Consider the following 288,358-nt stretch of genomic DNA (forward strand, 5'->3'; position numbering starts at 1 on the left):
GAAGTGAGAGGTTGTGAGGTTTGGGGAAAGAATACCACTGGGGTGCGGTGCTGGTCTCAGCGCACATCGGGGCGCAGGTGGCGGGTGATCTAACCGTAGCAGGGGTGTCACTGGTTTCTCTGCTGGGACGTCCCCTTCCCCTCCCTGGATTCTGCTTTGAAAGCGACTCACCTGGGAAGGGACTAGAGCTCCACGCGTGGGCTCGGGAAGTGTGCACATGGATTTTGGAATTCGTGTAAGAAAGACTTGCCCCTCCGCCCCCATTTACTTGTTTATTTAATCACTTCTTTCTCTCATAGACTCATGGATACTTATTTTATTCGTTCGGTTATAATACCGTTGTGATTTAGTTTGCTGCTCAAATTGCTCCAGCTTTGGCCCCTGGGAGTGCCTTCAGTTTGGTTCCCGTCCTTTCATGCTCTCGGCATTCCCTTCCTGCTACAGGCTTTTCTCCTATTTTCCCCGTCCCAGCCCATGAGCTGGCCGTTATTCCAGAGCCCGGCTTCCTTGTGCGGGTAGTGGGATTCAGGAGGGAAAGATGTGGGCGCTGGGGGTCCTGGTGGGGGTCCTGCTCCTGGGCTCTGTGGGCAGTGCCTGGAAGCCCACACGTGTCTGCTCACCCAGGGATGCACGCGAGCCTCTCTGCGCCTGTCTGCGTGTGTATGAAAATAGAAGAGTTCACGCGGCTGTCTGTGACTCTAGTCCATCACCACCTCTTGCTTATTTGGCCCTGGTACCCGTGAGAAAGCTTAACTAGAGGACAGTGTTTCTGTCCAGTTCTTTTCGTCTTTAGCCTTCCTCTGTCCAGTCAGAGCACAGATTTCCAAAGTTTCCTAGGTTGGCTCCTTTTCTCCCCACCCGTTTCCATGGGCTTATCTCATGTGGTTTTAATATACCTCAACTCATTGTGTGGTCTGTATTCCTTCCTGAGATCCCCTGACATCGTGTTTTGGTTTTATTTACTTGCATACAGTCTGTCATTTAAGAAAATGACTTTTCACATTGATTTGTTGTCTAACTTAACTTTTTTATGTGCATATCGTATCCTGATCGCCCTCACCTGCTGTTGGGTGATGGTAGCCAGAACTTACATGGTGTAGTGCCTGCTCTGACAGGTGCTGTCCTGCGGCCTTACATCCTTACATGAGTGGACTTCTCAGGACAACTCTGTGACGAGGACGTTCCTCACAGCATGCGGAGAGGGAGGAACCAAAAGGTTTGGGAACTTGACCAGGTTCACACACAGCTGGTCCTGGGAGAACTGGAGTCCAACCCAGGGAGGCTGGCTTTGCAGGCTGTGCTCTTGCCTTTGTTTAAGTTGTGGATAGGACTTAGGATTTAATAGGACCAGATGCCATCTTGTTGGTTTATTGTTGGGACTTAGTTTGGAGTGGAGAGCGCTGCTGCCCACGTTCTCTGCCCCGTGTCCATGACAGGTGTTGTTAATCGCCAGAGCGCCCTTCCTGCTGAGCCAGAGCATGGCCAGCCTGGAGTGGGTCGCTGTAAGGTTCAGGGTGGTGACATGCAGTGGAGTCCGCTTGTCCTCGCGAATCCCGAATGGAGGAAGCAGGCAGCAGCCCTGTGCGCTTGCCTCCTTGGGCCCCTCACTCCTAGTCTCCTTCTCATGGGAGTGTTTTCCATAAAGCCCCTCAGGCGTAAGACCTACTTCTCTTAGGTTATTAATTTTTATCTCTTACCAAGAGTTACATCTACAGGTCTCTCTAAGTTTTCCTAACCCTAACCCTTAGCCTTACCCGCAGAATCTTATTTACCATTAATTTCCTTTTGAGTTTATTAAAGCAGTGGATCTTAACTTAAAAAAGTAAATGAAATCGGTAAATGTGACTAACAGCTGTCCTCAAAGCATTTTAAATATAAAAGCACTATTGAAGATTGCTGATTTTTCAAAATTGGCAATTTCAGTTAGGGAAGGACATCGAGATTGCAATCATTATTACTTAAATGTTGTTAAATTTGGATTTTACCTTCCTTAGTCTGGTCTTCAGTTTAGAGTCAAAGTTGATGCTATTGACTTAGTTGAGAAGGATAAGTAGTACATGTAATTTATTTTTTAGTTTTCTTCAGACAAGTAGAAGCAGAACTCAGCAAGACTAGTAGATGGCGAGTGCCTTGATTTGGCAAATCCTTTAGGAATGAAAAACCTTTAAAGAAGGGCATAAAGTGCACTGAAAATGCCTAGGGCATTTTTTTTTTTTTAATTCCTCAATCATTGGCAACTGAGTAAGGAGGGGCAGGAATGTTACCTTATTTCGGAAAAGACCTCTTACAAGTAGACTAGAGTTGGACTTGATGGAGAAGAATGCTGATTCCTGTGCTGTGTGGCCCAGTCACTGGAGGTAGAGAGGTGTGTCTTGGGGTCACCAGGGCCGTCCAAACCCAGGGCAGGGGCGGAGCTCCTCACCACGTGGGAGTGGAGCCGATGCTGTTGACCATGAGGAAATAGGGCTCGAGAACCTGTCTTCTGTTCACTCAGGCATTGTTTTGTATATAATCTCAATATTAAAACGATACCTCAGACCCCTTCTGTGTCTCATGTGGCGGAAAATCTAATCCAAACTGGTTTAAGCAAAAGAGAGGGAATTCTTTGGCTCACATAACTGAACAGTTGTGGAGTTGGTTTGGCAAAGCACGCCTGGTCAGGGCTCAGTGATGGGACTAGAGTCCATTTCTTGGCTTTGGGTGTTTTTTCTTTTTCTCTTGTTGACTGTTCTTTGCAGGCTCTCCTCTTGCGGTTACAGTTGGCTTCCAGCGATTCTTCAGGCAGCATGTTTCCAGGTTCAAACCTAAGTGGAAAGGGTGAGCATTCTTGACCTTGCAGGGAACCTTCTGAGACTTTCACATCTGGTCGTGTATTCATCCCAGCACTGGTCACTACAGGGGCTGTGGGCCAGGGCCTCGGGCTGCCTACCATGGAGGTGGCAGTCCTTAGAGAAGGGTGGGTGCAAAGTTCCCAGAGAAGGTGAACTGATGCAGGGCAGCAAAAACAATTTGAGTTTGGTTGATTCATAAGTAAGACTCTGGACTGTATAATTTTCCTTTATTTTATTTACATGTTTGTGATCCTGTAAAGCTTTACATTGTATTAAGGTTTGGATGGTTCCCTGCCATAACCTGGTTTGTCTTTGAATTAAAGCATAACTGTTGTTTTGGTTTCACTGTATACAGGTAGACTTGAGCTATAACCTGTTTTGAATAAGAGAAGCTGTTTTTTTCCTGGATAAAACTCGTGCCATTTCACCTATGAAACTAAACAAATCTTTTGAGTGAGAAATTTAAAAATTGGGTTTTTCACAAATCCCCATGCATTTAGTAGCAAGTCATTTTAATGTTTCTTTTTGCTAATAATGTATGAGTATTCCAAGCTGTATCATAATACTTACTGGGCTGTGATAGTGGGAAATAGTCAGAAGAGCTGGTTTGTCTGCCTTCAGGGCGGGAAGGAGCGGGGGAGCTCACCTTTGAAGGCCTGAAGTCTGCACGCAGGGCCTGAGAGGTGGGTGAGCCTGCCGGTGTCTGCTGTTCGCACCCAGCTGTGGGGTAGGTGATGCTACCCCAGTTGTTTGGATGAGGTCTCTCAGGCAATATCAGCTTCCCTAAGGAAGACCCAGAGGCTCCAGGTTTTGTAAGGCGGCGGGACCACAGGGTCCTGACAGCCCCTGAGACTCATCTCCTCCCGGGTTTGTCGGTGGTGGGGTGGGGTGACTCCTCCTCCCTTCCCGCACTCAGCACGGCAGCCACCCTTCCTTTCATACCTTGTGGCACAGCGGCTCATGATCAGCGCATGTTAATAGACCTGCCTTTTGTTTGTTTTTAAATCTGTTTGCCAGGCACACAGCCTGCGATTTTACAAATGGAGAAAAATTGTTCTTGAGACTGAGGAACTTCCAGTGGGGGTGAAGTGGGGTGAAGAAGGTGAAGATGTGATTTTAATACGTTGTGAATGCTGTGACAGTCGGAGGCAGTTTGTCTTATGTAAAACATCCTTCTGATGGTGCCTTAAATTTTGTTATTTTTTTCCATGGATCTGCCTGTTTATCCCTATACTTTTAAACAACAGTCTGTACAGTTTCATTTCTTATCCTAATTCGGAGGTCATGATTCTTATATTTTGATAATTTCCCCTAAATGAATCACTGTCCTTTTTTCTTTTCTTTTCTATTGTGTATATTTACCAGATCGTTCTGTAGCTTAAAACCTTCACTTACTTACTTCTTTATTTGGAGGAACTTTGTGAAGTTTATAAACGTGGAAACGTATCCTTTCATGCCCTCTTACAGAGAGGTTGGTTCCAAATCAACTTTGAAGTGTTTTGTCATTGATGGAGCGACTTGTTAGTTTAGTGTAACAGCTTTGGTTTTGTCCTGACATACTTTTCCAGAGGTGTTGATACTAATGGTAGAAACACATAGAAGGTATTACAGCGTGTTAGACACGGAGGGTTCCAGTGGAAAACATGAAGTGCTAACTATTGAAATGACACCTCTTCACCACGACATAAAAAATGCACCTTAAAAAATGCATTGTAGTGATACCCGTGTTGCATATCAATGAAAACGAAAGCCGTGTTCCCAGTGCAGGTTTTTATCAGGCATGGTGGTGCCGCCTCCCAGGACCATGAATTTGGGGAAGCAGCAGATGGGACTAGTTGTGATGAGTTTCTGAGCTAATGCAACAGATCATCCCTTTTATCTGATTCCTCTCCTTTCTAGCCAGGCCTTTGAAGTGCTAAGTGTCTGAAAATAATTTGCATAGAATTACCTGAGCTCATCTGTTAACTAACCAGCAGATGTGAAAGCAAAAAACTGCCACATAGTCGTTTTTAGAATAAAGCTCCAGGCTCTCCCTAACTTTGGCGTCTTTTTGCCCGGCCTCACCGTCTTCCTAACTTCTTCCCCGCTTTCTGTGTTTCCGCCAAGTTGGGATGGGCTGTGGGGTTTAATCTTCTCAGCTCTGAGGACTGTCATCTTTGTTCCACTCAGCACCCCAGGCAAGGTCGCACTTTGAAGCTTTTATGGGACTCAGTCCTATCTCTGTGATCTCATTGAACTGTCTTTATCTTAAGTTCAACTGTCTTTATCTTAAGTTCTGAAATCTCTTCATTCTTCTCATTCCCTCGATTCTTGTAATTTGGGCTCTTTACCTAATTTGGGGTCCACCTTTGTTTGCAGGGTCGGCTGGCGGCCCCTCGCCGCCCTTACAGCCCCGAACCCAGCTGGCTCCTGCTCTTACCTGAGCCCCTTCCGTTCTCTCTTTGCCTTTTGAAACCCGGCTCAACTTTTAAGGTTGAGTGGTCACTTTGCTGCCATCCTTCTGCAGCTCCTTGCTTGTGTCTCCCACCCTCAGCCCCAGTACTTTTGCATATTTATCTCATATTGTAAAGTCCGTTCCTTTAGGCCTTCTTAGGTCAGTTATAAGCGTCGTCGCAAGGGCAAGTTCTGCGTTTCATTCATCTTTGTATATTCATTGACTGATTCTTACTAGGCATTAATTACGTGCTTTCTTTGCCCCTCTCTCAGCTTCAATAATCCACCATTTGTATTCTCTTTCGTGGTTTGATGGTGGAATATTCGTACAGAAAGTTACCACTGACCTCTGGGTTCCTTTTCTTTCTCTAATTCCTCTCCTTAGGCAATTTTCTCTATGCCCGAGGGCTCTATGTAAGCAGGTACATGAAACCCTACTCAGTTATTCAGGCCAGAAAACCATCTTCCCCATATTGAAATCCTTGCCATGTTTGCTCTCAAGTGACTCTTGAAATCATTTCCTTTCTCTCATCACTGGTGTCGTTGAAGAAGCTGCGTCGTCTCTTGTCTAGGGACAGTCCCGCCTTCCAGTCTCACCTGGCCTCACCTTTGCCTTTTACTCTCTTCCAGCCCCTCCTGCCGCTGCACTGCAGTCAGCTGGGCTTTCCAGAGTGTAAATCTTACCCCTGCCCCTTTACTTAAAACACTCTATGACTTTCCATTGCACTTAGATAAATTAAAGCACAAATCCCTAATGTGGCACCTTTGCACCATCCGATAGAGGAATGTCCTTCTAATCTTTTGAAGATACAAGTACAGTTTTAACACTTTGATGAACAAATGTTCTGGAAGAGGACACTCGTTTAGACTCTGTGGTGTGAACTGGACATCCGGTGGACTGCAGACTGAGCCCACATTGTACATAACCGGCTTCCAGAGCCTCTGCAACCACAGATGGGGCGGAAGGGGTCCCTGCCTTCCTTCTCCTCTGGCTAGCAGAGGAGCCCCCATGGGAGGAAAGGTGGCCCGAGGCAGAGACACAGACTTTCATCACAGTGTTGAAGGTGAGAAGCATGGTTGAAAGTGCGTGTAGGAGGAATACTTTAATTTGTACAGTTATCACATGTTGTACTGTATATTTTCTACCTTTGGTGCTATATGTAGATTTTACTTCTTTTTCAGATTTATCTTTTTCAGTCATTCATTTATGCCTGTAGCAACTAATTTAATGATGAAAAACTTAGAATATCTGTCTACATTTTTTTTTCACTCCACACGTGTGGATCTCACAGCTCATTACTGTATATACTTAACTCCTGCAATGGGTCACATTTCTGTAGGATGACTGCAGTTAGAAGTGGAGTATCTTTGTAAATAAAAATGTCTTTTAAAAGTTGTATTAAATAAAAATTTATACTTGGAATGAAATGTTTTTAAGGACTTCACCATGCAGAACAAATGAGAACCCTTCTTGCAAATATCAACAGTGTAATTATGTGTCATTTCTTTCGTTGATTGTTAGTTTGCTGGGGATTAAAACACAAGTGGTCATATTCAGGCTGGTTAGATTAGTGATTTTAATATGAAACCATTGCTTTTAGAATAATCATGGGCCAGACTGGGAAGAAATCTGAGAAGGGACCAGTGTGTTGGCGGAAGCGTGTAAAGTCAGAGTACATGCGCCTGCGGCAGCTCAAGAGGTTCAGGCGAGCTGACGAAGTCAAGGTATCCTCCGTCTTCTGTGAAAATGCGGGTACAGTTAAGGATGGTTTACTCCCTAAAGATAAGTTTTAATTTGAAAGGGTAAATGGTCTTATTTACTGTAAGATAAATGAAAACTTGGAAGTTAAGGTCCTTGGTCTGTCTTAACATAAAAATCGTACCATGCACATTAGTGAAGTGGAAAGATTTTAATCTAATGGTTATTCGGTCTACTTGGAAATCACCATCTTTTCAGTGTAACTTTGTACTGCATGTGGAGACCCAGGACCCAAATACAAAGGAATGTGTTTCATGGTACTGTGTTCCTAAAGTCATTGTGATTTAAAAAAAATATAGATATATACAGAGTTAACAAAGAAAGGATGGAAATAATTTCCTCTTCCCCTTCTACTCTCAGTAAAATAATAGGTGTGGTGTTTTTGTATTACTTGAACGTGAGAAACCACAGTTTAGTGTAAAATCCATATGCTTTTGAAGGAATGTCCCTGATACTTTTGAGGAATCACTCAATTTTAACCTTCATCAGAGATGTTACAAATTTTCTAACAATGAACAATTTCTTTTCTCCTCTCCTTCATTTTTTTAAAGAGTATGTTTAGTTCCAATCGTCAGAAAATTTTGGAAAGAACAGAAATCTTAAACCAAGAATGGAAACAGCGAAGGATCCAGCCTGTGCACATCCTGACTTCTGTGAGCTCATTGCGCGGGACCAGGGAGGTTGGTGAACTCACGCGCTGTATGAATTATCAGTGCATTTTGGTTTTTGCTTTTGGAATGTTGGTTGGTTGTCGAGAGGAGGCCACTGACCTCGGATGTCCCTTGTTTTATTGTTATTTCTCTTTAATGTGCAGCTGATTCCTAGATTTTTATAAGACTGTTCATTAAAAAAGAACTTTAAATACTCTCGAATGTCCTCATCAGATCACAAGTTAGAGCAAGGCTTTCTGATGCATAGTTGTCTTTTTTCCTCCCCCTTCATGTGAATTAGCCGTGCTGTAAGAAATGGTTCATTTTCATCCATACTCATGGAGTAAACAAGCTTCTTATTATACATTTTGTCCAAATTCTAAGGCTCTCTCTATAAGAATTTTTAAATTTGGGGTTGAGAGGTCAGAATTTCCTTTTTTAACAGAATTATTTTGAACGAGCGAGGTAGATCTTAATCACTCCAAAAAATTACTGTTTTCAAAGGAAGGCAATAAATCTGTGGTAGATTTTATAATGAGATAACACATTAAAACATAGTGGCAGCCAGATGAAAAGAAAATGGCAGAAACTTACACAGTATAGAACCAATCAGTAGGATTTTGGTTAAAGCATTTCTGTTTAAGTACCTGTTTTATGCAGGAAGACATGGCATATGATATGGAATGCTATTTGAATGGGCATGGACGCAGAAAGAGGGAAGAAAGTGATTTGAAATTTAGATTATACCATGTAGTAGATGATTGTTGACCTGGGTGTCTAAACATGGAAGGCATCTAAACAATGGAATTTGTTCTAAAATAATGTTTTCAATGAGCAGTCATTTTTTATATGGTATTGTAATAATCAAGCACTAATTTGCTGTCTTATGAGACCTGTTGAGATTGTGTGACGCACTGGCTTCAGAGACTGGTCAGTGCTGTTATAGTAGCTCAGTCTGTGCTACAGACATGGTCCTAGTGGTGATTTCAGTGATGGTGTTGTGGTCTTGATGCTGATACATATGCCTTGGGATGATTCTTAGTTATTTATGCATTTTGTCAGTTGACCGCTCTTTAAGCTCTGACTTGCAGTTGTATAAATATGTATTATATGTTATTAACACCTTCCAGTCTTCTGCAACAGGTCAGGACCTACACATTAGAGGTAAATGACTAATTAATATACTAAGGGTGAAAGGGATTCTTTTCTCTGCCAGTCAGAATGTTCTCGAAAGGGATCAGGATGGAGCCTCTAATTCTTTCGAAAGTGACCTTTTGGAAATTTTGAAGTGAAGGGAGAAGAAACCTCGTTTTTTTCTCTCCAGAGGGATACATTTTAGAAATTTGGAGAAATAAAGTAGGAACACACGGAATACTTAATTTTGCCGCCCATTACAAACCTCAAAATGCTGTTGAAAGCCCAGCCTACATTTATAATAAAAGTGAACAGCAGTAATGATCTCTGGCACTGCACTAGGTACTACTCTACCTCATTTTGTCTTCGTGATGGTTGTATTACCACTTTTTTATTCCCAGGTGAGGAAACTGAGCCTTAGAAGAATTAAAGTCAGTTTCCTTGCTCTAATGATCTGATGTGGGCCTGGAAGAGTACACTTTGCTCAGACACATTAAGAAATTATTAAAGTTCATTATTTATGTACAACCGGAATTGCTCATGATACAATTTTTGGTGTTAAATTTAAGGGTACAGTTTATTCAAATGAGTATTTACTAATTGCATTTTGCTTTTAATTTTGTCAAGTGGAGATAAAAGTCATTGAATGTAAAGATACCTAACTTTTTATTGAGTTCGTGAGAGAAATTGTAAGAAGAAATTAGCATTTTAATGAAACAAGTGTTTTTCTAAACTTAGTACCCCATGCAGGTTGAGAAAAAACATTTTCACAAAACAGGAGGGGAAAAGGAGGAAAGTAACCCCTAGCCTCAGGAATTCAGGTTTTGTTGCATGGAACTCTGGTCAAAGCACGTTTGTTTTTGAGCCACTCTTAATTACTGATTCTGCTTGAAGTGATTCGTCTTCTACTCCTCCTAGCGCGCCCCCCGCCCCCCACCGGCCCCTTTAAAACCATCATCACTGACTTTTGGAAGCTGAAGGTTTATAGTTTGTGATAAGCTTTTTGGTGTTATCACAATAAATAATAGAATTTTAGGGCTGGAAAGGACTTTAATGATCTCTGTCTAGTCTCCTTACTTTTCAGATGGGACTATATCCCTGTTATTTTTTCTTCAGTTTGAGCATTTCCAGCAATATATCAGTTTCTTTTATATGCTTTAGAAGTTGGAGTCAACTAGGTCAGAAGCAGGAGGATAAATAAGTTAGCCTCTTTTGCAACGACTTTCCTAGTAATAGGCTTGTAGGGTTGGCAGAGTTTGGGATTGCACTGTTGACCCAAACACCTAGAACGTCCATGGCTTTCAACATTTGGAAGTGCTGTTGTAACAGTGTTTTAATTAAGTCCTTATTTTTATAAGCTGATCCTTTATAAGTGCTGTCTTCAGTTTAAATCCTTTGAGCATGACGACGATTCAATGACAATTTTCAGTCATTCACTCAAGTCTTCTACTTTATTCCCTTCTGTACTTGTAGAAGGGGATAAGCTCAGTTTTAAAATGACCAATTTTCTCTAGGTTATTTTAGTAAAGAAAGTCTGACAAGTTTACTCTCTGATCTCATGAAGTGACTGCTGTAGATTCTGACTTGAGATCAAGGAGCCCTGCAGTCGACCTGGAGACCACATCTTTAGTCTGTTGTTTCCTTAATGCATGCTTTTAGGAGACTTGTGGGTACTTATTTTTTGGTGTTGAAGTTACAGAACCTAAGCCGTGTTGCCTATAGGATCTTAATACAGAGTATGTGTCTATTTTCTCTTTTTAAAAATACTTCTGACTTCTTGAAGACAGTGACTGTAATATATGTTACATATATTTTCTTTGCTCTTCAGTTTATCTTTTTAAGGAGCATTCAGCTTAAAAATGTTATGAAACGATACATACAGGCCAAGGGATGTATGCCGTATTGCCATAGTATGTGGCTGTTTGTCAGAAGATTATTTCTAGGTGACATTCATTACTTTGTCTCATCAGTCAGTAAAGAACTTTATCTTCTTTAAGTCTGCACATTGGTAATCATGTTCTTTAATGTGTCTGTTTTTCCAGTTTTGACGAAGAAGCTGGTTTAGGAGTTACTCTTGTAGTTCTTACTAGTGCATTTCTTTCTGTACATTTTCCATTTCTTGCTGAAAACAACAAGGCACTTTTCCCTTTCATTCTTCATATCAAGATTTTTATTACTTGTATGTATTATGACTGTGAAAGGGAGGCTTGCTCAAATGATGTCTGTCTTCTGGGCAAGTGGTGTGATTGGTTTAATAATTTAAAAATATCCTGCCAATATGCATTTTTAGATTCCCAGGAGAATGTAATGTTCTTGTAAGAATTCTGTGTCTTGTTTACTAATGAAAGAGTAAGAAAAGTGGGGCTTCTTCAGAATGTTTAGCACATACAACAAGCAGCATCAGAAGGACCTCCTAGCCCTCATATTCATGAAGAATTAAAAGTCTTTTGGACTTTTCAGTACATACAGGTTTGCTCTTCCTATTGATATCTTAAAATTTTAAGTTCATCACCTATCATTTGTTATTTGCAGATGAATTTTTTTCGGGAGGGGAGGCTTCTTTCATGATGCAGAATGTATAAGTTCTTTCGTAAGTTTGCAGTTTGGGCTTATTTTTGTTGAAGGAGAAGAAAAACATTGTCTTGTTTATCTGTAAACACTTGATTGCATTATTTATTGACGTGGTAATGCACTTTCCTCAGTTAATTGTAAATAGAAATTTAGTTACTATACACAAAGAAAAAATAACATGCTGGTGTACCCAATGTGTAGTGCTCTTTACTTAAATATACTCCCAACTTTCAACACAGTAACATGCTTTCTTTCCTTTGTGAATTTCAGGATTATAGGACCAATATGTCCTGCCCAGCATTTGAGCAGATGTGGCAGGGAGCTGGGTCATTTTTCTCATGTCTTAGACATAGATGAATGGTTCTCCCAAGTGTGTGTCTTTACTCTCAGTCTGAACATATCCATCCTTTCTTGGTTCCTCAAGAAACTGGTTTCTTAGTTGCTTTCTGCTGCTCTTTGTCCCTCTTAACCATCTGTTGGTTGAATCTTGTGTTAACTCTGCCAGTCTTTCCTGCTCGGGTCACTTTTTCAAATCACGGTAGCCTTTGCTTCCTTTCTGGCTTTCTTTCGGCTGAAATAGATGGAATATTACTTAATGACCATAAGGAGGTGTTCCTTTGCTTTTGAAAGGAAGCTAATATAAGCATTTTATGCTTTTCCAAAAAGGCCATGTAAAAAAAAGATCACTTCTGTTGTTTGAGTTTATATATTATTATCATATATTAAAGATATATCATACACTTATGATGTCTGAGTTCATATTTTAAATTTAAGATTATATATCTTAAGTTTAAAAAGTGAACTTTTCAAAAATGTCAAATGTTTATTTTGTACTGCTGAATAAACCAGAAGTTGTGTTTAATTTGCTGTTTTTCTCCAAGAACACTGTGTATACAGTTTGTGTTTTAAAATTTATTGTTAAATTGACCAGTACAGAGATCAAGTCTGTCCTCAAAATGCAAAACCAAATTTTGACAGCTGTTTTGAAAACAAACAGAATGAACCAAAACCCAAAGAAATGCTTATCTAGTCTGCAGTGTTAAAAATTGTTCATTGCTCTGAAGAAATAAGAAAATTTTATTAGACCTTGAACTACTATCACAGTTTAGCTTGATAATTTGGATTGACTTAAATCCACTGCTTAGGATTCTGTTTTATCTCCTCTTACTAGATTTTGTAAAAGAATATTATTTGAGTACCATTTTGAGAGGGTTGGGTAGATTTCATGAGCTACCTTGGCAACCGATGAGGCACTTTTAATACTAGCTAATGTGAATATCTGTTGGGTCAATGAAACTTTTGTTTTTTATCTTTTTCTTCAATTAAAAGGTCACTGTAAAATATTAACTGTAAAAATTCAAATAAAACAGAAATATATGAAACAGGAGCAAAAGGCCCTGTCGTCCAAGCCCTGTGACTTTTATTCTCTGATTTCTTTTTCTATGACATGTTAATTATAATGATAATATATATTTTATTTTAAAAAGTTATTCCCAGATAAAACATGCCTGCCTTTTGGGGCCATCTGTCCAGGTCTTCAGTATCTTCAACAATGCACAGTGCTTGGTCCTGCGGATTTACCATAATTAATTGCCCTATTCATAATTGATGAACATTTAGGTTTTTATTTTTTCCTTTTGCAGTTAGCCTTTCAGTGAATATCCTTCATACACATCTTTGCATCTTTTGAGTAATTTTGTAGGAAGAGTTTCTGGAAACAGTATTACTAGGTCAAGAGGATATGCATATTTAAATTTTTAATAGCTATTACCAGATTGCCCCCCAAAAGTTTTACATTTATACTCTCACCAACTGTTTATAGTGGTGTCTGTTTATCTATATTCCCAACATAAAATGTTAATCTTTGTCAGTGTGATAGGTAAAACATTACTGTAATTTGCTCTCCTTTCGTTCATCAGTGAAGTTAATTTTAAGTACCTATTTGTTTATATTTCTTTTATGAGTTGGCTGTTATGGTCTTGGATCTTTTAAAATTGGGTTGGACTTTTTCTTATGATTTTAAAGGACTTTTTGTATATTATAAATACAAGATTTAATCATCCGTTCTGCAGATTTTCCCCCCCATTTTCATGCTATTTCTGGGATGTTTTGGTTATACAGAAGTTTTAAATGTTTATGTAGTCAAATTAGAATTTCTTCTTTTGATTTCTGTGTTTCTTTAAGGCTTACAAAGCCTTTATCCACTTCAAGATTATAAATTACCCATCTTTCCTTCTAGTTTTCATTTTTATATTTTAACATCATTTAACCTATTTGGAATTTCCTTTGGTGTAAAGAGTGAGTGGGGAATTTTGTTTTCAATTGTTTTTCTATTTGGCTTTGTTGTTTCAGCACGATTCACTAAATGATCAATCCGTGAGCAATTGGGGAGCGGTTATAAATCTGTTTTGCAAGGATCAGCAGAATTGGCCTGTCTGATTGGTGGTCACGGAGCAGGTTTAGCACCTGAGCAAGGGCTTCGCGCTTCTGAGACTACGGTCCGGTGGCCGTCCTGCCCTTTTACCTTAGCCAATGGCTCTGCTGCTCTGTGGCGTTCAGCCCCACGTCCACTCACGGGAGCGAGGCTTCACAACGGCTGTGCTGCCACAGCTGATGGAAACCATGACTTTATTCTTTGTTCTGCTTCTTAGTTTTTGTTTACTTTCTTTTTTTTTTTCAATGATAGCAATGGTCTTGTTTGCCACTCGCAGGACTATTACTGAATTAGGTTCTTGAGTTTGCATGTCACGGACAAACATGGCTCTGGTTACGTGCTTTACATGCTGCGTTGGGTGTTTTTGTAGTTCTACCAACTTATGTCCTGTGACTATTGTTCTGTTTCTGATCTTCAGTATTTTAGCAAAACTGCAGATTATGAGGAGATGATTTACCCTAACAGCCCCCTTCAGACCCAGACTGCATTGGGTTTTTAATAGTTACTATATTAACCAGGTTTATAGATTTATGACTTCTTTACTCGGGCTCAGGCTTCTGAAGCTAGGACGCAGGGAAGAGCTTTAAGGGTCCAGACTTCCTGAAATTGTACTTCACATGTTACCTGTTCTGTGTGAAATGCTGTATATGCCGCCCCCCCCCGCCCCCCGCCCTGGAAGAAGCGCCAGACTGATGCTTATAGGGCAGCATCTTTCTGTTCTTAAGTGAGCTCAGGGCGAGAGCCTCGTGTTGCTGGTGGAGGTTCCCCCCAGTCCGGACGGCTCTGCAACATACATATCCAGCAGCAGAAATGAGAATAATTTACAGTCTGGCGTGAACCACTCTTGTACTCCTTAGCTCCAGCGCCCTTGATTAGCTGCTTTAATTAAATGTGCCTGTGTCAAGATCCGACCAGGATGTTTTATTTCTGACCCTCTCCTTAGCCACCCTTCTCCTAATCATCCTGAGTGAGTTAGGAACTCACTTCTACTATGAGCTTTTCTTGACCCAGAACTGATACTTACCTCATTCCAGTTTTTTCTTCAGTACTTACTTCACATAAAAGCAGTCTGAAATTAAGTTATGTACACGATCACTTTCACCAGAAGGCCTAGCTGGTTTAAAACTTGGTGTGTCATCTTTTCTCTACTCAAATCTTGAAGAATGTGGGTAGTTTCAGAAATCCTCAGCTTTTCCCTGGAGCTGGGTGGCAGCTCATGCTTTCTTCCATACACCTCAGATGTGAGGCAGTTCCTTACTGTTTTTACTCGGAAAAGCTAAAGGATATTAGACAACATCACCAGTTCATTGTGTCTCTGGCTTGAATTAAGTGGACCAACCAGGATCCAAGAATATTTTTAACTTGGCTAACTGAGTGTATATTTTCCCCCTACTATATGGAAGTCGGACATAACCCTTCTAATGTTAAAGATTGTTGAGAGACCGGATGGCTATGACTGTTGCCCTTTGTGATGTCCCACTGTAAGATGGGGAGTCATACCTACCTCCTAGGGTAGTGGTGAATTTTAAAGAAGTTAACTTTGGTAAAGTCTCTAGCACAGTGCTTGGCACATAGTAGGGTGTGTTAATTTCTTTCCCTTCCCTGCAGGCCATTCACCTGCTCTTCCCTCTACGATTTTCCATAACACAGTTTTTACTTGGAACCAGCCTTCTGCCAAGAGTCTCAGTTTGGTTGTGTACTCCTACAACTACTATTTTTGGCTTGACTTCCCTCTCCAGCTCCCAGTGGTCCAGCCACACAGTCGCCTATTGTACCAGCTGGTTGATGTAAGTCTATCCATCCTCAGAGGAACCTGGTTACTTACCAGTAAGCTGTGTTTCTCTGAAAATGTAGCATCCTTGGTAACTAATAGAGTTGTTTTCTTTCTTTACCATCAATGATGGATTACCTACAACAACTTCCTTGTGTGATCCTCAGGTTGGAACTAGAATTAGAGAATTTAATTTGTTGATATTGGTCTCCTAGTGAGTTCCTGAGTCCAAGACATATGACTCTGATCAGGTAAAATGCTGTGGAGACCCATGAGGTCAAAATCCTTTTCAGTGCTCTGAGTGATACGAGACAATAATATAAAGTGTCAAGGATGATACATTTTCAAAGAAAAAAAGTTACTGGTAAGTAACTGGGATTTTTGAGTAATTTTCCTGTAAGTCAATAAATAAGAATTCCCAAACTTGTTTTACCAACAAATGCTTTTGCATTTGAATATTATTTCATAAATGAAAGGGATATGGTTATTAGTTAAGGTTAATAGTTAAAGAATGGGGTAGGTTTCTAGAGATACTACATAGATAATGAGGTGGGTATAGACCTTCAATTTGCTAAATAGGTGTTCTCTTAGCTTTAAAAAGAAATTGAAGTCGAAGTCTCCATTAGGGGAAAATCAGCAAATGCAGTCGGTTCGTTCCAGAAACATTTTTTGAGTGCCTACTCTTTTTTGAGACACTGTGCTGAGTATTGTTGCGAGACAGAGGTAAAACCACGCTCTGCCACAGCCGCTTTGAGAGCTTATTTCCAGCCCCTTGGTGACACTTTTATGACTCAGAATTGAGGTGATGGGTCATGGGGGTATGGCAGGTGTGGGGTTGGAGATAGTATTTAGCGCTGCAGCCTTTGCTGTCTTATTTTCTGTGCTTCTCTAAGTTCTTTCTGTTAACGGAAAAGTCAGCTGACCTCGTTCAGTAGACTCAGAGCATTTTCTGTCACTAGAGCAAACAGGTGGAACAGAGCCAGCGTTCCTCCTGTCTGGTAGTTGAATAGGATATTCAGCAGTCCTCCCGTAAGTGTGACCTTGGATTTAGATATTAAAGCAGGTGAATAAGTCAGAGTTGGAGAAGCAGCCGTTCCCCCTCGCCCCCCAGGCTTTAAAGGGGGCCAGTCTTCAGAATTAAAATCACAGAATTAATTTACCTCCACCATGTGTAGAACAAAAATCAAAAACTCCAATTTAATTGTTTTGCAAGAAATGAAATTATTTTGTATTTAAAATCACTGGGTAGTGTATAGCACTTTATTCCGTAGTTATAACCACTCCTTGCCCCAGAGTGACCTGGTTAAGTAACTTAAGAAGAAGGAATGAAGACATGGTAGGAATAGGACAAGAGGCAGATGCTGGGGGAGGAGATGCCCTGTGACACTGTTGGGTGTCTCTCTTGCACAGCACCCATTGCACGGGCATCTCAGGGTGAGAACTAGAGCATAGGCATGAAGCTTGTGGGTGTTAGAATCAGACTTAGGCTTCCATCCTGGCTTGGTAATTTACTACCTTTCTGACTAGGCAAGTTATTTAACCTCTCTGAACCTCAGTCTCCTCCTCATTTTGTGAAATTGTGATGCCAAAGGCTAAGATGAGAAGTGGTTAAGAAAATGTATATAAAGCACTTAGCACAGTGCCTGCAACATAGTACGTGCTCAATAAATGTTAACTGCTGTTATTATTGGACGGATGGATGAGGAATTGCATCAGAGGCCAAAGAAGGAAACAGGGAAAGATTGCGGGTTCTGGAGTTTTAGTAAACTGTTCACACCTTCTTATTTACTTGAGCTATGAGCTTTCTAGTATTATCTTTAATCTTTGCCCTTTTGGAAAGCAAATTAATGGATTAATCACTGTCACAGTTCTTCCTAACTACTCTATCTTTAAACCTTCACTTCCACTGAGGAAGGAACTATTTTTGTGCTGCGGTGACTGTGACTATTGGAAGATTATCCCCCTGGCCTGAGGAAGTGCTGAGGGCCAGGTGGGCCTGGATGCCAAAGACTTCCACTCTGATTTCACCAAATCTAGACCCGCGATTTTTAAGTCCTCTTAAATAAAAATGAAACATTTAATAATTATGTGTGTTGTATAGACATGACTTTTTTGGTTTCATTTTACTACTTCAATTCTACTTCTTTTTGCTCTATTTTCATGGATTATATGTCCAGGGTATTTTTGAGAAGGCTCTGGAGACCTGATAATTGGGTAATGGTACTCTTTTAAGAAAAGCTGGATTCCTAGACAGGATGGAGAGTGCTGTGGTATTTGGGCACAGATCTTTACCGTATTTCATCAAGTCAAAGATGTAAACTTTTTAACATTTTAACATCTGAAACTGGCATGCATCTTAGAATCACTATGATAAGAAAGCATTGTGTTATAGTTTAATTGGCAACATTATTTTCTTAATGATACAGAAGATAATGGTGTGCTTTGAAATTGATGTCATCGTAGATTGGATGAAATACGGTATTTCAGGGAAATATATTTACTTAACCGGTATTAGAAATGTATAGAAATGTGGTATCGTGACAATATGTGTAGTGGGTAAGAGCAGGGGCTCCAGAGTCAGACGTTCTGGGTTTAAATTCTAGCCCTAACAGTGTATGACTTTGGGCCAGTTATGTATCCTTTCTCTATCTTAGTTTTCTCACCTGTAAAATGAGCGCTAAGAATAGTCCCCATCATACAGCGCTGTTATGAGGACTAAATATAAGACGTGTAAGTGTTTAAAATAGTGCCTAGCACATAGGAAGTGCTTAATAACATTAGCTATTATTGTTAATAATTTAGAGATTACACTTCTGCAGAATTGATTTGAATCCATTTCGTTGTGATTGAAATTCAGGTCTATTACCTTTAATATTTGTGTATCATCTGATAATATCAGCAAATGACACTTGGGTTTTTAAAAAGGGAAGGTAAAGGTAAGAAAGGTTAACCTTACAAGTTTCTATATTCTTATTAAGATTTAAGTGGCATATTTGGTATATATATATAATTTCATGTGGATGAGATGTAAATGAAATTAAGCAGTGAGGTAGAAAATTTATAGTGAAAGCAAGGAGCAGTTAATCTGAGGCCAGCCTAATTATAATATTTGATTCTTATTGATACTGGTAAGTATGGAAAGGGTTGGAAGGTTTTGAAAATTTGCAAAATCTGAAGCTTTTTCTATCGCTAAGTAAAAGAGAGGAGAGAATCCTTTCTGGTTTTTATGAACTTACCGTCTCAGTAAAGAAATTTCTTTTTCAAAATGCTGTAAGTAGGCAGCATCTCTTTATAATATGATGCCTACAGCTTCAGGTTGTCCTTTTATTCTTACGGGTCAATTTTATTTTTTTCTGTTCTAGTGTTCGGTGACCAGTGACTTGGATTTTCCAACACAAGTCATCCCGTTAAAGACTCTGAATGCAGTTGCTTCAGTACCCATAATGTATTCTTGGTCTCCTCTACAGCAGAATTTCATGGTATGTAAATAATGTGTCTTCTTATTTGCTAATCACTTCTTTTAAATAAAAAAGCATAGATAATTTTCTTGTCAAGGTGAGTTAAGATAGTATAAGTAAAAATAGCTATCGAAATGGGAGTACTTAGAGTAATTTTTTAAACCAATTAATATATGTATTTTTAAGCCTTTTCGGTGTTGATGTTGCTCTTTTCTTAGTCCTTTCTAGTTAAAATATTCTCCAAAGGAAAAGTATTAAGCAAAAGCCATACCTGGGATTAAAAATATATTTGAAAGATGAAGCTTCTAGTTCTTATCCTTGAAGATGTTAGTCAGTATCCTGTAATCTCAGTCTGACTTTGAGGTTTTGTTAATTGAGAACGTATTATTTAAAACAACGTTAGGCAGCATGTTATTACATGATAATGTACACTATGAAATATTCTCAGGGCAAGGTTAAGCACTTTTCCACAGATAACACTGGCACAATAGTCTTTGTAATGAAATGCCAGTATTTAATTCTTTACAGAAGGAGGATGAAGGAGGACGGAGCAAAAGAGAAATTTGAGTGTGCATTCTTGACTTGTGTTGTTAAATTAAAAATACATAGTTTTATTACTTAGTCGGTATATAAAATAATAGGGCTATTTCAGTGTTGATGGAAGTCCTTGGTGAGCCTACTTTAGAGAATTACCTGCTAGATTTTTAAATAAATAGATGTTTCTAATGGCTTCAGTAACTTTGCTCTTAAAAATTTTGCAGTGGAGGCTTAAAGGCAAACTTCAGATTCTCTTTTGCCATTGTGTATTTTTGTGCATTTAAGGCTTTATTCAGAAACATTTTGTTTGAGAATCATGTTGCAGGAGCTTCTGGGAGGGTTCATATTTTCACAGACTATAATTCTGAAAGCATATAGTGTTTAAAGTCAATAAATTTTACTTCTTTTTTTTTAAACCATTTAAAAAATTGAAGTATAGTCAGTTTATACTGTTGTGTTAGTTTCAGGCATACAGCAAAGTGATTGTTTCAGATTCTTTTCCATTATAGGTTATTACAAGATATTGACTATAGTTCCTTGTGCTATACAGTAGGTCCTTGTTTATTTTGTATATAGTAATGTGTATATGTTAACCCCAAACTCCTAATTTATCTCCCCCTCCAAAGGTGTCAATAAACATTATGAATCATCATCCGTGGGTTTTGCTGGTGACGAAAGCTAGGTCAGGCAAGCTGTCTTTATTATGGCTGGGATATATTTTGAGGTGCAAAGGTTATATGGCTATAATTGGGAAGAGAAAATAGCCAATTGTCATTTAATTTTGGCTTGTGTCCAAAATAATTAACTCTCCCAGTTTAAATGGGATTAGTGCAGGTGAAGTGTGATGGCAGCTAGACTCATTAGTTATATATAAGCTTGACCCTGAACAGAACAATAAATACATTAACATCTAAATTTTCCTTTTATACCCCATATGCCCTTTTTCTCCCAGTTTCCCTTTTCCTTGTTTGTCGAAGGTACCATTATCTTTAAGAACTCTGCAGTTATCCTAAATTTGTTATGTAGGAATAATTTGAAAAATTTCCCTTTTCTTCCCGTTTCCTGCCTGCTCCTACGTGACAGTTCCGTGTATGTGTCATGGCCTTTTGCCGGCGTATTCCTCCCTGTCGATCATGGGCCAGCCTAAGGCACCTCACACTTGACATTTGATCTTAGCCAAAAGGCCGAGAAGCGGTAGGCACCTCACACTTGACATAGTTGCCATGTCCTCCCGTCAGTCTTAGCCAGTCCATTCTGTTTATCAGAATTATCTTTCTGAAATTCTGTTTTTAACCAATACCTTGTTCAGAGGCCCCTTAAGACTTAGACCTATCCTTGTTTTAGTCTCCATATTTAGATATGGACTTCAGAAACTTCATGTCTTTTTTTTTTTTTTTTTTTTTGCGGTACGCGGGCCTCTCACTGTTGTGGCCTCTCCCATTGCGGAGCACAGGCTCCAGTCGTACAGGCTCAGTGGCCATGGCTCACGGGCCTAGCCGCTCTGCAGCATGTGGGATCTTCCCGGACTGGGTCACGAACCCGTGTCCCCTGCATCGGCAGGCGGACTCCCAACCACTGTGCCACCAGGGAAGCCCTTACATTAGTTTTTATTTCCTTTTCCTTTTTTGGGGGTATAGTTATTTATGGGTTCTTTTTTTGTGGAATATCCTTTTTTTAATAAATTTATTTATTTTGTCTTTGCATTGGGTCTTCGTTGCTGCGTGCAGGCTTTCTCTAGTTGGGGCGAGCGGGGGCTACTCTTCGTTGCAGTTCGCAGGCTTCTCATCACGGTGGCTTCTCTTGTTGCGGAGCGTGGGCTCTAGGCGCGTGGGCTTCAGTAGTTGCAGTACTCAGGCTCAGTAGTTGTGGCGCATGGGCTAAATTGCTCCGCGGCATGTGGGATCTTCCTGGACCAGGGCTCGAACCCGTGGCCCCTGCATTCACAGGCGGATTCTTAACCACTGCACCACCAGGGAAGCCCTCGCTGGTTTTGATAAACCATATTTCATCGATCCTAAGAAAACTTTGAAACGTCTGAAATAGGCATGTCTTAAAATTGATGATGAGTCGTAATTTGCAGCATTTTTTCCTTTCTTAGAGGTACATAAAATAACGGTAAGTTTTAATGATTGATGACATATTAGATTAGGTAATACAGTATTTTTTCTTAAATTATTTCCCTGTAAACAGTTTGTTTTCTCAGATATGCTTATTGATATGAAGGGTTTTTTACTTCTTTGTGGCTTTTAGAATTTGATGTCTATTATTTTAGATCTGGAGAACTGGGTACAGACATCTACTTATGAAAAAATATTGTTGTATTTCAGTTATGTTACATTTACTCTTAAAAAATTTGATACTCAGGATAAGCCTGCTTTTTAAATATTTTTTACTTTTAGGTGGAAGATGAAACTGTTTTACATAACATTCCTTACATGGGGGATGAAGTTTTAGACCAGGACGGGACTTTCATTGAAGAACTAATAAAAAATTACGATGGAAAAGTACACGGGGATAGAGGTGAGTCATGTGTTTATTCTCTTGGAAATGCGGCCAGAGAATTGATATTTTATTACTTTTTTAAAACAGTAGTTGTGGCTCGCAGTCTCCAGAGCACAGGCTCAGTAGTTGTGGCTCGCGGGCTCTAGAGTGCACGCTCAGTCGTTGTGGTGCACGGGCTTAGTTGCTCCGCGGCATGTGGGACCCTCCCGGACCAGGGCTCGAACCCGTGTCCCCTGCATTGGCAGGCGGATCCTTAACCACTGAGCCACCAAGGAAGCCCCCTTTTTTTTTTTTTTAGATTCCATATATATGTGTTAGCGCCCTATTTTTAAATTGAAGGATCATGCTTGCCAGTTGAAAATAATTCATAGCTGGTCATAACAAACTGTGATGTCAATAACATGTAAATTAAATAGAATTGTTTGAGTGTGTGTAGATTTTAAGATTCTTTAGCAATAAAATCAGTGAGGAATAGGGCTTCTGCTTATGTGACATGGGCTCCAAAAGGCCCTATGTTCAAAAATACCTTCCCCACTAGGCAACCACAGGACCTGAAATCCTGTCATTAGAATCACAGCTTTGGTGATTTAACAGGAGACCCTGTTAAAGTTCCTGGCAGGAGGGTAACATGTAACATCCTCACATGTTCCTGTCAGGAGTGGACAGCAAGGTCTGGCAGATGCATTGTTTGGAAGGAGGTGAGGGTCATAGTTAGTCTCTAGAGAATTAGGCTGTGGTCGCAGGCACTGGAAACTTGTGAAAATGACAGGTGTTGAGGATAAGTACTACTTCTGACTTTGCCTCAGGCCAGTCCTGAAAATGATGTTTCCTCACTGCATTTTAATAATAGTGTTATGGTACTGATTGATAGGCTCCAGCTGTTTCTTACAAATTAACAAAAGCATACGTGAACTTTTGTGTATTTCTGATATTTGACTTGATGAATTTCAGAATGTGGGTTTATAAATGATGAAATTTTTGTGGAGTTGGTGAATGCTCTTGGTCAATACAATGACGATGATGATGATGATGATGGAGATGATCCTGATGAAAGAGAAGAAAAACAGAAAGATCTAGAGGAGAACCGAGAAGGTACGTCTGTCTGTTACATTTGCGTGTAGCCATTACAGCAATTTTCAAAAACAATAGAGTATAGGTAAATCTTCCTTCCTTCTTTTTTCTTTTGTTAAATATCATATCAGTGGTAGTATAATCAAAATTAGAATATTATTTATAACATTTCATCCTGCACTTTATTTCCCTTGGCTAGCAAAATAACGTTTTGTTTTTGGTTTCCCTGGGCAGTCATCATAATCATTATATAACATATATATAGCATACTGGTCATTGACTATGAACAAGTTGTGTGCTCTTCACTTTATATGCGTATAGACATTTAATTCTCATAATATTCCACGAGGTGGCTTTTATCGTCAGATCCACCTCATAGTTGAGGAGATGGGTTTAGTGAGGTGAAGTAACTTAAGATCACAGTATTGGGAGGAAACAGAACCCAGAAAATGCTGTGTTCGGAACCAGCTCTAACTGACCCCAGAGCATACGTTTTAACCGCTACACTAATTACGGTTTGCCAGAAAATTAGAGGGTCCCAACTTAGAGCTTGGCAGTTGGTGAAGACCGGACAAAGCTCGTTATTAAGACAGCATAGAAGAATATGGGGGAAAATTGCAGTTTCAAAGAAGCGTACCGTTTTTTATAACAGGCGCCTTAGTGATCACCTGGCTCCTCATTTTACAGCCAAGGTGGGTCAGTGGCCAGACAGGGCCGCGGCGTCAGTTAGGGGCTGAGCCTCCCGGCGCACTTGCAGCTTCCCACGCTTGAGTTTGAGTTTCGTCTGGCCCACCAGCCTCCCAGGTCCTTGTGAGATTTGTCGGAAGGAAGTGAGACAGAGCTGGCAATTTCCTGGGAAGGCAGCTTCGTTAGGCACGAGGGAAATGAAAGACTGGCAAGCTTGTTCACTTTCATTCTTTTTTCCTTTCACATTTCCCTGTTTAGATAAAGAAAGTCGCCCACCTCGGAAATTTCCTTCTGATAAAATTTTCGAAGCTATTTCCTCAATGTTTCCAGATAAGGGCACAGCAGAAGAGCTAAAGGAAAAGTAAGATTTGTTCTTTGGCCATGGTTTTGCCTCGTATGGTCTTTAACTCACCATTTTGGTTCTTTAGAAATGGAACTAATGTAGCCAGTGAGCTCCCCACTTCGTGTGTTCCCAACATCTGCAGGATACTTGAACTAATACGTGTATGTATCTGGTACCCTGTACTCCATTTATGGTAGATGGGATAAATTTGCGCGTGCAGACACGCCCACGCACACACACAATTTACAGGAATGCGTGTACGAGGAAATCTCTCGGGACGCCTGTAGAAATTTTAGTGCAGCTGAAGTTTCATTTTAATGAATATAGTAACATTTTTCATGACAGATCTGAATCACATTAGTGAATTCGTTTCTTGATATACCATGCATAATATTTAATTGGCTCTTCATTTAAATATTGTTGTAGGCTAAACTTCTTTGTGTGTTTTAGGCAAGATAAACATCAAAAATAATACACAGAAATCTTGTAGAAAATTTATTTTCAAAGATGTAATTCTTGTTTCACCTTTACTTCCATTTTTCTTGGTTAATGTTAGGTACAAAGAACTCACTGAGCAGCAGCTCCCAGGTGCACTTCCCCCTGAGTGTACCCCCAACATAGATGGACCAAACGCCAAGTCTGTTCAGAGGGAGCAGAGCTTGCACTCATTTCATACGCTTTTCTGTAGGCGATGTTTTAAATATGACTGCTTCCTACATCGTAAGTGCAGTTATTGTACGTTTACATTTTCTATCTTTGTTGTGGAATTATGTGTTAAAGCAACTTGGGAAGTGTCATTGATTACCACTAGAATTTGTCATTTAATTTTGCAGTTACGACTGAAAAATACGTTAGCATCATAGTATTGTTATTTTCTAATTTGCTGCTTAAGGGTTGCTCTGAAGTCTTTTGCACATGTTAAGCTGACACTGCTCTGTCTCCCACTAACTTGGAATACAGATCAGTGATTTTTCCATAAATGCTAACTGAACAATTGTTTTATAATAAAACTTACTGTGACCTAGCTGATGGCCCAGAGCAACATTGCCAATACTGATGAATAACTTGGTGAATAAGAAATTGGCTAAAAAGGTGTTTCTGTATATTCTTGTCTGTTTAGTGCCAAATCTGGTTTTTTTTGGGGGGGGTGGAGGGGCATCCTCTGAATACGTTGCTTTTAAAAACACCTGCATTTGAACACAGGTAAAGCATAACATGTTCTTAATGAGATTTACGTATGGTACATAGGATATTACTTTCTTTTTCTGACATTGCTGGGGAATGAAGTTTCTTAGTAAAATTTCCAGGTACCTGGAACTTAATTAAGTACAATTTAGAAAGTACCGGCTACTTTTGAGGCACGTTTTTTGAAAATATATTTCATACCTCCTGGTTCCTAAGCAGAGTTTACTTAATGTAGGTTAGCTCTTTCCACATTAGAGTTTTGTGTGACCATCTGTGGCATAACACCTTTGTCTCTGTGCTAAATGGGTTCATGTTGCTTTGCCCTTTTGGAGTTCCTGTGCCCACCTTTTACAATTTTTTCCCTCATTTTCCAGTGGTACCTCTTAATGTTAATTAGCTGCCTAAGCAGCTATATCTTGCCTTATTTTGAGTTTTTGCTCTATCTTCTTAATGTTTGCTGCAGCACATAATTTGTTACGTGATGTGTATCTAGGTCTGGAAATGGTCATGTGTGTGTGTGTGTTTGTGTGTGTGTGTGTGAAGTATTAGTGGTTTAGTTATCTTAATTTAGAAAAACTTGAAGTAGACTTTCTGAATTACCATTGTATCTCCTTGCAGCTGTTGTCCGTGCTCCTAATCTAGTTTAAATTGATGACTTGGTAGTTGTAATAATCCGTAGAAGCCAGCCATACTCCAGCCATTGTAGGCTTACTTACTTGGGCTTGGCAGCATTGCCGTTACACAGGCCTTGAAGTAGTTGTTTTGAATTGCATTTAATTCCCCTTTACACATGATCATTTTATAACATAATGTCCAGTTCTTAAGAATACTGTAAATTGCATTCAGATATCACTATAGCAAAAAAGTTGGTGGGAGCTCTTTCATTGGAGTCAATGCAGTGGTCCCTCCAATTTGTTGTTTATAGATGTAGCATTTGATGGACCTTTTTTGTACAGATGAGCCAAGGCAGGAGGGTACTACTTTTAAACATTATTACAAGAGTTATTTTATTGTGCTATTCCAATCTGAGTAATTTGGATGAACCTTGAACCTGCTCATCGTCTCATTATTCATGCTGGGGAGAGGAGGAGAAAAGTGTTGTGCTTAATGAAGCTGGTTCTCTGGGACTGACCGGTGGGCTGCTCACTGCAGTGCGTGGGAGACGCGGGTCCAGCACTGCTGTGCCCACCCTTCCCCCTTGTCCCACTAGAGCCAGGCTCTTCATAGTGTAGCCCTAACACATTCTACAGGCATTTAATTGCTTTACACTGACTTGGACAAAATATCCCACACTATATATTTTTCTTAGGTAAAAGAAGTCATTAAATACATTATTAAACATACCTGTTAAATACAGCATTTTGTGCTTTTTGTTCTTTGTCTAATGGGAATAATACAAACTGTCATGAGGATTAAATTTATTATTTACTATGTGCAAAATACTTAAAATAGCACTTGGCGTGTGTTTAGCTATTGTTATTTTTAAAATAAATCATCATTCACACGACTTACATTTCCAAAAAGCATTAAAAGGCATCCAGCGAAACCCCCCACCCCTCCTGTCCGCATCCTCACTCCCCTGTAGGTAAACCACTTCTGCTGTTAGTTCTTCTGTGTCTTTCTGTAGTTTCTTCTGGCAAATACAAATACATTCCTCTCTTTTCCCAACCACCCTATTCAAATAGTGCCATACTCTCCAGGCGTTTTCCCTGTTAGACTTAACATTGTAGATATTATTCCTGTCTGGACAGCTGCATAGTCTTCTGCTGTACTGAGCCCGTCCCCCGAAGGTCAACATTTATGGTAATGGTGCCGCAGTGAATAACCTTGCGTGGTGGACCTGTACGTCCTTTCCCACAAGTGCAGGTTAACCCGGTCCACTCTGTGTAGGCAGTGCCAAACTACCTGCCATATGGGGATCTGCCAATTTAAAGAACTACCAGCAAAGTAAGAGTGCCTGTTTCCCAGAGCCCAGCCAATAGAGTGTGTTAAAAAACAAACTTTGATTTTATTGATTGAATTAGTAAAATGCTTTTTAGCGTAATTTAATTTGCATTTTTCTTCCTGTATGATTAAGAGATTTGTATTTTCTCTGAACTATTTTTATCCTTTTGGCTTCGTTGGTCTTTTTGATATCTTGAAGCTCTTTATATAGTCAGGAAATTTTTTGAGATGAGTTGCAGTGGGTTTTTTTTTCCAGTTTGTTGTTTGGTAAAAATCCCATAGCAAAGTTAAAAAAAAAAAAACCTTTAAGGTAGTTGAATTTATCAGTTGGCTTTCCCTACTACTCCAAGGTTTTAAAGGACGTCTCACTTTTTTTCTAGTACGTTTTAGGCTTTTGGTGCTATTTTCTTTTTTGGGGGAATAACATCTAACTCTTTGATCCGTTTGGAATTTATTCTGTTAGAATTTTGGATCCAACTCGTCCTCTGCATCTCCAGGGCTACTGTTTCCACACCATCTTTTTTTTTTTTTCCTCCAGTACGCGGGCCTCTCACTGCTGTGGCCTCTCCCGCTGCGGAGCACAGGCTCCGGACGCTCAGGCTTAGCGGCCATGGCTCACGGGCCCAGCCGCTCCGCGGCACGTGGGATCTTCCCGGACCGGGGCACGAACCCGTGTCCCCTGCATCGGCAGGCGGACTCTCAACCACTGCGCCACCAGGGAAGCCCCTTAACATCTTTATTGGAGTATAATTGCTTTACAATGGTGTGTTAGTTTCTGCTTTATAACGAAGTGAATCAGTTATACATATACATATGTTCCCATATCTCTTCCCTCCACACCATCTATTGACAAGTCCCTCTGGGGCTGCCCTGAGCCGCTGCCTTCATCACTGTCACCACAGGTGCTGGGGTCTGTTTCTGGTCTTTGGGTTCCGTTCCTTGAGTCTGTCCAGGGGGCTTTATTCAGAGATCTCCTGGCCATTCTTGTTTTTCTATATAAATTTTAGAACCAGTTTGTCTAATTAAAAAAAAAGTCTAGAGGCTTCCCTGGTGGCGCAGTGGTTGAGAGTCCGCCTGCCGATGCAGGGGACACGGGTTCGTGCCCCGGTCCGGGAAGATCCCACGTGCCGCGGAGCGGCTGAGCCCGTGAGCCATGGCCGCTGAGCCTGCGCGTCCGGAACCTGTGCTCCGCAACGGGAGAGGCCATAGCAGTGAGAGGCCCGTGTACTGGAAAAAAAAAAAAAAAAAAAAAGTCTAGGTGGTATGTTTATTGGAATCTCATTAAATTTATAAATTATCTAAGGGGAAATTGACAATTTAAAATAAGGGTATGTCTAACTATGGGATAAGTCTCCTTTTGTCCTTTAAAATAAGCTTTTTGATTTTCTTCCCGTAGCTCTTGTATTTACATTCTTTGGTAAGATGATTTCTAGGCATTAAATGTGTTGGGCTTTTCCCCTTGTATCATATATGTTTGATACCCTGCTACTTTACTGAGCTGTCCTTGTTTGTGATAGTTTCTGCATAGATTCTTTTGAGTTTTCCAGCTGTAATTATCTAGTTATGAATGGTTTTGCTTTCTTTCCAATCTTTGTAACTTTAACTACTTTCTCCTGTCTAACTGTATCTTCAGTGCATGTTAAATAATAGTGGTGCTAGGAGATACATTTCCTACTGGTCCTCGATCAGTTTTGGGAAGTTACCCGTTTCATTCCGATTTTGAAATTTATTTGTATAATTTGATCTGCATGTTCTAATAATTCTTTTACCGTCTTTTATTTCTTTGATTGTTCTTCTGTGTTTGATTCTTTTTTTCTTGAAGAGATTAAGAAGTGGTTTATATATTTTATTTAGAAAATCTGTTTTGTATATTTTTCCCTCAGAGAATCAGCTACTGTATTAGTTTTTACTGTTTTTCTGTTTGTGAATCTGATGTTTGTGTCATTTTCATTCTTTCCTCTTTTTTTGGATGTATGCATTTTAACACAGTGAGTTGTCTCTAGAGCGCTGTTTCAACTCCTTTTAGGTTCCGATATTTGGTATTATTACTATTTTTTTTTTAAAGGAATTTGAGGGAATGTTTTGTATTTCCTTTAACTCATTGTTGAACGGAGACTTTGTTTTGTTTTGTTTTCCTGCGGTACGCGGGCCTCTCACTGTTGTGGCCTCTCCCGTTGCAGAGCACAGGCTCTGGACGCTCAGGCTCAGCGGCCGTGGCTCACGGGCCCAGCTGCTCTGCGGCATGTGGGATCTTCCCGGACCAGGGCACGAACCCGTGTCCCCTGCATCGGCAGGCGGACTCTCAACTACTGCGCCACCAGGGAAGCCCAAAGGGAGACTTTTTAAAACTTCGTTGTGAAAGAGGCCTTTTTTGGATGTTAACTGTTTTTATTATTTCTGTGCTGGCAGCCTCACTGATGTTGGGCCTTACTTGTTATTTAGATGTTAGGGGTGTCTGCCACTTTTATCTCTAAGGAAAATGTTCTTTTTTAAAAAAAATAAATTTATTTATTTATTTTTGGCTGTGTTGGGTCTTCGTTGCTGCACACAGGCTTTCTCTAGTTGCGGCGAGCAGGGCGCGGGATTCTCATTGCTGTGGCTTCTCTTGTTGTGGAGCTTGGGCTCTAGACGCGTGGGCTTCAGTAGTTGTGGCACAGGCTCAGTAGTTGTGGCACGTGGCCTCAGTAGATGTGGCATGTGGGCTCAGTAGTTGTGGCTCGCGGGCTCCAGAGCACAGGCTCAGTAGTTGTGGCGCATGGGCTTAGTTGCTCCACGGCATGTGGGATCTTCCCAGACCAGGGCTCAAACCCGTGTCTCCTGCATTGGCAGGCGGATTCTCAACCACTGCCCCACCAAGGAAGTCCCGGAAGATATTCTGATGGCAGGGGATTGGCAGTTCATCTGGGCCAGAAGCTTGGTATCTGATCATGGATCTTTTCTATTAGAGGGACTTTAATCTCCAATACAGGCCTAGAGCGTAGCCAGAATTGTATATTACAATTTATAAGTCTTTTACCTTTGCTTGAAAACCTTTAGATAAGATATTGCACCAAGATTCTTTTAAGTTGCTTTTGAAATTAAAGGGAAAAAAAGCCTTTAATATCCATGTTCTTTTCTTTTTGTGAAACTTTTAAGTATCTTGCTTTAATTTTCCATCTGATAATTTTCCTGATCAGGGAATTTTATATAATCTTCTCTCCAACCTGCCCATATTATACTTAGTTTGAAATATATTTTAATAATGTATTGCAAATACTAGTATTTTAAGATGTCTATTTGAAAAGATTATTTTCAGTATTCTGGAAGTCTAAAACAGTCAAGACTCTTAGAGGAAAACATAGGCAGAACACTCTATGACATAAATCACAGCAAGATCCTTTTTGACCCACCTCCTAGAGAAATGGAAATAAAAACAAAAATAAACAAATGGGACCTAATGAAAGTTAGAAGCTTTTGCACAGCAAAGGAAACCACAAACAAGACCAAAAGACAACCCTCAGAATGGGAGAAAATATTTGCAAATGAAGCAACTGACAAAGGATTAATCTCCAAAATTTACAAGCAGCTCATGCAGCTCAATATCAAAAAATCAAACCACCCAATCCAAAAATGGGCTGAAGACTTAAATAGACATTTCTCCAAAGAAGATATACAGATTGCCAACAAACACATGAAAGAATGCTCAACATCATTAATCATTAGAGAAATGCAAATCAAAACTACAATGAGATACCATCTCACGCCGGTCAGAATGGCCATCATCAAAAAATCTACAAACAATAAATGCTGGAGAGGATGTGGAGAAAAGGAAACCCTCCTGCACTGTTGGTGGGAATGTAAATTGATACAGCCACTATGGAGAACAGTATGGAGGTGCCTTAAAAAACTAAAAATGGAACTACCAATATGACTCAGCAATCCCACTACTGGGTACATGGCCTGAGAAAACCATAATTCAAAAAGTCATGTACCACAATGTTCATTGCAGCTCTATTTACAGTAGCCAGGACATGGAAGCAACCTATGTGTCCATCAACAGATGAATGGATAAAGAAGATGTGGCACATGTATACAATGGAATATTACTCAGCCATAAAAAGAAACGAAATTGAGTTATTTGTAGTGAGGTGGATGGACCTAGAATCTGTCATACAGAGTGATGTAAGTCAGAAGGAGAAAAACAAATACTGTATGCTAACACATATATATGGAATCTAAGAAAAACAAAAGTCACGAAGAACCTAGGGGCAAGACGGGAATGAAGATGCAGACCTACTAGAGAATGGACTTGAGGATACGGGGAGGGGGAAGGGTAAGCTGGGACAAAGTGAGAGAGTGGCATGGACATTATACACTACCAAATACAAAATAGATAGCTAGTGGGAAGCAGCCGCATAGCACAGGGAGATCAGCTTTGGTGCTTTGTGATCACCTGGAGGGGTGGGATAGAGGGAGGGTGGGCGGGAGGGAGACGCAAGAGGGAAGAGATACGGGGACATATGTATAACTGATTCACTTTGTTATAAAGCAGAAACTGACACACCATTGTAAAGCAATTATAGTCCAATAAAGATGTTAAAAAAAATAGGACATTTCTAGAAGAGGGAATTCTTTATATACTTAGTTTTCCTAAAGAATTGAAGTTGGAAATTCTGCTGAAGGAAATCTGGTCGTAAGAATAGTTCTCTTTCTTTAGCTAAATGCAATGTGAGATGAAGAATGGTACTTTAAAAATTTTTAAAGTACTTTTATTATTAGCATGCTAACTTTTCCTTTATGGCCTGAATTTGTTCTTACCTTGGAGACTATAATTGTGGCTTATGATGCTGATACTGTTACCTAGTCCTGACTTAGAGGCTTCTTCTGTCTCATCACCAGCAGAGGCTGCTGTCCTCATTTGTGTACGTGTGTGTATATAGATACATGTGTGTCTTCTTCAGTGAATTGGGGCAAAACTATCAGTCTCTAACTGATAGTATGTACTAGAGGAGACATCCAGACTAAACACAGGTTTCACCGAAAGCGTGTCAGTCAGGATGTGCCTCTGGCTCAGGACGATTTTGTTTTTGGATGGATGTAATTCCTTCTGCTTATGTGACCTTAATCTTCTAGTGCTCACTCTGTATTTTAGGGGTCTTCACCTGTGCAAAATGTAATTCAGTGCTAAATAAGTCATATGGTATCAGGCTCTTGTTCTGGGAAAAACCAACTCACATACTTGAAACAGTCTGAGCCTTGAATTTCTATTTTAAAAACATAACTTTTTCTTCCTTCCCTCATCACTGTCTTCATTTCCCATTTAAGTTCTATGGATAGAAGTATGGCTTTTTTTTTTTTTTTTTTTTTTTTGCGGTACGCGGGCCTCTCACTGTTGTGGCCTCTCCCGTTGCGGAGCACAGGCTCCGGATGCACAGGCTCAGCAGCCATGGCTCACGGGCCCAGCCGCTCCGCGGCACGTGGGATCTTCCCGGACCGGGGCACGAACCCGTGTCCCCTGCATCGGCAGGCGGACTCTCAACCACTGCGCCACCAGGGAAGCCTGAAGTATGGCTTTTTACAAATATTTTTTAAATGATTTATTTCATGAATCTGTCACTTGTTTTTATCCAGATTAATTTTCATCTTGTGTAATTCTGGATAGGGCATTTCTAGTATTTGCCTTTATGCGCTGTAAGCAAAGCCTCCCCAAGTTGTCTGAAGTTCTCGCTGCTGCGCTTTCATACTTGTTAGTATACCAGTGTGCTGGACTTTGAATTTTTCTGTTATATTATTATATTATTTGGGAATCTTAAGTTTCAAACACTTTTATCTTTCTAAAACCTGTTTTATCTGACCATTGTATTTTCCTGCAGAAAGGGTGCTGACTGTGCAGGCTCCCGCTGGGTTCTTGAATTGTGTGTGATTCAAAGAAATTGACTTGTAGTATTCCGAGGCTGTCCTCATTATCTTTTAAAACTGGTTTTTAACAATTGGTGTCCCATTCTTCTCCCCCATTTGACAAGCTGATTGCTGACCTTTCTTTGGAAATCGATAAATTGTAGATGTCAGAATTCTTTTGTAAAAAGAGGAAATCTGATTTCTGTGTAGAGGATACATCAGTTGTTTCTATGGAGACATTCAAGACCCAAATAAATGTTTATAATTAGAGCTCAGGTGTTCTGGGGGAGACCTGAGGAGAATACATTGTGGAAATTCAATAAGAGCTTGAAGGAAAGTTCTGTAATGTAAACATTATTAGCAAAAGTGTAATGTAGTAATTGACTTTCTCCTTTGGAGCTGGAGACATGAAAAAGTAATGTTATGTTTATGTGTAAAAGTAATGTTAGTTATGTTTGGATATTTTATGTTTATTTTGCAGCTTTTCATGCGACACCCAACACTTACAAGCGGAAGAACACAGAGACGGCTCTGGACAACAAGCCTTGCGGCCCCCAGTGTTACCAGCACTTGGTAAGCGTGCACAGCGGGGCTCCAGAGGGAATTGGAGAAGTCTTAATTTTGAACTTCGGTGAGGTCTGTAAAGTCAGCGGTAACCTCACTGTTCCCATACTTTGATTGGCCATATGATAGCAGAGGTTTCTCAGTCACATTTCTTGGTAGTACTGCACGTTCTAGTCTTTCGTTATCTCGCGTTATTCTTTATCTCTGTTAGTCTTTTCAGCAGCGTATGGAGGTCTTTAGGATCCAGGCCTCCTGTACCTCCACAGAGCTTACGAGAATGGGAAGCACAGAGGACCCTTTTAAACCCCAGAAGTGCAGTAGTTCCCGGGCCTTGCTCAGAGCCATAGCCCTTCTTTGAGTTGTAGACCCACTGTAGTTGAGCTATATTATATGTAGGCCCCGGAGAGGTTTTGTATGTTTATTTATTTTTTTTAATGATGGAGAAAAGGTAAGGGTTTAGGAAAATATGAGGTAGAAAAGTTGTTTTTTACGGGTACTATCTTATTTTTACCATTTCCCCTCTTTGAACCAAGCCACTCCTACCTAGGAACTAAATGGGTATATATTGCCTGTTGGATTTTGGACAGAAGATTCATTGAATGGCACCTGCAGAAGGTATCCTATTTTTAAGCAATTTGGTTTTTGTAGAATGAAGTATAAAACTGTTGGCTGCTCTCAGACTTCTCCCTTCTATTGGCACTAAAAATGGAATTCTTGAGCACTGTTTTATATATAATATTCCTTACAAGGCAGAATTTTATTTGGCTCATCTAAAATGTGTCTGTGGTATCTCTATAATCCACGCCCTTCCCGTTGTTGTATACTTTCCGAGACTGGAGTATTACACCTGATAACGCAGAATGTAACCCTCACCGCCTTGTTCGTCGAGTTCCTTTCATGTCTTCCTGGGTTGTGCATCCCTCACAGGGGAAAAAAAAAATGGGATGTTTTACTTGTAAGGCAGAAAGTGAAAGAGTGGAGTATGTGCACATGTTTTGTTTTCTTCTTGTATTCTTTAAATATTACCTTAGAAAGGGACACGTTGGCTTAAGAAACCCTGAAGTAGGAAAGTGTGACTTTAGATGCACAGTAGATGCGTGCTTCCTCTCAAAATTCACTTTTAAATAGACTGTTACCTAAAGCGTGTCTCTATTTAACTCATCATCAGTTAGCGTAGCGCCGTCTTGCCTGATTGTGCTGCTCTGGCACTGCACGGAAGCCATATTTATCTTTCGCAAATCTTCAAACCCTCAAAAGCAGATAGAAAACAGTTGTATGTAGATGTGCGACTGTTTGTGAAAGCCGGATACTGTGATACATTTGACTAACGTGCTAACGCCATCCTTTTCTTTTTCTCCTCCGCCAAAATGAGCTGCAGAACTTTACCCTGATGTCTGCACTTTTCCCCCTTCGTAGGAGGGCGCGAAGGAGTTTGCTGCCGCCCTCACTGCCGAGCGGATAAAGACGCCCCCGAAGCGCCCAGGCGGCCGCAGGAGAGGGCGGCTCCCCAACAACAGCAGCAGGCCCGGCACCCCCACCACCAACGTGCTCGAGTCGAAGGACACGGACAGTGACAGGGAGGCGGGGACCGAGACCGGAGGGGAGGGCAACGACAAGGAAGAGGAGGAGAAGAAGGACGAGACCTCCAGTTCCTCAGGTGAGACGCGTCTGGTGACGGGGTCTTCCTGCCGCTCGGAGGGCTCATGTTGTGGAGGTTTGGGTCGTGTAAGGTGTTAGTTACTTCCCTCGGTTGGTTAGTTACAGACACGGTGAGAAACCCAGGAGCAGAGCTGTGTGGCTGTGACTCTTCTGCTCTCTTCTGGCCCACACCCAGCCCTCGCCTGTGGTGTTGATCTGTCTGGGTTACTTGCCAGTTGACCATCCGGTTTATTTTCACTCTTTGGGTCACTGTCCTTTTTCCAGCTTTCACAAGGGCATGATGGAATTCTCATCATTCAGCTGAATCCTCCTGACGCCCTGTGGGTAGTGTTGGTTAGGAGAGAGAACTAGAACCACTGACTATATGTTATGGAGTGTCTTCTCAGCCCTATGGTTACACCATAAGTAACAGTAGGGTAACCCCATTTGCTTTCATTTTAGAAGGCTGAGTTAAAGGGAGCCCGCTCTCATGGTTTCCATGGGGGAAAAGCTTACTGATACTTCCTTCCCTTTCCCTTTCCTTCCTCCCATTGCTATTTCTTGACCATTGCTTAACTTTGGTTTCGTAGAAGCGAATTCTCGGTGTCAAACACCAATAAAGATGAAGCCCAACGCCGAGCCCCCTGAGAATGTGGAGTGGAGTGGCGCTGAGGCCTCCATGTTCAGGGTCCTCATCGGCACGTACTACGACAATTTCTGTGCCATCGCCAGGTTGATTGGGACCAAAACATGTCGACAGGTAAGTGTGCCTGATAAAAATACTGTCAGCTTCAAATGGAGAAATACGTGGTCACTGTCCAAACATACGAACACTCGTGGTTATTAAACTGCTGTTCCTCTGAAAAGAAGTATAAAAATTTTTTTTTTCACTGAGAGGATACTGAAAGGAAATTACTCATTCAACTTCAGATGTTTTAGGTTAGCTGGCAATGGGTTCTATCTTATTTTATTATTCATTCATTTATTTGTTTTTTGGCCATGCTGCACGGCACATGGCATCTTAGTTCCCCAAACAGGGATCGAACCTGTGTCCCTTGCAGTGTAAGTGCAGAGTCCTAACCACTGGACAGCCAGGGAATCCTGGCGATGGGTTTTAAAAACCAGGAACGATTTAGATTTAGCCTCACGAGTCTCAGTAAGAGTGTAATCGCAGCAGCGTCCCAGGACAGACAAAGAGTTTCTGGTGGGAGTGAGCAGGAGACTGGTTTGCTTAAATAGTCGGTCCTCACGGCCCTGTGACCTTGCCTCTTGTCAGGTGTATGAGTTTCGAGTCAAAGAATCCAGTGTCATAGCGCCAGCCCCCGCCGAGGACGTTGACACCCCTCCCAGGAAGAAGAAGAGGAAACACCGGTGAGTGCGGCGTGATGCGGAGGCCGCTGCGGGCCTGGCGCTCATGAGGGCAGTGGTGGCTCCACTCCGTCGATTAGGAAGGAAGCTTAAGTGGCCTCAGAAATAGGCCTGTGGGGTCTTGTTTCCATGGGCATTGCTGGCATTTTTCTGTAAGAACACAGTGGCTGTCAGGAGTTTTGGTGTGTTGAGTCATAAAAATTTTATGATTACTATGCTACATTTTGGTCACGAAGAATTATTGAGTAGCTTCTGCAGTGAAGGCTGCATAAACCCTTACTTGGCATTCGTGTGTGGATCTCAGGAGGCTGTGAGCTCTGGGCCGGTTTTCACTCTAGGAGCCCGAGTTTTCCACGCCCACCCTGCCATCGGCCTGGGTGAGCGAGTGACGGGGGCAGTGAAGGTGTCAGGCCGACTCGGATGTGTGGAGGCTGGATGGACTACTTGCTGTAACCACCACCCGGTCCTTTTTTTCTTTTTAGAGAGAAACACAGTTGGGTGTTGGGTAAGGGAACCTCTACATTATGCTTCAGAAACTGTCTACAGCTTAATTCAGGCTTTAGTAGACGCCTCTGCCTTTTTTGCTTGGATTCTCTCTGACCATATAGCTCAGTTGAAATGATGCAAGATTCCAGAAATGAGAGCAGGTATGCTGTGTCAGTATCATCCACACTAGAATAAACCTGCCCCAGGGGGCCGGGCTGGCTCTCTGAGGCCACAGCCCTTAAGCTGTTCCCACGTTGCTCCACACCTGCGCCAGGTGAGCTGGGTGGCGTGTGACTCCTCTTTCATGGTTACTTGGATTAAGAGCCCCGCTGCATTCATGGCCCAGGTTGACGCGTTTAAGTTGCGATTGTTGACATGTGGCTGACTGTGCGCCCCAGGTCACGAGGGTGATGTTTTCTTCCTTTGTGTTTTGCAGGTTGTGGGCTGCGCACTGCAGAAAGATACAGCTGAAGAAGGGTCGGCACCTTTCCGTTCAGCCTCATTAGTAACTCAGGGTCTACTTCTCGTGTCTTAGAATAGTAATTGGATTAGAGTTTGGGATATTCTAATATAACCGACTTTGGTGCACTGAAGTTTAATGCACAGAAGTGCATTAAATGGAGGCTGTCTGTTGATTAATTTCCAGTCGGTTAGAGGAGAACGACTCTGGGAACCTGACTGAGGTGTGTGTGACAGTGCCCCAGGGTTCCTGAGCTCTTGGCGGGTGGGGCTAACTTCTGCTGACCTGTTGTAAACAGTGTGTGTGTGACGTTGCGGACACGGAAAGACAACCCGCTAAGCTCGGAGGGCCACGGGGAGAGCATGTGCTTGTCGGGCGTGTGCTCCCCTTGCCGCTCTCTGGACTGATGTGGTGCTGTTGTCTCTGTGCAGACGGCTCCTCCAACCATGTTTACAACTACCAGCCCTGTGACCACCCGCGGCAGCCTTGCGACAGCTCGTGCCCTTGTGTGATAGCCCAGAATTTTTGTGAAAAGTTTTGTCAATGTAGTTCAGAGTGTAAGTATGTTGTCTTGATGTGATTACGTGAGAATTCAATAGGCTGTTGGTCAGCAATTTAAAACTGTAACCTCAATCGGCACAAGGACACGGCAGCTCCTGCGTGCTGTTCCCTTTGGGAAATTCACTTACGCCACGAGCATGCATGGCGCCCAGGAGTGGCGCTGGGCCTGTATCCAGCCAGCCTCCTGGCTGACGCGGGTATGTGGGCAGGCTTAGGCGAATGTGGGTTAAAGGGGCTTTTATTTTTTCCCCCTTGATCATTTAACTTAAATCATAGTAGAGCTGACACAGAATGGAAGGGGACTCTAGAAATAGCTACCCAAATACTTTTTGGACACCAGAAACTGTTAAGAGTTAGGTGGGTTTAGTCTTCAGAATACAGGAATGTGTAGCATCAGGGTAGCGACTGTAATGATTTAATGAGACTGCACTGAAGCCTGGATACCGAGGAAGTACCTAGAACTCTGACTATCGGAATGGTTGAGATCCACGGATATTATGTAGTCCAAATCCTTCCTTCACACCTGCTTTATAAATCAAAGAACTGTACGTACACATGCCATCTAACAGACAAAAAAGGGGAGACAGGAACTCAGTGATCTCTTTCAGCATGGACAGCTTTAACTTTCCTGTTATTTCCCTTTCCTCATGTGTACGATGGGATAATACAGTTGTTGTGAGGCCTCCGTGCATTAATCAGGGCCTTAGCGCCAGACTTGAGCTGCACCATTAGGCAAGGTTTTCGTCTGACGAAGAACATCTCTCTGAAGGTCAGAACCGCTTTCCGGGATGCCGCTGCAAAGCCCAGTGCAACACCAAGCAGTGCCCGTGCTACCTGGCTGTCCGAGAGTGTGACCCCGACCTCTGTCTTACTTGTGGAGCTGCTGACCACTGGGACAGTAAAAACGTGTCCTGCAAGAACTGTAGCATTCAGCGGGGCTCTAAGAAGGTAGGGCGTGATCGATGTTGGTGGGCTTCCGAGAGATGTCAAAGTCAGGATAGTCTTAGACCATTTAGGTGGGGCAAAAAAGTGATTATTGAATGGTACAGCTGATAAAAGGAAAATGGTTGATTCTTCTGTACAATAGTTTGCTGTAGGATGAACCAGTCAACTCTGAGAAGCAGCTGTTAATGGTATCGGATTTGAATAAGAGGTATTTTTCTAGTTGTTTAATAGATGATTCGATTTTCTTTTTTAAGTTTAGTTAATAGAACAAGTGGTTTATCTAGTCTCCTTAGAGCAAATCAGTGGTGTTCCTGTCAGAACAGAGAGACCCATTCTTATCAAATAGTATTCTGGGTTCCTTTTTGCAGAGTAAAAGATGGGACTTCCCACAGTAGTTTCTGTAATAACCTTGAAAATAACACAGGCAGGAATTACATAACTGAAGCCTGGGCATTGCACGGACTTGACTTGTTGCAACCAGGGAGTTTATTGCTGACCAAAAGAAACTTAGTTTTTTAGGGTAGTATCTTAGTTTTTAGGGTATTATCAGTATCTTGGCTTTTTAGGGTAGATGATAGATTTCTTCAGTTAATCATTTTTATAATAATAGCTGACATTTATTATTTAATATAGAGCAGGCCCTGGTCTAAGCACTTTGTGTATTAACTCATTAGTCTTCCTAACTCCCTGAGTTAGGAATAATCATTAAACCCAGCGTTCTGAGACTTGTCAGGAAAGGAGCAGGAACTCAGCCAGGCGTTCCGGCCCCGGACCCTGTGCCGTGAGTGACCACCCCGTGTGCACGCGGCACGCTCTTCTCTTAGGGTCTTGAACTAGTGTGTAATGTAACTGAGATCGCAGTACTGTCAGTCCTGTTCTACTGGAAGTTCTGTTTATGGCAGTGGCTTTATATTTTTGGCTGTGGCGTTTGCTATCAGGCGTTCAGACGGTTTTACTCTAGGTCCTCACGTCACAGTGATGCTGGCGTGGTTTCCCGGGGACACCCATTCAGCCCTGAGAACTCCCATTTCTCCCTCAATCCTGTACTTTCCCACTGTATGATAAAAACCCCTCCTTCAGTTCAGAAAGTGGATAATCCTAATGGCGACATGTCTTTCTACACACCTTTTACCTCCTAAAACAGAAAACTGTGTAGATACTTTTTACCAACGGGGTTTCATTTGCTTAACAGTATTTAGCTGGTCAGGAAGGTACTTGGTTAATTTTTCCCCGACAGGGAGTGTAGGCTGAGTCAGAACAAGCACAGATCGGTAACCTGGGGACCCGGGGGTCTTTTTCGAGGCCACGAGGATACTTGGAATGAAAGCATGATGAGCCACGATGCAAGGCTAGGGATTCATTCCCAAACGGACTCTAACGGTAGAAGCGACAGCCGTGATCAGCCATCTTGGCATCTGCTAAGAACAGAATGCTGGCCCGCGGGATCGTGCTACCCCTCGTGGTGGTTTTTCGTGCTGTCGGGAGGAAGGGCTGTGGAAGGATGCGCCCAAGAGAAAAGCGCCCTGGAAGGAAGGGCAGCGCTTCGGGAGGAATAAAAGCTGGTGAAGAGCCAGGAGAGGGCCCCACGGGGGCTGGGACTGGACCCGGAGGAGGTGGTGATAGAGGCCGCCTTGGGGAGATAGAGGGGGAGCAAGGGGTCCCTGTGTGACAGGCACGTTGCACGTGAAGTCCAGGAAGTCAAGGGCGGAAGGACGGACAGGGAAGCAAATGGTGCAGCATGTCAGGATGCCTCGTGCAAGGACCGCAGTCGGAGGGACCCGCACCAGCATAGGTGACGTCGTATTTCTGAGAGAGACAGAGGCTACTCAGGCTCTGTACTTGACTTACAAAAACCAAAACGTTCTTGCAGTTTGCCAAGCCCTTTGGTAACGCGGGGGAGCTGACCCCTTCCCCCGCCCGTGGTTGAATCCCATGTCTGGTTTGTCCATCTTCGCTCTCCTCTGATCGTATGACTGTGTTTATTGTTCTCTAGCATTTATTGCTAGCACCATCTGATGTGGCAGGCTGGGGGATTTTCATCAAAGATCCTGTACAGAAGAACGAATTCATCTCGGAATACTGCGGAGAGGTAAGGCATAGCCGTCCAGTTGCAGACAGAGGGATGCTCGCGGGCGTCATCTGTACTCACTTTGCTTGGGACTGATTTTCATTGGGCAAGTCCGTTGGGTTTGATGAGGAGTGAATTTAAAATGCCTTTTCAGCTTGGGCTTGTGGGTTTGGTTTGTTTGGAAGTTAAGCTACACGGCTTCAGTCCTTGTCACAGCTAGCTTTTATCACCTGGGGACAAGGGGGAGAACAAGAGCTTTAAAATGAGGAGTCTGTCCTACTTAATCCACAGCCAAGTTGATAAGGACCTAAGTTAGGAAAAACCCTGGGGCTGGCTTCATTGTGCGATTAACCCACCCGGTTTGTATTTTGTACTGAGTAAAAAGACTTTAAATGTGGAAGGATTCAATATTTCTAAGTTAGAGTCCTTAAAATATCACTGTTTTTGACAAAGAGAGAAATTGGCCACAGTGACCCCTCAAGGTCCCAACTGTTCCTGATGAGCTGGTGTGTGTTCTCCTTGCTCACCTGTTGCAAAACAACCTCCCCCATGTCCTTCCTTTTAGATTATTTCTCAAGATGAAGCAGACAGAAGAGGGAAAGTATATGATAAATACATGTGCAGCTTTCTCTTCAACTTGAACAACGGTATGTTGATGAATTAGAGTGCATTTGGTTCCTGGGTTGCAGGGGCCCTTCTGGTGGCTTGAGTATCAGAAACGACATTAGGGGCCCCCAGTGTCTGCAGTGTTGGAAGGAGCCCCGGCCTGGGCTAAGGAATGGGCTGTTTGCTGGGAAGCCAGCCAGGTTGGATGAGTGTAACTTGGGGGCGGAGGTGGAGGCTCCCTGAGCCGTAGGGGGTTCTGTGTGCAGGGAGAGATCGCTGCCCTGGCCCCGGGCCGTTCCTTGGCTTCACTGCCTGGCTCTCCTCTCGTGCCCCTCTTGCCACAGGTACCAGTCGGCTGGGCCCACCTCCTCCAGTTAGTGCCTCTGACCTGGGAAGGGTGTGGAGCAAGGCCTCGTGAAGCATCTCCACGACGTCCCTGGGGGTCCTCAGAGGACAGTGAGGGTAAAGGGTGCTGCGTGTGCAGATGCTGATCCTGGGTGGAAAACCTCTGGTGTAGTCGGGTCACTGCTGGGAGTGTGCACGTCACACCCAAGCTATTCAGGGGGCCTCTCAGCTGAAGCAGGTAGAGTGGGTTCTTCCAGGAATGTGCTCCATAAATGGTAATAATGAAGAAAACTAATATAATTTAAAATGTGAAGGGAAGAATTTAGTTAGATTTTATTTTTTGCCATGCTTTGGTCAGTAACAGGTGTTTACAGCTGATATAACTGTCTGGAATCACTGATGAATTTTTACCTAGAGAACATTTTCTTCCAAATGTCATTTCATACTAGGTGAAGTTGGTTGAATGATTTGCTTTTGAAGGCGAACCCTGAAGAAGCATAACCAGTTGTATTTCCAGAATCACAATAACTTTGTGTTTACTGACCTGTATAGCTGAAATTGTTTACTGGATTGTGCTTATTTTTTCTCTTTAGATTTTGTGGTGGATGCAACCCGCAAGGGTAACAAAATTCGTTTTGCAAATCACTCAGTAAATCCAAACTGCTATGCAAAAGGTAGGTGTCCCCGGAGGTGGAGCTGCCGCAGGTTGGCCTGAGTGGTTCTGGGTTGACACTTGTTACGTGAACGGTCAGCAACTCTCCTGGGCCGACTTCACTGACCCCGGCGTCTCTCTCTGCAGTGATGATGGTTAACGGCGATCACAGGATAGGGATTTTTGCTAAGAGAGCCATCCAGACTGGTGAAGAGCTGTTTTTTGATTACAGGTTGGTAACAGTACATTTCTTCTAGAGCCATCAAGGGCTTTTCCTCTCTGGTCCAGCTCCAGGCTGGAGCTTCTGTCGTTAGAGTAACAGAGTTCTGGTCGTTATTTGTCGTGGGCAGTGGTGGGAGTTTGGTAACGTAGTTTCCATTATACAAGTAATGCTTTAATATAAGTCAAAAAAAATGTGGACAGCTGCATTTTACCTTTGGGGTCCTTTCTGCGGGAGAAGGCGCGCCGGCCGGCAGCCTCTGCTGTCAAGCTCTGGGGGATAAACTGACAAGTTCTATAATTTTTATTTAAATGCACTCAGATGACTGTCTAGTTAAACGAATCCTGTGGCTGAATGTACATCCCATCCAGAAGCTGTTTCTTGAGTGCTGAGTTGTCGTAAAGTAGGGCCCGTGTGTAGCCACTTTCAATGGCAAACTGCGGCACAGCTGAAGGCGAGATCTACCCAGATCTTTACTGGGAGGTTACGAAGCCGTAGCCCCCCCAGCTCTGAGTGAGGGGCAGCTGGTAGACCTTCCTTTGGGTGCACTGTAGGTTCCAGCCGGCAGTGGAGGTCGCAGGTGCCTCTTCTGGCCTCTGTCCTGTTCTTTCTTCAAGGGGGGGGGGGGGCGTGACCAGCTCTGGCTGCTTTGATTAAGGGCCCAAGTCAGGGCTCTGCCGCGTCGCAGTTACTTTGCCTTCCCCGTGTTAGGCCTAATCACCGCGCTGCGGGCCTGCCTTCGCTGGAGGTTGGTTTCAGGGGCACAGGGCTGGCTGGGGAGAGAACTGGGGAAGGGTTGTACTACCAGTTCCATCCACTTTGCAACTGGAATTGGCCCAATGATGCAGCTGTGTAACAGGATGCGTGTGTGCTTTTCCTTGTGGACGTGTGAGTGCAACACACTCAACGAAGCAGAGTTGGTTGTGTTGGATCTCACCCCGGGCTGGAGGGCACTCACCCCTTTTTCTTGCTGTTTGTTTCAGAGAGTACTCACCCCTTTTTCTTGCCGTTTGTTTCAGATACAGCCAGGCTGACGCCCTCAAGTACGTGGGCATCGAAAGAGAAATGGAAATCCCTTGACGTCTGCTACCTCCCCCCTTCTCCTCTTGGAACAGCTGCCTTAGCTTCAGGAACCTCGAGTACTGTGGGCGATTTAGAAAAAGAAAATGCAGTTTGAAATTCTGAATTTGCTAAGTACTGTAAGAATAATTTATAGTAATGAGTTTAAAAATCAACTTTTTATTGCCTTCTCACCAGCTGCAAAGTGTTTTGTACCAGTGAATTTTTGCAATAATGCAGTGTGGTACATTTTTCAACTTTGAATAAAGAATACTTGAACTTCTCCTGGTCGTTGTCATCTGTCACACAGCTTCCTCAGCTGATTTTAGAAAAAGACAACTGAGTCTAATGGGAAAAACATTTAACTCCTTCGGTTTTCCAGTAGCCATCCTCCTGAAATCTTGGTTTCACTAATACTGCCTATTTATTAGGCAAGTTAATACCAAATATAACAAATATATGCCTACATATAAACCTACTACCACTAATACACGTCACAATTTAATAAGGGACTCACTGCTGGCATCGGAGACCAGCACGGGGCACGTCCCCGGCTGCCGAGAGGCCTGCGGCTACGTACCCTCTAAGCCTCGTTCTCCACGTGAAACAACAGACAATCGGATGAAGCGACTTCTGAGAACCGATCTAGCTCTAAATCCCACGAGTCTAGATACAGCCCTTCAGATACGACGGGGATATGTAGCCAGACTAGGTTCATACCTCCTTGAAGAAGTAATAACACCCTCTTTCTTACGTCCCAAGGAGGTGGCGCTGCTCCTCGGGCCAGGCGGCGGTGGCACAGTGACGCCGTCGTGGTGGGAGAGCCCAGACGGCTGTCGTCAGCCCGGGTGTGTAGCTGCCTCTTCTAGAGTTTGGTAAATTTTCATTGATTTATAATGTGGTAATGGTTCACGGGAAGCTCCGTCAGAACTCACCTTCCTCTGCAGTTACACAAACGCTGAGAAGGCTGGTTCCCACCGCATCCACGCACAAGCCGTAGCCACCCGAGTCCTGGCGTACAGTTCATGGGCCCCTTGGCCTTGGCAGCGAAGAGACCCAGCCTTGGGGGCTAGTCTCGTGTGTCAGCCGTGTCTTCTCTGCCACCCTGCTGGGATGTCCTGTCCCCACGCCCCACCCAGGAAGCGGGACCTGCACTCGGCCGCCTGTCACTGACCTGTTCACGGAGGGTCACCCCGCGTTTGCCTGATCACCGCATCCCGCCCTTGGCACTCAGCCCCAGCGGAGCCCGTCTGTTCCCTGCTGCACGTGGGCCTGTTCAGGACGCCCCAGGGATGACTTGCCCCCAACAGCAGCTACTGACAGAGCTCATTCCAGCCACAACTTTTCTACTGTGTGTAGCTCCCAACCTGTCCCCAGACGCCAACACCGGGAGGTGGGTCCTTGCGTTCAGGTAGGTTCTGCTCGTTTAGTACACCAGAGACCCAAATGCAGCAGAAAGACAGCAGTTGTACTGATGGACAGCAGTCCTTGCGAGCACCAGCTGGTGTGTATTCTCGGTGCACAGCAGGCTTTGTACCCTGATTTGCAATGTACCTCCAGTAACCTACCCACTGACCTCGTGGACACGGAGATTCTGACCAGAAACACTGTTGACACGCAGCCACGGCTACATCCCATGTGATCAAGAGCGTCCTTCGGTCCAGGCAGCTTTAGATCTTCCTTTATCTGTAATGGGGGAAAAAACCACAGAGCTTGACACAACGTATTCAAATACCCAGTTAACAGAGAAAATTGGCAAAAGCTAAGTTTAAGTACGTGCTTTTCTCCCTTCCCCTTGCTCCCCTCACCGAGGTGGTAATTGACTTTGTATGTGGGTAAGCCTGGTGGTTAGTTCCCTACCAGGGAAAACAGACGCCTAAGTAGGATGAGATGAGTGTAACGAGTTATCACAAGATACGGATACGTTTCAAATAGTTTCCATGGTTTAGGGATGCCACCCATTGTTCATTGAGGATAAAGAACCCGACAACTGGCTGCCCAGCTGGCCGGTGTCTGTAGTCCTGAAGCTTTTCCCCTGATGGTCATGAGGGCCCACGTGTCTGACCGCAGTCCTGATATCCAAATACAGGCAGCACCTCAGCCTCAGAGTAAACTGCCCCAAGCAAATCTGAAGGCACCATGACAACACCGTTCCGTGTGTCAAAATTCTCTTCAATATTTTGTAAATTATAAAAAATTTATAATTATCTACCTGGAAACTGCTTCCTCTTTTTTTATTTTTTGGCTGTGCTGGGTGACATACAGGATCTTAGTTCCCCCGGCCAGGGATCGAACCCGTGCCCCCTGCGGTGGGAGCGTGGAGTCCTAACCCCTGGACCGCCGGGGAAGTCCCGCTAATTATTTTTTGATATTGTCTGAATCATTCACCCTCCAGCCTTCACTGAATCCAGTCAGTGACTCAAAAGTCCCGATTTCCACCTCTGCCCCCGCACCCACCAAAAGTCAACTAACATCGTGTAATTTCGATTTGTACATGGGTCGTCAAGAGGGATTTCACATGTGGACGTTTTGAAGAACGTAAGTATTCTGCCGGGAGTTGTATGAGCTTTGGGCTCTTACTGGAATAAGCTCAAATAAATGCTTGCTTGTTCCTCCAACCTGTTACAAACAATTCCAGTGACGGGTGTATGTAGCACCTGGTATTAGAAATGGTCCAATACATCAAATCCGCACAGCTTTTTGTATGTGAACCGCACCTCCAGAAAGGTTTTAAAAAACCATCCACACTCACCTATTATGACCAAGTCACTGTGCTGCCACTGGAGATGAAATTCGTGTATATAAAATCCAATCACCCAGACAAGTTATTGCCATTCCTAAAAAAAAAGAAATTGTCTTCATTAGAAGGGGGATTCAGTTCAAATGGGTCAGCATGTTGGATTTTTTCATCTGCGTGTGGTAAAATCTTAAATTTCTTTCAAAGGAAAATTAGACACCGCGACAAATAGGTAGGCCACCTTAAAATGCTCAGTCAGTAAAAATATGTTAAATTCAGGTGCCTCTTGGTCCTGCAGCTCATTCTCCCTGCAACTGCTACCTAGGCCTGTACTTTGGCGTCCCTGGCTGCTTCTCACAAAGGCACTGCCGGGTGACCGCCTGGCAGTTTGCATTAACACAGACGTGAGGTCCAAGCGCCCAGCCCAGGAGAGAGAGGCTCCTGGCAGTGGGGCCCCACCTTGCCTGCTCCCCTCCCAGGCGAGAGGAAATGGTTCCCTCAGACCACGGTACCACAGTGATAGCCTGGAACATGGGTTTCCTTCAACCGACCAACTCCTGTGGGTCCTGCCAGGGCTGCCGTCCACCATCCCTCCCCCAGGGCATGGACTTCCTGTAGCAACTGTGCATCAAACAGCTTTCAGACGGCCTGGGCATCTGTCCCTAAGTAGATTCGGAAGATACTTACTATTGACGTTATCCTGAAAAATGCAGGAAACTCAATTCTCATGGCTTGTGTTTGGAGGCCCCGGCCGTCCTTGTTAGGCTGGGATATGGTTTAGGGAACAGAGGCACAAAGTCTTGAGCTGCTTTTTATTCCACACCCATTAAACACGACAGTGACCAAGTGTGAGGGGGGTGGGCAGGTACAGGTACTGAATCTGGGGATGGGAGGGAACAACCCGATCACCTACCGTCAGTCCGCCTTTGCTCACAGATGTCCTAGGTCTTACCAAAGGCACTCTTCATCCTGGAGGAACTCAAGAGATAGCAGCAAAATCTCATTAAAATTTACCTTCCCACTCGATGAGACTCAGACACAAGCTGGGCAACTGGCTCCGTGATGGCTACTTACAGCATGTTAGTCGCGGAGGCGGATGGACTGTTGAGAGGAGCAGCAGAGCTGTGGTCCCAGCCAGGACTCGCGGGCAGTTAGGCCGTCCTCGGAGCCCCAGGGCACTGCAGGATCTGGGGGGAGGGACGGTCCCCTGGGGTGGTGGCAATGCTCTTTGCCTGGTTCACACACTGGGAATCTTTTATGATTGTTTGAAAAAGAAGAATGTACTAGAAAAACAAAGAGTGGACACCATTACACAAGTGCTTAGTCTATTACTACTACTCCTTTTAATAACCTGTTTAACTCTTAATTTTTTAAAACTAACCTGTTAGGTGCCAGATTGGTCCAAGAAACCGTACGGGCTTAGCTTTGGCGTCTTCCTCTGGCGCTGCTCTTGGAACCTGGCCTCCGGGCAGGTAGGGACCGCACAGGTGTCGACAAGCATGTTCACGTCTCACATCACGGGAGTTGCCTGTGGTTTATGGGGACCACGAAGCCCCTGAGACTGAGCCTTCCCCGGGCCTCTGCTCCCACCTCCCGTTCCTTCTGTCCTCGGGCCGGGAAGTGACCGCCTGGGGGCTGAGTGACAGTGGTACATCGCCAACACCAGGACCGCGGATGAGGAGCGACTGTCCTTCGAACAACTGGTCGGAAGCAGGAGGGAGGCGCTGGTGGTAGACACGGTCCCCAAGCTGCACTCGTGACCAGCGCCCGGGAACAGGGGCCACTCTTCCCATGGGAGGTGTCGGGATGACCCCGTCCAGCCTTGCAAGTGTCCACAGAGAAGCCATGGGAGGCGCTGAGGCCTGGGAGCTGCCGTTCAGTCGCTGGAGGAAATCGCGGGGCTGAGCACAAGCGTCGAGGAGAAAAAGACGACAAAGGGCTTAAGATGGGAAGAGCTTACAAAGGCCAATCTCAGGAGGGCAGCCCTTGGGGCCTCAGGAAGACACTGGGAATACCCGTTTGCACAATCATTATGTCTTTTATTTACATATAGAAATTAGTAAAACTTAAAACAAAACCAAATGCGACTTGTACAGAAATCCTTTAATTTTCTTTATTTTCACACATTAAAAAATGAAACACACTATACAAATGGTTTTTCATAGCGGATTACACGTGGGTCCATTCAGACCTGCTCTCCAGGCGCTGCCGGCCTCCGAAGGGCCGCCCGGCCGGCCGCTGTCATTCACGTGGCCAATGGGTTGATTCGGATGCAGAAGCATGCAGCCCTCAGCGAGGAAGGTTCCATCCCCTCTGGTCTTAAATTAGCTTAAATGGCGTCGGTGTCCGTATTTACAGACGTGAAGTGTGGCGATCCTGAGCAGTTCTCATCGCCCCGAGCCCGCGATGGGAGCCTGGGCCTCGGGCCGAGCAGGAGGTCCGCGTGGCGGCGCCGCCGCCGCCGCCGCCGCCTCGTCTCCATCCTTCCCACGGGACGAGGGGCTGCGCCGCGGTCAGACCCCTCCAGGAGGGTTAGGCCAGGTAACTGTAGGTGTCCTTTTCACCATCCACTCGTTCCAAATATTCCTTCTCGATCAGAATGTCAATGCATTTCTGGGCGCCATTTTTAGAAGAGGAAGAGGTAGTGAAAGGGAAAAACATGTTCAGGGTCGGAACGGAGCCGGACCCCCCCCTCCATCCCTGGGGCAACGCCACCTCCCCGCCCGGAGCCCCGCCCCCGCGGCTCCCGTCCCTCCAGCCACACCCGCCCCGCGGTACCTGCCGCCCAGTTTCTGTTTGGAATGACAGCAACCAGAAACGAGCCTCGAGTGTGCCCAGGGGCCGCGGGCCACCCAGGGGACCCGGAGCAACGAGCCACATCCATGGAGACCGGCGGGCTCGCTCGGCAGACGCGGGAGGGCGGGACTCTCAAGACCCTCTGGGCAGAGTTCAAGGCGGCAAAGTGCCACGCGGCGGTGGTGACACCAGGGCGTGGCTACCGGGCCGGGAGGGAGCGCGAGGCTCCCTCTCGTCTCGGGCAGCTGATCGCTTTGCCAAGGTCAGCAAGCTGAATGCTGAGGATTTTGCCCTTCTCTGTGTACGTGCTTCAATAAAACGTTGAAAAATTCATCCTATTTTCTTTTGCAGAAACCTACTATACGTGACTAAGCCAAGTTCCTTCTTCGCGACACAGCCATCAGCCTAGTGTGGTTACCTCTTTCGGCTTCTGAAATGTAATCTGAATGCTTCTGCTATTAATTCTTGTACCTTAATTACTGGGACCCGAGGCTTGAACCTTGAGGACAGCTGGGTCAGCACTTCTCCAAGTAACTGCTGGTGCTTCAGAACCTTCCTCATTTTCATAATTCTCACAATAGCCGCCTGTGTGACCAAGGAAAGAAAAACAAATGTGTTTAACGGAGTTATAAGAACTTAGCCGTAGTAATTAAGAAGAACTAGCAACAAGGCTGCCAAACACGCAGAGGACTACGATCTCCTAACAGGTAACAAGCACACCGCAGGTCAGAGCGGGCAGGGCGCCAACTCCATCTACTTAAGTTTCAGCGCCAACACAACAAACATTAAAATGTTTTGGTCTTATGAGCAGCAATTTTAGCAATTTAACCCAAGTAGAAAACACTTTTAAAATGAGAAAAAGTTCAGTCTTCGAAGCCACGGAAGCCGCCTGACCCTGCACTAAACAACTTTCCCTCCCTCCCATCTTAGTAACTCACCACAGGTATTTGCTCTCATCTATTTCATCGATTATTCCATCTACTCCATCCAGAACCACCCATCATCCTGGCCACCACTCCCAAGTCACAGGACACACAGCCCAGAGGAAGCACCACCCCAGCTGCGGCGGCCACCTCCCACGCGAGGGGACAGGCACCCAGTGTCACCTGGATCAGAAGCTTGCGATCTTCCTCGATGTTTTTGTGTGTGGTTTCTTGTTCCTGCTTCTGTTCTGTTTTCATTGGCACATTGATGTTAACCCTTAATTTCTTACTGTCAAGAAAATCGAGGAAATCAATCACTATTGTTTTAAAAGGCACGCAGTAAAGGCTTCTTTCTGTTTTCAATCTTTAAGAGGTGCTTTGCTCCCCAGACGGAGGGTGGAGAGTGTGACTGACCATCTCCCGCTTCCCTGCCACTCATCTCTCTGAAAAGCCCCTAGTTCTCCGCAGGGCGGGTTCCTGCTCTGCCAGCAGCAGGACGTCTGTATTGCAGGAAATTCAGTTCCTTAACCTGCTCTCCCAAACTCTGTCAAGTGAAATAAAATCAAGACACTGGGACACAGAGGTCCAAACTTTCTAGGCGAGCCATTTAAGGAGACTTATTTATTTGCCAATAGAAGAAAAACCCCAAAGCTGAAAGAGTCAAATGGAGACCCACCCAGGATGGGTCAGAGGGAATCAGAGGACCCTGTCAAAGGCCTGCCAGGCCTGGCACCGTGCTCACAGCCCCCCATCTGAGGTGACACCAGTAAGTGCACTGGGGGTCAGGGGATAAGTCTACGGCCTAGGACCATCTACTTGTTAGATTTTCCTTACTTTTTATAACCAAGATATAATTTTATTAAGGTATCTGGCTTCAATTCCACCTCATCAACATTTGCATTTTCGTCTTCCAAGACCTATAAGAAAACAACTGTTACTACGTAATCTCAGGAAAAGGCTTTCTTCTAGCTTAACATAAAAAGTACACAAACATACCAATAACTTTGACTTCAATAAAATCTGTAGGACTTGTGCCAAAATGTCCTGCAATTAAAGAGAAAAGAGAAAATGCATTTTTCTTTGTAATAAGAACCACAGCCCCAGTCCCACAGTCCATTCTTCTATGGAAAAATAATAGTCACTGAAGTAGAATATGCCCGGAGGAAAAAGAGGGATGGTGCCTCTTACAGGGTCCCCAAAACCTACTCCTAAAAGTGAAATCAACCCCTTTCTGCTCTTGATCACCTAGTATTAAAACTGACAATTCTACTACAAATATTAGAAATCGTGCATAACTGATTCCTTTGACTAAATCTTCTTAGACGCCTGACGGCGCATCTTGAACACTGATCACCGCAAAGAATGAGCAGAGGGAGTGTCATGGGCCCGGACACGGTGGACAACACCGTCTGCTCACAAACAGGATGGGGATGGTGCCCGTCACCCTGCCGCTGACCCACCTTTGGTGAACTCTAAGCCCGTCGTGTGGCCTCTGGGCCGCTTCCTCCCCCCGAGAGCAGGTGGTCAACCATTTCTCAGCTCTCCTTTAGCTCCACAGCTTCCCGATCCCATGGAATCGGACAGTCACCAGGCCGCTCACATGCGCAGCCCCTCCTCCCTGGACGGAAAGGGCCGCCCCCCACATAAGGGAAGCCCATCCTGGTCAAGGAGAGCTGGAGAGGCCTCTGGTGTGGTGACTGGCCCAGAGTCCAGAGCAGGATGAGGATGCTGCTGGCCACGCCCAGGGCACGGATGCAGAGGCTGCCTTCCTGAGCCAAGCTGACTCCTACTGTGGAGGGCAGGGGAGGGGTCAGTCCCCCACGGGGAGCCGGCTCTGCACTAAAAACTGGCTCAGGGGCTGGTGGGGAGCTCAGCTCCGAAAAGCAGGTCCCCGACCGAGGGCAGAGCCCCACACCAGGGTCTGGGGGCAACCTAAGCCTCCACCCTAACGGAAGCCTCCTCCTTCTGGTGAGGAGTGAGGAGTGAAGAACACTCCTACGTGCAGAGAAGCAGATTAGTTTTGTTATTAGAAACTGAGAATGTATTCTGGACTAACTTGAAGCAGGACTCAAAAATAAACGACTTTCCTAATTCACATTCTACGAGGCCAGAACTAGCCCGACACCAAAACCAGACAAAGTCGTCAAAAGAAAATGGCAGACCAATTTCCTATGAATAAAGATGGAAAAATCCTCAAGAAAATTCCAGCAAACATATAAATTCCAGCAGCATATAAAGAGCATTATACACCATGAGCAAGTGGTATTTATCCCAAGAATGCAAGGGTGAGTCAACATTAAAAAAAAAAAAATCAACATAATGCACCATTATTAATAGACAAAAAGCACAGTTATCTCAATGCAGTAGAAAAAGCATTTAAACAGAATCCAACACTCTTTCATAATAAAAACACTAAAACCAAAACGAAACTAAACAAAACAAAAAACTAGGAATAGAAGGGAATTTCTTCAGTCTAGTAAACAGCATCTAAGAGAAACTTAAGTGACTGTAAGGCTTCCCCCAAGATCAGGAACAAGACAAGGATGCCTGTTCTTGCCACTTCTATTCAACAATGTACTGCGAATTCTATCCAAAGCAATTAGGCAAGAAAAATAAATAAAAGGCATTCAAATAGGAAAAGTAAGTAGTAAAACTATCTGCATCTGCAGATGACATGGTCACATATTAAAAAAAGCCCTAAAGTATCCACACAAAAAATATTAGAATAAATGAGTTCAGCAAGGTTGCAGGATACAAGTTCAATACATAATTATATTTCTACACACCAGCAATGAACAAACAATTCCATTAACAATAGCATCAAACTTAAAATACTTAGGAATAAATTTAACCAAAGAAGTGTAAAGGCTTGCATAATGAAAACTATCAATATGAGACACAGTTTAAAAAGAATAAAAGACAGTCTGAATAAATGGAAAGGCATCCATGTTCACAGAAGACTTCATATTGTTAGGATGGCAATTCTCCTTCCAAAGCAATCTACAGATTTAATAGAATCCCCCTCACAATTCCAACTGCCTTTTTTGCAGAAACGGACAAGCTGGTTCTGAAACTTATATGGACCCAGAATAGCCAACACAATCTTGAAAACGAACGAAGTTGGATGTCCCAAGCCCAAAACTTACTACAGAACAACAGTAACCAAGACAATGTGGTACTGGCATAAGAACAGACATTTAGATCAGTGGAAGAGAACTGGGAATCCAGAAAGAAACCCATACATCTATGGCCAATTGATTTTGACAGGTTGCTAGTACGAACCACTAGGGAAAAAACATGTACAAAAATATCCAAGCACTATGTTGTACACCTGAAGCTAATGTATTAATTTATACTTCAATTATACTTCAATAAAAAGTCAGGGCTTCCCTGGTGGCACAGTGGTTGAGAATCCGTCTGCCAATGCAGGGGACACGGGTTCAATCCTCTGTGTGTCCAGGAAGATCCCACATGCCACAGAGCAACTAAGCCCGTGTGCCACAACTACTGAGCCTGCGCTCTAGAGCCCACGAGCCACAACTACTGAAGCCCACGCGCCTAGAGCCCATGCTCTGCAACAAGAGAAGCCACCACAATGAGAAGCCCGTGCACCACAATGAGGAGTAGCCCCCACTAGCCGCAACTAGAGAAAAGCCCGCACGCAACAACGAAGACCCAACGCAGCCAAGAATGAATAAATTTATGTGTGTGTGTGTGTGTGTGTGTGTGTGTGTGTGTGTATATATATATATATAAAGTCAACTGTACTTCAATAAAAAGACAGGGAAAGAATAATCTCTGACCTTGGATCAGGTAATGGTTCCTTAGATATGACACCAAAAGCACAATCAATAGAAGAAAAATAAAGTGGACTTCATCAAAATTAAAACAATGTGTGTGATTAAGAAAATGAAAACCCAGAGAACAAGAGAAAATATTTGTAAATCATGTATCTGAAAAGGGTCTACTATGCAGAATATATGAAGAATTCTTACAACTCAACAAAAAAGACAAATAACCCAATTAAAAACGGGCATAAACATCATTAGTTGTTAGGGAAATGCAAATAATCACAACGCGGCACTACTTCATATCCACTAGGATGCGTATAATTAAAAAAAAAAATGGATAACAACTAATGTTGGCAAGCATGTGGAGAAAGTGGACCCTCATACACTACTGGTGAGAATACAAGCTGGTGTAGCCACTGAGGAACAGTCTGGCAGTTCCTTCAAGAGATAAATATAAGTTATCATGACTCAGCAATTCCACGTCTAGATTTATACCCAAGAGAACTGAGAATATGTTCATACAAAGACTTGAAAGGTGGGAACAACCCAAATGTCCATCAACTGATGAATGGATAGACATAAGGCGGTCCATTCATATACCGGAACATATTTCGGCCATAAAAAGAGGATGAAACACAGATACGTGCTCCCACATGGATAAGCCCTGAAAACATTATGCCGAGTCAAAGAAGGCAGACACAAAAAGCCACGTGTCATATTATTCCACTTATATGACATGTCCAGAGCGGGCAAATCCAGAGAGAGAGAGAGAGAGAGAGAGAGAGAGAGAAAAGTAGAGCAGAGTAGAGTAGATTAGTGGTCATGGGGGCTGGGGAGAGGACAGGTAAAGGGTAGCTATTGCTAGTGGGTATTGGGCTTCTTCTGAAGGTGATGGAAATGTTCTGGAATTGGATAGTGGCAGTGGTTATACAACCCTGTGAAAAACCACTGAACTGTATACTTTAAAATGGTGAATTTTATGTTATGTGAAATAGCACAATAAAAAAATGATTAATAGGAAGAATAACATTAAGTGAAAATTTAAGTTTAGTAAGAAAAAGCTTAGCTGGAAAGAGGGTTAAGAACAAGCTAAATGAATGAGAGAAAAGCATATCATGTGTACGTGTTGTGTGTGTGTGTGTGTGTGTGTGTGTGTGTGTGTGTGTAGGTATATGTTACATTGAATTTAAAAATTAGTATTTCAAAAAAATCATGCCTTGAGCCCTGGAATGAGAGCATATTCATGTTCATAAGATAGATACCCATTTCACATCAAAGAAGACCCCCATCCCCTCCCCCCGCAGCTTCCCACAGCAGAGAGGCTGGCGGTAGGAATACCATTTTGATCTGGGTGCTGTCTGTCAGCTGCTGCACGGCGTACGCGTCCTCTGTGTTGTACTGGAGCAGGATGGCCATCTGGAACGTCGACGCCTCCGGGTCCCCACATGAAAGAAAGAGAGGCAAAACCTAAACGCGCGGACAACTCCCAGAGTGCAGAGCCTGAGCGTGAAGAACCTACTCATGAAACCAATTCCCAAACAGATGCGGAAACCAAAGCAGATCCAAAAGGGAAGACAGTGTCTAATTCCACCACGATGCCACGTTTTCCTGAAAGACGTCATTCTCCACCTTCTCAAACATTCAAGTGATTTTGAACTTTCTTCCAAATACTTTGTCTGTATAAATACGGCTGGCCTTTGAATGCCTCGCAGCAGGGCTGGGTTAGGGGTGCCGAGCCTGAGCCGCTGAGCGGCCACGTGTAACTTAAGATCGGCCCCGTGTATGTGTGCTTCCTCCCCACCCGAGGATTCATAGCCAGATTCAACCAACCGTGGATCCGGGCTGTGGAGTATTTACTACGGAAAAAACCCGCCTAAGAGTCGACCCGTGAGGTTCAAGGGTTAAGTGTACACACCATCTATGCAGCCACTCATCTTATATAGATAAACGCAGATACTCGGCCAGTGTCGACAGGAGCACTGAGCACCCGTCTTTACATGTGACTTTCCACAAATACTACAGAAAACTGTGTCTGGCACGCCACTGGCAGAGGAACCTGCACGCTGAGCTGTATTATACTTGGGTGTTTTTTGTTTTTTATCCTAAGTACTTCACTATGTAAAGTTTAAATGGTTTAAAGCAAACCACAACCGCTCTGAGGTATTTTTAGCAAACCGTGCGCCAGGCAGCATGCACTGGTTTTAATTTCTCAAGCTGTGCAGGGAACGACGCCCGCTGAGGGAGGGCGCTCCGCTCCTGGGGGAGCCCTGGGCGCCGTGCCACACGCCCCATGGGAACCCCTCCTCCCTTCCCCTCTTCCATAACCCGTGGCAACAACTAAAGGGCCATGAGCACCGCCACTTGTCCAGGCAAAACCCTGGTCAACGGGAGGGGGGGCAGCAGCGGCAGTGTGGGCGGGGTGAGTGCCTCTGACAGACTTCAGGCTGTAGCCAGGAAAATGGCCTGGGGGCTCGGGGGGGGGGTGGGGCGGGGGGGGGCAAGACTGACAGCTCTGAGGTCTCTCCTGAGATGAGCAGGGGCCTCTCATCTCTGATGGCAGTGACCAAAAGCAAAATGAGTCTCTGATAAATGTTCCACAGCTTGGTGGTAGCCCCACAGGTGTCCACATTTGTCATAACTCCAACTGTACACTTAGATGGGTGTCTTTTTACGTAAATTATCTCAGTAAAGTTTACAGAATGTCCACTTATCAAAAAAGGGGCACTGAGATTTCAGGTACTGAAGTATGAACTCACAGATTCTTCTATGCATACTTGGGAATAAAGAAAAATTTCCAATCGTACAATTGACCCTTGACACAGCTTTGAACGGTGTGGGTCCACTTACACGTGGATTTTGTTTTTCAGCAGTAAACAGGACAGCGCTACAGATCCGAGGTTGGTTGAATCCAAATGCAAGGGAACCGTGGATACAGGGTACCGTGGATGCAGGGTGCCAACTCTAAGTTATGTGCAGATTTTCAACTGCATGGAGGACGGATGCCCCTAACCCCCGCACTGCTCAAGGGTCAGCGGTAGAGAAATCCACATTCAAGTGGATAAAGACCTCTGGACCTGGTGTAACAGAATATCAAACACTTTTATCAGGGTAGAACTATTAAAAGTTTCAATTAATGAGCAGGTTGAGTCTGCAGAATGCAGTCAGAAGTTTCTTAACACTTAACAACAGGATCTATAATTGTTTTTAGAAGCACACTAGTGAAACCCTCTTCAAGATGGATTCTTTAAGGGAAAAGACCTTAACTGCAATTTCGTCTCTGCTGCATATCAGCCCGGAGCCAGAGGAAGTCACTTAAATTTGCCTGATCCTCCGTTTCCCAGATATAAAATGGAACCTAAGTTACAGTTATCACCACACAGCACTCAGCACCGCAGTGAGCGCCGAGGGTTGTTGTTATTGTGAAACTGCCCTGTCAAAGGGAAAGAGCTATTATCGTAATTAAATTCATGAAACTCCAGCTTTTTAAACTACTATCTGACCACTTAGTGTGTGTCAGGCAGGAGCTGTACCCAACACTTATTAAATACATGATTTCGCTTATTTTTCACACCACACACAGAGTCGAAGCACTGACACCCGCCCGCCCTTTTGTGGAGGAGAAAAGTGAGGCTCAGTGTCATTAAGTAACTTCTCCCTTAGCCACAGAGAGTAAGAACTCAGCTCCGCTGACTCTTAAAAATCCAAGCTGTGTAACCACGGTATTATTTTGCCAGAAGCTTGACTCCGGATTTTGTTGCGTGAAACACTACACTTCTGTAACTTGTCTTCATTTATACTTAAAAAAAAAAAAATCCAAAATAAAAAGGTGATCTTACCTGCAAAGTGTATCTGTTTTTGAAGCAGTTTGTTACTAATTCTCCTTTTGACAGCTGATATAACCATGTCAATTTTCTGCCACTGTGACGGCTGGCATAAAACGCTGTGAATCGCTGGTAACTCCGTTCCAGCTGGATACAGAGGGGGAAGAGCATTTGTGGAATATGTATCTCACCATGTTCTACAGTCAACATCTCTAAATAAAAAACACTGGTCCAAGTTTACCGGACAAAATGCTTACAGACCAGTAAAACACAAATATCAAGTGTTTACTCTCTCGCAAAAAAGCAGGTTGATTTAAGCACTTGAAGGTACAATCAAAAAGTTTCTAGCTCCAGACAAGTAGGTATCATCACAATGTTCATCGCAGAACTGTTAGGTTCTACTTTCGAGAGTAAATGACCATATAAATGAACACACTGTTGAGCTGGAACAGGGGTGGCGCACCTCTGGATCTCCTGCCCTGCCCGGGGCTCGCGGCTGCCTTAGCACCGCCCGGTTTAATGCCGCATGGCCGACTATCAGGAAGGCCTTCTGCAGACAGCACGCGTATAATGGTGGAGGCTGCCCCTTTTCACCTTTGCTCAACACGAAGGGAACGAACAGATGACAGAGTCATCCTTACCTCCGACGGCAAGGCAAACGTACAAGACTGCTGAAAGGGCCACGATCCAGAACTCAGAACTTGAATGCTGAAGTCCACTGGGGGGATGGGGAAAAATCCAGGAATACATGTAATTAGCCCCGTGAACTGAAAAGCGCCACGTGTCAGATACACATGGATTGCTTTTTATTAAAAGAAAGCACACTGAGTGAAAAATCCTGCTTTAATATAAAACTAAGGATTGAACACATTTAATTTCAATTAAATTCAGTAAAGGGAAGAAGAGCCAGAAATTCCCTCCTCCGAAGAGCGAGCTTTTCATTCCTCTTCTAACGCAGAATTACAACATCGTGGGCCCGTCTGGCTGCACCTGCTTTAGTTTTCTGCCATGAATAACCCTCAGTCCCCCTGAGGCGCACCTGAGGTCACCAGGCATGGATGGCACGAGAGCCCCAAACGCTAGACAACGAGAACCCCAAAGTAAACCGACTTCACTGTTCTGTGTAGCACAGATTACTCCGTATATAGCACACGGACTATATACATCTAACACACATATAACCTATACATTGTTCGTAACAGTGATGTCATCATCGCAGACGGCTGACAGCAAGTCCGCTGGCATGGCTGTCCAGTTTAACAATGAAATAGTGCTTTCAATCTGGGAAAAGTACAAACCTCGTGTTTCATTTAAAAAGATAAAATCACCGCATGATGATCTCAGCGTCACCTGCCACCTCCTGCAGCAGGCAGACCTCACAGCAGGAGCCCAGCCGCCCTCCACGAATGAGGCCGGGCACCCGCCTGTCCCGACCCCCAACAGCAATCGGAAGCCATGTCTGACTCTGTTATCTACACAGCCAATTCAGTTTCTTATAATTAAAAAAACTGCTAGAATGGAATTAAACTAAGGTTAAAAAACATTCATTGAAACTTAAACTGTGCGTGGAGCCCCGAGATGGCAAACGCCTGGGGTGGGGCGGCCACGTCAGCCAGGAGAAGGGGCCGGGGCTCAGGACCTGGACGCAAGCCACCCGCCCGGCTCGGCCCTCCGGGAGAGGCCAACAGGCTTCCAAGGCTGTCACCTCCTGTCACCACACAAGTCAGGAGGTGGGCAGTGCCTGTGGGGAGGACTTCCTGTTTACCTGTCCCTGAATTTCTGATAAGGCATCCACCATCTCTCTCACTAGCTACAAAGAGCGCCACCTCCTCCGAGAACCCTGCCTGTAAAGGAAGCTCGGAAAGCCGGGCATACTCACAGTCCAGAGGCTCCGAGTTCGTCAGGTGCTTTTTGAACTGCTCGTTCAGGTCTTTGCTTACACCAATGTCTTGAAACATCCGCTGAAGTTTGGAGGTATACTCGAAACCACAAGCTTGCTGAAATGAACCCAGATAACTGCCTTATTAATTTCTATAGAAATATAAATGTATACAGGGAATCCAATGGGGATCACAGCACATGACAGACGCTTAACCGTACTACTAAAGCTAGTTAACATTTAACTGTATCTCAGGGTGTAAACATGCACTGATTAAAATTCATACACTATCAAAAACTATACAGTTATAAATGGAACGGTTACGACTTTATACACACAGTAACTATCACGCAGGCCCAAAGAGCAAGGATCTGTGACCCCGTGGGGGAACACCAAGATGACATAGTTCGCTATGTCTCTCATCCACTACCACAGAGTGAACGGTGCCCCTACCCCAGTCCTGTGCTGATGGCATTTGGAAGTCAGGTCACAGGAGATAATTAAGTTTAGAAAAGGTCATGAGGGCGGGCCTCCGCCACATTGGGATTAGTGTGGTTGTGAGAAGAGATGGAGAGGTTGCCCCCGACCCCGCTCCCTGTCGTGTGAGGACGTGGCCGGGCAGCCCCAGGCAAGCTGGGAAGAGAGCCCTCACCAGAAACTGAACTGGCTGGGACCTAGATCTTGGACTTCCTGGCAGCCTCCAGAACTCTGAGAATAAATCTCTCTTGTTCAAGCCACTCAGTCTATGGTATTTTGGTACGGCAGCCCGAGCTGAACAAGATACCCGTGGAACTATGATTTCGGGTCAAAGTGAAACATGCTGCAGAACATGTAGCAGCATCTGACAGGCCAGCGAGCAGGCTAAGTGCAGAGGCGGCGGAATAAAGAAAGAAAGACTCAACAGCAAACTAACACTGACTCTTTCCGTCCTCCTGCAGACGTGGGGTTACTAACTGTTAACCAAGCCCAGAAAACAACAAAACACCCCGCCCGCTCAAGGCCAACAGCACAAGAGTACGGGCCACGCCACGTGGAGCAGTTCTTGGTGGCGGGGGCAGAGCTGAGGCCACAGGTGCAGGAGCAGGCGCTGGGCGTCGAGCAGGGCTCGGCTGGAACAGAAGGGCCCCCGGGTGTGTGTGCTGGGCAGGTAGGGAGGTCGGGAGAGCACGTGAGGCCTGATGAGGGGAGACCTGGGCTCATCACAACCGTGGCGGGTTCTCGGTAGCGGAGTAGCAGAGCGCACACTGTGTGGACTCCGTGTTATCACTGATTGATGGCTTTGCCCAGCTGATAACCTGGAGAGACTAAGAACTTTGATGCCTTAAAACTGGAATCGTTCAGGGAAAGGTTACACTTACCTTTAACTTCGAGATCATGCTTGCTTCGGCGTCATCACTGGCACTGTTCTGATGCACGAGCCTCTTGGCCAGCATCTTCGCATAGAACTTCTGAAACACGTCTTTGTCCTCTATGTACTTGAAGACCACCATCTAGAAAGCCACCACGAGAGCACACTTAACGCACTTACAATCTGTCACCAAACACAGGCCAGAAACCAACACGTGTGCTTTGTCTTGTCCGGCCCTGTATGCCAACATTTATGACGACAAAAAATACTGCCCTGCTTCCTTGGTGGCGCAGTGGTTAAGAACCCGCCTGCCAATGTAGGAGACACGGGTTCGGGCTCTGGTCCAGGAAGATCCCACATGCCACGGAGCAACTAAGCCCGTGCGCCACAACTACTGAGCTTGCGCTCTAGAGCCGGCGAGCCACAACTACTGAGCCCGCACGCCTAGAGCCCGTGCTCCACACAAGAGAAGTCACCACGGTGAGAAGCCCATGCACCACAAGGAAGAGTAGCCCCCAATCACCGCAACAAGAGAAAGCGCGCATGCAGCAACAAAGACCCAACACAGCCAAAAGTAAATTTTTAATAAATTAAAAAAAAAAGTTAAAAAAATTACTGTCCTGTAATCTTTAAAGTAAATATTTTCATCAACCCCTTAAATCACATTAAGTTGGTCTACACTTAGTACTAATGAGGAAAGTACAAATGCTAAAATTAATGACTCAACATAGGGAGTAAAATCATAGATTCAAAATAAAATAAATGATTCTACTACTTTCCACATTCCAGATAGCTCATATAGATAACTTTAAAGCCACCTGTCAGAGAAAAGGTTACAACATAGCGACATAACTATCCAGCACCTTACCACTTGGTTGAGCGTGTCTTCTAGTTCTGCTTCTTCTGGGTTCTTGGAACTGAAAAATTTTAAAAGGCACAGTGTTTTAAAACAAATCAGCAAACATTTACTAAACGAGCACCACTTAGCCAAACTACCATATCAGACTGTGGTTCTGAACATTCAAATGCTCAGTTCTTTTCAGATTAACAGGTGGAAGAGGGAAAGTTAGATTTCCTTACCTGTGGCAACTTGGCAATCTTATACTGTGTCTCAATTTCATCATCTATTCTCACATATAACCATTTAAAATATCCACAATGAAACTGAACAGAAGATACTTGTTAAGTTTCCCAAAGCATTCTGAACCAAGTTTTCCTTTAAGATAATCCATTTAAATGTAAGTAAATGAGCTTCACTTTTCTAATTGCATTCTACAATATGCTTTAAGTTAACTTTGAAAAAAAACAAACAAACGCCTTTTAATGGCCTAATAATTAAAGACAATGAAAGGGGTTTTTAAACCACTTCTCAAGTGTTGCCTTCCGTTTGTCATTATGTCTACAAAATAGATGCTTGTCCTTTAACAACGGATTCATTCACTCTATTCTATGAGCAACTATTAATTGAAAGGTGATTTCAGGGTAAATACAAATTTAAAGCTTTTATCCCAAGAGTGCTTTATAAACAAGACCCCTATAAATTCATAGAAAATGATCCAACCACCAGACAGGCTCCTATTTAAGAACACTTGGCTCCAAAGGTCCATTCTTCTCTCTCTTTTTCTCACTGAGAGGTCACGGCTGTATCTCTCCTGAAAGAGGTTAGTTTAGTGCCCACTGGAGTCTAGTCACTGACACGCGCTCATTAAAGCAGCGCTTTTGGAACTCTCCGCCATTCTGTCTGCTTCAGCAGCCTTAACTGAAGAAAAATCTATCAAGAGACTTGATGAGACAATTTCTAAAAAGACAATGGCTAAAAAAGAAGCTATGTATTCTGCCAAACAAACTGGAGCTCTATGAGAGTACCTGCATATTTAAAATACTGAAAACTTTCATTTTATAGAGCCTAAAAAATGAAATCAGGTCAGGAGAGGCACCCCAATTTAAAGTCCATTTTCACTCCTGAAATGAACACATCAGTGGATCTGACCAGAATCGCTAAATTATACATTAGACAAGCATTGTGATAAGTAGGGGGAAAAAATCAAATACTCAATTTGCACTGGGCCTTGGGCAAATCACTTTCCGGCAAAGTTAAAAGAGAGATAGCTACTGACCTTATCAAATGTTTTCTCGTGTCAATCAAGAAGACCACATAGTTGTTCATACAGCTCTCAGTTAATAAAGTCAACTACGTTAGATTTGCTACTGTTGAGCCATCCCTGCATTCATTCCTAGAAAGCTATGCTATGTTCTGGACAGTTATCCTATAGTTTGCTGATAAATTTAGTTTGCTAACATTTTACTTAAGATTCCCACAACTCTCTTCTTAGTGAGACTTGTTTGTCGTCTTTTGCTTGGTAGTGTAGGTGTTCTCAGTCTTTTTTGTAATGGGATTATACGAGCCTTTGAGAGCTGCTTAAAATACAATTTACTAATATCAAACCAATATGATTGGGGGGCACGGAAAACTACTGCAAAATCTGTTGGTGTGATATTTGGAATAGGAAAATAAGCCTTGAGCATTTCTAAACTGAAAAAAGCTACTCCTCAGTGAAAGAGATGCTGATGAAAACCAAAACAAACACACAAAAAATTAAGTGAGAACTTCCAAAAACACAACACAGAGAAGAAAACCATATTAGATTACGTTGCCTCTCGTGCTTAATACACATACATTGATTAGGAAAAATACCAGTTGAGAAATAAGATGGTTAAAATATAAAGACTATGAAACAGCAATAAAACAAACTCGTTAAATGAAAATAAATGTTAAAAGTACACAGACTGATGCAAACACTATAGCATGTGGAGAGTCTTCTGTTTTAAAAAGCAGCCAGTGGGAGCTACTGCAGATTTTCAACTGGAAAAAAATTAATCAAGGCCAGTAGAAAAGAGCAAGTAGGGAGTGAAGAGAAATGGTGACTTTGTGCCGTAACCTCCACCCTCGTCACCACCAGCTGGACCTGCGCAGTGGAGTCTATTTAGCTGAAGGGCCACGCGCACACCGCCTGCCATTACAGACATTAGTGATGTAAGAAAAACATGAACTGGGCACAGTACACGTAACGTGAAATGCCTTTTAGGAAGACAAGGTGTATTAGGTTTACAGTATTTTCTCAAAAGGTACAAAAATTACAATTTAATATACATACGTAAAATGTAATATAAATTTTAACTCCTCATCTAGAGGCTGAGATTTTAAACAGGTTTACTAAGAAAAAACACAAAGTCACTAGTACCTCTTCTTCAACAAGGAGTCACAGTATCGAGCCAGCAACTCGGGGGATTTACTGGATGACTGAGCCATTTTGGTAACCGCGTTGTTGTTTATGAAGCGGCCGCAAGCCTGCAGATCACAGGAAACACAGTCAGAGGCCAGTGCGCCAGCCACTGTCCCCAGGAGAGCCGTGGGCCAGCACACCCACCTTGTCCAGTGCGGCCACGAACCCAGCATCGTTGTTGAACGCTGACATCACTAGGGCGTTGTATTTTTTATGAACATCCAACACTGTCTGTACATACATTTTTGGGTCCTTGGGTAGAGGGAAAAGCAGACACACAAGTTGGTTTCTGGGGACTAAACTGCACACTAACAGCTACTAGAAAACATTCCAAAAGGTTTGGATACTTCTTCAAAGATGTTAACAAGATCAAGAAATAGTTTTCATTCCATCATCAAAACACATAGGATATGATGTTTATAGATATAATAAAAGAAAATATATTCTCTGCACTCGAAATTAAATACTGACTTCAAGCTATATGAAAAATAGTGATTTTTTTCAAATTATCTGAAAACTCAAAGGGATGACAGAAAACAAACTTTCGAAGTGGTAGCTTTACTTTGCCAATTTTTGTTGTTAACAATTCAACTTCTTGACTTTGTTTTGGCTGGGGAAACCAGTCTACCAGTTATTTAGAACTTAGCTGGGCAGGCAATGCAAAGATAACATAGCTTTTAGGTCCTAGGAAGTGTGCTGAGGGGCCGGAGTAGGTCAGACGTGGCAGCAAGGGTGAGACTAGTACATCTGGGAAAATCAGAAGACCCACGTGGACAAACAGAGAGAACTGAGACGGGAAAGGCCAGGGCCTGGGAGACAGGACAGGCAGAGCACTGTGGGATCGGCAGGGCAGCCCCGTGGGAGTCTCTGGACAAAGGAGCCACAGGATGGACGTGAAATGTGAAAGTCAGCCACAGGAGAGGCTTCTGCAGCGACACAGAAGGAACACAGGGAGGGGCGCCAAAGGAGACAGTCCTGGGTCACAAGAAAGCAGAGGCCGACGCTGGGCGCCTGCTGCGCACCGGACGGCGCTGAGCCCGCTGAGGGCTGTCACTACGCTGCCGCGAGGCCAGTGCTCTTCGCATCCCCTCCTCACAGACGAAGAAACAAAGTCACAGGCAACCAGCCGGCCAAGGGCCTAAGCGGCGGCAGTCAGGCCCGGACACGGGCAGCCTGACTCCTGAGAGCCTCTGAGAAGGAAAGGGCCCAGGTGAGGGGTCGGGAAGACAGGCTGAGCCCGCGTGGTGCGCGCTGAGGGCACGGCGGCCAGCACGTCACAGAGGCAAGGCCTGGTGCGGGGGGCTTAAATGGTTTGCCAGCGTTTCCAAATTCCTCACAGGTGTTTCTCCTCGGGATTCAGGAACGAGAAACCAGAACTCCCCCAATTCTAGTTGTTCTGCATTTTTGTGACACTTGTTTTAAAATAATAATGAGTAACCATTAAGAGTAAATAATTTTTCTGTGACAGATAGGGTTATACTAAGAGTTTCAGAGGTTTTCTGTTAAAGATGTAATAAAAATGCCAGGATTATTATTATTACGAACAAATGATAACAAGATTATCGTTTCAATGACATGTAACGTGGCCTCTACCTGACAGACATTCGACAAAACATTAAAAGGGAATTTAACACAAAATAATTGCCAAACAAAAATCACTTAAAATACTGAAAGCCAACGCCACATGTGTTTAATGTCTAAAAATTATCTATCTTAAAACTCAGCACACACACAGCATTAACTGCTCCACCAGATAACCCAGCTCCCAGTTTCATGACAACTATTCCGGGTGCAGAAGAATCTCTTGCATTCTATATTAATGGTCTTATTCACAAGACTGCACCCAAAAGCATCTCTCAGTTGGCACACAGCGTACTTCATATAAGCTCATTTCTTTTTTCTAACAATGAAAAAATACTGTCCGCTTGACTTAATTTTGGTTTTGCCATTGAAATTGATATTGCTTTTGCCAATTCAGATTGCTTTCTGATTTCATGTCAAATTATTTCACATCATTCAAATTATTTTTCTCTCTGCATTTGTTCTTTTAAAGTATTTACAAAGAACTTTAATCTCTAGCAAGTATCTACACACCGGAAAATGCCAGCAAACATTATCGTGTAGTATTTGAATAAAGGAACATTAAAGGTTAACAGCGTTACCAAGAACCGCATATCAAAACTGCCAAGTTAAGGGCTTTGCTTCCAAAACTTGCTTTTTCTTGGAACACCACTCACAGGATTGATATAAAGTATATTATGTATACAAACAGGTTAGTTTTTATTTTATCTGCAAGAATGACTCACCCTTAGCAGCAGAGAGGGACACATGCACGTTTATACCTGGGCATCACCTACAAGGAAGACGGACCCACTGGGTGACACTGCTCCTCTACCTCACCCTGGCTCCCAGAGACGACCTGAAGCTTGGACTCCCCACATCAGCACCCCTCCCCTTGCCCTGGACCATCATCAATGGATTCCTTTGAATCAGGAAAGTCTCCACGGTGACCATTATGTTTACAGGAGAACTACAACGCTCTTCCGTTTTCTTGATTTCTTGACCAATTTTTCTCGGATCTAGGATTTGGAAAAACATAAATGTCCCCAAAAATGCCCAGCAGAATTGCCCATGGAAAGACAGCACTTCCCTAAGGGAACAGAAGTCTTCAGACTCCAATTCCAGATTCTTTCTGCTATACGAGAAGACTCAGCCAGGAGCCTGGCTGGTGAGAAGTGAGGGTGTGAACGGAACCCATTGAGGGAAGAGCGTGCCAAGGTACTGAGCCCTGGAGACTTGAATTTAGCATCTGAGATCCAGAGAGAAGCCACCTTGGAACCTGGCAAGGGCAGATGGAGATGGGAACACACAGGAATAACACAGAGGAGAGAAGTTAAGGAAGGAGCCGTCAGCAGTGCCAAACAGAGAAAAGACGTTCAAAAGGTGAGTGATTTAGCAACCAGGAGGTAAATGGCGGTCTCTTCACAGGGCACCAGATCGCAGGGTTAGACAAGCAACAGAGGTAAGGAGAGAGAAAAGATCAGCCGGATGAAATGCACGTTTTTTTCAAGAGCATGAAGATGTGAATTTCTGACATTAAAAAAAAAAAAAAAAAAAAGGAAAGCTCAGCTTGGTGCTCTGTGACGACCTAGATGGGTGGGATGGGGGTGGTGAGGGAGGTCCAAACGGGAGGGGATATAGGTATACATAGAGCTGATTCACTTCATTGTACAGCAGAAACTAACACAACATTGTAAAGCAATTATACTCCAATAGAAAAAAAAGGTAGTCAGTAACTGGCGTGATTACTCAATAGTACATGAGAGCTCTCTGCATATAAGAAACAGGACGCCTCTCAGGCTGGTCCCAGAGGGATCTCATCCAACTCCTACGTGATCGGTGTCTTTATTGCCAATGGCCGTCACATTCCTCTCCAGACCAGACCAGACCAGACGTCCCACTCGGTTCACACAACCTGCCGCGGACGCCTGGAGGGATCCCCAAACTCTGTGTGTCAGAGCCGGCCCCATCTCCTCCCTGGCTCTGCTGCTCTCTGGACCTCTCCCTTTCCATTTCTTTTGTTTCAACGTGTTATTGCAGAAAAGAGTCAAACATATTCAAAATTACGAAGAACAGGAAAACCCACCCCACGTATTCATCGTCCAGCTTCAACAATTATCCAACACAGATCCCGTCCATTACAGAGTCTAATTACTTAATTCCTTCTGTGTCCCCCCATCACCAGCCCGTGTCATTTCCATCTGAACCACTCTAACAAACTAACTGGTACACTAGCAACTCTTCTTCCTTTTAATCCATTTTCTACATGGTAGCGATTTTGTAAAAAAAGCAATCTGATCCCGTCAGTGTCCGGTTTTATTATAACCATCCTCCTGGGTTCGTCTTGCTCTTAGGACTAAGGTGCATCATCAACCTGGCCTTCGAGGTCTCCCATGGTCTGGCCAGCCCAGGCCCACCCTCGCAGGTTTACCTTGTGCCCTGCCCCCTCCTCCTGTCGTAGCCGACTGCGCGGTGGCCAGGACAGGTCTCTGCTCTGTCTGGGACCCCCACCTGGCCCAGGCAGCTCCAGCTCTTCTACTGGTCTCCAATACTTTCGGGGAACCTCCCTGAGCTTCCAGGACAGGCCAGGCTTCCCTGTTACACGAGCTCACCATCCCTGTGAGCTGCTCCAAGGGCGGCCTCCCTCGCCGGGCACGAGCTCAAGGGGCTCACCAGACTGCGCCTGCCTTGCCTCCTGTCCTTTGCCAACTCATTCTGAAATGGCCAAATCGGGAACAACCGTAATCATAACTGAATTACTACCTTTTATCCCACATGCTTCCACTAACAGGATAATTCTAAAAGCCCGTCTCACAGAGAGAAAACGCACTTTAGGAGCCTGACATAACTTCCACCTTACCCTTAGTTAAAGCAGAGAGGCGTGTGGGGCACGCCCAGAGGAGTGAGGCCAGTACCTCACGGGGAGCTGCTGCACGTCACGCAGGATTTCTCGGGGTCACTTGTGATCCTAAGGAATACTGTAATTCTGCCTCAAGAGGATACGGGGGCCACAGGCCTGGGGCCTCCACCTCACGCACGTGCATCGCACTCTCAGCCTGTGCGGCCTCCAGGGCCCCGGGCGGCACCCGGCCTCCTGTCCTCGTGGGGGACAGGCGGAGGCAGCACAGGCCACCCAGGGCCTTGTTCCACGAGGCCGACGTCCCCACCTCGGGGCTGCTTCTCTTCAAGAAGGAAAGGGAAAGAAATGTGTCTCAACTGACGAGAACACACCACGCCATCGTTCGGGGTCAGTGGAACTCTTCTTCCCCATAAGCATTAGCACTTCCCCTTTGGAGTCGCATCATCTCCAAGCAAAACACAGAGAAGCAAGAGGTTCAGAAAAAGAACAGTCCCAAACCACCGACTACACTCTGCCGATGACATGCGGGAGCTTCAACCCCAGCCCGGCGCCCCATCACTCAGCACTTTCTGAGGTGCCCCCCTCCGCTGCCAGCCTGTGTGCACTCAGGGTTTAAAAGTAATTTTGATATTACCTAATGAGCAAAAACCTCCAAAACCCAAACCAAAAAAACCAAACAGCCCCCTCCCCAAACTGGGAGAGAAATGGGAGGCCTCAAATACCATTCAGTATTCTAAGTCTCACATTTCCTTAATGGGCCTAAAAAAAGTAATTAATTTTTGGCTGCGTTGGGTCTTCGTTGCTGCACGTGGGCTTTCTCTAGTTGCGGCGAGCAGGGGCAACTCTTCGTTGCCGTGCGTGCGGGCTTCTCACCGCGGTGCCTTCTCTTGTTGCGGAGCACGGGCTCTAGGTGCGCAGGCTTCAGCAGTTGTGGCTCACGAGCTTCAGTAGTTGTGGCTCGCGGGCTCTAGAGCGCAGGCTCAGTAGCTGTGGCACATGGGCTCAGTAGTTGTGGCTCACGGGCTCTAAAGCGTAGGCTCAGTAGCTGTGGTGCACGGGATCAGTTGCTCTGCGGCATGCGGGATCTTCCCGGACCAGGGCTCGAACCCGTGGTCCCCTGCGTTGGCAGGTGGATTCCTGCGCCACCAGGGAAGTCCTTTAATGGGCTTTTCTTACTCCATCGCCTCAACTCTTTTGTTTAGATAAGCAGAAATCACTAGTTTTTCTGACTGAGAATGGTTTAAGTTTAAAATATCAAGACAAACAAACGTAGCAACTGAACCAGTGCTCTCCATTCCCACCACGTTAACCTCTGTCCACCTGCTACTTTCTGCTTCAGTCATTTTTCCTTATCTTAGGAGCCTCAGAGCGTAATGAACACATCTTTAATCTGATCATAACCTTCGGCCTCTGATAAACTTTCACAAATCCCTGACCTGAGTTACGTGACCGTGTGGGCTCCCATTTTTGACCCTGGCCCCTCATGCCCGCTCACCCCCTACCTTGCCCTGAACCCCAGGTGTGCCTGCAGCCAGCCCTTTGGTGTTGGTTACCCCGTAGATGGTGAGGCTCTAACTGACTAGACTTAGGTGCTGGGTGATCAAAGGCGAAAATATTAGTTCTTGAAAGTGGAACTACGTTAGACTTGCCAAGAAAAACTGTGTCTCCTCTAACTGAAAGAATGATGTTTCAGAAAGTAATACATGCATCAGCTCAGAAACAGGAGCAGCGTATACAGAAGGGAAGCGGGTGGGTGGTGGGTGGGCGGCCAGAGAAGTTCACGGGTCGCATGTGACTGGTCTTGAACCGGGCAGGGGCCACTTCAGGACGTACAGATACGCAGCAAAGACGAAGGCAAAATTAGTTTAACGTGGGGTATAAAGTCAGATTTGGGCAGGAAGAGGCTTCTACGATGGGTCTGCTTGTGAAAGGACTGGAGTTCTCCCTACAGTTGAAGGAGAGAAGGGTGTTTCCCGGATACACAAAGGATACAGTGAGTCTTTTCAGAGCCTGGTTATCTTAGACTAAAGATGGACATTTGTGTATTTTTTCCTTCAGAGAAAATGGTTACCCTCTTCATCTCACGGCAAAGACAGAAGACGAATTCATAAATTTAGCTGCGTGCTTTCTGAACCAATCTGCACTGTCACCAAGTATCAGCTCTTTATGTAATTAAAGTTGTAACCTGCTCCCTCCTCTTTCTCCTTTCCCACATCGACTGCACCAAAACTAGTACATTTCTTCCGTTTTGCTTTTTTTTTTAAGTTTTATTATGGAAAAATTTCAACATATTCAAAATAAGAAATAGTACAATCAGCTGGCATAATCCATCCCCAGCTTAAGGGGCGGCCTGCAGCTGTGACAGTCTAGGATCTTCTTATCCCGCCCTCTCCACGCTCTTTAAAGACACGATGGATATGGTCTCCATCTCCCTTGACCACACAAAGCCGGGTCACACTCCAAATGTAAAAGGTCCCCGAGCTAAAGTTTAGCTCTGCGTGGGTAATTTTCTTCTATTACCACCCACAGCAAGGTGGAGTCAGGACTGTTATTTAAGCTTTTTACTCCAGAAGAGAAAGGGAATCTTGGTTGTATAAATGAAACCCAAATCTGCCAGAGGCACCCAGCACTGTGTTACTCTGTTCGGTCTCGGGTAGGCTCACACACAAGTGAGTCCTCAATCCCAACCATGGAACTTTCTCGTAATTCTTTTTCGTAAGGGGTCCCAGACTCAGCCCCTTTGTCTTATACTGAAAAATTTGCTCGTCAGAGCTCCCTGATTTTACTTCTGCTTTTAGAACTCTCCGCTCTAACTGCTCCCTCTTACAAGCACTATCGCCGCGGCAGCCCTGGGCCGCTCCTGAAACGCCTCTCCGTCTCAGTACACCTTTGCCTCCAAAGCTGCAAGTAAACATTCACAACTTTGTGCCCCAGTCTGGTTCTGCAGCCCAACCTCCCACCGTCACACCAACAGCCCTGCTGGACATCGAAGCATCTACAAGCCCATTCTTGTTGGATTATATTTCAGTTCCAGTTAGACTGAGGTCACTAAATCAAGATACGGTTTCAAAGAGGACTTTGTGCTTATCTGTTGCCACTTCTGCCCTGAAGACAGAGTAATGAAACATTCTCTATACCTGATTTATGAAGCTTTCTTTGTAGGGAAGAACAATAGCACCCAGACTGCTGCAGAATCGTGTGTTAATTAAAAATTCAACATGGAACCAACTGTATTGGTCAAGCATTCACTAGCAGGTACTTACAAGTCTGTATTGACTCATTTCCTGAACTTTATTTTGCTATAAAACTGTGGCATTAGGGGAACTTATAAAGCCATCCAATGACTTGATATAGTATTTACTCTGTATTTACACAGATGACTTTCCACATAGCTGGTGTTCTCTTTAGGATGGGCCGTAAGGAAAGGTACCGTCAGTTCTGAATGCCGATAAAGTCATTCCTCTGAGCCACAGGCTCGTTCCCTAAGATCACTATGAATCAAGGAGTTGACTGTACTTCACAGTACTACCAACTGTCCTTTCCAGCAAGCTCTCTGTACTGATGGAAGACATCAGAGGCAAATTTGTAACCCACCTCTAATGAGAGACCAGACTTCACTGCACGCACTCTGAGTGCTATCCTACACTTAGCTTCCTTTGTGTTTCCAACCCTTATTTTGCTACTGTTTCATTTATCCTATTGTCTTTTACGTATTGTGTAAGCCGCCCTGAATCCTGCTGGCAACAGTGAGGAGTATAATTAAGACATAAGCAGACGGAGACCCTATTCTGTGTGAGGCACAGTGCTGAGCTGAGGCCATGAAGATGGATAAAGCCATCCCTGTAGAAGACATTTACACAGACATCTAAGATATACGGAGTGTGAATGTCATGTAAATTGTCCAACATGCTGCTATTTCAAAGGGGTGATCGAGAAAGCCTTCATGGAAGAAATGGCATTTGAGGGTACTGAAAGATAAAGGTGTTTAACACATAGGAAAAAAAGAAGGAATATGTCTAAGCAGACAGAAGAACCAGGAGGGTACAGCACGGCACACGTATGGAACTGGGAGTGCTTAAAAACGTTTCGACGATGGACATAATGAGAATGAAGAGTAAGGAGGATGAAACCAGAAAGGAGCTGGGGCGGCAGCAGGTGGCCCTTCCTCCTTGCCACCACGGTCATCGTCATTATCAACAATAACTACTTGCTGTATCAGACGCTAGTTCTAAAATTATAAAGAGTATCAAACCATAGTAAGGTGTCAGCTTTACTCTTAAGGAATTTATAATAGATGGAGTGACAAGAAACACAGAAGTTATACACAAATATACAGTGGCATTTGGGAGATTTTTCTAGATGCCCTAATGGTTTAGGATGAGGATACAACTACTTGGGCGGGAAGAGTCAGTGGAGAGCATTTTTTTTTTTTTTCAGAAAGTGGGATTTGAGCTGGCCTTCAAAAGCAGGATAAAAAGAGAAGGAAGGAAGGACCGCGTTCCAGGCAGAGAAGGTAGCATGTGTATAATGAACAAGGACGTGTTCTGCGGGGAATGAGGACAGAACAGTTTCACTGGAAGATGAGGTTCATGACAGTGGGAGCATATTAGAAGAGGATTTTGACTTAATATAATATGGAAGATTTAATATATTATTTTAGGGAAGAGGGGTTTTTTGTGCTTTATTTAAAGCAACGGATGAAGAACATGGAGTAAAACTGTTCACACATTGAGGAGTATTTTTGGAAGACGAAACTGCTAAGCAAGATGAGGGATGAACAGGAATGGGAGAGATGTAAGACCATCCAGAAATGAAGGGACGGGGCCTCGATTCCAAGGGCAGCTTTGGGACTAGGCAGGAAAAGCCTGGAGGGCCAAGGGACGCAGCACGTCCCCACTCCACTGACTCAGCAGAGAGGACTGGGTGGCGGCTACGCGCTGCTGGGGGTCGACAGGCTGGCTGCCCGCTGGTCCGAGAGGACCCCACAGCCATGCCCACATTCAGTAGGAAATGACCTGAGAAGACTCAGGTTGCCAGGGGCAGAGGGTGAGGCCGCGTGGCACATACTCCACAGCTGCCGCCGCCGTGCTAGGGAACCAAGGAAGGAAGATGTGAGCGTTAAAATGGCCCCGCGGTACAGTCACTAAAGCGGGCCGAGGAGGTCACGGAGACCCGAGAAGACCAAGTGAGATGCGATGAGTAGACAGCAGTGTGGCGGCACCGCGCACTGGGATCCTCGGCAGCAGAGGCAGCACAGGAAGGCCGTGACGCTTGCTGGATGAGCGGAAGTGACGTCAACGTCCTCTGCGGCCCCTGCTGGTCCTCTGAGTTTTACCACCAGCCAGCACCAGCCCTGGCTGCTTTGGTAGACGAAACGGCTGAGAACCCAGCACGGGGCCGCCCCACCACGGGCTGCAATCCTTTTAAATGAACACCTGAAGGTGCGGGCTCTGCTTTCAAGATGCTCCCCTCAACACCTAAGTGGACGGGCCCAACCTCCTCCTATATTTTAATACGGATTATTTTGCCTCCGTTACTACACTGCCAACAACTGAGCACACGTGTAGTGCCGCGGCCCGTCTACACAAGCACACGAGGTCTCTCAATGTTCGACTCCTGCCGGCCTGGAGGCAACGTGAAATGTGCTGATTCGCCCTGCTGCTGCCCCACTGTCTCCTTTCAGTCCAGAGGCCACACACGGGGTAACTTGCCTATGAAATAAACTTGCCGATTAAAAGAATTATCTGATCCTTTGTTCAGCTCTAAGCCTGTTTAAAACCCATCCTTGAAGAGTTCTTGTGTTTCCAAAGTTCTACTGCTGCCCCGACCAACAGGCCAATGGTGCCTGCGGCGCGGCCAGGCCCGAGTGCCCTCGGTCGCGAGCATCTCTCGAAGGCTGGAGAGAACGCCTCCTCGTGCTGCAATCTCACGTCACGGCGGGTGGGATGGACCCACACTGATCTGCTTCAGCCTGAAGCCCCGGTACCCCGAGAGGAGCCCTGATCCCGAGCTGCGTTCCCTGGTGTTCCCCGGCCTGGGTGCGGCGGGGCAGGTACAAGCAGCAGTGTGTCTAAAGACAGCACATGTGTTCAGGGTTTCAGCCACACTTCACAGGGCAAGACTGCCAGCTCCTCTTTGGGTCAAGAGAGGGGGACACCATGAGGGGGATTTCCCAGACACTGGTTACCCAGGAACAGCCATTATTCTCAAATCTGTTTTACCTGGAAAAAAAAAATGCCTTCAGAAAATCCTTAAGTAGATTTTGAAGTTTCTAACACAAAAATATTATTTGAATCACATTACAAGTGTGAAACCTGTACTAATTTCAGCCTAGGCCACACTGATTAGCAGTAAAACTTGTTTTCTAGCCAAACTGATGGGATAAATGGAATCATAGGACTAGATAACTTTTCAGCCCTTAAAAAAAATCATTTAAGCAGTGCCTTCTATGGCATTTAATAGATGAATTTAAATGATTCTCATATACTATGATTCAATTCAATTAGGTGAAAAACTTTAAAAACTGTCTTCAAAGTAATTAAACCCCACTTAAAATTAGGTACGATAATCGTAATTTTTTACTAATTCAACCAATCTCCTTTTTCTGCCGCTTTTTTTTTTTTCCAGCATTGATGGGTTTTGGAAAACCATCATGGTTTGGGTTACATCTTTTACGTTTACTACACATGTGATAAAAATGAATACCTACCTAAAATTATTTATGTTTTAGCAGCTGTATTTATTCTGTCTTACAATAAGCAGCTGCGAGTCAGGCTAAGACTGGCTACAAGTGCTCTCTCTGGAGCTTCTTCAAGTTTCCTGGGCTTTTACATCATTGGTGAGTAAAGGCAGCAGGTCCGACCCAGCCCGGAGAAGGTCGTAAAGAAATCCACGCGCCAGTCAGACGGCACCACGAACTTACAAGTCAACCGAAACTTCAGAGATGAGCCAATAAAATGGAAAACCAGGGAAAACTCCTTTTGCAGAAAATAGGAAAAGTATTTGTTTTCTTAAAGAAACTTTTCCTCACAAGAACAATTTAAAAAACCAGTTTCATGAGTTCAGTATAAAAACAGTTCCTATGGAAATAATAATTATAACGAATAATGTTATTTTTAAAATGTTTGACTTTTGAAAGTTAAGGCAGATGCAGTATAAATTTACCAAGTTATATATAATTATTCTTCATGGGGGAAAATCTTATTTTGATGTTTAAATACACGTGTATCAGTGGCTTACATCTAAGTAATAAAAATATTGTTTAGGGGACTTCCCTGGTGGTCCAGTGGTAAAGAATCCGCCTTACAATGCAGGGGGATGTGGGTTCAATCCCTGGTCAGGGAGCTAAGATCCCACATGCTGCAGGGCACCTAAGCCCACACACACCACAACTACTGAGCCCGCACGCCTCCACTAGAGAAGAGAAAACCCGCATGCCACAACTAGAGAGAAACCTGTGTGCCGTAAAGAAGACCCGATGCAGCCAAAAATAAATTAAATAAATAAATAGATAATAAATAAAAATATTGTTTAAAAGCTTAATTTCCAATAAAATATAACTGCTGGTAAATACAGTTTATTTTTGCTGTCTACTGCTGACAGACGAAGTCTCTACTAATAGAGGAATGATTTTACTTAGAAGCTGAACTTGTGCTTTAACTGCCATGAAAAGGTCAACTTCAGATTCAAGACTCACTGACCAAGTCAATCAGGCAGCTGACTGTATCCAAAAGAAAGAGAAAATGGTACTGGAGAATTACAACGTGATTATTTCTCCAACTAGAACCTTACTTGGTTTGGAAAAGATTGACATTAGAAGGAATATCCCATCATACCTATGAAAACAAAAGAGCAAGTTATCCTACTGATTTTTAATCTAACTATATTCACCTAGAACATGAGTCCCTAAGGCCAATCTCATATCTAACATTTAACAGTTTACGTGAAAAAGCGAAACCTGCTTCATTTATCGGCTATTCTAATCCATATCTGATGAAATAAGACTCGCCACCTTAACTCATTTGAAGGAAAGTCATTTAACTTGGTTCTGCTGCCCACACAGCCAAACCGGGTTTTGAATTAACGTCTGTGAAAACACCTTACGTTACTGAAAAGATAGCTTCATCAGGTCACCCCTTTTGAATCCCCTGTACATACCTGTGTCAGGTCCTTTAAAGGTGTGTTTACATTCTTCCCTCTAATATTTCATAGATGTGATAACAAGTGAGGCAGCAACCCCCATAATTAAAAGTAGAAAAGAGATCCCCAAAGATAACAGGAAAATAAAGACTTAAAAAAAGATACTAAAGATAGTACTGTTGAAATAATTAACACCAAACACAATAAAATCAGAGGTAAAAAGTTTTCTGATTCAGACCTAAGAACCAACTGTGTGTTCTAGAAGCTTTTCTTCTCCAACAGTTGTCCCAAACACTATCAAAATTAAAGTTCACAATAGGGACAAAACTGAAGACAACTTACCTGTCTCTTAGAAACACATGATACTTGCTATGTAAAATTATCAAGTGAATTACAGATAACCCAGCAGAGTATTCTTGTGCCTCCCGCAGTGGGGAGGGGGGTGTGTATGAGAAATGCCATACATTTCAGGGCCTTTCCAGGGCAAACAGCCCTGTGAGCTTCAATGGGAGGGCAGTACACAGACCGAAGTTCCTGCAAGGGGCAGCCTGTGGCCTGTGAGTGCCAGAGACAAGTCTCTAGGAGGCTTTAGCCTGTTCTTTCTATGGAATAATCTTCTCTCTTCTAGTGCAAGGAATGTAATTTTGAGAAGACATAAAGGAAAAAAGAATATCAAGAAATTAAACCCTTAATGCCTAAAAAGTGCCAGAGAAGAGTTTATGGAGATGTTTACTGAATAAAGATGCTTGTGAGCCTTCTATTTTAGAAAGCCAAAACAAGGTTCTCTATGAGAGTCTAGTGAAAATCTTACCCCTTGGATTTGTAGGTGGAGACACGAGACACACCTGCAGTCCGTGCGTGGGAATGGTTAGGCCCGACTGGTTTTCAGTTAAACAGTACTTACATTTAAAGCAGCTTCTCCACACTTTTCAATCGCTGCAAGACCCTGATTATGAATGTGTGTCTCCAGGAGTTTTTTCAATTCTCCCAGGCCATCCTGGATTCTGGATACAAGATTATACATGCGACCCAAATCTGAAAGAAGAAGGCGCCACACCTTTATGCACAGAAACAAACTCTGCATATCCATTCCACTAAGTAAGTGCTTACAGAGGTGAAAGGTACACTGGAATAAAACCACCGTGTTTTCACACCTTAATAATCAAATGCACTTAACTGTAACCAAATACTTTATATTTAGCATATGTATATTTAGCTGAAAGTAATAAGGAAGTCATGCTATTATAAAAGCATATTCGGGCTTCCCTGGTGGCGCAGTGGTTGAGAGTCTGCCTGCCGATGCAGGGGACACGGGTTCATGACCCGGTCTGGGAGGATCCCACATGCCACGGAGCGGCTGGGCCCGTGAGCCATGGCCGCTGAGCCTGTGTGTCCGGAGCCTGTGCTCCGCAGCGGGAGAGGCCACGGCAGTGAGAGACCCGCGTACTGCAAAAAAAAAAAAAAAAAAAAGCATATTCTCCCCCTTGCTAGGAGAAACTACTAATAGAGAAAGAAGATGATCAGGAACTACATCTGAGGCTTCCTAACATTTGAGATTCAGATATTATTTATGCCTGACACATAATAGGCACTCAAATATTACTTAAAAGAATGAATAAATTTAAGGACTATTTATGAATATCCATCCCAACTATACAAACAAATAAGTCACAAAAGGGTCCCCATATTCTTCACTTAATATATGTATGGCACATGGTTGATATATGAACACCAAAGAAAAATCCTGAATCCAAACACCAATCTTTTACTGAGCTCCTAACATGTCCCAGTAAAACAAGGGAGGGGCAAAGGAAATACTTCTGCAAAATTATAGCCTTCTCATCTTAAAGAATTTTCAGAAGAAACATACGCAAGAAAAAAATAACCAGGGGCTTCCCTGGTGGCGCAGTGGTTGAGAGTCTGCCTGCCGATGCAGGGGACACGGGTTCGTGCCCCAGTCCGGGAGGATCCCACGTGCCACGGAGCGGCTGGGCCCGTGAGCCATGGCCGCTGAGCCTGCGCGTCTGGAGCCTGTGCTCCACAACGGGAGAGGCCACAACAGTGAGAGGCACGCGTACTGCAAAAAAAAAAAACCCAAAAACAAACAAACAAAAAAAACCAGTGGTAGCATCACTTAATGCTAAGGTGTATGGAACAGGTTAGCCTCCAAACCAAAATGAAAAGACGCTCTTCCCCCAAAGTCACACCCCAAGCACACTGCAGAGGTCTGAAATCAACACACAAGGCACACACATGCACACACACAATCTCACACGTGAGTCTCTTAAAGAATGACTGGTGTTGGTAATGCTAACTGAGTCTAGAACTTCACACAATTTCAACATCACAGATCAGAATAAATACCCTTGTGTTTTGAATCTCAGTGGCTCACCTTCATTTTTGTCGGCATCCAATAAATTCTGAAACTCTGTGTGGAAAATCTCCAAGTGTTTCTCGATGAGCACCTGCTCGCACTTCCGGGCTAGCTCGTCCTGGGTGCTCTCGTGAAGGTAGACCTGGACTCTCCGCTGCTCCTCCAGCAAACGAGCCTCCGCCTGTGGGAATTAATTCAAGTCAGAGGTTTGGGTTTGCTTTTTAAAAACTGCTAACAAAAATAGCAGCAAATTAGGGCTTCCCTGGTGGCGCAGTGGTTGAGAGTCTGCCTGCTAATGTAGGGGACATGGGTTCGAGCCCTGGTCTGGGAGGATCCCACATGCCGCGGAGCAACTAGGCCCCTGAGCCACAACTACTGAGCCTGCGCGTCTGGAGCCTGTGCTCCGCAACAAAAGAGGCCGCGATAGTGAGAGGCCCGTGCACCGCGATGAAGAGTGGCCCCCGCTTGCCACAACTAGAGAAAGCCCTCACACAGAAACGAAGACCCAACACAGCAAAAATAAATTAATTAATAAACTCCTCCCCCCAACATCTTCTTAAAAAAAAAGAAAAAGAAATTTCAATGATCTCGCATTATTCAGGTAACCTGAATAAAGAGTGAAAAACTATATTTTGTATTATAAAAATGCCAGTACTTCCCAAAATGATTTTTTTTTTTTTTTTGCGGTACACGGGCCTCTCACTGTTGTGGCCCCTCCCGTTGCGGAGCACAGGCTCTGGACGCGCACGCTCAGCGGCCATGGCTCACGGGCCCAGCCGCTCCGCGGCACGTGGGATTCTCCCAGACTGGGGCACGAACCCGTGTCCCCTGCAACGGCAGGCGGACTTCCAACCACTGCGCCATTAGGGAAGCTCCCAAAATGATTTTTTAATTTGGCATAATTTTGGAGAAATCTAGAAAAATTCAAATGGAAGAATAAACATCCAAGAGCCAAAAAAACAAAATGAAAAAATGACTGGGCAGGACTTGCGCTGTCAAAAATTACTAATAGGACAATAGTTTCAACTGCAGAAATTTAAACCTTACTGCACATTCTAAATAGAGTTAAATGTGAAAAACAAAATAAACTTGGAAAATATCTGTAGTATATATCAAAAGGTCAATATCCTTAATATATAATAATCTCTGAAAAATCAATAAGTATGTGCAAATAAAAACATGGGAAAGGAAAAGGAACAATTTGCAAAGTAAGAAATACTTGAAGATTCTGATAAGATATAATTTGTTATATTATTTGGTTAATGGAATACTGCTATCCAGTAAATAGAAAATACATTAATGTAATAAATTAGTGGGGGAAAATAGTTATTAAAAAAACCTATAGGGCTTCCCTGGTGGCACAGTGATTAAAGAATCTGCTGGCCAATGCAGGAGACACGGGTTCGAGCCCTGGTCCAGGAAGATCCCACATGCCACGGAGCAACTAAGCCCGTGTGCCACAACTACGAAGCCCGTGCTCCGCAACAAGAGAAGCCACCGCAATGAGAAGCCTGCGCCCTGCAACGAAGAGTAGCCCCGGCTCTCTGCAACTAGAGAAAGCCGACACACAGCAACGAAGACCCAGCGCAGCCAAAAATAAATAAATAAAAACAAAACAAAACCCTACAGCATTACTCCAATTTGGTGTTTACGCGCACACTTGAGCAAGTGTCCCAAGTTTGTGCAGGTTTATGCTATTTGTATTTCCCTGCAAGTCTACAGTTGTGTGTTTTCTTTCCTGATTACAAAGCTATTTTAAAAAACAATAAAAGATCTTTCTGTGCTTTAACTCTGAAGTTCCAAGCCTCTGCTCCTTCATATCTAGTATTTCATTAAGCCTGATACCTCAAGAAATAAAGCTGGTGAAATACAGGACATGCAAACCAAAAAGCACCACTTTTTCTCGAGGTTATACCTGTTTCCTGGAAGAACATAATACCCTGGCAGCAAAAAGTCATCTCTTAAAAACTTTTCTCTCCCCTAAAATGAAAGGTAAAGCTTTGGTATCACTGCTGATTCACTCTCTGGGGGACATTGGCTTTCCATCCCCTGTACTACAAAAAAACAGTAGCACTCTACAGACTCTTCCTGCAGGGGCCGAGAGGGAAGAGCAAACTGGTCCCTAAGTGATCACAAAAGCCAGAGGGGCTCAGCAGTTGTTTACACAGCAGTCCCCCCTTATCTACGGGGGATATGTTCCAAGACCCCCCAGTGGATGCCTGAAACTGTGAACCCTATAGGTACTATGTTATGTTTTTTCCTATACATACATACCTATGAGAAAGTTTAATTTACAAATTAGGTACAGTAAGAGATTAGCAACAACGATAAAGTAGAACAATTATAACAATATAATGTAATAAAAGTTATGTTTAATGCCTTTTCCATCTTAACTGGGCACATGTCATGCACTGTGGCCATAACGTCAATTTGAGGTGTGACAGCAAAACTAGCACAAATTTTCCTTCTTCACAATTTCATGGAGAGACAATTTATTCTCACCACAGATCTTAGCAACCTTTTCCTTATTAAGTTGAGAACTTCCTCCTTTTTACTTAAAGGAAGCACTTTATGGCTTCTCTTTAGCGTATCTGAATTGCTACTCTGGTGCTTTGGGGCCACTTTTAAGTACAATAAGGGCTATGTGATCTCAAGCACTGCGGACGACGGTCGATCTGATCACCTGGTCGATGAAGAGACTAACAGGGGAGATGCTATGGACAAAGGTATGATTCAAGGGCAAGATTCCATCATGCTACTCAGAACGACATATTTCAATACATACAATTTAAAGCTTATGGACTGTTTATTTCTGGAACTTTCCATTTAATATTTTTCGGACTGAGGTTGACTGTGGGTAACTGAAACTGTGAATAAGGTGGGACTACTGTCCACAGGCCTACTTCCTTTTACTGCGATTCACAGATACTGCTTTTTTAAAAACAAAACAGAAACTGAAGGACTGTGGGTAGAGCAAGTGTGTCAGCACCGTGTCTTCAACAGCCTTTGCTCACTTTGGGTCTCGGTGCCACATGCTGGTAATTCTCAAAATATTTAAACGTTTTCATTATTATTATTTGTTATGCTGATCTGTGATCAGTGATCTTTGATGCTGCTATTATAATTGTTTTGGCATCATTTAGCAATAAAGTTTTTTAAAATTAAGGTATGTAAATTGCTGTTTTTGACATAACGCTATTCTCCACATTTCATAAACTACAGTATGGCGTTATGCCCTGGGAAACCAAAAAATCCGAGTGACTTGCTTTCTCGCAGTGGTCTGAACCTGAGCCTGCAGTGTCTCTGAGGTTGATGAAAAACCCAAGGTCCTGGGTGTTATGTCATTAGGTTTTAGGAAGGACAGTCATGTACATTCTTTGTTAACTTGAAGGCAAATAAGCTCTTGATCAGCACTGTACTTGGCAGATAATTACATCAGAACACCCAGATCAAATTCAGAATGACTAAATAAAGTTAAGCAATTAAAGACTGTTCCTATTAATTCTATTAGCATCAGTATGCAGGAAAAACAAAATGAAAAAAAAAAGCAAGCAAATTAATGAAATAAGGTATATTTATTTTTAAAGTTTTAAAAAATGACATTAGAAACCTAGAAGAGTCACACTTTTTTTCGTAGCTCAGATGAGACAGTAAGATATGCTAAGACACTAATATGGCTCAGGGGTGTTCATTCATCAAAGTCATCAGTAGAAGGAAAGCCAAAGATTCTCAACTGTTTCCACTAAAAGATTCCTAACAACACAGAAATGGGAACATAGACCCCTCCAGGGAATTTGCACACCTAGCCCAAACTGGCTGTTAAAAGCAGAGTATTTCTTGAAAGTTCATGCTTTATCTCAATATTGTTCATGAGTTTTGTACTCTACTTCCTGATAGAATGTTTTAATATAAAGGTAATTTCTTAAGTTATTGAATAAAATGTGCCACAATTTATCCCATGGTTTTGCATATTCTCAGGCATATACTGAAGGTTCTAAACAATGTATGTGTGTAATACCAAACACTTATATCATGTTTGCTCTTTGCCAAGCATCAAATAATATATAATAATAATAATGATAATAATAAATTATCCCCATTTTATAGATGAGGAAACTGAGGAACAGAAAGGTTAAGGTCAACTCCCTAGTAAATGCTGGAGTAGGGATTTTAAATTAGACCCATAGCTCAGTTTGAGATGCAAGGCTATAGCTATAGGTAAGGGTAGAATTGTTCACACGGTTAAATTCCAATTTTATGCTCACAGAGTCTCTGCATTATGGACTTTCAGAATGGATGGATGTCATGTTTGGTAAGATCCAACCAGATCTGGGCCAAACCTTTAACGCCTCTAGGAAGAAATCCCCTCTAAGAGAGCAAGGATGCCGGAAGCATGCTCTCTGTTGAAGGCAGAGCTCACACTGGGTTGAAACTATCCAGGCCATTGGAAATGTTTGCTCCTCAAGCTGCCTTTGGTTCCAGGTCCGATTTTTTTTTTTTTAATAACCATACGCGGGCCTCTCACTGTTGTGGCCTCTCCCGTTGCGGAGCACAGGCTCCGGACGCGCAGGCTCAGCGGCCACGGCTCACGGGCCCAGCCGCTCCGCGGCATGTGGGATCTTCCCGGACCGGGGCACGAACCCGTGTCCCCTGCATCGGCAGGCGGACTCTCAACCACTGCGCCACCAGGGAAGCCCCCCGGTCCGATTTTAAAAGCAGATTTCCCTGTTTTGGGAGTGCTGACGTAGCTCTGGCCTACGAAGCGGATTTCCTTGTACCAAAGCACTACTACCTTCCTGGTTGTGGAGAGCAGGTAGCTGCAATTCACTAAGTAGTCTGCAAATTGAAAAGGCCTGAACCACGCTTGTGGATGTGTACCCCGATAAAAGGCCCCACTTTTAAAAACATACACAGTTTTAAAAGGATCACCATATATAGTAGAGTTCAATAAAATATGTCTTTATGCAAACTACACTCTGCCAAAATGAAAAAATGAAGTAACAGGCAATGCTTAGATTTAAAACAGATTTGTCAGGCGGCTGTTAGAAACTCTCCGTAAGCTGGTTAGGTTCCAGACCGGCACACAAAAGCTAATGTAATCCGTAAGTATACACAAGGAACCATCACTACTCCAAGTATGATACTTCTTCTTCTTTTTTTTTTTTTTTGCGGTACGCGGGCCTCTCACTGCCGTGGCCTCTCCCGCCGCGGAGCACAGGCTCCGGACGCGCAGGCTCAGCGGCCATGGCTCACGGGCCCAGCCGCTCCACAGCATGTGGGATCCTCCCGGACCGGGGCACGAACCCACATCCCCTGCATCGGCAGGCGGATTCTCAACCACTGCGCCACCAGGGAAGTCCCCCAAGTATAATATTTCTGAAGCGTTCCACTTTTGTTAGGTTTTGAGGTATCAGAAATTTGTTTGTCAAGGACTTTCAGCTTCAAACTTGTAAGGGCCACTTATAATCGCTATCTCTTATGGGAAAATGCACTTGGAATGTCACAAACAAATTGGGGAGGACCTTCTCTACATGGTTAGAAGGGAGAGCTGTTTGTTGCTCTTTCTGACTTACTAACTTTCGATCTCAGCACATGGAGAAAGTGATTCTGCAGTGCATTTCCTCTCCAAGCAAACAGAATAAAGGGAAAAAAGCAGGTGTCAGACACAGTCAGCCCCAGACTCCCTGGAAGTCTCCTTGCCCGTCTCAGTCAGCAGTCATAGCCTGTGGGCAAAATCCTGCCTGTAAGTAAACTTTTATCGGAACACCGCGGCACTCACTGTTTAGATGTTGCCGTGGCTGCTTCTGCGCTACAACGGCAGAGCTGAACAGTTGCAAGAGAGACCACATGTGCACAAGGTCTAAAATATTTACCATCTGGCCCTTCATAGAAAGTTTGCTACCTCCTGACTTAGGTCACTCCTCAGAGCGTAAGTCTGGGATACCTGTATTCCCAAGAAGGAGAACGAAGAATAATTCCACTAGAACTTCACTGTAACATCACTTAATGTAGAAAAAGATTTACGATACAGACACCGATCTTGGATTTTTTCTTGTCTAAGACTTTGATCCTGTTCTCTCAGAAGGACTTCTCCTCTAATGCAAACTTGAAGACTGTGTTATATAGATTTTTAGGGGATATTTCAGAAGCAAAAAAGCAAAAGCTTAAAGTTTGCAAATATTTGTTTCTTAAAAACTAGTTTCTCGTTGACGTGAGACCGTGGCTCCCGTTAGATACACATATACATTCTATTGTAGTAGAGACAGTTCAAAACACGAAAGTCATACAGCTATTACGGTTATATCCTCCGATCAGTAAGGAGAACATTGAGCCATGATTATCAAATTAATTTATAAAAGCTCCTTGGTGAACTGGGAGAAACGATCTGCACCTGCTACAGACACTACAAGATAACAGTACCTAAGAAATGACTTTGAAGAAAGTTGCATATATTAAAAAGAATAATTCATCTGAGCAGCAGTAACTTTTAACTTAAGCCTACTTTAAGTACTATGTTTAAGCTTACCTTTTTCATGTATTCAGTAACCGGGTTCTGCTGCAAGAATTCGGTGCTCTCTCTGGTATAAAATCTCTCTGTGTCAGCCAAAAACTGAGATTCAAAGGATTCTTTGTACACTGTTAGCGTTGGGCCCTTCGCAAAGGCATCATCTTCATTCAGTCCCAGTTCCACTGGAAGTAAATAGGAACTACATTTCAACTGCCCTATTTTTGGTTATATTTTAAGGAATATACTTAGGGGTGGCATTCAGTTTAAGTTATGCTTAAAAGGTAAGAATAAAACAACAGGGCATAAGGCAAATCTGTTATTCACTGGTAGTAAAGTATACTTTCAATAAAAGAAAAAAGAAAAAAGTCCAAGACACACAAAAGCAAGTAATTCTGATGGATGGCCAGGCACGTTCCAAGTTATCATGAAGTTCATTCAGAGAACGTTTATATTTCTAAAAGCTTACAAGAAGGAAGAATGCCTAATTCTAAACTTTCAAAGAAATACAATGCTACCTAAGCTTTTGAAATACTGTATTACTCAATCTGTTATCATTCGGCTCCATTAATGACACTCTAGCATATAAATCCAGTAATTCAGTATGAGACCAGAAAAGAAAAGAATTCAAATGTCAAATGTCTAGTCCATCAAAATTTCCTTAGGGCACAAAGATCAAACAATTTTTATAATGGGTAAAATCAAACCGAATCACACTGACATAAAGAGAATTATGAGTACCTTTGTAAATGCTAACAATATTCTTGATAATACTAAACTATCTGAAAATAAATCTATTGGAGCATTGTTATGTAATTGTCACTTGATATACAACTGAATAAATTAAAGGGAAATTGTTTACCATAAGACTGTACAACTCCGCTTATCAGTCTTGTATTGATGGTTTCACCATTTCTTTCCTTTTCAATCAGTTTTAAAACAGCATTTGTTACCTTTAGAAAGGATATAGGAAGAAAACATGTAGATTACAGACTACAGTATGTATTGGGCTGGCCAAAAAGTTCGTTCGGGTTTTTAGCCAACCCAACATTATGTTACTACATAGCTCTTAAACATTAGAATCCATTAAATGCAAGATGAGAGGCACTCTTAGGACATCCCAAAGGAGTGAGGAAGACAATGGCTAAGAAATGAAATCTGGAAGGGGTTTCAAAAGGAAAACATGCACACACTCACACAAGTAGGTACCTGTTTATTCAATGGCCTGAAAAGACAGTCTCTCCAAGTCACCAATGCAAGCTGGATGAAAAGAAAAAGGAACAGTATTAAATGGCTATACTTTTACTATGCTTTTTCCAAAGCTGAAGTCATAGGAAATAGCCTGAATCCTAGATTACATGTATCAATATTTCTAGATTATAAACTTGGTGAAAATCATTGTGATGAAATCAGAGAGCCATTCTCTTAACAACTTCAAAAGGTATCAAAGTACAGACGTTTATTAGCTCACATTTTAATAGTTGAGAGAAAAAGAAAATCTGGATTTTAGGAGAACACACATATTAGCCTAAAGGGCAACGGTGGATTTAATGTATAAAATTGTTCTCTGACTCAAATGTATGTTTTGACCTAACACATTTAAGAAAGATTTATCATAGTTTACCATTTATCATAGTTTCCTAATACTCAGTAAAATAAATAATAGATCTTAAATATCGAGTAAGTTCTGTATGTTTATCATGGTGTTTTATGTTACATGGATGCATACAACTGTAAACGCATCAAACTGTACATCTTAAATGAATCAGTTTATTATACATAAATTATTCAAATTTCCCATTGTACTAGTATGTGTGCGTATGATGCATTTTTAAAAGTTTTGGAACTTCTCAATAGAGGTTATGTCAGAAAGTTACTGTAAAATGTTCCCCCAAAGGGAAATGTTACAATTCATATATGGTTTTTAAACTGTTGAGAAAGGTATTATTCAGTTAAGTTCAAACTCAAATTTATAACAATTTAACACTCAAATACAAACTGCTGAGAAATTAATTTAAAGGTAAATGCTATCAGTCTTATTTTCCGCCAAATTTAACCATAGATAAAACTGGGTTTATGTAAGATAATACAGTTCTGAAAAGGTTATGTGTAAATTTAATTTACAAAATGAAAAAGTTTCTACCAAAAAAAGGGCAATCTGAAAGCACTATTTAAGAGAAAAATATTTTTAGTAAAGCATGAACAATATATACTCAAGTACTACTAGAATAAAAAGGTTATTTCAGAATTAGGAATTATGCTACCAAAAAAGACTCCGGGAAGAAAGAGTCTTATTTTTCAGGAAAAATACACCCTGTGGGGCGCGGTCTGAAGGTAACTCTCCCTGTGCAAACTGGCCGCTGCTCCTCTTCCCACACTCCTCAGACCTGTCAGTGCAGGGGGAGGCAAGGCAAACGCAACGTGTGGCCATCAACTTCCAGTAAAGATACTGCACCTTTCAAACATTTTTCTAAGTTAAGACAGCACTAGGCAGACCTCATTTGACTTGGGATAATTCGTCACTTTGAAGGAAGAAAGGCAAGATAAGAAAGCAGGACTGAAGGTAAACCAGAGAAAGTTCAGGACAGATTCAGGGAAGAAGTCCTGCTGAATTCCTTTAACGTGTTAATAATGGAATTAGTTTACGCGCTCTGGTTGACTGGAAAGGAAACCCACAGCTTTCTATAATTGAAGAGAAAGACAAAATTATCAGGGAAAAAAGTAGATCTTTATAGTTCATGACAAAGCATCCCCGTCTTCTGGAGAGTCTGGAAAATGCAATGAGGCATCACTGCACAAGAACTGTTCCATGTGTCAACTGATATTCGAGCTTTAAATGAATTCAACAGGCTCCCTGCGAGAGCAGGCAAAGGAAATACTGTTTCTAGAGAGACGTGTTAACTGGCCTTTGCTGTGAGTTATGGCTGCGTATTGCATTTCCAAACTGACTACAGCATTTAGGGATGTAGAAACTACGAATTTTGAAAGTAAAAAAAAAAAAAAAGGAAGAAAGAAAAGGAAAAAAAGCAGTCAAATCTTGAAAACAGTACACAAAAAAGTTTAAAGACTATAATAATTTTGGGGAGTATGTGATGTTATTATAGCGCATCTATATGGTGTTTTAGGTCAAGCAGCCAAGAGGCAATCAACGAAAATCACGCTGATTCCTACACTGACAACTTTCAGTCTCGAGAAAGCATCTGTAAGTGGAAAAGAAAAGGTGGACTACGAGAGACTCAAATCAAAACACTAAACCTAGAAAGTTCTGTTAAAATTATATAACAAAGTACCATTATGAAGCAATAACCGTTTGGTATAGAAACTGAGCTACACAAATAATAAAATAATAAAAGTGTGTCATGCATCTATGGCACATTTCTTTTAATTAAATTTGCCAAAAGCAAAGCAACAAAGCATTGCTATTATAGCAACATTCTTGGATATGGAGATAATCTCATTATGCAGAACCTGACATTTTAACACCACTCGTTCAAAAAAGGTACTGTCTGTATATCTGAGAGCCTACTATGAACAGACAGACTGTTCTGTTGTTCTGAGTCCTCCCTTGACTGGTTCTCAAACTCGACAGTGCATCAGAATCACCTGGAGGGCTTGCTAAAAACACTGCTGGGCCCCAGCTCCAGAGTCTCTAGTTAAGTCAGTCTAGGCTGAGGCCCAATTACTTGCATTTCTAACAAGTTCCCAGGTAATACTGATGCTGCAAGTTTGGAGACCACACTTTGAAAACCAGTGAGCCTGGAAAAAGCTCCCTTGACTGAAGAAACATACTAATGAAGGTGATTTAACAATTCAAATTTTGCCTCTTCAAAATTTATTTCCATGCAGTCTTAAAAAAAAACCCTCAATTCTGAATTCTGTTAAGTGTCATGACTCCTATTACTTCGTATATTGAGTGGGCAGAATGGAATTTCACATCACAGTCCCCTCGTGAAGCAGTTTCCCAGACCCCAGAAGACCGTGGATGGCTGATCACTGAGGCTCGAGTCCCAAGCAAGGGACCCGCTTTGCCTGCTGCGGCCGGGATGCAGGACTTGCTGTGCTAAAACGGGGACAGCTCCGGGCTCGGCCTGATGGTCGGTCAGATAATTGAAGAAGAAACTTTTAATAAGTAAATGCAGAAGCGTGCAGGCTGTATTTTAGAACTCCAATTACTCATCCTTCTCTTTTCTCGCCACAAAATATCTAAGGGCCATTTATTGATCAATTAAAACAAAGGGAGTTATAGCTCACCAGTCTGAAAACTGCTTACTATTTGCCTAGATCTCCTACTGGGAAGGAAGATGTGTCCCTAAGAAAACACACATTTGAAAGGTGTGTAAAAAAAATCTTACGGAGTAGATTTCATAGATTCCTTTCCGTCCTTCGTCACACTCGCGGCGAACCCAGTGTCTATTGAGGTAGGCACAAATCCCATTCAGCACCTTGCTTGAAAACCGGTAGTCTTCCCACTGTTGAGTGTAGAACTTCAGTACACTCTCATCCATCAAATCTTCTCCGTCCTAAAGACAAGTTCACTAGAGCTTTAAGATGACTAATTTGTCACATGATAAATCAGAGATAAAAGTTAACTGAAACAAATCTATTGCATTAGGATACACTGATGTGTATGGCTTCAGATGGGTTCTTTGGATTATTCTGTATACAAAACATGCTCATTTACTATAAATTCTCACAAGAAAGTAGCTCATGAGGATTAGACTAAAGAGAATTTTAATGGAAATTCTTTGATCTCAAACTAGAACATTTTTCATGGTATTAATATGCATATACATTCATAAAAAGACTGAACTTTTTAGAATATGAGGGTAATTCCTTTATATTAACAAATGAGGAATTCACCTCAACTTACTCCTATTTTTGATATTTTCTGTTAAAAAATTAATTAAAATGTCCAATTAACAATTTAGACCACGGGGCTGATACTCTTCCATTTTTTAATGCATCTTCTTCATTCATTAAATTTACTTAAAAATTATAAAAATCTATAGCTCTCTGTGGTAATCTGCTGCATTTTTGTAAAAATAAAGTATACAGTATAATGGTGCAATATTTCTTCTTTAACAAGGCCTCACGAGGAAAATGTTCATTTACCAAATTATTTTTACTGAAATGTCTACAACTTAAACCACAAATTTTTATTTGAAGGACAGTAACTTGAAATTTTTTCTTAGGTATTAATGACATCTACAAAGTTAGGTCTTACCCTTTAAAAATGGGGCATTAAATTGCAGTATAATTAAAACGTGCCGTAGCAGAAGAGCACTCCAGGGGGAGCTGGGAGAGGGCAGCCCCCTCCATGAACTAAGGGCCTGGGGCCGTCCCTGAACTTCTCAGAAGCTCCATAAATACACGCTGCACGAGTGATCCGACAAGCCACGTGAAAACCTGACCGTATCTGGATACAACCAAATCTGTGTTCATTTAAATAACAAGAAACGAACCCGAACATGTAAAGCTAAGCTATTCTGGATTATAGTAGATGACCATTTTTAGAATGCAAAAATAATATCGCTGATGGCATGGCTGTCAATACCTTTCAAAACACAATACACTGTTCCTCACTTCAATACTAAACAAGAATAATTAATTCCAGTGTTCACTTTACAAAGTGTTGTGAACAAAAGCAAGGAGGACACAGTGGCTTCATCAAGACTGCTTAGGAACGTGGAAAATAATACCATCTTAGTCACGATTTGTGGTCAGTCGATTATGGTCTGTTAAAATGATGTTAAGTTTCCAATTACCTTGTAAAATATATTAAGAAAAACAAATGTGGCATGCTGAAGTTTTCTGCCTGTTATCTGTGTAAATAAAAAATCTTTCAAGTATATACACAGAGTGTGCAGACTTCCCAGGGTACACACCCTACGTAATGTGCGTAGCACCAGATGAAGAAGCCACTTGCCCATCCTGTGGCTGGATGGAAGGCATCACACTGCCTTTGTTACAGAGGATGGAGACTGAGGAAGAAAAAGGCAGAAGATGAAGGGGAAAAACCACATCACTGTCCAAGCAAAAGGCTCAGAGCAGGAGGAATGAATGTTCGTGGCGAAACCCACCCAGCCAAGGGCACAATTTCATTATAGTTCTGAAATGTACCATAAGGCCATGTAGAAAAGGCAAGAACACATTGGAAAATGTGATTACCAAAGGCTGGATAACCTTACAGTCTTTTATACATTTTGATACAGAACAGCACATTGGGTTCAAAATACAATACAGGTAATCTGACTTCATAATCATATGCTTTAAAAAGGTTCATCAATCTCTAGCCACCAAATACCAAATGGTTAGTAATTGAAGGAAAGTACTACTATGGTGAAAGGCTATCAAAAACTTCTAATTTAACAAATCAAAGAACAGAATATGGGCTTATGAAGATTTCATCTTCACAACAGGTAAATGACTAAGCAAGAGCAAAACATCTTCAGGCACACGTCAACGCCAAAAACAATGAAACAATGACAGTGAAAGATTTAACTTATCAATAGAATCATTATTTCACTACCTTTTCTGTTTTTACATTCTTTTATAAATGCTCAGTATACATATAAAACATCTTACCTTCAGAAGATTTGTCAAGTAATTCTTCAAAAATTCTTTAAGCCGTTTGTACAATTCCAAGCCAACAAACTGAGCTCCCCCCGGCGTCTGCCCCTTTTTTGATTTAGAAGGAGGGACACCAGCCCCTCGAGCCTGGTTTGACTGGTGAACACTCGTGCAGTAGTTATAAACGTGACTTGGAGAAAAGTCAAGGAAATCAACAGGCATCATCAATGTCAACAGTGATTAATACGAACATATTTTCTTATAAGATACTTCAGTATCAATGTTTCCCATGTATCAACCAAAACCTGTTAAAGTTAGAGTGGAAAAAAGATCCCATTCACACACCAATAAAGCTAAGAGTCAGCCAGCCAAGGAGGATGGAACATCCTGGAGGAAGGTCACCAAGAAAACTCTGGACCTTCAAGATCGTCTAATGCCATTACCTTGTGGAAAACTGTCCTGAGAGTATATTAGAAGGTAAGAAAAGAACTGGCAAATGTACAAAGAAAAGGTTGCAAATGAAAAGAAAAAAAGCAACTACCTACTTCAGGGAAAACAACAAGCTATAACCATAGTCTATTATAATGCTTGGCTATGAATATTTCCAGAAGCATATGTCATAAATATAAAAATAACCAAAACTTTAAAATTATCTGTAAGTGGATTTAACCAAAGCTACCCTCTGAGAATGAAAAATGAAAAGCAGAAGACACGGCAGTGAAAGAGACGGAGTCCTCTATTACAACTGAAAGTCATGGATGCCTAAAGCTGGCCAATCAGGAAAGAGCAGGACCCAGGCACTACGGAGAGAGATGGAGATGTGGTCTCTCTTTTTTTATATAACCTTTAATACTATTTCAGTTTATCTGCATATTCTTTACTTGGATAAAATTAATAGAAAGACACCAATACTGATTCAGACAGAAAGAAAAATCATGAAACAGAATATCATGGTGTATTTAAGAACCTGCTATATAAAAACTATTTCAAGTCAGCGGATAAAGATTATTGAATAAATGGCATTATAGGTGATTTCAAAAAAATTTCATATTCCAAAATATATTACAAACAGATTAAGAATTAAAATATACAAACTGAAACCATAAAACAAAGAATATACACACAAATCACTTTCTTGATCTGAGGTTGGAGAAGGCCTTTCTAAGCAAAGTCATATAATCACTTCATCTGAAATTCTGTAACTATTTTAGTAAGAGATATCTTAAAGTTACTACCTTTAATAAATAAAGGTGATTTAAAACAATGTGAAAAAAATTAATCTCTAAAGAAACAAGGATTCCAACAGAAAATCCAAAAGCTAAAAGAAATACGTATTCGTAGCCAAAAACCTAAAAAACCCCTCAATCTCAGTGGTAATCAAAGAACTATGCCACAAAACACTGACTCATTTTATTAAATATTTCAAATATAGACAGAATCACAGATTATAATACACAACAAACTCTTGCAAACTCATGACCTAGTTTGGACAAATCTTATTACATTCCCATGCTTGTCTCATTCCATCCAAACCCCCCTCAACTTTTTAGGAAATGAAATGCTACAGAGTATACCTGACACACTACGAACTCTTCCCTCATCGCACTCTTCCTCCCCCTTTCCCTAGGGGCAAATGTCCCCGTGATTTGGTGTCTAACATTCCTATGAATGTTTTATATTTTACTGTGTAACAATATATGAAATTATTTTGCATGTTTTCAAATTTTAGATTACACAAACTGTAACACGTTGTACATCTGCTTCTGCCAATTTGTTTCTGACAACATTTGAGATAGTTACAGCTGTATGTAATGTACTGTATAGTACAGATTTATGATTTATCCATTCTCTCGTTGCTAGACCCTGCTAACGATCTTTTGGCAGGTTCCAAATTTTGGCATGATTTTACTGTATTTTCTTTTAAATCTGACATTTCTAATCCACCTTGGTTAAAACTGTATATAACATGAAGAAAAGTGATTTTACATTTCTCTGCATAGAAAACCAACGGTTCACAAACCACATATTAAATGGTCTTATCCTTTCCTGACTATATGTATTGCTACCTTCTAGATAACTGTCCATTTCAATAAACTTTTCAAGTACACTGCCCAGTTCAGTCTTCTTTTAAAAATGCCTGCTAATTTTATTGTCCCCCTTTTAAAATATTTTTATTATTAATTTTGCCAGAGGCTTGTCTATTAGTCTTTTTAAGGAACCAGTTTGAGATTTATCCATTTTCATCACTGTACCTGTATTTCTACTGTTTCCAATCTACTTCTTTCTTTACGTTTGCTCTCTTTCTATAAATCCTCGTTTGGTTGCTTAGCTTTGTAATTTGTCCTCTTTGCTCTTTTTAATATAAGCATTAAAACCTACAGACTTTCTGGGCTTCCCTGGTGGCGCAGTGGTTAAGAATCCGCCTGCCAACGCAGGGGACGTGGGCTCGAGCTCTGGTCGGGTTACATCCCACACGCCACGAAGCAACTAAACCCATGTGCCACAACTACTGAGCCTGCGCTCTAGACCCCGCGAGCCACAACTACTGAAGCCCGCATGCCTAGAGTCCATGCTCCACAACAAGAGAAGCCACTGCAATGAGGAGCCACGCACCGCAACGAAGAGTAGCCCCCACTCGCCGCAACTAGAGAGAGCCCGCGCGCAGCAACAAAGACCTGACGCAGCCAAAAATAAAAATAAAATAAATTTATTTAAAAAAAAACCCAAAACCAAAAAAAATCCTACAGACTTTCTGCTCTACACCTCTGTGGCTACATCACCTAAGTCTGTTATATTTTCTTTTTTCCATTGCTAGTTATCTTGATTATAAGAGTTTAGAATTTTTTAGATTTCCAAAGTGTTTTTTTTAACCTTTAAAAAAACCCTTTAATTTCTTTTTAAAATTAATCAGAGAGTGTTATCTTTTGGATAGTTTCTTTAAAATATGATGAGTGGGCTTCCCTGGTGGCGCAGTGGTTGAGAATCTGCCTGCTAATGCAGGGGACACGGGTTCAAGCCCTGGTCTGGGAAGATCCCACATGCCACGGAGCAACCAGGCCCGTGAGCCACAACTACTGAGCCTGCGCGCCTGGAGCCTGTGGTCCTCAACAAGAGAGGCCGCGATAGTGAGAGGCCCGCGCACCGCGATGAAGAGTGGCCCCCGCTCGCCGCAACTAGACAAAGCCCTCGCACAGAAACGAAGACCCAACACAGCCAAAAAATAAATTAATTAAAAAAAAAAAGATGTTTAAAAAAATATATGATGAGACTTGGAGCCGAAGATGTAGTGATTTTTCTTTACATGTGCTTGAAAAAATGTCCACTCTCTAACTGCTGGACACATGGTTTGTTAAAGCAAGCTGGTCACTTTTGCTTTTCAGATGTTCTGTATTGCCAGTGATTTGTCTGTTTATTAACTACTGAGAAATTTTTATTAAAATCCCCCTAACCAGTTATGGGTTTGTCAATGAGTCTTATAATTCTATAAAAAATCTGCCATATATTTTGAGGCCCTGTTAATAAGTTTACAAATTTAGAATTATATTCCTGATAACTTGTTCTTTTTTATCATTAGAAAGTAACCATGTTTTTTCTTAACAACAGGGCCTTAGAAAGCTATCGTATCTGATGTTAATATGGTTTTTCCTATATTTTGGTTAGAATTCATCTCAAATACCTGTATTCCACCTCTTTACTTTCAACTTTTATATCTCTATGTTTTGGTTTGTCTACTGTGAATCACCACAGTAAGATTCACTTTTAAAATAGAAATTGAGTCAGACAGTCTCTGATGGGCAGGTTTGCTTTTAAGATTATACTGTTTTCTACTGCTATCTCGATTAATTTCTACCACCTTATTTTGCATTTTCTATTTTAATTTTTTTTCTCTGTGCTTCTTGTTTTCTCCCCCTTTCTCTTATATTGGATCGATAGTTTCCTTATTCCACTGTAGTACTTTTGTTATGCTGGAGTTACACATCTTATTCAAATTCTTGTAATGGTTACCTTAAAATTTGGCATGCATATTTTGCTTTCACCAATTCTGGTAAATTCTTGGGTCATTTCCTCTTCAAACACTTCTGGTCCCCTTTCTATTTTCTCCTAGCTTCTCTGCTACATTTTCATGTCACCTCCTTATCTCAATTTATAACTTCAGTTACTTCCATCACTTTATCTTTGTTCAAGCTTTCTAATTTTTCTTGATCTACCTACCACAAGTTAAGTAATTCTCTATCAGCTGTGTCAAATTTGCTACCTTTAATAATTTTATTTTACATTTGCAGATTTTCCCTATTTCTTTAAAAAGATGTCTTATTGTCCATAGTGTTTTGTTCCTTTATCTTCTTGACTCTTTTACACCACTAATTGTTTTTAATACACTTAGAAGTGCTCTCTAAAGACCTTTCTGTTTGAAGTTCTTGAGGCTCTAGTTCTGCTGTTTGTTCTATATGCTGACTTGTTCACGTGGACCGAGACTCTCCTCACTTTGTAACTTTGGGGTTTTTTAAAAACTCATTTTCAGTGGGGCTTTCACATTAATTTCCCAGCTTGGGGAAATCCCCCAGCAAGCTGGCAATACAAACTCAAATCCCAAAGACACCAGAGGTGACAAATTCTCAGGACGGATTCCCCCTCCACTCCCCTCACATGCAGACCTTGGCTCAAACTACTTTCCTAGTGGCCCACCTGGGAGAGTGGGTCGATTATTTTGTTTTCCAGTTCACCTTTTCACTAAAGATTTCCATGGAAACATCAGCTTCTTGGCCGGGCGCAGGCTTTGCTCCTGTTCTGTGTGACCACTGCTTCCAGCCTACCGGCCTCTCACCCAGATCCTCGGGCAGCACAGAGTCTCACTTTGTATCTAGCACCCAGTTCGAGGTGTTTGGTTCTAGGGAATTTTTTAGGTTACCTACTTCAGCCTGACCTTTATTTCTCGGCAATATATTAATCTCTAGCTACTAAATTAACAAAGGTTTTAAAAACAAAACAAAACAAAACAGTCAAACCCAGTGATAGCCAAAGTGCAGGAACATGGGAGCATCTATCCATTGGAGGTCAGAGCACACACTGTTATATTTTTTTCTGGAATATAATTTGGAAATATTCAAAATTCAAGTGCATTCTTTTTGATATAGTAATTATACTCACAAGCATTTATCATAGTGAAATTATCATGGAAGTATACAAATACTTTAATTTAGCTATCAAACTATCACAGCATTGCTGAAGATGATAAAAAGAATTCTAACAACCTACTTGTCAAACATAATTAGTTAAATACACTGTTGGATTCACCTGAGGATACAATATGGCGCTTTTAATACTGTCAGAGAATATAGAGTGGTTATAAAAACTGCAATACATTTACCAAATTTCATCTAATCCAAGACTCTGGTCACAATATGTATCATTACTTTAAGTAACACTACGAAAATGCTGCCAATTAGAATCTGACACAGTGCGTTTAGATGGGATTTTTTTATACTGACTAAAAGATTAGTGGTTTAGACTTAAAAAGATTTATCACAACGTTCTTGTAAGCAAATAAAGAAAAGCTGAGAGCAGGCCACAGCCCATAGCCCACGGTGGGGTTTCTTTCTAATCTGCTCCCATCCTGAGCTTGGCTTGATATTAAAAGGTTTTGTTCTTTCTGGCCATACTCTTCAAAATGGTCCTTAATGGTTTGCAGGCTAAGAACAAGGGTGGGGGCGGGGCAGGTAACTCGGCACAGGTGCAGGTAATGAGCACCTGACCAACCAGGGAGCCATGCCGCCCACTAGGGGTGCACTCAGCCCTGGAGTCAAGGAACGTGGGACATGCATAGATCCATACAGAAAGACGTTGAAAAGATAAAAGTGTAAAGCACAACTTAGAAATGAGCATTTCAGTGTGGTTCCTTTGGACATGCAGATAAAGTTTATGTATCTGTCCAGACATTAATAGTCATTACTTTGGGAGAGCAGGGCTAGCAAGGGTTTTTAAAAACTTTTAACTACAGAATTCTTTCTTCTTCACAAAGTATTCTTTGTGCCCAGAACACACACTCTCACCCCACCATTACTTCCTTTCAGCCTCACCTCCTCAAAGAGGACCTGGAAACAACGCAAGGAACCCTGGGCCTCACAGAACAGACTAAACGGCAAAATTTTAATGGGGGAAAAAAAAAAGCCCTTAAAAGCTCTTTTAAAATTTCTACCCACAGTTTAACATTCATTCCCAAATTAGCATCACCCTCACCATTATCCAACCAGGCACGGAAAACATGAGACAGTGCTGACTAGAGACAGTAGTGGCTAGGAGCTGTCCTGCTTTATAAAACTTAGGTTTCCTTCTATCAACTTACATCTAAATTAGATGAAATAACGAAGAACTTATAATAAAAAGCAAGCGTGCTATGATCCACCCCTCCCAACCCACAGCAGCAACCGCTTTTAACTGTTTCTTGATTTAGTTCTTCTTTTTCAGGCAAATAGACACATCTTCAAATCATACGCCTGTATTGTCTTTTGACTAATTAATCTTCGCGTAAGTTACTGAATTCCTGCCAACAGAAAACCTCTCTCGTGGCCACCCCCAACCCAATCCTGCCACGGCAGTGCCCATGTCACTGTGGAGCCTGCGGGAGCTGCCGCTGAAACTTCAGGTTCTACTTAAACTTCGGTTCTGCGATCAGTACCAACGTATCTAACCACATTTCTGTGGGATAGTAACGATAAACTTGAAAAAGTGTAAAAAGAACTGTCTGAAGGCACCAGAGAGCAACCAAAAGGTGGCTTATACTGCAGAGTATCCTAGTCTTGGAAGAAGGGAACGGCACAACCCAAGCCTATAGACCTAAGAAAGGAAAATGAGACGCACTCAAGAGAAAAGCAACAGAGACCAACCTGGAGGTGACCTGTCTCCAAATTAGGAGACAAGGATTTTAAAGCAACTATTATAGCTATACTCAAGGACACAAAGAAAAACAGGCTCATAACAAATGAAAATTAATTGCAGTAAAAAACAAACTATGAAAAAAAAACCCAAATAAAAATTACAGAACTGAAATACATATTACCTAGAATAAGTTATTTAGTGGATGGGCTTGAGAGCAGAGTGGAAACGAAATAAGACTCATGAAGACAGACCAACAAAAATGATCAATTCTGAAGAAGAAAGAGGGAAAAAAAAAAACTGCTGAAAACTAAAGGGGAGAAAAAATATTAAAAGTAGACTTGTAACATACGGCAAAAGAATATCACCACTACAAAGGCCAAATGACAGTGGAATAACATCTTTAAGTGTTGAAAGAAAAAAAGAAACCTATCAACCCCAAAATTCTTTATCCAGTGAAAATATTCCTCAAAAAGGAAGGCAAAATAAAGGTAATTTCAAATAAAATAAAACTTAGAGACTTCACATAGTACAGACTTAAATTCTAGGTAGAGAGGAATTGGTATCAGGCTGAATCTTGGATCTTCAGAAAAGAATGAAGAGCATTAGAAGTAGTAGATATTTGGGCAAATATAAAAGACTATTTTTCTTAATTCTTTAAAATACAAAGAATGATTTAAAACTAAAATTTATAATATTGCCTTGTGGGTCTTAAAACTATTTAGATGTAATATAAAGGATGAGCTTGGGATAGTAAATGGAACACTGCAGTTACAAGGTTTTTCTATGTTTTCTGTGATGTCATTCAATATCAACTCTAAGCAGCATATTAAAAAAGAAATAAAAGGATACATATTGTACTCCCTAGAGCAATCACACACACACACACACACACACACACACACACACACACACAGCAGAGGAATAGCTAAAAAAGCCAGCAGATATATTAAAATGCAATTCTGAAAAAATTCAAATAATCCAAAAGAAGAGAGGAAAGCAGGAACAGAGAAATTTTTTTACAGGGCAGAAAAAATAATAAGATGGTAGGCCTAAAAACCAACCTATTAATACTTATAATAAATGTCAGTAGACTGAAACCTACAGTCAAAAGGCAGAAATGATCAGAAGGGACAAAACAGCAAGACCTTTCAATATGCTGTTAAAAGAGACACAATTTAGATATAAAGACACAGACTAATCGAAAGTAAATAGATGGAAAAAGATTATCATGCAAACACTAAGCGTAAGAAGGCTGAAGACGCTACAACAGTATCAGACAAAACAGACTTCAACAAGACAAAGTATTACCAAAGACAAGAGGGACATTTCATAATAATAAAAGGACATAATCATAAATGTATGTTCTCCTAATAGCAGAGCTTCAAAATACATGAAGCAAAATATGACAGAGTAAAGGGAGAAAAAGACAATTCCACAATCATAGGATAAGATTAAAAATCCCTCTCTCAGCAACTAGACCACAGGCGGGGAAGGGGGGAAAGGAGTCATGACACAGACGACCTGATTGACACTATCAATCACCTTCACCTAATTCTATACCCAGTGGATGCTAGTAAACTGTCTCTCTCAAAGAAGAAAAGAAAAAAGCCCCAACTGTAGCCTTAGCAGCTATCTGTGGGGTAAGACTCCCTCCACGGCAGATTTCAAGCTACCAACATGACATTACTGACAGGGAGCTGGGGAGAGATGTGCATAATCATCTCCCACAAGCCAATAGGATCCTGCCCCAGTCTACACCCAACAAATTCACATTCTTTTCAACAGTACATTGTACACTCACCAAATAGGCCGTTTTCTGGGCCATAACGGCCCTCAATACATTTTAAAGGACTGAACTCATATAGAGTTTTTTCTCTGACCAAAGTGGAATTAGAAATCTGCAACAATAAGCTACCCTGGAAAACCTCTAATATTTCTAACTAAACAACACACTTCTATAAAACCCAAGGGTCAAAGAACAAGACATAAATTATTTTGAACTAAATGATAATGAAAATACAACAAATCAAAATTTGTGGAATGAAGCTAAAAATCCTTACAAAGAAATTGGTACCTTCAAATACTTACACTAGAATAGGTGAAGATGACATTAAGATGACAATACTTCTTATTATTAAGATGACAAATTGATCTACAGATTCAACACCATCCCTATCAGAAGAATCCCAGCTGACTTCTTCGTAGGAAGTGACAAGCTGATTCTAAAATTCATATGGAATTGCAAGGGACCCAAAACAATCTTGAAAAAGAGCAAAGTTGAAGCCCTTACACTTCATGATTTCAAAACTTACTACAAAATTACAGTAATCAAGACAGTGAGGTACTGGCATGGGATAGACACATATATCAATGGAGCAGAATTGAGAATCTAGATATAAACCCATGTCTCTGTGGACAACTAATTTTTGACAAGGGTGCCAAGACCATTCAATGGGGGGAAAAATGGTCTTTCAACAAATGGCGCTGGGACAACTATATAGTGACATGCAAATATATGAAGGGGTCCTTTACTTCACACCGTATATAAAAATTAACTGAAAATGGATCAAAGACCTAGAACTAAGAGCCAAAACTATAAAACTCTTAGAAGAAAACATAAAAATAAATCTTCATGACTTTGTACTTGGCAAGGGACTCATATATGACATCAAAAGCATGAGCAACCAAAGAAAAAAATGAACTGGATTTTATCAAAATTTAAGTTTTTCGTGTCAAAGAACACAATCAAGAAAACGAACAGACAATCCACAGACTGAGAGAAAACAATTTATCAATCATTTATCCGATAAACTATTTGAATATGTAAAAAACTCTCACAACTCAATAATAAAAAGACAATCCAATTAAAAAATGGGCAAAGGCTCTTAACAGACATTTCTCTGAAGAATGTATAAAAATTGCCAATAGATACATCATTAGTCATCAGGGAAATGCAAATCGAAACCATAATAAGACACCACTTCATACCCATTAGGATGGCTAGAATCAAAAAACTCAGATGGTAACAAGTGCTAGTCAGGATGTGGAGAAACTGGACCCCTCACACACTGCTGGTGGGAAAGTAAAACAGTATTATCATCCACTTTGGAAAACATTCTGGCAGTTTTGCAAATGGTTAAACATAGACCTACCATCTGACCTAGAAATTCCACGCCTAGGTATCTAACCAAGAAAAATAGAAGCATATCCATATAGAAACCTGTACAGAAGTGTTTACAGCAGCACTATTCATGATAGCTACAAAGTGGAAATAACACACGTCCATTAACTGATGAATGGATAAACAAAATGTAATATCTATATCTACACAGTGGAATACTATTTGGCCATAAAAACAAATGAAGCAGTTATGTATGCCACCACATGGATGCGGCTTGAAAACACGGTAAAGTGGAAGCTGCCAGACACAGAACTAGTCTACTCAGTTCACTATAACACAACACCACAGACTGGGTGGCTTAAACAACAGAAGTTAATTTTCTCAGAGTTCTGGAGGCTAGAAGTGCGAGATCAAGGTGCCAGGGTTGGTTTTGGGTGAGGCCTCTCTTCCTGGCTTGCAGATGGCTGCCTTCTCCCTGTGTCCCTGGAGAGAGAGCTCTCTGGTATTTTTTCCTTTTCTTATAAGGACACCAATCCCATAGGATCAGGGCCCTACCTTACAACCTCATTTATGCTTATTTCCCTAAAGGTCCCATCTAAATACTATAAAACTGGGGTTAGGGCTTCAACATATGAATTTTGGGGGGCATACACTTCAGTCCACATATTATATGATTACATTACATAAAACGTTCAGAATAGACAGATCTATAGACCGAACGTAGATGAGCATGGAGGCGGGGGACTAAGGGAGTAATAGCTAAAGGGTACAAGGTTTCTTTCTGAGATGATGAAGATGTTCTAAAATGTGTGATTGAATATATCTGTGAATATACTGAAAACCACTGAAATGTACATTTTAAATGGATGAATTGTATGGCATGTGAATTGTATCTCAATAAAACTGCTATTAAAAAATATTCAATGTAATCCCAATTGTAATCCAGAAACTAATAGAGTAGAAATTGACAAGCTGACAATAAAACTTATAGAGAAATGCAAAGGACCTAGAATAGTCAAAAATCTTGGGGTAGAAGAACAAAGTTGGAAGACCTATACTACCTGACTTCAAGAGTTTTCATACATACAGTAATTAAGAAATTACAGAAAAATGAAAACACCAACCAATAATCCCACATAAATATAGATGTAAACATATTGCACAAAATAGAAACAAATCAAATTAGTAGTATGTCATTCCTTTAGGATGGATACATATCAGTGAGACAGAATTCTAGAAATAGAACCTACTTATATTGTGACTTAGTTTTAACGAGGGCACCAAAGCAACACACTGGGGGAAACAAATGACGCTGGAATAACTGGAGAACCACATGGGGGAAAGATTAACCTCAAGCCCTACCTCACACCACACACAAAAGTTAACTCCAGATGCATCACAGACCTAAATGTAAAAGCCCAAACCATAAAGCCTCAAGAGGAAAACACAGTATCTTTGTCATCTAGGCAAAGGTTTCTTATAGGTCACAGAGGATGATAATTGTAAAAGAAAATAAAACAAATTAGGTTTCCTCAAAATAAAAACCTGCTCACTCAAAGACACCATTAAGAACAGGAATAGCAAGCCTCAAACTGGGAGAAAATAGTAGCAAGACATATCTTGATAATATGATGAAATGCTGGCATCCTAAATATATTAAGAACTCCTACAACTCAATAATAAAAAGGATATTAACCCAAAAGTTAAAAAAAAAAGTAAAAGACTCAGATGCTTTACAAAAGACCACATACAAATGGTCAACTAGCATATGAGAAGGACTCAACATCATTAATCACCAGGGAAATGCAAATTAAAACCAGGACATACCACAACACTCCCACAAGAACGGCTGAAATGAAAGAGAATGACATTCCGAGCAGATGTTGGCAAAACTGTAGGACAACTAGAACTCAGAAACATTGCTCACATGAATTCAAAATGATACAACCACTTTGGAAAAATAGTTGGCTAGTTTCTTATAAAGTTAAACATACTATTACCATACATTCCAGCAATCCCACTGCTATGTGTTTGCCCAGGAGATATAAAAGATTTCCACTTATTCATAGTAGTTTTATTCATTACAGCCCAAAACTGGAAACAGCCCAGGTATCTGTCATTAGAAGTATGAATTAAGAAACTGTCGTATTCATACAATGGAATATTACTCAGCAGAAAAAAAGGGGGGTAGGGAAACTACTGCTACTTATGATAACATGGATAAATCTCAAAAATACTGAGTGAAAGCAGCCTTACATGAAGTGGTTCACACTTCCTTTGCACCACTTGGTATATACTTTCCTTTAGATGAACTTCTAGGACAGGCCAAACTAATCTATGGTGGTTGCCTTGGGGGAGGCCAGGATTAACTGGGAAGCATTAAGGAACTTTCTGTGGGGATGATTATGCCCTGTAACTTGGTAGGGCTTTGGGTTACTTGGGCAAATGTGTTAGTCAAAACTTACCTACTGGAAACTATAAACAAATACCAAACTCCAATGATGTATATGCCTGAGCACTTAGGGAGAAGTGCATTGATGTCTACAGCTTACTCTGAAATGTAGGAAGTAAAATGGATGGATGGATATGGGGATTCAGGATAGACAGATATGTAATTAAGCAAGTTCAGTTAAATGGGTCTTCACTCTAAAATTCTTTTGACTTCTTTGTATGTTTGAAATTTTTTATAATAAAAGGTTGAGGGACTTCCCTGGTGGTGCAGTGGTTAAGAATCCGCCTGCCAAGGCAGGGACATGGGTTTGAGCCCTGGTCTGGGAAGATGCCACATGCCACGGAGCAACTAAGCTCGTGCGCCACAACTACTGAGCCCGCGTGCCTAGAGCCCGCTCGCCGCAACTAGAGAAAGCCTGAGCAGCGACAAAAACCCAACGCAGCCAAAAAATAATAAATAAATAAATTTATCAAAAATAAATAAAAGGTTGAAAACTCCAAGACAGAAAATAACATGTAACAACCTTCAAAACAAAACATAAAAAACACTTGAGCCTCTGATGTCATTTGCTAAAGACAATTAGACATGCTTTATTACCTAAAATCAAAAGCAAAGATACAAAACCAGTCATTCGTAAAACTGCTGAACAAATGCCTGTGTACCACTTTGGTCCTTTTATTAAGACTTACTGTAATAACGGTGCTCCCGGCTAATTACATTGTGATGGGCTAATCACTTAAGACAGGTGGTCAGACTCCAACTATTTCAATATTTGAGGCTGCTAAATTATGTTCATTTCCCTTAACTGTGCCTCTTCATAATGACAGGCTTAGGGCTTCTGATATGCCTTACATGCTACTCTTGGTAACTGAAGGCTGGGTTCCTTCCACTCAACACACTTATGGTCTTAATTCCAGCAGCAATTGCAACAGCTCCCCAGTCTTCTAGCTTCAGTTTAGACAGACTGCTCTCTAGACCCACTGGGCGACACTAATCCAGGAACTGCATCCTGTTCTCAAATTCAGTCCACAGGTTGTTGGATAGCTCTTAATTCTCTGTGCACAGAAATTGTGGGATCGATCTTTTCTTCCTTTATTATCTTGGGCACTAGAGATATAGCACCTTCAGGTCTGGGAAGTTACTTTTCACTCTCCATTAAAAATATTGTAAATTCAAAAAAATCTTCTTCCCGTTTTTCTGTAGAATTCCTAAAAGTCAGATACTAGGCCTCCTGGGTGACTCCTGTCTCCAAAGCTACTTGTCCTTTTATTTTACTTTTTACTGTCCTTCTAGGTCTTCAATTGTTCTTCTTTTTAAAATCTCACGTTACCATTTCAAAATGTGAGTTCTTTTCTCACAGCATCCTGTTCCTAACTTACTGTCATAATGAGAAGCTTCTCATATCAGACAATGTTACTTTTTAAAACATATTCTTCTTTTCCCTGTATTATCAGTTTCTTCCTGTTCCCTTTTATTCTTTGTGTGTGTATTCTGTTCTTTCATACAAGTATTAATCCTTAGTACTCATAACGATAAGGTACTAAAAAACTAACTGGAAACACCACTGGCCTGAGTGAGGCTGGTGGGCCACAGTTCTGAATGGCTCACCTTTCATGTCAATAAATGCATTTATTTTTCAGGGCTGTTCAATTTTTCCAGAGCACTGTTCTGTCTCTAGCATCACCACCAGTATTCTGAATATATGGAATTAGGGACCAATCACTCTAAAGGCCAACTTTCTATCATAGCCACTGTTGTTGCTTCCTATTCATGACAACCTCTGCTAGGCCTCCTGTTCCCAAGTTTCTGCAGCGGTCCCATTCAACGTGTTCTACATAGAAGCAACAAATCTTCTGCTTGGGATGCAGACTCTTGACTACCATGTGTTCTATACCTGAGTAGAGGGAAATGACAGGCTTTCAATTTCACGGATTCTGAATCCATCCCTCACCTCCCAAGCACTGCCCAGTCTCACGCCTCCACCTTCTGCCAAACCGGAGCCTTCAGGTCCCAAGCTTCTCCAGTCCTGCAGGGCCAGTGGTGCTCTCCTCTGGGGATGTACCCTCTACAGCGAGGCTTCCTATACCCTGGTGATCAGTACTGTGACTCTATCTGCTTTTCATTCTCCAAAAAAAAAACTGTTAAATTCTCATCTATGATGTCTGTTTTCTTCCATTCTTTGTCTTCATTGATTTAAAAATTATTTTACTATCATTTTAGTGATGTCACAAACGAGAAAGTCAAAACATAAATTTCATCTTCAACCAGAAGCCCAGAAATTTGCCCCTTTTGTTTCCTGTTTCTACCCTAGTTCACAACTTACACAACATCACACTTGGATTACTAAAACCAAGTTGGTCTTTCTGTGCCTTTGATATCTTTCCTGTTTTAATCCCATTTGGTTTCCAGATTCATCCTCCTAAAGTCATTAGTTATCAAGTCATATATCCATCTCTATGGACCTACAACACTTTAAAACAAACAAACAAACTCATTTACCTGGTATTCAAGGTTCACCAGAATCCGGAGTCACTCTTTATTAAAGTCAGTTAAACTAACTTGTGTAGCCATTCTTACAGCATCTATTCAAGCTGACCAGCATCCTGTTCTCTCAAAGTGCTACTTCCCACTTTCATGTTCATCTTTCTCCCTCCAGCAAAACTCTGCAAGACTTTCATCCCTTTGTTTCTCCTCATCTATACTCATCCTTTGAGGCCCACTTAACCTCTACTAGTTCTTGAAACTTTCCAACCTTGGAAGTGTCAGAATCCTTCTCCCTCCTCCTCTGAGCATCCCCTCTGTACTACCCATCATAATATACTTCCTAATTCATGAAACGGGACCATCAAATATTCCGTCACACACACACATCCCCCTCCACCCACTTCACGAGGGATTTGAGATAGCTTATGAGAAGACCTGAAACGTAATAGAAAAATAAAAAATACAAGCCCAAATAATATTTACAGAACACAAAAATAAGATGGGATACAAGACTTCCCTGGTGGTGCAGTGGTGAAGAATCCGCCTGCCAATGCAGGGGACACGGGTTCAAGCCCTGGTCTGGGAAGATCCCACGTGCCGCAGAGCAACTAAGCCCGCGCGCCACAACTACTGAGCCTGCGTTCTAGAGCCCGCGAGCCACAACTACTAAGCTCGTGTGCCACAACTACTGATTCCCACGCACCTAGAGCCCGTGCTCCGCAACAAGAGAAGCCATCGCAATGAGAAGCCCTCGCACCACAACGAAGAGTAGCCCTCACTCACTGCAACTAGAGAAAGCCCACGCGCAGCAACGAAGACCCAATGCAGCCAAAAATAAATAAATTTATTTAAAAAAAAAGACAGGGCACAAAATTATTGTGTCTATGTCAGCATCCTAAAACTTACTTAAACAAATAACCATGCATTATTAGAAATGCACATATTTCACATCTGGAGGACTACCTGCCAAAATTAATTCCAGTTTCAGAGTATTTATCTTCCGCATTTCTAATAGCATTTAAGTAACAGAACTAACTGTTAGGGCAATTCCTACTCCTGACTATAGTACAAATATTATCAAAGGAATCAAGGAAAAATGAATTTTCCTATTGTCTCTATAAAGACGTCTGTTTCCAGAGCACAGAAGAACAATTACAAGTGCTCAGATATAAGCTAAAAATGGTATCACGACGAGACCATTTCTCACACTCACGGGGAGGATTCAGAGAAAGTGCTCTGCAAAGACTGATGACCAGGGAACCATCACAGGTACATGTTTACTTACACTTGGGAAATGCTGTTAAAGATTATTTCTAAGTTACATACAAACACTCGTTTTCTGTACGATGTATGTGTGTGTAGATGACACTCAGACAGATGTACCCAAGACAGCAGTGCAGGGACTTCCCGGGGGCTGAGAGACATGAACGATATGTGGATGGAAAGAACTCGTACTTTTCACTGTGTGTCCTTTTAAACTTCTAGATTTTACTACAGGATTATTTGTCTAAAAAACAAAAATTATTAAAAAGCCCCCAAATGGGTAGTTGCGCCTGACTGTGGAAGACTTCAGCCCGAAGCCGGGCTATGCCTCACAGAAGATGCTGGCCTGGGGGCCCATGCTGGCTGTTTTCCTGAAGAGGAAACTGACACAAAGTTTATCGGGAAGATACCAACCGGTGGATGCTTCTGACGGAGTCGTGAACGCCTTTCACAAAAGAACGGCACCAGCTGCGCTCTGAGCCCAGGCTGCGTCAGCAGAAAGGCGAGACCCACGGCCTCCCACCTAGATGGACCCACGGAGCTCTAATGATGTGCAATCTTCACTTTGTAGTGTTTTATCTGGGCTTTAAAATCAACTGTGTGGGGAAATGCTATCAGAAAAGGAAAAAGCAGACTCCTAATGTGTATCAGAAGCTACAGGGAGGGGACTTCCCTGGTGGTGCAGTGGTTAAGAATCCACCTGCCAATGCAGGGGACACGGGTTCGAGCCCTGGTCCGGGAAGATCCCACATGCCGTGGAGCAACCAAGCCCATGTGCCACAACTACTGAGCCTGCGCTCTAGAGCCCGCGAGCCACAACTACTGAGCCTGCATGCTTCAACTACTGAGCCCATACGCTGAGAGTCCGTGCTCCGTGACAAGAGAAGCCACTGTGATGAGAAGCCCGCGCACCGCAATGAAGAGTAGCCCCCGCTCACCACAACTAGAGAAAGCCCGCGCGCAGCAACGAAGACCCAACGCAGCCAAAAATAAATAAATTAAAAAAATTTTTTTTAATTAAAAAAAAAAAGAAGCTGCAGGGAGAAGTCGTCTGTGCAGGGGACCGGCCCTCCACATACGTCACTGGTACGTCCCGTGTGTCACCTGGACGGGGAGGACCAGCCGGGCCTGAGCGGGCTCTGGAAGGGGGGTGGCCCGCGATTGCTGGGGGTGGTTCATTCCACTGTGGGAAACCACCGACCTCAGGCTTCTGGCTGAAGAGCAGGGGCTCCTCCTGCAGGTCCCTGCCCCAAGCCCACCTGTATCACCCGCCCTTCCGACACGGGCAGCTGCGTGTCAACAAGGCATTGACTCTAAGTGATGACTGTAAAAACTCAGTAAATATGACTCAGATTTGAAAGTAAAATGGTCAGGTCTAAAATGATTTTTAAAGCAAAAACAAAATAGAATATGAAGAAAAGTTAAATATGGGAATTAAGAGGAAATAAGGGGAAAAAGCCCTCAAGAGGTAAAAGTAAACTAAAAACCTAACAGGCAATTAAACAGAAGCTTCCTTCAGTAGTCAGCGGGTGGCTGTTTTACAGTACGTCAGCGAGAGCCTGACAAACCCCCGTATCTGACTTTTAAAACTTTGAGCTTGTTTTCAAAAGGTTCCCTGGAAGAGTTCCTTTGGCAACACGGCCAGAGGCGGGCAGTAAGTGGGACCCTAGGCAGACACCTGGGGTCTCTGCAGGCGGCCAGGATGGCACGGTGGCCTGGCGGCACTTGGTGTTCGAGAGCCGAGCCTGGTTCTGCCTCCGAAATGGGCCTACGACTCTTCCGTATCCTAGAACTGCTCCGTCATTTGCCAAAACACACTTCTTGCATGATTGGTTGCGACAAGTCACCGCGAAAGGGGTCGGGTGACATGCAGCCATCTCCCGCCGCTGTCATCCCAGGCGCTGCGTGTGACGACACGCTGTCCCAGCTGTGAGGCCAAGGGAGCCTGCAAACGCTTTAGGATAAGGCAGATGCCCCCACTGTCTGTTACCACACGGCACCAGGCCGTCTACATAAAGTCAACACATCTGGGGAATCAATTTGTGACTTTTAGTTACTACCAAACTCAAGGCATTTTCATTTTGTAAAAGACAAGTCAATTGAAGAAGCAAAACTAAACAGAACGAAACCACTTTCTACTACCACTTCTTCATCCAACTGAACTTAGTGGAAATTTAAGCAATTGCTTGTATGAAAATCATTTGGAAAGGCTCTGCACTAAAAGTTGTGTTGAAAATACTTCCTATCTTCGTGTCAACAAACGTCCCACCTGCAGCCAGTGGCAGGAGAGGCAGGCCTGCCTACCATCCCGCACTGTCGCCTGTAAAGTTATAAAAGAATCAAGTTCTCTCTAGGCTGTGGTAGGTACAGCGTTGAAAAGGAAAATCCCAGACGAAGCAAGTAAGTTCACATTTATTTCAAAGGCAGAGACTCCATGCAATGGACTGTGATTAACTATAAAATTTGTCTCAACAACGCTCAAAGTGCTCTAAGTATATTCACTATGAATCAGATTTAGAAGATAAAAGCTGAACATACCACATTTATACTAATAAACCAAAAAAGTTGCTTCTAGAGACAACTATGCAATATAATTATCATTTCTGTGGGTTCTCTCTCAAAGATAGATAAAATTTCTCAATCCCATAAACTATTTTAATAGTACGATGTCAGTAATGAAAGGTAGGGAGGATTTTGCAAGTAAGTATAATAACTAGGACCTATATTTGCATAAGGAAAACCAGCAAAAACGAAATAACTGTATTTTAAAATGCATGTTCTATACTGAAAATCCAGAAAGCACAGATCAGTTTTTTTTTTAAGTCATCTATAAGCCCAATACATACGGATAGCCACTTTCAATACTACGGAAAGCTTTTCAAAAGCAGAGAGGATGCCGTGAGGGTTCACAGCACAGAGACCACCTCCTACCCTGCTTTCCCCGTTATTACGAACATTATTACATGTCAATGAATTTTTAATGGCTGTTTATAGCTATTTTATACCAAGTCCTTAATGTTGAAGGCTGAGGTTGTTTTCTGTTGTTTCCTATTATTAAAGTATGCCGAACAACCTTGCACATACAATTTGGACACAACTATTTCCTTAGGACAGAGTTAAAAGTTAAAAAATCACCAAAGTACATTTTTACGTCTTTCTATTTCTAAATTTCTCCAGAAAGATCATAGCAAACTAACACTCCCACCTGACCGCAGGGGCTCCAGCTCCCTTCACTCTGGCCAACAACACTGGCTACGACCATTTCTTTAAAAATGTTTTCAACGTAAGTTTAAAAAATGTTTAATTCTTCATTTCTTTAATAATTAAGAGGTTGAAAATTTTCCTATATGCTTACTGACCATTTGCATTTCTTCTTTCTGTGAACCAGTTACATCCTTCAGAACCGTACTCTAAAAGTATGGACATATATATATGAATGAACAGTCGCATACATTTGGAAAAAACACTTCTGTACATTTAGGTTTATTTGCTGTAAGCCATGCTCGTTAGGTGAGCAAAATCAGATGAATGTAAGGCTCCTGAATAAAAAGTATACAAGACGAAAAATGTCCGAATACCTTCACCGCCTACATGGTTATTTCAAAATGGACATGCATCATTATGAATCTATTGTGAAAACAATTTGTGACCCTTTCTGTTTGATCCAATTTTCTACAAGACTGAGTTTCTATAAAGGAACGAGAACTCTGGAGCAGGCAGGCCAAGAAGAAAGGCTGCCACCTGGAATACCGGCCCTGCATCCACAGCTCCTGCAGAGGAGCCGGCGACCTGAGCATAGTGACAGCGACACGACGGCCCAGCTGGCAGGTGATGAGCTGCAGCAGGACCAAGCACATCCTGGCGTGTCAACCTTGCAAGGCCTACGCTGCAGGCTGCCAGGGGCCCAGCAGACTCGCCTGGGTGAAAAAGTGCCCCAGTCCCAGTGATGGTGAACTTTGTCACAGAGTATCGGGACAGAGATTAACTGAATTCTGAATGCACTTGTGTTATAACTTACTGAGAGCTGCAGTCAAGGCTAGGCAACGGGAATGGGATCCTTAGTGTACTGGTCTGGGAAAAAGAACTTTGAAAAAACAGGCTAAGAAAACAGAATAAACTAATTCAGTTCACAGCACTACAGGGAGAGAAACAGCCACTTTTAAGTTTCTGAGAACTAACGCAGGCAGAGAGAAAAAAAGAGAAAGGCATCACCATGGAAGTTTACACTGACTCCAAGGAAGCTAAAATTATGATTTGAGATGAATAATGACTTCAGAACAAGAGAATTTTGACCTGGAAGTGAGAAGCAGGCAGACCTGGGGCCTAGCAAAACCAACACACTTAACCAGATGGCCTGATGTCTAGACTAGACTAGACCAGACTGGCTGTTCTCGGTTATGCCACAGGGGTCCCCCTCATCACACTGCACTCCCTTCACCAACATCCGCCTGCGAGTCAGGATCCAGGCCTGCTCTCTGAGCTGGGCACAGCAGCGGGAACATACTGGTGTCAAGAAACTGAATAGGAAACTTCATTACCTATTTCAAGTTCAAGAGAAAGGAAATTTACTATTATTTACCCACCGGCAGAGAATGTACTCCTACATTTTACTGCAAAAAAAAAGAAAAGAAAAAAAAAAGTCGCTGTACTGTAACTCTACATACCTAAGACGTCCTAGAAAATCAGAACCGAATATAAGTGCTGAACAGACACACAGTGGGGGAGCAAGAGCCTCCGGCTAAACTTTAGAAGAAAAAGGAAACGTCTGTGAAACGGCCGGAAACAAAGTTAATTGAACTAGATCTTTCTGACTGTAGATGCTCTGGGACTTTTTTTTTCTTTCTTTCCCCAAGTTCCCTTCTCTTTCCTTTGCCATTCTGAGTTGAAAAATCAAGAAAAATGTTTACGCTGTATAATAACCCACCTTCTTGTTATAGCACCAATAAATGCCAGAGGTTCCTAAAAGCTCGAAGAATATCTGTTTCACATCCAGAAGTAGGTTACTTTTCTCTAGAAAACATGTCACATGGTTCTCCAGGATGAACGAAGGGTTATAAATCTAGCTATTAGCTACTGGCTACAATTATGGGGAAAGGATCCCTCATTTTTCTCTCAGGCAGTTTCCCTCTCCCTTCCTTTCTGACCCACTCTCCCTCGCCAGCTCCCCATAAGGCCAGGACTTTGAAGGGTGACACTACAGCAGGGAGATGCACAGTCTGCTCCTTCTTCCTGGGACCGAAAGTACCTCCAAGCCTGAAACACAACCTCACAGTCCAAAGTGTTAAATCATCTGTCACTGGAGACCAGCCTGGGGGAGATTATTTTAAAGGGTGATGCAGTTAAGCGGTTACATGGGAGGCTGAACATACACCCGAAAGAGAAAACTTTTAAAAATACTGTTATGTAAACTGAGGCTGGGATAAAACTGTGGTATGGTGACACACAGTTTCCAAAAATACTGTATGTTAACTAACTGAAATGGAAGGTAGATGTGTTCTAGAAAACTGTGTCAGATGACTCAAGGTCTTCTACTTAGGAAAATAACACTGATGTTAAAAATGCAGGTAAAGTGGGGAATAAAATTTTATGATTTTCAGTAATTAAATACAAATAGACATTCTGTTTCATCTGTATCCTAAAAGTTAATAGTTAAGAGATGATCAAACCCTCTTCTTTGGAACTTCGTAAGAAAAATACAGAAAATACTTTGGGAACAGTGATTCATTCACATACAAAATCTGAAGGCCATACAGTGAGTGGATAAAGGCAGTTTCTAGATTCAGGCTACTAAGAATTTTAGACAGGCATCATCACTGCCCAATGGTTGCTATAACAACTAGGCAAGTGACTTGCGTTTTGGAGATCATGTTTCTGACAGCACTAGAGGAGGGCTACTACCACCAACCCCCGTGGGTGATGTAAGCCTTAAATAACATGTAGACGGTTCTTAGCACCATGTCTGACACACAGGACTCAAATGGTAGCTATGATTTCATAGACATTATTTCATAATATCTAAAGAAGTAAAGTCAGACGCTTTAGACTCAGTTCAGATTCTCCACTCCTATTAAATATATGCAGTTAGTATTTTCTCAGACAAAACTGGAAGAATAATACTCAATTTAATAGTATTCCTAAAAAAATTAAAATTGAAGGTGTCAGAACTACCAATTATAATTATTTGTAGAAAAAAAGAATTTAGTAATTGCAGCAAGCAGACAAGTCTCTACTTCCTCAGAGTTCTAAGAGCAAAACATCTGATTGGGCTAAGGACCAGTCTGAGTTGGTCAAAAATTACAACTAATAAATTCCCCAGAGACAAACCAGCAGCTAAATTTCCATGATGTCTACACTAGGGCTCCCCTGTTGTTTGCACACCAGGAATCCAACTAAGTGCCTTATCGTCTCACAACTGGAATCACCATCTTTATATCTATTACTTACAAGAATTTAAAAAACAACAACAACCCATCATACCTAGCAAGCCACAACCCTCTTGAGTGGGTCAATATCCTCTCATTTGCAAAGATTCTACTGTCCTTAAAAGCGTTCTACATATCACGAACCAGCAGTTCCACTCCTGCATATATATCTAAGAGAATTAAAAACACATGTCCACGCAGAAACTCATATACAATATTCATAATAGCCAAAAAGTAGAAACAACCCAGATATCCATTACTGATGGACAAACAAAATATGGAATACGCATTCAACTCAAACGTAAAAAGGAATGATGTGCCGACACGTGCTACAAGGAGGAAGCCTGAAGACATTATGCTAAGTGAAAGAAGCCAATCACAAAGGCCAGACACTGTGTGATTCCATTTATGTGAAATGTCCAGAACAGGCAAATTCAGAGAGACAGAAAGTAGGTTAGCAGTTGCCAGAACCTGGGGGAGGACAGAATGGGAAGTGACTGCTAATATGGGTACAGAGTTTCTTTGGGGCGGGGGGGACAGGACGGTGATGAAAATACTCTAAATTTAGACAGCGGTTACGCTTGCACAACATGGGACTATACTAAAAACTGCTGCATTGTACACTTAAAAAGGGGTGAGTTTTTTGGGTATGTGAATTATATTTCACTAAAGCTGTTTTTTTTTAAAGTATTCTACAGTGTAAGTATATACACATTTATGAATATCTGTACATACTTACAGTAAGGTTTAAATTTAGAGATAGACATATAGGTTCATATCTATTTAAATTAATGTTAATTTTTTCAGATTATAAAACATTAGCATAGTTGAGGGCATACTGGAATATCGCATTGACAATCACTGATACATATTAAAGATTTACTTAAATCTCCACTGAACTGGCAACTTTAACCTCCTAGAACCAGCAACCTGCTCTTTGGTGAGTTAGCTTAAATTGCAACTTCTTGTATTTGAACAGAATCAAGAAACTCTACAAGTCAAATAGTATGTCTTGGAGTACAGGCGTCCCTCGATACCTGTGGGGGACAGGTTCCAGGAATGCTCCCTGCCAGCGATACCAAAACCCGTGGATGCTCAAGTTCCTCATGTAAAGTGGCTAGCACAGCTGGAGTTCCGCATCTACGGATCAGGAGGGCCGACTGCATACAACAGACAACGTATCCTTCGTAGCACACAGCGGTCCCCTGCACCCATCGTGGACCACATAACAGTGAGTGCAACACTTGAACACATTATTTGTAAAACAAGGCCATAACAGTACAACTTTTGCTCTATGTGGTGACCCTTTAGACGGGAGTCAGCAAACCTGTCCCATAAAGGACCAGACAGTAAATACACAGCTTTGTGGATCAGACCGTTTCTGATGCAAGCTATTCCACTCTGCCCACATAGCATGAAGGCAGCCCGGCACAATACAGAAACCAATGCTCCCCGGCTTTAACCAGCGTTGTCCAGCAGAACTTCCTGCAATGATAAAAGTAGTCTATTACCTACTGAGCACTTGAAAACACGGCTACCACGACTAATGATTTCAAATGTCAACAGCCACGTGCCGCTACAGGCTGCTGTCCTGAGCAGCACTGCTTTAGACTACCAAGTAGCCAATTTCACCTCTGCTCAAAACAAAGAAGAGTAAATGAGTTAACTTTTAAAGCAAAAAACGAGTCTTACATTATAGGATGAACTGGAAGAGAACACGTGACGTAAAATTTCTAACAACTCACAGATCAGACCAGTAAATAATCAAAATCCTAAGCAGATCGATCACAGCTCAAGCAGGAGGATACGTGTAGAGTTCCATGTATCTGGATTTCGCCATACTTTGTCTGGTATACACTTGCTGGATTCCAGCTCTGAGGTCGTCCCAGATCTGATCAAGGCCAATCTGCTTCAGTCCATGGGGATTCTGACTCCTGTTGGATGACATTGTTGAATAATATTCTGAAGTCGTCCAGTGCAGCAATCCTTATTCAAGGTACAGCTACTTCTCCATTAGATGAAAATATACAGTATCATTCCAAATTTATTCACAGCAGTTCAGAAAGGACTCCTTTAAAGGCAGAGAATGAAATCTCATTGCAGGCAAACCTGAAGAAGAAATAAAGGGAACTAATTAATCCTTTTTCAACATCCTGCATTGGGGTGGGAGCGGGGGTGGGATAGGATGCCTGCCACATGGCAGAAATAGTCTGCAGGCCTCAGCAGGTACCACTCTAATCCAGAGAGCGTTTCTCTTTCTGTGTGGAAACACACTCATATTACATGGTCTGTGCTTACGGAGACGCTTAGTTCAAAATCATTATGACTATCAGTGCTCACAAGAAAAGCTGGGTAAAACGGACACAAGCACAACCAACACGTTACTTTGCAGGCCTTCTAAGGTATCGAAACTTAAACTATATTACTTGACCTACGTAACAGAAAGACAAACTCCAAGGGGAAAAGGCAAAGGAAATTTCCAGAAAGAGAAACAAAAATAGCTAGTACAAAAAGCCAAACATTCAATCTCACTAGTTACCTGGGAATTTAAAACACTTTTCACTTCGCATTTGGCAAAATGCAAATGTTGTTGAGGCTGAAGGTGAGGGAAGTGGTCACTCTGCGCCGCCCCCCCCCGCCCCCCGCTTTTGGTGCCGAGCGCCCAGCGGCTCGTGGGATCTTAGTTCTCCGCAATCAGGGATTGAACCTGGGCCCCGGCAGTGAAAGTGCCGAGTCCTAACCACTGGACCGCCAGTGAATTCCTGGTCACTCTCTTTTCAGAAGGGAACTGGGCAAGAATTACCAAAATTTAAAATGCTCCCTCAATTTAGGGAGACCCGGGTTTGAAGCTCAGCTCCATACCTACAAATACGTGGTCTTGGGCAAGTTACTTAACTTCTCACTGCTCTAAGCCTCAATTTCCCAGCCTGCAAAATGGGGGCAAATCTATTTAACACACAGTGAACACATGACAAGTGGTAATGGCGATTACTTCTAAGTGAATGAAGCTACTGCAAAATACAATTTATAATGTCTCAGGACTATGGATCCACAGATAAAGAACTTCAGCCATCCAATATTGCATTAAGTCAGTACTTCCCAATACAAAACATCACAGACATACTTTAAGGACTGTCTATGTACATCACATCGAAATGTGGAGGCTTTTTTTTTTTTTTTTTTTTTTGCAGTACGCGGGCCTCTCACCGCTGTGGCCTCTCCCGTTGCGGAGCACAGGCTCCGGAAGCACAGGCCCAGTGGCCATGGCTCATGAGCCCAGCCGCTCCGCGGCATGCAGGATCTTCCCGGACCGGGGCACGAACCCGTGTCCCCTGCATCGGCAGGCGGACTCTCAACCACTGCGCCACCAGGGAAGACCTGTGGAGGCTTTTAAACAAGTATTTTGTGGTGCAAAACTAGGAAACACTGAATTATTTTAATGGCTCCAAAAAATAAATGTTGTTGAAACGTAAATGGTATCTGGAACAGGAAGAATGGGCCGTCAAAGTCTGCAAGGGATTCAGTGCGTCCTGCATCTTCAACGGCACTACAGAGCTCTCCGTAGTCTAAGGCACATTTAAGGACAACACAGGTCACGCATATGGATTAAGTCTGAACTTCGGAAGCATAAATCATCTCTAATATTTATAACCTAAGCTATGGGACTTAACATTTTATGAAACCACGACATCATTCCTGATCCTGAAAATATTTTATGTCACACATTCAAATAGGTATGTCCAAATGTGAAATATAACGATGTCTAACAAGAACGAATCCCCAAGTTTTAAGAAACTAACAACTCAGCAACCGCTTTGCAAGTGTTTCCTAATATAATTTCAATCTGCCTTTCCTCTGCCTTGGATGGTACATACTAACGCCCCACCTGACAGGAATTGGGGCACTGCGGACTGGCAGCACCACCCGACAGCGTCCCTGTTTAAACCTACACTCCATTCCCTACCACTTACTTAGCTTTTCCCTAAAGGGAAATTATCACTTTAATTTCCCAGACTCACAATTCAGGTAATTCTACCTTAGACCGTAAGCTTTCTCAGACCCATCTAGATGCTCTATTTACTTCCTTTTCTTCTCTTCTAATTTCTACCGGCAACTGAAAATGTTCAACTTTCTCCATTTTTTTAAACTCATTTTTAAAAATATTTATTTATTTATTTACTTGGTTGTGCTGGGTCTTAGTTGCGGCACGCGGGCTCCCTAGTTGTGGCATACACGCGGGATCTAGTTCCCCCACCAGGGATGGAACCCGGGCCCCCTGCATTGGAAGCGCAGAGCTTTAACCACTGCACCACCAGGGAAGTCCCTCGACTTTCCCCATTTTTATCTTTACCTCACCTTATCACTTCAACTGGTACCTTAAAAAAGTAAATTCAATTATGACACGTAAGCATAGGATGGGGATGTATGAACCCTTCTTTCTTCAAACCTCCATAGGCCAGTCACTCACAATGTTCATCTCCAGCCCAGACTCCTCTGAACTCCAGGCCTACCTCTGTATCCAGTTCACGTCTTCTCCCACGTCTCAAACCCAGCAGATCCACAACTGGACTCAGGATCTTCCTCCAACCTCCATTCTCCACCAGTACTGCCCACCTCAGTAAGTGGCAACTCCACGTACCCACACACCAGAAACCTGGGAATAATTCTAATGCCTTATCCCTCATCTTTCACATTCAGTTGCTACAGGTTTTAACTCTCAAGGTCATTTCAAATCCACTCACTCATCTCTATTTCCTCTTCCAATAACCATCACCATCCTCTCTTACCTGGACCACTATTTTCATGGTCTGAACTGGACTCCCATACCTCCCAGTATTTATGTCACGCCCCATCTATTCTTCACACAGCAGTTGAGTCTAAAGCTGCCACTCTGACTAGGCTGTCGTCCTGAGAGCAAAGGCAGCCGCAGCAGAGAAATCCTCACTACGGCAGAGTCACATCTCTCTCCTCGTTTGCCTCTTACAAAACTCCCCCTTCACGCCCCTGGGGACAGCCACACAGACCCTGTCCTCCGTTCTTGGACATTGCCAGTCCCCTTTCCACTCCCGAACACCTGTGCCCTTGCTGCTGCTTCTTCCCGGAAAGCTCCTCTGCGTCAAGTTCTCTTCCAGCCACAAAAGACACACTAGGGAACTCCCAGGCGAGGTTCAGGTTCACCCATTTCCAGGCCTTTCCCACCTTAACTCTCACTCAGAGTCGACACTCCACGGCCGTGTCTTTACTGGGACTCTCTCCCTGTACCGGTGTGAAGGATCCCCAGGCACAGAGGCCGTCTCTTCACTCACCACAGTGTCTCTGAGCCCACTTCAGAGCAGGCGCAGAGCTCCATCAATGTTTCGCATGAATAAACGAGAGTAAATTAAGGAATCGATGAGTTACATGTTTTGAAAGGATTTAGAAATAAGGAAATACCAGCATCATCGAGCATCTAAACTCGCCCCAAATCCCCCTCGAGCATCTCCACAAATTCTATCTTGTTCCCTTTCAACTTTTTCCTTCAAACACTAGATTTTAGGCTAAAATTTATTTCTTGCTCTTTCACTTAGTCATGTTTTGTATTATCCTGGTCACTGCAAATGTATACATATTTTAACACAGTTTTTAAACAGACTTATGTTATAGAAATCTAGTGACCATTAATATTTATCTAACAAATATTTAGTAGGAAGCGACCCTGTGCCAGGCACTGCCCTCTGCCTTGGTTAGGTACTGTTAATAGTAAATCAAAGCAGACGTGGTCCACTTCCATAACACCACTGCCATGAGATACAACATCTAAGGGGTTAACATACACATCTCTGGTATATAACCCACTTGTAAACTGGAAACTTTATGTACCAGGCATTTGTGCCCAAAGGGTTTGCACACAAGAGCCGATTACAGTCCCAGACGATTAGAGGTTTAACCTTAAAAGATGGTTCTGGCCCTTCCTTTTACAGATGAAGAAACAGACTCAAAGAAGCAATCAGAGCTGATCAAGGTCACAGTGCTAGGAAGTGGCAGGACCCCAGGCCAGAGCTCTGGATTCTCAAGCCAGTACTCCCCAACACTCTAGTCTGAACTTTAGATTCTCTGATTTTTTTTTTTTTGCGGTACGCGGGCCTCTCACTGTTGTGGCCTCTCCCGTTGCGGAGCACAGGCTCCGGACGTGCAGGCTCAGCGGCCACAGCCCACGGGCCCAGCCACTCCGCGGCACGTGGGATCCTCCCAGACCAGGGCACGAACCTGTGTCCCCTGAATCGGCAGGCGGACTCTCAACCACTGCGCCACCAGGGAAGCCCAGATTCTTTGATTTTTAAGGTGTCAATAAACAGGGAAACCACTAACAGAGCCATAAGAAAAATAAACAAACAAACAGACGCACCAGTTATCTATTAATCTTACAAACCCAAACAGCTCCAAAGAAAACAGTTGATGGTCTGAAAGAACAAACCAGTCTTAATCGTATCAATAGTAAATCTATTTAAATATTTTGAAATTTAAGAAAGCTGGGTTGGGAAAAAAAAAAAAAAGCCTGACTTTTTAAACTAAGAACACTGCAAATATCAGAGCAGTATAAAGTCAGGGTAGCACTTGTCATACCAACCTCACCCCAAACCCTGCCCCAGAGGCAAGGTTAAGATACAGCAAATAAAACGGTCAGTGATTCTCCTCACAATACCTCGTCGTCCTCACGCAACATCAGCACCCCAGTGTGCTCTTTCCTCCTCGTCGTGTACATCTGATTCCAGTTATAAGCTTACTCTGTCAAGTCACTAGTATTCTAAGACCAAAAACCACCTTTTCATGTTGAAATGTCAAGTCTACTTTATCACGCACGTTCTGTGTCTAGGTCTACGCGTGGAAATCTGGTGCCGCAGCAGATCTCAGCTTATGTGGAGACCAGGCCGAAAAATCAGCCAAGTATTCTACTCCTGCTTTCAGGTGCTTTATTGTTTTCCCTTTGAAACTACTCATTCCCTGTTTCTAGTTGTCTCCACTGAGATTCCAAAATTCATACAGAGTTGATCCAAGGTTCACAACAGTTCACATGTCCTTATTGACTTAACTGAGAAGTTTGAAGAGGATAACCTTATCTTATATTTTTAACATCCCCCAGTGAGCCTCACATTTATATATTTAACATTCATCACTTACACTACAACAAACTAAATCTAAAGGGAAATGTTATAAGTCAGTACATCAGAAAAAGGCCCTAAAAATCAGGTCACATGCTGACAGCAGCTGACCTGCTGGTCTCAGGCTGGTGCCCTGGAGCAGATGCTGGGACAGAGTTTGGGTGGAGGATGCTTCTTAGGGATGACACCTGTGAGGGGCAGGGGAGGAAGCAGGACTGGGCAGAGAAGGAAGGGAACTGTGAGGTGGTCCCCACCTGGCAGGCAGCTGGGTGCCCAGCACTGCCCAGACATGGCACGCAGGGCTGCAGAGGCAGCCTTTCTGCTCCTGCCGGCTCAGTCCCTGCAATGGGCCGGGCAGGGTGGCGCTAACTGGAGGCCACCAGCTGACCATGCACAGGAGTCAAGTCTTTCCCTGACGGGGCACCTGGGTGGGGCCCAAATGGACCCAAGATGCTTTGCTCACGGAGGTTTCCACCTTGGGGTGTGTGCAGGTTTGTGCGTCTGGATTTCACCTGTTTATGCAGCACTCAGTGTCTGACTATAAAACTGTTTGGAGTAATAAAGTACAATAATAGAGGTACCCATAAAAGACTGGCTTAGGGGCTTCCCTGGTGGCGCAGTGGTTCAGAATCCGCCTGCCAATGCAGGGGACACGGGTTCGAGCCCTGGTCCGGGAAGATCCCACATGCCGCGGAGCAACTAAGCCCGTGCGCCATAACTACTGAGCCCGCGCTCTAGAGCCCGCGAGCCACAACTACTGAGCCACAACTGCCACAGGCCTACAGCCCATGCTCCGCAACAAGAGAAGCCACTGCAGTGAGAAGCCCGCGCACTGCAACGAAGAGTAGTCCCCGCTCGCTGCAACTAGAGAAAGCCCACACGCAGCAGCGAAGACCCAACGCAGTTCCCCCCGCAAAAAAAAAAAGACTGGTTTAACTGTCAGTGTTGAATTTTCAGGAATAAACCACTTTACAAACCGTATACCCTCCATCTCATAACCAGGCCATCAAAAACTATCAATAATCTTAATCCGACCTCATGAAAAGTCAGAGGCGTAAATGGCTTTGGGGTAAGGGCTAAAAATATTTTCCCAATAATTCACATCACAGAGCCAAAAAACTTAGGATGTCCAAGAAGCCAATATTAAAAACAAAAAATAAAACGAAACGAAATATACACTTAGGAAATCGGGTGGTTTTCAAAAGTACTCTGTTACAGTAGGTCCCTGGCATCACAGGGTTTACCGATTGCAGTGATGAATATCCAGGAGGAACACTCAAGATTTCGTAGGGAGAATCTGCAGATTTGCCACTTCATCATTTGGAAGCACAGGCCCAAGCACAGGAGACCAAGGCGCAGAATGCAGCCAACCAAGGGCAGGAACCCACGGCAGAGCAGGCTGTAGCTTCCCCCCCCAGAGCCTGGCTCAGAAGCCTGCATGAGAACACTGCTCACCCACCCGCCCTCCCTTCACCTTCCTCTCTCCCAGAAAGTAAGATAATGGGAGCAGAACCCAGGAGCCAAAATAAACAAAGGCATCTAACAGAAGGGAGGTTGTCTATTTAAGGCTTTGCCTCATGCAAGAGACTGTTGTTCCAAAGGGATATGAAAGCCAACAGAATCAATATTAAACAAGTTTTCTAACAATTCAAATCGTGAACAAATCAGCTTGCTTCTCAAGATTAATGATGCATAAGATTCCTTCCTTGAGTACAAGTGTGAACTAACCAAATGACCTCCAAGAATCCTGCAAAATACATCCTCTTTGATATCAGTAATTCACAGTTTCATTAGTACAGAAAGGGCCTTCTTAAAAGAGCACTTGTAACAGCCATCTACCGACGCTGACTGGAATGTCAACTGAACAGATCATCGAGGGAATCTGGGGAAATGCTAGCTTTACTGAAGCTAAATATTTTGTTTGCTACAGGACTTCAGAGGCCTTGATAAGTGAATGTGTCTTATGAATTTCCATCAGAAAAACAGGATAAAGCATCTCCTACTCAAACTGACTTGGCCAGAGCGTACTTTTTCCTGAACATATCTCAGGACTGGACTTTCAAGAAAACACTAATGTTTCAGGGAACAACATAACTTTAAAAAAAAGGGGTGGTGGTGGTAAATCTGTGCTGATCCCTACAGGGTCCTAACTCTCCTGGGATCAACCACACAATGTTCTGTAACGTTTCCATTTAACAATGAGATAAACCTCACTTCACTTAATGAAATACGCCTCACTGGTTTTGTGGGCATATACTATTCTACTGTTCATCACACTACCACCCTGCTAGAGAGCTTCTAGGTGTTGACTTTTTAACAGTTTGTAAGTAATACTGCAACAGGCAGCCTCCTATGGACTTCTCTTCTTTGAGCATACTTTGAGCATATATGATAAACACCCACGAGTATCTACAGGATAAATGGACCATGGAACCATTTACCAGGACAGAACACATCAGAGGGAAGACAGGCGGGAGACAGTTCACTTTTGGACCCGGGGAATCTGAGGTGCTTGAGAGCTCATCTCTGAAGGGCACTACTTCAGTCTGGGAACCAGAGTTAATCAGAGAAATTACAGAAAAAGATGGGCCCAAACTGAATCCTGAGGAACATTTAGAAACTGACTAGATGCTGGGGAACCCACAGAGTTCGTACCTGCAAAGTTACAGCCAAAAGCAACGAGACCTGTCCTGGAGGCCAGAGAAGGCCATGGCTGGCTGGGCCTAAGGAGGTCGCTGCCATTTACTTCCTGTATGATCTTGGGTAAATCACTTAATATCTATGAGGGTCAGGGTTGAATGTGGCCACGCAGTGTTCGATAAATGCCAGCTGTTGTTTTCATCATCATGACAGTATCCGAAATGTAGCTTCTGACTTTAGTTCTACGTAAGTCACTGGGGACCCGAGCAAGGCAGGTTTCACTGGTTTTAAGGGAGGAATCAAACTGGAGTGGGCTGGGAGGGACAGAAATGCAGACTGTCGTTAGGAATTCTGGCCATGGAGGCGTGAAGAGGCTGCAAGGGGATGTGACAACTGGGAAAGGCCCGCATGTCCTCATCCTCTCTCCAGAGAAAGAGCGCGGGATGGGAGGGCAGGGGGCTGTGGCTGGGAGGGTGCAGCTGGGCGGCCAGGCCCGAGAGGGGCTGACGTGAGGTGGACGCACCGAAGGCCACGTCGCCTGCGAAAGGGTGACAGGGCACAATGGCCGCTGCAGGCGGGCTGAGCAGTCGGGCAGCACCGGGGGGACGAGCGGAGCCCCCAGACCGCCTTCGACGGGAGCCCATGGGATGCTGAGGAAGAGCGACGGCCACACCTCGGCTTCAGGGGCCTTAGGCTCTGAGGAAGAGCAAGGAGGAGTTTCCCATTCCCGGAATTGGGCTCCAGAAGGTTCCATGAGAACCAGGTGGGGAAAGCAGGGAGGGCAGGGAGGACCGGGGTAGGGATCTGGGTCGTTGGGGACAGACAATGCAGCTACGGGGGGTTAGTTCAGAGATGGGAGAGACCCTGGGGAGACACAAGGGGACTCAGGCCACTGGTTTCAGTAGAGGGTGGCTTCCAATTTATGGGACGGGGCATGGCCCTCGGCCTGGACCACGTCTCACCAGCTAAGCTCCGTGCATGCTCCTAATGTGTTGTATTATTCCCCCAACAAGCCCTAAATACAGAACAGACAGGAATATAAGTTAAGACTTTAATGAACATAACTGCATTTCTACGCTAGGGGAGAAACCCACAAATTTAGAAATAATTCAAGAATTGTGTCCCCTGCTCAATTTCACCTCCAATACTCAAAAAAACCCAGATACCACTTTTGTCTATTAATGCAGTACTGATAGTTGCCTCTGTTCCTATGAATTAAGACCAAACACACTTAGCAGATGCTTTTGCACAAGCCAATGTTGAATAGGGTTAAATAAACAAAGCAAAATCAATCAGATCAGAGTTGTAACAGGAATACATGAAGCAGGGTTCTTCAAAAAGACCACAGCTGCTTCAGTTACGTGACTGCTTTGGAAAAAATGTAAAAAGATAAGAACAAAGCATGGACTTCAACTGTTACAGTATCTTCTAAAAATAAAGCATCAGAGTAAATGAAAATACAGTTAAAATTCACTGCTAAAAAATCAAACAAGGCGGCCAAATGTAGCTTTTCTAGTTTAGTAACATTTTAAATCTGATTAAAATGTGAATATACTTTTAACACTTGCTTAAAAGTATGCAGAACCCCCGGCTTTCACCTGCAGTGTGGCATATAAGATATGAAATGTATGATAAAACAGTGATTTAGACCTAGAGGAACGTTTGCCTATGCACACCAAGAAATATGCAAACATGCATTTGCCATATGTTTATAAGAACGAGAACAAAAACGCAAACCTAGAAACAACCCACATGTTCACCAACAGGAGAATTCACAAATAACCTGTAGGACAGTCACACAATAGACCACACACAAATCAACTTTGGCTACTTCAACACAGATAAATTTTAGAAAAGAGTCTAGAGCGAAAAAAGTGACAGAGGAATTCATATTGTATGATACCATTTTTATATATGAGAGCTAAAAAAAAAACAACAAAAAACATAGGAGGGAAAAGCCAAGGAACACCTGGGGCTGCCAGAAGCTGGAAGGCAAGGAAAGATCCTCCCCGATGGCCTGGAGGGAGCATGGCCCTGCCGAAACCCTGACTTTGGACTACAGTTTGCAGAACTATTCAGGTCATGAATGCGTGGTCTTAAAACCGTATTAATGGGAGGAACCAAGATGGCGGAGTAGAAGGATGTGCTCTCACTCCCTCTTGCGAAAACACCAGAATCACAACTGGCTGCTGGACAATCATCGACAGGAAGACACTGGAACTCACCAAAAATGATAACCCGCATCCAAAGACAAAGGAGAAGCCACAATGAGACGGTAGGAGAGGCGCAATCACAGTAAAATCAAATCCTGTAACTGCTGGGTGGGTGACTCTCAGACTGGAGAACACTTACACCACAGAAGTCCACCCACTGGAGTGAAGTCTGAGCCCCACGTCAGGCTTCCCAACCTGGGGGTCTGGCAACGGGAGGAGGAATTCTTAGAGAATCAGACTTCGAAGCCTAGTGGGAACTGACTGCAGGACTTCGACAGGACTGGGGGAAACAGAGACTCCACTCTTGGAGGGCACACATAAAGTAGTGTGCTCATCGGGACCCAGGGGAAGGAGCAGTGACCCCAGGGGAGACTGAACCAGACCTACCTGCTAGTGTTGGAGGGTCTCCTGCGGAGGCAGGGGGTGGCTGTGGCTCACCATGGGGACAAGGACACTGGCAGCGGAAGTTCTGGGAAGTACTCCTTGACATGAGCCCTCCTGGAGTCTGCCGTTAGCCTCACCAAAGAACCCAGGTAGGCTCCAGTGCTGGGTTGCCTCAGGCAAAACAACCAACAGGGAGGGAACCCAGCCCCACCCATCAGCAGTCAAGTGGATTAAAGTTTTACTGAACTCTGCCCACCAGAGCAACAGCCAGCTCTACCCACCACCAGTCCCTCCCATCAAGCCTCTTAGATAGCCTCATCCATCAGAGGGCAGACAGCAGAAGCAAGAAAAACTACAATCCTGCAGCCTGGGGAACAAAAACCAAATTCACAGAAAGACAGACGAGATGAAAAGGCAGAGGGCTATGTACCAGATGAAGGAGCAACATAGAACCCCAGAAAAACAACTAAATGAAGTGGAGATAGGCAACCTTCCAGAAAAAGAATTCAGAATAATGAGAGTGAAGATGATCCAGGACCTCAGAAAAACAATGGAGGCAAAGATTGAGAAGATGCAAGAAATGTTTAACAAAGACCTAGAAGAATTAAAGAACAAACAAACAGAGATGAACAATACAGTAATTGAAATGAAAACTACACTAGAAGGAATTAATAGCAGAATAACTGAGGCAGAAGAACGGATAAGTGACCTGGAAGACAGAATGGTGGAATTCACTGCTGCAGAACAGAATAAAGAAAAAAGAATGAAAAGAAATGAAGACAGCCTAAGAGACCTCTGGGACAACATTAAACGCAACAACATTCACATTATAGGGGTCCCAGAAGGAGAAGAGAGAAAGGACCCGAGAAAATATTTGAAGAGATTATAGTCAAAAACTTCCCTAACATGGGAAAGGGAATAGCCACCCAAGTCCGGGAAGCGCAGAGAGTCCCATACATGATAAACCCAAGGAGAAATAGGCCGAGACACAGAGTAATCAAATTGGCAAAAATTAAAGACAAAGAGAAATTATTGAAAGCAGCAAGGGAAAAACAACAAATAACATACAAGGGAACTCCCATAGGTTAACAGCTGATTTCTCAGCAGAAACTCTACAAGACAGAAGGGAGTGGCAGGATATACTTAAAGTGATGAAAGGGAAGAACCTACAACCAAGATTACTCTACCAGGCAAGGATCTCATTCAGATTCGATGGAGAAATCAAAAACTTGACAGACAAGCAAAAGCTAAGAGAATCCAGCACGACCAAACCAGCTCTACTACAAATGCTAAAGGAACTTCTCTAAGTGGGAAACACAAGAGAAGGACCTACAAAAACAAACCCAAAACAATTAAGAAAATGGTCATACGAACATACATATCGATAATTACCTTAAACGTGAACGGATTAAATGTTCCAACCAAAAGACACAGGCTTGCTGAATGGATACAAAAACAAGATCCATGTATATGCTGTCTACAAGAGACCCACTTCAGACCTAGGGACACATACAGACTGAAAGGGAGGGGATGGAAAAAGATATTCCATGCAAATGGAAATCAAAAGAAAGATGGAGTAGCAATGCTCATATCAAATAGACTTTAAAATAAAGAATGTTACAAGAGACAAGGAAGGACACTATATAATGATCAAGGGATCAATCCAAGAAGATATAACAATTTTAGATATATATGCACCCAACACAGGAGCACCCGAATACATAAGGCAACTGCTAACAGCTATAAAAGAGGAATTCGACAGTAACACAATAATAGTGGAGGACTTTAACACCTCACTTACACCAATGGACAGATCATTCAAAATGAAAATAAATAAGGAAACAGAAGCTTTAAATGACACAACAGACCAGACAGATTTAACTGATATTTATAGGACATTCCATCCAAAAACAGCAGATTACACTTTCTTCTTAAGTGCGCATGCAACATTCTCCAGGATAGATCACATCTTGGGTCACAAATCAAGCCTCAGTAAATTTAAGAAAACTGAAATGATATGAAGTATTTTTTCTGACCACAACGCTGTGAGATTAGAAATGAATTACAGGGGGCTTCCCTGGTGGCACAGTGGTTGAGAGTCCCCCTGCCGATGCAGGGGACATGGGTTTGTGCCCCGGTCCGGGAAGATCCCACATGCCGCGGAGCGGCTGGGCCCGTGAGCCATGGCCACTGAGCCTGCATGTCCGGAACCTGTGCTTTGCAATGGGAGAGGCCACAACTGTGAGAGGCCCACGTACCACAAAAAAAAAAGAAATGAATTACAAGGGGAAAAAAACGTAAAAAACAAACACATGGATGCTGAACAATATGTTGCTAAATAACCAAGAGGTCACTGAAGAAATCAAAGAGGAAATCAAAAAAATACCTAGAGGCAAATGACAATGAAAACACAACTATCTAAAACCTATGGGAGGGGCTTCCCTGGTGGCACAGTGGTTGAGAGTCCGCCTGCTGATGCAGGGGACATGGGTCCGTGTCCCGGTCCGGGAAGATCCCATATGCTGCGGAGCGGCTGGGCCCGTGAGCCATGGCCACTGAGCCTGCACGTCCGGAGCCTGTGCTCCGCAACGGGAGAGGCCACAACAGTAAGAGGCCCGCGTACTGCAAAAAAACAAAACAAACAAACAAAAAACCTCTTAGAGTAAAACATAGGAACACTCTTTGACATAAATCACAGCAAGATGTTTTTTTGATCCACCTCCTAGAGTAATAGAAATAAAAACAAAAATAAACAAATGGGACCTAATGAAACTTAAAAGCTTTTGCACAGCAAAGGAAACCATAAACAAGACGAAAAGACAACCCTCAGAATGGGAGAAAATATTCGCAAACAAATCAACAGACAAAGGATTAATCTCCAAAATATATAAACAGCTCATGCAGCTCAATATTAAAGAAACAAACAAACCAATCCAAAAACGGGCAGAAGACCTAAATAGACATTTCTCCAAAGAAGACATACAGATGGCCAGGAAGCACATGAAAAGCTGCTCAACATCACTAATCATTAGAGAAATGCAAATCAGAACTACAATGAGGTATCACCTCACACCAGTTAGAATGGGCATCATCAGAAAATCTACAAACAGCAAATGCTGGAGAGGGTGTGGAGAAAAGGGAACCCTCTTGCACTGTTGGTGGGAATGTAAATTGATACAGCCACTATGGAGAACAGTATGGAAGTTCCGCAAAAAAACTAAAAACAGAATTACCATATGATCCAGCAATCCCACTACTGGGCACATACCCAGAGAAAACCATAATTCAAAAAGACACATGCATCCCAATGTTCACTGTAGCACTATTTACAATAGCCAGGTCACGGAAGCAACCTAAATGCCCATCGACGGACGAATGGATAAAGAAGATGTGGTACATATATACAATGGAATATTACTCAGCCATAAAAAGGAACGAAACTGAGTCATTTGTTGAGACGTGGATGGATCTAGAGACTATCATACAGAGTGAAGTAAGTCAGAAAGGGAAAAACAAATATGGTATATTAACGCATGTATGTGGTACCTAGAAAAATGGTACAGATGAACCAGTTTGCAGGGCAGAAGTTGAGACACAGATGTAGAGAACAAACGTATGGACACCAAGGGGGGAAAACCGCGGTGGCGTGGGGATGGTGGTGTGATGAATTGGGCGATTGGGATTGACATGTATACACTAATGTGTATAAAACTGATGACTAATAAGAACCTGCAGTATTAAAAAACAAACAAAAAAACAACTAATACTAAAGTTTCTTTGGGTTATTTGTACGGAAATATGTTAATATAAATATTTCAGACATTACATGAAATTTCTAAAAATCTTATATGTTCTGGTATAATGTTATAAGTCATAATTCTAGTTATTACTTTAAGATGTATATCTCAGAAATAACTAAATTTCCTTGTCAACTGCATTATTATGAACTTTCATCAGATCTTTAACTGTGGTCATTTTTAAGTCTTTTGTCATTTACAGACAGTTCTGGGTGTACTCTGATGCTTTTGAAAAATGTTCCTATAAAAGGGTTTCATCTTCAAGGAATTCATGGAAAAGACTCTGACCAGTACAGGTTTCTGGTAACTGACTATACTGCTGAACTGAATGAATAAGCATTTTCAGAACTCTAATGGAAAACTGATGAGTTCATAAAAGTGCTAACAAAAGATCAAGATGAAAAAAAATTAATTACATGGGACTGAGTGAACTGATGAGGATGATTATAATTTTCGTGACTTTCTGTTTGAATAAAAAAAAAAATCCCCCCAAAACAAACAAACAAAAAACACAGGAGAGAAGGCTCGCACTCCCCTGACAGAATGGGAGGAAAGCCTGGAAGGTTCGGCTCACGGCTGGGTGAGGCACTGGCACCCGGGTTTACTGGCTTATGTTAAAACCAACCAAACAACACCCGCCACCATCCTCGTCAGATACTCTTGTGGGTGAAATGATATGATGGCTGGATATATACTTTAAAATATTACAGGAAAAAAAGCTGAGTGATAGTTACACTGTAGTTTCTATTTTCCATAATTAAAAGCTCTGCAAACCTACACAACATATGAAGTACAAATAGAAAGAAAAGCAAGAGGAATGGGTGGGGGGCGGGGACGTGAACTTTCAGACACGGATGTGGGTGGAGATGGGACTGGAACGCAGCACAGACCCAGGAAGCAAGTCCGCACTGGACACATCCTATTCCACAGGGCCGGGGGGTGGGTTCCCTACAGTAGTAGCTTCCCACTTGCACCCCTGGAAATACTGTGATGTTTAATCATGATCTAGTTGATACATACAAAGAAATCTCAGTGCCACTTAGAACTGAGACTGGAAAGCTCCCAACCTGAGAAATTCTTAAATTCTATTAGAAAGTCTTAAATTCCATTAGAGTTTTAAATGAATGTAACACCTGAGAGGCAGATGCAGTCAACCTGGGTTTGACGTGCACCCCTGGCATCAGGTAACACCGAAGCTTCGGGCTATACACTTTGCAGGCAGTTCTGGTCAGGATTTTACTAGACTTCTACACTCTCACTGTGGTAATTCCGGCGGCACGACCCTCTGTGCACCTGCCACTCCAAGCTGCTCCTGAATCCAGCTCTCCCTCCTACTCTCCTTTCCCTGACCTTCCAGAGGCCACAAGTTCACATGAATAAAATGGAACACCTCCCTCTCCGCCTTTCCTCCACCTTAGTTAACAGAAGCCTCAGTTGCCCGATTCAAACTCCTGGGGGTGATGAAAGCACCACTTGCTAACGGCAGACACATCTCCATTCACACACCACCCCCCACCCAGCCCCTCCCTGACACTGTAAATTAAGGGTCATGCTTAGCCTCTAACTAACCCTCCTTCTGTATTTCCCATCTTGGTAAGAGGTCAGCTTTGATTCCTCTCTGTTCTTACCCCTGATGTAAAGTCAGTTCCGTCAACTCCCTCTTCTTCTTTTAAAATTTTATTTATTTATTTATTTTTTGGGCCTGTGTTGGGTCTTCATTGTTGTGCACGGGCTTTCTCTAGTTGCAGCGAGCGGGGCTGCTCTTCATTGCAGTGCACGGGCTTCTCATTGCGGTGGCTTCTCTTGTTGCGGAGCATGGGCTCTAGGCGCACGGGCTTCAGTAGTTGTGGCATGTGGGCTCAGTAGTTGCGGCTCGTGGGCTCTAGAGCGCAGGCTCAGCAGTTGTGGCACACGGGCTTAGTTGCTCCGCGGCATGTGGGATCTTCCCGGACCAGGGCTTGAACCTGTGTCCCCTGAGGATTCTTAACCACTGCGCCACCAGGGAAGCCCCTTCTTCTTCTCTTGAATCATCCACATCTCTTGATATCCACACAACTCCTAGAGTCCAAGAGGTATCACCATCTCTCACTGGGGTCCCTAACAAAAGCCTCTTCACTGCTCTCACCCTGTCCAGTTCACCCTCCACAATGGGGCCCCGGTTAATTTCTAAAATACAAGCAGCCTTTCATTCTGTTAAATGAACTAACTCCACAACCACCATCTACACTTTACCACAGTGATGGCCACCCCGGACAGTGTCCACCAAGTGGGATTGCTTGGTGCACGTCCGTTTACTCCCTGTGTAAAAAAGGACCCAATATTTTCTGTAGGTCTCAGTGCTTGACCCTGTGGCAATATTAGTTGTGATACTTTTTCTCACTGAATCCTTACAATAACCATACTCTCTGCATGGTACTATCAATTTCTTACAAATGAGGATACTCAGGCTTGAAGATGTTCAATAATTTGCCCAAAGCCACTCTGCTAATAAAAGGCAAGTATTCACACCCAACTATCTGGATTCCAAAGCCATGTTCTTTCTGTCACCGCCCCTCCAATGTTGTTTCCACAGGAAGGTGGAGATTTCTTATTCCACTTCCTTAAAAAGTGTGCTATGAAGACTTACTCTCCAATTTGAAATTACAACACGAACCACAGGAACCACGCAAAAAGGCAACTGAAAGCTTCATGACGCAAGTGTGTAATGACGAGCCCAAAGGACAGCAAACCCACAGGTCAAGGAAGAGCTGGCCAACTCAGGAACTGGACATTTATTCATACTCACATACTTCATTTGAATATTCATTTATTAGTATTTGAATGTTCATTATTAAAAATTTTTCACTTTTTAAATCAAAGGAATCTTAAAGAACAGGGGCTAATATCTTGTAAATGCAGACCAGGAATGCGTGCATTCAATAATTAGCGGTCTATTGTACATCACCAGGAAGGGCATTTACTACCTCGGATAAGCCTACCTTATTTCACTATTGAAACACAAGGCTTGCAAAATTTATACTTACTTATATTATAAAATTTAAATATATTATTCCATTTCTATATATAGAACTAAGGGAACAATTACAATTAAGTTCAAACAATTACAGTTGACAAAAGCATAAAAAAGTTCCAATTCACATCTTAACAGATGGCTTTCTAGAGACTTTAACTGAGTTTCTGTCTCCACTTAGTCATTCAAAACCTTTAAATCCGCGGCTAGAAAGAGAAGCAAAAACACTCACCCAGACTGGACGCTGGTTCTGCTTTTTCTCAAGCAACCAATTCACAGCCAAGTTCCCAAGACCTGAATGTATCCTAAGTGCTCGAATTGCCTTGTTTATGTCTTTACTCAAAGCTAGTGATTAACCATTTGGGCCATTTAAACACCGGGTTTAGTTAACATAAATTTACCATCAATTCCTCTACGAGGTATTTACCCAACAAACAAGACAACGTATGTCCATCCAAAGACCTGTACAAGAATGTTCACAGCACATTATTTATAAAAGCCAGAAAGTGGAACACCCCCCAAATGTCCACTAACAGGTGAACGCATAAGCAAAGTAGCCTAAAGTCATATAAAAGAATACTCTCAGGCAATAAAAAGTGAAGTACTGATACACACCACAGCACGGACGAACCTCAAATACATTACGCTAAGTGAAAGCCAGAAGAAAAAGGCCACAGGTTGTATGATGCCATTTACTACATGAAACGTACGGCACAGGCAAACTACAGAGGCAGGAAGCAGACTCGTGCTTGCCGGGGGTGGCGGGGATGGAGAGCGTGGACAGCCACGTGGGGTATTCTGGGTGATGAAAATGTTTTCAAACTGGATTGTGGTGATGGCTGCACAACTCTAACTTTACTAAGGATCACTGAGTTATACAAGTGAATTCTACGGTATGTGAATTATACCTCAATAAAACTGTTAAGGAAAAAAAGACAGCTTTAAAGCGTGCTAGCTATAAATCGTTCTGGGTCAAATTCAGGTCATTCACAGAAAGGAATGTATCTTTACAAAACGACCAGGTTCTGCATATGTAGGAGCCTTAGCATGAAAAACAGTATTATTGGGTGTTCTACTGGAAAGAAAGCTTTATTTAAGAACTGCTATTTAATATGTTACCAACAGAGGGGCTCTTATTCTCCTGCAACACAAATCATTTAAAAGACAGCTGGAAGCACCAGCGGAGCTGCCGCACGGCAGAGACGGTTTACTGCCACAGTAAAGATAAAGACAGAACTGCAATAGAGTTCAGAGGGTCTGGAAGAAGTCATTCCAGCTACAGTGACAAGAAGTCTCTACACGCGTGTGCTCTGAACGCTTCTTAGGAAGGATCTGAAGGGCAGCAGAGGAACAGGAAGGGCGGCCAGGGAAGAGCGGGAGGCTGAGCGTGGGGTTCAGGCTGGAAGCTTCAGGGGCAGGAGGGCAGGTTTTCAGTAAGAGGACGTGAGGCCCTTCTTCTTTTTGGCTGCGCAGCTTGAGGGATCTTAGCTCCCCGACCAGGGATCAAACCCGGGCCCCTGGCAGTAGGAGTGCAGAGTCCTAACCACTGGACCGTCACGGAACTCCCGCGAGGCCTTTATTCTTTTTTTTTTTTTTAATTTTTAATTTAATTTTATTTTTTTATACAGCAGGTTCTTCTTATTCATCAATTTTATACACATCAGTGTACACATGTCAATTCCAATCGCCCAATTCATCACACCACCATCCCCACCCGCCCTCGGCTTTCCCCCCTTGGAGGAGGCCTTTATTCTGAGTGGGCGACAGAGGCCTGCAAGGTTCCAGGGCAGGGAAGTGACACGACTGCCGTGATTTTAGAAACATTCATGTGACAGCTCTCTGGAGTTGGAGTTGGAGCTGGAGCTGGGGTGAACGGGGACCAAAGGTCAGTGACACTAACTAACTTAGAGGAACAGCAACGGAAAAAAAAAAAGGCCAGATGCTTAAAACCAAACCAAGCAGGGACGATGGGAACGTGCACCAGAATGGGTGGCACTGGTGAGGAACGACACAAGGATGAAGAGGGCGTCTCTCAAACTTGGACTTTCACATCTCCAAAAATGTACCTCTGGATTCCAGAATCTGACGGACACTGCAAATGACTTAACTATTGCTGGCGGGGATGTTCACCGAGACAGACAGCGACTGGCCACATCTAGTAACACCGCAGGTGCACTGGCCCTTCCACCCAACGATCTCACTTCTAGGAATCTATCCCCAAGACAAACTGGCCAAAAACTACAAGAAGTTGTAAACTCCTCAAGTTTAGTCACGCAAAAGACTGAAAATCCACCTAAAATCCACCAGCAGGGGATGGAGCACTAAATGATGGCCCACTCACATCGCGGAGCATCGTTTATGGCGCACCCACATCACGGAGCGCCGCACAGTTATGGAAAAGAAGGAGGGCGACCCCTACCCACTGACAACACAGTCACTTCCCAGTGGACACAGTCGCTGAAAAAAGCAAGGTTCCCTGTGTGTGTGAGGGGAGGGGAGTAAATACTAACACACTCGGATAGATCTCTATTTTTCTTTTCGAAGAGAAACAAGTGGAAGATAAACCAAACACTAATACAAATGGCTACCCATGGACGGAGGAGAGGGGTGCAGGTGAGATTCATTGGGGGTCCGTGGATAGAACTCGGGGGTTGCAAACGCGGGTGGGGAAAAAAGTACATCTTATTTCCCACTCACCTCTGACTGAAACCCGACCACTCCTCCGATTACGAATGTAGGCAGCAGTCCACAACAGTTTTAGCAGGACCTCTGGCTTTGCCACCAGGAAATCACAGGTATTTGCATTACTCCATGACAGTTACTGCCAGTATCATTTCTGCTCATCAATACTGTGGAATTACAGTAGCCTGGCATAAAAATTTTTATACCTCAAAGAGGAAATATTGGACTCCCCTGGTGGCGCAGTGGTTAAGAATCCATCTGCCAATGCAGAGCACACAGTTTTGAGCCCTGGTCCTGGAAGATCCCACATGCCGTGCAGCAACTAAGCCCGTGCACCACAACTACTGAGCCCACGTGCCTAGAGCCCGTGCTCCGCAACAAGAGAAGCCACCGCAATGAGAAGCCCGTTCACAGTAACGAAGAGTAGCCCCTGCTCGCCGCAACTAGAGAAAGCCTGGGCGCAGCAACGAAGACCCAACGCAGCCAAAAATAAATAAATAAATTTAAAAAAACAGGAAATATTTAAAATACGTTAACGTGTAATTCTCAGGGGTGAAGTTTGCTGTTCTTTGTTGGACATCTTTCATGACTGAGAAAGGCAAAAAGTTACACTGTAAAAGTTATAAAAACATCTATCTGTGAGCCATAGTGGGGTCTCAACCAATTGTGCTCTCTGCTTTAGGTAATAACTGGCAACAATATAATTGTAAATAAATAGGAATTCACAAGCACGAAGTCTCATGGAAGTTCTGGGTTAAGTGACGACCATCTAGACATTCATAAATCTGCTATTATAAAATTCCTTATGTCACCAAATTGAACACTCATTTAGAAAAATTCTCACGCTGGAAAAAACCCAGGGGTAAAAGTGTTAAAGAGAAACAACCCAAAAGAAAAAGGTCATATTATTAAGATAAACTGATAAGTTATGTGAAGAAGTCTGAATCTAAAGAGAAGATGAGAAACTTAATTTTAGATATGATGAATGAGAAGGAATTAAAAAAAAAACCCAAAATGAAAATGCTCAATCAGGCAGTTTGAAAATACACAACCGTAGCCCAAAGGAAATCGCACCTGTAGAAAAAAATCTGGTAATCTGCAAAAAGGTAAAACTGTCGGCATTAACGTGGATAAAATCTTCACAGCATAAGGGAAGAACGTAACAGCAACGAGAACTCAAACCTGTATTTAAAGGACATGGGGGAGCCCTCCTCCCCCTGGCGCCCCAGGAGAGAGGAGTGCTGCGAGCCGGGGGGACACAGGTGTGAGAACCAGAGGCCAGAGAACAGAAGCTCGGGGAGGAGAGCTGGACGAAACCTCTAGTCCTCGACAGGCTCAAAGGCTGCGATCAATCAGGGAGAAGGTCTAGGATGAAAGTCGCTGACTGTAGCAGGCGCCAGGAGAAGGTACCTCTGAGAACGCAGCTCCAGAGTGGGAGCCAGCTGCAGCCACGTGGAGACGCCCCCTAACGGCCGGGAGAAGGTGCCGGCTCTGCTGCTGCTGGGGCCCCTGGAAACCTGCCTTTCCTGACACCCGGTCTCACAGAAGGACCCAGGACTAGCTCCATCCGCCGTTACACAATGCAAGTGAGAGACATGAGTGTTCCTTTTAAATCCTAAGGCCAGATACAAGCATAACTGTTACAAACTTATCTGAATACAACATGACAACTATCATGTTTCAACTTCTAAGACAAATCACATAACCTATTCAAAAATAATATACAACCAATGATAATTACAACAGCTGTCTTACAATAAAACTTCTGTGCAATGTCTCACAGTTGAACGTATGAAACCTTGAATTCAAAATCTGATCTGAAGTTCATGCTTCCCACTGCCCTCTTACAGGGGTCCCCTTGGTGATCTCAAGATGACCCCCAACTCCGATCACGCCCACATGGGACTGAGAAAATACTACACCGATTACTACAGAGAACAGACAAATCCAGACAACCCAAAACCAGGGAGCACCGCTAGTCGGATTCACTTAGAAGGGCACACTTGGCTCCTTCAGCGCCAGCTCTAATTCTGTTAACTCATTTGAAACTAAAAACCCAAACAACTTTCCAGGGCTGTTAAAGAGTTTTAAATGAGACATCGTATGTAAAATGGCCTAGTTCTATGGCTGGTACCTAGTAGGAATTTCCCAGCCAATAGCTCTTTTTCTCCCTTCCTTCTCAAAAAACAATAGTGTAGTAGGAGGTGAAACCATCTAACTCACCTGATCTTGGTCAGAAAATGATTAACCCATTAAACGCAAGGACACTTTTGGCATGTTGAACATTCTTCATGCAATATTTGCAAAACCTTCCTTAAAAAGAAAAGTAGAGCAAAACTCTAAAACTCCTAGAAGACAACACAGGAGAAAACCTAGATGACCTTGGGTGAGGTGTGACTTTTTAGATACAACACCAAAGGCAGGATCCATGAAAAAAAATCACTGATAGGATGGATGCACTTCACTAAAATTAAAAACTTCTGCTCTGGGAAAGACACTGTCAAGAGAATGAGAAAACAAGCCACAGACTGGGAGAAAATATCCGCAGAAGAAACATCTGATAAACAACTGTTAACCAAAATAATACAAAAATTCTTAGGACTCAGTAAGAAAACCACTTGATTAAAAAATGGGCCAAAGCCCTTACCAAAGATATTCAGATGGCAAATAAGCATATGAGAAGATGCTCCACATTATGTCACCATCAGGAAAATGCAAATTAAAATAATGAGACACTACTACACACCTATTAGAATGGCCAAAATCCAGAACACTGACAACACCAAATGCTGGTGAGAAGGTGGGGCAACAGGGACTCTCAATCACTGCTGATGGGAAGGCAACACGGTGCAGCCACTTTGGAAGACAGATTGGTGGTTTCCTACAGAAATAAACACCCATACCAAGCAATTCGGCCATTAATTGTGCTGCTTCGTATTTACCTAAAGGAGTTGAAAACTAATGTCCACACAAAAACCTGCACACAGATCTTTATAGCACTTTTTTCCTAATTGTCAAAACCTGGAAGCAACCAAGATGTCCCTTGGAGTGAATGGATAAATAAACTGTGGTCCACCCAGACCACGGAATACTACTTAGTACTAAAAAGAAATGAGCCATCAAGCCATGAAAAGACATGGAGGAAACTTAAAGGCATATTATTAAGTGAAAGAAGCCATTCTGAGAAGGCTATATACTGTGTGATTCCAACTATATGACATCCTGGAAAAAGCAAAACTAAGGAGACAGTGAAAAGTTTTAAGTGGCTGCCAGGAGCTTGGTGGGGTTCGGGGTGGGGAAATAAGTACGCAGAGCCCAGAGGACTTTTAAGGCAGTGTACTACTCTGTGCGGTACTGCAGTGATGGATACACGTTATTATACACTTGTCCAAACCCACAAGATGTCCACCACCAAGAGTGAACCCTCATGTCAACCATGGACTTTGGCGATTATGATGTGTTAATGGAGGTCTGGTTGTAACAAATGTACTACGCTGGTGGGCGATACTGATAACGGGGGAGTCTGTGTATGTGCTGGGGCAGGGAGTATATAGAAAATCTCTATACCTTCCTCTCCATTTTGCTGTGAACCTACAACTGCTTAAAAAAAAAAAAAGTTAAAAAAATCAAAACAATAAAAGTAGAGGCTCACTTTTGATCTTTCTATTTTGCTCATGAAATAACTTGCATTTTATAATCTAGAAAACATGAGTAAACAAAAAGCTAGTACTAAATATCAAATACTGTATTTGCTTATTTTTCTTAAATGAAAATTAGGCTATTTTGATAATTATCGCTACCTGAATAATGGATATGTCAATAAGTAGATTTTACATTTATACCTGTTACTGTAAAAATGGAAAGTATATCAATAACTGGTTCTTCTTTGTAAACAAAGTATCTGGCCCCAGACCTTCAGACTTTAATAGAAGTAAGACTTCTGATTCATGGGCTCTGCTCTGTGGTTGGAAGGCAGGGGCCTAATTCACAGCTAAATCCTCAGCACCAAACACAGTGTCCCGACACACTGCAGGGCTCCAGAAAGACTGGGGAAATGATGATTCCAAATATTTTGGGGACACGTCTGAATCACTGATGACACATAAAAAAAACCCCAAACCCAGGACTCCCCTGGTGGCGCAGTGGTTAAGAATCCGCCTGCCAATGCAGGGGACACGGGTTCGAGCCCTGGTCCGGGAAGATCCCACATGCCGCAGAGCAACTAAGCCCGTGAGCCACAACTACTGAGCCCGTGTGCCACGACTACTGAAGCCTGCGTGCCCGAAGCCTGTGCTCTACAACAAGAGGAGCCGCCGCAATGAGAAGCCCGCGCATCCCAACGAAGAGTAGCCCCCGCTCGCCGCAACTAGAGAAAGCCCGCGCGCTGCCAAAACTAAATAGATTAAAAAAAAACAAAAAACCCAAACCCACCCAGCCCATCAGCATACGGAACTACAAAGAAGCATGCTAGAACATGTTAATTACATGCAATTTCATTTTCTCCCAGCACAGTAACAGTACTGAGAAAAATGGGGAGGGGGGAGGCACACCATTTACGTTATGTTTAAAACTTAAGAGAAATTATTCAAACAGGCGATAAAAACTGTAAAACTGATGGCTTGGAAAGGGAAGAAGCAAGGACTCACCATCCTGGGGCAGGATGTGAGCACATGTATTTAAACCTTCACGGTTTGTTTGATGAGTTCTCCCACTTCCTAAAGACTAGCAGAGCTTTGAAATTAGTAGGCCCTCAAACTTATACTAAACGAGGCAACATAGCTGCTTTCTCCTTGAGATCAACCTTTGTCCTTCTAATTACATAAATATAGAAATATGCTAATTCAACTCATTCCCCCAAACACACATACAATTTTATAATCATGAGAAATTTTGGATGCCATTAAGTATGGAATTTTCTCCTATGAGCATCTTAGGAATTAGGATACAATTTTTATTCTTGGTACTTGAACAACTAATTAATAAGTGTTTTCAAATCCTAAAAATCCAAATACAAGCACTCAAAGCTTTAAGTACTGTCCAAGTTATAACTGAATCTTAAGTCCATTAGAATACAGATTCTTCCTATTTTAATTACTATGTGCCTTCCAGTGGGATGACAGGAGCACCACTGGTATAAACTGCTTTAGGAAGCTTGAAGGTGACCCTAACCTCTTACTATTTAGCAGGTGCCATGCAGACTGACTGGTTCGTCCACATAAACGAGCTTTACCTGTGAAGGACCGAATTTCAGCTCTCAGTTTCAGCACAATGCTTTTATAAGGACATTTATTCAATGATCTAGCCTGGTGCTTGCACGTATTTCATTTCCAAGCATTTTCGTTCACTTTAAAACAAGGAAATACAGTATTACATTTGATCATTATCTACACCATGCATATTTTTCAAATTCAGGACTGCAATCCATTAACGCGTGGGCCATGAAATCAGCTTAGTAAATGGTAACCGGAACTCTTCAAAGGAGTGAAAATGAGAAGAGCTCATAGAACGTAAGTATTGCTCAGCGCATCTTTAATTCAGTTATGTCTGTGTACGTACAGAGTTAACCTACAAAATGTATTTCTTACTGTAGAAACAACTGAAGGAGCACAGAGTGACATTACACAGTGACATGACTATTTCAAATAGTTAATCGATAAGTGCATGTGGATGTCTGAGGGGACCCCCAAGTTCTGGTTCCACAACTCACAGCCTGTATGAGCTTGGGCAGATTCCTTAACTTCTGTGCCTATAATTATCTGCAATTATAACACAGATAGACATATATATATAATGGGGACAATAACAGTTCCTATCTTATAAGGTTGTTGGGAGGTATAGATGAGTTATTTAAATAAACTGTTTAGAAGGGTACCAGACACACAGTAAGTATTTGCTACTATTCATATTAACACTTCAACAAAGGTTATCAGATGTCCTCGAAACTCCTAACGTGCTACTTAAATAAAACAACAAAAAACTTCTCAGGGGGAAATGTCAAAGCTAGCGTGTAAGTCAAAATGAAGTAAAGTAATGTTGCCTGAAAATTTCACAATATGCTTGGACAACGTAACACCAGGGGTACTTTCCAAATTCCCACCAAAGTGGGCCCATCATCAGAAGACAAGGAACCTTGTATTCTGACGGACCTGGGGATCCAGACAGAAGCAGTTGTAAAAGTTCAGATTTTCTTTGAAATTTCATTCGTTCTTAAAGTTCATCTGGATCTTTCATTCCACCACCAAATACACGTAATAGAATGCCCTAAAATACCACCTTGGAAACCGTTTCTCACCCTAGTTAGTGGGTGAGCTGCTGTTTTATCGAATCCACTGAGGTTGGAAGCCTGCTGCGGCAGAGCTCTCCCTGCACACCAGCATCCCAGCATCTCTATCCTGTCTTGGTGCTGCAGCATCATCAGGACCCAGCCTAACAACAGACAGGCAGATACAGACAGCAAGTCGTTTTCACTCCTGAGATGACCGGGATGTTGGTGGTACAGGAAACATCTTCAGGCCACCGAGGGTGGAAATCTAGACACGGACCTTCAGCTGGGGAGACAGAATGACATGTCACATGCAGATGACAGGTCTCTCCCACTCCTGGTGATGCTGCTGCTTCAGGAAAGGATGCACTGTTCTACCACACATGCTGTCACTTTCGTTTCAATGAAATGTTTCAACTCACAGTTCCCACAATTCTGTTCAACTAATGTGCAGATTTCCCTCCTGTGTGGCCACGGTTTGCCCTGTAGTTGGTGAGTGCTAGACCTTTAAGTAATATGCTAACTCAGCAGATTTTGAAAGTTACCACGTCACTAAGTGAACAAGATCCTTCATCTAATCTGGGTTTTCAAGGCTTTTCATTACTTTTTTTTTTTCCACTAATACAAATAAATTATCTTAAGTTCAAAAATTCTGACCAGGGGACTTCCCTGGTGGCGCAGTGGTTAAGAATCCGCCTGCCAATCCAGGGGACACGGGTTCGAGCCCTGGTCCGGGAAGATCCCACATGCCGCGGAGCAACTAAGCCCGTGCGCCACAACTACTGAGCCTGCGCTCTAGAGCCCGCGAGCTACAACTACTGAAGCCCGCGCACCTAGAGCCCACGTGCTCCGCAACACAGACCAGCCGCCGCTCACCGCAACTAGAGAAAGCCCGCGCGCAGCAACGAAGACCCAATGCAGCCCAAACCAAATAAAATTAAAAAAAAATTCTGACCGGCAGCTCCCTCTAGCTACATGAATTTTCAAGACACTGCCCACTTCACTACAAATTGGTTTAAAAAGAATAAACAGTCCCACTTCTACACTCCATCTGATTTGGAGCTTTCACGTTTTGAATACAGTTTACCGATTTATTCACCTTACCGAAGGTACGAGAGCAATCTGGCGGCACAGGCGCCTGGATAGTGCTTCTGGCCACGCGGGGTCGTGAAGAGCCAGAGGCACCTACCGCTGCTGGGGGTCGGCACCCAGCCCCACCCCGTGCACACGTGCACTGCGGACTTGATAAAAAGCATCCCGTTGAAAATGTCCTTACTAGCTACGACAACAGCAAGTAGTCAAGAGACTTATAAATACCCGGGAAAGCGTATGAGGAGGTGCACAGCACACAAAAGTGTGTTTGAACCTGGGCTTTAGCACCTATCAAGGATAAACAGATTAAATTCAGCCTCTCAATTATTTGAGTGTGTCTTCTGAGTTCATGAAAATGTACCATTTGATAACCTCCAATAAGGGAGGTATTTTCTTTTTTGGGGGGCAGGGGCGGTGGTGGTTAAAAACTCGTGCTCCCCGCTCTGACTGAGCACAATCCGGCCACACCTATAACACGGGAAAGAGTCTGGTAAAACCTGTAACGGCCTCACCTAAGAAAATGATTTTGAAACTGACCTAAGCTTCTAGCATTTTTCACTTGTGGTTTTTTTTTTTTTTTTCAGCTGAACTGGTCCTAGTCATGATGTTTCTTTTTAGTTGCAAAAACTTGTAGTGAATTTCCTTCATAATCCGCACAACTTGTTTTTATGGTCACTGTAAAAGTAGGGGCTTTTTAGGTTACTGTTTAGGGGCAGAAGAGACAAAAGCAGCTCATTTCACTTCTACAATAATTAAGCCTCATATTTTAACTAAGAATAAAGAACATCCTACATACTGAGATTGCTACAGATTTCTATCAATATACTACTTGCGACTGGGGCAGTACCATCATCTTTACAGTCAAGCTCAAGTTTGGTGGGAGAAGCCTCAGAGAAATGTCTGGCAAAATTCTTGATTTCACATAATTTACTTCATTAACTTGTGTATATTTTCTCAAGCAAGGTTTTCAAGCTTACGCTTCAAACAGCTTACTTTGAAAACCAGCAAATCATGCTCCCAGTTGAAAATATAGTATTTTTTCAAAGAACATCAAAATCACAAAATGCAGATTTCCTCCACAGTTTAACAAGAACTCACTTCTATAAAAAATGGGCACTTTAGAAGACTTGAGCTTCACAAACATGATCCAATTTTTACAATAAAATTTAGACGTCAAAACTTTGCAAATAAATCAACTTCTGCAAAGTACTACTGTATAAATGCAACGAACTATAGAAAGCAGCACATTTAGGACTAATTGTTTTCAGATCACACACCCCGAGTATGCACTTACACTCACTTAGTCTACACTAGACTGCCAACAAAACACACACATCTGCCTCTGCATTTTGGGGGGAAAAACCCTCTTTTTAATGTAAAACTGCTGCCAAGGGAGTCATCTGAATGTGTTTTAAAATCATTTTTTACAACTATTAAGGGAATCCACTGTCCTAGTTAGACACACACTCACCTATAAATCTACCATAAAAAGCAACAGTGGGGGGCTTCCCTGGTGGTGCAGCGGTTGAGAGTCTGCCTGCCGATGCGGGAGACACGGGTTCGTGCCCCGGTCCGGGAGGATCCCACATGCCGCGGAGCGGCTGCGCCCGTGAGCCATGGCCGCTGAGCCTGCGCGTCCGGAGCCTGTGCTCCGCAACGGGAGAGACCACAGCAGTGGGAGGCCCGCGTACCGCAAAAAAAAAAAAAAAAAAAAAAAGCAACAGTGGATATTCATCTTACACCACATCCATACTTTCAGAATTAAACGGTGTTAACATACGGTTTGTTGGTTAGAACCTTGAATTCTTTTTTTTCTTTTTTTTTTTTTTTTTTGCGGTACGCGGGCCTCTCACTGCTGTGGCCTCTCCCGTTGCGGAGCACAGGCTCCGGACGCGCAGGCTCAGTGGCCATGGCTCACGGGCCTAGCCGCTCCGCGGCATATGGGATCCTCCCGGACCGGGGCACGAACCCGCGTCCCCGGCATCGGCAGGCGGACTCTCAACCACTGCGCCACCAGGGAAGCCCAGAACCTTGAATTCTTTAATCATAGACTGTTTCCATAAATCAGCCTATCAAAAGAAAATTTCTCATTTATAATTTATTATAGGTTAAATCTCAAAATTAACAGAACTTCCCCAAAATGGTTTGCTTTACTGAAATCTCATTGTTATGGGTAGAAGGTTGGAAGAACGAGGACACGACAAAGAGCCGGCACCCACACCAGCCACTTTAGGTGAGAAGTGCCGCAGATCAGCACCGAGCACACGGCCCACCCGACTTTCAGTATTTTCTGAGCTTAAGGGGATGAGATGGGACGTGTAGTGAAGGGCTGGCGAGGACGGAGAGCGGAGCCCACTCCTGCCTGTCGTGGTGACGCCAACACCCGCTGGGGTCAGACTCTGCAGTCAGCGAGCCATGACAAATCCTGAACACAAGGCAACAGGAGCTGGTGACAGAACCGAACAAGGGAGGGATGAAGACAGGGCATTTTGAAGGAGGAACTAATAATACTCGGTAGTCACTATGGAACATCACAGTCTCGGAGAGAAGGCTCGAAACAGAGAAGCTGGATGTGGCTTGGAGAGCAAATGAGATCAGTCTGGGGAGGTTGTGATGGTGGGGAGGGCAGGTGGGCCACGGGGAAGCCCTGCGGGCAGGCAGAGAGGCCACTGGGGCTCAGCTGGAAGGCAACCAGCTACCAGCGAGAACAGTCAGAACCGCTCCGGCCAAAACAGAACTGAAAAACCCCACAGCAAAGTGGACTAGAACAGAGAATCAGGTCCCAGAGGTACCTCCTGCGGCGTCCATTTAGAGAAGAAGACATAACCGGAAGAGCAAAGTATTCTCCACAGAAGCTAAGGCCAAGAGATGACTCAAGAAAAAAGGATGAGAACCTGGTCCAGAAGCTTGGAAAACACTGCATGTTACATCTCCTCCTTAAAGGGGCCAAAACGCTCTAGAAAACGGTGCTGGTTACACTTTGCAAACATATCACGTGAACGGTGTTCACACTCTGGAAATCACTGAGCCCGAGACATGCAGGGGAACCCACTTAAAATAACAGGAAAGAATCTAACAGAACCTGAACGAGGAGAAGCCAAGTCTGAGTTTCAAGGGACTGAAGTGCTTTGAAAACTCTGGCAGTTTAGACTTTAAAATTTTTGAAACATCTTTGCAGTTAATGTTACCAACCAGCATTTCCCAGGTTTAAAAAGTACTTTCAACGTAAGGCACCTCCAAGAAAATGTGAACCATGTGTGCTGTCATCCTGCTGTTTGTTGGTCCTCAGTAGTGAGGACGGATTAATGCTGGTCCATGTGCTTAAAACAATTTCTTAGAGACTTCCTGTGATAGCATTTAGGGTTTCTATTTAGACCAGGAATAAACTGAAGCAGGAACCATTTCTAGACAACTACACGTCTAACTCCGTACTCATGAGGATCCCGATCTCCGCGGCACTTCCCACACTGCTCCCCAGAACACGGGCGTTTGCAGATGCCCATCGACGCTCCACTGAAGAGGGAAGAAGCGAACGCAGCCGTTCACTCCAGACCACGCCTCTACTGCATGGCACGCCATTTTTCACATTTCTGATTCTAAAGTCAGTATGTGCTCTACAAAACAAAACATACTCTTTAACATGGTGGTAGGGTTTTCTTCCCCCAAAGGCTATTATTAAACTAAGGGTACACCTTACATACATACACGAGTACATACACACACATATCCTGTAAGATACACGTTCTCTGTAAAATAATGTCTCCCTATAAGACCCTCAATGCACATTAACATACTAAAAGCCCCCCAATATGCAACCTAGCGTTTCCTAAATGTACTTCCTCACAGATCTTCCCTCCCACTCCAGTATCTTACACGTCACAGAACACAGGTGGGCAAATACTGCTCTAGGCAAATCAAAAAATTACTGAAAATGCAGGGAATGGTAAAGCTGAGCTCCTTTATTATAAAAATAATAGTGACTAAACAAAGCTTCGTAATGTCAAGTGATGACAGGTGTTACAGGCTTCACCATAAATGCCCCAGTTAAACTGCAGACATTCAAAAACACAACACACAACATCCTGCACAGGACAAAGGCGCCAACACACGGGACACTTGCAGAGGTACCACTGAGGAGCAGCGGTGGCAAAACTGCTCGTCGGGCCCAGCGTCTTCAGCACCCCTACGCCCTCCCTTCTGACTTTTGGGTCCCCTGTGGGTAGACATGAATCACCCTCTGGTTTCAGGAGTCTCTATCTGAAGACTGACTAGTGAACCATTCCTGCACCGAGTGTCCAAGGCTACCTTCACCCTGGGACTTCTGTCCAAAATGAGGCATTTATTTGCAAGAAGCAGAAAGCTGAGGGGGAACAGCTCCAAAGCCACCAAAGTGGACTCAGCCCAGTCTCTGGCACATTCTAAGTGCTGAGGAATAGTGGTTATTACCACAGGCAAGATGATTCTGTAAGACAGGAGAAGTCACAAGAACTCACTCTTGGACTTTTTTCTTCTCCACCCTCCCCCAAACTGAAGTCCCCTAGTTCCCAAAGACAAACTCAAGGCTCGGGGAGGGAAAAGGCCTCCAGCCCTCATGCCTGGGCCTCCAGCTGGGACTGAAGTCTGCAGTCTCCTGTTTCTCAGCCTCATCCACGATTTCAAACCTTTCCTTCCAGTCTGACCAGAGCAGGCCTCCCTCCCCACTGCAGGAAGGGGGCTCTGAGCTCCCTGGCTTTTCTCCCACATCCTGACTTATGGAAGCTGCCCAGGCAAACTTAACTATGTTAGCTAATAGGGGACACGTTCTGTGCACCTGTTTCTCAGATGGCCAAAAGTATCCCTAATTTGTGTCATTTAGAATACGTTTCTTAAATCAACAGTAACATTTCAATGTTCCAGGCTACAGCACAAAATGTGTCAAAAGAATTTTTCTAATTTTTAGCAAATTTACATTCTTAGGCATGATGACGACAGGTTTAAACATCCATCTACTATTGCTAGGAGTTGAAAGTTAGCAAAAAAGGACAGGAAGTTCACAGCATCTCTAAGAAAAGGAATCTTCCACACTGAAGACAATTCACTAGTACATAATCCACTGCTGTAATTCAACAAAATAACAAAACATAAATGAGGTTCATGAGATTAAGACAGTTTCATGGAGGGTGTGAAACTTGCAGCGGCCTAAAGCAGCTGAAGGATTAGGATGGGGGGATGGGAAGATGAGCTGCAAGGAGAACCTGAGGGCTGAGAGTCAGATATTTACCCTACGTGTCAACACACCTGGCGAGGGACCTTCAAATAAAGCAAACACCAGAGTGATTCCAGCACTGAACTGAGTGAGCAGAAACATCTCACTCGGAAGCAGGCTCACTGCTTCTATTGTCTTTTGTCTTCATAAGCTAACCCACCGCATTACAAATACACATGTGCTGTAGAAAGTTGGATGAAAAAATAAAAACCAAAAGAATAAACTAAAAATAACCCATAATTCCACTATTCAGAGATAATCACTAAAAACATTTTGGCTTATTATCCTTTAAAAAATGTACACACACACTAAAAAGAAAAATTTAAGCATTACATATACTGTCTTACAGCACGTTTTTGTCTCACTGAATACAGAATTACAGAAATGCAAAGATTTATCTAAAAATGCTGAGATCATAATCCTTAATAGCAAAACCTGAAAACAAATGTTCAATAAGAAAGCATTAAATAGTGTACCCATGACAGAATATTAATCATTTTTTATATTTTCTTAAACTAAATCCTTAAAAGTAGATTAGCTATTTCTAAGTGTGTAAATACATATATATATTTTTTTTACATAGTGCTCTCAGAAAAATCATTCTTTTTCAGGCAATGAATGAATGGACTCATTTCTCCATACCCTCACCAGAAGTGGCTTATTTTTCAATCTATGCCCAAGTTTTTAAAAACAGTATCTCACTGATTTACTTTTCCAAGAGTACTGCTAGTAAAGCTGAAATTTTTGTCTTGTTTCTGGATCCTTCTTTTAAAAATTACCAGTTTGCTCATTTTTCCCCCCCACGGGGGAGGGGGGGGCATCGTCTTTACCTTAGTTTTTATAAGCCCTCTTTTTATAGTAAGCAAAGTAAATTTACTTGTTAAGTTACAATATCTCTTTCAGTTTGTCATTTGCTTTTTAATTCTGTTTAAGGCATTTTAACCTGCAGAAGTTTAATTATTCTAAAGTAATGAAAAGAGCCTTTTCCTTTACAGTTTCTACTTTTGGTGTTATGCTGAGAGGGTTCCTCCATCCTGAGATCATTTGTATTATCTTTTGGTTCTTAAAAACTTCGGTGGGGGGCTTCCCTGGTGGCGCAGTGGTTAAGAATCCGCCTGCCAATGCAGGGGACATGGGTTAGAGCCCTGGTCTGGGAAGATCCCACCTGCCGCGGAGCAACTAAGCCCGTGCGCCGCAACTACTGAGCCTGCGCTCTAGAGCCCGCGAGCCACAACTACTGAGCCCGCGCGCCTAGAGCCTGTGCTCTGCAACAAGAGAAGCCACAACAATGAGAAGCCTGCGCACCGCAATTAAGACCCAACGCAGCCAAAAATAAATAAATTTATTAAAAAGATAAAAACTTGGGTGGGGGGGATATTTTAAAAACACACAAGTTCCTCATCCTAAAATTACAACCATCTTTGCTACTTTATAAATATTTTCACTAGTACATACACATTTTAAGCACACATTTCATACAATCTGTTTTCCAAAGTATTTTCTGACATAGGCCTTTTTTAAAAATCGTAGCTTGTTAGATATGAACAGTCTTAAATGGTTTCATAAATTTAAGGCCAGTGAGTCACATCACACCAACTTAACAATAGTCCCGAAGTTCCAGAACTGCTCCTTTCTATCCCATCAGTGCCCAATTACTCCCCTTCAATGTCCCCCAGTTACTAAAAGACCGAGAAGAATAAGCTCATTCTTGGTAGGCAACCCAGTTCTGCATAATGAATTCGGTCCTAATTATCAATGATAAGATACCAATCTTGAAAGCATTTCAATTTTGCTCTCTTCTCCTCTTCCACCTTCATATAAATTAGACACTTTGGGAGCATCCCGTTAAAAGCTGGAGCCCTGGAGTCTCCCTGTCATGTTTTAACCCAGGCCTCACCACTCACGAGGCCTGATCTTAACCACCCAAAGCCTCAGCCGCTTCCTCGACGCGGTCAGAGGACTGAACAACAGCACCACACTCTGCGGGGCCCGATCAAGATTTTAAGTGGGTCAATGATCGTGAACGAAGTGTGAGTTACATGAGTTGCAGCAGGTAGCGCAACGGCACAGGGACACCTGCCCGTCACAAGGTCTCGGCCCTACAGGAGGTCTGTCTATTCCAAAGGAACCACAAGTCTAGTCCAGGGTTAACTGCTAAGACAGTGACCCGGGTGGGGCCTCACGGGACCGCAGGGAAGGCTCCCACCCCGGATGGAGCATCAGGACCTGAGAGGAGCCTTTCCAAAGCAGCAGGAGTCTGTCGGGCGACAGGAAGGGGACACAATACTCGAGACCGCGGGAGAGCATGAGGAAAGGGCAGCAAAGCCAATTCTGGGAACAGGCGCTGCAGTGATGGGGAAGCTGCCAGGAGACTCTGCTCACTTGATCCCAGAGTCCCAAGGGAAAACATTTAAATGACCAACAAGCCTAGGCTTCACAACCCTGCTTCTCAAACACGAATAAGATTACGCTTTATAGGATGGTTCCTCAAATGTTGTTAACGTTAGAAGCTATGGCATTCGCATAGAACCCAGACTTTGAGGGCCTGAAGAAAACTTAAGAGTCAATTGAAAACCATCTCACTTTATAAATGAGGAAATAGAGGCTCAGCAAAGTTAAGTTCAAACCAGATCCCATGTCTTCTCTCCCAAGCAACATCTTCTATACCTAAGCAAAAATACATGAATAAATTACACACACATCTCTTTCAGAAGCTATATCCCTGTGAATAAAAAATTTAAAAGCCATCAAATAATTCTGTTTATAGTGTGCATTATTAAATGGACACATTATAAACAAAGAGCTTGAATCTTTAGTAATAAACCTAAGGTTTTATTTAAATTTGATTTACTCCTCATTTCATGTTCACGTCTCAGTTTTGAAAGGCAAATGAAAGAAGAGAATTTGTTGAGAAACTACCTGATTTCCCTCCCCCCAAAGAAACAAACAAAAAAGCAAGGTAAACTTTTAATTGGTCCTTAAAAATGGTACATTCTTTTCTCCAGGCATACCTGACAGACAAGCCCAAAATTCAGCCAATGGTCCCCAAAAGACATCTTATTCCAGACTCAACTGCTGAGGTAGAAAGCCCATGGCCTTGGAACCTATGCAGGGCTGAAACAGCGAGGAATAAAACACAAACACGCTCCTGTGTTTTGGGGGGCCCTAATTTTCAACTTGAAGGATGGCAAGTAACTACTCCTCAATCTAAACCACATTCCTTTGACCTTTCCTTGCTGAAAGAAAGGCATACTATGCCTGCTGGGAAAACTGGGTGTGAACTTCTGATAAAAGGCCCTCAAGGACCCAAGAAAGGTCTCTCCTGTGAGAAAGGTCACTCGGGCTCTATTACCACCACTGCATTTGCATCATCTCTCCAACTGGGAAGAGCCTTAACTCACCAAACGATTTCACTTCAAAGGTAAGGCTGAAACATTTAACCTGAGGGGAAAGACCTCAATCTTGTTTAAAAACACACACACAGATTTTAGAAATCTACCCTAAAACTAGCTTTGAAACAACAAAAAAAGCAAATTAAAGTTTCACAACTTGTTTTCTTGGCACTTTCCTGGATTGCCATAGCTGAAGAAAACCTGCGCAGTTTTTCTGTCGGGGCACTGTGTTAGTTTCTGGGGTGCTGTAATAACAATTATAATTAAGCTTGCGTTCTTACGCAATGGAAGTGCAGTGACTGCTTCTGTAGCCAAAATCGGAGGTGGTCAAACACTCGGTGTAAGTTAGAATTATTCCAAATTTATTCACTCAAAAAACAACTGAGGTACCCATGACAAAGTTCTATGCTATTTACTTTGGGGATGCAAAAATACAGAAGGAGTATCTCCTGCCTTCAAGCAATTCAGTCAGAAAAGTATGGGAAGTAAGGCTGCACTGGCAACCCAGACTAAGTTAATTATCTCTACAAGGTAATATTCAGCAACAGGCAAAGGAGTCGACCGGGCGGTAATATCTAAGCAAACTGCAGAATCAGCCCAGGCACTCACTGGGCTGTTAGTTCCCCGAGGTGGTGGGCGGTAAAAAAGGGGGTGTACCAGCAAGGACCTGAGCCGGTGGCCCTAAGACACAGAGGATACTACAAATCGGTGAGAAAACCTACTACTACAGCTAAAGGTGTTTTTTGGTTTTTGTGGGGTTTTTTGTAACATAAGTTTTTAAAAGATGACTCCAATGACAAAAAAAGTTAAATATTTTTAGACAGTATTTCAGCCACCCCTCTCCAGCTTAATAAGCACTCTGTCTCGAAACCTCCAAAAACGGGCATAATAGAGTTAAAGCAAGCCAGTCTGTTCGCATGCTTCGGAATTTGAAATGCGATGCCCATGGAAAGCAACAAATAGAACGTTGAAGTAAATTTTTTTCTAATATCCAAGAACACTTAGATCAAGAAAACGTCATATCCAATTTTTTTAGACGAAATATTGCTGCTTTTTAAACAACATTCCCTATTTTGCTACACAACCCACAAACGCTCCAGGATTTCGGAAAATTGGGTAGACAGAGTGGCCACAAAATGAAGTGTTAACCTTACAACTGCACACGCTTTTGCAGCGTGTTAAGATATGCCGAGGTCCTAGAAGCTGGGGTCGTAAAGTGAATTTAGTTCCCTTCTGTGACTCCGACGAGTGCATTTCCAAAACTGAGAGACTACTCCACTCCTAACTTGGACTGTTTTAATGCCCCTACGGGGAAGGGCAATTACACAGAGCAAATAAATACCTGAGTTAACTGCAATTCCCCGTTTGCACCCTCACCACTAACCCCAACTGCGAACTATGAGCAACAACAGGGATCCAATCGGAAAAGAGGATCCTATTTTTGGCAGAGAGCTCGTTAAAGGGAGAAAACCCCGAACTTTGGAGGATTAGTCTCAAGAAATGCTCACCAATCGTTTCTCCCCGTACCAGCACTCGGCCTACAGCACACCCGGGAGGAGGCAGGGGTGCGCGGGGCGACCCCTGCACGCGGGCGGTGGCCGTCGCCCTGGTTACCTGCGGGGTCAGCGCGCGCTCCCGCCGGGCGCGGGACCGGGGGCGCGCCAAGGCGGCGGAGCAGGCCGGGCCCGACTCGCGGGCGCTCGGCCGGCGCCGGGGGGTCCCGTCCGGCCGCCGCACTGGCATCCCTGCGCGCCTCCCCGGCCCGCTCCCCCAAGAGAACAGGGCAAAGGGGCGACTATTACCCAGTAATAGCGCCCCGCACAGTCGCAACAATGCGGGCGAGGAACCCGGGAGCCGCGGGCAGGGAACCGGAAAGCAGAGAGCCCGGCTCCGCGGCTCCTTCAGCGCGCGAGCCCAGTACTTTACTTGAGAGAACGAGTCCGGGGCAAGCGACGCTCGGGGGAGAAGTGATCCCGAAGGGGCGAGGGAGAGAGGGCACAGGTCCGGGCGCCCTGCGGGGGTCGCCGCCCGAGGAGAGGCGAGGTTCGCACGCCCGGCCACCCGAGGCCGCCAGCCGGCCCGGCTCCGCGGTCCGAGCCCGGTTGCGCTGGGAAAGGGGCGGGCGCCATGAATCGGGCTTTTTCCCAGTGCGTAGTCCGGGCCTGGCCGCCCCGTGCCCGCGACCGGGGCCGCGGCCCGGCCAGGCCCGAACCGGCCGGGGTGACTCAGGGCCGGGCCGCGCTTTCCCCTCCCGCCCCCGGCGCCCTCCGCCCACGAGTACCCCGGCCCAGCCGCCATTCCGCCCAGCCGCGACTCGGCGGCTCAGGCCTCGCCCGGCGCCTGGGCTCGGCCGCCGCGGCCCCAGTCACTGCGACACCGCGGCTCCGGGCCGGGCCTGCGCCGCCGACTCTCCTCGGCCCCGGCGCCGTCGACACTCACCCGCATTTCCCGGGTGCCTAAATGGCTCCGGCGACGTCTCCACCTGGTCGCTGGGCCCGGCCCCGGTTAAATCCCCGTCCCGCCAAGGTCTCGCCGCGTCCCTCAGCCGCCGGGGCTGCCCCGCCTGGAGCTGCGTGCGACACGGCTCCCGCCTCCTCCTCCTCCCGGCCCGCCCGCCCGCCGGCCCTCCTCCCGCCGCCGCCGCCGCCGCCGCCGCCTGCACCACGCAACCTCCGCCCTTTAGCCTTTCCTCCGCCGCTCCCCGCCCTCCCGGCCTCACCGGCTACGGCTCCCGTGGGGGAGAAGCTGGTGGGGGAGGGCCGGAACGCACCGCCATCGGCGTCCGGGGCGGGGGAACCGGGAAACCGTCGCCGCCATCTCCCCACCAGCCCGCGGCGCGGGAGGGGCCCGGAAACCTCCCGCCCGCCGCGGCCCCGGTTCCCGGTCCCCCAGCGCCACCGAGGACCCGCTCGCGGGGCTGTTCTCTACCTGAAAGCCCGCGGCCCCTGGCCCCGAACCCCGGCGCCCTCCCCGGCCGGGCGCAGCGGATCCTCCTCCAGGTTTTACAGCCTCCCTCTCCTAGAGGCCGCCTCTAAGGACCCGGCTTCCCGCCACTTCGGGCCGAACGAGGAGGGGTCACCTTCTTAGGTCGGGGCAGCAGCCTGGAGAGCAACTGCCCCAAGACACCCCGGAGGAGGGGGGTCTTACACACCCACTCCTCCCCCACTCCTGCGCGCACACACGTGCACCCGGTGGATCTGCCTCCCCGGCTGGGAGAATAACCAAAAGCCATATCCCGACCGGCTGATAAAGTCTGAGATGGGCGAGTGGCCCTGAAAAGCAGGTACAGGCTAGAGATAAACGTGTCGTCCATTCTCGAGCCCCAGGACACCTGCGGGCCTCGGCGATACGCACCTGAAAGCCCGAGCTCCTCGGCGCCTCTCTCCCTCTGTTTCTTTAAAATCAAACCAAAACTAGCTTCCCTCTTCAACTCTTTAACCGACTCTTTTTAAGGCAAATGTTGACAAAGATTCCCTTTACCATTAATCTCTGTAAAGACAAATCAAAAACTGAAGATTTTACATATATGGATGGGATGAGGTGTGACTATAGGATTGTTTTCACGTGGGGTCTGGAGTAGTTCATCGCATTCAAGTGAAATTAACTCACAATTGGGTACTTGAAATACAAATTTTGGCAGCACAAATAGCCACCTGGCTTCCTAGGGTCGCACAGGTGAGAAGCGTGGACTTGGAGGGGCTTCTGCCTTCATACCCGTGGTCCATGAACAAGCGTGGAAGGATTTCAGATTACCTGGGCAACAAACTTGATGAATGTTAACTTCCTGTTTTGCTCCAAACTAAAACATTAAGTATCACCTTGGGGTGGAAATCCTACGCCCAGAGCAGAGGGCTACCCCCATAGTCCTCTCTTTCCTGAGGAATATGGGTTTCTCTTAGAAGAAATATCCCACTAGTAGATGTGGTTCCTCATATTAAAAAGTGGTCTTTTGTCAGCACCTGTTAAGTATCTTTAAAAATATGGCATTTGTCTATACTTGTCACCGAAGTATGTGATCTCAGTCTGTGTGAGGATTTTTAGATTCTTGGTTTATACCCTGTACTTCTAAATATTCAAAAGAAACTTGGATGCATTTAACTTTTTTGTGGGCACTTGGTAGGACTGAAGGTACAAATGGAAGGCTTGTCCCTGCAGACAATGCTTTCCACTGTAGGTATATGGCTTCTCTTAGATCCTTACTTCTTCCCTGTGCTTTCCTCAGACAAGGTATCTCATCTCCAGTTTCCCTTAATCTGCCCTCTCCCATCTCATCATTCAATATGGTCTCCTTGCCTGTGACTTCCCAGAGCTAATACATGAGCTGAATGGGTCAACTTTCTCTTTACTGTTTTTTTCTTCCCACCTCTCTTTTTCCTTAACAGAAGGATTTAGTCCACCTATACCATCCTCCTCACTTCTCATTACCTCAATTCCTGGTTCTTAACTTCCTTCTAGCCTTTGCCCTCCACTCATCTGCACTATTATTCTTAGCTCTTAGACTATGACATTGACTTTTTTAAAAAACAAATTTATTTATTTATTTATTTTTGGCTGTGTTGGGTCTTCATTGCTGCGCACAGGCTTTCTCCAGTTGCAGTGAGTGGGGGCTGCTCTTCATTGCAGTGCACAGGTTTCTCATTGCGGTGGCTTCTCTTGTTGCGGAGCATGGGCTCTAGGCACGTGGGCTTCAGTAGTTGTGGCACGCGGGCTCAGTAGTTGTGGCTCATGGGCTCTAGAGTGCAGGCTCAGTAGTTGTGGCGCACGGGCTTAGTTGCTCCATGGCATGTGGGATCTTCCTGGGCCAGGGCTCGAACCCGTGTCCCCTGCAGCGGCAGGTGGATTCTTAACCACTGCGCCACCAGGGAAGTCACCTACGCCATTGACTTTTATGTCCACTTCACAACCGGTTGCATCTATACCACTTGTACTCTGGGCAGGTAAGCTTGCCTCCAACCTAATGAACCAAGGCCATCTATTCTCTTTCCACATCAAAACATTCTTCCTCCATCTTTCTCCCCCATCTCAGCAAAATTGATGTTGTCCCCCTTTCAGATGACCCAAAGTTTGGAGGGGTAATTAACTTGTTAGATGTTAGAATCAAAATTCAGAAAAAAAAAATTCAACATAGACTAGAATATTAGGCCAAAACCAATGAAATAAAATAGAACTTTACAAGTCTAAAACAATATGACGAAGTTCAAAAAGCCCGTGTTTTAGATTTAGGTAGACCTTGGTTTATATTCAAACTCAAACCACCATCTTTTGCTCTGGTTAAGCCAACTGTTATATGGGCATTAAAATACCTACCTCATAAGGTGAAGGGTAATTCCTTTGTAATTCCAGCATACTTCCTGAAACAGCAAGAGTTAGTTCCCTTTCTCTCCTCATCTTCCATACAGTGGAGATCAAGTGACTGCCCTATTTCGTTGTTGATAACACTGACATTTTCCAAGTCATATGGGCCTGAAAACTCAAAAGACTGACCCACGGACCTTGCATCTCAGAGCCAGTCACCATCCTAGAGAACTCCTCTGTCTATTTTGGCTCAATCTGTGGGGGCATTCGTTATCATCATCACACCCACTTTCCAAAGAAAAACCCAAGACTCAGAGATACTAGGCAATTTGCTCCAGATCTCTCGGCTTGATCAGTGGCATAACCTGATCCAGTGACTCCCAAGTCCGGGTACATCCACTCCTTTACTGTGATGTCTTCCCACACCTGTATTGTCCCTTTAACCTTCTGAATGGTTTTCCTGGTTCTCTTCTCTGCTATATCCTTCCAGCCTGTGCAGTGACTGACCGCCGATGGTTTTTCCAAACTGATACCGTCATCACTGAATCGTTGTCCTCTCAGACTTTTCAGTGGCTCCTCACTGTTTATAGGGTTCAATCCAAACTCTGACCTGGCACCTAAGGTTGACCATAATCTTGTCCTAACTTACTTTTCCACATTTATGTCCAGCCATTTCCCAAAAGGAACTCTCAACTTCATCCCATCCTGCCAAGTCTACTGTTGGCCCACAAATACCAGCCTTCAATCACCATTTATGAATGCTCGCTTCTGCTTGTTCCCCGAACAAACAAGTGGTCCGTCCTCCTTTCCTACATCTGCACATCGTCCTCCCGCTTTCATATCCAGCTCACATCCACTTTCAGGAAGCCTACTTTGCACCTTCTACGCAGGCTTTGGTGATCTCTCCCTGATTGCCAACCTCTCACATATGCCTTTAAACTACGTGGTCTGTGCCTTGGTCAGGCACTATTTCCTGACGTTCCCCAGGTCCCTCGGCATTGAGCCGGAAGAACACTGAAGAGGTTCAAAATTGTTTACTAATCAAATTTGAAAGGATACTGTGTCTCTTGACCAGCCATATGAGCTATTGTTTCTAAGACCTGAGTAAGGAACTAGCTATCCAGTGCAAAGTTAATTCATTTAATGAGAGAGTTCCCAAACTTGTCTTTGCTTCAGAATCACCTGGGGATTTGAATACTGATTCCAGGGCCCATTCCAGGCCTACTGAATCAAAATTGGGTGGGAAGGGGAAGGGAGGAAATTTGAAACTGCCAGAGTTTATATCCTGGCTTTACTACGTATTATCTGAGTAACTTTGAACAAGCTACTTAACCTCTCTGGGCCCTCCCCTATGAAATGGTGATGATAATAGTATCTCATATGAGGTTGTTATAAATTAAATACTTAACAAACATGACCGATGATGATGGTGATGATGATATAATTATCCAGGGCCAATCTGGTGACCTGAGTCTGGGAACCACTGATTTAATGAACTACTCTTTCCTCTCAAAGTTTCAAATGTCATGGTCTTAAAACTTCTGGTATTAGCATTATGACATATCACATAAGTCTTATTTGTCTTGAAATAGTGTACTTCAAGGAAGGGGAGCTAAGTAAACAGATTTTTCTATTAAATTAGTTTATTTAATCCAAATCATGAAATACACTTTATGCATGATTAGAAAAACAACAACAACTAGTTTCTCTTAGGAAAATAACTACCCATTTACTATATAACTAAATAGAGTAATCCAACCAACTTAACATTCAAAGGAAGCAATCAGAAAAGAGATGAAATAATACATTTTCTTTTACTTAGGACAATGAGTCATAAGTTCTTTTTGAAGAAGCAGGTTTTTAATCTTCTACTTTAATTCATTAGAAAAAAGTTCATAGCTCAGTTTAGTCCATCAAATGCCAAACAGTATTTTAATGATATTAAATGTAAGCAGCCTTAAAAATAGGAAGCAGAAATTTACTTAACCAAAGTCACAAAGTAAATATGTCTGAATGGGGAACACAGACCGGGTAGCCCCACCTTCTCAACTCTTGACGTATAAATGGCCTATACAAACAAATACACAAAGACCTTAGTTTTATTGCCTGGAATTCCATCAAAGATTCCTAGTATCCACTCTTAAAGAGTCAGATAGCTCTGGGAGGTAACAGGGCTTTAGAGTCATTCACACTTCAGCATTATTTAGTTCAATCAGGTTGCCTTCTTTCTAGCCCAGATAGGGTACCACCTAAAGAAAGGAAAGTTTGGGGCAGATGAAGTTTGGGAGAAACACTGAGTGCTTCAGGTTAGGCTGAAGGCCTTGGGGTCAGGGGTTCTGGTGAGAAGAGCCATAAACAAAAGAAGGGACTGAGGAAACAAGATGGAAGTACATTAAAAAAATCTAATCTGGGGACATCCCTGGTGGTGGAGTGGTAAAGAATCCACCTTACAATGCAGGGGATGCAGGTTCGATCCCTGGTCAAGGAACTCAGATCCCACATGCCATGGGGCAACTAAGCCTGCACGCCACAACTCCTGCGCTCGCGCACCTCAACTAGAGGGCCTGTGTGCCACAAACTACAGAGCCCATGTGCTCTGGAGCCCACACGCCGCAACTAGAGAGAAATCCACATGCCACAACAAAAGATCCTGCATGCCTCAACGAAGATCCCTTGTGCCGCAACTAAGACCCAAAAATAAATAAATAAATAAAATTTAAAAATAAAATAAATTTAAAAATAAATAAATCTTAAAAACAAAATCTAATCTGTCCAATTCCAGATGTTGCATGTTGAGAAGTCCTAGGCCTCTTGTCTTAAGACAGAAAACACTGTTGTAAGATAGTCATGAATTAAGCTTTGGAGGTCCGTCCTGGGGAACTGAACACCATCATAACATTCAATTAGGTTGGGCCATAAGAAATTGCAACTCATTTTCAAATGATTCAACCTTGTCTCTATGAGAAAATTACTGAGTTCCAGAAAACTGTCCTAAAATCTCTTCTTCCAGGAAGCTTTCTCTAACCTTGTACACCTCAACCCAGCCCCACACCCACATGTGGATTAGGTGCCTTTCTTCTGTGATTCTTCTTATACTATGTACTTTTACTAAAGAGTTTATCAATATTGCTTTATAATTTTCCGTTCTCTATTTCCCACTCTCTCACAGGTTATGAGCTTGAATTCAAAGACAGTGTCTTTTATTACTGTATCTACAAAATTTATCATAATACCTGGCACCCAGTCTACTGAATGAACGGTTAGAACCCAACTCATGGATTAGTTGGGACTGTTTATACTATTAAACCCAGTGATGCCACTTTCCTGCTCGAAGGCCTTTAATAATATCCTATTTCCTACCAAAAGAATGACAAACACCTCATTCCTAATATTAAAACACCCTCTACACCTCAGCTTCAATGGATCTCTTCATACTTGTCTCCCTCTGGTTTTTTATACATACCAAACTTGATCCAAACTGGACCCCTGTGAATGCCTGAACTTGCTCTGTGCATTTCCTCATCTAACTACACGTTCTGTATCAATTATTCTTCCCCAATCACTGCTCACCCAAATACAGTCCATCCCTCTGGGCCCACCTTAAATGCAATCTCTTTGGTCAAACCTTTCTTGCTCCTCTGCCTGATGTGAAATCCACCCCTCCTCTCACACTAGGTAAGCTTCCTGAGGACATTCTTAAACAAGTGTGTAATACAGGACTGTATTAGGCAAGGTTCTCCAGAGAAACAGAACCAATAGGAGATATATCTAGATAGAGATATAGACATATAGATATATAGAAACTGAACCAATAGGAGATATATACACATATGCATACACACACATATATATATCGAGAGAGACAGACTGATTGATTAATTATAAGGGATTGGCTCATGTGATTAAGGGAGGCTGGCAGGACCAAAATCTGCAGGGTGGGCCACCAGGCTGGTGGCCCAGGGAAGAGCCAACATTGCAGTCCAGATCTGAAGGCCTCTGCTGGCTGAATCGCCTCTTGCTCAGAGCAAGTCAGTCTTGGTTCTAGTCAGGCCTTCAACTGATTGGGTGAGGCCCACCCACAGTATGGAGGGCAATCTGCTTGACTCAAAGTCCACTGATTTAAGTGTTAATTTCACCCAAAAAGCACCCTCACAGAAACACTCAGAATAATGGTTGACAAACATCAGAGCACCACGGCCTAGCCAAGCTGACACATAAAATTAACGTTTGCAAGCACTGAGCAGGACGCCCCAGACATAGCAAAGGGCGCTGCGTTTCTTAAGGAGTATCTTACACTCACTGCCTCAAGTTTCTTGCCTCCTATGGACTCCTCAGCCCATTTCCACCTACCTATTAAGTTCAACAGTTTCTCTCCTGCATTTGGTACTTCTACTGCCTACCCTTCCATCTTGAAACCAGTCACCCTTGGGCTTCCAAACTCTAAAACTCTCCTGGATCGTCTAGCCTGTCTGGTAACTTTTTCTTCACCTGGCTCTCCTCCACCCACCACTTACATGTGGGTTCCTGAAGGTTCTATTCTTGTCGATCTTTTCTTGCTACATCCTCTTTTGTATGTAATCTTGTCATTTCCATGGCTTCAATTGACAACCACATCAAATTAGCACCTCTTAGCACCTCTAACTCAATCCAGGGACACATCTAGCTTTTATGGCACATGACGTTTATACGATTTGGGGGGAGGGTGTTTTTTAAGAAAGTTCTATGCCAGGATGGCTAGCAATAGCTTAACTATACACAGAAAACACACAGATGTATCCCATTAATCCCACACGCTATTGTATTTCTAACTCAGTTTCTCCTTAAACAGGTTCCCCCGAATGCCTGGACCACTCCAGTGCCACTGGCTCTGAGGGAAAAGTGAGAGGAGTTGGGGTGGAAAGAGGTAATAATTACAGCCAATCGATGCAGCCAGAAGAACCCACTTTTGACATTTTTACAAACACATAGGACTACATATAGCTGCCCCCTGCCCCCAAGGGGCTTGGAAGGGCTCATTCATGGGATGAGCCCTGAAAGTAAAGCTTCACGACCTTCCAGGGTGTACCCGTCCACCTCTGTCTTCAGCCTCCACCTCTCCCACACTTTAGGTCTGATTTTCTATTGCTTGTAGCTCCCTCTACTTGCACGTCCCCCATGTTCCAAATCATTTGGCCTCCATTCTTTCTTCTCCCCCGACCCGTCCCATATCTTCTCCTTTGTTTTCTGTCTCTGGTACTGGCGGCACCATCCACCCATTCATTCAAGTTAGGTGCCTCAGGTATATTTATTCTGCCCTCTTTTCCACCTCTGTGTCCATTGGTTCATTAAGTCCTATCCAGTTTAGGCCTGTATTAGCTTTCATTTGCACTGCTGCCATGGCCTCCTAGCTGGTCTCCCTGCCTCCAGTCTCTCTTCTAATTCATCCTCCACACAGCCACGGAGTTTTTTTCTAGAGTATGGCAGTGACTTCCTCAAGAAGCAGGAGAGCATGGGCTCTGGAGCTAGACTATCTAGATTTAAAGCTTGACCCCACCACTTACCAGCCGTTGGACCTTGCAAAAGCTAGTTCATCAGTCTTTGCCTCAATTTCTTCCCCTGTAAAATGGGAATAGTACACACTCTATAGGATGGCCTTAAGAAGGGAGTCACAGCATTTCATGGTGTCGGATGTCTGACACACAGAAAGCATTTGGCATTTTACTGTCATCATCAGCTAGCTCTCCTACAAAAATCTTTCAATGGTTTCACACCCCATAAGTAGACATTCAAAATAATCTTCACAGCATGACCTCTGTCTCCCTTCCCAGTTTCCATTCCAGCCATGTCTCCTCTTGGACCCTGTGCTATAGCCACACTTGACAACCACAGGGGTCTCCCCACGAGGCGTGGGGACTCCTGGTAGAGACCTTCGTTGGGAATGTCCTCCTTCCTTTTTCTTTCCCTGAATCATTCCCCAGATCCCTAATCCCATGTCATCTTCCCTACGAAGTTTCCTCAGCCTCTTCTCATCCTTACTGTATCCTTATATTTTTGCATATACAATGGCTAAAAGTCCTCTGAGAAATTCCCTGTCACCCTGAACTTTCTTTTTCAATGGCCAAAAATGGGGTTTCCATTTTTGAGGCACTATTCTTGTATGTAATGTAATACATGTAAAGTATATCTTGGATTATGCCAAGTTTTTATTGGCATAAATTGTAGAGAACATTCTAGCCATGAATGATGAAGCGCCAGGAGAAACTTTATAGCCCTTCAGTACTATTTCTTTATATGATATATTTTAAAGAAGAGCAATAGTATTTTGAGAATGCGTACAGAGAAGTTAAGAAATTCCAGTGACCTTAGAGCTTGGTTTTCCCGGTCTGAAAGGTCCTTTGCTTTATGACTTACTATTCACTTCGGGGATGAAAAAAATGAACATTAAAGAAGACTGCAGGCTGGAGTTCTAAATGAACAGATAATAATCAAAAAAAGATATTATAGGGCTTCCCTATGTGGTGGCACAGTGGTTAAGAATCCATCTGCCAATGCAGGGGACATGGGTTCAGCCCTGGTCAGGGAAGATCCCACATGCCACGGAGCAACTAAGCCCGTGCACCACAACTACTGAGCCTGCACTTTAGAGCCCGCGAGCCACAACCACTGAAGCCCACGTGCCTAGAGCCCATGCTCCGCAACAAGAGAAGCCACCGCAATGAGAAGACCGTGCACCGCAACGAAGAGTAGTCCCCGTTTGCTGCAACTAGAGGAAGACCATGTGCAGCAGCGAAGACCCAATGCAGCCAAAAAAAAAAAAAAAAAGATATTATACTACCATTTACCATTTTATGGGAGAAATTATTTTACTTCCCCCTCCATTAATTTTTTTCTGTGGAAGGGCAACTGAAGAGACCTCTCTCAAATTTACATAATTTCTCTATTTTTTTTTAAGAACGTGTGTTTAATCCAGACTTGGAATCTGGATAAGGAGTTCCTGGCTAGCTGTGTGGCAGAGTAAGTTCAGAAACCAAAGGCTTTTTGTACAGTCAGAGGTACATTCTATTTTTGCTGATAATATCCCAGAAACCGAGGTCCATGTCATCAGCCACTGTTCCACCCCAGCAGCGACAAGGCCATTGGCAGGCGTTTGGCTTTTCTACTGATGCCATCAGCATTCAAGTCTGCTTCTGTGAGTTTAAGCAGTTCATCAAGAGGGAAATACCGAGCTTCCCTGGTGGCGCAGTGGTTGAGAATCTGCCTGCTAATGCAGGGGACACGGGTTCGAGCCCTGGTCTGGGAAGATCCCACATGCCGCGGAGCAACTAGGCCCGTGAGCCACAACTACTGAGCCTGCGCGTCTGGAGCCTGTGCTCCGCAACAAGAGAGGCCGCGATAGTGAGAGGCCCGTGCACCACGATGAAGAGTGGCCCCCGCTTGCCACAACTAGAGAAAGTCCTCGCACAGAAACGAAGACCCAACACAGCAAAAATAAATTAATTAATAAACTCCTACACCCAACATCTTCTTAAAATTAAAAAAAAAATGCAAACCTGACCATTTCACAAATTTCACAACCAAAGCTTTAAGTCAGTCTTTAAAATAAAAAAAGAGGGAAATACCATGATGAGAGCAAGAATTACAACCCCTCCCCCTCAATAACTTGGTAGGGGAGCAAGAGATACAAGATAGACGGGAAATCACCTCCTAAATATCCAAAATAAACACTCAAACTTTCATCCCTTTTGGGAAGCCAGGCCATCTTTCCCATCCTTTTGTCGATGATATTTTCTTTTATTTCTCCCTTCCTCCTTCCTTCCAACAACCCTAACCTTTTACTAAAAGATTAGAACTAGGTAAATATCCAGCAATCTGGTTCCAACAAATAATTATTGCAGGATTGCTGACTTACTTGCCTTTAAATTAGACAACGCTACTTGGACCATGCAAAAAAATTTATACTCTGAACATACCAGCAAGGCCACCTGGAAGAAATGGGCAATGGAATAAAATTTACTTTGAACCATAGACACTTAAGTTTTCCTGATAGAATTAGGTGAGTGGATGTAAAGGGCAGGTCTAAAACACTAGTGGTGAAAATAAAGTGATTTTTAAAAGCTCAGGGTATCTAGAGTTTTGCAAAATAAAGCATTGACTGTGATGTGTTTCTTGAGCGAGCACTTCATAAACCATTTACTAACTGACCTACTTTTTCCCCCCTGCAGCTAAAATGCTCCGCTATAACTTACAAATGGGAAACTGGGTGGCTCTCACCTTGCACTGAGTGGGATCAATCCCACCGTAGCTGCTGCAGGGTAGCACTTCCAGCTCCACCCTCAGTCTAAGAACGACTGTGGGAAGAAGCAAGGAAGAGACTCCCGTGGGAAAAAGACAGACTCAGGTACCCCAGCCTGTGCTTAAGACAGCAGACAGAAGAGGGAAAGCACACAGGAGGGGTCACACGGCAACTTCCCCCAGCTCCCCTCAAGTGGGAGCAGATGGCCATCTATAATGATGACGCCTGGCCGAATAATCCCATTCTTCAGGACGTCCAGAGTTCACAACACTGGCAGGTGTTCTCTGCACCTCTTACCGGAATTAGCATTTTCTAGCTGTAAGCTATTTGGGAACAGGGCTACGTCCCCACTGCACTTGATTCCACAATTTGTCCCCAACCCACCTTTCCAGGCTCACTTCCCACTCTCCTCCTCCCATTCACCGGAATCTGCACTGGGCAACTTGCGGTATAAACATTCTTGCACTTTCCTTCCTTCTAGCTTTCGCTAATTCCGCCTCGGTGCTCTTCTCACTCTTGGGTCCATCTGTTGCAATTCTACTTGTCTTTTGATTCCTAGCTTGGTTCTCACCTCATCAGACTTCCCAGATTTCCTTGGCTGACATTAATCTCATTCTTCTTTGTATTCTCATTGTACTTTGTTTGGACCTCTACGATAGGCACAGATTCTTGTGGTTTGTATTTCTGCTGCACTAGATTCTAGGCTTCTTGTCTTTTCACCCTCTTAGTCTCGTCTTTCACAAAGCAAAAGGTTTTCATTTTGATGATGTCCAATTTATCAAATTTCCTCTTATGCTTTTGGTGTCAAGTCGAAGAACTCTATTACCTAGGCCCAGATCCTGAAGATTTTCTCCGATGGTAAAATAAAGATTCTTGATTTTATTTTAAAGAGAGGGGAAAGGAAGTTCAAAACAATGGAAATATTGTAGAAGAAAAATTGTTATGGTCACGTTATTTAATTAGGATTTCTTGCTGTTTAGAAAGATGAAATGGTCAAGGATATGTGCATGTGAAGAAACAGGGACACATTAAGTGTGTTTTTTTAGCCAAAACATTTGAGTATGGAATAGTTATTATAAGAAAAGCATGATGTCAAATCAGATCTCAACAAGTAATTTTGAGAAACTGGTGACTGAAATAGATGTCAAAGAAGAATGCAAAAAATATTGTTACAGGAGACTTCCCTGGCGGTCCAGGGTTACGACTCGCGCTTCCACTGCACAGGGCACAGGTTCGATCCCTGGTTGGGGAACTAAGGTCCCGCAAGCCATGTGACGCAGCCAAAAAAAAAAAAAAAAAATTGTTACAGAAAGGATTTCTCAAGAATTTCTTTAGCCTAGGTTTATAGTTCTCAAAACTTATATTTTATATACACACTTAATAGGCAGGGAGTTCAATATGCTAATGAAAAATGTAAAAAGAAGACTCTAACTTGCAACTATAATAGATATTCAGTATGTTAGGGTGCTGATCATTACAAAAGGAATATTAAAATTTTCAATAGGATTACCTGAAAATAGCACTTTGTTGAGAGATGAATTTTCTCAGTATTTTCATCCTGACTGGTATGCTCAAAGAAAATAATAAGATGTAAAGAGTTTTGCTTCTCTGTCTAATTTTAAAGTCAGCAATGAGATGGGTTCTACCAAAATCAGCTGTCATCTTTTAAAACACATTATTCACGTAGGTAAAAATTGTACAATATTTTATGTGCTGCACCTCACTTCTCTCCACCCAAAGAGATCTCAGCCTCTGAATTGCAGCAGTCCTTGGAGTTCATGTTCTGTATTGTGGCTTTATGTCCACGAAGGTTTTCCTGCTCCTCCCTTTAAGAGGTGGAGCCACATTCCTCTCCCCTGGAATGTGTGCTGAACTTAGTGACTCGCTTCTAATAAACAGAAGAAAGTGGAAGTGATAATGTGAGCCTTGGGAGACCTGGTTGTGAAAGATGCTGCGTTCTTCCTTGCTCCCTCTCTAGGACTACTTGCTCTGCAGGGAGTTAGCTGCCATGTTGCAAGGAAATCTCCACGTGTGAGAAACTGAGAGCTCCTGCCAACAGCCGCGTGAGTTCACCATCTCAGAAGGGCATCCTCCAGCCCCAATGAAGCCTTCAGATGACTGCACCCTCAGCTGACCTCCTGATGAAACCACACAAGAGACCCTGAACCAGAGCTATTCAGCTAAGCCACCTCCAAATTCCTTCCCCACAGAAAATATGACTTTTTTTTTATTATGGTGTGAGGTTAGGATCAGGTTTCTTTTTATTCCACAAGCATATCCAACTTTGTGAGCACCATTTATTGAACAATTATCCTTTCCCCATTGAATTACTTTGGGGCCTTTGTCAAAAATCAGTTGGTCAGTCGGATTTATCCCAGGAATGTCAGAGTATTTCAACATAAGAACATCAATCAATGTAATACACCACATTAATAGAATGAAGGAAAAAACACATGATCATCTCATGTACATCACATCATGCACACAAGATGTGGAAAAAGCATTTGATAAATTCCAGTACGCTTTCATGATAAAAAAAAAATGCACTCCATAAACTAGAAATAAACAGGATGAAGCCCAGATATTAAAAGCCCACAGCTAACATACTTAATGGTGAAAAACTGAAAGCTTTTCTCCCAAGATCAGGAACAAGACAAGAATGCCCACTCTCACCACTTCCATTCAACACAGTACTGGAAATTTTAGCTGGAGAAGTCAGGCAATACAAAGAAATAAATTCCTCCAAATTGGAAATAAAGAAGTAAAGCTATCTCCCTTCAAAGATGGCATGATGTTATATGTAGAAACCCTAAGGAATCCACAAAAAAAGTTTTAGAGCTAACAAACGAATTTGACAAATTTTAAGGATATAAAATCAACATGCAGAAATCAGTTGTATTTCTATATACCAGCAGTGAATAATCCCAAAAGGAAATTCAGAAAACATTTCAATTTATAAAACCACGTTTATCCTTCTGCTAATACACACTGAATTAATTGATGTGCCTTTACAGGAAGACTTGCAATCAGGTAGTGTAAATCCTTCGACCTTGTTCTTTCTAAAAATCATCCTGGCTATGTTAGACCTTTTATGTTTCCTTACAGATTTTAGAATCAGCTTGTGGATTTCTATAAGAAAGCCTGCTGGGATTTTGATTGGGATATCTTCTCTATCTCCTGAATCTGTTTCTTTCTCTCCATCCCAACCCCAGTTACCACCCTAACAGAAGGCAGGATGAACAAGAGTCTATTAACCAGGGGGAGGGATGAATTAGGAGTTTGGGATTAACATATATACACTACTATATATAAAATAGATAACCTATAAGGACCTACTGTATAGCACAGGGAACTATACTCAACATTTCTTAATAACCTATAAGGGAAAAGAATCTGAAAAAATAGATATATATGTATGTATAACTGAATCACTTTGCTGTACACCTGAAACTAACACAACATCCTAAATCAACTATACTTCAATTAAAAAAAAAAGAATCTACTAACTGGTCCATCTGCCTTGGTGTGGGCCTCTGTTATTCACACTGTAACTGGAGTGGTATTTTCAAAACATGTATCTGATCACGTTACCATCTTCAAGGGTATCCCGTTATTCTTGGAATAAACACTAACCTCTTACATGGCCTAAAAGCAGGGATCATATTCAAAAGAGTCTAAGTATTTAACAATCAATATCGCACAGGTACCGACCATCAGAACAGATGCCAGAGTCTTGGAGCAGCATTTAAAAAATCTGCCCTCCTTACCCTATCCTGCCAGATATTACTCTCTTGGCTGCTAGATCATGGCAAAGCCCAGAAGAGGGCCTGGGCAGCTGCACTGGGTTTGGGGTGGATGAGGGTGGCTCAGCGCAGGAGCTGTGTATCATCGGGTCTAGAAGTGTGTTACTGCCCTAATGACAGCGCAGCCATATTGGAGCAGATTGGCTGACCGCCAGGCCTGCTTCCAAGGCCTTCCGTGGTCTGGCATCCATCCACTTCTCTGGCTTTATCTCCTGCCCTCCCTGCTCCAGTCACACTGGTCTTTGAGTTCCTTGAAAATACCGCCCTCCCACTCCAGAGCCCCTGGGCATTGCTTCCTCTGTGAACATCCTCCTTCCTTCCTTCACTTAGCAAACTCCTACCCATCCTGCCTATATCTTTTTTTTTTTTTTTTTTTTTTGCGGTACGCGGGCCTCTCACTGCTGTGGCCTCTCCCATTACGGAGCACAGGCTCTGGACGCGCAGGCCCAGCGGCCATGGCTCACGGGCCCAGCCGCTCCGCGGCATGTGGGATCTTCCCAGACCAGGGCACGAACCCGTGTCCCCTGCATCGGCAGGCGGACTCTCAACCACTGTGCCACCAGGGAAGCCCCTGCCTATATCTTGACTCTAACAAGGACTCCTCAGGAAGCTGCTCTGACCTCCCTGAAAAGGTGAGACTCCCAATTATAATCCGTCATAGCATCATGTTCTTCTCCTTTCTTGCATTCATCACACTTGTAGTTATAAATATCTTCACGTGATTACTCAGTTAATCCTCTCTCATAAGCTCCAAGAGGACAGAGATTATGTCTTCTTTTGTTTACTATCGTGTCCACAGTGCTAACCTGGTGCCTGGCATGTACTGGGTGGCCAATAAATATTTGTCGAATAAATGTATGAAAACCAAGCTTAGAGAAAGATAAATATCATATGATATCACTTATATGTGGAATCTAAAAAAATGATACAAATGAACTTATTTACAAAACAGAAACAGACTCACAGACATAGAAAACAAACTTCTGGTTACCAAAGGGGAAAGGTGGGGGGGAGGAATAAATTGGGAATTTGGGATTCACAGATATACACTACTCCATATAAAATAGATAAACAACAAGGACCTACTGTATAGCACAGGGAACTATATTCAATATCTTGTAATAACCTATAATGAAAAAGGATACGGAAAAGAATATATATACATATATATGCAAAAAACGGAATCACTTTGCTGTACACCTGAATCATTGTAAATCAACTATACTTCAATAAAATAACAATAATAATAAAAAGAAAAACCAAACTCAGTTCATTTGCTCTCAAACCTCTTCTTTCTGAATTTCCCATTTTGGCTAATGGCATATCTACCTAGCTGCCATAGCAAGGGACTTAGAAATCATCCGAAATTCCTCCTTCTTCTTTATTCCACCGTTAAGATAGACACCAGATCCTGTTGGTTCTACCTTCTGAATCTGTTTCTACCTTAGCTCATTTCTTGTTTGGACTAGAGCAGATTTCTCCATACTTGTCTCATCTCCAGTTTTGCATTTACTTTGTCCATTCTTCACACTGCTCTTCCGATGATCCTTTGAACCTGACCAAGTTAGTCCCCTGTGTAAAATACTTCAGGGTCAAGTTCAAACTCCCTCCTGATCTGGTTCCTGCTCATTTCCAAGGCCAATTGTCTGTGACCATTCATTGTACATCTTCCCTGCTCTCGAGTTCCTCTAGTCAGAATGAGCAACCCTGGATACAGGGCCCAGGCTTCATTGGCTCTATTTTTAGAACTCAGCATCATGTCTGGCTTGGAGAGGGAAATACACAAATGTTTGTGGTACTGAATGGCAATGAACAAGACTTATTTTTGTCTTGGTGTGCTATCAACCACAATAGTACAGCACAGTGAAGAATGTTCACTGTAGGATGACACCAAGTCATTAAGAAATGGATCAAATTATATTTATAAACTTAATATACTACCTCTTGCAAAGCAGTCAAATGAGAACGATTATGATTTGAAAGTTTTGATTTAAAGGTGTAGTTGTTCAACTGTTTTGGAAAGTCAGCTATGCAAAACCACACTCAGTCCTTGGGATATCGGGGAAATTTGACTATGATTAATAATATTGTGTTTCCCTGGGGGTGGGTTGGGATGTGCGGGGTCTAGCAACATTTGTGTCCGCCTGCAGGTGGACTCTCAACCACTGCGCCACCAGGGAAGCCCCCCAAGTTAGCATTTTTGATAAAATTTCAGAATGAATAAATAATTTGTCAGGCACCCTCAAGGGTACAGAAGCACCACTTACACATAACTTACTACCCCGTTTACCAAAGTCACCGTTGCCTTTTCATAAAACAAGTTCTTTTAATAAATAGTAATTTAGTAGACAGTCCAGTTTTCGCATCACTACACTTTTATTAAACACATTCTATGTGTTTAATACCATGCCTAGCATTGCTGGTGATAAAAATAAATATTAAGGAGGCAATAATACGCTTGGTGGGATAAAGATTTCTCCCACAATGATTTTTATAACAAAACGAGAGAGTATATAATCACAGGGTAGACTGTATCATAGTTAAGTATTACAGAAGTTCAGAGAGGTGAGATCAATGTATTCTGGGTTAGTAAGGACCGGCTTTATAGAGGATGTTTGTCATATGGATGTGAAAAGTAACTTCGGTTCTTTCCAAAAAATTACAATCCAGACTCTCCTCAATTTACAAAGGACTTTCCTGCATTATTCAGTTATTTTTATCAACGTTTATGGAGGATATAGGTGGGAGCATTATACTGAGAAGCTCTTTCTCCAGCTGCGCCTTCCCGCCCAGCCAACCCCATCTCTGCAACTCTTCAGGGTCTTAGGTCTGGCCCCTGGTGCTGTCCCGTACCAAACCACCAACCCTTAGGACTGAGGCTGCAGGACTCAAGACCTATTACCTCCTGATATTATGAGGGAAAACAGACACGAAATCTCTGTGTCTCCCTCATTCTCCAAGGTTTTCTCTCTAAATGTGTTTCTGGCAAGAACTGAAAATTTTCTTTTGCATATCCTCAAGCTCCAGTAGAGCCAATTTTCAACTTTCGCTTGAAATCTTACCTCTCATTTATAAGAGACATGCGTCCTTCTTACCCACTTAGCACCCGTTCTCCCTTATTCTGGTAACAGAAAGCTTCTCTTTTGGGGCATTGGCATTGGTGTGTTAGACCTGGCACTCCAATGTCGTTAAACTTTCAGGAGTTGGGCTAGTCCGTTGTCATACGCTGTCACTATTTAACATTAAATTCTATAACCTTATGATTAAATAAACTCTATTAAAAACAAAGGTCATGCATGCTCAAAACTCATCACTTCCTAACTATTTAAGGACGTTTTATTATTACCGATGGTCTTGAGGTTACTTATTTTTATTTTACCTCTGTGGGAGAAATATTATGTACTGCATCTCTCTTCCTTAACTCTGTGTTCAGGGACCACACTGGTAGCTTGAAATCTGCCCTGGTGAGAGTGTTTACACCATGGAAATTGGCAAACATTACACATGAAGACCCCACCTCCCACCTCTAGAGCTCATCATTAAACATTTTCCAGAGTCCCACTGGGAGTTCCCCACCATACCCATGTCTACTAATCCTGGTTCACAAGGCTCAAGTAGTCTGACCCATGCTCCAATCCCAGGAGTGGACACATGCCCCAAAGAGCGAGTGACAGTAACTCCTCTGGGGTCCCTAAGTTAGCAGGATGTAAGTTAGTAGCTGGTGACAGCCTCTTCATTATTACAAACACAGAGACTGCTGGGGAAGGAGGCCACCACAGAAGAAAGCAAAGTGGAAAGATGGAAACAGATTCTTAATGACATCTTTCAACATCGAAATCTAGCTCTGTCCGAAGCTATTATATCCTAGATTTTCAGTTATGAGGATACTTCATTTCTCCCATTTTTCAGCCTGAGTCATTTTGAACTGACTTTCTATCATTCTAAAGAGCAATTTTGCACAATGAAAATAATTTCTGGATTTCCCTGGTGGCGCGGTGGTTAAGAATCCACCTGCCAATGCAGGGGACATGGGTTCAATACCCGGTCCGGGAAGATCCCACATGCCGCAGAGCAACTAAGCCCGTGCACCACAACTACTGAGCCTGTGCTCTAGAGCCCCCGAGCCACAACTACTGAGCCCTAGTGCCACAACTACTGAAGCCCGCATGCCTAGAGCCCGTGCTCTACAACAAGAGAAGCCACTGCAATGAGAAGCCCACGCACCGCAACGAAGAGTAGCCCCTGCTCTCCGCAACTAGAGAAAGCCCGCCCAGCAACGAAGACCCAACGGAGCCAAAAATAAATGAATAAAATAAATAAATTTATAAAAAATAATAATTTCTAAAAATCACTCAAGGACTGTTCCTGAGCTCTCACGTACAGTAAGAGAGTAACAGAGTCCTGCGTGATGATGGGCTGACACTTGAAGTGAACGCAGACTCACTCCAAGAGATTTTCCTGGCAGAGCACTTCATTCAAAATCCTGTATTAGCAAACACTAAATGTATAGACCTTTCTGATTGCCCTTGGATAGCTGAACCTTTGAACGGCAAATCTGTGAATCCCCAAGCCCACTTCGTCGATGCCCACACTGTGGCTGTGGATATCCTAACTCTGTCCACGTGCCATGAAAGGAGGAGGTCCATGTTCTCTGGAAACATTCTCTGTGGTGTGAAAACCCATCACACAACCCTAATCAAGCTCAGTGTCGTATTTCCTCCAACTGTTATAAGACTTGAGGCTAGAAGACTATGCCCAATTTGTGGGAAGAGCTCTGTATCAGAAGTCAAGGACTTGCTTTCTAACGAATCCAGATTTTCCCACAATTTTGGACAAAACGCTTTACTTCTCTGGGCCTCAGTTTCCTCTTCCAGAGAGTGAGGGGCTGTTACCATGGTCCCACCCGAATCCCAGATGGGTTCTGTCACAGATAAGCTCTTCACCTGTAATATATGAATCATTTCGTACTTTAATCCTGGACAGTTCCTTTTGTACTGTTGGGACCCCTTTCATGAGCTTGGGAAGCTTCATCAAGTTTGGCTTCATGATTCTTGCTTTGACTTACTGTAGACTATTCAACATGATCCCCTTGGGATGCCCTGTCACAGGGTGTTTTGGGTCATCCGTTACCTTCTTACAGTGTGTGCTGTAGGTAGATGGTGGTACTAGGTATCTGTAGACAACTGCTATATCAAACATACACATCCTTTGTCCAGTATGTTGCATCATTATGAAAAACAAAATCACCCTCAAAAAAACAAAAAGGCAATTGTCGTGGTATTGTCCACGGTCCCAATTCCCATGGTTCTACTTTAAGCCTTTATGTTCATAACTAATGAGAACTTGCTGTAGTATAAACTAACACAATATTGTAAAGCAACTATAGCCAATAAAAAAATAATAAACCTTTATGTTCCCGAGTACTCTCTAATTCTCAGACATTTTCTCATCGAATAAAAAGAAATGTAGATAAATTGCCCCATTTTAGAAAGGCTCTTATTTTCATTTTTTAATCCATGAGAGAGAGTGGTAAGGCCAAGAGGTGACAACAGGAATAAATGACAAGTGAGTTTTCACTGTAAGAAGATGGAGGTGAATGAGTCCCAGAGAGACATCTACCGTGGCAGTGGGGTGATGCTGTAGAGTTCATGCTCCAGCTTCTAGCTCTTGCATCACCAGCCTGTGATCATAGGCGCTAATTAAATTAATAAAAAGGCATTTTGTTAAAACATGGGCCACGCACGCACCGGCTGTGTCACCAGGCACAGCCTTCTCGCCTGTGGTGATGAACAGTTTTACCGCTATACAACGAAGACACAAAGGAAAAAAAGTGCAGGAGGGAAAAGTCGAATTGTAGCCAATATGTCCTTGATTGCCCACCACAGTGCTTGTTAATTTGTGGTAACACAGATTCAAAAGCCCACATTTTTGAATCTGACATTCTCAATTACTTAGGGGGTGACAACTTTGTTTAATAGTTATTATAATGACAAACAGTAACATCCTGTCCTTACCCAATTAAGGGCAAGAATGATAAACTGAGAAATTACAGCTTTAGATGCCAACAATGGGCACCTCTAGCTGTCTGTAGTGATGCTCTTACTGAATTGTCTACAGGTCACTTATTCGAAATTATTTTAAGACGTTCTAGTATCATCTCTCCTGGCTTGAATGCAGATCCATGTGTTTCTGTTAGAGGAAGATAAATTTTAAAAATCTTTTTAATATGAAACAGAATATGTATACACATGTATAACTGAATCGCTTTGCTGTACACCAGAAACTAACACAACACCGTAAATCAACTATACTTCAATAAAAAAATAAAATAAGTTAAAAAAAAACCCAGACTCACTCACAGACATAGAAAAGAAACTTAATGGTAACCAAGGGGTCAGGGGGTGGGGGAGGGATAAATTGGGAGTTTGGGATTAGCAGATGCAAACTATTATATCTAAGATGGATAAAACAACAAGGCCTGACTATATAGCACAGGGAACCATAGTCAATATCCTGTAACAAACCATAATGGAAAAGAATATGAAAAAGAATATGTATATATGTATAACTGAATCACTCTGCTATACACCATAAACTAACACAACATTGTAAATCAACTATACTTCAATTAACGATAAATAAAAATATTTCTAGCTTTAGCTATACTTTATGTTAAAAACAGTCATACCCCCATATATTAGGATTAGATTTAGTTGAGACAAAAACCCAAAATAAGAATTTATTTCCCTCTCATTTGGAAATCTGGGCGGAATGTCCAAGCCCGGAATACTGTCCCATGGTGTCAGAACCAGGTCCTTCCCATCCCGTTGCTCTGCCGTGCAGGGCCTCTGTGTTCAAGCTTTTCTCATGGTTCAAGATGAAATTGTGCCCAGCTTGTGCTTACATCTTATTGCAATCCTTAGACACATGACACAACTGCAGGGAGGTAGAAAAATAAAGTCCCTATTCCGGGCGGCCACGAAGCGAGCTTAAAGCTGCATGTTCTAGTGTTACAGAACAAGGGTTGGCAAAATTCTTTTTCTGTAAAGGGCCAGATAGTAAATATTTCAGGCTTTCTGAGCTACATGATCTCTGTCTCAACTATTTAACTCTGATGTTGCAGTGTGAAAGCAGCCACAGACAATACACATATGAATGTTTATGGCTGTGTTCCAATAAAACTTTATTTACAAGAACAGGTGGTTGGCTGGATTTGGCCCACAAGCTGATCCCTGTTATAGCAGGTGGGTAAAACAGATGCTGGGGATAACTAGTACTTCTCTTACACCAGGTAATAGAGATACTAGGGATATTAACTTTGGTACGGTCCTTCTGCATCCCCCCCCCATTTTAATATAGTTAGTGGCAAGCAAAATTGCCAATTATTAATTAAAATCAGCAAAAATGATGTAGTAGAGGGAAAATCTGTTTAAGGTTCTCTTTGAAAGACTAGTTAGTGAATTTCGGTTATGCTTTTGTTTGTCATGCTGACCCTTCTTTCACTCAGGCAACAACTCCTGTTCCCTGCCTTGGTAAGAGAATGGTTTTCTCAACCCACTGCTTGGGAGATGCAAGATTCCACAAAACGAGCACTTTGAAGGGAATGCGGGGGAGACACTGAGAAAATGATGATGCCTTTCCCCTCTTAGATTCCTCATTAGTAGAGGAATATTACGCTTTAAGCCCTGTGATTTCATTTAATTATGTCTCACTCTCAGATCTTTTTTTCCTTCCTGGTGGACAGGGGAGAAGAGATGTGGGATTATGCTAGGTAGTTCTCACATGAGCAAAATAAACCCTGTAGGAATGTGATCAAAATTGACTATGGTAATTAATTTTATCAGTAATTTTTACTTATTATTTCATAATTTTATTTAACTTTTTCCCCTGAATTCAAAGATAGCACATGGTTTAATGAAGTCAAATATACATCTATAAATACCAAATCGAGAGTCTTCCGTAATACCCCCTCCGCCACTGCCGAGTCTCCCCTGGACTTTTTTATATGCCTGTCCTAACAATCAGACAGTGTGCCAGGAATGTGAGGTTACAGTAATTTCTGTTGCTTCCAGAACTCCTAAAGTGAGAAAAGCTGTTTTCCAAACCGCACTCCTGGCTTCCTTTTCCTCCACTTAAGATCTCATTAGTAGAGGAATATTAAGCTTCAAGATCCTCCCTTTTCATAGCGCCAACTACCGCTGAAGCTACTTTTACCAGCTCCCAATTATTCTGTATTTTGAATGCTCCTAATTTTGTATTCAGTACAAAAGTTACTTAACTTTAATTAAACCGGTGAAACATTTTTACTACATCGATTAGAAACTAGAAGGACAGTAGCCTTATATTTCCACATTTATGAACGGCAACTCAGAACAGAACAGTAGAGTTAAAAAGAACCTTAGAGATAATTTAGTCCAAATCCCTTAGTTGACTGAGGGGAACGGAGGTTCAGAGAAGGAAAGTGATGTGCCCTGGAATGGACAGCTAATTAATAAAATTCAGTAGAAACTCAGGTCTTTTGGTTCAGAGAAACACTTGAAAATTCCACCCTCCTTGCTGGTGGGCTGAATTCTCAGTGGGAGGGTAGCCCTTCCAGCAGATGGGGGGCAGCGGGGACACTGTCACGCATTGGCAAGTGGGAGGATAAGATGTCTGCACCTTCAGTTCTTTTTTTTTTTTTGGCTGCACCGTGTGGCATGCAGGATCTTAGTTCCCCAACCAGGGATGGAACCTGTGCCCCCTGCATTGGAAGCTTGGAGTCTTAACCACTGGACCAGCAGGGAAGTCCCTCCATTTCTTCTTGCAACAGTGGTAAATAAGGAGGGCCTTAGCTTCTTCTGGAAAGGTCACCTGTTCTCTGGGACAAGGACGCAGAGCGGTGACCGCATGGAGATCCGTCTGGGACAAGTGGAGAGTATACAAGGCAAGGAGGACAGGATGGCCCCTCACTAGGATGTCTGGGCCTGTCTGCGCAACATTCTCAGGGGCCTCTAGGTTTTTCAGGTGGTCTCAAAGAATTATCCTCAAATCTAGAGCGAACTGAATTTAACTTTGGCTCAAGAGGACAGTTTTTGGGAGAAAGGAAATGTATCAAATTTAGACCACACAAAAGGGTTACCAACATTTCCCAAAAGATTGGAGATTACTAAGCATTAAAAATTCAAACTAATATGTATGGTGGTGTAGTTTTATAAGGGACATAAATACTTAGTACTTCCTAACATGCTTATTAATTTCCAGGGTCACCTTCACAAATGGGTAAAATTTTCTTAGATTCATATGAACATATGGATATATATTCAGATTATGTGTACATAATATACATATGTAATACACACATGCATTATGTATTTATACACAGTATACACATATATTTATATGTACATACATATAGAATATATGTATACATGTATATATATGCATTCACGCGTACAGGATGTATATTTTAATATGTATATTAATTTACATATAGTGTACATACTGCATGTATATATTATGTAATATACATAATATGCATATATGTGTATACATATACATCCATATATTCATATTCATCTACAGAAATTTTACACATTTATGAAGATGACCTTGGAACTTAATTAATAAACATGTTGGGACACACTAAGTATTTATATATACATAGACATATAAACACACAAATATACATATATTTATTAATAGATTACATACATATATATGTAAACCCTTTTTTCTCCATATATGAATATATTGTGAGATTCCCTCTCCCTCCACATCTGTATATATGTATATATTGTACACTTATGTCTTTCTTATTCTGCCCTTTTATTTTCCCTTCAGAAGAGGGAAGGAAGAGAAAAGAGGGGGAGAAGAAAAGAGAACAGAACTGGGTGACAAAGAGATGCCCAAACATTAATATGAAAAGAATAAATCCTTAATCATAATAATTAGTGACACGTGCCCTTTTGGACTCTCATCTGTTCTAGCCTAAGGAAAGAAATTTTAAAAGAACATTTTAAAATGGAAGAAACTCTCTACTTTTTAAAACCAACGAAGGCTGTGTCATATACCAAGCCATTTCAGCAAAAGCATTAGGAAGGAAGGACCATTTCAAGTTAAAGCTGTCATTAATTTACTAACTACTCAGTTGAATCTCATACATAATTTTAAGTAGAAAGGGTTGTCAAATGTAATTAAGGTCATTATTTTGTGCTAAAGGAGCCCACAGGCTCTTCTCATATAAGAAATCTTTCCATAAAAAGAAGAGCTAAGGTTTCTTCAAGATTAAGGGCCTCTGGAGCCTTTTCCATGAAGATGTATTACAGCAGAGAGGATGGAGCATATAGAAGTCATCTAGGAAGATTATACAAGGTTTCTCAAGGTGAGAGGTCTCTGAACAAGAACAGATTATGTTATTTTAAGGAGATTTGCTGGGTGTCCAATTTCCAAAATGAATTGTAATGTTTTCTGCTACCTAAAAAGCTGACATCTGTGGTGAGAAAATGAGAGCCTTGGCATCCTTTAGTTCATTGAACAAATATTTCTGGAGATAGTCCTGTATGCCAGGCACTCTTCTAGGTTCTTGGGATCCAGCAGTGAATCAGATGAGGTCCCTGCTCCCAAAGACCTCCTACTCTAGTGTGGAGGCAATAAAAACAAACAAAAAAAGCCATAAATGTAAAAGAGAGCAGAACTCATAATCTGCAACAAAAAAAACACAAATATGCAATGACAAACTCAGCTGGGGAGTTTTGGGGGCGAGGACAGGGCGGGGAATTCTCAGACTCGGAGGAGAAAGCCTGTCTTCCTGGAGCAAGTGATGCGAAGCTGAGAACTGAAGGCTCAGCAGGAGCTGGTACAGCCGATGCAGCTGAGGGTCTGAGGTGGAGGGAAGGAAGGCATGTTCCCGGCCAGGACCTCGGAAGTCATGTTCAGAAATTTGAAATTTAAGAGCCATGGGAAGCCACCGTGAAGTTGTTAGTAGGAAAGTGACCAGATCAAATTTTGTTTCACATGATCCTTTTGTAATAGTTGGAGGAGGGGATAATATCCTAGACAGGAAGAATGTCAGGATAAGCCAGGGAAGAGACATGGGGCATGGCCGGCCCTGGAGTGTGGCAGCCAGGGCTATGATGAGCGCCACTGCCATCTCGTTTAACCCTCAGAGCATCCCCACGAGGAAGGTCCATTATTAACACCCACATTTTCTAAATGAAGAATCTAACAGGCTTACAGAGAGGCTAAGTTCGTTTCATAAGTAGGTGGTAGATGTGGGGTTTGAACCTACTTCCTCCGGCTGCAAGTGCGACCACTTCCTTACAGTTCTCTCTCCAGAGGTAGGCTGACTTGAGGAATACCGAGACAGTGGGCTTGAGAGCAGTCAGTGATTGAATCTGGAAGTCAAGAGGAAGCAGGACGAGCTCGGGGTGATGGCTGGGTGGATGGTATTGCCTTTCAGCAGGAGGACGAGGCAGGTTTTGGTTGAGGGGGGAGGGGAGAATGACTATAATGAGTACGCTTCAAGCACGCTGCCGTGGAGATGCCACGCGGAGGTGTCTGCGTGAATCATGGATCCAGTGCTCAGAAGCCCGGTCTGGTCTGACAGACACAGATTTGGGAGTCCTCGACCTAGATTACACTTGGAGTCAAGGAAGTAGATAAAATTGCCTCAGTACGACGTTAAGGGTGCCTGGAGAAGATAGCCTAGTACCCCCAAGGAACGGACACAGAAAACATAACTTGAAAAAGAGACTGACAAGATGTGGCTCGAGACGTGTGAAAAGCAGAGGAATGGGCCGTCACAGGAATCAAGAGGCTCTTCCAGCAGGGGAGGACAGGTGGGCAGCACCATGCCGTCCGGGACGGGCTGAGATGCTCTGGCGGACTTGTCATCGAGGACGTCCCCGGTGAGGACAGTCATAGTTGATGAGTAACAGCCAGACGGTGCTGGTAAGTGAGCCGATGAGTGAGGATAACTCAGGAAGGGAGAAGTGAGATGGTTGTGGGAAAAGAACACGGGGAACAGGGGCTGAGGAAGTTTGTTTGATTTTCAGATAAAGGAACCACCTGTGTGCATCTACTCACGTGCCGATGATAAGGAAGCAGTTCAGAAAAAGAAGTGAGAGATGGAGCAGAGACGGGACAAAGCAAGGAATGCGTTCTTTGAGTGGGTGGAGGGATTGACTTCAGACTGCCGTGGGGGGGATGGCGGGGGGGCGGTAAAGGAAGGGTGTGGATGCTTATGTGGGTTTGGTGGTGGGAGACTGTTGGGCTGCACCCCACAGTCCTGCAAGCCTTGTAGCTGCCAAGACTCAAGACCGAAGAAAGAGCCTGGAGACAGCGACAGAGACATCAATGGTTTATTGCACAGGGGATCTTACACAAAGGGTCCTGGAGCGACACCCCACCGTATGCAGCAGACGGTGGGCAGGACATTCGGGGGAGCAGAAGGCTACCGTTGATTGGGGGTTACTGACGTCAGGTGGGCTCACCAGTTACCAAAGACTAATTAAGCCCTATAATTAAGAGGGCTGGGTAGTCATGTGAGTGCAGCTGGGACTGGTTGAGCAGGGGATGTAGAGAAAGCAATAGAACGGCCACCTTAAATGACCTAACCATACAGGGATCAAGGGCCTTCCCATTAGAGGAATTCATTTTAGTAGGATTGAGTGTAAAGGGGAGATGTAGTGGGGTCCGAAGTTTGAGGAGGGTCGAAACATTGTGAAATAACTAGAGTGGAGACTGTGAGAGTGGATCAGGGAAGGATTCACAGGTTGCTGGCAGCACTTAGGGCCCGGTAGGGCCTGGCAGTCATGAATTTATGTTGGCGCCAATCTGTGAGGTTGTCTGATGTTCTCAAGCAGAGCTTGGCAGCCCAGGTACACAAAGAGCCCAAGAACCTTGGCTTGATCCAAGCTGAGGTGTTTCCAGGTAGCTGGGGAAAGTGAACTACGGAGACACTGGAGCAAGAGAGTTGAGGGTCTGCAAGAGCCTGGGTGAAGGGGCAGGCTATGCAGTCTCAGCTGGATGGGAAATGGGGAGAAGGAGGGGGCAGATTCCTGCTCTGGCTCTCACGTTGACTCTGTTACTTTGAGTCAAAAGCCACATATCTCTGGGCTTCAGTTTTTTCCCACTTAAAAGAGAGGGTGTTGGCTCACTCGGTTAATATCCCTTCCAGTTCTAAAATTCTGTGGTTCAATTTTGCAAAAATGCAAGTACTCTTTGACCATGAGTGAGAGACCCTGCCAACTCCTTCTAATCACTGGGGTCAAACAACCTTCTCTCTGCCAGAGAAGCAAATTCCATCGATGTTTCCAGACCACTGATGCAACTCTTTCATTTTCTCATGAAAATATGAAAAACGTCCAGGGCCCTTCCCATAAATCAAGAATAACTGTCTTGTTGCCACTGGCAATTCAACCCTGCTGTACACTTCCGAATCTGTACTTGATTCAGTTCAATTCAGCTTAAAAACATAATTATTGAGTCTCTACTTTGGGGAAGTTACTGAGACAGCAGTTGCAGGGGATACAAAGGTAAGAGAGCTGCAGTGCTTGTTCTGTTATAGGCTAGCAGGAAGGATCAGACCGGTACAGAAATAAGTGTGTTAGGGGTATAAATCTTTGCATGCAGCTCAGGGAAGAAAGGACAATTTCTTTCTATATTTCTCCTTAACTTAATTTCTGTTTTGAGCCTACTTTTTACCAAGTTGGAATAAACTCAGTGGGAGTCCCACCATTTTTTGGGTCACAACTAATTCTCAGGGCTTACATAATCCTAAGGCACCAGGAGGCGGTGCTGTTATGGTCCTCAGTGTCATTTGTCAGCAGATAAAAACCACCACAAGCCCCGTGGTTCTGTGTTACCAGTTCACGCAGGCAGCCACAGGGACATACTCATTTGCTCTGTGTGGTCCCTTCAGGACATTTTGATTCTCTCTTCTACCTCTAGGCCTTTCTGGGTTGCATGGTAATCTGTGTGCCTCTTCCCAGCATGCTTAAACACACTGCTACGGTCTGACTGTTTGTGTCCCCCCCAAATTCATATGTTGACATCCTAACGCCTGAGGTGATGGTATTAGGAGGTAGGGCCTTTGGGAGGTGATTAGGTCATGAGGGAAGAGCCTTCATGAATGGGATTATTGCCCTTATAAAAGAGACCCCTGAGAGATCCCTCGCCCCTGCTGCCACGTGAGGACACAGGAGGTTGGGCTCTCACCAGATATTAAACCTACCAGCACGTTAAACTTGGACATCCCAGCTTCCAGAGCTGCCAGCAATAAATTTCTATCGTTTATAAGCCACCCAGTCTATGACATTTCATTATAGCAGCCTCAATAGACTAAGACACGCACCATTCATTCATTTTCTTTATGGGGGTCTTACTATGTGTCCCCAAAGATCTATGTGGGACACAGGACAAAGTGCCCCTTCTCTCTAGAAGCAATTGACATTTTGATTCTCCTCATTTTCTCCCCTTGCCATCTTTCCTTTTTACTTCTAGCCCTGAGAACCCTCTGATCTGGGAAGACGGGGTAGGTGGGGTGGGGAATCCTACTATGACAGGTAATGTTTGCTTTCAAACCTTTTGTCTTTGCTGTCAGCCATTTCTGTTACGCTGGGAAACTTCTTTTTCCCTCCCTTTTCTGCTCTCTCATATCCCTGTAAGTCAATGAACACAGAATGGATTATCTGCTTGAATGTGGAGAAGAGAAAAGGGGAAAGAAATGTGGGGAAAAATGTGGCAGCTATTTCATACAAGGCAGAAATAGGGTGTATTATGAGATGTATAAGCTTTGTGCTCTGGGGATTCAACTGTATCAATAGGAATGTTTGGTTGAACATGAAAGAAGTGAACACTGGCTAACTTAAGAGAGAAAAATAATGGTTTTATTAGAAGGATTCTGGGTACCTCACTGCATAGAAAAAAAAGAGCTCAATAGATGCTTTGAGAATGACAGGAACTGGGGCTGAAGTGGTGAATGCAACAGGAGGAACTCAAGAACCATTGAGCATGCCATGATCAAGTGACTCAGCTCCAACTACCTTCTGTCTGTGTGTTTCCACTGGGGAGAAAATCCTACGGGAGATAGAATCTGATTGGTTGAGCTTGGGTCACATGACCACACCTGTTGCCAGGGGTTCTCGACTTGGAAGCTCTGCCAGACCTAATGAGTGGGAGAGAAGCTGTATTCCTAAGACAAGGGGGAGGTAAAGGAACGTAGGGATGTGGACTAAACAACTGGTGTTTGCTCAAGAGGAGTGAGAGACCACTTCCCTGTCAGAAAACAGGAACACTTAGAGGAGATGGCATTTGTACATGAATTGGGAGGACAGGAAGGGTTCTGATGGACAGAGATAAGAGGTGGGGTAGAATGGCAATGGTCCAGAGACAGGAAATTTGAGACTCTCTCAGGGACTAAGAACAATTTTGTAGAGCTTAGTACGTGAATAGGAGTAGGAAACAAGGTTCATAGCGTTGAAAATGTTGATCTGGAGCCATGTAAAGAAATCTGAATGAGGAATTGTTATGGGCTGAATTGTGTCCCCCCCAAAATCCATACATTGAAGACCTAGCTCCCAATAGCTCAGAATGTGACTGTGTTTGGGGATAGGATTTTTAAAGAGGTAATTAAGTTAAAATGAGGTCACTAGGGTGGGCCCTAATCCAATATGACTGGTGTCCTTGTAAGAAGAGGAGCACCTCAATATATAAGGCAAATGCTAACAGCCATAAAAAGAGAAATCACCAGTAACAATAATAATAGTGCGGGACTTTAACACCCCACTTAGGTCAATGGACAGATCATCCAGACAGAAAATCGATAAGGAAACACAGGTCTTAAATGACACATAAGACCAGATGGCCTTAATTGATATTTATAGAGAATTGCATCTGAAAGCAGAAGAATACACATTCTTTTCAAGTGCACATGGAACATTCTCCAGGATAGATCACATGCTGGACCACAAAGGAAGCCTCGGTAAATTTAAGAAAATTCAATTCATATCAAGTGTCTTTTCTGACCACAACACTATGAGATTAGAAATCAACTACAAGAAAAAAACTGTAAAAAACACAAACATGTGGAGGCTAAGCACATGTTACTAAACAACCAATGGATCACTGAGGAAATCAAAAAATACCTAGAGACAAATGAAAAAGAAAAATGACGATACAAAACCTATGGGATGCAGCAAAAGCAGTTCTAAGAGGAAAATTTATAGCAATACAATCTTACCTCAGGAAGTAAGAAGAAGAGATTAGGACACAGACATCCACAGAGAGAGGACCATATCAAAATACACGGAGAAGATGGCCATTTACAAGACAAGAAAAGAGGCCACAGAAGAAACCAACCCTGCAGGCACTCTGATCTTGTATTTCCAGGCTCCAGAAATGTGAGAAAATAAATTTCTGTGGTTTAAGCCACTCAGTCTGTAGTACTTTGTCATGGCAGCCCTACCAAACTAATACAGGATTTTTGTTTCTTATTTTGGAAGCAATGGGTACCCATGGAAACTGTAAAGAGGGAAATTACATAATGAGACTTATTCTGCAGGAAAATAGGTCTAACAGTGGTATATAAGTGAGTGGAGTGGGTAGAGTCTGCAGGCTGGGACACCAGTTAGAAGGCTATTGCAATAGCCTTTCAAAAGGCAGATGAGGATATTAGCTTGGAGCATGAAGAGATGAGGGGTATGGTGACTATTATGGAAATGGGATTCACTAGGTTTGGTCATGAATCGAATGTTAGAGAGGAAAACAGAGAGTTAAAGATGTCTTAGATCTTTCTAACCTGTTCACTGGGAGAATGGGTCATAAAAGAGGACTCCTGATGACGAGTGACAGAAAATCTAATTCAAATAAGCTTAAGGGAAAATGGAATTTAGTAGCCGTTATAATCTCAAAGTCCAGTGGGATGTACTCTCAGATGGTTTATGAGGAAATGGGGGCCCCAGGAGGGCCATGACTTGTACAAGTTCCGCATAGGGTCTGGGAGAGGAACAAGGATGACCAAGCAAAGCCTTGCCTCTGGGTTGGTATTCAACCCTAGGTTTGCTGTATGGTGTTGGCCTGCAGTTTCCTCTACACCAGGAGACACATGCTCTGATGCTTCTGGAAGATAAAGCAAGTGAGTGAAGCCTCATTAATGGGGACCCTTATTACTCAGCACAGCTGATCACTGCCACGTGGGAATGAGAGGTCAAGAACCGTCCAGAAGAACCTAGGGGCAGGACAGGAATAAAGATGCAGACGTAGAGAATGGACTTGAGGACATGGGGAGGGGGGAGGGTAAGCTGGGACGAAGTGAGAGAGTGGCATGGACATATATACACTACCAGATGTAAAATAGATAGCTAGTGGGAAGCAGCCGCATAGCACAGGGAGATCAGCTCGGTGCTCTGTGACCACCTAGTGGCGTGGGATAGGGAGGGTGGGAGGGAGGGAGACACAAGAGGGAAGAGATATGGGAACATATGTATAACTGATTCACTTTGTTATACAGCAGAAACTAACACACCATTGTAAAGCAATTATACTCTGATAAAGATGTTAAAAAAAATTTAAAAAAAAAAGAATTGTCCAGATGGGATTTTCCAAGAGAGGCTGGTAATGTGAATTTTCATGTTGGCAGCTAACTTAAAAACACAAAAATACCATGTGAGCAAAACAGGTTTGTGGGTGGACTGCCAGTTGATGACCTTGGCTCTACACCTTGCGGATAGAAAAAAAAAAAAAAAATAGAGGCCAAGATGTGGAGAAGAGATGATATATAAACAGCCTTCACCTCCAGCTCACATTCTCCAGAGATGTGGGTGGGAAAATGGCTTCTGTGGTCCCGAAAATCTGTGTACCTCTAATATGACGGGACAGAGTGTGGGACTTCTAAAGCCGTCAGTGGTCTGGATTTTAGTCTCCTCTTACCTTTTATATAAATCTGGAAACTTTTTTAGTGAAGACCATTCTTTTGTTTTTGGTGTGAAAATACTATACAATTTGGATTAAAATAGTGTAGGAGAAGTTGAAAACAAGATTTTGCCAATTTTGCAGTCATAGTTAACGCTACGACATCTCTTTCCTTCAACTCTTTTTTTTTTTTTTTTTTTTTTTTGCCTACTATGTGCAAGAAAATGAGTTCTACCTCGGACGATGGAAGAAATGAGTAGGAATAAGCTGTGCCCATGCTCTTAAAGTTTATAATTGTGGAATCAGAGTATCATTGGTTCCTACAGTCTCCCAACCATCATGTGTTCCTTGTACCACGTTATTATCAGGGACAAAATAGTAAGTAGGACATGTTTGTGGACTCAGAGTTTACTGTAGAGAGAGATATAAACAAATAATTACAGTGTTGTGTATGTGTTATAATAGCTGTATGATCAAGAAAGTATAGAGGAACAGAGGAGAATGACCTAATTCTGTTTGTATGAGTCAGGGTAGGCTTCACAGAGGAGGTGACATTCATGTTTTCTTTAAGGATGACTGAGGATTTGCAAAACAGATTAAGGGTGGACAGGCTTTCTAGGCAGAGGGCACAGCATGTGCAAAACTCGGGCACAAAGGAATATCACATGCTTAGGGTGTGATGAGTGAGAAATCAGATGTGGCAGGTTCCTTAGGAGAACTACAAGCAAAGTGTTTGCGATTCTCATTTACATCATGATCCTATTGTTCTGTGTAAAATGAGTCAGGGCAGGGGAATGTCTTGGGCATTCCAGACATTCAGGTATTTTGGGACTTGCCTTACATCCTCTACACAGGAGAATTTTACTGGAATTTCTACTGGAAAAAAACCATTGTGTCATCCAGGCTTGGGAAGTATAGTAGCCCCTACAAATTACTTCCAAGTATTTATTTCACTTCTGTTATTTAAAGTCAGGAGACCATATATTTAAAAATGAGCAATACTTGTTACCATAATCTACAGAAAAATTGCCTATATTATTGTGGAATTAGTGATTCTTTTTCCTGAGATGGCAGGCTTATGGTTTAAATGGGAATTTAATGGTAAGATCCATTATCTACTTACAGTGAATTTTGTCATCCAGGTGACTACTGAGTATTTACAATACACGTAGGTAGCTATCTGAGTTTGTAAAGACAAGAGAATGCTTTTTATATGTGGTTTGTATAGGTCAGTATCACTACCCTAATTCACAGAAAAATACCAATCAAAGGAAAGGTACAGTTCCTTTCTCAGCAGAGACATTCAGAAAGACAGTGTAGCAATCCAAGGGAAGTGTCTTTGTCCATACCCTGAGGTATCCTGGTGAGTGCCCGGGACCTCCCATCAGTGAAGGTCACAGGCTGGAGGTCAGCCCAAATGAGTTTTGCTTCATTTATACGTATGTAGTTCCCATGAACCATATAATAAATATATGTGGGCTTTCAGCCAATTTTGGTTAAAAGACATAGTGTTTCAGAGCATTTTATCTGTGGAATTTGATTTAAACATTATCAGATATTTACAAATAAAGACAATTATGTACTAAGTAGAATGTAAAATCTATTGAATTCACTATCATAGTTTTAGAAAATAAACTTGAACTCTTGTGAATGTGAGTTGGCAACTGCCAATGCCAGGGTGACCAGCTTGTCTCGGTCATAGCACTGAAGAGCCTATGTCCCAGGGCTCCAAACTGTGAGATAATTCTGCCCACTGGAACCCAGCACTGCCCAGCTCAGGTGCAGATCTGCACAGTGGGTCGTGTTCTTACACCAGCTCTGGGGACTTAGTATCTGGCTGGAGCAGAGTTGGATGGTGACACATGGATTGCTTGAAAAGTGAATGACCCAGGGTTGTAACAAACGATAAAATAATAAGGTTGTGTCAATCACAAACCTGACCTTGAGTGGCAGGGAATATGAGAAAGACAGAAAATATAGGCAGGAAGAAAGGAGTGCCAAAAGGCTGGAGAGAAAGTTAAAAAAAGTTTAGCTCACTAGCTCAAAAGCTTCTCCTGGAAATACTTATCAAGGAACATTGTTTCTCTCTTCACTGTCCCTGCACACACCTATGTTTAGGGAAAATCCAGTTAAAAATCCTTATGTGCAGCATTTTAATCTTTTTTTTTTAGTGTACTATGTCTTTGAGTTTTCCTCACCATTTTTTAATGAAAAATTTCAAACATACAGAAAAGTTGCAAGAACTTTACTGTGAACACCCATACACCCATCACCTAGACTGCACAATGGGGACTTCCCTGGTAGTGCAGTGGTTAAGAATCTGCCTGCCAGTGCAGTGATACAGGTTCAGTCTCTGGTCTGAGAAGATCCCACATGCTGCGGAGCAACTAAGCCCATGAGTCACAATTTCTGAGCCTGTGCTCTAGAGCCCGCAAGCCGCAACTACTGAGCCCATGTGCCACAACTACTGAGCCCATGTGCCACAACTACTGAAGCCCTTGTGCTCTAGGGCCCGCGTGCCGCAACTACTGAGCCTGCATGCTGGAACTACTGAAGCCCGTGTGCCTATAGCCTGTGCTCCACAACAAGAGAAGCCACCGCAATGAGAAGCCCGTGCACCGCAATGAAGAGTAGCCCCTGCTCGCCGCAGCTAGAGGAAGCCCGCATTCAGCAATGAAGACCCAATGCAGAAAAAAAAAAGGTTAGACTGCACAGTGAACATTTTGCTATACACTTGCTTTATCACATATCTTTCGTCTCTCCATCCACCAGTCCATCTTACTTTTTAATGCATTTCAAAGTAAGTTGCCACATCCCTTCCCCCTAAACACTTGAGCATGCATATCATTAACTAGACTTTAGTATTTATTATGTTTTTTTCCCTCTTGAGATAAAATTTACCCCGATGAAATGCACAGAGCTTAAGTATATTTTTCCATGAGTTTTGACAAATAAATACACCTGTGTAACTCAAACCCTTAGCAACACATAGAGCAGTATATCACATCAAAAAGTTCCTCATGCCTCTTCCTATTAACCCCCACCCCTGTCATTCCCCCACCCTCCCTGGCAGGCAATTACTGTTCTGATTTTTTCCACTACTGATTAGTTTTGTCTGTTCTAGAGCTTCCTATAAATGGAATCATAGAGTACACATTCTTTGGGGTCTAGTTTCCTTTGCTCTGTATAATACCTGCAAGATTCATCCTTATTGGGCTTCCCTGGTGGCGCAGTGGTTGAGAGTCCGCCTGCCGATGCAGGGGACATGGGTTTGTGCCCCGGTCCGGGAAGATCCCACGTGCCGCAGGGAGGCTGGGCCCATGGGCCATGGCCGCTGGGCCTGTGCGTCCGGAGTCTGTGCTCCGCAACGGGAGAGGCCACAGCAGTGAGAGGCCCGCATACCAAAAAAAAAAAAAAAAAAAAAAAGATTCATCCTTGTTCATGTGAATATCAGCATTCCACTGAATGTCTCTATCATAGTTTGTTTGTTCCTTCTCCTGTTAATGGACATCTGGTCTGTTTGCAGCTTTTGAATATTATATATAAATCTGCTATGGACATTCTTATGCAAGTCTTTTTATGGACATGTTTTCATTTCTCTGGGGTAAATAGGAATAGAATCCCCAGCATTATTTTAAATGGTTTAGTTTAGCACTAGGTGGTGAAATCACTATAGCTCAGCACATCCCATATCTCCACCCTTTCGTGCATCTGACTTTCTCTCCTTTTCTCAACTTTCTCTCCTTTTCTCGACTTTCTTCTTCCTATTCTCCCGATTACCTCCTTCTACCTCTTGTCTCTCTCCTCTTGTTCTCTCGCCTCTTGTCTCTCCTGATGGGGTAGAGTATTTCATTACCATTTTTTCATTGTCCTAAAAATTCTTCCAGAGGGAGGCAGCAAAATGTTGATGAAAAAAGTCCTGATTCTTGGGCTACATTCAAGATACGCCCCTGCCACTACTTAGCACAGCAACTCACTACCTTTCTGAGCTCCGGGCTCATCGATCCTTTATTCAAGGGGTTGGAAGAGGTGACTCTGAAGTCGCATTTCCCGATCTACTGTTCTGTGAATCCATGACCTCTTTTTCTAAGCCACAAATAGGGCAGAGAGCCAAGAGAAAAGGAGGGGAGAAGATGAGGATGTTAGGGTAGAGATGGAGAAGGAAAAATAGAAAAATAAACTTCTTTCGTGCTTCTTGGCCAGGAAAACAGTGACACGTCCTCTGGGACCAGGACAGTCACATCCCGTAGTTAGGTTTCTTTCCTTACTCATGGTTTTGGGGTTAGGCACCCCACCTGGCTTAGCTTTTTCCTCTCCTGCTGGATGCCCCCATCTTCTCTGTTCCCCCATTAATATATATACGTTCTGTGCGCCAGAGAAGCTCACTGTACCTTTTGAGATGGCGTTGTATGCTAAGTTATGCCAATGAACCAATGAAGAAACCAAAAGAGGTCCTTTCTTGCCCAGGTAAAATTTGCAATTTAACATAGGCGTTGTGGATATGATGCACTCATTTTCATCATATAATCCAGAGTGAGGAGATGCAGGTCCAAGAGGCGACACCACGTCAGCCTCTATGGGGAGTTCCTCTTGAGCGCATGAGGCGGGGCATTTGAGATCCTCTTCATACTATACAGACTTTGCAACCTGAATTTTATCGTACAGTCTCAATTCCAAAAACTTTGTCTGGCTGCTCTCAAGTATACTCGTATACTCATCAGAACACATATTTCAACTTTTGGGTCAGAAACTGTGTTCCCTGGGCATGTTGACTGATACCATTTTCAGCATGTGTTCTCTTTTGAGCAGTCTCTGCCTGTTAATAATTAGCATATAATTAGCATATATGTTATTTCAAAAAGGTAAAGTTTTAGCCCTCGGTACTGGATTTACAGAAAGGTTAAAGGAAGGGAGAAACTACTAAAGTAAGAGGGACATAAACCTAATAAAAAAAAAAGAGATAATGTAGAATGAAAGAGAGGGAAAAGATGGGACAACTGTGACTAGAAGATAGAAAAAAAATGAGATGTGTGCAAAGAAAAGAGAAAGCCCTTAAAAGACAACATTTTATGTTTGAAAAAAAAACAACAGAAACATTCTGGGCTAATCTGATGTAAAATTGCTTTACCCCAAACCAGAAGATTTAAGAGTAAAATGTAAATCTTGGGCCGTAGCACCCCCTGGCACACCTAACTACAAGCGCAGTTGTGCATCTTCAGATTCCTCATGTATTTTTTTTTTTAATTTATTTTTTGCGGTACGCGGGCCTCTCACTGTTGTGGCCTCTCCCGTTGCGGAGCACAGGCTCCGGACGCGCAGGCCCAGCGGCCATGGCTCACGGGCCCAGCCGCTCCGCGGCACGTGGGATCTTCCCGGACCGGGGCAGGAACCCGCGTCCCCTGCATCGGCAGGCGGACTCTCAACCACTGCGCCACCAGGGAAGCCCCCTCATGTATTTTGATGCACTCAAAATGTACTCATATTTCACAACAAACACAAATTAATTATAGCTCAAAGGAGCAGAGCGAGGCTTTCAGTTCAAGCTCTAAGCGATCATATTAGTGATTATTTTTTCTGTTTCTAATACACCAATTAAGCTCATTGAGTTACTAATTAAATTACTTCACTCAAAGATAAGGGAATCATAACATACACTAGAGATGGCATGAGCTCTAGCTTTTAAATAATTATCTCTCTGAGGTTGCGGCTCTTCAGTTTCCTATGTTATGCCAGTAGATTGAATCTTAAGTGTCATTTACAGAAGAAAGAAAAAAAGGCATTTAAACAGTTCTAATGCAGTGGGTCCTCCTCATCAGACACGGTAAAGGGCACAGTTGACTTTAAGACCCAGGGGCAGCACGTGTGGGAACTGGACCACACATGTGCTTTGAAAAGAGGCCCGGCCACTGCTGGAAGCTATGCTATACCCTTATCCTTGTCATCTAAAACCAAAGAGAGGGCGGACTCTTCACTCCAGGTATATCTAGGAGCCACCTGACATTTAACTCCGCAGAAGAAAGCCTTCAGAAGACAGAGCAAGCAAACAGAGATTCTAACTTTGCAAACTGAGGAAATTATAAGATTTAAGATAAGGAGGAAGATCAGATAAATGGGGTCAGGATCAAAACCCCTCAGAGCCAGGATCTGGGTATGAGGGGAGGAAGGGGAAGAGGGCGGAGCATCTTGTTTTGAGAACCCAAACTAGCAAGGCTACCGGACTGGGGTGGAGGGTGTGCAGCTGCACAGGTGGATTGAGAGAATCTTAAAAAGCTGGAAACATCTGCCCCTGTGGCCTTGCAACTCAAGCTTGGGTTCAGAGATAACCACTTCCCCTACTACACTCCACCATAATTAGTTAGCCCACTTCCTTGCTAAACCCTGAGAATGTCTACCCAGAAATCTATTTGAAAAAGGGCTCCTTTAATTAATTGATTTATTTATTCATTCATTCATTCATTTACTTACTTACTTATTTATTTATTTTGCAGTACGCGGGCCTCTCACTGCTGTGGCCTCTCCCGTTGCGGAGCACAGGCTCCGGACGCGCAGGCTCAGCGGCCATGGCTCACGGGCCCAGCCGCTCCGCGGCATGTGGGATCCTCCCGGACCGGGGCACGAACCCGTGTCCCCCGCATCGGCAGGCGGACTCTCAACCACTGTGCCACCAGGGAAGCCCGGGAATCTGTATTTTTAATGAGTAACCCCGGGTGATCCTGAGGCATACTAAAGTTTGATAATCCACCTGTTAGGATGAATCCTGACTTTTTCCTGAGACAACTGAAGGAGATGTAGCCCAACCTGGGGAGTCTGACTCAGCAGCCATATTTTGATACGGATCTGTATCCCAATTTTACTAACTTCTAATCTGTGCCTGAAATTGAGTGTCTACCTCGAAGGTAGAAGAGGGGGTTTAGGTGCTGGATTTGATGCTGAGTTTCTTGGTGATCAAATAAAAAGCAGTCATGTTCTGTTACAGAATTCTCACTGTTCTGGAAGAAGAAAAATGACACCAGTATCTTGGGAGAAGGAAAGCAGGTCCCAACCCTCACTCTAAACGAATTTTCTCCCTGACTGATGTGGTGGACAAGTCCTCAGTAACATCCCTGAGTAGATGCGGTCATAGGTGATCAGCTGAGTGAATAATAATTTGCAAAGCCTACAGCTTTTAAGTCAGCCAATCTGAGTTTGAATTGTAAAAAATTCCAGCAAATTATCCTTCTTGGACCCTGACCATTTATTACTGTTTTGAAAATGTGTAACTAATCCATCTCCATTATAAAGGGTTCTAGGAATGTATAAGTGTAGAATGAAATGGAAAAATCTCCTCTTCCCCACTCTTATCTTCCCCCACTTCCCACTCTTATCTTCCCCCACTTCTTATCTTCCCCCACTTCCCCCACTTCCCCCACTTCCCCCACATACATCATGTATGATGTATGTCCTGTCCAGCCTTTGATAAACACATTTTACTTTACATGAATGCACTGTTCTGAAAATTGCTTTTTTCACTGAATAATATATATTGGAGGTAAGAATGGGGTTACCTCACCATAAAAAAAATGAAAAGGCAACCTATTTTCAAAGATGCGACCAACAAGGGCTTAATTTCCAAAATATACAAACAGCTCATACCACTCAATATCAAAAAAATCAAACAACCCGATCAAAAACATGGGCAGAAGACTTAAAGAGACATTTCTCCAAAGAAGACATACAGATGGCCAACAGGCACATGAAAGGATGCTCAACATCGTTAATTATTAGAGAAATGCAAGTCAGCACTACAATGAGGTACCACCTCACACCAGTCAGAATGGCCCTAATCAAAAGGTCTACAAATAATAAATGCTGGAGAGGGTATGGAGAAAAGGGAACCCTCCTACACTGTTGGTGGGAATGTAAATTGATGCAGTCACTATGGAGAACAGTATAGAGGGTCCTTAAAAAACTAAGAGTCACCATATGATCCAGCAATCCCACTTCTGGGAATATATCTGCAAAAGATGAAAACTCTAATTCACAAAGATATGCGCACCCTAATGTTCACAGCAGCACTATTTACAATAACCAAGACATGGAAGCAACCTAAGTGTCCATCAACAGATGAACAGATAAAGAAGCTATGGCACATATATACAATGGAATATTACTCAGCCATAAAAGGAATGAAATATTGTCATTTGCAGCAACATGGATGGATCTAGCGAATATACCAAGTGACGTAAGACTGACAGAGAAAGTCAAATATCATATGATATCACTTATATGTGGAATCTAAAAAGTAATACAAATGAATTTGTTTACAAAACAGAAACAGACACACAGACACAGAAAGCAAACTTAAGGTTACCAAAGGGAAAGGTGGGAGAGGGATATATTAGGAGTATGGGATTAACAAATACATACCACTATATATAAAATAAATAAGCAACAAAGATTTACTGTATAGCACAGGGAACTATATTCAGTATCTTGTAATAACCTATAATGGAAAAGAATCTTAAAATATATATATAGGGCTTCCCTGGTGGTGCAGTGGTTAAGAATCCGCCTGCCAATGCAGGCGACACGGGTTCGAGCCCTGGTCCAGGAAGATCCCACATGCTGCAGAGCAACTAAGCCCATGCACCACAACTACTGACCCTGTGCTCTAGAGCCCATGAGCCACAACTACTGAGCCCACATGCTGCAACTACTGAAGCCCGCGTGCCTAGAGCCCGTGCTCCACAACAAGAGAAGCCACCGCAATGAGAAGCCCGCACGCTGCAACAAAGAGTAGCCCCTGCTCGCCACAACTAGAGAAAGCCTGTGCACAGCAACGAAGACCCAATGCAGCCAAAAATAAATAAATTTAAAAAAAGAGAGCTTAAAAAAAAAAATATATATATATATATATATATATAACGGAATCACTTTGCTGTACACCTGAAAGTAACACAATATTGTAAGTCAACTGTACTTCAATTAAAAAAAAAAAGGAATGGGTTTACCCCATTCATTTTTAAGGTTGCTTAATATCCCCAAATATGGATATTTCCTAATTCATTTAACCATTTCTCTTTGATGACTCATGGATTTGTTCTTCTTTTCCCCTTCTCTCCCTCCCTCCCCTTACTTCTTTCATGCTTCTTTGCTAATATAAACATTGCCGTACTGAATAGCAAATATGTCTTTAGGATAGATTCTAAAGGAGAATTTAACTGGGTCAAAAGATATGCACAGGGCTTCCCTGGTGGTGCAGTGGTTAAGGATCCGCCTGCCGATGCAGGGGACATGGGTTCGTGCCCTGGTCCGGGAAGATCCCACATGCCGCGGAGGGGCTGGGCCCGTGAGCCGTGGCTGCTGAGCCTGCGCGTCTGGAGCCTGTGCTCCGCAACAACGGGAGAGGCCACAGCTGTGAGAGGCCCGCGTACCACAGAAAAAAAAAAAAAAAGAAAGATATGCACATATATTTAAAATTCGGATTGATACTGCCAAATGTCCTCCCAAGGAGCTTTACTAATTTATACTTTGGGCAAGTCATTTAATTTCTGTGCGCCTTTGTTTCCTCAACTATAGATATTAAATATAGTAAAACCTACCACGTGGGACTGGTGAGGTGATTCAACGAGAAAACAAACCTAAGAAGAGTGCTGGGAATGTAGGTGGTTGTCATCATCTTTATGCCTTAGGACCAGGTTAAAAAAAAGCCTATTTTACTGTGAACTTTAGTTTCATTATTCATGGCGACTGAGGACGGTCACAACTCTCCTCGTGGGATACCTTCATGTCTGGCAAATTTCAGAGACTAAAATTTTGCGGGGGGGACTTACTATAAAAAAAGTTCTCCAAAACATGGTTGTGTGATTTTTATTTTTATGCTAGAGCATCACTTAACAAGCCAATCTCAGGATTATCTGACTCTAGGCAAATATAACTTTATTTAGCTATTTACTAATGAATAGGACCCAGGCATTTTACAACAAAAATTAGAAGTTAATATGTAAAAAAACGAGTAAGTTAAAAATAATTTTTGTCTAAGAGCAATGCAAACGATTTCTGCTTACCAGAGAAAATAACCCAAGAGATGATAGTTTATTGCCCTGTAGGTACTGAGTTTTGTGTCTAATTTGATAATTTTATTCTAGTCTTGTTTTCTTTAATAGACTGTATGTACATCCATTTCTTGACTCTGCCTTGGAATCATTTTGTCATTCTGATGGTTCCTGCATGAATGAGCTAAATAAAACTTCGACATAAGCTCTCTACATGTGTGTTTTCAGCACTTCGAGAATCATACTTTTGACAGTCACTCCTTGCAGATGGGTCATACTTTGCGGGCCTTCATTTGTTTGCCTTCCTTTGAGTTGTCTCGAAATTTTCTGTGGGTCTGGGGAGTAATTAAACACAATACCCAGTAAGGAGAGAAATGCTCCGGCATCACTCCTTCAGTCCTCAGCTTAGATTTCATCTCCTTTGGAAACTTTCCATTGTCCTTCTATCTTATTGTAACACTCCCTACTTTCCTCTTGCAAAGTATTCATCACACTGTATTGGAATTGCTGATTTCCTTGTCTGTCTCTTTCTTGAATTTCTTGGGAGCACAGACTATATTTTGTTTAACATTTTATCCCCAGCTTTCAGCTTAGTGCCTGGCTGTAGGTTCTCAATAAATATTTTAATGAATGGATTATGGGGTGAATACTACATCTGTCTTACTTTGTATTTCAGGGGATCTACAGCCCGCTTGTATGTAACTTACTGTTCTAACAACAGTGACTTTACCTTGTGTATTTCTCTTAAATCTTTAGCTTGTGTATTTCTCGTAAATCTTCCTTTTGGGGATTGTGGTGGTGCTGGTGTCTGCTTGTGCATAACCAAGACTCCATCTTCTATTCATTGCTTTTGTTTCCTTCCCTAATATTTTCAGATGGGTAGAAAATATTATGTGCTCCTTTAAGACCGGTAGAAGCCTGCTTGTAGAGAAGAGGTCCTGACACTAAACAAAATGTCTGTGCTGATCTAGCCTTCCCTATTTTATATGTTCCTTAGTCTCCTTTAACTTGCCTAGTCATCTATCCCTGTTTGATTTGTCCTTCGATTTGCCCCCAAGATGCTGGGTTTGGCTTGTCCTTGTTTGAACTTGGTGTCTCTGGCTATTGACTCATGTTCTGACCTCCACCCATCCCCATTTCTGCTCCTCGGTACCAGGCTTTGGCATCTCCAAGGACCTGACCTCGGCTCAACCTGCCTCTGGCCTTGTTTCTCCTGCCTGACACTGACAACTGGAAGGAACCCGGCCCTTCTGCAAGGAGTGTGATGGAGCTGAGTGGTTTACCTGAAATAAAGCTTGCATTACGGAGGGAACAAACAGGTACCTAGTGAGTTAGAGGGGAGCATTTGAACTTAACGTAGTCTTGCTTTCGTGGTAGGTCTCTTCTGTTTCTGCTTTTGTTATGAAATATGTTTTGCCAATACAGGATGGAATATTCCAGAAGTAAGAAAAAAAAAAAAACCTGGTTGCCTGTCAGTAATTAAAGTAAAACTCTGCTTTTATCTTTAGTTTCTTTTCCAACTTCCTGTACAAACACGGGAAAATTTTACAGTTTGGAAAAAATTTAGACCTTGCCTGCTGAATGGTACCGCCATGCTTTATTCTGTTGACTATATATGCTCTTTCGGTGTATGACTCCACAATATTTTAACAAATACTTGATAAAAATATTTTCAGGAATTACAGCAACCCTGCCTTTAGATGACTGGAAAATGGCTAGTTTTAAACTATTAAAGCTCATTTCTAGCTTTTTATTAACATGGTATGACCGAGCAGACCCTATCGGACCCTCCCAGGATAGACTGGGAAGGTCTTCTACATAGACCTTCTATATAGAAGATATAGAAGATGCTATATCTTCTGCTGTAGCTCCTCTCTGAGGTACCTAGGTAATAGTACCTGAGGCACATTTCCCAAGTTGTTTTACAGATGCTAAAACCACCACCGAATAGGAGAAATTAACTACCTGATGACCATGAGCCTGCAGCCCCCAGACCTGCTGGTGCCTAAGGATTGATAATGTTGACCCCTGTGACACTGCCCTGTTACCTCACCATCAGCCAATCAGAGAATTGTGCACGAGCTGATCACATACCCTGGAATGCCCTCCCTCACCTGGCCTTTAAAAATGTTTTGCTGAAACCCATCAGGGAGTTTGGGGGTTTAGAGCATGAGCCACCCGTTCTCCCTGTATTGGTGACTGCAATAAATGCTGCACTTTTGTTCACCACAACCCAGTGTCAGTAGATTGGCTTTACTGCACGCAGGTGAACAACCTACGTTTGGTTTGGTAACAATGGTATTTAGCATAGTTGTTTGTTAAAAAGAAGCCTACAGAGAATGCATTTTACAAAGTGAAATCAGCTAACTACACATGGAAGCCTCTTCACTCTTCATGCCTGTTCACAACTTTTTAAATAAAGTGGCTCTTTTCAAATATCAGATGTTTTTTCCAGTCTCTAGGCGAAACATTATAGGAACTGTCACACCCAATCAGTCCATAACTGTACTCCCATCGGATCCAGACCAGGTGAAGAAGTTACCTGCTGGAGCATGTGTGATGCCCTCAGCCTGTGATGGGCTGTGCGGGTTGGTGGCTTACAGCCTGCTGATGGGAGTAGCAGGGCTGTTGGCCTGGCCCAAATTACCACAAAAGAGAACAGATTTCAGACAGGCAGTTTTACAGTTTCCCAGTGGTTATTTTGCCAGCTTCCAGCCAATTTCTCTAGAACTGAGCATAAAAGACAAACGAGCATTCTTTTAACATGTTCTGAATATATAGGTCACTCCATTTCTTCTCCTTATCTTTAATCTGATGGGTATCGCTTTACCTCTCCACACCGATCCACTCAATTTCCATTTAAATAAAGCTTTCTAATTAATTGCATACTAAAAAAAAAAAAGCTATTTAGGAAGACGAAAGCCGTTAAAAATGTGTTGTCTTTTTCCTTCATCGCTATAAAGATGGAGAAGACCAGCTTCTACAAAAAGCCTTTAAAACGTTTTTCATCCTAGCCATAGCCAGGTTTGCTATTTTCCTAAAACCCTCATATGTAGCACACCTGTTGTAGATATTTTGTTTTATGTGGTTTTTATTTAAAAATCTTGAATCACATTTATTAGTGTAAAAAGGAAATCTCTTTGGAGAGAGTGTTTTGTTCTTCTTTTTCATTGATTTTACTTCTTTCCCGTGTGGCGGTATGTTCACCGCTACACCATCTGTCAGTAAACCAACAGCTCCACACGAGTAGTAAAAACCAGAGAGCTCTGCGTGGCCACCAGAGCGAGCTTGTTTTTCAAAGGACGCAGGTTTTGGAATGGAGCTTCTCAATGCAGATAACCCCCAGGCTTTTTCCAGGGATGCATTTAAAAAATGTACAGACCCAGATGCAGGGCCAAAGTTACAAAATCACCAAATTTTGAGGTTTGACTCTTCATTCTTTTCCTTGAGTCTTTCTAAGGATTTATTTCACTTGTTATTTAAAACATAGTGTCTTCCTATACTCAACAGTAATGTATTGTACACTTAAAAATTTGTTATGTGGGTAGATCTCATGGCAAGTGTTCTTACCACAATAAGGTAAGAAAAGTCTTTTAAAATATTTTATTAATGTAAGTTGGTGCAGCCACTGTGGAAAATAGTATGGAGGTTCCTCAAAAAACTAAAAATAGAGTTGTCATATGATCCAGCAATTTCACTCCTGGTCATACATCCAGATAAAACTATAACTCAAAATGATACATGCACCCCTATGTTCATAGCAGCACTATTTGCAATAGCCAACACATGGAAGCAACCTAAGTGTCCATCAACAGATGAATGGATAAAGAAGATGTGGTACATATATACAATGGAATACTACTCGGCTATAAAAAAGAATGAAATAATGCCATTTGCAGCAACATGGATGGACCTAGAGATTATCATACTAAGTGAAGCAAGTCAGAAAGAGTAAGACAAATACCATATGATATCACTTATACATGGAATCTAAAATATGACACAAATGAACTTATCTATGAAACAGACTCACAGATATAGAGAATAGACTTGTGGTTGCCAATGGGGAGGGGGAGTGGTGGAGGGATAGACTGGGAGTCTGGGATTAGAGGTGCAAACTATCATATATAGAATGGATGAACAGCAAGGTCCTATGGAATAGCACAGGGAACTATATTCAATATCTTGTGATAAACCATAATGGAAAAGAATATAAAAAATAATGTGTGTATATATATATATATATATATATATAACTGAATCACTTTCCTGTATAGCAGAAATTAACACAACATTGCAAATCAGCTATGCTTCCATTTTAAAGTCTTTTAAAACATTTTATTAAATTACTTAAAAACTTTATTATTTTAATTAAATCTTTAATAAAATTTTAATATTCTAAGACAAACAGTATTGGAATATATAACCTTATTCCTAATCATTTCACACTAATGTGAGAATATTCATAAAATAAATTCCTAGAAATGGAATTTCTTGAATAAAATGTACATATATTTTAAATTTTGATAGATACCACTAAACTGCCCTCCATAGGGGTATTACCAATTTACTTTTCCACCAGAAAGGTATGAGAGGGCCTGTTTTCTGATGGCCTTAGTAACAAAGTGTGTTACCAAACTCTTTGATCTTTGCCAAACTGACACATGAAAGTGAAGTTTCAGTGTAGTTTTTTGTTTTGTTTTGTTTTGTTTGTTTTTGTTTTGTTTTGAGGCGGTATGCGGGCCTCTAACTGTTGTGGCCTCTCCCACTGCGGAGCACAGGCTCCGGACGCGCAGGCTCAGCGGCCATGGCTCACGGGCCCAGCCGCTCCACGGCATGTGGGATCTTCCCGGGCCGGGGCACGAACCCGTGACCCCTGCATCGGCAGGCGGACTCCCAACCACTGTGCCACCAGGGAAGCCCTCAGTGTAGTTTTGAATGGCATTTGTATTTTATGAGTAAGGCTGAACATGTTTTATATGTTTTAAAGCTGTTGTGTTTTGCTTCTTGTAAACTGTCCATTCCTGTTACCTAGCCAAACTTGGACCTTTTCGCCCGCGTGCAATCTACTGACCCAAGGTTGTGGCGAAGGGAAGTGCAGCATTTATTGCTGGGCACCAAGCAAGAAGTCCAGGGCAGCTAATGCTCAAAAAGCCTGAACTCCCCAATGGGTTTCAGCAAAGCATTTTTAAAGGCCAGGTGAGGGAGGGGAGTCGCAGGGTATGTGATCAGCTCACGCACAATTCTCTGATTGGCTGATGGTGAGGTAACAGGGTGGTGTCACAGGGGTTAACATTATCGATCCTTAGGCACCAGTAGGTCTGGGGGCTACATGCTCATGGTCATCAAGTAGTTAATTTCTTCTATTGGGTGGTGGTTTTAGCATCTATAAAACAACTCAGGAAATGTGCATCAGATACTGTCATCTAGGTACTTCAGAGAGATGCTACAGCAGAGGATATGAGGAAGGGGTCTGTCCCAGGAAGGCCCCATAGGGTCCTGCTTGGTTGCATTCCTACACTTTTCCAATTCTTTTACTGAGTTGTTGACTTTAAAAAATTATTTTGTAGTAACTCTTTCTATATTAGTAAGCTTAGCCCTTAGTCTGTGATAGAGTATGTTTTTTTCCTCCATTTCTTGTTTGTGTTTTGACTTTGCTTATTTTTTATGTTAAAATGTTTTTAGGATGAATTTATAAATATTTTATTTAATAATGTCTGGATTTTGTGTCATAGTTAAAAGGCTTCCCTCTACTCCAAAGTTATGAGAAAACGCTCCTAAGTTTTCACTCTTTCTTTTCTCTTTTCTCTTTTCCTTCCTTCCTTCTCCCTTCCTCCCTCCCTTCCTTTCTTTTTTTCCCTCTCTTTTCTCTCCTCTTTTTCTCCCTCTACCAAACAGGGTCCCAGGAATAAGTTAAATCCAGAGTAGATGTTTGGCCAAGTTGGGAACCAGAATCACAGGAGTGAAGCTTGGAGATCATCACTAGGGAAATAATAGAAACCACTAAGTCTAATCACTGGGGTGAAGACAAAAATGGAAGAAGTAGCAGCTGCAGAAGATGTAAGCACAACCAGATGCAAGACAAAGGTCAAGGGGAGTGATTCAGAACCCAATCTGTGAATGCTGTGTTTGTTCAAAAGCCTAGTAGTCCATATTGTAAGCATACACGAGAGCTTCAGTGGGCTCTCCAGGGCTGGACGTCTGTTAATGCCAAGTCTAGAAAAACTGGAGGGAGGCTGGATGCAGACAACTCAGGGGCTGCTGAGAGGACCTTGTGCTGTGGTCAGTGGTTTAAGTAACATCAGGGGTTTGTACGCTGTTCAAGGGAGTGGTTGACATCAGGTAGGCTCAGATCTGAAGGTTAATCAAGAGGGACAGCAGGTCAAAAATCTCAGAGCCAGTCAGGAGCCAGGAACTCTCCCGGAGTCAAAGGTCAAGTCCTGATGAGGCAAGACAAGACGTCAGCAGTAAGGTGAGTGAGCACCTAGGAGACTGGACCACAGCCTGCACAACAGAAGTGAGAACTAGGACAGGGAGACTGGGCAACACCAAACTGAAAGCTAAATGGGTGCTTCGTGACCCCAACCCAGAAGCGCCAGCTGATGCGTTCTGCTGGAGTAGGAGCCAATTATACGGCACTGGCAGCAGCAGGGCATTCAGGGGCAAGCACCAGTCGATGTACAGGCTGAGTGAAGGGCAGCACGACGGACAGCTGGTGAGCCCACGCCGTCCTCAAGTGGCCTTCTCTTTCCTGGTATTGTCTTGTGTGTTTCTGTGCAGGAGGTTCTAGGACTCAGTCAGCTTGGTTCTGTTCCTGGGGGCCACTGACAGTTCCAAGGAGAGTCATCCTCTCCTTGAGAAGTGTCAGTGCTCTTCAAGAGGGGATGCGGGGGGGACAGGACCCCAAGCTGATTCGGTTTGGGAAAGGATTTGGTCAGATTCTTAGATGCTTCGTGTACTATGTGTTTATTTTGAAAAATTTCAAACCTACAGAGAATTTCCAGAATAGCACAATAAACTCCTATAGACCCATCACCAGATACCTAGTATGCGTTCAGACTCAGGAAAATCATTAATGGCAGACTTCTGAGAAACAAAAGCTTTCACTGGGCGCAGGGGATAGACTAGGAGCTGCCTCTTGAGTTGCAGGAGTAGGTTTGGAGGATGCAGGAGAGTCAGGAAGGGGTTCAAGGAGGTGGAGGCACCTGCCTCCCGATGCTCCAGGAGACCGAATGGACAAGGGCTCTCAAGTCCATGGGCAGAAGGAGTAGACTTTGTAGGCATCCAAGGCCCAGGGCTCCCAGAGAGAATGGGTCTCTTCAACTAAAAGGCACTGGTTTTCAGAGCTCGGACAAGCATCTATCAGGAGAGAATGCAGTTGAATACAGGAATAGGTGTCCTCAGTGTTCCCATAATATTCCTGCAGACGACCCCCTGAAGCCTCCGGCCTCACCACTCTCCCCTTTTCCAAAGATGGCTTGGCCCCCTACTTCGTAGGGAAAACAGATGCTAGCAGGGACTCTAAGCAAATCTGCATTTACACGTGGTTAAATGGGAGAAGTGTGCCTTTTCCTCTCTGATGCTCTAGTCTCCTCCTCAGAAGAAACTAACCCCGCTGACACCTAGATCTCAGCCTCCAGCCTCTAGAAATGTGTGAAGATGCGTTTCTGTTGTTTAAGCCACCCAGTCTGCGGTACTCGGTGAGGGCAGCCTGGGCTGACTAATTATACTATTACAGAGTAAAGCTGTGGTCAGACTTCTCCGTTTCACCCTGGTAAGGATTTTCCCCTCCTTTATACCCAATATAATGGTTTCCAAATATTTTTTAGGTGACACTGGAGAAACCTATGTGACACCTAATTTATCTGGGGTCAGAGGCCAGGTATAGGATGGACCTGGGCTTCTCATAGGATATTTATGAGAAAGGACCCCGGGCCCAAGTAAGTGGAGGGTCACCACGGGGTCACTACAGGTCAGTTCAAAGGGGCTGCATCAGAAAGGAGCACACAAGCCATGCGATGAAGTGGACATGGCAGCAGGACGCCTGAGTGACAATGCCAGGCCTTGGAAGGGACACGCAGGCCACTGCTCCTGCTGAGACAGCCCACCTGGCTGACAGCAGGACCTCAAAGGGGCAGGTCCCTGCCGTCTTCGACCACAATTGAGAGAGTTTCTTTTCAAGCTGGACGTGTGCCCAGTCTGACAGGAAGAATTTCATGAGGAGGCAGTGTGCTCCCAGGAGCAGAAGGGGCGCTGGGGAAAGGGTCTGTTAATTCAGTGTTTCTAAGAAATGTATCGTCAAGACCATGCTGGAAAGACAATGCAAATAGCTCTTAGTGTGATGGGACTATGGGTAAGCCTTGTGATCGTTATTTTGAATTTAGATTTAATCTCTTTATGCTCTATTTCCAACGAACTATTTTTAAAGAGTGCACAGGGCTGGTGGATGGCAAGCTAGTTTTTCCGGCTCCCTACCCTGTACCCACCGACGTTCCCATTGCTGTTGCCAGGGTGATCTGTGACCTTCCTGCTACCCCCTCATCCTTCCCACTTTCCTTTATTTTTTAAAAAATGTAACTTTTTACTGAGGTGACATTCACATCACACCATTTTTAAATGACCAATTCAGCAGCATTCAGTACACGCACAGCCACTGCCTCTAGTTCCAAGGCATCTTCATGACCCCCAAAAGGCAACCCGTACCCATTAAGCACTCGCTACTCTGTCCTTCTCCCCAGCCCCTGGCAGCCACCAATCTGGTTCTGTCTCTGTGGATTTCCCTCTTCTGTATATTTCCCGTACATGGATTCATACAATGTTTCCGAGGTGCATCTGCATCGCAGCGTGTGTCAGTGCTTCCTTCCTCTTTACGGCCGAGCAACATTCCATTGCGTGTATCGACCGCATTTTGTTTATCGTTTATCTGTTGATGGACATTTGCGCCGTTTTCACCTTTTGGCTCTTGTGACTAGTGCTGCTGTGAACATGTGTGTACAAGTATTTGAGTCCTTGCTTTCAATTCTTCCAGGTATATCCTTGGAGTGGAATTGCTGGGCCCCTATGGCCATTCTACGAATTTACTCATTAAAAACTGTTTTGAATGCTGGTTCATTTTCTTTTTCATTGAAGAAGTGACACGTAATCAGGTTAAGGATTCAAACAAAACTAAAGGGGATCCAGGGAAAGGAAGTCTCCCTCCCACTCTGACGGCAGCCTCTCTCCTCGGGAATAATCTCTGGTTCCCAGGGGTTAAGCATCTCGCGTGCATCCGTCCATGCATTTTCTATGCGTGTACAAATATATCCACCCTTCCCTGTTTTACACACAAATGGGAGCAATGATGGTCTCCGCCGTGCAGTCTGCTCTCCTTTTGGGTACAGCTGCATCCACGGGTGGTCTGCAGCTGGGACGAGTGTACCCCAAAACGGTGGCGATGCTGGGTTGCCGCTGCTGAGTCGGTCTCTTCTCCCAACCCTCTCTTCATCTGTTTCTTAGTCTGGGCGTGATGCCGCTTGCTCTGCCTGTGCACAGCCCTGCCTGGCCCTCCCTTCTGCCCTCGGGGCATGTAGCAGCAGGCTCTGGAAGCTTAATCAGGCTGTGGAACGCCAGGACCCAAGAAGCACAGTATTCATTAGTGTCACTAAACACACTGTGCTCGTTTGGCCTACTTTGTAGTTGACGGGCCACTGAGTAAATGAGGGAGGTGGTGTACAGTTAGAAAAGCTGCCTTTTCCCAAGAGTCTCAAGGAGTTTACCCAAACATCTATCAGCTTGTTAACTCTTTGAGGGCAGGGCTCTGTTTGATTCAGGTGTGTGATCTCCACATCTCCTGGATCATACCTTGAAATATAACAGGTGATCGGCACGTGTCTGCTGTATGACTGAAATGAGTTTTCCTTTGAATACAAAGAACCTCAAAAGGACACATGTCATTTTAAGATATAAAGGTCCACATAGTCTAATATTGACGAGCAATCGCAGAACAGCTGGGGTGTAGAATAGTGACAGCCAAAGTCCACAGGTGAAATATCAGGATATCTTTATTCTCCTCACTCAGAACTGGTATATTATAACGTGACGCAAACTGAGTGGGAGAAACCCACAGACTAAAGCATCTTGTTCATCAACAGGTTCAAAATGCAATTAACTTTCTCCCTCTGGAAAACTGGTCCTGTACCTTTATTTTCCTCTTTGGTTAAGGGTATCAACATCCTCACAATATCTTGGAGATATCCTAGATTCTTCTGCTCTCACCTCCATATCCCACTGGGATCACCAAGCAACTCCTACTGAATATCTTCAAGGTCCTTGACTTTGTCAATTTTCCCCTCACTATTGCCCCAGCCCTGGTCCGTGATAATATCTTTTTTTTTCTTTTCACTGTGAACAAATTTCTAGAAAAGTCTCTTCTTGCCTCTAGTTTTGCTTTAATCTAGTTTAGTTCATCCTAAAACTCTGATAAATCTAAACCCCCAACCTTAAATGATCCCATGGCTCTCATCACAGCAGGATGGCTACACCGTGTGTTTTACTGAACAGTTAGCATAGACATACCAGGTATTGTGAATTATATGCAAGTGAATTACACTGTGGGTCAGGTGTAAACCCTCGGCTCCCATTATAACCAAGGAGGACCCTATGGGACCTTCCTGGGACAGACCCCTCCCCCCTTGTCCTTTGCCTGCCTCTTGTTTGTAGAAAACCTCCCAGGCCTCCCGTGAGTCACAAAAGCCTGGCTCAAGAACCCATGACTGAAAGGATGTGAACATGTAGTGACAAAAATAGCAGTTGGGCCAGGAGAATTGGTAAGAATTTAAATGGTCAATCAGCCATATGGCAGTCACAGAATCTTTAGTTCCTCCCTGAAGTACCTATATAACAGTATCTGGTACACATTTCCTGAGTTGTTTTACAGAAGTTAAAACCACCACACCAGGGTTTCCCTGCTGGTGCAGTGGTTAAGTGGCCAATGGAGGGGACGCGGGTTCGAGCCCTGGTCCGGGAAGATCCCACATGCCGCGGAGCAACTAAGCCCATGCGCCACAACTACTGAGCCTGTGGTCTAGAGCCCGCGAGTCACAACTACTGAGCCCGTGTGCAACAACTACTGAAGCCTGCACACCTAGAGCCCGTGCTCCACAACAAGAGAAGCCACCACAATGAGAAGCCTGTGCACCACAACGAAGAGTAGCCCCTGCTCACCGCAACTAGAGAAAGCCCATGCACAGCAAAGGAGACCCAATGCAGCCAAAAATAAACAAAATAAATTTAAAAAAACCCCCAAAACCCCAATAAAACCCACCACACCAAATGGAAGAAGTTAATGGCATGATGACTATGATCAGGTATGCAGCCCCCAGACCTAATGGCATCTAAGGATTGATCATGTTAACCCCTGTGACACTGCCCCATTACCTCACCATCAACCAATTAGAGAATCGTGCACAAGTTGATCACACACCCTGAGACACCTCCTTCACCTGGCCTTTAAAAGTGCCTCCCTAGGCTTCCCTGGTGGCACAGTGGTTGAGAATCTGCCTGCCAATGCAGGGGACACGGGTTTGAGCCCTGGTCTGGGAAGATCCCACATGCTGCGGAGCAACTAGCCCCCTGAGCCACAATTACTAAGCCTGCACGTCTGGAGCCTGTGCTCCACAACAAGAGAGGCCGCGATAGTGAGAGGCCCGCACACCGTGATGAAGAGTGGCCCCCGCTCGCCGCAACTAGAGAAAGCCCCCGCACAGAAACGAAGAGCCAACACAGCCATTAAAAAAAAAAAAAAAAAAAGGCAAAATTCCTAAAAAATGAATGCCTCCCTGAGGGCTTCCCTGGTGGCGCAGTGGTTGGGAGTCCGCCTGCCGATGCAGGGGACATGGGTTCGTGCCCCGGTCCGGGAAGATCCCACATGCCACAGAGCAGTTGGGCCCGTAGGCCATGGCCGCTGAGCCTGCACGTCCGGAGCCTGTGCTCCGCAACGGGAGAGGCCACAACAGTGAGAGGCCTGCGTACCTCAAAAAAAAAAAAAAAAAAAAAGCCTCCCTGAAACCCATCAGGGAGTTCTGGTTTTCTGAGCATTAGCTGCCCCGGACTCCTTGTCTGGCGCCTTACAATAAATGCTGCACTCTCCTTCACCACACCCCACTGTCAGTAGCTTGGCTTTACTGCGCGCAGGGGAGCACACCCAAGTTTGGTACAGTAACACCAGCACTGGGGACACACTTAGCATACGACGGTCAGGGAAACATCCCTGCCCTGGTCCTGTGGGACCTTCTCTCCCTTAATGCCTGGTCCCTTGTCGTTCTGTGGTGCTCTCATGAACCTCACACCAGTGCACACCCACCACACTGACTCCTGTGGAATCACTAGAGAATTCTCGGCTTCTCTGCTCTTGTTCAAAGTCAGATTCCAGGCTGCCAAGTTTTCATCAACTGTTAATTTCCATAATTCCAGCTATTACTCCTTCTTCCTGCAAGAGGATATTCCACAGTCCACACACATTTAGAGATGTGACTCTTCAATTTTGCAAAATTCCTACAAACAGCTGAGGCCTCAGCAGGGATCTGCAGCTTACATACTTCATATCCATTTAACTGCATGTGGGTTACAAGGACTTAGGTCATCTCAGACTGATTTAGCTTTTTCCCGGAACATCAACAACACAGTTTAAAACACCGTCTCTACCAGCTCCCATTAGAATCAAAGAAAATCAATTTCACTTACTTCATCTAAATGTTTATTAACATTCAGCCTATTTGCTTAGAACTCTAGAATTTTCCATAAAATAATTTTAGAGCAATCTCATTGCTTTATTACCACTACTAGTGTTTAAAATTTTTAAGTTAAGGTAGGTGATATGAATGCTCAAGTTGATAGATTATTTTTCTGAGTTGGAGATCCCCAGAGATATTCTAGTAGGAAGCTCTAATTTAATGGAGGCAGCTATATGTGCTGAGCCATTTCCCCAGGGTCACGTAACTACCGAGGCCCCTGGCTTCCTGTAGTGTCCTCTTTCTACAGCACAAAGTTAGCTGAGGAACGGCATTTGCATAAACGAGTTTAGATATATAATCCCCATTACTGAGCTAATCTTTTGTTAAAGTTGCCATACACTCTTTTAATAACATTAGTTATCATAAATATAATGGAGAAGAAGGGAAGCACGTTAATGAGGTGCTCTGGGAGGTTGGTAAAAGGTATTTTCTTTTATCCTAACATAAAACACTCTGGCAAAAAAGCTTGTGATCCAAAGGAAACTATGAAACAGAAACAGACTCACAGACATAGAGAACAGACTTGTGGTTTGCCAAGGGGGAGGGGGGTGGGGGAGGGTTGGATTTGGAGTTTGGGATTAGCAGATGCAAACTATTATATATAGCACGGATAAACGGCGAGGTCCTACTGTATAGCACAGGGAACTATATTCAATAGGCTGGGATAAACTATAATGGAAAAGAATATAAAAAAGAATGTATATCTGTGTATAACTGAGTCACTTTGCAGTACAGCAGCAATTAACACATTGTGAATCAATTATACTTCAATAAAAAAAAAAGAAAAAAAAAGCTTGTGATCAGTTCATGCTGGATATTCAGAGAATTATAAAATATCGGGCATGCTAGAAAGAAGCCAGCCCTCCAAGTTTTAATTTTGGGGAAAGTTTCAGAGCATCCCTGAGGGTTTTCTTAAGCTTGTAAGTTCTAAGACCCTTCAGAATTTATGTTCAGGTATGAATTATTCGCTTTCTTCCCATGCTTCCAAGAGACACTTAGAAGAGCTGGGTAATTGGTGGACAGAATACGTTATATTCACAGACACGGGCAGCTATCACCACAGTCAATTTTAGAACTTCTTTATCTCCCCTAAAAGAAGTCCGGTCCTCATCAGCAGTCACTCCCTCTTTCCTCCCAAGTCTCCCTAGACAACCACTAATCTACATCCTATCTCCATGGACTTGCCTATTCTGGACATTTCATATAAATGAAATCATACAGTATGTGACCTTTCGGGACTGAATTCTTTTACTTAACATAATGTTTTCAAGGGTCACCCATGCTGCAGCAGGTACCAGCACTCCATTCCTTTTTATGTTCAATAATAGCCCATCGTATGGACATATCACATTTTATCCATTCATTTATTATTTGGTGGACATTTGGGTCGTTTCCACTTTTTTTTTGGTTTATTTATTTATTTATTTGCGGTACGCGGGCCTCTCACTGCTGTGGCCTCTCCCGTTGCGGAGCACAGGCTCCGGACGCGCAGGCTCAGCGGCCATGGCTCACGGGCCCAGCCGCTCCGCGGCATGTGGGATCTTCCCGGACCGGGGCACGAACCCGTGTCCCCCGCATCGGCAGGCGGACTCTCAACCACTGGGCCACCAGGGAAGCCCTCCACTTTTTGACTATTATGAATAATGCTGCTATGAACATTCATGTGCAACTTTTTGTGTGGACACGTATTTTCATTTCTCTTGAGTATACACCAAGAAGCGGAATTTCCGGGTCATATGGTAACTCTACGTCTAATGTTTTGAGGAAGTATCAAGGTAGCTGGCACCATTCTACATTCCCCCAGCAGTGCATGAGGGTTCCAATTTCCCCACATCCTCGCCAACCCTTGCTGTTATTCGTCTTTTTTGTTATCACCATCCTAGTGGGTATAAAGTGGTATCTCGCTGTGGCTTTGGTTTGCAGATCCCAAAGGCTAATGATTTGAGTATTTCTTCATCTGCTTCTTAGCTATTTGTGTCTGTCTTTCAGAGAAATGTCTATTCATATGCTTTGCCCAATTTAAAATTGGGTTATTATCTTTTCTTAGGGAGTTGTAAGAATTCTTTATATATTCTAGATCCAAGTCTCTTATCAGATACATAATTCACAAGTATTTTCTCCCATTCTGTGGGTTGTCTTTCCACTTTCTTGATGATTCTCTCTGCAGCGCAGAATATTTTAACTTTGAGGAAATCCAATTTTTATCTATTTTTTCTTTTGTCACTTGTGCAGTTCCAACATTTTAAAAGATAAACTAGTTCCTCAGGGTAGAGGTAAAAGAATTACTCACAACTTATGGGTCTGATGGGAAATTTATTATGAATGAGACATGTTGAAGATGAGGAAATAAGACGCTTAGAACCAAGGAGTGAGAAAACAGCAGACAAAGGAGATTCTAAAAAGTCACTGGCTAACTTCAGTTGACTGTGAAGGTCTCTCTGTCGGTCACGGTCCTGGCGGGAAGCCGATGGGATACTGGGGAGAGGTTAATGAAGGGACTTTGTCGACAGGGTTAAGGGAAACCAACAAATGATGATGAAGCGCCCGGGGCTAGGGATGCTGGGAAGCTGCTGTCACAACTTGGTAAACAGGGAGTTACTGGAAACTAGTTATAGGGAAGGGCTGCTCAAAGGAAGCCATGACTTTTAGGGAAGGGATGCAGTCACTGCTGTTCTACAGTGAGGCAAGGAGGAAGCTGGAGGAACAGTAGCTCAGCTCTCTGTCCTCCAACTCTGTAATCTCCTGCCTGTGCCTTCTTAGGCAAACCCAAGTAAAAGCCAGGAGCAAGGGGACTTGGTGGACATGGTCCATAAAAGCCAGTCTCTGGGGCCACAGAACAAGGTGGAGAAGAGTGGAGGGTGGAGAGTGGGTGTGAAGGAGAATGTCCCTTCGGTCACTGGGATGGCGAGTTGGGCATTTTCCCTCTTTGGTGAGGGAGCAATTTACACTAAAAGAAGAAAAAAAAAAGGCAGGTCATTCCCTCATCATGCCTTTTAACTTTCTTCCCCTGCTTCCCTCATTCACCCAGGCACACGTGTCCCCCACACCTTTGCAGGTAAAGTTTGACCTCTCACAAGAAGCCACCTCCTTTTTGCTGCTGTTCCTCAATTTTCTCAGATGTGATCTCCCTCCTTGGAAGTCCCTGAAGGAGGCTGAACTGTCCACAGAGTGGTTCTAACTCAGTGTTACTTAGAGACACATCCTATGGCTCTCACTGATCAATGAGCTCTTGGGGCAGAACCATTTTCATGCACCTTTGCACCTCTGCACCCACACAGTACCTCAGCTAATATTTGATGAATGAATGGATTGAGGATGAGGAATTCTCTAGGGCTCTTGAAATCTGCTAGGTGGAAGAGTCCTTGACGTCCTTCTGTTTCTAATGCAGTCACTTCATGGTCCTACTCAGCAAAGACTCTGCCTGTAGGTGGGGACACTGTTGGTGGCCAACTCAGCATCTCTCCCTTCTTCCGCTAACACAGCCCTGATTTTTTTCAAGTCTCCCCGCAACCACCGCCCTGTATCAGAGGGGACCCTCACCCCGGGCTAGATAATTTAAGGATACTGCATTCCCTCTTGCCAGGAATTAGTTTAGGGAGGGACATGTGACCAAGTTCTGGCTACAGCGCCTTCAAGGGAAGTTGCTTGTGATGTCCAGGAAAGCCCTTGCTCCTCTTGAGAGAGAAGCTCCAGTCATTACTGTGAGTCAATTTACAACCAGGAGGAGAAGAACCAGCTTCGAGATGATGTCAGTGTGGAGTGCAAGGCAGGGATCTGAAAAGAACTGGGCCCTTGCTGACATCATCGAGGGTAACCTGAAGCCTGCTCTATCTTCAACTTCTCCTTCTGTGATTAAATATGTTTCCTTGTTTGGAAAGACCTCTGAGCTGGGTTTTCTGTTACTCTGTATCTGAAAGCAGGAACATACACTCTGCCATTGTTTTCCTCTTCAATCCTTCTGTTACAGGAGCCAAAGTATAATTGAATAGCCCTCGGAATGTTCAGACTTGCTCTGTACCCAGGAATGTAAGAATGGTTTATACCAGAGAGACCCTGTCAAGCCTGAACATCATATATCATTTCATAGTAGCCGGTGCTCTGGAGGCTGGGAGTTTGTTCTGTATTCATCCTAGGATCCCCTTAATGTGCTGTCTCTTGCCTATTACATTGGACCTGAATTTTTTTTTTAAAAGTTTCTCCAAAATGTTAAAGGTATTTTCTTTTCCATGCACACACAAAACTCTTTGCTTCTTCAAGGTAAGAATGAGCCTTAAGCCCTTAAGCTCTGAACCCAGGATAGGTCAACAACAGCATTTGCCAAAACAAAGCCTTGCTTACCCCAGGGGCCTTCTACCCAGGACTCCTAGCGGGACTTGATGCTTCGTAATAGGCAGGATTTGGGGCTACTTATGTTGTAAATTGACAGGTCAACTTCACAGTGAGATTTATTTTGCCTTTCCTTGCAATTTAGATGAAAAGTCAAAACCCGCTCTTGTGTAACTTTAAGTCCAGGTAGAGTGATTATTGGAGACATTCAGTAGGCAAGGGGAAAGGATTTGTACCCGGGAGCTCCACGGGGTCCTGCTCGGTTTCAATATTTCCATGTCCCTCCTTTCTTGTTTGTAGGAAATAGGCTTCATTCAGCCTCCTTGACCTTCCCTGAGTTCCAAAGGGCAGGTTCAAACAGTTGCTAATCAGGAAAGGGAGGGGATGCAGAAACAAGGGAAGAGTAGTCAAGAAACAATAGTGCAGCCTTGGGGCAGGGTCCTGGCTCCTCCTCAAGGGACCCACATAACAATATCTTGGAGTTCTGCAGAACTAAGGCAGAGGATGGTAACTTCAGGCTGAGCACAAGATTCCTGGAGCACCACCCTGTTACCTCACTACCAACCAATCAGAAGAAAGTCACCCCAAATTTTGCCTATAAAAACTACCCCTGGCCAAATCACTGGGGAGTTTAGGGCTTTTGAACACAAGCCACCTGTTCTCCTTGCTTGGCCCTGCAATAAACCTTTCTCTGCTCTAAACTCCAACGTTTTGCCTTACTTGGCCTCACTGTGCATTGGGCATACAAACTTTGTTCGATAACTAAAGTACGTATTATGAGGCTCCACACCAGCCTGACTGACCCAGAATCTGTGGGGGAAGGGTACTTTTAACCAGCACCCCAGATTTGTAATTTTTGCAAATTCTGATCTTCAGAAACACTGGTCTAGATTTTAAGTTTCTTGAGACAGGATCCATGTCATTTATTTTTGTTTCTTTCTAATGCCTAGCACGCAGGAAGTGCTTGAGAAATGGGTTTTGGAGGAAAGGATCTAAGAAAAGTGACTGTTTCAAACTTTGGCTTTGAAGCCCCTTACTGTCCTGTTGAAACAGGAGGGAAGGGGGCAGGGCACAACCTTTGAAAGAATGACATAGCCCGAGGACATCACATAAACTGATTAGAACCAAGTGGGTCCAAGATGGTGGACAAGTTGACTTCCACTAGACTTTGAGCCTCAGTATACACTCACTGTAACACATCAGCAAGCTAAATGACACACCCACAGGCACCCTGACAGTTCCAAGATCAACCATAAGGATCAAAAAGTGGGTGGTGGCCCAATTCCTGGAAATCCCCGCCCCTTCCCGAAATAGCTGGAATACTCCTCCCCCTCATTAGCCTATGAAATTACCCACCACTATAAAAACTGACAACCCCATCATACCCTGGGGCCTTTCTCACCTTCTGAGATGGCCCCACACTCTGGCTGTGGAGTGTGTTTCTTTCTAAATAAATCCACTTCTTACCTATCACTTTGTCTCTCACTGAATTCTTTCTGCGATGAGACATCAGGAACCTGAGCTTCATTAAGTCCTGAAACCAGGTGTGTGATCTCAGTTGGAAGACTAGGTTTTGGCTGGGTTCGAGTCCTGGCTGAGTGGGTTCAAGTCCCAATCTGGGTTTAGGCTGGGTTTGAGTCCTGGCATGTGGGTTCAAGTCCCAGTTTTGAGATGCATGGTTTAACTGCCCCTGCCTATCTCCAGAGTAAATCTTAGTTGTCTGTTCATAACCTTCTGTATCTTGGGATATGTGGTGGTGAGGGTAGATGCAGCAATTTGAAGACCTCAGCAGCAGGGGCTCATCCAAAAGATTGCTCCAGAGTGAACGTGGCCGGGCTTCCTGCCTTCGCAAGGCTGGATCTCTAGCCATCCTGTTCCTCCGATGAGCTACCCACTAACAGTTCAATAAATTCCTTTTTGGGACTTCCCTGGTGGTCCAGTGGTAAAGAATCTGCCTTACAATGCAGGGGACGCGGGTTCGATCCCTGGTCAGGGAACTAAGATCCCACGTGTCGCAGGCAAATATAAATAAATAAATAATAAATCTTAAAAAAAAGATACTTCAATTAAATAAATAAATAAATAAATAAATTCCTTTTCTACTTAAGTTAGCCAGAGTAGTCAGGGTCCAGCCAGGAGACAGTATACAAACAGATTATTTGAACATTAAAAAGTTAATATAGGGCTTCCCTGGTGGCGCAGTGATTGAGAGTCCGCCTGCCGATGCAGGGGACACGGGTTCGTGCCCCGGTCTGGGAGGATCCCACGTGCCGCGGAGTGGCTGGGCCCGTGAGCCATGGCCGCTGAGCCTGCGCGAGCCAGAGCCTGTGCTCCGCAACGGGAGAGGCCACAGCAGTGAGAGGCCCGAGTACTGCAAAAAAATAAATAAATAAAAATAAAAAGTTAATGTAAAAAAAAGTCAATTAGGTAAAAATGTGTTAATTATAAAATTATAAAAGGGTAAAAAGAGAACTTCAAGGCAACATGGAGGCAGCAACTGCAGCTACCACTCCAGGGTTGACAGAACAACAAGGAAGGGGAAAATGCAGAAACTTAGGGGTGGGCCTCCATGGAGCTAAAACTCAGATCTTTGAGGTGGGGTTGGGTGTGGGTGTGGCTTAGCATGTCGAGGGGAGGGTTCGGAGCTTGGAGACAATGGCCAGATTATGTCTCTGTTGCTTGTTCTTTCGGATGTTTTCATTTCACGATTCTCTTTTGAACACCTTGCCGTTTAGTCCTATTTTATGAGTTGATGTGGACTTTTTCTTCACTTTTTTTTTCTGAGCTAAATTGTTTCACTTCTCCTTTTTGTCCACCTCTGTCCATAGTTTCGTCTTCATGGTGTTCTGTCGTAGTTGCTCTTGTTCGTTTAGTTATATTTAATTCATATTTGAGTGTGTTATAATATTTCTTTCCTTTTTTTTTAACTTTTATTGGAACTTTTTATTGGTAGATACATTTGGATTCTCGCTGTGTTCTTCTCACAGTAGCTTTGTGTGGAGGTTACCTGCTTACCTCTGTTCATTCTGGTTTTTCGTGATCAGCAATAGCACATGCATCTATGGGGTGAGTGAGGAGTTGGGTTGAGTTACTTACTAGGTTTCTTAGTCCAAGAGGGTGCTCTGTTGGTACAGCAAAGTGCAGCTCTTATTTTTTGGTGCCAAGGAAGGTAGTATTTCTTCCAGTTGTATGACTCCCTTGTTTCTGTGAGACCTTTAATTTCCACTGCTTGGTTTTTTTTTTTTCACTTCTTTAAGAGATGCCTCCCCCCCAAGTCCTCCTCCTCACTCAGAACTGGTACACGCCTCACGCTGATCCTCTGATCCTACACTTTCAAGTGTCCTCCTTTTGATTATTTTGTAGCCAAGTCCACCTGATCTCAGAGCTGTTCTGAAAGTTCCCCCATCCTGAGGGAGATGCTTTCCTCCCGGTTGTGACATTTTTCCTGGGCTGTTCTGCCACCACTAGGAATCTTACTTCAGTCTCCTGATTCTGTGTGCTTTTCACCTGACTCTTTGCTCCGGTGTGGGCTTTGGAGCTGGTCTGCTGGTTCTGTATGTTTGTTTCCTCCCTGACGTGCAAACTGACCTTTGTAGTGTTCTAGTTATGACGTAGACGTGCCTTTTTGTACCGTTTCACTTGCTCTTCTTGTTGATCTTTTTATTGTATTTATTTTTGACTCCACATTTCCTTCCCAGTTTTATTAATTGACATACATCACTGTATAAGTTTAAGGTATACAACATGATGGTCTGATTTACATATTTTGTGAAATGATTAGCACATTACGTTTACCTAACATCCATCTTCTCATATACTGGGTTGGCGAAAAAGTTCGTTCAGGTTTTTCTATAACATCTTACAAAAACCTGAACGAACTTGCTGACCAACCCAATAGATAAAACAAAAAGAAAGAAAAAAGAAAAATAATTTTCTCCTTGTGATGAGCACTCTTAGGATTAACTCTTTTATTGATCTTTATGCCTTTTGAAGAATGTATGGAGAATTTCATATTTAGGGAGTAGCTATCATCCTATAGGAATCTGGAAGGGATGACTCCTTAAAATTTTTTTCTTTTCTAACCATGGCTGGTAAATAGACATGTAATTGAGTTCACGTATTTATTTTGTATCCAACAGCCTTGCTAAATGTTGGAATTAATACAACAGTTTAGATTATTTTAGAATTTTCAGGTGGACAAGCATATCAGTGGGTCAGGACAGTTTTGTTCTTTCCTTTTTAACGCCTTGTAACGCTTACTTCCCTTTCTGGTCTAACTGCGTCGGCTGAATCTTCTGCACAACTGTGGATAGAAGTTTGATAGCAGGCATCCTTGTCTTATTATCAATTATTAGGGTTCTTTGCCACTAAATCTAATGGTTGCTGAAACTGTTTTGTAGATACAGTATATCAAAGAAATTTCTATCTTCTCATTTTAAAAGGGAATTTAATGGTGAAAGAGTGTTGAATTTTATAAACCGTTTCCTACATCAAATGAGAAAACCATATGATTTTAATCTCTTAGTCAAATAACATTCCAAAGAGAGAAAAATATAGATTTTCTAATGTTAAACCACTCTATCGTTCCAGGACCAAACCCAACTTGGTCATGATGTATTATTTTTTTAAAATACATTTTGGGGGACTTCCCTGGTGGTCCAGTGGTTAAGAATGTGCCTGCCAATGCAGGGAACATGGGTTCAATCCCTGGTCCGGGAAGATCCCACGTGCCGCGGGGCAACTAAGCCTGTGCACTACAACTACTGAGCCTGTGCTCTAGAGCCCATGGGCCACAACTCCTGAGCCTGTGCTCTAGAGCCTGTGTGCCACAACTACTGAGCCCACGTACCTAGAGCCTGTGCTCCGCAAGAAAAGAAGCCACCCCAATGAGAAGCCTGCGCACCACAACACAGAGTAGCCCCCGCTCGCTGCAACTAGAGAAAGCCCGCGCACAGCAACCAAGACCCAGCGCAGCCAAAAAAAAAAAAAAATACATTTTGGGCTTGTTTTGGTAATATTTTGTTTAGAATGTTTACATCTATATTAAAAAATAAGACTTGCCAATAATTTTTATTTCCTGTACTGTTCTTGTTTGCTTTTGGCATCAAGGTTAATAGGGTTCAAAGAATGAGTTCTCTCTTTCTACTCTCCAGAGGAGTTTATGTAAAATGGAATTTTTTTGTTCCTTGAAACTTTTGCAGAATTTACATATAAAATCATCTGAGTATGGAGTTAGGCAACATGGCAGCATCTTGACTTGGTATTTTGAGATAAAAATTTTAAACAATGGATTCAACTTATTTAACCTTTATAGAACTATTCAGGCTTTCTACTTCTTCTTAAGCCAATTTTGGGAACTTAAATTTTTTTAGGAATTTGTCTAGGTCATATGATAAACCATAAAGGATGTCATGATACATTTCAAAGGATCAATATCAAACATGATGTTTTCTAACCATATTGCAATAAAATTAAAAAGTAGTAACAAGTGGATTGCTTAAAGAGGCCCACCTATTTGGAAAATAAATAACATGCTGCTAAAAAATCATGGACTTGAAAAGGATTTGGATGTTATAAAAAGTAAGAAATATGTAGAATTAGCAATAATGAAAACACTACTTGTCAAATTTTGTGGGAAACTGTCAACACAGAATTAAGAGGAAATTTTTTAGCTCAAAATAAATTTTTGGGGGGCTTCCCTGGTGGCACAGTGGTTGAGAGTCCGCCTGCCAATGCAGGGGACATGGGTTCGTGCCCCGGTCCGGGAAGATCCCGCATGCCACGGAGCGGCTGGGCCCGTGAGCCATGGCCGCTGAGCCTGCGCGTCCGGAGCCTGTGCTCCGCAACGGGAGAGGCCACAGCAGTGAGAGACCCGCGTACCGCAAAATAAATAAATAAATAAATAAATAAATAAATAAATAAAATTTTCGGGCAATAAGAAAGGTTAAATAAAGTGAACCCAAAAAGTGACCTTAAAGAAGTCAAAGAAATGGGGAAAACAGCAACTCAAGGGAGATGAACAAAATCCAAAGCTAGTCCTTTGAAAAGATCAATAAGACCCAACTCTGGCAACAGCAACCAAGAAAACACAAAAGAAGATGAAAATAGAATAAAGAATCTAAAAAAGGAAATGTTCCTTTAAAAAAGAAACACAGGCATATGAGAAATTGTTTTCTTAATGAATATTATGAACAACAAAACCCTAAAAATTTGAAAACCTCACTGAAAGTAATGAATTCCCAGTACTGCCCTCTTACCCTGGCAAGAGGGGTTCCTGCCCTGGGCCTGCCTTAGAGGGCCCAAATCTGACCCTCCTCTGGCTCTCCCTCCCCATATGGCCAGGGGTACCCAGAGCCAACAGGATGTGCCCATTGGCGCCTGTCCCCTCCACTAGATCAAGGAGCAGGTGTGGAATTCTCTGTCCAAGCAAGTCTGGGTTCACTGCCAGGACCTGGGTAGGTAGGCTCTTTACTGCACACAGGCCTGGTCTCCCGAAGTGGACAAGGGATGGCTGTGTGTGACAGTGTAGATGCAGTTTGGATGTGTAGCTGGGTGTCCATACACATGCATAGGAGGACCTTTGAGGTGCAAGACAGGGCAGGGGATAGGAAGGGAGGAGGGGTGGGCTGCAGGTCAGGGGCCAGGGGACAGCTCTCCTCAGCTACCCATACTGCAAAGTGAACCTCAAGGAGTTTGAGAATTCTAAATTTGAACTTGAGCTTCTAGGTTGCTACAAAGGTACAGTCATGGTAGGATGACAGAACATATTTAAGTTTGTCAGCCTGACTTACAACTTTAAACATTTAGACATATGGTATGTGGCTTTCCATTTGCATTTTTGCCCCAGGCCCTGCAATGTTTGAGGTAGACCTGTATTTCAGTATTTTAGATTTATGGGAATTCACACTCTCATGTTAGGTGTTAAGCTCTGGGGAGCAGTATGCCATTATTTAGAAAGTAGACCATTCAACAGCTGAGCCAATAATTCCATTCCTAGATATATACCCAAGAGCAGTGCTATTCAGAGAACAGCAGAAGAAAGAAGAGCTTGTACCAGGATGACAAAAATCAATTTTATCATCAAGCACACTATTTACTGTAGCTCCAATTCGTTCTACAGAGAAACTTTCTTTTTTTTTGCGGTACGCGGGCCTCTCACTCTTGTGGCCTCTCCCGTTGCGGAGCACAGGCTCCGGACGCGCAGGCTCAGTGGCCATGGCTCACAGGCCCAACTGCTCCGCGGCATGTGGGATCCTCCCGGACCGGGGCACGAACCCGTGTCCCCTGCATCGGCAGGTGGACTCTCAACCACTGCGCCACCAGGGAAGCCCAGGAGAAACTTTCTTGATGAAGGAAGCAAGGCATTGACTTACCAGTTCTAGGACCATATTCTGAGCAGCACTGCCCCAGAGAAATTCTTGCCTATGTGCCCAAGGAGACATGTACCAGAATGTTTATAACAGCATCGTTCGTAATAGGAAAAATGTGGGAGCAACCTTAATGTTCATCAACAAGACGATAGAGAACCCGATTGTGGTATGTTTGGAACACAACATAGCACTGAAAGTCATTGAATCAGAATTGAGCATTTCAATATGGAGTTTTATAAGCCTAGTATTGGTGAGACTTGGAGGGAAAGGAGGAAGACGGGTTATGAAAGAATACACGCATAATACCACTTATATAAAGTTAAAAGCATGCAGAACATACCGTCTGTTGTTCAGGAATATATATATAAGCAGTAAAAGTATAGGAAATTCCAGAGAAGGATTAACAACAAATTCAGGATGATAGTTATTTCTTGGGGAGGAAGGGAGATTGGGAAGGACAAGGTAAGCCTGCTGGGTGGGGGGTATGAACGTTCCTGTTTGTTATTTTATGGCTTTTTGTCTGAAATATTTGTTTTAATTTTTTAAAATTTTTATTTATTTATTTTTTTGGCTGTGCCATGTGGGATCTTAGTTCCCCGGCCAGGGATTGAACCTGGGCCCTCGGCAGTGAGAGAACAGAGTCCTAATCACTGGACTGCCAGGGAATTAACTCCCTGTCTGAAATATTTTAAAATACATTTAGGAAAGATTTTAGTTTTAATTTTGGTTAAACATTCTTTGAAAAAAAATTATTTTATTATCATCACATAATCCAGCAATTATGCTCTTTGGTATTTACCCAAATGAATGGAAAAATTATGTCCACACAAAAACCTGCACACAGATGTTCATAGCAGCTTTATTCACAACTGCCAAAACTTCTAGAAGAAGAAAAATAAAACAAAAAAAAACCCAAAAAAACTTCTAGAGGGGGGTGGCCAGAGTAGGAAGAGCCTGAGCTCACCTCCTCCCATGGGCATAATTGCCAAAACTTGGAAGCAACCAAGAAAGTGCTTCAGTAGGTACTGTGGTACATTGGACAATGGGATATTACTCAGCACTGAAAAGAAATGAGCTACCAAGACATGAAAAGACAAGGAGGGGGCTTCTCTGGTGGCACAGTGGTTGAGAATCCACCTGCCAACGCAGGGGACACGGGTTCGAGCCCTGGTCCGGGAAGACGCCACATGCCGCGGAGCAACTAAGCCCGTGCACCACCAACTGCTGAGCCTGTGCTCTAGAGCCCGCGAACCACAACAACTGAGCCCACATGACACAACTACTGAGCCTGCGCGCCTGGAGCTTGTGCTCCGCAACAAGAGAGGCCGTGACAGTGAGAGGCCCGCGCACCGCAATGAAGAGTGGCCCCCACTCACCACAACTAGGGAAAGCCCTTGCACGGAAACGAAGACCCAACACAGCCAAAGATAAATAAATAAATTAAAAAAAAAAAAAAGCCAAGGAGGAAACTTAAATGACTATTACGAAGTGAAAAAAGCCAATCTGAAAAGGCTATACATACTGTGTAATTCCAACTATCTGACATTCTGGAAAAGGCAAAACTATGGAGACAGTAAAAAGGTCAGCAGTTGCCAGTGGTTGGTGTGATAGGCAGAGCACAGAGGATTTTTAGGGCAGTGAAACTATTCTATGTTGTTATGATGGTGGTTACATGTCATGATATTATACATTTGTCCAAACCACAGAATGTACAACTCAAGAGTGAACCCTAACATAAACTGTGGACTCTGGGTGATAATGATGTTTCAATGTAGGTCCACAGATTGTAACAAACGTTGCTTCTCTGGTGGGGATGTTGACAGTAAAGGAGACTGTGTGTGCGGGGGGACTCTATACTTTCTGCTCAGTTTTGCTGTGAACCTCAAACTGCTCTAAAAAATAAAGTTTGTTAATTAAAAAATATATTTAAAAAATTCACATTCCTGTGAAGAGGTGAATTCTTTTTTCAAACTCAGTTACACTGACCACAGAATAGAGATTGTAACTCTGGAATATTTAATGTTAATGTAAAAGTTATTTGAGAAAAAATTTCAAGTCGCACCTGACCTACTGTAATTTTGCAGTTGTGAATTCTTGCCAGTATTCTCAGTAATTTGTGATAAGATGAAATTTCAAAGGTCACGACCTGATTAAGCCCAAGCATCACTGCATGATACCAAGTCTAATCAGCTTTAAGGCTAATGCAAAGTAATCAGGAAGGTTGTGGGTTAATAAAAACCCAACCACTCAACCAACCAACCAACCAAACACAAGTGACCTGGTGAATGTTCACAAACTTCCAAGTTTGGAAACATGGTACTCATCGTTATGTGACTGGGACTTCCTGACAGCCTCCTGCTAGAGTCCCCACTGATTCCCAGGGCTAAGCAGGTCTGCACCGGGACGCGTCCCTGTCTGCCCTGTGGTCGCACATGCGCGGAGTGGTGGCGCACGTAGGCTGCACTTGCCAACGAGGTTCCTGAACCACAGTGTTGACACAGATGTCATCCTTCTTTTGAACAGAAGACAAAGGATCCACGGCGATCACACCAAGTCTTAATCTCCAAGGATATATCTGACACAAACAATTCCATCACATTTTCCCTAATCTGTGAGGATGGATTATAAGCATGTCTCCCTACAAATTCGTACCCACCTTCTGCAGAGCAAATCAAGCCACGACTGTGCTGCTTCGACTTAAGCGTCATCTCAACACACCCCTGTCGGTAAGCCGGCACAGTCTTTCCTCCTACTTCCTTTCCAATGGACACCTACCCTGGCTCTGTCCCTCTCCACTCAGTCCCAGCTTGGATTTTCCCTTATTTCTCCTCCAAGTAGGCTCCTCCCCTGACCTTGGCTTCACGCACAGTCTTCTCCAAAAGTAACAGACACCAAGTTGGAGGAAAAGCACTTCGAGTTATCTTGACTTTAAATGAACATTTTAAATAAAATATATTAAAGAATCTTACTATAAAACATACATATTATATTTATATATATTCATATATACTTATATATGTATATGTATATATATATTTATATGTATGTATATATATTTATTTATAAGTATGTTTATAAATATAGATTTATAATATATAAAGATATTTATATTCTCTTCTTTAAAAATTCAGAATATTCTGAACTTTAGAAAAATCACATGGAACCCACAGTGCCATCCAGAGACAACTACTGTGAAGACGTGGACGTCTGTTCTGGTGATTTAAATCAGATCTACCCCACATGCTCCACCCTGCCACTTGTAGCCTCCTTCAAAAGAAGGGATTGGGCAGTGATAATCTTTTCTCATCTTCTTTTAAACACATATATGTCATTTAATGATTATTCATACTCATAGTTCAAAGACTAATTTCATTGGTTCACATCAGAAGAACCCTGGCTTGCAGGCGTTTTCATCTTCCTTTTTTTTTTTGTCGTCTGATGCTAAATAGGCTTCCCCTGATTTGGGAGCAGACACATCACAGCCACCTGCAGCTGAGCCTGTACCCTCCTGCTGACCCTTCGGTTCACGCAGCTGTTCCCAGGGAAAGGTCTTTAAGCCCTGTTCTGCCTTCTAACGACCGGCCCAGAAGACAGCCTGAGGCATGTGGCAGTTTGGGGCACTAGCCCACAATCAGAATGTGGGCACTCAGAAGGAGCCTGTATCCAGAAAACGAGAAGAAGGCACATGGGTGTCAGGGAGCTACAGGAGAAAGCCTGTGGTCCCAGAGGACCTGGACACCTGAGATCGAGGCGAATCCAAAGAGGGGGCACATCCTTCTACCAAAAATGCACGCGGAGCAAGAGGGAGAGGTCTGCGGAGTGAGATGCAGCAAAGGCTGAGGGTGAGGAGGTGTCAGAGGTCAAAGGCAAGCAACGAGTCAAAGGTCTGGGTCTTTCCAGAGAGGGACTAAGGAACCCAGGCAGCGGGATTGGAAACAGGTGCAAGACGTTCCCAAGGAAGGTGCTCGGGGCTGCGCCAAAGGGCCACCAAGATGGAGGCTTCCTACCGATGTCTCTCCAGGGCGGGACCCCATCTGGGAGTCAAGCCCAGTCTCCCCAGCAAAGAAGTGCACAGAACAGGACTGTTCCTCCTACCTTAGTGGGTAGAAATACACGACTTTTACGCCGGAAAATTTCAAGTCAGCGTGACTCAAGGGTTAAACAAAAGACGACTCAGGGGGCTGCTTCCTGAGGGCTGTTTTCCCCGAAGGAGATTCCCGGCCCCCTGACGGTAGCGAACCAGTCTCTCTCTTAAATGTCCTTTACCCGAGTGCCCAGACACACAGTAGACACCCCCCGCCTCTGCCAGATGAGGAAATCAGTGGATTCGCGAGGGAGGATCCTGTTGATTGCAACGGCCGAGGATCCACCTTAGAATCACAAACTTACCTTCCGTCTCCCGGCGGCAACATTACACTGACCTTACTCCTCCCTGGACCGGACCCAAACAGCGACTGCCCTCTCGCCCAGGCAGAGGCCCCGTCAGTGCCTTTCCCACCCCTGGGCAAGAGCTCTTCACATTCACACCGAGGGCCTGGAAATTCCCGAGAACACTCCAAAGGCCGAGGCTTGTGACCTCCCGCCCGTATTTTGGAAAAGTAACGACCTTCCCGGATGCTCTCGAGGAGGGCAACAATGCACCACCAATAACTGAAATCAAGTCCTACCTTTCCCCAGAGGCAGCTGGAGGATTCAGAAGTAGGATGGGCGCCTCCCTCCTGACCACCAGATGGCATGACCACGGGTGAGGTCACAGCTAAGTATAAAATGCCCGGAGCAAACTGGAGGTGAAAGAGGGGCCGTTCTCGGCGGTATAATGGGCAGCCCCTCCACGTTCATTATCTCCACCTGCTCCGTCTTCTCGGGTGAGAATCCTAATGTGAGTTTGCAGAAAGTCAGCTGGAGCTCGTCCTCCATGTAATTCAGACCACGTTGCCTGCAGCTCCTAGGAACTCAAAGAAACAGGACTAATGTTACTATTGAAAATGTAATTAAGGGCATTCATTGTAAAGTAATAATGAATCACTTCACCCTCACCATATGGCTAGAACTGATTAATACCTAGAGGAAATTATCTAAAACCCCTAAAATCAGAATTCATGTCTCAGATCATAATGAGAAAAAAAATTTTTTTGAAAGAAAACATGGTTGGGAGTTTACTAAACCCAGAGGCAAGAAGAAAATATTAGGTAAACCATTTTTCTGAAAAATCTTATTTAGATTAGGTGAGTTATGTTTTCAGTGTAGAACCATATCGCAAATGCAGAAATACTATAAGATTTACAGATTGGAGTTGTTATTTAACTGAATGATTTTCCCTCTTATAATTATGAGGAATTAATGGAAGAGTCTCCACCTAGACTGATAGTTTCATAAATCACCGGGGATGGGCTCAGCCCATTGACTGAATATCTTTGTTCAGAAGTTACTGGTTGAAATGCTGTTTGCCGGCAGGAAGGTCATGCATTGTGATTTAATCCCTTAGGATCAGTTAAAATGGTAGAAATGTTAGAATTTCTGGGCAGTGCCAAACAGGTTAGCATGACAAGAGATGCCCGGAAAGATGCAGCCCGGTTTAGAAGACAGCATTGCTATGAAAAGGAGTTTATAGGTGCACCTTGGGGAATTGGGGGATAACTAGGGCTGTTCCTGGCTTTTGATTAGCATATGTGCCCTGGGGCCATCTGGGGAAACAGAAGTTTTTTTTTTTTTTTCTGCCAGAAACCCTTAAATTATTTTGTATATTGCTGGGAGAAAGTTTAACGGGCTCCACACTACCTTGAGGGAGGGTAAGGGGGGAATTTTTTTCCTGCAAATACTTCCATGGGTGGGGAGAATAATGATGATCTGCAGCAGGGCTGGTAGGGCTGTAGTTCCAAGAATTTTGCGTGGACGCTTGGACCTGCAACTCTCAACGGCGACTCCAGTTTTGCTTTTTTGCTTCTCTGGCCACCAGAGAAATGGACAAACCTCAGAGTATTTTCTTAAACTACTACTAAAAAGGTTATCACCTTAAGTTGAGCACACCTAACATTTGGTCAAGACCCATGGACCTAGATGAAAGTAAATCAGAGAATTCCCAGGGTGGCCAAAGTTCCTCCTGGACGGAGTTCCTCCTCCTGGATTTGGGCTGGGGAGTGAGACAGTGGTCGTCCCAGGCATGAACAGAGCCAATGTACAAGCCTGATTGTTGTTTTAATGACGCAAGTTGGATTCAGGGAATATCTGTGCCCTTCTGTGATTAGTACATCCATCGACATTAAGATTTCCTCATGCCATAACTGAGAGGGGAGTGGCGACCCTTTAGGGGAAAATCAGAATCTCTTCCTGTAGAACAGATATCTGGATGTCTCTTCCATCGCCGAACGTGGACTCTGCCCCTCGCTCTCTGGACAGTGTGTATACTTAGATGATCTTCTAATTGCTGTGACATGCAGTCTCATCAGCCGGGCCCCATCTGGGGACATTATAAAGAACTCAAAACCTGGTTCAGTCACGATGTCCTATTGGAGGACTTCATCCTGAAATCCACAAAGAGATCCTGCCCTGTCAACGCCTGGAAATTTCCGTGTTGTGACAGATGGCCTAGCTCTCCTGTAAGCCACAATGCCCTCACCACCCATTGATTCCGTTTGTGAAATTTAAATATCTGAACCATGACTGATGTGCCAGTGAGAGGTGCACCCTCGATCCCAAGAACTCATCAGATCTCAGCAGTCCGTCCAGGTAGGGACTGGGCAGTCAACGACCTACCGCAAAGCTTGGGCTCCCCGGGTCCCAGAGCTGTGAGCATGCGTGGAGCTGGAGGTGGGCGGGGCCAGGGTTGGGAGTAACTCTTCCCGCAGAAAACAAGATGCTTCACGGGACTCAGAAGGAGCCGAAGGAAATCAATGCTTTTTCTCTCTGAGAAAGTTTTGAAAGGTTTTAAACGCGAAGAAAAGCGAAACTGCACTTTCATTTTAAGGAATGCGGTTATTGGAAAATCCTGGACTCTTTCAAATTACAAAGTTTTGCTTATTAAAGGGAGAGTTTGAGGTTTCCTTTTAAAGGAGAAGAGGGAAAACCAGGGTGATGTTATGTGTTATTTATCAACAGTTAATGACTCTCTGGCACCTTTACTCTAAAATACGTTCTTTTTTTTTTACCTAAATTAGTAATAGTTAATAATGCTTTATTGGTTTAACAATACATTTATTAAAAGCAGTGATTTTCACAGAAAAACCATAATTATCTGGTACGGTGTGCTGTGAAAGAGAAACGCCATTGTTCCCGTTGGCGGCTACTTATATCACTCCCCATGAGCGGGTGCCACAGTCCACCTGGTGTTCAAATCCAAATTATAAGCACAGGGCTGAGAACTCCCAGGACTCCTGCAAACCTCAACCTTCATGAAAGGGATGGAGCAGCAGAGAGAGTGCCCAGGCATGGCACAGACAGTGATGAAGATTCTCTACTGTGAAGCATCTCTGGTACTTTCCAGGGCTTTGCTGTTTTCAGAATCTGCAGAGACGAAGTCAGAGTCTCCCAGCTGATCTATTTCAAATAAAATCAAGACCAAAATACATCTAGGAAGACGTTTTACTTTTTATCACTTGAAACGCTTCCTTTTCTCACTGATGATATACACCTTTGATCTTTGTCTCGTGTGAAAGTTTACTATAGAAATGTTTTTTCATCACTATGTTTCTACTGCTGATGGATTTAAGAGTCTAGAAATGATTTCAGAAGCAAGTTTTCAGCAGTCCCTAAGACACTGACCCCTGATTTAGAAACCCCCAAATATAACCCCAAGCCTCAAGGGGTATTTTTGACCCTTTCCTGATGGAATTGATGGCTGTAAGGACGGCAGCAGCGTTGTGGAAAGGTGCACTGGTGGTTCTGCAGCATTAGGGTTAAAGCCCTCAGTGGATCAGACTGCCCAAAGCAGCTCTGTTTCTATTCTGGGTTTGGCCTCGGGGACCTCCTGGGGGCTGACGACAGCTGCCTTGGGGCTCTGAGGGGGGGCCCTCCAAGGAGCAGCTAGGCAGCTGCACTACGTCTTTCTTGCATCCTTGAGGGCCTCTACATTCTGAAAGAAGCCATTTGTAGATACAGTTTTAAAGGATTTCTGTATTGCAGTTCCTTTCTATTATCCTCAAAGGTAGTGGTCATCTGTCGTTTTTGCCTTTCCAATATTCTGTTAATAGCACCTTCCATTTCCTCCAGGCGATTGGATTCCCCACATATTCCTTGGGTTTCAGACAGGGCTGGCCTCATCCCATCACTTTATGTGTGTGCATGTGACACAGACCCAACCAATGAAAGTACTGGGCACCCCTGGCCATAGTGATTGGCTCATGGATGAGCATATGACTTAGGCTGGGCCAATCAGAACCAGCCTTTGAACTCACCAGGACTACTGAGAAAGAGTCACACTCTTATAACTGGGATGAACAAGCCTGGAACTGCTGGGGGCCTCCGTGTGGAGGTTAAAGTACACAGAGCAAAACAGAGCCAGGCAAGGGATTTTGATTCCTAAGGACATTGAGTCTCTGAATCCAGCCATACCCAAACTAAAAATATGCCTGAACTTTTTCAGTTATCGTAAGCAATAACTCCCTTTTTGGCTTGTCAGTTGTAATTAGGGTTTCTGACGTTCGCTCCTAAAGATATCTTGTTAAATGTTCGTGTCTCAGCGATCGCCGTGGGAAATTCAGGAGGGGTGGATGCCTGGGCTTGGAGTAAAGTGCACTATGGGAGAACAGTAACAGCTTAAGGAAGTGGATACAGATTTGACAGGAAATGATCCTCAGGGAAGGAAGCAGACAACAGTGCTCCAAAGCCAGATCACTGGTGAAGCCAGCAAGCTTCAAACTGGACAGATTTGTGGAACTCGTCATTATTCTCTGTAGATGCTCAGAAATACCTGGGAACAGAAACCTGGTACAAAGCCCTAGGTGTTATAATAACTTAGGCATTAAAAACCCACGTTATCTCATTCCCATTGTACATATCCAGGCAGTGAGGCCAGGCCACATTTGGACTACACAGCTAAGTGTTTTACATTTTGCTGGGGATAAAACACTGTTGGCTGGGGAGAGACGGGTAAATAAAAGTCCCAAGTTTCCCCTGGGGTTTCAGATTGGAGACAGGTCCTGAATCCCCTAAGAGGGCTAGGTCAGCTAAAATACTTAGAGTTGAGATCCAGCCATGTTGGAGCTACAGCTCTTCATTTTCATTTCTTACTCTTACCTTGTGAAACTTGACCACCTCAGAATGATCATGGGTGAGAGGCAGAAGGTCCTGGCGAGCCCGTACATCACAGTAGGATGAGTCAGGATGCTTTGGGAGTGATGAGGTCCCTGCTAGAGGGACAGATTTGGGTAAAGACACGGGGGCTTCTTAGTCTTTCTCACACTCTTTATCCCTTCCCATCTTTGGTCGAAGCATCATTTCTTCTCTGCATAAAAATTGCACTGAATGTTGTTTAAAAAATGTTTCCTTTTGAAATATAGGGGATCCAGGTGAATGTGCCTTGCTGGCCTGGAGCACAGGAGGCAGCACGTCAAGGCCAAGGTGAAGATTTCTGCATAAAGTGAAGATGGTATTTACCAGCTGAGGCCCCAGGGACTTCAGCAAGAGGACCTGGTACCCTAGGGAGAAAAAGAGGATGGAGGATAGGAGGTGGGGGCTTGCAGCTGCCTATCCAAGGGAGGTGGGCTTTTTACATCCTTGAAGTCTTCCTAACAGGAACTGTAAATGTTATACTTCGTACGATTCTCCAGGTGGTTTGTGACGGGCTGTGTTCCAGGTATGAGAGTCTGTGTAATACATGTGCTCCTTCAGATGCTATGAGGCATAACAGCAGAATTGAATTTATATTTCTTATTTCTCTGTATCAGCAAACTCAAAAAACGGTGGCCAATGAGACGCATCAAAAGAATAAAAGAGAAAAAGGGTAGAATAGGGAGTAAGTTCAAATCTTCTTAGCACACACGAGGACTTCATGCAGAAGGTTACACAATAAGGTTTTATCAACAAGATGAAGTGAAACCCAAAGGATCTTAGAAAGTCCCTGTTATTTTAACAAACGGATCATTTGGGGAAAGGAATTGAGTTTCAAGAAATTGAAACTTATGTGACTGCTTAAAACCCAGCTGAAGAACAAATTTAGAAAACTCTGTTGACCCAGCAAGTACATGATGCCCTTTAGTGGGTTCCATGGCAATAGTTTCTGGTGTATTTTGTTAGGCATTCTTAGGAGCTATGCCCCTAATGGTCTGGAGTTTCTTTGGTCCTGAGTTTTCAACCAATTACCATAGCTGCTCAAAATGATCATTCCCCTAGGAAGGTATGAAAAAAAAAAAGGTAGAGAGAGAAGATGTGGTGTGTGTGTATGTATGTGTGTGTATATATATATATATATACACACACACACACATACATACATACACACACATATACATATATATAATGGAATATTACTCAGCCATAAAAGGAATGAAATAATGCCATTTGCAGCAACATGGATGGACCTAGGGATTATCATACTAAGTGAAGTCAGAGAGAGAAAGACAAATACCATATGATATTGCTTATATGTGGAATCTAAAAAAATGATACAAATGAATGTATATACATAACAGAAACAGACTCACAGACATAGAAAACAAACTTAGGGTTAACAAAGGGGAAAAGCGGTGGGAGGGATAAAGTAGGACTTTGGGATTAACAGATACAAACTACTATACATAAAATAGATAAGCAACAAAGATTTACTGTATAACACAGGGAACTATATTCAATATCCTGTAATAACCTATAGTGGAACATAACCTGAAAATATAACTGAATCACTTTGCTGTACACCTGAAACTAACAGAATATTGTAAATAAACTATATTCAGTAAAAAATTAGAGAGATGAAGAAAATCACTCACATTTTTAAGATACATGTATACAAGCACGGTAACAGTCTGAATCTTTTGAGTATTCTCTGATTTTACGTATTTTTTTTTAACTTTTAAAATTTATTTATTTTTGGTTGCATTGGATCTTTGTTGCTGTGCATGGGCTTTCTCTAGTTGCAACGAGCAGGGGCTGCTCTTCTTTGCAGTGTGCGGGCTTCAGTAGTTGTGGCACGTGGGCTCTAGAGCACAGGCTCAGTAGTTGTGGCGCATGGCCTTAGTTGCTCCGTGGCATGTGGGACCTTCCTGGACCAGGGCTCGAACCCGTGTCCCCTGCACTGGCAGAGGGATTCTTTTTTTTTTGGCAGGGGGATTCTTAACCACTGCGCCACCAGGGAAGCCCCGAGTATTCTCTGATTTTAAGATGATTGAAACTTTTAAGAAAATGTGATCTTCTAAATGTATAGTTGTGATTTATGAGAATTACAAAAATTACTTAAGAGCTTAGGGAGCTTTTGCCTTCGGTGGGAGATGCTGGTCAGTGCTGCACTCTGAGACCTCCTCTCAGATCTCTTTACCATTTTCAGGCACATGGGTGCCCTTGATTTTCACTCCAACAGCCAGGACCTGCATATTGGAGGGCTGCCGTCAAGCTGTCAGATCTGAGTGGGTTCCAGAGCAGGAGAGGGCTGTGCAGTGGTCCACGCTGTGGAACACGTGGCCATGCTACTGGAGCCATATGGCTTGGCAGATCCTGTGATGCTTGATAAAGACACTGCCTCTGGCAAAGCCCCAGTGAGTCTTAGCGTAGACCCCTGGGATACTGAAGCGATGCCATGCCCCCTGCAGAAGAAAACTATACACCATTGGAAAAGTCTCTGCTTATGCTGTTGGGCACTGAGCATCTGACAATGAGATATCAACTGGTATGTGATCAGAACTGCCTACTGTGAGTTGGGTGCTGGGGTGCTGTCAGACCCACCAAGTTATCAAGTTGAGTGAGCGCAACAGCAATCGATGATGAAATGAAAGTGGTACCCAGGACCGAGCCTGAGCGTGTCAAGGGGGCACAAGTAATTACACAAAAAGTGGTCCAGACCCTGTCACTTACCACTCTTGCATCCATTCTTCTACTCTATAACTATGGCCCCATATGGGGCTCCCCATGACCCACTGATGGAGGAAACAATCTGGGCCTGGTTCACGGAAGGTTGTCTTAATAACTTGGGGTGGGGGGTGGACTCTTGCCCCACTGAAACCGCACTAAGAAGTGGCCCTGAAATCAGTGGTAAGTGGAAATCCCCTCTACAAAGAGCTTTCGCTTCATGAGGAAAGAGAAGTAAGGGTATACATGGATTCCTGAGTAGTGGCTGAAGCATGTCTGGTTTGTCAGGGCCCTGGAAGAAGTTTATCTGCAAAGAGGCTTGGGGAAGAGACATGTGCACGGACCTCTGGGAGAGATCTTGTATGTCGACACCCACCAGAGACCATGCACCACAGAGAAGGTGCAAACAGCCAGGTGAACGATATGACATCTCGTAGATGTCAGCCAGCCTCAGACCTTGGCCCCGGTGTTCACACAGTGGACTGAAGAATGGAATAGCTTTGGTGGCAGAGATGGAGGCTATGTGTGTGCCCAGCACAGAATTAGATCCTCTCTCACCAAGGCGAACGTAGCTGCTGCTCTGCCTGTTAGCTGCAGAGCCTAATACCGGGCTGCAAGTACGTACAACCCCTTGAGACCAATCAGCCGCTTGGCGGTGAGCTGATTACATCAGGTACTCTCCACCCTGGGAGTATGTGGCAGTGACTTCTCTGTGACCAGGACCGGCATATCTACCAGGTGTGGGTTCACACTTCCTGCCTACGGTGACCCGGTCAACATGACTATTCGAGGGCACACACAATGCCTAATTTACTGTGAAACACTGTCCCGCGCCAAGGGGCCTACTTCACAGCTAAGGAGGCGCAACAGTGGACACACGGGCCCCTCTGGTTTGCTCCAGCGGGTCACAAGCCTCTTCCTCAAACCTCTTTTCTCCAGTCACCCAGTCTTGGTCCTTCCATGGTCCTGACCATCCAGCCAAGTCCTTGGACAGTCTTCCTCCCCTCAGGGCATGTTTCTCTTCCCCCAAAATGAAAGCCCTGTCCACTGGGAGGATTTCCCCTCACCACTAATTTTCTTTCTTTCTTTCTTTTTTTTAAAAATTCTTCTGGCTGCACTGTGCGGCATGGGGGATATTAGGTCCCCGACCAGGGATCGAACCTGTGCCCCCTGCAGTGGAAGTGTGGAGTCTTAACCACTGGACCGCCAGGGAACTCCCTCACCACTAATTTTCAATGTCACTCCTGAGTTGGGGTGTAGAGCAGCAGCAGTCCATTGTCAGCTAACTCATCCACGAGCCAGGTCCAGCTCCTGACCCAAAAGAACATTCGATTGTCCTCTTAAAACACAGCTAAGGCATCTGCTTTGAGAGGACACCGCGTGTGGTTGGAGAGCTTCAAGATGAAGTATTATACATACCTTGGAACAAACAGCCATTATATGCACGCTGTCCCTGGGACGGAGCATCGTAAGTCTGGGAACCAAGGGATGGAAGTAAGAGTGGTCCTCACCGTCACTCTCAGTGACCCACTTGGGGAATTTGTGCTTCCCGTACTTGCAACGCTGTATCTGATGGGTTGGTTTTTGTGACATTTTCCGCAGGGGATGAAATTACATTTCCACTCTACCTAAAGCTGTGAGTGCTACCTGCTCAGGTCATCTTGGTCTCTTCCTGCCTGTGGAGCAGGCAAAGAAGGAGTTAATATACAGACAGGTTATCAGTCTGCATACTCATTGCTACCTACTGGGGGCAGAGGTGAGTATGTCTGGAACCCACTAGGGCATCTCTTCGTGCTCTAGATTTCTAACTGTGACTAGGCAATCCTAGCAACTATGGTGTGACAAGGGCTTGGTAACCAGGGGTTCAGGCTCCTCAGAAAGGGTGGTCTCGGGCACCCCAAAGGGCAAACAGCGGCCTAGCATGAGGGGAATATCAGAGAGTAGAGGAGTAGAGGGGGGAGACAAAGCATCAACTACAGCCTGAGGACCAACCAGCAGTAACTTGCTCCATTAACCCTTCTCTTGAAAGTCTTTTCTTCCAGAAATGGTGACCAGCCCCGACCCGAAGGATTAGTGGGGTGAACTAACCCTGCATTAGTGACAGGCACAGATGGATCTGAGCGGTGCGAGGGGTGGACAGAGTTCCGCCCAGGTGCCCTCGGATCCCGCCACCATTTTGATCCCAGTGGGCTTTCCGTCTCAAGAGTCAGGACCCGCACCTCTGTCGGATGGCAGTCCTCAGGCCGCCAAAGCTGGAGTGGCTGAGAATCTCCATTCCTCTAGGTGCAGCTGGCATATATACTCCAGAGTTTTCGCCACTAATTAGGACAACTCTAAAGTGTGTCCTCCAGAGCTCCTGTGTGGGTCTGAGTCAAAGTCCCTGTACCTGGTGGTCGGCACCCTTATGTGGCCTTCTTCTCCTTCTCTACCTAATTCTTCATTCCCCTACTAATTTTTTTTCCTAATAAAACACTTTTACATGAATTCTTGTCTCAGAGTGTGCTACAGGTGAACCCAACCTAAGACTTTTTCTTAGGCGTTTGAAGTATTTGAGAGAACCAGATGCATTAAATTTATAATTAGAGTTTGAAATGTCTCAAGGAATTTAATTTTCCAAGTAAGGTGAAATGCTTAAGGATGATTTGGTCAGTTGAGTTCACTGAAATACTAATAAGGGAACAAATCGAAATGATTGTTATTTTTTACACAAAATGTGTTAGATTTCGAAATAAAATAGCAAGATTTATAAATTGAGCTTAAAGCTTTCAACGAAGTCAGGTTTCTAACTCAAAACTTTAATAAATTTAACTTGAGGAAAACAATATTTTCAGGAATTCCTTTCCAGGCTGCTGAGTCCTTTTTGGGCAGTAGACGCTCACTAGATTTTGAAGCAAATAAATATTGAATGAATAAACACAAGGCTTACCTTTATGTTTATAAATATCTGTAGCCATATTCTTCATTGTAAATGTGAGTCATCAAATGTATCCAGTAGGGTATGTAAAATTCCCAAGTCAATATCAAAGTGTCAACTCTGAGCTAAAAATGAGAAACACTCATAAATTATCACAGATACTCATTTACCAAACTAGACAACTAATTACAATTATGCTCATCAATGCGTACAAAATAAGTAGTTCCACATAAAAATGAATCTATAAAAAGGTGCATCAATAATCATAAATGCAGGATATCATCATGCCCCCAATTTGGTAATCATCTGAGGTAACTACAATTTTAAAAGTTGAAATTTCACCTTGAAACTAAAAGATGGGATAAACACTGTCTAGTTGAATATATTTTAGGTGTCTGCTTTTTGAAGTGCAGGGTTCAGTCTCGCTGAAGAAAATGAGGATAGAATTCAGAAAATGGAAAGAGGTGGTATTTATTTTATTACAATGACAGGTAGTAGAAATTTTGTCTGCATTTTCCTAACTGTATGAAACACAGAATAAAACACTTAGTACTTTAAGAGACACATAGGTTGTTGACAAGAATTTAGTGCTTAAATGCTTATCGTTGGTAAGTTACTTTTGCTGTCTGATCATGATGACAGTTTCTCATAGTTTAAGGAAGAACTACTCTACTTTCTCAGGTCTTTGATTTTATTACAAAGACCGACCTGGATATGAATATTCTTACAGGCGCCTCTTTCTCTGGGGAGACAAAGGGGAATGAATTACAGAGAAGAAACACTGAAAGTACAAATATCACTTTATTTAAATTATTTGATAGTTACATTATTCAGTAATTAACCCCCACCCCAAAATTCAAACACTCAAATTTTTTCCTCAGTAGATCAATTTTGAAGTAAAGTGTGTAAAGAGTTCTTTTTTTCACACAAAACTGCACGTGTTGTATGTGTTAATTTTTTTTATGTAGTCATTCATAAATATTGGAAAAATAGACCCAGTAAACAAAAGACACAATCATAAATTATAATTACATAATTATAATGTAATCAGACATATTAAGCTATATTTCAGCAACAAATTCTCAGTTCAAAAAATATTTCTATGAGCATATATTATGCTTTAAAAATTTAATAAACATAGGTCTTATTTTAAGGAAGTTTATTTTCTAGACTTCCGATAGAAAGAAGTTAAATAGATAGTAATTAGAGTGGGCTAGAATGAAAAAAGAACTAAAAGCTAAGTGTGAAACAATAATCTTCCACCAAGAGAAGCTAAAAATAGAGAATGCATGAGAGGGAGTGAAAGGAATCTGAGGGAAGTTCCCAAATTTATTTAGCAGACCGTGTGAATATAAAAAAAGCAATAACGTGAAGCTACCATGACTTCATTTTCAGAAATGTTCTTATGCTCTTTTGCAATGCCTGGGATGCTAGTTAAACTGGTTGCTGTTCTCCAAACTGTGACTTGTCTTCCGGGTTCAAACACGTGTATGTGATGAAGACATCTTCCCATTTGCTTCGGTTTTGTGTTTGCTCTTGTCTTTTGGCTTAACTTCCCCTAGCAGTCATGAAGACAGTCTTCTCTATTTTTAAAGCTTTATAGTTTTTCTATGCATATTTGGGTCTTTAATTTCTTTGGAATTGATTTTTGTGTATGCACTTGATTTTTTAACAGAGGTCCAATTGCCCCGGTACCATTTGTTGGGATATTTTAATTTCTTTGTGAATGAGTTTTGATAAATGATATTTTTTTCTGGAAATAGTAATTTCCGGAAAAATTTACTGGCATAAAATTGTTCATAATAGCATCTCTTCTCTGTTTTGCCTTTACCTTCTTCCTTTTTAAGCATCTTCAGCAACCTCTTTTTCATTCCTGATTTTGGTTATTGGGACTTTTTTTTTCCTTCATTCATTTTTTTTTTTAAACATCTTTATTGGAGTATAATTGCTTTACAGTGTTGTGTTAGTTTCTGCTTTATAACAAAGTGAGTCAGCTATATGCATACGTATATCCCCATATCCCCTCCCTCTTGCGTCTCCCTCCCACCCTCCTTATCCCACCCCTCCAGGTGGTTGCAAAGCACTGAGCTGATCTCCCTGTGCTATGCGGCTGCTTCCCACTAGCTATCTATTTCACATTTGGTAGTGTATATATGTCCATGCTACTTTCTCACTTCATCCCAGCTTACACTTCCCCCTCCCCATGTCCTCAAGTCCATTCTCTACATCTGTGTCTTTATTCCTGTCCTGCCCCAGGTTCATCAGAACCATTTTTTTTTAGATTCCATATATATGTGTTAGCATACGGTATTTGTTTTTCTCTTTCTGACTTACTTCATTCTGTATGACAGACTCTAGGTCCATCCACCTCACTACAAATAACTCAATTTCGTTTCTTTTTATGCCTGAGTAATATTCCATTGTATATATGTGCCACACCTTCTTTATCCATTCATCTGTCGATGGACACTTAGGTTGCTTCCATGTCCTGGCTATTGTAAATAGTGCTGCAATGAACATTGTGGTACATGACTCTTTTTGAATTATGGTTTTCTCAGGGTATATGCCCAGTAGTGGGATTGCTGGGTCATATGGTAGTTCCATTTTTAGTTTTTTAAGGAACCTCCATACTGTTCTCCATAGTGGCTGTATCAATTTACATTCCCATCAACAGTGCAACATTGGTTACTTTTATTAGTCTTTATGAAGAATCACTTTTGGGCTTACTGATACTCTCTACTGTTTGTTTTTAAAATTTTTCATTAATTTCTGCTTTTTCCCCCCTTCTAATTCATTGGGCTCATTTTGCTATTCTTTTTCTAATGTACTGAGGTAAATGTGTCATGCATTAGTGTTTAGCTATTTTTATTTTGAGTATCTGCACTTAAGGCTGTATAGATTTCTAAGAATTACTTCAGCTTTATCACACAAGTTTTGATATGTGATATTTTCATTATTGTATAATTTGAACTACTTTCAACTTCCCAGTATGATTCCTCCACTCATTGATTATTTTAGACATGTGTTTCTCAATTTACAGACACATAAGTATTTTCCTGGTTATCTTTCATATTTGATTTTTAGTAAGATTAAATTATGGTCATTGAACCTGCTGAATTTTATTCATATTATTAAAACTTACTGAGGTGTGCTTAATGACGAAACATATGGTCAATTTTTGTAAATGTTCCATGTATTCTTGGAAAGAACGCATATTATGCATAATTGGGTGTGATGTTCTGTATGTGCCAGTAGTTGTTTCTTAATTGTGTTGCTCAAATCTTTTAAATCCTTACATTTTTCTGCTTTTGCCGTATTAATAACTCAGAAAAGTATAATAAGATCTGTCATGCTAGTTGCAGCCCATTCTGTTACTCCTTATAGTTCTGCAATATTTGCATTATATATTTTGAGGCTATATTGTAGATGCACGTAAGTTAAAGTTTTTTTATCTTCTTAGTGAGTTGAATCTTTTGTCATTATGATGTGGCTCTTTTTTCTATAGTATTGCATTTGGCCTTAATCTATTTTGTGTTTATAGTGACACCATCTTTCTTTTCATTAGCATTTGCATGGTATACTTTTTAAATCTTTTTACTTTCAAGTTTTCTGTGTTATTATCTATTGGATGTGTCTTTTATAAACAGCATAGGGTTGGATTTAATATTTTAAGTCCAGTTTGACAATATTTTTCTTTTATCTGGAGAATTTAATCTATTTCCATTTAATGTAATTACTGATATATTTAGGTTTAAATATATCATTTTATTCTGTGTTTTCCATTTGTCTTGCTTTTTTTGTTTCTTTTTCTCTTCTTTATTCCTTTTTTTCTTGCTTTATTTTGGAATTACACAGTGTTTTTTCAACAGTAATTATTTCTTAATTCTAGCTTTGAAGTTGTTATTTCTATTTCTATGCTTTTACTAGTTACCTAAGAAATTTTTACTTGCATACTTATTTTATCACATTCTAAATTAATCAGTATTTTTACCCTGGTTTTGGACAACATGAGCAATACAGAACACTTTAAATTCATTAATTTTCTTGACTTACACATTATCATGTATTTCTGTTCTTTTTAAAACTTCACTAGTCATGGTTATTACTCATTTACATAAAGTTATTTAGTCAATATTCATGTACGTTCATCTGCAGGTTTATCTCTTTGTTTGTTCTTCATTTCTTCTTGCATTTCAGACCCTCTGTCTTGAATCCCTTTCCCTCTGCTGAAATATATCCCTTAGTAATTCACTTTGTGAGAGTCTGAGGAAAGACAAATCTTGACAGTTGAATTAATTAGGATATACCACCAGATGTGGGAAATGAATAAGGACCCTGCATTCTAGATGATGCACTATTTCTTACTCCACCCAAGGCTGGAATGACAGTCTCTACAGTTTGCACTTTTCCAGAATCTGAGACAGCCCTGGGTCAGCTGGTGAATAGGTCAGCAGCTCAGACTTGCACCTTGATGTAGCTATAGTCAGTCACTGGGGTGAACAACTCACGTGTGCATTTCTGCTCCTCTGACTACCGAGCTTGTATTCTCATTGGCTCAACTTTAGAAGGTTCTATAGGTGAGATGAGAGTGTAAAAATTCACTGGTCTTAATGGGTTAGTTTCTGAGATATGCTTTTATTGTGCAGAATGGGACACATATTCAACTTCTATGTTTTAGTATAGGAAAAAATGTGTACCATCGTTTTGGTCACTTATTAAGGAGTGAAAGGGTAAAATGGACTAGGTTCCCAGTTATGCCTGAAAAAAAAAATCGAAGTAAAATTTATTTCATCAAAAAGGATCAGGGAATCTTCCCACTACTGTGTAGAATTAGGAGGTGAAACAACGAAAGCCAAATAGCAGCTGGAGACCAGTTGTCAGTAAGTACCATGAGGTAAGCTGCAAAGAACTTTGAATTAGGTCAGTATAAACAATAGGGGGTTACTCAAGTTCTTGCCTCAGGAAGGTCATGAACAAAGTGAGTATTTGTGATTATGTTTGTCTCACCAACAGCCAACCCCCAGGTATTGTAAGGCTACAAAGCTATCTCATTGTCTTCCTGGATCATCTAACCCTGGGATTCTCTGTGACATTTCAAATTGCTCAATTTGGAGCACACCAAATGGAGTTCAGTATTCAAACACACCGTGCATTTGTAGAACATGACATGCTGAAAATATGAATGGATTCAAAGTGCATTTAGAAAAAAAAGTCTGTTATATTCTAGATTTGCTGTTAAGGGGATGCTTTCATAGAATATTAGAACTGGAAGGGCCCACAGAAACGATAATGTGTGACCATGCTATATTTGGGACCTATTTATACTAAAAATTATTCATTGCTTGTGCTTATTATACTTATATTATATTAAAAATTTTTTGTGTGTTTATCTAAATTCAGTTTAACTGAATGTCTGGTATTTTTCTTTGCTAAACCGGCAATCCCACCATAAAGACTTCTCCCAGGCACCAGCAAGATTTCACTATGTAGAAAAACTTACTGTGTAAGTTACTGTCAAAAAGTCTATTTGTCGGCTATTTTAGAATATTTAAATCTATTCAGAAATTATTAAAAGATTTTTGAAAAACTAATTTTGTATTCAAAACTTGGAAATAAGACAAAAAGAGGGGAGCACGTTCTTTCAATGTCATCTTGGAGCATTGTTTAACAGGTCTAAGTGAGGATTATCTAAATATTTAGGGCAATATACTTGTTTGTCTTGCTATCTATTCATGATTAAAGGGCCAGAGTCTACAAAATTACATGTTATGTTGATATATTTGTCTGGAAAACACGCAAATAATTTCAGTGTATTAGAAAAGATAACTGAAAGGTTATTGCTTTATTGCTTTGTAGGACATGAACCAGTTTTGTATAATCTAGAACTTTTATTCTGACATTTTTTTTCAATGCCTGTAAATAGTCACTTCCTCAAATGTTCCTTGAACCAAACTTTGCCATCCAGCTGGTTCTCTCATTAAGAACAGAATAAGTCTTGGTCATGCATCCATTCTCTATTTGTGCATGAATCATGTTTTTAAGTTTTTGAAAATTAGTTTTGATGCCTTTGTATAAGAAAGGGCAGTCCTGACGTGCATTGTACATTGTGACTTTTCCTGCATAAGCGAAGCTGCGTGGAGAAGAAAGCCAGATTTGAGGAGCTGAAATCCAAGCTGCATGGAGAAGAAAGCCAGATTTGGGGAGCTGAAATCCAGTTTCTCTCTCTTGCAGAAAAATGCAGCCAGCTAGGAAGTAGTCAAGAACTAAGTACACATCCTGAGTGGGAATGTCTGATCGTCAAAGTCAACAGCAATGGATGAATTAAATCTTCTTCCTATTTTCCCATATACAATGATAAAATATTGTATTTATGACAAAAATACTTAATTAAAAATATAATTGAAGAAAGCCTTCTCGAAACTATTTTCAAGACTCAGATTTTTCAAATCATGAAGCACCAGTAATTAAGAGATAAAGGCTTATCTTTAAAACTGTAAGGGAAAATAATAATAATCACAGAGTGATAATACTGTCACAGAATGATAATAATCTGTGGTTAATCTGTGATTAGTAATAGTTGAAGATTTTTTAGAAGGTACCTGAATATACTTAAGTATTTATATTTCTTTACAGTTTTCTCTAAAATAATTGTTGTTTATTATTGGTAAAGCAAAATTTCCTTCTGTTAATTTTGGGCTACTGATTTTTTTTCATAAGAAGTATAATTGAATGGAATTATGACCTCTCCTATACTGTTATCCACCTCTGAAAAAGCTTCACAATTTAGATCACAAAGTCCGTCAAAAGGGAACATTGTTCAATTTGTTGGCGATCATCAAAATCATAAGAAATATCTCCTAAGCCAGGGAGAAAACAGCTTCGGAAAGGAGCTAACAGGAGAAGTCTGAGTCAGATTCATGAGAAGAGAAAGATTCGGAGCAAGATGGTCTGAGGTGTGCCGTCAGTTCTGTCAGCAAGTAAGCATGTGACTTTGGCACATTTTCCTCTGCCTCTGGTTTTCCCGTATGTGAACCAGGTGATAACAATAGTAGCAGCAACTAACACTTACACAGCCCTTACTTTAAATGTGTAAACATGTGAGTGTAGTCTATATAGTGGCCTTTATGAGACATTTTTCTCACACTAACTTGGTGCTGTAGACTGAATGTTTATGTCCACCCAAAATTCATATGTTGAAACCTAGTCCCCAATATGAAGGGCACTGGGAGGTGGGGCCTTTGGGAGGTAATTAGGTCATGAGAGTGGCGCCCTCATGAAAGGGATTAGTGCCCTTGTAAAACAGACCCAGCAAGCTCTCCTTTTCTGCCAAGTGAGGACACAGTGACAAGGTGGTCGTCTATGAACCAGGAAATGGATTCTCACCAGTGAATCTGCTGGCGCCCTGATCTTGGACTTCCAGCCTCCAGAACCGTGAAAAGCAAATTTCTGTTGTTTATAAGCTATCCAATTTATGGTATGCTGTTATAGCAGTCTGAGCAGACCAGGACACTTGGGCATACTCTTCTCAAAAAAACTTGGGCGATTAGTTAAGCTCTCAAAAAGGAAATCAAGGTAGAAATTGATTAGGTAACCAGCTACTGTGTGGAATTGGGCTTCAAATCCAGGCAGCTGCTTTCAGAACTCTTTCTCAACCACTGTACTACACTGCCTCACTAAAGGTCCCTTCTAAGTAGAGCTCTTAACTTATGAACCAGTTATTTTAAATTCTTGGTCTGATAATTGCAAAATCTGTGTCGTATCTGAGTCTGGTTCTAATGTTTGCTTTGTCTCTTCAGACTGTGTTTTTTTTTTGCCTTTTAGCGTACCTTGTGTTTTTTTTGTTAATAACCAGGTATGATATATCAGGTAAAAGGAACTGAGGTAAATAGGTTAGAGTGAGGTTTTATGCTTATCTGGCTAGAGGTTAGGCTGTGTCTAATGTTTTCAGGAGCTGTAGGTGTCAGAAGCTACGATTTTCTCTAGCATCCTTGTGTTTGTTTCTCCTGTTGTCTTTGGGTTTCCCTAGAGACTCTTTCTTATATAGGGTCTGAGGCTTGCAGCTCTTTCAGCTGTAATCCCCTATAACTATACAGAAAACCCCATTGTGGTGATAAGGGAGGGGAAGTGTCCTGTAGTCCCATGATGGGGTCTTAGCCTTTTAGTGAGCCTGCGCCCCTGGGCTGTGACCTTCCCACACTCTTCCCAGTCCCTGATGCCCTCCTCTCCTTAGGTGAGACGGGGCTGGAGTTGGGTATTTCCCTTCCCTCATGTTGCTCAGACTCTGGTAAAACCCAAATGGGTTAGGCTCTGGCAAAATAGTTTCCCTTGAGGACTGCCTTTTGTTAAGGAGAAGAGACTGCTCTGCATATATTTCAAAACAATTACCTTTCCCTCTCCTGCCTGAAGCACAAGGGGATTTTTCTCTTATCTTCACTGTGGGAACCTAGTAGAGCTCCTGGAGGTAAAACTCATGGAAGAGTGGGGGCCTTCCCCTAAGACTGGCCCCTGGAGTTTTAACTGTCACGCAGCTTCACACTCAGTCTCCAGCAATGCATCAGGTAGAGTTGAGGTGTTCCTGCCGCACTGGCTCAGCACTGGCTCCCACTCCAGAGCTTCTGCTCCTCGTGGCTGTGATTCTCTGTACCCTCCTCTCTCTCCAATGTCCGGAGCAGTGGCTCATCCTGTGACCTCAGTTTGCTCACGGATCTAAGATGAGTGGTTGATTGTCAGTTTGTTCAGCCTTCTCCTTGTTGGGAGGATGGGATTAGTGACTTCTAAGCTCTTTACACGTGGCATTGCACACCAGAAGTCCCTCAGGTCCCGTCGGGCTCTCCTGGCTCTGGAACTCTGCAGCACTGGCTATGTCTCCTTCATGCTTTGTGGCCTGAATTTTTGAATGTTTTCTTTCTTTGTAATGGCATGCAAAACATGGCACGAATGAAGCTAACTGACTTTTGTTCCTCCTGTTGTTTTGATCCATTAGAACCAGCCCAGAAGGCCATGATGTAAATGGCCAAGAAGCTTGTACAAAATCACACACAATTTTTTCACGATTATCAATGACTACAGTGATAAATGCCATAACAAATTATATTTCAAAGGTTGGCAAATCACAATTCTTTTTGTGTGTGTGTGTGGTTTTTTTAATGGTTGCTATTTTGTTTTGTTTTGTTTTTTTATCGCGGTACGCGGGCCTCTCACTGTTGTGACCTCTCCCGTTGCGCAGCACAGGCTCTGGACGCGCAGGCTCAGCGGCCGTGGCTCACGGGCCCAGCCGCTCCGCAGCATGTGGGATCCTCCCGGACCGGGGCACGAACCCGTGTCCCCTGCATCGGCAGGCGGACTCTCAACCACTGCGCCACCAGGGAAGCCCTAATGGTTGCTATTTTTAAAATTAAAATTTTCTTTTTAAATTGAAGTGTAGTTGATTTTCAACGTTGTGTTAAATCACACACAATGTGTGTGTGGCAGACCCAGAAATCAAGCCCAGGCAGTTAATTAGGAAGTGCCCAGGCTCCTAAAAATAACTGACATAGCTTATCTTTCAGTTTGAGCTGGGGATATATGTGTGATGTTGGTTTGTTCTGTTACTGGTGATCAGTTTGATCACTTGGTTAAGGTGGGTCCACCAGGTTTCTCTACTCATTATTTCTTGAAATAGTCCTTCTTGTATTTTATATATATTTTTTATCCTTCTGACTCTCCCATTATTAAATACAAATAAAATTGCTGTTTTCATGTAACAACATGAAAGAATCTCAAATGCATTTAGCTAAAGAAAAAAAGCCAGACCCAAAGGGCCACATGATACCATCTACAGAACATCCTGGAAAAGGCAAAACTAAGGAAGGAAAATGTATCAGTGACTTGAGGAGGCTGAGGAAGGGGAACGTGAGGCCAGGTCTCTGGGCTGGGTCCAGGCTGCATCTTGAGATAATCTGGGAGGTGGCAGGAGTGTGAAGGGGACAGAGACTGAAGGTGGCTTGGCTCCTGGAATCCAGTGGGTAGGAATAAAACTGTGGCATTATTTTATATACAAATTTGTAAGGCCTGAGCTTGCTGGTTACATGTATTGAAAAGCTGTTTGCATTCATTTCTGTAGGAGGAGTTTCTTTACCTCTGGCTGCTCAGCCAGTGCACTCTCCTCTGGGGTCAAACATTTGATGTTTTGCTAAAACCCAGTGCTGCTGTTATTTTGTTCCTCTTCCTGGATCTTGTGCAGATCGTGTCTGATGCTCTGATCTCAGGGATATATTGCTGCCATGTTATTTTACCCCCAGTATATTGCGTTTGACAACTTAATGGCACAGAATAGAATGTTGCTTCGTCACTGAGGGTCATAATCGTTGAGGTTTAAAGTTACCTACTTTCACTCCTCAAAAAAAGCTCTCTTTTTGAATTATGGTTTTCTCAGGGTACATGCCCAGTAGTGGGATTGCTGGGTCACATGGTAGTTCTGTACATCTTCTTTGGAGAAATGTCTACTTAGATCTTCTGCCCATTTTTGGGTTGGGTTGTTTGTTTTTTTGATATTGAGCTGCATGAGCTGCTTGTATATTTTGGAGATTAATCCTTTGTCAGTTGCTTCATTTGCAAATATTTTCTCCCATTCTGAGGGTTGTCTTTTCATCTTATTTATGGTTTCCTTTGCTGTGCAAAAGCTTTTAAGTTTCATTAGGTCCCATTTATTTATGTTTTTATTTCCAAAAAAAAAAAAGCTCTTTGAAAATTAAATAGTTTTAAAATTTCTTAGTTTACATAATTGGTAAAATGTCTCCTCCTCTGTTTCCCCCAACTCAAAAGGGGTAAAGGGACAAGTTTTTAAGCAAATCCTCTTTTTTTCTTTTTCCTCTCAGAGCTCTGGAGACTTTAGTATGGGATTCTTAATGGCCAAAGAATATTAGCTACCCTTTTAAAGGAGCAACCTTTACCCCTGGGAGGAAATTATGGGTTTATGGTTTGTTTTGTGGCCAACACCATTCTTTCTAGTTTTGTCTATGGCCTAAACTGTGAGACAAAATAACTGGGAATGCTATGACGAAAATAATAGAGTGAGTCCTTTTGTTGCTATGGTGACAAGAATAAATTGAATCCATTACTCTGAAAAATTGCCCGAAAGTGTAGTTTAGCATTCCACAGTGGGTGTATTTGTTAAGAATTTTAATCTGTCACCTTCCATCAAAATGGCACAGCAGCCAGAGAAATATTTTACATCCGTACTTTTAGCTGGTTTTGATTATTTTAAAAGAAAACAGTGGAGAATAAATAGTCATCATTATATCGGCAATGTAAGTAATTTTTCTAAAAGGAGCTTGCCAGGTACAAACCTAAAAGCACATTACGGTTTTGTTTCCACCATGATGGAAAATGTCATTGTCAGCACCGGCTAAGCTTTGGATGATTTTTCAGGTAATCAATAATCATTAGTATGAAATAGGATTCAAGAGGTCTGGTCTAGAAACTAGAGGATGTGGTTTCCCTCCCTCCCTCCCTCCCTCCCTTTTTCTTGCTCTCTCTTCTCCTCTCAGTAGTTACGAATCCCTGAAATTATGTGTTTAACAACTTCACCTGCCTGAAAAGCTTTTTTTTGGTTTGTTTTTGCAGTACGCGGGCCTCTCATTGTCGTGGCCTCTCCCGTTGCGGAGCACAGGCTCCGGATGCGCAGGCTCAGCGGCCGTGGCTCACGGGCCCAGCTGCTCCGTGGCATGTGGGATCTTCCCGGACCGGGGCACGAACCCGCGTCCCCTGCATCGGCAGGTGGACTCTCAACCACTGCGCCACCAGGGAAGCCCAGAAAAGCTTTTATATGCTCATTCTTTCAGGCCCCAGTTGGTTTGTACCCATTTCATTTTCTGGTTTTCTCTGATGAAAAGTGAGAATTAACTATGCAACCTCTTCTTTTAGCTTCACATTTGTTGCCTTGGAACTTAATTGTTCTGATGGTTTTCTAACATGTCAGTATCACGTTAAGTCTTTGGTACAGATAAGTAGGAAATAAGGGGGCAACTATATTCTCACGCATTTAACCCAGACTTTCTTTGTTCCTTATGCTCTTTAGTTTTTGTTGCTATTGAAAGAATGTTATTTCTTTTCAAGAAGAAGTTCTATTTCATCAGCTCTACAGAAGGGCGGGTTTACTTAAGTTTCTAGACACTGTCTCCCCTTCTTCCTCATTTCGTGTTATTTTATTGGCAAAAAACACTTCTATTTAGATGATTCAAAAACATGAAGCCGTCTCTGATGCTCTTTTTCTATTTTTCCCAAGAAAGGAAGTTTAAATCAATAACTGAAATACATTTTTGTGGTGCTCAGAGATTTACTTCCTTGGAACTGTGGGAATTAACTTAGGTAACTGAAGTCAGCTCTAGTAGAGACATAACAAATGCTTCTCCGGAAAGGGAGCCTCCCCTCTGGAGTACCAAAGGCCCAAATTCTTCACCTGTAGACTTTTTAAATAGCTGAACCAGAGAAGAAGCATGTGTTCAAACGTGCCAACAGAATCAATTTTTGGTTTTTAATTTGGGGAACTTTCTCAGATCTGGAAAACTTACTGAAAATCAAGGGTGAAGTTTACACATTTTACATATTTACCTTTTGAAGAACACAACCTTAAGACAATTTTCACGTCTTTCTCTTTCAAGGAGGGAAATATCTGGACAACGGGCCATTTCCAAGTCCTCTGTTTCCTGCACACCACTCAGCTGTTGATGGCCTCTATTTGGCTGAATTTTGATGAGGCCTCTTTGGGGGGCAAGGAAACTTACCCTGTCCTCCCTAGCTGCCCATTAGAAGACAGCCTAGAGGGAGCTGGGGGCGGGGGCTCATTGCAGATGGCGAGGCTGGCTTGCTTCCTCCTGGAGAAGCAGGACGGCTCCGAGCTGTTTCTCTGTCCGGCTGGGCGTTGGGCGAGCCTGGCCAGGTGTGGGAGGGCTCATCCGAGACCTTGCTGGGAGGCCGGTCACCATCAGTCAAAGGCCGTTGCTGAGCTGAGAGCTTTCGGACGCTGGCCAGCACGGAAACGGTCATCAGCTTCCTCAGCATCCCTGGACCAACTGCCTCTGGAGCAGAGCTGGGGCGGACAGTTTTGGAAACAACTCACACCTGGGATGCTGAGAACTGTTACTGAAGAAGGGAAAACTAGACACTTGCATGTGACGCAGAGGATGCAGTTAGGCTAACAGATCCTGAAAACTGCCTGAAGCCCTAAAATTCTAGTTCTTGAAGATCAGTATCGTGTCTTCTGTGACCCCTACTGGCCATTCACCTGACCGGAGCATCCTCAGTTCACAAGAATCTGACACTCTGAGCGGAGTCACTAGCTCTGGCTCTAGGGGCACGAATCTCTGTGGCGTGGATTCCTCTGCATCCCAGCCCCAAATAGGGACCCTCCAGGAGTTCCAGAGAAGTTCTTTGCAACACATACAACAGACAAAAGGTGAGCGTCCAGAGTATAAAAACATCTACAAATCAGTAATAAAAAGATGACAGAATGTCAGTGAAAAAAGTCACTAAGAGAAAGACCCAAGAAAGATGGGCGAAAGACACAAATGAGCATGTCACAGAAGAGGAAACATAAACGGTCAATAAACTTATGAAAAATGTCACCCTCATTAGCAAGCAGGGAAATGTAAGTTTTAAAGCCACTGCAAGAGATCAGTTTACACCCACTTCATTGGCAAAAAATACAGTGAACCAAAACCAAGTGCTGGTGAGGCTGTGAGGTAACGGGAACTCTCCTACAACACAGTTAGGAGCGTAAATTGGCACAATCGCATCAGAAAACAAGTCAGCATTAGTTAGCGATTCCTGCAACCTGGCAATTACACTTCAAGGGATGAAATGTGCAGCCGTACATCTAGTATCATTATTTATAATAATAAAAATTCAAAACAACCAATATATCCATCAACAGTAGATTGGAGGGCTTCCCTGGTGGCGCAGTGGTTGAGAGTCCGCCTGCCGACGCAGGGGACATGGGTTTGTGCCCCGGTCCGGGAAGATCCCACATGCCGCGGAGCGGCTGGGCCCGTGAGCCATGGCCGCTGAGCCTGTGCGTCCGGAGCCTGTGCTCCGCAACGGGAGAGGCCACGACAGTGAGAGGCCCGCGTACTGCCAAAAACAAAACAAAACAAAACAGAACAGTAGGTTGGATAAATCAGTTTTAATATACTCATACAACAGAGCACTATGTCACGATGAAAATGAAGAAAGTATAGTTCCATGTATCAATATTAGTAAATTTAAAAAACAAAGTGAAAAGAAACACAAAAGCAAGTCACAGAAAAATGCATCCAGCAAGATCTCATTATAAGTTGAAGGACAGGCAACAGGGAATGATATATTGTTTGGAGATACGCATGTATGGGTTAGAACAGAAAAAAAAAGTTGGAAACTAAGTAATATGAAAGTCAGGATGGTGCCCTCCATGGTGGAAGTTGGAGAGGGGGTTGGTGATAGAGACGGGCTCATAGAGGGTGTTGAAGTCATTGACAAAGTTCCGTTGCCTAAGCTGGGTAGTGGCCGCAGAGCTGTTTGCTTTATTATTATTTAAACTACATGTTAAACTATATATTATTTAAACTATACATGTACGTGCATATATAATTAGGCTATGATGTTATTTCACAATTAAAAAAAAAGAGAAGTTGGGGGGGAAGGAACACCAAATGGTGTTTGGGGTCCATGTGAGCTGGATTTAGCACTGGGGGAGTGGATATCCAAGGGGACTAATAAAGAAATGTCTGCACAGTTTCTGCAGTGTCTGCTCTGGACTCCGAGTGTATTCCCGATCAGATTGGGTCTTTGTGGTGCTGGACTGCGTCAACACACCTTTCCAAACTGTGGGCTCTGGGATGGCTTCCTGTAGAAGATGACGCTTGAGCTGGGTCCTGAGGGGTGAAGGACAGTGTGTCCAAGAGCAGGGAGACTTGTTTTATGATGCAGTATGATTGCCATTTGTTCAACAAATATTTATTGGGGTTCTTTTAAAAAAATAAAGAAACATAAAGGGACACATAAAGCTATATCTGAAAAGTGTCATAAGTTTGAATGAATGAAGTATTACAGAAATTGATGCAAAGAAGGTACCGATTTCAGTTGTAACAGAATCAGGAGAACCTTAGAATCATCGTGTTTCAGAGCTGGGAAGAGAGGGAAGAAACAGTTACTGAGCGTCGCTAGAGTCAGGCATTGTGTTCGGTGCTTTATGGATCCTGGTGGGTGGAAAGGGCTTTCTAGGTGAAGGGGCTGCCTGAGCAAAGGCCAGAGGAGGAAATTACAGGGTTCATCCAAGGAGCAGTGAGCTGTTTGAGTGGAATAAAACAAAATAAGTTAGCATTTATTTCAGGGGTTCAACAATTTTTCTGTAAAGGGCCACGTAATAGTACTTTAGGCCGTGTGGGCAGCATAGTCTCTACAGCAACTACTCGACTCTGCTGTTGTACCACAAACACGGTCATAGACCATGTGGGTGTGGGTGTGTTCCAATAATATTTACAAAAACAGGCAGTGGGCTGGATTTGGCGCACCGGCCAGCGTTTGCCAACCCCTCATTTATTGAATCCTTGCTATGTGATGAAAGAGCTCTGTGTGAAACATTTGATATGCTTTATCTCAGTCCTCAAAACCCTCATGGAGCAGGACAGTATCTATCACTACCCTTCTCTCCCATTTACAGATGAGGAAACCATGGAAATCTCCGAGAGATTAAGGTTATTTAGTAACAAGTGTTGGGGGCAGCATTTGAAAAGAGAGTCAGGCTCTAGTGTCACTCTTAATCACTGTGCTGCCTGAAAATTAGAGGGATTGTTGTGGGGGATGGGGCCCTCATGGCGATCCTTGCTGCCAGGCTAAGAGTCATCTTGGTTGGACAGCTGAGAGCCATGGAAGGTTCTGGGTGGAGACTGATATAATTAGAGATGTTCTACACCCTGCTTCTCCTCCACTGAGGCGTAAGCTGTGGAGCTGCTCCTCACTCAGGTGTTCACAAGCAGGACGTCCAAGACAGATTTTCAGATCATTTGGAATCAGCTGTGCTGAGCTGTCTGCACATCTGGGGGTAGTCCAGTGCAGTGGGGAGAGGACGACCGTGCACACGCGGAGCAGACAGCTTGCAGTAGAGGCTGAAACAGCTTCAGATAACTATCGGTCATGGCAGGTTTTCTGGACTTGCGACAACAAAAATAGCCTCTTTTGTTCCTGGTGACTTATTTGAGTCAGGGGACCCAGTGTCCGCACTGTTAGCAGCTGCCCTGTGGCAGCCCTCTCACTTCAGAGAGCAGTTTGGCAAGCTCAGGTTTTCCATTTTCTAAGGCTTCCCAAATGTAAGTGTCATGTTGCCTTCATATGGAAGGCTGACACCATGTTCATTTCACCAGAAGGCAGTCACTTGCTAATCCCTCCTCCACCTGGAAGACAAGAGCTTATGAGAAAGGGTCCCCATTACCATGTTTGAAAATGGGATGGACAGAGGATAGGAGTCAATCACTACTGATTTATATCCTAATTCATGTCCTCTTGGCCAGAAAGGGAAGATAGGGGCCAGATCTTCAAGATCTTTATAACATATTAAGGAGTGAAGATATATCCTTTAGGTCAGTGTCTTCTGAAGTGTGCTCCATAGACCCATACTCCTCCAAGATATTCTTTAAAAAGAGTTCCAGAATTGACATGTTCGGGAAGCCCCATGGGCTAGATTCCTGCATCTTGTAGCTTCACGATGCCCTATAGCACTTTTAAGCCTCTGGGAAGTTTTATAGTAAAGAATAGTCAACATATCTTTTAACTTGGCATTCCCAAGGTTAGTTGGCCATATAAAATCCTTACCTCAGGTAATACCTATTAAAATTCTGTACTTCTAGTGATCTTTGGACTTCATTTTAGGAAATATTGTTGCAGGTGATTAGGGTCAGTGGGGTAGTTTAGGAAAAGTAGGATCATCAGATAGATGATTTAGAAAAATAACTTAGGCAGTCAATTAAAAGTTGAGTTCGAGTCAGGCTCAAGTTAGGCAAAAGGATCTAGCCCAAATCAAGAAAATACTGTAATAGTCCAGAAAAAACGAGGGCCTAAAGTATTGTCAGTGATCACGGAGATGGAGAGAGACAGATTTTGTCTGGACACTTTTCTAAGATGGGATGAGATCACATGTGATGGACTGAATATGGATGGTAAAAAAAAAAAAAAAAAAGGGCGAAATTAAGGTTGCTCCAAGGTATCCAGCTTGGTTGACCAGACGGATGGTTATGCTGTTCACCGAGACTGTAAATGCAGGAGAATTTCCAACACGGCTGTCTGGTAAAACAATGCTAGTTCATTGCTTTCTGGATCCGTACAGTTGATGTCAAGAGCAAGTATAGGCAGGGTCAACACAGAAGGCTCAGGCTCTGGGATCTGGCAGAAATGTAGAGTTTATTGTCCCATAGATTTTTCTGCTTCTTTCATGCTTCTCTGTTCAGTTTCAGTCTTCAGCTCAGGGTGGGAGTGGAAACTAGCAGGGCACATTGGCCAGAAAGGCAAACAAGTCTCTTTCCTGTCAAAATGCTTAATTACAGCAATACATCATGACACAATTGGCCATCCCGGTCTGTTGCAAAGGCTCAGAAACAAGAACAATTGTTTTAGGGTGGGAGTTTCCAAGCTAATTTGTCAGAGAATTTTGGGAAGTCATAATGGGTAAAGTTTGTCAGAGGCAGTAATTAAAAATTGCCTCTGGATGTGTCTCGGGTTGGACTGTGGTCCTCCCAGTATTGGAAGAAATTGTAACAAAAAACATCATAATATTGTCTTTATGTTCCTTATTGCAAAGAAGTAATAGCTGAAAACTATGAAGAAAAGTACATGAATGACATAAGTCCAAAATATGAAGGCTCTGGCTTTCTGGAAACATCACAGGAGAGGTCAATTTATTAGCACTATGACCACGTGTTTTATTGCCAGGAATTTAAGGTTCATTTTTTTTAAGCACCATTCTGTAATTTATAAATTAAACGGAAACTTCTGCAAAGTTCTCCTGTAGATATTCAAATGCCACATCAACTTAGACACCTTTTACTAAGTTTTTTGTTTTGTTTTGTTTTGTTTTGCGGTACGCGGGCCTGTCACTGTCGTGGCCTCTCCCGTTGCGGAGCACAGGCTCCGGACGCGCAGGCTCAGCGGCCATGGCTCACGGGCCCAGCCGCTCCGCGGCATGTGGGATCCTCCTGGACTGGGGCATGAACCCGTGTCCCCTGCATCAGCAGGCGGACTCTCAACCACTGCGCCACCAGGGAAGCCCCACCTTTTACTAAGTTATAGGTTCATATTTTAGCTTTAACATTTATTGAGGGTTAATATTATTAGAAAGAGCTATAGGAAGACCATTTCTGTACCTTTGTAAAACTCTTGAAGATATATATATAATCTTTGTTTTTTCGTAGGATTCGTACAATCGCTTAAGAATTTAGCACAAGAAAAAAGAACATTATTTTTTCCTTTTCTGAGCTACAACTATTTTTCTTTTAATCATCCATAAAAAAATGACAGTAGGTTTAACAATTAATCACAGTAGATATTCTATTTCCTACATCAGCATTGCTTTGACTGGGTTCCATGAAGGAGAGCCCCACCAGGTACTCTGTGCCTAAATATAATTGGGAAATACTGGATACCATAGTTCATAATACATGTGAATGTACTGAAGGCCCAGAGGAGTCTGTAGAAAAGAAACCTATGATACTTGAACCCATTTCCCCCTCCTCCCCAGTTTATCTGAGAAGACTTTTTTTTTCCATATAACATCTATTAACATTTCTTAGAATTAGTGTTCTATAAAATATATACTTTTTATTGTGGTAAAATACATATAACATAACATTTACCATTTTAACCATGTTTTAAGTGTACAGTTCAGTGGCATTAAGTCCATTCACACTGCTCTGCAACTACCACCACCATCCAACTCCAGACACTTTTTCATCTTCCTAAACATTCCATTAAATAATAACTACCCATCTCCCCCTCCCCACAGCCACTGGCAACCCCCATTCTACTTCCATAAAATACACTTTGGGGGCATACATAGACAACTGATTGATATATTTGTGTTGGCCTCTTTGAACGTGGTTTTGGTTTGAAAGTTTATCTTTTTATATTTTTATGGTTTTGTTAGCTACCTCAAACCCTCTAACTCCTCTTAAAGACAAGTAGCTGATATATTATAAGTAAATATTTTATAATTAGAGATTCACAATGCATACTAGCAGAGTAAAGGGTCTGAGACTAGAGGCTTAATGAGAAATTGGAATTGTGACACCCTATGTGCATTTGTGTAACTTAACAGTGAATAATATAATCTCATGATTCCAAGGGAACATCAAGGCTCTGTTTTCCAGTCATTCTCAAGCATCTGTAGTTAAATGTGAACATGGTCTATTAGGACCTGGACTTTATATACTGTTCCCTATGCTTGGAATGCCATCTTCATACAAGGAGAGTTAAATACTCATCTCTTTTTTCCATGTTTGTGGATAACTCTATTTAAAGCACTCATGTACCACATTTTAATTTACATTGCTATAATTATTTTCCCGTATGGCTGTGTCCCCCACTACACTCAGGCCATGAAGGGTAGAGAAGGTTCTATTTAACTCTCTTGTAGCGAGTAGATGACAGATGCTTCGTAATGCTTGTTAAAGCGTCCAGCTCAACCAACCGATACTGGAACAGTTTCTAGGACATTCTTACATCCTAGATGAGATGGCCTGTTATAACTGTTATTTAGTACCACAATAGTGTTTTAGTGAACGCATAAAACAGGAAAAAGGAATTTCATAATTATTAGAAAGGAGGATACAAAATTTTTCATCATTTGGAACTGATACAATTTTATATCTAGAAAATCCAAGACAATGAATATACAATTCAAAATTAGGAAGTTTAGTGAAGTTGCTTATTAAAAACTTAACATCTGAAAAATGATAGCTTCGTATATTCTAACAAAAGCCAATTAGTAAATATAATAAAAAATCCTACCTGCAATAGCAGCAAAAACATGAAACACGTGGAAATGGTCTTCATAAACATGCAGGACCTATATAAAGAAAACCACAACGGTGGTGAGATAATTAAATATTTACCAAAAAAGTTAAGCTGGCTCTCTACCTTATACCCTATACCAAAACAAATTTTATAAAGAGGAAAATCTAAATGATGAAACTATTAAAGAGCCAGAAGAATATGTGTGTAAATATTGATCAGATCTGGATAAGAGGAAGACTGTTCTAAGCACATATGCTTTTCACCATAAGGAGAAAGACCAGTGGACTTGATTACATTAAAATGAAAAACTTCTGTATCTCAAAAAGCACCTTAAGCAATATTAAATGTAAATGAAGTAGGGAAAACATTTCCAACATAAATGACACAGGACTTAAGTCCCAATTGTATAATAAGCTCATATAAACTGATAATAAGTAAATGCTCCGGTAGGAGAATGAATAAAAGCTTGAATCAGTTACAAATGGTTACCAAATACACAGTGGTCAATAACCTTATGAATGCATCGCCAACCTCATTAGTAATAAAAAGAAATTCCAATTAAAACAGCAAGATGGCATTCTGTCCCAGAAAACTGATAAATCAATTTAAAAAAAGTAACATCCAGGGCTGATGAAGATGAGGTAACGTGGAACCGTTCTCCCCTTGAAGGTGTGTAACCTTTCAATAAGGCAACTGGTGTGCAAAATCTTAAAAATGTTTAATCCTGGGCTTCCCTGGTGGCGCAGTGTTTGAGAGTCCCCCTGCCGATGCAGGTGACACGGGTTCGTGTCCCGGTCCGGGAGGATCCCACATGCCGCGGAGCAGCTGGGCCCGTGAGCCACGGCTGCTGAGCCTGCGCGTCCGGAGCCTGCGCTCCGCAACGGGTGAGGCCACAGCACTAAGAGGCCCGCGTACTGCAAAAAAAAAAGTTTAATCCTTTGATGGAGTATTTTTATTCCTAGTAATTTGTCTTAAGGATATTGTCAGTGATGCTCCAATAAGGATATTCATCCTAGAATTATCTGTAATAATGAGAACCTAAAAACAATAATAGAATATGGGCACGTTAATAAGAAAGAATATTTTGCAGCCATTAAAAAATATTTTAAAAGAACACTTAAGGTTATGAAAAATATTTATTACATATTGTTTAAGTGAATAAATCAGGGTATATATCTAAGTATACCACATGACCCCAACTTTGCAACACACACATAACATATATACATACATGTGTGTGTGCACACGTGTGCAGAAAAACACATTGGAAGGAAATACTAGACCTCTGGGTGATAGGATGGTGGAAAATGGCAGGATGATTCTTTTTTATTATTAAACTTATTGTATTTCCAAATTTCCTACAATAAACGTTCATTGCTTTCATAATTATAAACACCAATATTAAAAGGAAACACACAGTTCTTCCTTATGTGAAATAAAAAATCCCTCTGAACTCGCTCATCGCTTATTCCCTGGCAGGCAAACAGAACAAATCGAATTCCTTCCGTGCTGCCCTGCTCAAGCTCCCCATTTTCAGTCACTTCGGCTCTCACCACATGAATCTATGTCACTTCATTCCACCCTCCTGGTTTCGCTCCTGAAAACGTGCTCCGTCCGCGTTGTTCCCACCCCTCTTGGAAGCTGGGTACCCAAGCTGCACACAGTTTTCCACGGACGCTCTGGTCTGCGCAGAGCAGAACGGCTCCTTGTTCTACATCCTGCACTTTGGCTCATGGCCCTAAAGTCCAAGCTCTTTTCTCGCTCACCCCTGCCCTCTGCATGCGTGTGGACCCCTCAGTGACCTACTGCTGCTGAGTCAGGACCGAGCCCCCAACCCCGACGCCATCCTGTAACATCCCGAAACACACTCTGCATCGTTAAAACACCCTCTTGCTGGAGTTCTTGCCAGAATCTTGACCTCCGTGAAGCCTCTGGGCCCAGCTGACACATCCCTGCCCCTTCTCATGACCCCTCTTAAACCTTACATGATCGTACCCCCAAGAAGGTCTGCAGGCCGTCAGGCAGCCAGTGGGGAACCTCGTCTCACTTCCCTCCTTCCTTCACATCCTCTCCTCGCTGCTACTCATTCACAACAGGAATGTTGGTCACACCTCACTCAGAATGATGGGATCCCCATGTATTTCGGCAGCTTGTTTCACATGCTGGTATCTTTGCACATCTGAGACGGAGAGTCAGGCTCTACCTGATCTAATGATACACCTGAATGTCCTCCCCGCCTCCTTCTTTCAGCCTGCCTTGCTTTAAGTGCAAACAAGCAGCTGTTTCCCGTCCTTTAGGGCGTGCTGTAGTGGCTTGTGAATCATACTGTGTGTTATTATTGCCAGATTTTCCAGTAAGATTCCTATTCTCCATATCATCTTAAATACTGAAGGGTGAGAAGGCAGGTATACCTGGTGACAGGTATCCAAAAATCTTCAAAATGTTGATATCCACTTACGGGAATGAGCATTACTGGGTTGTAGAAGAAATTTTTATTTGCAAGTATTAACTCTTTCCCTGGTGAAAGGAAAGAGTAGAGGTAAGGAGAGGGCGTTATCTGAGTGGGGAGCAGAACACCCGGCGGGAGTGGGGGTCAGGAGAGGGGGGCTGTGTGCCCTAAGGTGGGATGGGTTTGGGATTCATGGGTTTACTCTTCAAACAAAATTAGTCAAAAACCTGAACTTCCTTCTAACGGAAAAGAATATCCGAGGGACAAGTTCATGAACAGGATGAAAGCCTAACAGAGAGCTTTAGCATCAGCCTGGCCAATGGACCGGCTAATGGCAGAGAGAGTCCCTGGATAATGGCACCTGTGGTCCAGCGTCTCTAGCCAGACTAGGTGCTGATGAAACTGAGCTTCACCCTGGCCAGCCTGCTCTGTGCCCCATCTTCCAAAGCTGGTTATGGGCACATAAATATTACAGGTAAAAATGGTTCTGTCTTGCTCAACGATGTGAAAGTACTTAACACTACTGACCTGTACACTTAAAAGTGGTTAAGGTGGTAAATTTTATGTGCATTTCACCACAATCAAAAAAATACCGCTGGAAAAAAAATACATCTGTGCGGCAACATGGATGCACGTTGAGAATGTTATACTTAGTGAAGTAACTCAGACAGAAAAAGACAAATATGATATCACTCATATGTGGAATCTAAAAAATAATACAAATGAATCTATATATAAAACAGTAACAGACACACAGACATAGAAAACAAACGTATGGTTACCAAAGAGGAAGGGGGGGAGTATGGGATTAACAGATACAAACTACTATACATAAAATAGATAAACAACAAGGACCTTCTGCATAGCACAGGGAATTATATTCAATATCTTGTAATAAGCAATAATGGAAAATAATCTGAAAAATATATATGACTGAATCGCTCGGCTATACACCTGAAACTAACTCAATATCGTAAATCAACTACACTTCAATAAAATATACATCTGTTATATCATAAAAATGTAAAAATTCTCATGACAACCTGGTCTTTTCACAGAGGATGGACTGGATCTATGGGCAGAGCTTGTCGGTGCAAATAATCTGTTGGCTAGCTCATGTCAGCATTACTGAACAGGGGCAGCTTGTCTGTAATATATTTCCACGTAATTTATAGTTATTTGTTAAACTGGTAGTTTTCAAAATTACTATTAGGTTACATCATATTCTCCCTGCACAAAAATGGATCAACGATTCAAAATGGATTAAAGTAACAAGGTAACTATTATAACTCAGAATAACAACACCAATGTGAATTGTGAACGTGCACATACAGAATGCAGATCTGTATGAATTGGGAAAAATGTATCTGTGAGTGGGATGATTCTCCAAATCAGCCTAAGAATTGCAGATGGGAAATACAATAAAAAAAATCAAAACCCTTAATTTTATTGGACCATTTGCAATCTCTTCCCGGTTTATTTTCTTTCAAAGCTTTTCTGATAGCAGTGTAAAGCTGTTAATTTGTGCATATCATTTTCTAATGAAACACATTTTCTAATGACCACCTGATAGACCAAGTTTTTACTTTCATCCCCTAAAGGTCACATAATGCCTTCCAACTTGAAATAAATGAATTTTAGCACTAAAAGTGGAGATGAGACCAAAATGCATAGATTTCATTCAAAGTCACACTCTTTATAGCTAGATATCCTTAATCCCACTATCAAGGAAGAGCAGGTTGAGCCAGCCACAAACATGAATGCCATGAAGTACTGTGCAGGGAGAAAGCAGAACCAGCTATTGGCTAAACTCCTGTATTGGGTGACTCTGTAGGATGTCACAAAACTTACGTGGCATAAAATATGAGAAAAGTACAGAAGGAGTTTTGCTTTATTGTTGGACAAATTTGCTGCATATGATGTATGAGTCAGCTCTTGAAAAAGATGTAGAACAGAAAATATGATGACACTCTGTTCTGCTTATCATTGAAAACTCACGCTGTGGAAGAAGAGGTTTTAAAAACTGTGTTATTGACTATTTTGTCAATAACAAATGATACAGACTAGACACTGCTAGCAGGGCAGTGCTGATGGAAACCAGCTACAGAAAGACTGTACTGAAGTGACAGCCCATAGAAAACAGCTGGAGCTCAGAAATAGGCCTCTGGTCTTGGGCACTGAAGGAAGGAAGTTTTAAAAATACGACTGTAGGGCTCCCCTGGTGGCGCAGTGGTTGAGAGTCCGCCTGCCGATGCAGGGACACGGGTTCGTGCCCCGGTCCGGGAAGATCCCACATGCCGTGGAGCGGCTGGGCCCGTGAGCCATGGCCGCTGAGCCTGCATGTCCGGAGCCTGTGCTCTGCAACGGGAGAGGCCACAACAGGGAGAGGCCCGCATACCGCAAAAAAAAAAAAAAAAAAAAAAATACGACTGTATAATCAATGTGACCGTGTATGCTACTCAGTGTATATCTTTTCAGCAAACTGGGAGAAGAGATGGGAACAGATGACAACTGCTGCTTTTCCATGTTCAAGTCTACTGTCTCTCAAGGGGGAAGATGCTTATGTGGGTTTTAAAATGAGGGCTAAGAGAAGAACTGTCCTTCAAGCATGACATACTCATATCAGTACATTCTGTTCCTCTTGGTTCAAGTTGTCAGCCCAGGTGGTGAATCTGAAAGACATATTCTGCATATTGCAAAGCCTGAATCTATCACTCTAGGACTGAAATGTTATTCTTTGTAACGCTGAGCTAAGATATCATCGGCTCGTTTAAAAGGCAAGAGTGGTGTAATGAATAGGTGACAGAATTTAACTCTGTCAAAAAAAGAAAGTGATGATGTGTAATAAGGCGTATTTATATAGCACATCCAAAAGCTGAAAAAAACAAAAAGAAATACTTTCCAGAGCTGATACAATCAAAGAGTAGATTAAAACTATCCTTTGTTCCCTCCTAACTTTTATGGGTGAGATGCTCCTTAAGCTAGCATTAATGCAGAACAGAAAGTAGTCTTGAGTCAAAAAAATTCTCCATATTTTCTGGATCCTTTTTCAATCTGGATTTCCAAAACTCCTTTGTCTGTATCAATGTCAATTTCCTGGTTGTGATGTTCTGCCAGTTTTTTGAAAGATGTTCCTTTTGTGGGAAACTGGGTAAAGGGATCTCTCATTATTTCTTACAACTGCATGTGAACCTACAATTATTTCAAAATAGAAAAGTTTAATTAAAAAAGTTCACATCCATTCATGATAAAAACTCTTACCAAAGTGGGTATAAAGGAAACATATCTCAACATAATAAATGCTGTTTATGACAAACCTACAGCCAATATAATACTCAATGGTGCAAAGCTGAAAGCCTTCTCCTTAAAATCTGAAACAAGACAAAGATGCTCACTCTCACCACTTCTATTCAACATAGTATTGGAAGTCTTAGCAACAAGATAAGAAAAAGAAATAAAAGGTATCCAAATAGGAAGGGAAGTGGTAAAATTGTCATTATATGCAGATGACAGGATACTATATGTAGAAAACGCTAAAGATTCCACACAAAGACTACTAGAACTGATACATGAATTCAGCAAGGTAGCAGGATACAAGATTAACATACAGAAATCGGTTGCATTTCTTTACACTAACAATGAAATATCAGAAAGGGAATGTAAAAAAAAATCTCTTTTAAAATCACATCAGGGACTTCCCTGGTGGTCCAGTGGTTAAGACTGCAAGCTCTCACAGCCAAGGACCTGGGTTCGATCCCCGGTCCAGGAACTAAGATCCTGCAAGCCACGTGGTGTGGGGAAAAAAAATCACATCAAATAAAATAAAATACTTAGGAATAAACCTGACCAAAGAGGTGAAAGACTTATATGTTGAGAACTATAAAACATTAATAAAGGAAATTAAAGATGATTCAAAGAAATGGAAAGATATCCTATGCACTTGGATTGGAAGAATTAATATTGTTAAAATAGCCATACTACCCAAAGCAATCTACAGGTTTAATGGGATCCCTATCAAAATACCCATGACATTTTTCACAGAACTAGAACAAATGATCCTAAAATTTGTATGAAACCATAAAAGGCCCAGATTGTCAAAGCAATCCTGAGGAAAAAGAAGAAAACAGGCGGCATAACCCTTTCAGACTTCAGACAATACTACAAAGCTACAGTAATCAAAACAGCCTGGTATTGGCACAAAAACAGACATATGGATCAATGGAACAGAATAGAGAGCCCAGAAATAAACCCACGCACCGACAGTCATTTAATCTTTGATAAAAGAGGAAAGAATATACAACAGAGAAAAGACAGTCTCTTTAGCAAGTGGTGCTGGGAAAGCTGGACAGCTGCATGTAAATCAATGAAGTTAGAACACTCACTCACACCTTACACAAAAATATACTCGAAATAGCTCAAAGACTTAAACATAAGACATGACACCATAAAACTCCTAGAAGAGAGCATAGGCAAAACATTCTCTGACATACATCATACCAATGTTTTCTTAGGACACCAGTTTCCCAGGACAAAAGAAATAAAAGCAAAATTTTAAAAAATGGGACCTAATCAAACTTACAAGCTTTTGTACAGCAAAGAAAACCATAAATAAAAGTGAACCTACAGAATGGAAGAAAATATTTGCAAATGATCAACCAACAAGGGCTTAACTTCCAAAATATACAAACAGCTCATATAACTCAACAACCAAAAAACAAACAACCCAATTGAAAAATGGGCAGAAGACCTAAATAGACATTTCTCCAAAGAAGACATATAGATGGCCAACAGGCTCATGAAAAGATGCTCAATATTTCTAATTATTAGAGAAATGAAAATTAAAACTACAATTAGGTATCACCTCACATTGGTGAGAATGACTGTCATTAAAAAGACTACAAATAACAAGTGCTGGAGAGCATGTGGAGAAAAGGGAACCCTCCTACACTGTTGGTGGGAATGTAAGTTGGTGCAGCCACTATGGAAAACAGTATGGAGGTTCCTCAAAAGGCTAAAAATACAGCTGCCCTATGATCCGGCAATCCCACTCCTGGGCATATATCCAGACAAAACTATAATTCAAAAAGTACGTGCTCCCCTATGTTCATAGCAGCACTATTCACAATAGCCAAGACATGGAAACAACCTAAATGTCCATCAACAGATGAATGGATAAAGATGTGGTACAAATATACAGTAGAATACTACTCAGCCATAAAAAGAGAATGAAATAATGTCATTTGCAGCAAAATGGATGGACCTAGAGATTATCATGCTAAGTGAAGTAAGTCAGAAAGAGAAAGACAAATACCATATGCTATCACTTATATGTGGAATCTAAAATATGACACAAATGAATTTATCTATGAAACAGACTCATAGACATACAGAACAGACTATTGGTTGCCAAGGGGAAAGGGGGATAGGGGAGGGATGCGTTGGGAGTTTGGGATTAGCAGATGCAAACTATTATATATAGAATGGATAAACAACAAGGGGGTCCTACTGTATAGCACAGGGAACTATATTCAATATCCTGTGATAAACCATAATGGAAACAGTACAAAAAAGAATGTATATATATGTATAACTGAATCACTTTGCTGTATAGCAGAAGTTAACACATTGTAAATCAACTATACTTGAATAAAATAAATTAAAAAAAGAATTAGACAAGAAAAAAAGTTCAAACAAATAACAAAAATAACAATACCGTGATGAATATCCTTGTATCTAAATCTTTGTACAGCTCTAAGAGGGCTTCCTTAGGATAAACCCCTTCAAGTAGAATTGCTGGATCAAATGGTATGCAGATTTTTGCATCTATGTTCATAAGGGATGTTGGCCTATAATTTTCCTGTCTTATAATTTCTTTCAAGTTTTCATTTCAAGTTTTCATATGAGAGTTATGCTGGCTGCATAAAAAAAAAATGGTGAGCCAAGATCACTGGATTGTATCAATATCAGTTTCCTGGTTGTGATGTTGTACTACAGTTATTCAAGATGTTACTACTGAGGGAAAGGCAGTGAAGGGTACACAGAACTTCTATTATATCTTACAACTGTATGTGAATTTATAAGTGTCTGAAAAAGTTTTAAAAGTTCAACATCTTGGGCTTCCCTGGTGGCTCAGTGATTGAGAGTCCGCCTGCTGATGCAGGGGACACAGGTTAGTGCCCTGGTCCGGGAAGATCCCACATGCCACGGAGCGGCTGGGCCCGTGAGCCATGGCCGCTGAGCCTGCGCGTCCGGAGCCTGTGCTCCGCAACGGGAGAGGCCACAACAGTGAGAGGCCCGTGTACCGCAAAAAAAAAAAAAAAGTTCAACATCTTATGATTAGAAAACAAAAACAAAAATAAAATTCTTAGCCTTCTTGGCTTCTAAGCAAACTTTTTTATACTATAAAAGGTAGTGACCAAAATACTCTACAGTAAACCTAATATTACTAATTACTAATATTACTAATTATTACTAACATTGCTAATTAGTAATGTTAGTAATATTTGTAATAATTAAATATTATTAACATTACTGGCATAATATTAAAAGTACCTCCCTTAAAATGAGAATCAAAATAAGGATATTCACTATTGTCACTTCTGTTCAGCATTGTACTGGAGGACCTATCAAGACCAGTAAGGGCTTCCCTGGTGGCACAGTGGTTGAGAGTCCGTCTGCCGATGCAGGGGACACGGGTTCATGCCCCGGTCTGGGAAGATCCCACATGCCGTGGAGCGGCTGGGCCCGTGAGCCATGGCCGCTGAGCCTGCGCGTCCGGAGCCTGTGCTCCGCAACGGGAGAGGCCACAACAGTGAGAGGCCAACTTGATTCATAGTCAAGGTGTAAGAGTACCACTCAGTATACAGCAACATTAGGAAAAGAAAACTCATAAAATAGGAAATTAAATTAGACAAAGAATCATGACCTCGTTCCTCAAAGTCCCTTAGGATCTCCATTAAAAATTCAAACTACGTCCTCATCCTCCTCTAAGTAAACGTGGACTACTATTTAAGATTCAAAATTATTTCCTATTTAATTTTGTCATTTTTAATCTTTAATCATTAGAATTGTGATGACATTTCATACAATTTTGAAATTCACCTGTATGCGACTTCCCCTGCATTACAAATCATAGAAGCTTTTGTCTGAGGGCTTAACCTCCATTTACGACTTTGCTTCTTTGGGAAAACACACGTGATTCCAAAGACTCCTTTGGAATTCACGCCACTCTGTAGTCCAAAGACCTTGGTGGGGGTGGGTCCTGAGGCCGCTGTCCGTGACTCTGTCTCTGAGACGTCACGAATAGCAAACGCAGAGGGCTCAATCTTTCCAATGCTTTGTTTCCCAGATTTTTGCAAGTAACAGGTATTCATGAATGTGTATAGCAGGTTTAATAGTAGCCCCCCAAAATACATGTCCAAGTCCAAACCCTGGAGCTGTGAGTGTGACCTTATTTGAAAATAGGGTCTTTGCAGATGTAATGAAGTAAAGGATCCTGAGATGAGATGATCCTGGGTTATGTGGCGGGCGGGGCGTGCTTAATATCCAGTGAAAAGTGGAGGTGGTCACGAAGAGGTGGTCATGTGAAGGTGAGGGCAGACACTGGGGTGATGCTGTCACAGGTCAAGAGATGCCGGGAGCCATGAGACGCTGGAAGGGGCGAGGAAGGATTCTCCCCTAGATCTCTTGCGGGAAATGTGGCCCTGCCAATGCCTTGATTTCAGACTTCTCGGTTCCAGAACTGAGAGAGAATGAATTTCTGTCGCTTTCAAGTCACCATGTTTGTGGTAATTTGCAGACCCAGGAACTGCTTCATGAGCTCCTCATACAGTTTTCTCGCGTGATTTCTTTTCATGGTCAAACCTAAGGCCTGCCACCTCCTACAGCCTAGACTCTGCTGTGAGAGCCTGGATAGATGGACTTGTGCCAGGCGTGGAGCTGTGTCTTTTAATTGAATCCTTGTAGCAAACCTGTGACCTGGTTATTAGGACCACTTAGAAATACGGTGACTAAGGTTTCGAGAGATGGAGTCGCCTCCCCAAGGACACTCAGTAATAACACTGACTACCACCCACTGAGCACCTGCTGCGTGCCGGACACGGCCCTGAACTCTGCAAACACGCCTTCACTTGTATCTCTAGCAACTGTCTGTGCCATTCGTTCATTCCTGTAACACATTTTTGTAGAGTGCCCGCCATATGCCGGGTACTGTCCTAGATCCTGGGGATACAGCGGTGACCACGACAGCCTGTGATCCTTCCCCCACAGAGCTTGCTTTCTACATGCCGACACAGACAGGAAACGAATGACAGAGTCAAATATTATGTCTGGTGTCCAGAGCTATTGAGAAAAATCAATCAGGGAAGGGAGAAGGGAACGCTGGGATGCTGGGGGAAGGGATGCAGGGAGTTAGAGTTTTAAATAGTTTGGTCAGGGAAGGCCTCACTGAGGACAGGCCGAGAGTGGGAGCGGTGAGAGAGGAGGGCCGTGGGGGAAGCACCCAGCTTCGTCTCGGCTTCACAGAAGATGCCGAGGCTCTGGGGGGTCCAGTGACCTGCCCACGACCACACAGCTCCTCCTCAGCATGGGACAATTGTGTGGAAGAGGCTTTAAAGACACTATTTAGGGACTTCCCCGGTGGCGCAGCGGGTAAGAATCCTCCTGCCAATGCAGCGGACACAGGTTCGAGTCCTGGTCCGGGAAGATCCCACATGCACCTGAGCAACTAAGCCCGTGCGCCACAACTACTGAGCCTGCGCTCTAGAGCCCACAAGCCGCAACTACTGAGCCCACGTGCCACAACTACTGAAGCCTGCGCACCTAGAGCCCATGCTCCGCAACAAGAGAAGCCACTGCAGTGAGAAACCCGTGCACCGCAACGAAGAGTAGCCCCCGCTCGCCGCAACCACAGAAAGCCCGTGCACAGCTACAAAGACCCAACACAGCCAAAAAAAAAAAAAAAAAAAAGACACTATTTATAACCATTACAATACCCTGTCAGGTAATGCTTATATTAATATTATATATTTTTATGGTGTATTTATAGATACATTTCATAAAGTAGCTTACTAATATAGATGAGGACCTGTCCTCAGAAGGGTAAACTGACCTCCAGGCAGTGGTCCTTGGCAGAGCCGGTGTCCCAGCCCAGGTCTCCACACACATGCCCTTTCCACTGCCACCTATGATGCCTGCCGATGCCACCTCCCTGCAAAAGTCAGACACGAGGCTGGGCCCCTGGGTGTCAATTTCTGTGAGAGAAAGGATGTCAAAGCTGCAGAAGTATCACAAAGCTCCCTGTCTCCTATCCAAAGAGGGTTATACTTCAGGGCCAGCTGTTGGCTTTTTTTCTGTAAATTCTCTTGGGTTCCACTAATTTTACTGACCATTAGGGTGTAAGGGTTGGGAGTAGGTGCAGGTTTAATACTTATCCTATCATTTTCCTGCCTAAGGAATCAGTTACTTTCACAAATGCTTTCTTGATTACATATGAAGCTAGTCTTTGAACATATTTAAAAAAATAGTTCTGTTGATGGTAATGTATCTGTTCAACATTTGTCTGTCTCAAACTGTGGGAGTTTGCCATCTAGCGGCTTCATGCTGAAATTACTTTTCCTTTGGAGTTCAAAGTTGGGCAGATTGTTTCTTCATTTAGAAACAGAAAATTATCAATCAGAGTTGTGTGAATGAGCAAATCTTTCTTATTCAAAAACTCAAGTTTAAACAGGAATTCTCCATGCACAGAGAACTAGACTGTAGGAGAGTTAACAACAATTTAAGTACACATTTCCTGGTGTTACTGAACCTCTAATGATTAAATTGTCCATGCTTTTCTGAAAACATTTAAGTAATTGTGAGGTTGAGAAATAATGAGTGTCTAGCAGGTTTCAACCATGGAAAGCCCGAGTTACATGACTCTTAGTTTTAAATTCCTTCTGGTGAAAGTACAGATAATATTTCTCAGGACATACAGGTCTAGGGGTAAGAATGTGGTCTCATAAATAGTAAAAAAAAAAAAAAAAAAGGTTTGTCCACTTGTCTCCCATGTGTTATTGTGGGACCTCTGGTTTCCCCTTAAACCCCTCTGCACCCCCAACTAGGACGGAGAGTTTCTGGGAAGTTGTTGTTCCTGTGCTTCTGATCACAGGAGTTTCTGTGGTACAGAGGGTCCCAGAGCCAGAGCCAGAGCCCCTGGAGCTGACCCTGGGCAAGTTGTTAATGTCATCGTGCCTCGGTTTCCTCATTTGTCAGAGTCGTTGTGAGCCAATTTATGCAACGTGTCTAGCGCAGTGCCTGACACACCTCAGAGCCATGCACAGGTTTGCTGTTAGGATTCTGTCCCCTGTAGTGCCTGCTGTTCCCTTCCTCTGGCTCATTCTATGTCCAGCTTCTGTAGGAGGTCGGCTGTGAGGCCTCCGCTGCTAGGAGGCCCTGTGGAGATGGCTCAGCACCTGGTGTCACCTGCTGGATTGCTCAGGGCTGTCTGCAGTCACACGGGGTGGGTGTGCCGTTGCCCTGAGGATGCTCCCTACGTCCCCGCAGCCGAAACCGCTGACACCTTTGATGGTCAGAGCCTCCGAGGTGGATGGGTTGCACTCCATTCTCTGGCCAAAACTTTCGCATCACACTCTGTCGAACTGGATCCCAAGTGGTGCTGCCTTGTGCTCCTGCCGTCTTACTGACGTCTTTATGACATGAGCGCTTCCTTTCCCCAGGAGCCACGGACAATTGCTGCACACTAAAGCATTCAGAGGGCGTGCAGCCTCGCGTTCAGCAACACGGTACCTCTTTGGAAGTAAACTGGTTGGGCTCAGACCTCTGCTATTTGCCATCTGTGTCATCAGAGGCAACTTACTCTGAGCCTCAGTTTTCTCATCTGTAAAATGGGGATAAAAATTAGTACTTTCCTTATAGGGAAGTGTAGTGAGTTCAATATTGTATCCCCCAAATTCACAACTGCCTGGAACATCAGAATGTGACTTTATTGGGAAACGGAGTCTTTGCAGATGTAATTAGCTAGGGATCTTGAAAAGAAATCCTCCTGGATTTAGGGTGGGCTCTAAATCCAATGGGAGTGTCCTTATGAGAAGAGGAGAGGACACAGAGAAGAAGACCATGTGAAGACAGAGTCAGGCATTTGGAGAGATGCTGCCGCAAACCGAGGAACACCTGGGGTCCCCAGAAGGTGCAAGAGGCAAGGAAGGACCCTGCCCTGGAGCCTTCAGAGGCAGTGTGGCCCTGCCAGCACCTCAATTTCAGACTCCTGGTCTCTTGAATTGTGAGACCATATGTTCCTGTTGTTTTGAGCCACCAAATGTGTGGGAGTTTGCCATTGCAGCCACAGGAAACTCATACTGGAGGTCCCAAAGGCCAAACAGTCACTGGGTAGAAGGTCTCTAATACTGTTCTTTGCATGAATTAGCAATAAATAAATGTCGGCTGTCTGTCCTTTTGGGGGCCAGTTAGGGTCACAGGTACCAGCGTGGGCAGGAGCTCCCAGACCGGGGTGCCGACGTGGCTCGGTGACTTCCCAGCTGGGTGACTTCGGGGGAGTTAGGCAGTTTCTGAAGGTCTTCGTTTCCTTGCGAATGAAACGGGTACTGATGTTACTACCTCCTAGGGTGACTGAAAAGCTACAGACGGCAGGAGCAAGCACTCCACACCACGTACAGCATCAGAACACGGGCCCGGTGCAGCTGATCACGTGTGTGTGACTTGCTTGTCCCTGTGAGGATGGTTTATTTCCAGAAGCCTCCTGGGACCCACATGCAATGAGGTCCTGGAGGTCCTGCCTTATGGGTCCTCCAGACCTGCTGGAATCCGGGGTAAGCATAGTTCGGACCCAAACCAGGGTCTCCATGGTACAAACAGAGTGCATTTCTTGTTTAAGAATTACGGGTCATTAAGAAGTAGGCGTTGTTACCATTGAGTTACTGTGAGAAGTGCCCTGCGTTGGGAGTTGGGGGGACTGAGGTGTAGCCCCAGCGCCATGGCTGACTTCTTGCCTGGCTTTGGTCCATCAGGGTTCACTCACATCACTGCGGAGTGAGGTCGTTGGACTAGATGGTCTCTGAGGTCTCTTCCCGCTCTGCTGTCCTCTGGCTCAAGCAGGCAGCAGTGGTTCCTGCAGGACTTGATGACAAGGTCTTTCAAGCAAGGAACGTAAAGCTGATGCTTAAGGAACCCTTAGCTGCCCTTGACGTCCATCCCGGGTCCAAACTCCAGACAACAGCTGGCAGCTAACTCGCTCATCATCTGCCCGCGTACTTAGCAGATGGCTACGGAATTGCCGTCCTGAGGTCGCTCCAACTGGCAGGCCAGGTGAGCGCACGAAGGAACGATTCTGCTGTGAACAAAATGACAGGCTTTTTACGCCTCCCACAGTGTCTCCCCCAGAGCCAGAAGTCTTTGAGGTTTCTGTAAATAAAATGTGAGCCGAACACACGCAGCTGGAGCTGTTGAAGCCGCAGCTGGGATGCCCCCGGGATGTCGTACAATGAATTGGAATAGTTGTACGGTGGGGGAGTGTTAAGTGCTGGCTCTGCGCCTGAGCTATTTTGGGGAAGTAACATAACGGCTCTGAGCCGCGGTGCCTCATCTGTTTAATGGAACTCAAATTCCCACCTATATTGGTTTGGAGTATTTGGGCTGCATGAAACAGGACATCTGACTCAAATTGGTGAAAAAGGAAATGCAGACGCTCCTGTAGGAGAGATTTCTTACAAGAATTGCCTCATATCCAAACAGCAGACTTTCCCAGGAGAGGAGCAGGGGTTGACCAATCAGGATCTGCCTCTGGACCAGGGAATACGGTCTGTACCCACGGACCGTACCCACTGTACCCACTGACAGCATTATCAAATGCTGCTTGGTAACAAAAGCTTATCACAGTTTTAATAATAATTTTTTAAGAAGCTAAACAAATATCATCGTGCCATTTCCACTGGCACGATGATTCGTGTAACTGTGCTCAGGAGCACCGCTGAATGACAAGACGCTCATCAGTCGCATGCTTGGGGCACAGCAGCAAAGCCAGCAGCTACCTCTGCTGCCACCACAACACCCATCAACAGCCGGAATGAGAAAAACTGCAAGAAAAGCTCTTTTTCATTTCAGCATTTCTGTACGCTTTGTGTCATTTTGCAAAGTAAAAATAATTCTTTTTGCTCAGTATTATTTTTATCTTGAATTTGTGTGGAGGTGTTGTAATGTTTTCATGCTCAGGGGTGTTGATCCGTAAGTTTCCCAACCTGGAAAATGTTACAGTTATTTATCAAGATTGAAAAGAACCAATGAAATTGGACATCGCTTTATTGTTTGGTTAACTTTTCTTATACGATAATCACGCAATTTTTCTGCATTTCCGAGTCTGATGATAGATTCAATGCAAAACTGTAACTCTCCAAAGGGAACTGCCTTTCTACCACGCCTATCAGTGACGTCTCCAGTGGAGAGGCAGAAAGCTTTGCCTTTGGTTTGAACATTCCTATCAATGATTTGGATAAAGAAACACAAGAAATGACAATCAAATGTGCGCCTATGAGACAAAGATGGGAAGAAAGAGCTAATATTATAGAGAGGAATCTTCAGAATCAAAATGACTTCAACAGGCTGAAATGCTGAACTGAAACCAATAAAGTGAGATTCAGAAGATAAATAGTTCAGCACTTGATTTAAAATTGTACTAAGTAAGGGACTTCCCTGGTGGTTCAGTGGTTAAGACTTCGCCTTCCAATGCAGGGGGTGCGGGTTTGATCCCTGGTCTGGGAGCTAAGATCCCACATGCCTCGGGACCAAAAAACCAAAACATAAAACAGAAGTAATATTGTAACACATTCAATAAAGACTTTAAAAAATGGTCCACATCAAAAAATCTTTAAAAAATTTTTTTTTTGCTAAGTAAAAGAAAGAGGGAAAGGACCTGGTATTTTAGCTTGTCTCAAGCCTGCTATGAGTGAGCAGCTAATGAAGGCCACACGGTCACAGCCAGCATCAGTTGGAGTGGGGTGCTGATTCTGTATCTGGCCCCTCTCAGATAACACCTGGCCACGGTATTTTAAGAAGGGCATTGACAAACTGATGAAATTAGGCAATAAAATAAAAATTTATGATTTTTCCCAGCATGAGCAAACTACTCTACTAAACCCTTAGTACATCTTATTTCTGATTTCCACAGAGAAAGACACATATTATTGTCCATATTTTACAGAAAAATAAATTAACCAGAGAGGTTGTCACACACTCTCTTCTTCCCTTCCCAACCTCCCTTGACCAAGTTAGAAAGACTAATTTGAGGTTATGTGCTATTTTCCTTAGGCTGGGAATGTCCCCCTGAAGGGCCCAGGGCTTGGAACAAATTCTGCACAGCGTGCTGTAGGAGATCAGAATATGCCACCCCACGTATGCCACTTTGGCAGAAGGATTATTTTGAGCGGAAGACAACTGAGAAGCAGCAGATGCCCCCGCATGCATGCTGCCTCCCTCCGCAGCCCCATTTACCTAAAATTCAGCTTCGGTTCTTCCTCACTGGAGATCCCTAGCAGCTCAGACATGGCGAGGAGAGGAATCTACACAACGGACATTCCTAAAATAGTCTTATCTTCCATTCGTTTCCTTCAGGTATTTACCTTCCCACAGTTTGCTACCCCTACAAGCCTAAACCCCTTTTCCTTTGTCATTTCTCCACAAATTTATTGTTCTTTGTTAAGATGTTTTACAAGCCCAAGTTCTAAGCACCCCTGTGAGTTACTCATCACTGAGTTTGTTTCAGGTGTCTGTGTGCTGCAGGTTAACTGTTTTATTTGTGTTAATTTCTTCTTTCTCTTCTTAATTTCTTGTTAATAACTTGTCAGTTTAATTCCCAGGGCCCCAGCTGGAGAACCTAGGAGAACAGAGGAAATGTTGATTTCCCTTCCCCTAAGATACCACATGTTTATTGGGAAAGGTGAAATGTACGAGGCCAGGATCCACAAGAGTTGAGAGGGCAGGTCCCCATCTTCCCATCATCCCATGAAGACGAATTCTGGGGTGTCTATGTTCCAGGGAGCGACCACCCTCAACTACTCTCTCCACTCTGGAAGGGCAAATATTAGAGAAATGTTGTCTGCGGGAGAAAAATCATTCTCATTTGGATTGAGATTCTGCATGTCTGAGGGTGCTCTTAGTGTGTGCTCCCAACGGATTTAGCTGGTATGTAATTCTAGGTTGGAAATCGTTCCCTCTGACATTTGAAGGCAATGCTCTCAGTGTTACTTTTGAGAAGTCTGAAGTCGAGTAGGTCCCTGTGTGCGTGTGTGCGTGTGTGCGTGTGTGTGTGTGTAATATTCCCTTCCCTCTGTCCTCCACCTCCCACCCCCCGTAAGCTTGAAGAACCCACTCTTTGGCCCCACTGCTCTGAAGGATGAGATGTCTCTGTGTGGGTCACCTGCATCTGTGTTGAGGGGTGTGAGATGCACTTATGTGTCTGGTTTCTGGAAATTTTCTTTCCAATTCTCTGCCTGGAGGGAGAAGCCTGGTTGCCAGCCTTCTGGGAGTTAGTGGAGTCAGGGAGGAAATCTAGGGTGGGAGGGGTTTGAGAACAAGAAGCAGGTTTCTGTAGTCTGTAGGTAAGCATTTACTTACTCCGCCTGTTTTTTCGGGGGTACCTGGTGCTACCAGTTCCTGAGTCTTCAGAGGATTTTGCAGTGCAATGTGTGTTGCCTCTCTGACCTTCCTGTGGCTTCCCAGCCTCCAGGATGATCCTGACCCCCAATTCTTTGGTTTTTTTCTGTCTCTCTTTTAAAAATCTCATTAGCATTGTGGCAAGGAGCAGAGGTAAACGATCTGCTCGTTTCTTCACACTTAAAGGCAAATCTTAGCTCACTGAGCTTCCTAACTAGCCCATGAGGTGAGGGTCATTACTCCATTCTTACAGATGAGGAAACTGAGGCATTCGTGTGCGTAGGAATTACCTGGAGGGTTGTTAACACACAGATTACTGGGCTTCACCTGTCAGAATTTTTAGGGAATTCAGTACCTCTAGGGTGGGGCTGGAGTATCTGGATTTCTAACAAGTTCCCAAGTGCATGATGAGTTTTCCAACAATGGGTGATTTCACCCCCAAGCAGACATTTGGCAATGTCTGGAGACACTTTTTTCCCCAGCTCTATCGAGACACAATCGACATATAACACTGTGTAAGTTTAAGGGGTGCAATGTGATGATCTGATACATGTATATGTTGGGAAATGATTACAATAAGGTTAATACCCCCTTCACCCTCGCATAATTACCATTTCGTGGTTGTTGTGGTGAGAACATTAAAGCTCTACTGTCATAGCATCTTTCAAGGGTACCAAGCAGTATTGTTAACAGTGGTCACCACACTGTACATTAGATCTGGGGAACTTATTCACTTTATAGCTGCAAGTTTGTACCTTTTGACCGACACCTCCCCGTTTCCCCCTCCCCTCAGCCCCTGGCAACCAACATTCTACCCTCACTTTCTACACGCTTGATGGTTTTAGATTCCACACCTAAGTGAGATCATATGGTACTTGTCTTTGTCTGACTTATTTCACTTTGCCTAGTGCCCTCAAGGTTCATCCACATTGTTGCAGATGACAGGATTTCCTACTTTTTAAATGGCTGAATAGTGTTCTATTGTATACATACACGTACCACAATTTTCTTTATCCGTTCATCTGTCGTTGGACACGTAGGTTGTCTCCCTATCTTGGTTATTGTGATAACGCCACAATGAATGTGAGGGTGCAGATATCTCTTCAAGATCATAATTTCATCTCCTTTGGATATATACCCAGAAGTAGGATTGCTGCATCATATGGTAATTCTATGTTTTGAGTAACCTTTATATTGTTTTCCACAGTGGCCGCACCAATTTACATTCCCACCAAGAGCGTACCAGGGTTGTGGAGACATTTTTGATGGTCACAACTAGGGGACAGTGCTACTGGTGTCTAGTGGGTAGAGGCTGGGGCTGCTGTTAAATATCCTACAATGCTCAGGACTATCCCCACGGCACAGAGTTAATCGTCCCTGTGTGTCAATAATGCCAACTGGAGAAACCCTGATGGGGAGGGAAGCTGACCAGTCAACGGGCCCTATCTTTGATATGAAACTTCTAGTTACCTTTTCTATTACCTCTCCTTAAAATTTGACCAGATAGTTGATGAAAGATTGCAACATGAAAAAGAAACATCTATACTGATTAATATAAAAATAATGCCTGAAGAAATAGAGATAATACAGGGAAGAGAATTAAAAACACATATACATACCACCATCAGCAGTAACTTCAGTGTCTCTTCAGAGAGATCTGAGAAGATATTTGTCTCTGTACAAAATGTCACAAAAAAGGAACAATTAGAGAATGGAAGATGCCCTGGAAATTAAAAACATACCTGCCAAACGTGAAATTCAACAGAAAGAGTGGGCTGGCTTTTCTCTGTTTGTCCTCCAATCTGTGCTCTGTTCTTTTCTGCCTTGAGGTATGCCCGGCACGCTGACGCCTGCAAGTCACAGCAACTCGTGGCATCTGACTTCTGGTTGGGTTTAGCCCATGAAAGGAGCTGCCGGTGATCAGAGGCAGGCGCCTTCCTTACTCCCAGATCCACTTGCCTACTTGCCAATTTACGTGTAACCCCCCAATCAACACTTATGTCACTTTCCCCCTCATTTCTGGACAGAGTGACTAGGAATTTTACTTGCCCGACATACACATTCGCGGCTGAGGTCCAACCAGGACCTTCTTGTTTAAGCTCTTAACTATAAACACGTGTCCTTTTCATGGTCTATTTAGTGCCACGATTTCACATTTTTGTGCTTTTGGTTGGTGATTTTGCTGTTTCAAATGGCCTCCAAGCATAGCGCCGAAATGCTGTCTGTTGCTCCTGAGCACAAGAAGGCGAGCGTGTCTCACAGAGGAAATACACGCGTTCGATGAGCTTTGTTCAGGCGTGAGTGACCGTGCTGCTGGCTTTGAGTTCAATATTAATGAATCAACAACATATAGGAAATAAGAGGTCTTTAAACAGAAACACACATGAAGCAAGGTTACGTATGACATGTTGACTACAACGTGGCCAGAGGCTCGCAGGAACCTAACCTGCTATTTCTCCTAGGCGCAACGGTTCCATATTCACAACTTCAGTGTTTGTGGTGACTCTACAGAAAATAATTACTGGAGTTATTAATAATAGTTACTGGATCAACCTCCTACATCCCTCCTCTGCTGAGCTGTGGTTCTGGAATGGCTGCTTCTCTTTCTATGGCCACAGCTCCTGTCAGATGGCCCCTCTTTCGGGGCTACTGCATGTCCGATTCCAGCAAAGTCACTTCCTCCTGTCACCCTTCCAGGCTCCGGGCAGGTGATGCTTTACACTGGGCTACACGAGCCTCCCCGTCCTTCAGGGGTTCTTTTGCACTGACCGCTCCTCTGTAAATGTTCCTTATTATTGTGTCCTCAGTCATCTTTTTGCACGTGCCATTTGTTTCCTGCCAGGATCCTGATGATCCAGTTGGACAGAAAACGTACTCTAGTAATTCCCTCATATGTAGAACAAAAAGGTAGTGAGGTGGTTTTTTTTGTTTTTAATAAGGGAAAGAAAAAAGTTATATAGAATCAGTCCAGGAGCTAGATTGGTGACTAACAGGAATTCCAGATAGAGGGAGGAGAGCTAACAGAGGATTGGAAAATATCATCGATACGAGAAGATTTCACAGAATTAAAGGAGAACAGGAATGTTCTAAATGAAAGATCCAAGCAAAGAAAATGTACAAACCCCACAAAACCCTCATCTAGCTACTCAGGGAACTGCATATAAAGAAAAGATACCAAAAAGTTGCAGAGAGAAAACAGAAGATAACCTACAAAGGAGCAGGAATCGCACTAGCAGTTGGTATCTCATGAACAGCCACAGATGCTATAAGCCATGGGACAAGCTGTCAGATTCCTGAAGGGAAATGATTTCCATTCTAATCTGAATCATCGAAGGCAAGAGAAGAATGAAATATTTTTAAAGAATCAAAAACTCAACATAGTGACTTTTCAAGCACGAAATACCTTTTCTTAGGATGTTACTTGTGGGTGTAGTACAGCAAAATGAGAGAGTAAAACAATAAAGAATAACATGGGTTTTAGGAAACAGTACATTCAATCCAGAAGAGTCGTGGAGAAAAGTTCCACGTCGACAGCTACAGAGAAGGTCTAGAGAATCAGTCCATATTAGCAGAGGAGCATGGAGACCACCAGAGGATGCTCTTCTAGAAAAAAAGGAGATAACTTGATAGAATAAATGTATGAGCAATAGCTGGAGTAACCTGGCTATCATCAAGCTACAGAATGAAGAAAAAAGTCAGTAATTCCAGGAAATAATAAATTATATAAGGGAGGCACTGATGAGATGAAAGAAACCCAAACCATGGCATGATTTGGAACAACTGGAGGAAACTATCGAGCAGTCCTGACGCACAACAACTACTGCAAGTGCAAAGCTGCCTGATTGGCCAAACTTGCAGAGGTTCAGCAGGTGGGGAGACCCTGAGCCCAGAGGGACTGAGACGTTTCATCAGCGCAGCACAGCAGGCCGCAGAGCTTCCTGGTTGGTTGGTTCCCTTTGTTCCACCTCCCAAGCCCCAGCTCACGGGGGCAAAAGGTGGAGTGGGCCCAGGTGGGTGCCGCACACACAGTGGGTTGTGAACAGCAAGGAGCACAGAGACCGGGAGACGCTGATCTTCAGTGGGAACGGCCGTCAAACCTGTCCCCTTTCCTTCTAGGGAGAGACAATAGCCTGGAATATCTCAGGGGAGGGGAGGGAGAAGTGTCCAGCTTCATTACTCTAGAATGGCTCTGGAGAGAGACATCTCTACATCAAGGGGAGGAAATCACCATCTTTTTTAACGAATCTGCCCTCTACCCTGGAGGGATACACTGTCTTTAGATTCCAAAGCTGTCTGTGAGGCAAACATCCTTGAACAAAGCTGTTGGTTGCTCTTTGCCCAGGAGATATTTCTGGTGCAGAAACCCCAGACTTATCTCCCAATGTATGCAAAAGGAGGCTGCATTTGGACTTGATGCTGGGTCTGTTCTCCTTTGTGTAAAGAAGGAGTTAGCGTAGAGAAGGAAGCGTGATCATAGCCGATCACTGGACGCTGCGGTAGTTATATTTACATAGCTGTGATCTACATGATTTTCAAATTTAGGATCCATCTATAGACAAATCTTGAAAGTCACATCAATGGTTACCATAAAGACTGTAAGTGTTGATAACGTAAAAATAAAAGCCAAGCTCACAGAGACTGAGAGGCTGGAGCACGGGGAGGAGAGATTGAGAAAAGGGTGGGCGTGCTAATGCCTCACTTCACAAGGCGAGGAAGAGAGGAATGATCGTCTTTGATGGTAACACGAGCTACCAGCCGCTGAATGCGCGCCATGGGCTGTGTGTCAACACTGTTCTAAGTGCTTTTCTTGTGTTAACTTCTTCATAACAAACTTATTAGCAACAAGCCTTTGAAGTAGGCACTAATATATATTAATTCCATTTTAGAGATGAGGAAACTGGTGTAGAAGGTCATGCTGATGAAGAAATTGTGGGTTTACTGTGCTATTTGAAATCTCAGAGGTGACAATTGGAAGACACAAGAGTTAGGAGAGTGAGATGGACCTAGAGATTATCATACTAATTGAAGTCAGACAGAGATAGACAAATATCATATGATATCACTTTTTCGTGGAATCTAAAAGAATGATGCAAATGAACTTATTTATAAAACAGAAACAGACTCATGGACGTAGAAAACAAACTTCTGGTTACCAAAGGGGAAAGGGGTGGGGAGGGATAAAATAAGGTGTTTGGAATTAGCAGATACACACTACTATATATAAAATAGATAAACAACAAGGACCTACTGTAGAGCACAGGGAACTCTACTCAATATTTTGTAGTAATCTATAATGGAAAAGAATCTGAAAAAGAATAGATATATGTATATATATACATATATAACTGAATGACTCTGCTGTACACTTGAAACTAACATGGTAAATTAACTATACCTCAATTAAAAAAAAAATCATTCACCTTAAAAAAAGAAGAGTCAGGCGGGTGATACCGGGTGGGTAGGACAACCACTGGGACACGTGGGCCATGCAGCAGGGGGCAGCCCGCCCACTGTGGCCCTTTTCACAGACAGCGGGCTGCCCAAGGTGGATGCGAAGGAGGCTCAGTGAAAAGGGAGGGTGTTCTGGAAGGTGCCAACTGTGGAGTGTCGTGAAGAGGGTGTTGATAAGTCTTTACGGTTTCACCTAAAGCTACTCTTCTGACTCCCAGCTCCCAGGTGGACTGGAAGGTGATGGAGGGAGGGATGGATAGATATAGAGATATACACACATCTTCACATACATGCAGAGCACGCAGAGACGGAACTTCCTATTTTAGAAGAGAGTAGTGCCCACATTTTTGAGCCAGGTATTCTTGGTTTGTATTAATATCCCATCCACTGCCTTTCTGGTTGTATTCCTGTCTTTCACTTCTCAGTCACTGGCTTATATTTACTTTATTTGCTTCCAGTTGCATGATTATATTAACAGCGTTTCCATTTCCACCTTTGAATACACGATAAACATAGTTCTTTGCTTTTTCTGCTTTTAATGCTGTTTAATGATGCAAAACATCGATTACGTTGAAATTACAAACACCTATATGAAAAAGGTGGAAAAAATGAAACACCCGATTTTTTTCTTTATCGAAAGGAGAGAAGGGGAAGATTTGTTCCCTGTTTTGTGGTTTCACAGTTATGAGCATCTTTCAAGAAGAAAACAAAAAAAAATCAACAAACCCCACGAGGACAGCATGCTTATCTTTAGGATGCCCTCCTGAAATGGAACTGCGAATTATTTAATCTTATGTATTTGAGCACTTGTACCCTGTGGAGGGGAGCATTGCAGCCCTGTGTCCAGGATAACATCGACCCTGAAGGACAATTCGTCTTGCCCTTCCTCACGAAGGGCTCAACCAGAGGAAAAAGGGGGGTGTTCAAATTGCAGTGAGATGGGCAGTTGCAGCCTCCTTCTGCAGTTCAGTGAGAGGCCAGGGGACCGGGCCCAGCGCTGGTCCACAACCCCCTCACTGTACCTGCCTCGGGGGACCCTGGGTTTCAGCTGCAGGAAGGGTTAATCCACTACTGGCGCTTTTCCAAAGCTCACACCAAATGCTGGACCAGATCCACAGGCCTGAAACACTCAGGTCTGGAGTAAAAGAGGGGGATCCAGAAGATGCCTTAATGGAACAAGGCTGGAAGTGCTCAGAAGGAGGCGGGTGTAGGAAGTAGAGGCCCGAAAATACCTAGAGATGATGGTGCTAAGTGAAGCAAGTCAGAATGAGAAAGACAAATACCATATGACATCATTCCTGTGTGGAATCTCAAATATGGCACAAATGAACCTACCTATGAAAGAGATTCAGAGACCTGTGGTTGTGTAAAAATCTGGAAGCATTCAGTCCATAACACCTGTACTTACTCTACCAGATCTCCAAATGTATGACTCTTTCAGGGCTCAGTATCAAACCCTCTTCTTTCATCTAGCTATAAACAATCCCTAGAGATTTATCGTATAGATAATACTTCTATCTATATGATTATATATGATTTCAGTGATTTTGTATATAGATGTATATATGATAATTCTATATACATGAATCACAAATTTATATCTCCAGCTCTGTGTTCCTAATTTGTATAACCAGCTACCTATTGAATATCGTATAGGTGTCTCGAATGTAGTGGGTCTAAACGAAGCTCTTGATGTGCAAATCCTCCTACCCCCATGACTTGTTTCTCCCCTTCAATCATTCCAGACTAAAACCGTGGCATGATCTTACATCTAGGATATAATATAATTTAGCTAATATGTCCTTTAATATTAGGCTTTTAAGAGGATGTCATTTTTTTGCTCCTATAAAATACACTTTAAATTTCATCTTTGTGCATAAAGCTTTGTTGGCATTTCTGGTGATGTCTTTTGAATAAATATCTAAACAAAGAATCAGGTTCTTCCTGATTTACTGGGCCGAGGGCAAAAGTATAAATGTGTCTAAATATTTAAAAGGTATAAGTCCAGTAAACAGATACTTAAACTATGTTCTACCTTCTACTTTGACAAATACATCTTCATAATGACCTGAAATGCCAGGTTCAAGTTGAGAGTCTTAGATTCCTTGGAGTTCTGTGATTGAACGTCCTGGTGCGTGAACAGGGCCCTGGCGCCGGCCCTGACCTCCTCCCCTCCCTGCTTTGTCTTCCTCTGTGAGGGGCTTGTGTGTGTGTGTGTATGTGTGTGTGTTCACACCCCAGGCTGCACACTCCAGCTCCTTCCTTCCCAGCAAACGTTCACACCCTGGTTACCCTTAGGGTGGCCTGCTCAGCCCTGGAATCTGGCTGGGGGCTGTTTGGGGCAGGGGTTGCAGAGTTCCTGGTCCCTGGAACGGGTTCCAGAAGGGGAGGTGAAGCTTGGGCACGTTGCCTAAGCTCCGTGGGCTCCTGGAGACCACATGAGAAGAGGGTGAGAAAAGAGGTGTCTCTAAACTGCAGGTTCAGGGAAAGGGCCCCTCTTCTCCAACACTAAGTCAGTCTGAGGGGAAGTCAGGATACTAAGTGTTTGACCATCTTCCAAGCTGCTTTCCAGAAAGACTGGACCAGTTTACAGGCCTCTCTGTTGCAGGACACTGGAATTTCCAGGCTTCTGCTCGCTGTGTGGCCTTGGGCAAGGGGAGTATGCTCTCCAGGCCTCGGTTTCCTCATCTGTAAAATAAACTCCATTCTGGCTCTAACCTTCTCTGGTTCTCTGAAGCCAAGCCTTGTGTTTTAACCATTCATGGCCTGAATTTCTGCAACCTCCTGTGGTCTGTCATGGCCTCTCCAATGCTTGTATCTAAACACACGTGTGTGTCCTCATGCGCACCAGGGCTCCCAACAGAAACTCCTGCGAGGCCGGGAGCATCTGGGACCAGGTAGGTTTTCTGCTGGCTTGACCAGTCCACTAAAGGTTCAGGAAAACAGCGGCCTCTCACTTGCAGTCCAGGCAACTTTGATTCCTCCGTTTAAGTTTTTCCTCTCGTCTAGCCATCTGTCATAAATTTACAGCTGTACAACCAGGAAGTCACACCCTCTCTGGTTCCAGGATCACTAAATCCTTAGTGTCTCTGTGGTTTTCTGGAAGATTTTACTACATTTCACCGCAAGGAGCTGCCCCATGCTTATTCTTTGCCTCAGCTACTCTGCTCCAAACGTAAAGGAGAGATTTACCTTCAAACCTAGGGACATCTTCAGGTCACTCGGAGCTACATATGCAGGGCTTCCTAAAGGAACACTTGTTTCCTGAAGATGGCACTGTAATTTTACTTCTGTTCCACAAACGCTTCGTCACACACGGAAATGTGCCCTTCTGTGCAGCCGCAGATTCATCTAAGTGAAAAACGTCCAACAATATAACTGTGTGAACAGAAATGCCTATGTGGAGATGTAAAATTGGTAAGAAGAAGCATTTGGAAAGGGAACTCATGATCAGTTAATGTTTTTTCCTAAGGTGCTGCTTTTTAAAAACCCCTTCCTCAAGGACCTGGAGCTGCCTCCTACAGATAAACCGAAGTGAAAAGTAATCCAGCGATCAGAAAAGAACTGAAGCAACCCCACTTGGCTCTGTTTTCAATTCTCTTGCCTACCACCTTCATGTCATTTAAGTAAAATCTAAATCAAACATGATTTATTGCATATTGATTATTTCAGTTGGAGTGAAATCTCAATTTAACTCAAATGTCCTTACAACGTCTGCCCAGGAAAAGTGGGCACCCCTTCGCCACTTTCCTCACATCTTACCTGTCTAAAGAATCCCCCCAAAGCCTTGCTGATCTGTCTTCTGACTCTGGTGGCAGTTAAGACGCTTGGGCTGCAGGACCCAGTGATAAATCAGACCCCTAATTCCAGTGCAAGCCCGAGTGGCCAGAGTCTTTGAGCAGCTGGGTATCTTGAGGCCTGTTCTCTACCCTCTTAAGACAAGTAGTGGGGAGCCTGGCCTCCTTCCTCCACCAAAGGAGGCCTTGTGCCCGTGAAAGAAAATGCTCTTTTCCAGAAAATTTCCAATCTATCTAGAGGGCAGAACAACCTGAAAGTTCTGAGCTCTTTGGGAGCATCATGATATAATGTATTAAAATATATATTAAAACTAAAATAATCAAACAGGTAAGTTTGTGCTCAGTTGAGATGGTATCTTGGCCTACGCTCCAGAATAGAGAACATTAGCATAACCAAAGGTTTAATAAAAATTACTAGAAAAAAGCCTTGCAAAAAGGATAAAATCTCTCTATTTTACGTTGCCACCAGCCGAGACCTGCAGAATGTGTGAAGGGGCTCTGTGGAAGCTAGGCCTCCCCGGCGCAGGCTCACTGTAGGGCACCCACGGCCCAGGAGTAGCGGGGTTTGATTGGCTTTAAAGCATTTTCTATGTGACAGCCGTTGATGCTCTCAACCACTCCACGATGGTTAGTTTTGTGGATGCCCACATACCTCATCAAAGATGTTTCTGGGTGTGTCTGTGAGGGTCTTTCTGGGTGAGATGAACATTTCAGTCTGTAGAGTGGGGAAAGCAGATTGCTCTCCCCAGTATGGGTGGAAATCATCCAATCTGTTGAAGGCCTAAATAGAACAAAAGGTCTTGGTAAGGGAGAAGCCGCTCTCTCTGCTGGACTGTCTTTAAGCTGGGTCTTGCCTTTGAACTCAGACGTGGGTTGGAACTACACCACTAGCTTTCCGGGGCCAACTGCACATCTTGGGACTTGTCAGCCTAACCACGTGAACCAATTCTGTATAATAAAACTATATATACATTTGCAGATGACCCTTGACAACACAGGTTTGAACTGCACATGTCCACTCACAGGCAGGTATTTTTCAGCAGTAAATACTGCAGAACTACTCCACCTGTGATTGGTCGAATCCATGCATGCGCACCTGTGGATACGGAGGACCCAGGATGGGGAGGGCCGACTGTAAGTTATACAACAATGCTTCACTGCCCGGAGGGTTGACACCCCTGACTCCCATGCTGTTCAAAGGTCAACTGTACTTCCTGTCAGTTCTGTTTCTCAGGAGAGCCCAGATTCACACACACTCCACTGGGGCAGTGTCCTTACTTCCACTTTCCACAAGGGCACTGAGACGCAGCTGGGCGGTTAAGTGATCTGTGTGCACACTTGGCTGGGGCTGGTGGGACCAGACGGGGAGAGCTGGTACGGCCGCCGCCCCCGGCCTGGCGCACAGACCCTGGCTGGCGGGTGCCCCCTGCATGCGGTGCCCTTGTGCAGCCCCCTGGCCTTACCCCCGCCAGCCTCCATTCCTGAACATGAGCCCTGGGTGGGGGAGAGGAGCCCTCTGCGCACGTATTCTGGCCTCCTCCAGCAGCCTAGAAACAAGCCTTCGACATTCAAAAAGTGATTCTTGAATTGGGTCGAGGAAACGCTCGTTTTGCAAGATATAATTGGACCACCGACCACTGTTGAATGGCGTCCTACGCAAGAGTGCCGTCTGGGACACGTTCAGTTTTCCCAGAACTCTGAAATGATGTTATCCAATGGAAAGGGAGGGACCGAAGAAAGGGGCTGCTATACCCGGGCCGGAGGGAGAGATAAGCAAGGCACCCAGGGTGAGGCCCAAGGAGGCCCTGGGCTCAGGCACCGGCCTGGCGCTGGCCCAGCCCTGCGAGCCAGCACCTCCTTGGGGGTCTGTGCCCCAGCCCCAGGTTTGCTGCCTCACCTGGTCCTGGCCCCGGGTAGGGGGACACGGGGTGGGAGGGCACCGCCAAACGTGACAGAGCCTCCTGAGGGTCGCGATGCCCTTCCGACGGCTGAGGATCACGTCCACGGGTCCTTCCCCGGCTCCGTGCCTCTGGGGCGCGCTCAGGGCCGGTGACCCCAAGGCGGGCATCTGGCTCAGTCCTGCTCTGGTCCAGGCACCTTGAACTACGCCAGCCCTCTCTCCTCCCCATCAACAGAACCGAGCCCTCTCCTAGAAGGTCGTTCTGGACAACTGCATCGGCCCAGCCTCTCAAAGAACCATCTGAATATGCAGCCCTTGGAACGTGGCTGTGACCCCAGGCGGGTGAACCTCGGAAAGGATTTCAAGAGGAACGTGTAGGTCTCAGGACTCGAGAACCGAGCGGTGCTTCAGATGGCAGCTGGGGGTCTACGATGCAGGCCCTGGGGTTCTGCACAGCGGAGGTGGTCAGGGGAGAGGGGCTGGGGAGGGGAAGGGGCACAGAAAGACAGGCCTGGAATGAGAAGTGATGAGGCCTGGAATGAGAAGTGATGGCCACATTTTAATAAAGATCTTCATTTACTCTTTCCCTCATGTTACACCTTCCCTCAGCCGTTGTCATCCAGGGGCCCATCGGTATGTTTCTACAGCACTTGTAACTACCTTTGAACAAAGTGGCTTCTGTGTAGTCGGTGCTTTGGGGTCTCCCTTTGTCACTTTGAACAAGTTGAACATAACATCTCAAAGCAGGTCTGGGTCCCATGTCTGAATTTCTGCACGTGATGGTGACTGAGCGTTTCCTACAAGCCGCGTTCCCGCCCACACCCGGGGAGACACACAGCCAGCCGCCCTTGGTGCCTGCCATGCTGAGGGAGACAAACAGGGCAGTTATTCAAATAATATTAAATATTAACACTGACATTTTCCGGGACCGTATCTGTCATAGACCATGTGGATCCCATCTGTCATCTCAAATGCCCCAGAGCGTGTGAGCTTCCAGAAATGTTACGTTTGCAAAGCCACGTGCTGCTGGCTTTCAGTTCCTTTTGGAAGTGCTCTGAAGCTGCAGAGACGAGGCAGGGTGGGTGGGGGGGTGGGTCGGTGGGTTTGGGGTGGGGATTGGAGCAGGCCCCCTGCCAAGGGGGAAAGAGGGGCCAGGATGAGTCATTACAAGCACGGGATGCCAGACACACAGCTCTGCCTC

General features: G+C 43.2%; 2 protein-coding genes and 1 long non-coding RNA gene across 13 annotated transcripts; 1 reads left to right on the forward strand and 2 right to left on the reverse strand.

Moving 5' to 3' along the window:
* The first annotated feature begins 4,298 nt into the window (after positions 1–4,298).
* EZH2 (enhancer of zeste 2 polycomb repressive complex 2 subunit) lies at positions 4,299–44,437 on the forward strand. 10 transcript variants are annotated; one of them, XM_060156441.1, is made up of 21 exons: positions 4,301–6,328; positions 6,866–6,989; positions 7,586–7,703; positions 15,421–15,599; positions 18,946–19,062; positions 21,978–22,098; positions 23,032–23,172; positions 24,097–24,199; positions 24,738–24,901; positions 33,669–33,760; positions 35,168–35,408; positions 35,980–36,149; positions 36,666–36,760; positions 37,680–37,720; positions 38,135–38,260; positions 39,034–39,212; positions 41,203–41,298; positions 41,843–41,924; positions 42,822–42,902; positions 43,028–43,112; positions 44,120–44,437. In XM_060156441.1, the coding sequence occupies exons 2-21, from the start codon at positions 6,873–6,875 to the stop codon at positions 44,178–44,180; spliced, it is 2,409 nt and encodes an 802-aa protein (XP_060012424.1). In that variant the 5' UTR covers positions 4,301–6,328; positions 6,866–6,872; the 3' UTR covers positions 44,181–44,437. The 10 variants fall into 10 exon arrangements, with proteins under 10 accessions (XP_060012425.1, XP_060012431.1, XP_060012424.1 ...); XM_060156443.1 differs by lacking the exon at positions 15,421–15,599 and having other exon boundaries at positions 4,303–6,328; positions 7,575–7,703; positions 24,738–24,916; XM_060156449.1 differs by lacking the exon at positions 15,421–15,599 and having other exon boundaries at positions 4,303–6,328; positions 7,575–7,676; positions 24,738–24,916.
* LOC132524487 (uncharacterized) lies at positions 44,096–47,962 on the reverse strand. The gene is made up of 3 exons (XR_009541890.1): positions 47,584–47,962; positions 46,912–46,996; positions 44,096–45,845 (listed from the first exon to the last, which is right to left on the reverse strand). It is a non-coding gene; the product is annotated as an uncharacterized LOC132524487 (long non-coding RNA).
* Positions 47,963–48,978: 1,016 nt separating this feature from the next.
* On the reverse strand, positions 48,979–156,058 carry CUL1 (cullin 1). 2 transcript variants are annotated; one of them, XM_060156453.1, is made up of 22 exons: positions 155,940–156,058; positions 117,173–117,473; positions 92,762–92,936; positions 90,529–90,696; positions 87,386–87,436; positions 87,039–87,129; positions 86,198–86,361; positions 79,690–79,852; positions 78,202–78,332; positions 64,883–64,990; positions 64,697–64,803; positions 62,323–62,371; positions 61,465–61,596; positions 60,107–60,224; positions 58,869–58,945; positions 58,243–58,374; positions 55,745–55,837; positions 51,612–51,659; positions 51,450–51,532; positions 50,799–50,904; positions 50,164–50,277; positions 48,979–49,509 (listed from the first exon to the last, which is right to left on the reverse strand). In XM_060156453.1, exons 2-22 carry the CDS (start codon positions 117,310–117,312, stop codon positions 49,429–49,431), a joined length of 2,331 nt encoding a protein of 776 aa, XP_060012436.1. In that variant the 5' UTR covers positions 117,313–117,473; positions 155,940–156,058; the 3' UTR covers positions 48,979–49,428. The 2 variants fall into 2 exon arrangements, with proteins under 2 accessions (XP_060012436.1, XP_060012435.1); XM_060156452.1 differs by lacking the exon at positions 155,940–156,058 and adding an exon at positions 155,660–155,813.
* Positions 156,059–288,358: the final 132,300 nt, after the last annotated feature.

The sequence above is a fragment of the Lagenorhynchus albirostris genome, chromosome 8, assembly GCF_949774975.1.
Source record: "Lagenorhynchus albirostris chromosome 8, mLagAlb1.1, whole genome shotgun sequence".
NCBI classification, from domain to species: Eukaryota; Metazoa; Chordata; class Mammalia; order Artiodactyla; family Delphinidae; genus Lagenorhynchus; species Lagenorhynchus albirostris.

Excerpts from the sequence above, each read along its gene's own strand:
- EZH2 (XM_060156441.1), top strand. The coding sequence starts at position 6,873 with ATGGGCCAGACTGGGAAGAAATCTGAGAAGGGACCAGTGTGTTGGCGG. Across the intron at positions 7,704-15,420 it reads CATTGCGCGGGACCAGGGAG|GCCATTCACCTGCTCTTCCC; the intron begins GTTGGTGAACTC and ends CCTTCCCTGCAG. Across the intron at positions 24,902-33,668 it reads ATATGACTGCTTCCTACATC|CTTTTCATGCGACACCCAAC; the intron begins GTAAGTGCAGTT and ends TTTATTTTGCAG.
- CUL1 (XM_060156453.1), bottom strand. The coding sequence starts at position 117,312 with ATGTCATCCAACAGGAGTCAGAATCCCCATGGACTGAAGCAGATTGGC. Across the intron at positions 92,937-117,172 it reads AGATACATGGAACTCTACAC|TCACGTTTATAACTACTGCA; the intron begins GTATCCTCCTGC and ends CTTTTCTCCAAG. Across the intron at positions 60,225-61,464 it reads GCATGATCTCGAAGTTAAAG|CAAGCTTGTGGTTTCGAGTA; the intron begins GTAAGTGTAACC and ends GGTTCATTTCAG.